This window comes from Scleropages formosus, chromosome 6, assembly GCF_900964775.1.
Source record: "Scleropages formosus chromosome 6, fSclFor1.1, whole genome shotgun sequence".
In the NCBI taxonomy this organism is placed as follows: Eukaryota; Metazoa; Chordata; class Actinopteri; order Osteoglossiformes; family Osteoglossidae; genus Scleropages; species Scleropages formosus.
In genome coordinates, this window is record NC_041811.1 from 1923946 (window position 1) to 2210743 (window position 286798).

A 286798-nucleotide genomic window follows, 5' to 3' on the forward strand; every position below is an offset into this window, starting at 1 on the left:
CTGGTTGGGCAAACTCCCACGAACCCTCCAACACCCTAGTGAGGGTATAGAGCTGGTCCAGTGTTCCACGGCCAGGGCGAAAACCGCATTGCTCCTCCTGAATCCGAGGTTCGACTATCGGTCGGATTCTCCTTTCCAGTACCCTGGCATAGACTTTCCCAGGGAGGCTAAGGAGTGTGATCCCCCTGTAGTTGGAACACAATCTCCGGTCCCCCTTCTTAAAAAGAGGGACCACCACCCCGGTCTGCCAGTCCAGAGGCACCGTTCCCGAACTCCACGCGATGCTGCAGAGGCGTGTCAGCCAAGACAGCCCCACAACATCCAGAGACTTGAGAAACTCGGGGCGGATCTCATCCACCCCCGGAGCCTTGCCACCGAGGAGTTTTTTGACTACCTCAGCAACTTCAGCCAGGGTAATGGACGAGTCCCCCTCCAAGTCCCCAGCCTCAGCTTCCTCTACGGAAGGCGTGTCGGAGGGATTGAGGAGATCCTCAAAGTACTCCTTCCACCGCCCGAGAACATCCTCAGCTGAGGTCAGCAGCGCACCACTTCCACTGTAAACAGTGTTCGTGGAACACCGCTTCCCCCCTCTGAGTCGCCGGACGGTTTGCCAGAATCTCTTTGAGGCCGACCGAAAGTCTTCCTCCATGGCCTCGCCGAACTCCTCCCAAGCCCGAGTTTTTGCCGCGGCGACTGCCAGAGCCGCGCTCCGTTTGGCCCGTCGGTACCTGTCAGCTGCTTCAGGAGTCCCATGAGCCAGCCAGGCCCGATAGAACTCCTTCTTCAGCTTGACGGCATCCCTTACTTCCGGTGTCCACCACCGTGTTCGGGGATTGCCGCCGCGACAGGCACCGGAGACCTTATGGCCGCAGCTCCGAACCGCCGCACCGACAATGGAGGAGCGGAACATAGTCCATTCGGACTCAATGTCCCCCACCTCCCTCGGGACCTGGTTGAAACTCTGTCGGAGGTGGGAGTTGAAGACCTCTCTGACAGGGGCCTCCGCCAAACGTTCCCAACAGACCCTCACTATGCGTTTGGGCCTGCCAGGTCTGTCCAGCTTTTTCCCCCGCCATCGAATCCAACTCACCACCAGGTGGTGATCAGTTGACAGCTCAGCCCCTCTCTTCACCCGAGTGTCCAAAACATATGGCCGAAGGTCAGAAGAAACGACTACAAAGTCGATCATCGACCTCCGACCTAGGGTGTCCTGGTGCCAAGTGCACTGGTGGACACCCTTATGCATGAACATGGTGTTCGTTATGGATAAACCGCGACTAGCACAGAAATCCAATAACAACTCACCGCTCGGGTTCAGATCAGGGAGGCCGTTCCTCCCAATCACGCCCCTCCAGGTATCACCGTCGCTGCCCACGTGGGCGTTAAAGTCCCCCAGTAGAACGACAGAGTCCCCAGTGGGAGCGCTTTCCAGCACGCCCCCCAGGGACTCTAAAAAGGCCGGGTACTCTACACTGCCGCTAGGCGCATAAGCACAAACGACAGTGAGAGACCGTTCCCTGACCCGAAGGCGTAGGGAGATGACCCTCTCATTCACCGGGGTAGACTCCAACACATGGCGGCTGAACTGGGGGGCTATTAATAAGCCTACACCAGCCCGCCGCCTCTCACCTTGGGCAACGCCAGAATAGTGGAGAGTCCACCCTCGATCGAGTAGAGTGGTTCCAGAACCCAAGCTGTGAGTGGAAGTGAGCCCGACTATATCTAGACGGTATCTCTCAACTTCCCGCACCAGCTCAGGCTCCTTCCCCGCCAGTGAGGTGACATTCCAAGTCCCAAAAACCAGAGTTGGCGCCCGAGGTTTGGGTCGGCCGGGCACTCGGCCCCGACCACCGCCCAAATCACAATGCACCGGCCCCTTACGGTTTCTCCGGCAGGTGGTGAGCCCACCGAAGAGCGGCTCCACGTTGTGGCTTCGGGCTGAGCCCGGCCAGGCCCCGTGGGCATAGACCTGGCCACCAGGTGCTCGCATGCGAGCCCCCCCCCCAGGCCTGGCTCCAGGGTGGGGCCCCGGTGACCCCATACCGGGCGGGGTAAACGGACGCCTTGATTTTTTTGTCATAAGGGGTTTTTGAACCGCGCTTTGTCTCGTCTGTCATCCAGGACCTGTCTGCCATGGGAGACCCTACCAGGGGCATGTAGCCCCAGACAACATAGCTCCTGGACTCATTCAGGCACTCAAACCCCTCCACCACGATAAGGTGGCGGTTCACGGAGAAGAAATACCCTTTGAAGCTAAAACAGCAAATTTAAGATACAGATTTCAGTTCATAATTATATCACATTATATTTGGGGCTTTATATATATGAAGAGGTGAGTGGTGACTGTAGTTCATGTACTTTATAAAACAACAATAAAAGATCAGGGTGCAAGGCTTGAGGGGGAGGGGATGCACCCAAGGCAGGACACCAGTCCATTACACCCCAAGGCACCCCAAGTCGGGCTCGAACCCCAGACCCACCAGAGAGCAGGGACAGGATGGACAGGCCAAACCCACTGTGCCACTGCACCCCCCTCCATTTAAAAAAAAAAGAGAAAACCTAATTCAAAACCAAGTCCACAATATCTGAAGTGTTCTGCATAACTTTAAATCCAGGCTTAATACCCATATGTTGTACACACCCCGTTTTATACCTCTGTGGCTGCCTGAAAGAACCTGGCATGTAATAATCTGTTTTCTCTCATCATTTGTATATCATTTTTTTCTTTCGTTTTGTTGTATTTTCTGCTTTTTTGTGCTTTAGTAGTCCGTGTGGAGTGTGTGTCCTTATGGAACACAATCTATTTATAAGTAATGTGTGTGTCCCTGTAAAGCACATTTTATGTCCCATCCATCCATCCATCTTCTGTCCCACTTGTCCTTAAAGGGTCGCGGTGGCAGCAGGGAGAGCAGAGAGGCCCAGCCGCCCCTGTCCCCCGCAACTTCCTCCAGCTCAACCTGGGGAATCCCCAGCCGTTACTAGGCCAACTGCGAGATATAATCCCTCTAGGAACACTACCCCCAGGCCTGGCTCCAGGGGTAGGTCCCGGTGACCCTACTCCGGGCAGGGTAAACGTTCTTCTGTTTCCATTTTTCATGGAGGTTTTTGGACTGTGTTAGTCTGGATCTTCACTCCAGACCTGTTCACCTTGGGAGACCCTACCAGGAGCATAATGCTCCTGACGACATAGCTCTGGAGATCCCTAGATCACGCAAACCCTTCCGCCACGCCAAGGCCCCGATCCAGGAAGGGTTCTATGTCCCTATCTGATCCATTGTACCTGTTTGTGGAGTGTGTGTCACTGTTGTATACATTATACTTATCTGTGGAATGTGTGTCCCTATCTGATACATTGTACTTGTCCTTGGAATGTGTCCCCATTTGGCACATTGTATTTGCTTTTGGAATGTGTGTCCCTATCTGGGGGGGGGGGTGGGGGGCACGGTGGCACAGTGGCACAGCAAATAGCGCTGCTGTCTCACAGTGCCTAGGTGGTGCAAGACAATGTGGGCTTGATCCCTGCTCGGCTTCTGTGGAGTTTGCATGTTCTCCCCATGTCTGTATGGATTTCCTCCAAGTGCTCTGGTTTCCTCCCACAGTCCAAAGATATGCTGTTCAGGTTCCCCCATAGTGTGTGAGTGACACAGAGAGAGTGTGTTCCACTGACGTATGGATGAGGGACCTATTGTAAGTAGTGTATCTAGCAGTGTAAGTCACTTTCGTGAATAAAGTGTGCGGGCTGGTAGTAACACTACACAGTATCCATTGTAAGTTGCCTTGGAGAAAAAGCATCTGCTAAGTGAATAAATGTATCTGTTGCATTGTATCTCTTTGTGGAGTGTGTGTCACTATTGTATGCATTGTACTTGTCTGTGGAGTGTGTGTCCCTATGTGATACATTGTACATGTTTGTAGAGTGTGTGTCACTATGATTTACACTGTATCTCAGTGGAGTGTGTCACTGTGATCTGTGTCTTTCTGTGCAGTGTGTGTCCCTGACACATTGATTGTACCTGCCTGTGGAGTGCGTGTCCCTGATACATGATTGTTGTATCTCTGTGAGCGGTGTATGTTCACGTGGCGCGCGCCGGCTATGTCACGTGTCACCTGCAGTTTCTGTGCCTCGTTTGATGCGCTGACACGGTTGGGTCCCTCAGAGACACGAGCCGCGTCCTGTCAGTGTGGACGGGGAGGATGTGAACATGAATGATGCGAATGATGCGGACGCAGATGATGTGAAAGAAGACACAAACGCTTCCGTTGCGCTCCTGCTGCCGGTTTACAGCCCCGATTTAGAACATGTCCTCCTCTCCAGAGGACATCGAGGACGTGACACTTGTCTTTGATCAGCTCCGATGATGATCCTTCTCTCCTCTCCAAAGTGTCCGCACTGTGTGTGTGTGTTCGCGGGGTTCTGCGCGAATTACCACCTTGGCCAGGTACGGTACGTTGTTTTAATCATGTTTTTGTATATAATATTGTCACATTGTGTCGGTGACAGGATCGCTCGCGTGTCTTAGTACATGATTTTAAATATATTTTCTCTATTTCTTCTCAAGCCTGACCCCGCCTCCCACCTCGGTTTAGATGCTTGTATTTTTGGAGTTTCGTGGAGGTTAGACGGTACAGATGTGGACTGTCTGTAAAACAACCCGGCAGACTGTCAGTGTGTGTGTGTGTGTGTGTGTCTGTCGGTGCTGTGGTGAACTTGAGACAAACCACAATATGATGGAGGGACTCGGGTATGATTTTCATGATCTTTCGTGGTTATATCGCGTCCTCACCGTCCACGACCTGGGGAAACGTGGTAAACGAAGGAACCGCTCCTTGTGGAAACGTAGTATGAATCAGTCCCAGTCAGTGAGCTGCAGTAATTAGAAAAATGATGTTCAGGGGATGAGACCTGTTTTACATCATGCTATTCAGAGAACTGGACAGTTTGACCGCAAAGGTCACGGTGGATGAAGACAACTGACTGTTGATGTGGCTTACCTGTTTATTACCTGTTCCTGAAATCTGATGTTCTGGGTGGTGTTTGTACTACGGTATTTATATAACCCATTATATAAAAGGGTTTGCATTGTGGATCGGGCAGGATTAGAACATTTTCCCTGCTATAGAAATCACTTAATCATGTTCCCAGAGTGTGTGTGTGACAGAGAGAGATACACTCAGTGACAGTGACCATAACCACGACTGACTCTGCCGACCCTGAGGATGTGCTTTGTAGACCCACGACCATAACAAGTCAATCTGAGGATAGCAAGCCGTTCTCCTTCCTCGTACTCCTCTCTTGTCCCCTGGGGGACGTGACCCCCTGCAGTTCCTCATTGGACAGGGAAGTTGAAGACACTGTATCCCTCACAGGTGCGCTGCTTCAGTGCACCCCCGCATCGCTGGCTACTTTCTTTACACACCACCGACTGTGTGTGGTCTGAGCATTTGGGCTCAGCCTGCACTGGGAACACTTACTGTCACTTGCTGAACCGCTTGGGTGCCGACTCATCTGTTATATTGGCACAGTTTGGTGTTATTTATGCATTTGTGGTTCATATCTTGGCCTGCCAACTGTCAGATCCTGTGATGCAGAAACTGTGCTGTATGAATCGCCGTAAGAAAAAAGGACCTTCTTCTAACGACAATGCTTTTCTGCACAAGATGAGAGCAATGCATTTAATATAGGCCTTCTGTGTCTTACATTCTCACTCTGTATCTATGAGTCTCTCATTATTCTAATTACATCAACTTCCCCTCTCTGTTATATTCAATTATTATTATAATTTTCATTTTTTTATAATCTCTCGCTTTGTTACAGTCCCCCTCTGTGTATTTGATTTCATGCGCCTCTGTGTTTTTGTTGCAATCTCTCGTTCTGTTTATTTCAGTTCCTTGTCTGAGTTTATTATCCTCCTGTGCCATATTTGTTATCTACCATGTCAATTTACTACGCTGCAGCATCATAGTGATTATAGTACAGTAAATGATGATTTGTTGTAAGCTCTCTGTGTGTAATACATTCCCACTTTTTGTTTTTGCTGTCTATTTGTTAGAGTCCCTCATTAAGTTTTTTACAGCAGTTGTTGGTTTGCATTTGTGTGTATTTATTACGATCCCTCTTTATATTTCCCGTGGTCCTTCATTATTATTTCTTATAGATCCCAAGAGGAGTTTGTTACAACCCCTCATTGTTTTTGACATGGTCCCTTGTTAGTTTTTCTTGGCCACCCTCTGTGTTTGTAACAGACCCTCATTATATTTGCTACATTGCTTCATCATGTATTGTTATAATCCCACGCTGTGTATTTATTACATCCCTCACTGTGTTTGTTACACACCGTGATGTTTGTTATGCTCCCTCATTATGTTTTTCTTACCCTCATTCTGTTACAAGTTCCTCATTTGAGAGCTACAGCTTGTTGAGCAGTTGATAGTATAATAGTTAGAGCTGTCTTTGGATCTGAAAGTTGCAGGTTTGAATCGCTACTGCTGTAATTTGAGCAAGGTACTTATCCTAAAATGCTCCAGTAAAAATCTTCCAGCTGTATAAATGAGTAAACAGTTGCAGGTGCTGTAACATTGTAAGTTGCTTTGGAGAAGCATGTTGGCTAAATGAATTAAGTGTTACAGTTTGTTTTCTACACTTCCTCGGTCCTTTGTGTTCAATTACAATACCTCTCTGTATGTTTTTTACAGTCTACAGTAGTTTCTGTTACACTGATGTCATATCAGCCCTGTGTTCCTGTGTGTGCTGCTTCAGCGTTATGTGTTCGTTATGTGTAGTAACTCCGTGGGTGGTGAGACTGCTAGTGTTCATCAGATGACAACGTGCCTGAAGCGCTGCTCTCTTTTGGTCTGGTTCGAGAACATTAATTATTGGAGTTTAATTTGATGTGTGCATTCCTCCCATCATCAATAATGCATGGTGGACAGTGTAGCTCCATAATGGAGATGCCCTTGGGTGACATCTGCCTGAAAAAGCTATATTAGAACAGTATGTGTGTATCCCCCATAGGCCACTGTGAGTTCATTGCTCCCTTCCATTCATTCCCCTTTGTTGTTTTCCTTTTTCACCCAGCAATTATATGTGTAACTTGTTGACACCCTGTGAATATTTCCGAGGCTTACAGCTGGGTCCTCTTTCAGCCCTTGAATGCAGAACTTGTTTTGTTCCTTTGGCGCATCAGACCTTGTTCCACCTGTCAAAAACAACCCGTTGTTTACCCTGAGTGTAGCTCCTGTTTGATCCAGTAAAAGTCAAACATCCTTACTTTTTTTTCCCCACATCCAGACCAGTGTCATACATTGACCCTACTGACCTGCAGCCAGATGGAGCCCGCTGGACCCACTAGGCCAGTGACCCTTATTCCAACTTCAGGCCGACCCACTCCCTTGAAGGTCCAGAACCCTGCTCCTGGACGGGATGAGCATCGAGCCAAGGCTTCAAGTACACCTGCAACTACTGGAAGAGTGGGCCGGCCGAAGCTGAGCATGCCTGGGGCACATTACACACCCACTTCCCCTGTGTCTGTAACCATGCCCCCTGTGCCTGTGGACATGCCCTCTAGCCTCCTGGCACCTGGCCACAAAGGCCTGGAAAATTCTACATCCCGTAGCCCTGCCCCAATCAAGGTCGGGCCAGCATGTGGTCCAGTGTCCACCCTGTCTCCCACCATTCCTTCCGCCACTCTCAGCCCTCAGCCGCGGGAAATCCAGCCTTCATGTGGGAGTGCAGAAGTCCGCCCCCAAAACAGCGCATCAGACAAAAAAGTTGAAGATTTCAGGTCAGCATGAAATGAACAAACCAAAATGGAACCGCAGCTTAAAAAATGTTTTCGGTTTGCTGAATTACCCTCATTTGTTTTCTTTTGTTTACTGTTTTAGCAAAGAAGACAATTTTGTTTTCCAGTTTGCTTGCAGTATTGATTTTTTCAAAAATTTTTAAAATGAAACATTATATACGTGACTGTTTTGTCCAAGGTGACTCACGAAGTCAGTTTCTGTGCACTAAACACCTTGCAATGATTTACCTCTCTGTACAGCAGGACATTTTTGGTTTATCAGTTCAGCGTAAGTGCTGTGACCTGAAGGTAATACAGTAGGTGTGGGATTCAAATGTGCAACCTTCATAACAACAGCAGTAATCAATATGTTACCCACTACACACTATACTTTTTTCAAATAACGTACCTGTAAATGTTGACTGGATTATGGAATTGCAACATGTCAACATCCTTACTGTCTTTCTCATAGGGTGCACATAGTCACATGGAATGTGGGGTCTGCTGTCCCTCCCGATGGCATCACATCCCTGCTGGAGCTGAATTCTGCTGATGGCAATGCTGACATGTACATCATTGGGTGAGACACGTTAAGAGAGGAATCACTGGTGTCAGAATACAGTCATGTATGAGGTCAACACTGTGCCAGTGTGACCTTAGGAATTGTCCCAGCACCCTGATTGCCACCACTGCCTCAGTCCCTTCCCCCTCTTCCATCTCTGAGTTCATCCTCTCCCCCTGTGACTGAGTTGTATCTCAAAAGTCTTTTTCTCTTCCTGGCTCAACCCTACCACCCACTACTCCCCAACACTCTCAACCTTGCTGACAGGCTGCAGGAGATGAACTCCATGATAAACAAACGCCTGAAGGACGTTCTCTTCACTGACCAGTGGACAGAGCTGTACATGGACACCCTGAGCCCCAGGGGATATGTACTGGTCAGTAAAGGGGTGTTGCCAGTCTCTGGGGTGCTGTGTTCAGGGGGGATTGACATGAGAAGAAGACACATTTTATTTTGTTGCATTTCTCTTCATCAGTGCTTTTCCTCTCTGGCTTTGCTCCTCTCTTCCCCATCCTCTTCCTTTACTTTTTTTTACCTTTTGTGCATCCTTTCTTCCCTCTACCTTACATTTAGTTGATGCTTTTCTCTAAAGCAACTTACTTACAATTACTTACTCATTTATACAGCTGGGTAATTTTGCTGGAACAACTTAGAGAAAGTACCTTGCTCAAGGGTACTACATCTGGAGGGTAGGATCAAACCCATGACCTTCAATCGAAAGGCAGAAGCTCTAACCACTACACTACCAGCTGTCCCTTGGCTGCCTTCTAAGTCCTTTGTTCCTTCTCCCCCAGGTGACTTCAGAGCGCATGCAGGGAGTGCTGCTGCTGGTGTTTTCCAGGTACTCGCACCTGCCATTCCTGCGAGAGATCCACACCGAAAGCACGCGCACCGGACTGGGGGGCTACTGGGTGAGGCCTGTCTGGACACTTAGCACAAACACACGCCCCTCGATGGAAAGACACCCCTAAACACTGGGTCGTACCAACTGACCAATTTGACGTGCTGAGTACTAACACACCCACTGAGTACCAGCACACACAACCTCAACATCGAGACACACCCACTGAACACAGAGACAGGCCCAGCAAACACAAAGCATGCCCACTGCACCTCAAGATTAAATTATCTGTTGATGTGTTCTCTGTCTCCGCATTGCATTACTTCGGCAGTTATAAAGGGAAAAAAGCCTAAACATTTCTCCAGTTTCTTAAATTCCCAAGTTGCAGACTCTCGAATATATGAGATACAAGGGATTGAAAACTGTTATGTTACTCAGTGGTTGTATCTCTGCTTATGGAAAGCATCACGTGAGCTTTGACCTGCAGAGAGATTCTGAGACTCTGTGGAGGAGGGTCTTCCATCAGAGGCGGAGCCTATCACCTGTCCTGCATGTCCTTCCTGTAGATGGTAGCCTCAGCAGTGCCTTTGCGCAGTCTCCTTGGCTCTGAGGTCAATGCAGCAAAGATGAGGGCTGCTGGCTGACTGCTGCTGTCGTTCTCACGCGGTTTGTCATGCACTGCAGCGCTTACCGTGACCTGAACGACACGGCTACCACTCTCTTCATTAGTCTCAGTAGCTGAGTCAGGTCATCCGCTGAGTCATGCGGACACTCCCTCACCCCCTGTCTGTCTCCCTCTTCCAGGGAAACAAGGGAGGTGTGAGCGCTCGCATGACTGTATTCGGGCACTCGGTGTGTTTCCTGAACTGTCACCTGCCCGCACACATGCAGAACCTGGGCCAGCGAGTAGAAGACTTTGAGAGCATCCTGCAGCAGCAGCAGTTCCAGTGTGGCGGGGGCATGGGCGTGCTGGACCATGAGTGAGCCCCCGTACCCCACACCTTGCTGAAACTATCACTTTACTTCCGGGGGTGTAATTGTGGCTTGGTGTGTGTTTGTGAATGAGAACACTCAGGATGGAGGAGGTGTGTGTATGTGAGCAAGGTCGATCCCAGTGATTCAGATGCATATTTGGGCAGGAGGCCATCACTGTGGTTTAGGATTGTGTTTGTGTCCTCTGCCACAGCCTCGTGTTCTGGTTCGGGGATCTCAACTTCCGCATTGAGGACTACGACACCCATGTTGTGAAGAGTGCCATTGAGAGCAACAGGCTTTCAATGCTGTGGGAAAAGGACCAGGTGAGTCCTGATAGTACTGTGTGTCTCAGTTGAGGGAGCAGCAGTGTACTAATAAACTATTTCGGCAAAGTACCACTAGGGGGAGCTCCAATGTATCCTAATAAACTATTCCTCTAGAGTACCACTAGGGGGAGCACCAACATATATTTATATGCTGCTCCTGTTGTTGTTGCTGGGTATTCGATGTGTACAATGTGACATTTTCTGAATTCTTGCTAACAGGATTATTCCCAGACTGATCTGCATGACACAGGAGTTTTCGACGTGTGAACGGACTCAAAGATTATTATATTAAGCATAGATGGATACTTTAATTACTATTTCAGTAACCCTTCACATTGTGCAACTGTAACTTTTCTATTTTTGAGACCATCCTGCAATCCACAGTAACCTTATGACCCTCATTTAGGACATGACCATAGGCTCTGGAGACCCACTGTGTACCTGTTGCACTTCCTGCTGCCCCATACTAATGCCATTCTTGCAATGTGCCACTAGTGGGATCATCATGGCTACAGCGACGTGTAGTTTTTACACTATTGTGCTGATGCCTCCCTTACACCTCAGTTCTGCCAGGTCGATGTGGCGTCAATTCCTTTCTGATATCTGCATCCCGTAGCTCAACATGGCCAAGCAAAGCGAACCAACACTGCGCGGGTTCGAGGAGGGCCCTCTGATCTTCCCCCCCACCTACAAGTTTGACGTTGGGACACACACCTACGATACCAGGTTTGGCCGGAGATCAGTGTTGACTCTCCATGGAACACATGCTCAGTAGACCAGCTTGTTTGGCTTGTGTTGGCGGCAGGATATTTGAGATGAACAAACAGTAGGAATGGAAAATCAGACAGGGCGTCACAGTGTGTTATTACAGCTGTAGTTCATATTGTTCCCCTTCAGTGCAAAAAAACGCAAGCCTGCCTGGACCGATCGCATCCTGTGGAGACTGAGAGCGACGTGTTCGCCTGGCCCCACTCACCTCCCCACCGTCAGGCGGGGCTTGACGTCCTGGCTGAGCCATGGCTTGAGGGTCACGCAGCACACATACCGGAGCCACATGGGCTACACCATCAGTGACCACAAACCAGTCAGCGCCACTTTCACACTGCAGGTGAGTCAGCTGCCTGTCTGCACTGTCCAACCGCTGTTTGGTTTGGCTCTCAGAAGGAACAATAACCAAGACCAAGGAGTGTCCTTTCCCACCAAGTCCTTGTCTGTGCTCCCAGTTTCCTTTCAAGGTGGACATTCCACTGGTTACGCTGTCAGTGGATAAGGAGTGGAGCAAAGTGTCAGACGCTTCCGTCAGTTTCCAGGTGGTCTCTTCCTTCGCTCGCAATTCCTGGGACTGGATTGGCCTGTACAAGGTATGAGCCTTCTGCCACCCAGTGTCTCTAAGGGCTGTAGTCTTCTGGCTGATCCTTTTTTCGGAACGGGGAAGTGTTCTGCGTTACTGATCAGCCACCTTGGTTGGCAGGTAGGGTTCAGACATGCAAAGGACTACGTAGCATACGTCTGGGCAAGACTGGAGGAGTCTGACCACCTGGCAGAGGAGCACCAGGTAATGGGCACAGTCTGACCCTTCTTCCTTAATACACTTACAAGCACAGATGGGAGAAGTCTGTTCGTAACTCAGTTACTTTTAAATTCAAAGTAACTTTTACTGCAATTACATAATCAGTACTACAGAGATACTTCAATTTATAGGTCAGATAATGGGGAAATCTTAAATGTGGCTCATGTGTATACCAATATTTTTGTAAGAATATTTATTTTAATACTTTACTGAGCTACAGCTACATGAAAATTAAAAGTAAAATGACTGAAAATAACATGAGAGTGAGGTGGCATACTCTTCTTGTGTTTGGATGCTCCTTGCTGTCATCTATTGGCTCTGAGAGTAACCTCTGTGAGAACATTTAGAAAGTAGACATGGGATGAACACACACACACACACACACACATTGTCTGAACTGCTTGTCCCATATGGGGTTGTGGGGAGCCAGAGCCTAACCCGGCAACACAGGGCAAAAGGCTGGAGGGGGAAGGGACACACCCAGGACAGGATGCCAGTCTGTCACAAGGCACCCCAAGCAGGACTTGAACCCCAGACCCACCAGAGAGCAGGACCCAGGCCAACCCACTGTGCCACTGCGCCACCGCACCCCCTTATGGGAGTAATACAGTTAAAACAAAATAAATAGACTGGGAAATCTGTCTTTGAGAATAAACTCTGTCCTTAGACTGGAATTTAGCATCTTCCGGAGTAGACCGCGTTGTCACAGAGACTAATCCCAACGTTTCGTTTCCTATGTTGGAAACATCCTCAGGGTTCTGTATCATAAACTGTTAGCAACTGTCTTCACAGATCATTAATGTAATCTGTTAGGTTGATTGAGGAGTTCAGGTATTTATAGTGGTTGGTGGGCGGGGCTGTAGTCAGCGGTGGGTGCGATTGGATCGTGTATCTGCCGGAGGGCGGGGTCGTAAGTAGTAAGGGGTCCTATTGTCAGCTTGTAGACTCCTTTGAGGGGCTGTACCAGCCGGGGGCAGTTCGTCTATTGGCTGTTCGGCTTTGAGGTGGTTTGATGATTGGTCCGTGGTGTATCTGGTGGAGATAGATGAGATTAGTGTAGTCCATGTTTGTGACAACTTGAAACCATCTTCTTTGTTAAAGTTGTCTGGACGCTTTTCTATCTCTATGGCTTCTCTAACCAATCTGCTTCTGTAGATGGAGACTGATGTCAGTACCCTTGTTTGCTCAAAGTTTACTAGGTGACCAGTCTCTAGTGAGTGCTCCGCTGTTGCAGACCTGATGTCATTGTTTTTGCAAAACTCTGTCCTTTTTAATCCAGCGTAGATAAATTTCCTTGGCTTTGATGACACTGAGCCATCTTGCTCCAACGTTCTCTTGTCATTCCAGGTCATTTTTGCCGAAGAAGATTTGCCGAAGGGCTGTGGAGAATACATTCTGGGCTACTTCAGCAACAGCATGAACACTATCGTTGGGCTGACAGAACCCTTTCAGGTAATGGTCGTTGCTGCAGTTCCACCGGTTGCCCTTTGTCTTGAGGTCCGCCATTCCCAGCTACCACCTTTTTCCCCGTAGGTCCAGCTGCCGTCCTGCAGCCCGCTGGTCAGTCGCAGCGGGAGCTCCAGCAGCAGCTCAGAGGATGACAGCACACTGGGTCTGCTGCCTTCGCAGTCGCGCAGCCCAAGTCCTGCAAGCAGCAAGCAGCACCGGCCCAGCCGCAGCCGCAGTCCCGCCCTGCCCACTCTGCAGGGCCTTAGCCTGAGGCCCCGGCCTCGGTCCCGCGAAGCCATCCCCCGTAGCCCCTCCCCTTGTGCCTCTGCCAGCAGGAAAGAGCGCCTCATTTCCCCAGACAGTCCCATGTCTGGCCAAACCCGCTCCCGCACCCCCGGCACTCCAGGCACCCCTGGTATCGAGGTCAGCACCCCTGAAGCTCTGATCGCTGCCATTATTGGGGACCACATTCCTCTGCAGGGCTCCCTTTATGGGGCGAAGCCTGTTGGAGAGCCCAGGGATGCGACCCTGTGACCGACCTGATGACAGCTGGTGCTGAGGTTTCCGGTGAGGTGTGCCATTGACCCGGGGCAGTCCGCCACCACTCAAGACCATCGACATACAGGCTTGTAGCTGTAGCAGTACAACCAGAAGGTTTCCAGAAAAGTCCTTCCGGAGCACTGTGTGGACCGACCTTCTGATTTCGTGACTTTTCAGTTTAGACTGTGCGGCATAAAGTTGCTCGTACACATGTGTTTATTAATAGTGTACTTTATTGCTGTACCACATCTCTGTTGTTGTTGATGAGCATACAGTTTTCCAGCACTTACTGTGTAATCTCTGACCATGTTCAGTGACATTCAGTCCCTGTATTTTTGAAAACCCTCATTGCAAGGCTGTAGACATGTAAATAATTTCCGACAGAAATAGAATGTATAAGAAACTCAGAGGTGTTTGCAGAAATAAAGAAAATTCTGCTCCTGGTACATATGATGGGAAAGCCACAGAGAAAAAATAAGGTAAATGTGTTAGAAGGAACCTTAGCACAATGTGAGGTTTCTAACCAAAATGATTGTCTGTGTGCGTGTGTTTGAGTGTGTGTGACACAGAGGGTGAGAGCAATCACCAAATGCTTGCCTTGGGCACTTGTCAGGATGTTTTTTCATGTAACTGTGACTGTGAATATCAGAGTTTCCGTCAGGGTGAGTGAACAATAATACCCAACAGATCCAGTTCAACACTCCAGGGATTCAATAAAGAAACACTGTCAAGAGTCAGTTTCCAGAACTGAGTGCTTTCTCATGGTGGGGAGACTGGGAGTAACAACTGAGGCTCATGAGGCTCGCAGGAGAACAAGTAAACACCTAACTAGTGATCACCAGGGGGCTTCACCTGAAGAATGCTGCTGATTTGGTTCTGGCTCCTTCTGGGTTTATGTGGAAGGCAGTAACATGGTGTTGGTGAACCCAAGGTCAAGCCCCTGCTCCCCAGGTAGAGACCATGACCAAGATGCTGCCCATCCATTTCTCTAGTCAAAATTATGCAATATTCTTACTATTTGTTCACTGAGCTAGTACTTTCCTCCAAGGTGATGTACAACAGCAGGTCTGTGCACTAAGCTACTTACAATACATTGATTTACTCATTTATACAGCTGGGTGGTTTTTACTGCATGAATTCAGGGTACCACAGCAGGATCAGGGATTCAAACTTAGGTCTTAAGACTGCGAGTCATTGTCCGTTCTGATCCACTTAGGAAAACGGCTTTTCCATCCATCCTCCTTAGAGGTTTCCTCTTGCTACTGCCTTGTATGTTAATTCATGAGCACTGTGCTATGGAGGGGGGGGGGGGCGCAGTGGCGTAGTGGGTTGGACCGAGTCCTGCTCTCTAGTGGGTCTAGGGTTTGAGTCACACTTTGGGTGCCTTGTGATGGTCTGGTGTCCTGGGTGTGTCCCATCCCCCTCCAGCCTTGCACCCTGTGTTGCCGGGTTAGGCTCTGGCTCCCCGCGACCCCGCATGGGACAAGCAGTTCAGACGATGTGTGTGCTGTGGAAGTGAAGTAGTGGAGTTGTGTTACAGGTTCCCTGTAATATGGACACAACGAATGTAGCTGCACTTGATCTTTAAAAGAAAAATTAGGTGGTGCTAGAGAAGACTTTAACCGCAGCAGGAAGTGTTGCTTTGGAACATTCTGTGGGACATGTCCCTCTCTGCATATCTCACAATGCAAGTAAACAGCCATGCCAGGGTGTTGTTACCCATGAAGTTCAGATATGGAAATACCTGTGAAAAATCTGGTTAGGCAGATTATTGAAAGTCTGTCATACCCGGAAGTCCATTTTCATAGCCAGTCTACTTATGGAGTTTTTCTCAAACGTGTCTCTTCGAACAGCACCAGCATCTTCATTCTGATTCAAACTATAGAAGTATAATTATTATGGTACACTTAGGTTAATTTAACCTTTAATGCATTTAGGATAGCTGATGGTGTAGTAGTTAGAGGTGGATCCGAAGGTAGCAAGTTTGACTCCCACCTTCAGCTTTATTATCCTTTGAATAAGGTACTTACCCTAAATTGTTCCAGTAAAATTGCACAGCTGTATAAATGCATAACTATTTGTAAATAGATTAAAACTGTAAGGTGATGACAATGAAAAGTTTCAGGGAGATGCAAATCACTGACTAGCAAAAAGTGGCTCTACCAAGAATTACCGTGTGGGATTTGAATATTCATGCAAGCAGCATCTTACATTGTTTCATTTTCTTTAGAATATCTGCAAACAGCTTATCTTGGCTCTGATCATTTAGCGTTACGCTATAAGATTACATTAAAAATTCACATCAGAAAAATGTGGAAGTATAATTTGCAATGCAGGCAACGCTGATAACTAGCTGTACCACAAATAAAGGCAAGAATGAAGCTGCTAGTTGTGCAGAAGGAAATGTGTCACCTGTAGTAACTGAATGAAGCATACAGCTGATAAAAAGCAACTTGAGTTGATTTGGGCAAAGAAAAAGGCAAACATTGAATTAAAGTCCTGTGATGTACATATATAACTCATTGCATATGTCCTAATGGTTAGAGGTCTTGCGTCTACCCTGCTGTACAAATGGATGGACGGATGGAAAAACCCTGAGCAAGGCCCACCCGAACTGGCTCACCCCAGACAGAGCACGGGGAACCGGAGCCTAACCTGGTACACAGGGCAGAAGGTCGGAGGGGGAGGGGACATACCCAGGACAGGGCGCCAGCCTGTCACAAGGCACCCCAAGTGGGACTCGAACCCCAGACCCACCGAACAGCAGGACCTGGCCCAACCCACCACACCACTGCAACCCATGCACTGTACAAATGAGTCAATTAAATATCCTAACATTGTAAGTTATTGTTTGGAAAAGCATCTGCTATATACACACACACACACACACACACACACACACACACATTTTCTGAACCGCTTGTCCCATACGGGGTTGCGGGGAACCGGAGCCTACCCGGTGACACAGGGCGTAAGGCCAGAGGGGGAGGGGACACACCCAGGACGGGACGCCAGTCCGTCACAAGGCACCCCAAGCGGGACTCGAACCCCAGACCCACTGGAGAGCAGGACCCGGGCCAACCCACTGCGCCACCGCACCCCCCTCCATCTGCTATATAAATAAATTAAAAAAGGACATATAAAATAAGGGGGTGCAGTGATGTAGTGGGTTTGGCCAGGGCTGCTTTCCGGGGGTCTGGGGTTGAAGTTCTGCTTCAGGGGGGTCTTGCAATGGACTGGTGTCCCTTCCTGGCTGTGTCCCCTCCCCTTTCAGCCCTTCACTCTGTGTTGTTGGGTAGGTCTTAGAAACATCACAACCCTGCTTGGAACGAGTGGTTTCAGACAGTTTGTGTGAATATGAAATAATTGTGAATCTCACACACACACATTTTCTGAACCGCTTGTCCCATACAGGGTCACGGAGCCCACCCAGCAACACAGGGCGTAAGGCCAGAGGGGGAGGGGACACACCCAGGACAGGACGCCAGTCCATCGCAAGGCACCCTAAGCAGGACTCAAACCCCAGACCCACTAGAGAACAGGAGCCGGTCCAACCCACTGCGCCACTGCACCCCCACTAATCGTGAATCAATAAAATTTATTTCATTTACAGTTTCTAGGCCTTCAAAACTGTGAGGGACTTTAGACTAAATGGTGAGAATTTCTGAAATTATTCACAGAATTAAAATGCGACTGATTAGTTAATATACTCATCAAATAAAGATGTCTAAAAGAGCTGTTGTGCTTTTCAGTTCCAGGCATGTGGGTGATCATTTACTACTGATGCTGCTTTTCAGCCAATCAGATTCATTGGTGTTAAGTTACAGCAGGGGAATTAAACAGGTAAGTACAACAACAGATGAATATTTCCTGGTTGCCATTTTCAAAGACAGATGCCTGCAAAGAAATCCAGCAAAAAAAGCATATTCTGTGGATATTCACACTAGTTTCGAAGGTATGTACTCAGATTTAATAAAATTGGGAGGATAACTATGTGTTACAATACTAAAAAATAACTTTTAATTTTTTCTGCAGCTTTCTTGTTTGAAGGGAAACATTTTTGAACTTCCACTTTCATTTTTAATGGTACAGATGGGAAAAATAGCAAAGAACAACAAAAACAGGAAAAAAAATGTTCGTACTGATTGTATTCCAGTTCACATTAATGCAGTGAATTTTTAAAACTGTTGGGTACTTTACATTTTTGCATTTTATCAAATCTTTTCTTTAGTTGAATTTAGATGAGTGTCTTACTAATACAAAAACATAAAATTTTACAGATTAAACCTCCGACTATCACCTGATTGACTAAAACTGTATAGATGTTGTTCAGTCATTCTAGTGTAACATGTGAGTTACTGGACTCTCACTCACTCACCTTCATTAATTGCTTGTCTTGGATGTCCAGATCATATCTCGGAATCACTGTGCAGAAAGCTAGGAGGGGTACGCCAGTCTCTTGATAGCTATGCACACTATGAGCGATTTAGAGAAGTCAATTCACCTGACCTGCAGGAGGAAACCTGCATAAACAGCAAGGGAACATGCAAACTCTACACAGACTGAGCCACATTCAAACCCATGTACTCTAAGGCAGGGGTGGGCAATTAATTTTCCCAAGGGGCCACATGAGAAACTAGGACTGTTGTGGAGGGCCGAACCAATAGGCTGAACTTAATTCTGATCAATACTAATTTTATCGCTTTAAAAAAAGCAGTAAATTATATGGTTTTGATTAGATGCTACGCATAGGAATGCATGTTACAATAAGGGTATGAAAATGTGGAGTAGGTCAAATATAGCAGTAAAAAATAGTCAAAAAGCCAATCGTTATACCACTGTTTCATTTTATTTTTAACATAACATACTTTTAACCTTCACAAAAATAATGCTGAAAATATGTATGTTTTGCAGTATGTTAAAGACCAGCAATTAATTAACTTCATACAAAAAGCAATAAGTGCCTTGGATGTGAGGGGGTGTGGTGGTGCAGTGGGTTGGACCGCAGTCCTGCTCTCCAGTGGGTCTGGGGTTCAAATCCCGCTTGGGTGCCTTGTGGCGGACTGGCGTCCCGTCCTGGGTGTGTCCCCTTACGCCCTGTGTTACCGGGTAGGCTCCGTGACCCCATCTGGGACAAGCGGTTCTGAAAGTGCGTGCATGCTTTGGATGTTTTTCAGTTCCTTTTTCATGTTCAGTGAGGAAAAATCCAGTCTGTCTTGGGTTTGAACAAGTGCACTGAAGTCTGGGTGAATGTCTGAGGTGGATATGCGAAGGACAGCTGACAGGTGATCATGAGCGAGAGAGGATCTGTATCCGGATTTGCTGAATATCATTACTTAGAATGTTTGTTCACATATGATATGTAGGTAGATCCAAAGGGAACAAACATCTTCTGAGCATGCCTCCTCATGTGTGGAAAGTTCTCCTCTTTGAGAGAAGAGTAAAAATCCAGCAGTGATACTGACTAAAAGTGCTCTGCCAGTAGTGTATCAGACTGCAGGTCAATGAGATTGAGCTGAACATCGCTGGGTGTATTATCCACACTACAGGGGGAAACAGAAAAGTGCAACAAACTATCTCTGATTCAGTGCTCATGCCCTGATGAATTTAACTATTTTTTTTTAGTTACAACATCAATAACATTGGTAATTTTTTTTTTTTAGCACTGACTTACACAACATCTCCTGATAATAATACACGTGTAAAAATACCACTCCTCCGTGAACCGCCACCTTATCGTGGTGGAGGGGTTTGAGTGCCTGAATGAGTCCAGGAGCTATGTTGTCTGGGGCTACATGCCCCTGGTAGGGTCTCCCATGGCAGACAGGTCCTGGATGACAGACGAGACAAAGCGCGGTTCAAAAACCCCTTATGACGAAAAAATCAAGGCGTCCGTTTACCCCGTCCGGTATGGGGTCACCGGGGCCCCACCCTGGAGCCAGGCCTGGGGGGGGGGCTCGCATGCGAGCGCCTGGTGGCCAGGTCTATGCCCACGGGGCCTGGCCGGGCTCAGCCCGAAGCCATGACGTGGAGCCGCTCTTCGGTGGGCTCACCACCTGCCGGAGAAACCGTAAGGGGCCGGTGCGTTGTGATTTGGGCGGTGGTCGGGGCCGAGTGCCCGGCCGACCCAAACCTCGGGGGCCAACTCTGGTTTTTGGGACTTGGAATGTCACCTCACTGGCGGGGAAGGAGCCTGAGCTGGTGCGGGAAGTTGAGAGATACCGTCTAGATATAGTCGGGCTCACTTCCACTCACAGCTTGGGTTCTGGAACCACTCTACTCGATCGAGGGTGGACTCTCCACTATTCTGGCGTTGCCCAAGGTGAGAGGCGGCGGGCTGGTGTGGGCTTATTAATAGCCCCCCAGTTCAGCCGCCATGTGTTGGAGTCTACCCCGGTGAACGAGAGGGTCGTCTCCCTGCGCCTTCGGGTCAGGGAATGGTCTCTCACTGTCGTTTGTGCTTATGCGCCTAGCGAGCAGTGTAGAGTACCCGGCCTTTTTGGAGTCCCTGGAGGGCGTGCTGGAAAGCGCTCCCACTGGGGACTCTGTCGTTCTACTGGGGGACTTTAACGCCCACGTGGGCAGCGACAGTGATACCTGGAGGGGCGTGATTGGGAGGAACGGCCTCCCTGATCTGAACCCGAGCGGTGAGTTGTTATTGGATTTCTGTGCTAGTCGCGGTTTATCCATAATGAACACCATGTTCATGCATAAGGGTGTCCATCAGTGCACTTGGCACCAGGACACCCTAGGTCGGAGGTCGATGATCGACTTTGTAGTCGTTTCTTCTGACCTTCGGCCATATGTCTTGGACACTCGGGTGAAGAGAGGGGCTGAGCTGTCAACTGATCACCACCTGGTGGTGAGTTGGATTCGATGGTAGGGGAAAAAGCTGGACAGACCTGGCAGGCCCAAACGCATAGTGAGGGTCTGTTGGGAACATTTGGCGGAGGCCCCTGTCAGAGAGGTCTTCAACTCCCACCTCCGATAGAGCTTTAACCAGGTCCCGAGGGAGGTGGGGGACATTGAGTCTGAATGGACTATGTTCCGCTCCTCCATTGTCGGTGCGGCGGTTCGGAGCTGCGGCCATAAGGTCTCCGGTGCCTGTCGCGGCGGCAATCCCCGAACACGGTGGTGGACACCGGAAGTAAGGGATGCCGTCAAGCTGAAGAAGGAGTTCTATCGGGCCTGGCTGGCTCATGGGACTCCTGAAGCAGCTGACAGGTACCGACGGGCCAAACGGAGCACGGCTCTGGCAGTCGCCGCGGCAAAAACTCGGGCTTGGGAGGAGTTCGGTGAGGCCATGGAGGAAGACTTTCGGTCGGCCTCAAAGAGATTCTGGCAAACCGTCCGGCGACTCAGAGGGGGGAAGCGGTGTTCCACGAACACTGTTTACAGTGGAAGTGGTGCGCTGCTGACCTCAGCTGAGGATGTTCTCGGGCGGTGGAAGGAGTACTTTGAGGATCTCCTCAATCCCTCCGACACGCCTTCCGTAGAGGAAGCTGAGGCTGGGGACTCGGAGGGGGACTCGTCCATTACCCTGGCTGAAGTTGCTGAGGTAGTCAAAAAACTCCTCGGTGGCAAGGCTCCGGGGGTGGATGAGATCCGCCCCAAGTTTCTCAAGTCTCTGGATGTTGTGGGGCTGTCTTGGCTGACACGCCTCTGCAGCATCGCGTGGAGTTCGGGAACGGTGCCTCTGGACTGGCAGACCGGGGTGGTGGTCCCTCTTTTTAAGAAGGGGGACCGGAGATTGTGTTCCAACTACAGGGGGATCACACTCCTTAGCCTCCCTGGGAAAGTCTATGCCAGGGTACTGGAAAGGAGAATCCGACCGATAGTCGAACCTCGGATTCAGGAGGAGCAATGCGGTTTTCGCCCTGGCCGTGGAACACTGGACCAGCTCTATACCCTCACTAGGGTGTTGGAGGGTTCGTGGGAGTTTGCCAAACCAGTCCATATGTGTTTTGTGGACCTGGAGAAGGCATTCGACCGTGTCCCTCGTGGCATCCTGTGGGGGGTGCTTCGGGATTATGGGGTTCGGGGCTCGTTGCTACGGGCTGTTCGTTCCCTGTATGACCGGAGCAGGAGTTTGGTTCACATTGCCGGCAGTAAGTCAGACCTGTTCCCGGTGCATGTTGGACTCCGCCAGGGCTGCCCTTTGTCACCGATTCTGTTCATTATTTTTATGGACAGAATTTCTAGGCGCAGTCAGGGAACGGAGAGTGTCTGTTTTGGTGGCCGCGAGATCTCGTCTCTGCTTTTTGCGGACGATGTGGTCCTGTTGGCTTCATCAAGTCAAGACTTGCAGCGTGCACTGGGGAGGTTTGCAGCCGAGTGCGAAGCGGCGGGGATGAGAATCAGCACCTCCAAATCCGAGGCCATGGTTCTCAGTCGGAAAAAGGTGGATTGCTCCCTCCGGGTTAGGGGGGAGTTGCTCCCTCAAGTGGAGGAGTTTAAGTATCTTGGGGTCTTGTTCACGAGTGAGGGAAAAATGGAGCGGCAGGTCGACAGACGGATCGGTGCGGCGTCCGCAGTAATGCGGTCATTGTACCGGTCTGTTGTGGTGAAGAGGGAGCTGAGTCGTAAGGCGAAGCTCTCAATTTACCGGTCGATCTACGTTCCTACCCTCACCTATGGTCATGAACTCTGGATCATGACCGAAAGAATGAGATCGCGGATACAAGCGGCAGAAATGAGTTTCCTCCGCAGAGTGGCTGGGCGCACCCTTAGGGATAGGGTGAGGAGCTCAGTCACCCGGGAGGAGCTCGGAGTAGAGCCGCTGCTCCTCCGCATCGAGAGGAGCCAGTTGAGGTGGCTCGGGCATCTGTTCCGGATGCCTCCTGGACGCCTCCCTGGGGAGGTGCTCCGGGCTTGTCCCACTGGGAGGAGGCCTCGGGGCAGACCCAGGACACGTTGGAGAGACTATGTCTCCCGGCTGGCCTGGGAACGCCTTGGGGTTCCCCCAGAGGAACTGGAGGAGGTGTGCGGGGAGAGGGAGGTCTGGAGTACTCTGCTCGGACTGCTGCCCCCGCGACCCGGCCCCGGATAAAAGCGGAGGAAGATGGATGGATGGATGGATAAAAATACCAATTTCTGGGTTCCCCGTCAGATTTGGACAACAATCCGTTCTAACACCTGCCAGTTTGTCTCAATTCAGTCCCAGCTTGTCCAGATATGCATGATGATTTACCTCCGAGAAAAAAAATCTCTCCCTGCTTGTCGTCGTCCCTTTCACATTGACCGCATTTGCTGCCAGCTCCTCCGTAACCTTAAACTTTCCTTCGTTACCCACGTACAAAGACGAGTAACTGTTGCGGGCATCACAACTCTCATCAAAACCAAAAGAAAAAGTCAAAATTGTCCGCTTTTGCAGCTGAAGCTCCAGATTTTGACCGATGTCCTCGACCCTCCTTCTCGTTACGGCACGCGCTAACGATCTGGTAACGAGTTAGCCTAGATCCTCACGAGTATTCCGAAAAAAGGTGTATATAAACCCAGACACACACGGAAGAATAGAAGCTCTTCGTTTAATATCTTGTAGGCAACTATGGGTGAGTTATGCTTCACGATAAAATAAACAACATTAAACTCCAAAACGTGCAGGGCACAAATGTTTACACGGACAAGTATAACAGCCTGCGCGCGCGAGGGAGAAAGAGGGGACGGATAACCCCTCGGTCTCCACAATAATACGTCATTACAACACACATACGTAAATTGAAAAAAAAAATAGCCGTCACTTTCAAAATAAAAGCCATGCGGTTGTATTCTGTGAATGGCGCACACTTATTTACATTTGATTTCTAATTTCCGATTGATCTCTCGCACTCCGGACATGTGGCCCGGGGGCCTATTGCGGTAATAACCACAAGAAATAAAGTAAATTTGAAAATTAGATATCATCTTGGAGCAGACCTGGGCATAAAGATAGTAAAAACATTCTGGTGTCACTATTTTCACTTTTATGCTTAATGATTAGCTTTTAATCTTCGCTGCACGAATAATGAGATCTGAGATGAGTTCATGTTTCTCATGCCACAGAAACATGAATTTTGACACAGTGACAGTGTAGAAAAACAGATTTCATTTCTAAGAACTATGTTCAGTGTTAACCTGCTTTGTGCATATTTGCACAGCTGGTGCCCACAGAGACCCTTACCTGGTGTGTCCCAGTCTAGAGTCCTACGATGAAGCGCTCTGCCTCAGAAATGAGTCCCCCTAGGAAGTGTAAGGAGGGGGAAACTTCCTCCAAAATGAGTCAAAAGAGGTAAGACATGAGCTGTCATACTCACACTTCAAATACATTAGATGTTTGTTCTTTGAGTAATTTTCTCATTTTTATTCGTGTGAGGGGGTTCGGGCTGTTTGGTGAGTGTTTTTGCAAGAATTTGTGCAAGAATTCATGGGCAACAGAGGCTATCTACTTAAATGGAAAGTGACAGGGACAGAATGATGTCAAGTGGAAAGTCCCACTAGATGTTTCCTATTTGTGACCACAGATTCCAGCAGGAGAGAACAGATTCACCTGAACCCAGCTGTGTGTCCATGGAGAGTGACGAGTCAATGGATAAACCACTCAACTTTAAACAAGGACAGAATACAACAGATACAAGGTGCTTTAAAGTGAAGATACGGCTGTTGCATTCTTCATGTTTATGTCTGACCTTTCCAGTGCTATTTCACCCATATTTCTCTATATTTATTCTAATACTTAATTAACAGTGATCCACTGACGGCATGCGACTCAGTGCATCAACAAGAAGTTTTCTCAAGCATTTTTAAGGTAGGGTGTCTGATGATTGAAATATATGTTCTTGTTATGTTTAAATGCCATATAATTAATAATAATTAATATTATTTTCATTTTAAACTGTGGCATGGTGGCACAGTGAGTAGCGCTGCTGTTTCACAGCCCCTGGGTGCTGCCAGAGGATGTGGGTTCGATCCCTGTTCAGTCTGTGTGGAGTTTCCATGTTCTCCCTGTGTCTGTGGGAGTTTCTTCCCACAGTCCAAGGACATGCTGTTCAGATTCCTACATAGTGTGTGAGTGACAGACAGACAGAAAGTGTGTTTTACTGATCTATGGATGAATGACTCATTGTAAGTAATGTATCTAGCAGTGTAAGTCGCCTTGGTGAATAAGGTGTGTGGGCTGGTAACACTACATAGAGTTCATTGTAAGTTGCCTTGGAGAAAAGCATCTACTAAACAAATAAATGTAAATGTATCCAACGCAGGGGTGTGGTGGCGCAGTGGGTTGGACCACAGTCCTGCTCTCCAGTGGGTCTGGGGTTTGAGTCCTGCTTGGGGTGCCTTGTGATGGACTGGCATCCCGTCCTGGGTGTGTCCCCTTCCTCCTCTGGCCTTACGCCCTGTGTTACTGGGTAGGCTCTGTGACCCTGTATGGGACAAGCGGTTCTGAAAATGTGTGCGTGCGTGCGTGTGTGTCCAACCTAGCATTGTCCATTCATAAACTGTGCCATGACTGGAGACTGATGTGTTGGACCCAAATTCTAGTGCTTAATGCAAATCTGGCAAGGAGTAGGTGCAGATGTAGTCTGGGACAAGCTGGTGTCAGATGAGGCACAATTGGTGTTTGTGAAGATGCTGAGGCAGCCTCTATATACCTGTCTTGCTGCAGTTGTTGGGCATGAGATTGTAGCTGTGACAAACTGTATATTTATGAGCGTAATGTTGATTATTTTCAACACCAGACTTAAGTTTAATGGTAGCAGCTATAACCCCGACTGCTGCCTTTAGACTTGAAGGTCCCACCTCCAGCCCTACCAAACAAGTTTAAGATTATTACCCTAAATTGCTCCAGTGAAAGAGTGTCAAGCTGTTTAAACTGATAAATAATAGCAAATAGTGTAGTAATGTTAGTTGCTTTGGGGACAATCATCAGCTAAATAAGTAAATTAAAATGTATGCAATACAATACAATTTTACACACACACACACAAACACACTTTCTGAACCGCATGTCACATATGTGGTCACGAGGGACCGGGGCCTAACCCAGCAACACAGGGCGTAAGGCAGGAGGGGGAGGGGACACACCCAGGACAGGACGCCAGTCCATCGCAAGGCAACCCAAGCAGGATTTGAACCCCAGATCCACCAGAGAGCAGGACCCGGTCCAACCCACTGCGCCCCCCACAATACAATTACAAATACAATAAATTTATTTCACTTTAATGAGGAAAATACACATTTTTTAGAAGATTCAAAATTATTTTAATAGTAGAAAAATATATATTTTTCCTGTTTACGTGTATACTTTCTTTTAGCTCCTTGAGGACAACGCTGTGAAGTTCCTCAGAGATGAACTGAACAAGTTCAAGAGGAATCTGAGTCAGGATTACCCAGCAAGATTTGAACCTCGGGATGACAATGACCTGGACAGTGAAACTGAAATGGAGAAGATGTGTGGCAGAGAGGGGGCTCTCAAGATCACACTGTACATCCTGAGGACCATGAACCAGAAGGACCTTGCAGACACACTGGAGAAGAGTAAGAACTTTGTGTCTCTCTGTGTGATCAGTAATTAACATAAATGAATGATTTTATTATTGTGTTATATTATCTGAGAGTAAAGGGGGGCATGGTGGCGCAGTGGGTTGGACCAGGTCCTGCTCTCTGGTGGGTCTGGGGTTCAAGTCCCACTGGGGGTGCCTTATGACGGACTGGCGTCCCATCCTGGGTGTGTCTCCTCTCCCTCTAGCCTTATGCCCTGTGTTTCCGGGTTAGGCTGCAGCTCCCCGCGACCCCGTATGGGACAAGCGGTTCAGTTGGTGTGTGTGTGTGTCTGTGTATCTGAGAGTAAAGTACTTAAATATATGCTGCAGACTGAATTGCTTTTCGTTTTTTATGTTTTTTCTGCATTATTTCTGTATTTTGTATTCGGTATTTAGTATTCTGTATTTCTGTATTTTCATTTATTTATTTATTTTTTTGTCAGATGAACTCCGGACAATATGTCACCAAAAGTTCAAATACAATGAGAAGAAGAAATTTCAGTGTGTATTTGAAGGGAAAGCAAAGCAAGGAAATCCAGTCTTGCTCAATAACATTTACACAGAGCTCTACATCACTAAAGGTGGAACTGGAAGGATCAATGATGAACATGAAGTGAGACTTATTGAAACAGCCACCAAGAGTCCAGCAATACAAGACACTGCCATTCAATGCAGTGACATTTTTAAACCCTTACCTGGAGAAACGACACCTATCAGAACTGTGCTGACAAGGGGGGTTGCAGGCATCGGAAAAACAGTGTCTGTGCACAAATTTATTCTTGACTGGACAGAAGGAAAAGCAAATAAAGATATTAACTTCATATTTGCCTTTCCTTTCCGAGACCTAAATCTCATGAAGAGTAAACAGTACAGTCTGATAGAACTCATTCATCACTTTGTCCCAGAACTGAAAGGTTTAGGATCAGCTGAATTTGAAAGGTGTAAAGTTTTGTTCATCTGCGATGGTCTGGATGAGAGTCGACTTCCTCTAGATTTCCAGAACAATGAGAGCTGGTTTGATGTAACAAAGTCAACATCTTTGGATGTGCTGTTGACCAACCTCATTAAGGGGAATCTGCTTCCCTCTGCTCTCATCTGCATAACCTCCAGGCCAGCAGCAGCAGGTCAGATCCCTCCTGAGTGTGTCCACCAGGTGACAGAGATACGAGGGTTCAATGATCCTCAGAAGGAGGAGTACTTCAGGAAAAGATTCAGTGATCAGCATCTGGTCAACAGAATCATCACACATGTGAAGTCAACAAAGAGTCTCTACATCATGTGTCACATTCCTGTCTTCTGTTGGATTTCAGCCACTGTTCTTGAGAAGCTGTTTGGTAATGAAGGTCGTGGAGAAATCCCCAGTACTCTGACACAGATGTACACACACTTCCTCATCTTTCAGTCCAGTTTAAAGAAGGCAAAGTATCAGAAAAAACAAGAAATGGAGCTTCGTAAAATTTTACATTCAGATAGAGAATTCCTTCTTAAACTAGGGAAGCTGGCTTTGAGAAACCTTGAGACAGGAGATTTCATATTTTATGAGGAAGATCTGAATGAGTGTGGCATTGATGTCAGTGAAGCTTCAGTGTACTCTGGAGTATGTACAGAAATCTTCAAAGAGGAATTTGAGTTATACCAGACCAAGGTTTACAGCTTTGTACATCTGAGTGTTCAGGAATATTTTGCTGCTTTGTGTTCATTGTTGTTACACAAAAGCAGGAAATGCAGTAACATGGAATGGAATGCAACTCATGCAGAAAACTGGTCTGACTTTCTGAACAGTTCAGTAGATCAGGCGTTACAGAGCAAGAATGGACACTTGGACCTCTACCTCCACTTCCTTCTTGGCCTTTCAATGGATTCCAATCAGAGTCTGTTAAAAGGACTTCTGACAGAGACAGAAATCAGATCATTTGATACTGAAAAAACAGTGCAGTACATCAAGAAGAAGATCAGGGAGAATCTGTCTCCAGAGAGAACCATCAATCTGTTCCACTGTCTTAATGAACTCAATGACAATTCTTTAGTGGAGGAAGTCCAAGGTTATCTGAGCTCAGGAGAGCTTTCAGCAAAAGACCTCTCACCTGCACAGTGGTCAGCTCTGGCCTTTGTGTTACTGATGTCAGACAAGGAACTGGATGTGTTTGACCTGAAGAAATAAATCAGATCAGAGGAAGGTCTTCTGAGGCTCTTACCAGTGGTCAAAGTCTCCAGAACAGCTCTGTAAGTACAGTGTCCAATGTTGAATAATTGCTGTCTTTTGTGACGTGTGAGCATCTGCAGCTTCTATATGCACTTCAAATAGAAGGGGAATAAAACACACAAAGCTTCCCATGTCTCAGTCATGTGATTGCAATACATCTATGAGTCAATCTGATTCCCTGCTTTTTTTTTCTTCAAAGTGTGGTAGACCTTTCAGCTGAAGTTTGTGTGATGGGATTTGATACTTTAAACCACTTTGGTTTCTTGTGTCACAGTAATATTTTCATTGAATATGTTTTAACACAATGATTTGATGAAATGGATCTCATTCCTGTAGGAAAACAGATCCTTGAAATATATCTGATTGACAATATATTAATGTTTCATTAACCCAAATACATTTTCAATAAGAGGTGTACTGTTAACAAGCCCTCTTCTGTATATTTTCACATCTGGTGTGTCCCAGTCCAGGGTCCTGAGATGGGGGGTGCTGCTTCAGAAATGAGTCACTCTAGGGAGTGTAAGGAAGGGGGTACTTCCTCAAAAATGAGTCTGAACAGGTAAGAGAGGAGCAATGTGTGTTTGTGTTCCTGGATAAATCTTTCATTTGGTTTCCCTCACTGTTTACTTTGACTTGGTTTTTAATAACCTTATATAGAGAAATATTTATCTGGTATAAAGTGAGTTTTTGTCAGGATTTCCAGCAAATGGACTTAAGGTGAACACAACAGCCGTCGTCCCGGAACTACTCAGCTGCATCAAGCATTCTGGAACCCAATAAAAGCTAAATACTCAGCACCATAAAAAAGTGATGGACATACATCAGATTGCAGATTCTTGATCAGTTGTTGCATTTCCTAGTGATTACTCGATTCCTGTTCCATGTTTACTCACATCCTTCTGAAGTTGTGTTCACAGAGTGTTTGGGCTCTAGGCAAGCACTCCAGTCTCGTCTGCATCTGTCCTCCGTGCCCTTGTCCTAGTCTCGTGTTCCTGGCTGGTCTAAGTCGCGTTTCTGTGTACAGTTTCCCTTACGAGACACTCAGGGTGTCTCTTTGCTTCGTGTTCCTCGTCTCACTTTGTTTTTTTTTTCTTTGTTTGTACAGTACACACATTTAATACACACATGTGTGTGTGTATAGATATTTAAAAAAAAAAAAATTTACCACTCGCCCCGTTTTTTTTTTTTTTTGCGGGCGATCTTACTCCTTCGAGCTCGGGTCTTCTACCAGAGGCCTGGGAGCTTGAGAATCTGTTTCCAGAGTAAAGGGACTGAGCTGCCTTTGCAGAAACAGGAAGCAGTTTGTCTAACATCTTGTCTTTTGTAATGATCAGCATTGTGCACTTCTTAATGCTGTATTTAATAAGATTTTAAAGCAAAGCTGAGGGAATTTTGATAGTATTGTGGTTACAGCTGCTGCCTTTGGACACACGGGTTTGATTCCCATATCTGGCTCTAGTACTTTTGAGCAAGGTACTTACTCTCAATTACCCTAGTAAAATTTCTGAGCTTTATAAATGGGGAAATAATTGCAAGTAACTTTGGAGAAAAGTTTCAGCTAAATAAATGTAAGTCTTAACACATTTACATTTACAGTACCTGTGGCATTTAAAAAGGATGGAATTACATTTCATTATGAAGGGCTGTTGCCACTGGGGTGAATGTTGTTGATTTTTGGGGCCCACGCCTAGAAGCAACCCACAAATATATTTTATTTGGGAGGGTTAGGGTGAGGGTTAGGGGGGCATGGTGGTGTACTGGGTTGGACTGGGTCTTACTCTCCAGTGGGTCTGGGGTTCAAGTCCTGCTTGGGGTGCCTTGAGATGGACTGGCATCCTGTCCTGGGTGTGTCCCCTCCCACCTTACGCCCCGAGTTGCCATGTTAGGCTCCTGCTCCCTGCAACCCCATATGGGACAAGCGGTTCAGAAAGTGTGTGTGTGTTAGGTTTACAATATTCTTTCATGTTCCAAAATTACTTCTTTTTCCCCAGGGGTGATGAGTCTTACAGTGCATCTGATTATTTTATTTAGGGGGCAGCCCTAAATAAACAGTGGGAACAGTGACAATAACTGCCAATTTATATTTTAAGTATCTGTAATCTGGCAAACAGTTATTTTTCAATTGCCAGGAAAATTGCTTGTAATATTGAACATCTGCCTTTCTGAGTTCATCTGTATCTGTAATGAGCCCAACATGAGAAAAAGTTTCTAGTCATGTGTGTAAAAGTAATTTAGTTAATACAAAGTTTTACACACTATACAGACTTTTGGAAATATTATACAGTTTTAATATTGATACTTTGTTTAGTTACAGCAAAAAAAAAAAAAAACAAGTAACAGAAAAGTACACTTTAGCTGTGTAAACCTGAGATACTTTGACAAATTGATTGTTTCTACTTATAAACACCTGTCCAAATATTTTTTGAAAGTTGAACCAGTGTCAACACACACACATTTTCAGAACCGCTTGTCCCATACGGGGTCGCGGGGAACCGGAGCCTACCCGGCAACACAGGGCGTAAGGCCGGAGGGGGAGGGGACACACCCAGGACGGGACGCCAGCCTGTCGTAAGGCACCCCAAGCGGGACTCGAACCCCAGACCCACCAGAGAGCAGGACTGTGGTCCAACCTACTGCGCCACCACACCCCCAGTAGTGTCAACACTTCATACTGAATAAAATAAAATACACACACACACACACACACACACACACACACACACACACACACACACACACACACACACACACACACACACACACCTTCAGAGCCGCTTGTCCCATATGGGGTCACGGGGAACCGGAGCCTACCCGGCAACACAGGGCGTAAGGCCGGAGGGGGAGGGGACACACCCAGGACGGGACGCCAGCCTGTCGTAAGGCACCCCAAGCGGGACTCGAACCCCAGACCCACCAGAGAGCAGGACTGTGGTCCAACCTACTGCGCCACCACACCCCCAGTAGTGTCAACACTTCATACTGAATAAAATAAAATACAAACTAATAGAAATAAATGCTTAGGTTGTTTGTCTGAAATTAAATTTCTGATTGAGTGCATATACTTCAAGATCTTGAACATGTTAATGGAATATTTAAATCCAAATGTTGTCTTCTTAAGGCTAAACCAGTGTGGACTCTCGGAGATATGCTGTGAAACTCTGGCCACAGTTCTCGTCTCAAATTCCTCACATCTGAGAGAGTTAGACCTGAGTGACAACGACCTGCAGGATTCAGGAGTGAAGATACTCTTTAGTCGACTTGGGAATAAAAACTGTTCCCTGGAGATCCTGAGGTTAGTATTGCTGGGGAATGCACATGTTAAACTGGACAAATATTTTCCATCCCTACCTTTAATGCAGCTACTTCCACCAGAAATAGTAATGTGGGATCTTGGTACTTTAAAATAGGAGCTTTAGTAAATTGCTTCTTAAAATCTTCAAACTCCTGCAAAGCCATAGGTTTCCAGTCAAGGAGACCGGGAGCTGCATGATTCAAACCCATAACAGAGCTGCTGATAAAGCCTCTATAAATGTTTTAGGCAAAGCCTAAAACTTCTGCATTTCTTTCACCATCTTAAATGAGACCCTGAGAAAACAGATGACACCTTCTTTGGGTTCATATCAATCCCTTGGAATGAAACCCAGTCTCCAGTGTCCTGATCAAATTGACATTTCTCCCTTTTAACAAAAAATCAATTGTCCAACAACCTCTGTAATACCTCTATTAGATACTTTATTTGTTTCTCATAGAAACATGAGGATCTAGGTGCAGCAACACATACTGATAAAGCACATCATGAACAAAAGCTTGGGATGGTGCAATGGCCACACCAATCAGCATAACCAGATGGTCATAATGCCCTGTGGTGGTGCTGAAATCCATTTTCTATTCATTCTGTTACCTAATTCTGATAAAGTTTCAAGAGCTCCTCCTACTGAACTTAGCAAAGTCCTTAGCACTACTAACCTGTTGAAGGCCAGATGTTATCAGAGGCAGGGAGTGAGGACTCTGTTGTAACTATATACAATCCCCAATAATACATGCAAGATTGCCTTCAGCTTTCTTAGAAATGAAGAAGTCAGGAGACACTGAGGAAGTGGATAGCTGAATGATTCTGAAGTTTAATGCTTTGGTCACATTTGCTTCAATGGCTTCTAGTTCAGCATGGAAAAGGAGATACTCCATCTAGGGAAGAGTGTAATACCTGATAGTGTCAAGACAAATAGAGGACAGAAAGGAGGCTGGACCCAAGTGCAGGATTGTTTATTCAAAACCAAAGGACTAGGCTGGTTTTTGTGGTCTGTGGGTGGCAAATATTTGGGCGATTAGCAGACAGGGCTGGAGCAAGAATTCAAGGTTGGGGTCGAGGGAGGAAGCAAGCAGTCCAGAGAGGTATGAAGTTGGGCTAGCGAGCAAAGAGAAGCAGGAGAGTGGACAAGCTAAGTTGAAGACCAAAGAGGCAACAGTTGTTTCAAGTGTGATTCCACAAATGTGAAGTGATGGAGTGGTGCTCTTTATAGCCGGTTGCTCTAACTAGAGCCAGGTGCTTCTGGTTGAGGTGCAAGTGTGGTCATGACAGATTGTAGATCAATGGTACAATCCCGTGACCTATTCAGAGAAAGGTCTGAGCTTTATTCATCACCTGTGCTAAGTTTTGATACTCCATGGGGATAAACCAGAGTTAATCAGCTTTTGAGCTTTCTCTTGAAGTGACTCTGGATAGAAGTTTAAAGCATGTCTTTCACCAGGAAAGTAATTCACCTTGGCAGCATTAGAACACTGGGTCATGGGTCACCTGTCAGGGGTTTGCACTGAGTTGTTAGTGTGCTTAATCAGGTAAAATCAAATTGTTTCTGTATAATTCAATTCTACCCTGAGAGTCAGACCTAAAAGGGGAAAAAATTGCACTGTAGCTGAGTAAACCTCAGACACTTTGACAAATTATTTAACTTTCTCTCCAAATGCTATTATTTTCAGGCTGAAACAGTGCAGACTGACAGAGAAATGCTGTGAAGCTCTGGCCTCAGTTCTCACCTCAAACTCCTCAGACCTGAGAGAGTTAGACCTGAGTGACAATGACCTGCAGGATTCAGGAGTGAAGATACTCTCTGCTGGACTGAGTAACAAAAACTGTAAACTGGAGATACTGAGGTCAGTGCTACTGGGGAATAAACACTGTACGTGATCAGTAATATGTGTATCAGTGAGAACACAGTCTTCACTCTATGTGTCTCTCTACAGACTGTCTTGTTGCTGTGTCACAGAAGCAGGCTGTGTTTCTCTGACTTCAGCTCTGAGTTCAAACCCCTCAGAGAGCTGGATCTGAGTGACAATGATCTGCAGGATTTAGGAGTGAAAATAATATCTCAAGTTTTGGGGAGTCAAGATTGCAGATTGGTCAAACTCAGGTATGTTGATCTATTAAATACAGATGAAATACTCTCAGAAGGCTGTGATAAATTTACAAAGATGGTGAAATAATGACCAAAGAGAAATTCCCTTATTAAAGACTACCATGTGTGTTTTAAAATGTTTTGATTTCTTTTTGTTTTCATGAAAAAAAAAATAATGATCATTATTAGTAGTCATGTCTTCTAGGTTGCTACTGTAAAACAATAAAAAATGGGTACATTTGCCTTTAAATACAAAAATCTGATACAGTGGGGATTCACTTACAATTATTCAGTTAGCTGATGCTTTTCTCCAACATGACTCAGTGATAGGGTTACAAGTATTTACTCTTTTTATACAGTTGAGTAATTTTTACTGGAGCAATTTAGGATAAGTATGTTGCTCAAGGGAACCTCAGTCAGAGGTGGGGATCAAACCTGTTACCTTCGGATGCAATAGCTTTAATGACTACACTACCGGTTGTCCCCGTAGTATATTGATTAGAGCTACTTCCTTTGGATCCAAAGGATAGGTTTAAAAGTCATTTGCCATTATACCCCTATTTAAGCTCCTACTTGACATTGAAGGAGGGACTGGCCTAGAATAAGAGACAGAGAAGAACCAAAGACCAATAGCTTCACTCATAATGTGGTCCAAAACTTTGGTCTCATTTGCCCACATTATATCAAATATAAAGTGTATTTGAAGGAGAACTGTATTTTTGTCTCTCTGCAGACTGTCTGGCTGTCTTGTCACTGAGGAAGGCTATGCTTTACTGGCCTCAGCTCTGCATTCAAACTCCTCTTCAGACCTGAGAGAGCTGGATCTGAGCTACAATCACCCAGGAGACTCTGGAGTGAAGTTGCTTTCTAATCTACTGGAGACACTGGAGTAAGTACTGTTTGTGTGTTAAATTACTACGGACTCTTCTATGTGTGTAGAATTTGTTCCACTGCACAAATAAGTCCATGTGACTGTGTCAGAACAGTAAAGTACTTACGGTGTCAATTGGTCTCCCACTGTCACAGGGCTCTGAGATTCCACATACATTTCATAGACAGGCTGTTTGTGTCTTTCACTTACTTTGTGTCCTTCTGGTTCTCCTACAGTGTGGATCATGGTGGACAGTGCAGGATCAGATCAGGGATTCTCAAATGTAAGTGTGTTTGTACTGAAGAGTTGCCTTCAGATCATGATGATGGTGTGTGTGACTCTTCCTCCTGTCTGTGTGACTGGTGTGTTCTTCACCACTGCTGTGCCACTAGTACAGGACACTTGGGAGTGTTTTCTTAAGGAGATCAGATCCACACAACTTGCTCACTCTCATGTTTATTTTATACACATATAACACTCTGTTATCGATGAACAGCAGCTGCTGGGCTGTATTTCCCCTCCAGCAAACACACTGTGCTCTGCTCCACACATCACACATCACACATCCATAGTGATTACATACAGTACATGTCTAGGTTGTTGGTGGGTGGAGCATCATTAACTTTGATTTTCTGTTTTGATTTTTGTGGTCCTGCTGTGGGGTGGATGCAGTGGTGCAGTGGGCTTGCCCTGTGCCTGCTCTCTGGTGGGTCTGGGGTTGAAGTCCTGCTTGGGGTGCCTTGCAGTGGACTGGTTTCCCGTCCTGGGTGTGTCCCCACTCCCTGCGCTGCCGGGCTAAGCCCTGGCTCGCCGTGACCCCACTTGGGACAAGCGGCTTCAGTCAGTGTGTGTGGGTGTGTAGGTGGGGGGTCTGCTGTGATTGAGCAGAAGTGACTGCTGTTTATAATGGTGTTGCATCCACTACCATTATTATATATGGAACATCACACATATGCACACTAAGACCTACACCTGCTTACCATCCTGGTAGCCATGTCAGCCTAATAAATGCACTGGATAGAGTTAAAAAGTTTTTTGCCATTATATCCCTATTTGATACCCTACTTGACACTGAAAGAGGACTTGGCCTAAAACAAGAGATAGATAGATAGATAGATAGACTTTATTAATCCCACAAGGGAAATTGTTATGTTGCAGCAGCAGAATACAGGTCTTAAAATACTTTCAATATAAAAATATAAAACAAGTGGAAAAATACAAGATAAAGATATGTACAATTATATATACAGTTGGAGGAATAGTAAATAAGTGTATCTGAATAAATATATAAACAGTATGTAGTGCAAGGTAGTGCAGAATGGTAGTATAATCATTATGAAATACTAACAAAATGAACTAACAATAGTGCTAAATAGTTCATCTGTCACACAGAGTTGAGCTGTTGAACAGTGTTACTGCAAACGGTAGGAATGATTTCCTGAACCGTCCTTTATGACAGGGGAGCTGAATGAGTCTATTAGAGAATGAGCTTCGCTGTCTCTGCAGTGTGCTGTGAAGCGGGTGGGATGGAGTGTCCGTGATGGAGAGCAGTTTGTTCAGTGACCTCCTATTCCTCACTGACTCGAACGTCTCCATGTCCTGTCCAGTGATGCTGCTGGCCTTACAGAGAAGAACCAGAGACCAGAAGTGTCCTCACCCCTTTCTTCCTGACTCTTCACATAGTCTAAAAAATTCAGAATAAAGACTACTGAGTCCAAAAGCCCTAAGTCTGTATCCTGTTGCCCCAAGAGTCATTTATCTGTTTTTTACTTTTAAGAAATTTAATAATTTTTCCAATGGTCAATTGTGAGACAAATCTGCTGTCTTTTAGATTAACGTTTTTTAATATATGACTTTTAATTTCATTAGTGCAAAGACACTTTTTCGTAAATAGGCTAAAACAAAAGGGCAAGTGTAGGCCTGCTGGATACATGTGTTAGAAAAACAACTGTAATTTTGTCAGTTTGTACAATGTACTCAGATTTTTCAGCTTTTACAGCTGATATTAGAAAATAATTGGTGTGGGGTGAGTTCCTTATTTTTTGTCCAAAAATAATCCTTTATCATTATTATGATTGTCAGGATCCTTCAGAATCAGACTCAAGGCAAACGCACGGGGTGTTATGGCTGGAGCCACTCAATCACATTAAACACACCTGAACCCAATGAACACTAAATTCCCAGCACCATGACAGACGTGACAGACGAACATCTAGTTGTGGATTCTTATTCAGTTCTCTACTGCCTTTCCCAGTGATTATTTAGAGATTCTTTGTCCACATTTAACGAGGGGGTGTGGTGGCGCAGTGGGTTGGACCACAGTCCTCCTCTCTGGTGGGTCTGGGGTTTGAATACCGCTTGGGGTGCCTTGCGATGGACTGGCGTCCCGTCCTGGGTGTGCCCCCTCCCCCTCTGGCCTTACGCCCTGTGTTACTGGGTTAGGCTCCGGTTCCCTGTGACCCCGTATAGGACAAGCGGTTCTGAAAATGTGTGTGTGTGTGTGTCCATGTTTACTCACATGCTTCGGAAGTCCTGTTTACAGTGTGTTTGTGTTCTAGCCTCATGGTCCAGTCCTGTCTGTGTGTGTCCCTGTCTGGTCTAAGTCATTTTTCTGTGTATTTAGTCAGTTCGCCTTAGGACACACACAGCATGCCTCTGCTCCATGTTTTTCGTCTCACTTCGGCACTATTTTTGTTTGCCCTCTTCACATAGATATATTCGCTCTGATTTTGAGAACATAACCCTTTTGTCCACTTTTGGACACACAGCATAACAGAATATTTGAAAAAAAGTTTATGTTTTAGGATTACCTTTGGTGAAGTATAAAAATGGATTTTAAGAAAAATCTATGGGGAGGGTGGTCTTCTATAAACACAGTCAAAACCCTGGTCTCTCCGAATATGTAAAAAAAATTGTACTTAAAATAAAATCTGAATTTAAAACAAAAAAATTATATACGGTCTCACAGTCCAAGAATGTCTGTTTTGTATAGGAGTTTATTATAGTGATTGTACTGTTCTCCCTGCGTGTTGTGCACACCCAGTACGTTAACGCAGTTAACAGCAAGCCAAACTCGATTCTCACGAGCCAGGATTATGAGCGTCTTGCTCCTTTATTGTCTCCATATGTGAAAATGCGAGTGAAACTATAATAAACAGAAACAGCAAAGGAAACTTAGTCTAATTACAACAATCGTTATAATAACCAGTTAAAATTAAATCGTTTGCCGATAGCACACTTAGCATGACACAGCGCGAACTCACACACGCGTTTTACAAGAACAGTAACGTGGAGTTACGGCTGAATAAACAGAGTTTACATTACAAAGGTCAAACTTAAAAGCACGTAAACATTTTAGACAATGTCTGCAAGAACTTCACAACTTACAGTTATTGCTTCCACGGGCGTAGGAAAGCACACAGAACTCAAGACGCTTCCACTATGCCTATCGCAACAGTAGCGCATCATGGAAATAGCGCATGTGCACAAATTGCGTATAACTTACGGAAATAAAGGTTCCGCTCAACAAAGCAATTAATCACATGAACTAAACAAATCTGCGGGCAGAACAGTGATTACATTTTTAATTTCACTCAGTTGTGTAATATGTTGGTGTAAGTAGCATTTTTAACATTAAACATGAAAAATCAATTTCCTAATTCAAGTGAAATAATGCAATAAATGTGTTACAACTAAGTACATTTGAATACTGGACAAATGAGACACTTGGGTAAGGGTCAAGTATGCTTTACTTGGAATTCTGTACAATACATGGTGTCTAGTGAGGGGGGGACAGTAACAAGGCTTGTGTAGGTCTCAAGGTTGAGGGAAGCAGGATCATGAAGAACCTCTTGACTGCCTATCTTCCTTCTCGCTCTCTCATTTGACCTGTTTCTGGAACAAGGGAAGATAGAAAACGGCACTCTGCAAGTTTATGTGACTCATCTAACCTCCCTCCTCCCTTCTGTGCTGTTGGGGTCGGAGGCCACAAAGTGTAATACAGTTTAGTTACCAGTGCTTTTAAAATCAATATAAATGTGAGTAAGGTATTACTGAAATGTTCAGCCCATAAGCTGTGTTTTAACTGTTTTATCTGCAGATGCCTGCAAGCTCACGCTAGACCCGAATACGGCAAACAGACACCTGCATCTGTCTGAGGACAACAGGAAGGTGTCATGGATGGAGGAGCTGGAGACATATCAGGATCACCCAGACAGATTTGACTGTTTATACCAGGTTCTCTGCCTAGGGAGTCCGTCTGGTCGCTGTTACTGGGAGGTTCAGTGGACTGGAGATGAGGCTGAAATAGGAGTGACTTATAAAGGAATCCAGAGGAAAGGAGGCAGTGATGACTGTCGACTTGGAAACAATAACAAGTCCTGGATTCTCTGCTGCTCTGATAGGAGATACTTTGTGTGGCACAATAAGAAATGCACTGCCATACCTGTACCCCCCTCCCCCAGAGTAGGACTGTATGTGGACTGTGTATCCGGCACTCTATCCTTCTACAGAGTCTCCTCTGGTGAACTGACTCTCCTGTACAGGTTCACCACCACATTCACTGAGCCCCTCTATCCTGCATTTAGGGTCTACTATGATTACTTAGTCTCTCTGTGTGAGCTGGAATAGGAACGAACGAACGAACGAACGAACGAACGAACGAACGAACGAACGAACGAACACACACACACACACACACACACACACACACACACACACACACACAATGCTGTATGCCACAACGGTGTCCAGAGGCAGCGGTGTTGGATAGATTGCTGAATGTATGTGTTTCATTGTCATATACTCTACATCCATCTGTCCACACTTACCTGTAACGAGTTGTTCAGTGTAGAGTTGCACTGATTTGGAGGCTGTCCTGTAGACAGAGGTCAAGTACCAGGGTAGACTCTGGGTAGGGCAGCAGTCCAACACAGGGCAATCATAGACACTAAAAGCAATTAAGAAGCACTAGCTCACCTGAAACACATCTTTAAATTGTAGGAGGGAAACCCACCTGAATGCAGAAATAACATACAAACTCTACACAGCATGAGCTGAATACAAACCCACATCTGAACCCACAGCGCAGTGTACTACTGTGCTGGCCTGTGTGAAAGATGTTGTTCTGGAAAATCCATTTTCTTACATTAGCGCTCTACAATGGTGGGGTAGTGATATGCTTTTTAGTTTATTCCTGTCTTTCATATGTTTATTCAGTATGTCTTTAAATAATTTTCATAACTGCAATGCTTCCAGAATGACCATTTAATAAATAACTATTCGCAGTAAGTATACTGGAAGAAGAAGTGCCGACACAATCATGTGGGTTGCTAGAGAGGTGGGGGGGTTATTCAAAGGTGGGAGGATCAGCAGACAAAAGGATAGGGGGAAAGGGAGACACAGGGAACTGGTGTCTCGTGAGGGTGCTCGGGATGAGGGGCTGTGATTGGGGTTGCGTGCAGCCTCGTGCTCTCTCTCTCTCTCTCTCTCTCTCTCTCTCTCTCTCTCTCTCTCTCTTTCTCTCTCTCTCTCTCTCTCTCTCTCACGTCTTGGGGTTGTCTCTGGCATCAGCTGCTCACTCTCTCTCACTGGTCAAACCAGGGGAAGAAATACAGGCCTTGATTAGGTTCAGCTGCTGCTGTTCCGTCCTGGGCTCCGCCCCCCCTTCAGACCGCCCCAGTGTGCTACATATACATATAATCTATAGTTACCTGTAATGGGATCCTGGCCAGATATTTGTTAGATTTCTTTTTGGTGTTGAAGACTGAACTGAATGTATAAATCAAGGTATTAAAAACCTAACATCAAATTTATCTATTATGCCAATAAAACATGGGTTTAGCAATATTTTATGAGAACTAACTCTGGCTCTTGCTTTGTTTACACACACACATTTTCAGAACCGCTTATCCCTTACGGGGTCACAGAGCCTACCCGGCAACACAGGGCGTAAGGGGACACACCCAGGACGGGACGCCAGTCCGTCGCAAGGCACCCAAAGCAGGACTCGAACCCCAGACCCACCAGAGAGCAGGACTGCGGTCCAACCCACTGCGCCACCGCACCCCCTTTGCTTTGTTTATTCTTTGTTAAATGATGGCATATATAGAAATTGTCACGCCCTCTTGCCAGGCGACCGCACCTGTAGCAGGTCAAGAGACGGACTACATAAGGATGGGCTCAAATGCACCAGTTGCCTGCTGTACCACCACACCACCCCCAACAAAGTAAATATAGTAAAATATAAAATTGTATTTGTTTTTTTTTTTTCAGAAATGTTAAAGTAGATTTGTTATAGAAGATAACTAGCATGCAGTTTATCTATCCTGCTTCATGCATGATGTTTCCAGTAGACATACACTGAGACTCTGCACTGTATGCATTGTTTATAGAAAAAATAATAAGAAATAAATTTCTTACTGGAAAACTTTAATTCACCATGGCTTTATCTGTTGTTTTAGCAGAAGCTCAACAAATGAATTGAGAGATTCTTTATTTTCATTTGACGGTTCTGGAGCATTCACTATTTTCATTCATTCATTCCTCAAAGTTTTTCCTTTTTGTATTGGAAGAATTATCTACAACGTTTTCTTTTTTCTTCTGTCCCACACATATGTATATCTGTGCTCCCACAGTGTTCTCTAGAATGTTACCAGTAATTATCAGTAGGACCTTATTTGTGCTTAATTGGCTATATTTAGTATATCTTCATTTCTTTAAATATACAATATGCAGCAAATTGCAGGAGAATCGATCAACAGACAAATGTGGTGTCACTTTTTTTTCATAAGCTTCTACATGCAAGTACTAAATTTGTCCAAGTTTACTTTGATAAATGTACAATTATGCATAAACCCATATTTTAATTGTATCATAGATGAAGTTTTTAAATATTTGAATCATTTTCTATATTTTTCTCTTTTTTCACCTTAACTCATGTACAAAGAGGATTATTCAGTGACTGCATTTGAGAGGAGGTCCAGAAAACAACCTGTTAAGCAGTAATGCAGCTTATTTTGGGCATGGTGGCACAGCGAGTAGCGCTGATGTCTCACAGCGCCTGGGTGGTGCGAGAGGACGTGGGTTTAATCCCCGCTCAGTCTATATGGAGTTTGCATGTTCCTCTGCGTGCTCTGGTTTCCTCCCACACTCCAAAGACCTGCTGTTCAGGTTCCCCCATAGTGTATGAGTGACAGACAGCGTGTGTTCCGTGAATGAGCGACCCATTGTAAGCAGTTTATCTAGCAGTGTAAGTCTCCAGAGTGAATAAGGTGTGTGGACCGGTTACACTACATAGTATCCGCTGGAAGTTGCTTTGGAGAAAAGTGTCTGCTAAATAAATAAATGTAAATGTATTTTCATGAAACTGTTATTGGAGCTGTGTAATGACTAACTGATAACTGCAAATTAAACCATGGCAAAACACACATCAGTTTGAAACTGAAGTGTTTGTCATGGGGGGTGCGGTGGAGCAGTGGTGCAGTGGGTTGGACTGGGTCCTGCTCTCTGGTGGGTGTGGGGTTCAAGTGCCGTTTGGGGTGCCTTGGGATGGACTGGCGTCCTGTCCTGGGTGTGTCCTCTCTACCCTAACACCCTGAGTTACCAGGTTAGGCTCCAGCTTGCTGCGACCCTGTATGGGACAAGTGGTTCAGACGATGTGTGTTTATCATGCCAAGGCAGAATGACGCAGATGCTGTGTTCATACAAAAATTCTGAAAAGAAAATATTTGACTTTTTTTGCAGAAAAGGTACAGTACTGCATCTGACTGAACCTCAGGCATATTATATTTAGAGGTGGAAGACTGGCCAAATATCATGTTATGATCACACCAGGAGCAGCATTGTGGTAGAACAGGTAGGGTTGATTTTTCACTTCTCCTGGCTGTACAGCTGGATGTAGGTTGAATCTCTGTTCAGTTGGTGAGGGTTTCTATGCAGTTTACACATTAGATGTGTCTTGATAATCATGACCATCATAACAGAGTGCAGTCATCTCAAATATGCTCACCCAGTACAGACCCACTGTCACTATTACACTTTCTTTCGAAAGACTGGTACTTTGTCTGAAAAAGCATCCGTATTATTATATTCTTTGGAATCTGAAATGCCTTGATGTGGTTTTTTTCCCACAGCCAATTTCACAACTCACTATCGTTCAATTGGACAAGCAGCAGTGGATAATGGATAAATGAATAAAAATGAGTGAAATTCATGTGTTCATTCTTTTATTTAATTTACACCCTTAATAGAATCATATATTCAATCTTTTAAGTTACTGAATTCATGTTCTCACCCTTACCACACCTGTGTGATCATGCTGCAGCTGCATAGGTGAATTTACACTGACTAATGAGTTTCCTTCCCCTTCTTACATTGTAAATACACCATAATACCATACAGTACAATAATGCTGGTGACGCAAAGGTTCAGCAATTGAACAGTTAAAGGTACGGGTTCAAGTCAGAGGAGGGACCAATAGGACTCTGAAGGACAGCTGCAAACTTGTTGCAACTATGTAAAACATAGGGCTGATAAAAAAGGAAATTGAGTTGATTTGGAAAAATAACAAATAACTTCCAGTGCTGCATATGGAAAGGGGCAACATATGGCCCAGTGGTTAAAGCTCCTGCCTTTAATTTGAAGGTTTGGGGTTTAGATCCCTGCTGCTGCTGTCATCCTCTTAATAAAGGTACTAACCCTGAACTGATACAATCAAGATTACCCAGCTACAAAAATGGGTAATTCACTAACATTGTAATTTATCGTGTCTGCAAAGTAATTTAAAGTAAAAATATTTATGAATCAATAAAAATTTACTTGAGTTCAGTGATTTCTAGGCCTTCAAAAATTTGAATGGTTGTTGTGTTCAATTGACAGAATTTCTGAGTTTTTCACAAAATAAAAGTGATACTAATTGTTCATGAACCCCTTAAATCCAGCTGAGTAAAAGAGCTGTTGTGGTTCCAGTTTCAGGCATGTGGGCTCTTATTTATGCTGCTTTTCAGCCAATCAGATTCATTTGTGTTAAGTTACAGCTGGGAACAAAAAACTGAATCTTTTTTTTTTATTATTATTAAACAAATCACACACAATACCAGAACATTAATTCAGAACAGTCAACCTAACCTGGGGGAATTTTTAAAAATAAAAAAAAACGGAAATTATAAAACACTACAATAACCAAATATTACATCAAGACCTTAAAAATATCATAATAAGAAACAGTCTTAATAGCCTTCTTATTATCACATTCCTTGATAGTGTCAATGTACTGCTTAACTTCTTCAAGAAAAACAGAAAATATAGGCTTTTTATTAGCAAATTTTGACCTGTGTATATGATATTTAGCCAAAATGATTAATAAATTAATGATATAAGCCTGTTTCTCTGTGTGCTTATCAAAACGGAAGAACCCAAACAGTACACATTCATAATACAAAGCAAAATCCTTACATAATTTATCAATAATAAATTCTGAGACATCTCTCCATAGCTGTTTGGTATAACGGCAGTGCCAAAAGAGGTGAGGCGCCGTCTCTGGGCGAAGACTACAAAAAGAACAATTTACATCAATCCCATCCTTGAATTTTCTAAGAAAATGCTTGACAGGATAGAATTTGTGTATAATCCTGAAAGAGATTTCCCTAACCTTGTTGGTTAAGAAATATTTGTGAGTCAACAGCCAAACTTTCTCCCATGGGACCTTGTCAACAAAGGAGTTCCAATAAGCAGTGACATAAGGTAAGGTGGCAACTTCATTCCGAAACAAAGACCGAACCGCTCTGTTATTATTTCTGAGAGACTGCGAAAAACAGATCCTTCCACATGGAGTATCAACTGGGTTCACTACAGAAACAACAGCAGGGTAAGAGACACCTCCAAGCAGAGTCACAGAACCATTAGGAATAGCCTGCATCACCAGGCCAAACTCTTCCCTTGTGACATGAAATCCAAAACATGATATAAAGTCAGTGTAACTCATGAGAACTCCTCGTGAGGTCATCAGCTGGCCCACTAGAAGGATATTTCTCTCAAACCCACTCCTTAAAAAGATACTCCTACCCTTATACAGAATCTCACCATTGTTCCAAATATAGCACCGGTGTGGAGAAAAGTCGTGCTTGTAAATTAAGTCTCCAAGCCAACAGCGCCCATTTGTGAAAGGCTGACAATTTAACAGGTAACTTCTCTATGTTATAACTGCACATCGGAAGGAAGGAGAGACTGTCGAGTTGGTCAAAAACAAACTTCGGAATGAAATTCCAGATGGAGGCATCATGTCTCAGAAATTGCCTCATCCAGTTAATTTTAAGAGTCATGTTCAAACTAGCAAAGTCCAAGAAATCAAGCCCACCATTCTTACATGAGTTGACAACCACAGACTTCCGGATATAGTGGACACAATTTCCCCATAAGAAATCGAAGAGCATCTGGTCTACTGTTTTAGCAGTTTTGCTGTCTAAATGTACCGAAGAGGCAACATAAGTGAGCCTAGAAATACCTTCTGCTCTGGACAGAAGAACCCGCCCTTTTAAAGACAAGTCCCTCTGCAATCAAAGATTGAATCTGGTCCTTGTCTTCTCAATCATGGGGGAGAAGTTAAAAGCAATTCTGTCCAGTGGATCCTTAGTTATCTGAACCCCTAAATAATTAACCTTTTCTTTAACAGGGATGCCACTAATTGATGTTACAGGACAATCCTTCAAAGCAAGCAGTTCACATTTTTCAAGGTTAAGGTACAAACCCAAAGCCTTAGAAAACACTTCAATCAACTCAACAGCAGGTTGCACCTGTGAAACATCTCTCAAAAACAAAGCTGTATCATCTGCAAGCTGACTTATAATAAGACTTCTCCCTGCAATAGAGATACCCTCCAAACTACTTAACTTAATAAAATGACAAAAGACTTGAGCGACCAGAAGGAAGAGGTACACAGAAACTGGGCACCCCTGCCTAATACCTCTTTTAAGAGTAAACCTTTGAGAGGTGCCATGACTCAACTTCACAGAGCTGTTACCATTCGTATAGAGGGCTTTCATTGCGCTACAAAAGTAATTACCGAACCCAAAACTACATAAGCAATAAAAAATAAAGGGGTGCTCAACAGTATCAAAAGCCTTGTAGAAATCCAAAAACAATATAAAGCTCTCATCAGCAACAAAATCAGAATAATCGATTAGCTTACTTAACAATGATTATAAAATTTTTGCCACAGTATTTGCCAGAAGATTTAAGCAAGTGTTTGATTTTCCTCAATAACTGAATCTATCTGGGTTTATTAGTAACAGGCATATTTTCAATAATATAAGATTGGTCCTAGACCTCATTGATTATTCTGATTTTGTTGCTGATTCTGATTTGTTGCCAAGTCACCCTCACTAAACTTGGATTCGTACAATGTGGAGTAATAGTTATGACAAAAGCTGGAAATCTCCTCTGGGTTACTGGTAACGCTACCCCCAACGTTCAGCTGAAAAACAGAACTAAATTTAGCTTGCGACTTCTCAAGGTTAAAAAAATATGCAGACATTTGCTCCCCATGCTCCAGCCACTTCTGTCGAGACCTTACGAAAGCCCCCTCTGCTCTTGCTTTGTACACATCATCTAATTTGCTCTGTAGCTCAGCTAACCTTAACCTCTCCTCATTCGATATACTCCCAGGAGGTAAACTGGAAAGCGTAGCGATCTCTGAAACAATCCCCTCCTCCACAAAACACCTAGATCTGGCTAGTGAGCTGCCGTATTTTCTCAAAAATTTCCCAACTTCAAACTTTAAAAGCTCCCAGTTACAACTAAACATACCATCCCTCTGGGCTTTGTCCCAGTAATAGGTGATCAGCCTCTTCAGCTTTGCCTTCACTGAGTCATGTTTAAGCAGGGAGCTGTTCAGCTTCCAGTAAGAAGCCCCTCTACCGCAAGATGCTCCAGCAAAAAAATTTATGCTAATGTATGTATGAATGTAAGCTCTGGCTCCTACGAAGTAAGCTGTCTTCCCTGCCTCCCGGGCCTTCTGAACCTCTGGCCAAAGCCGGCACCTCTTCTCCCGATCTTCCTTAGAGAAATCCTCCTGAAACTGCAGGCCATGGCTCTTCAGGTAGGAAGAAGTCTTAGCAACCCTCCACACAGCATCTCTGCACACATGTGACGTGAACTGCAGGATGATCGCCCTGGGTCTTTCACCGCCATCCATTTGCCGGCTCTTGCCGAGGCGAAATGCCGCATCAACAAGCTTGTCCTTCTCGCTGGGTAGGACATTCTGGCAAATCTTCAGCACCTCCTGATGAAGATTATCTTGGTAAAGTTCCAGAACCCCCAACAACTTCAAATTCCGCCATCTCATATAATTTTCAAAATCCTCCAATCTCCTCTGCACCAACCTGGCAGGCTGCTCTACTCTTCCAACGTGCTGCTCGAGGTCAGAAACTCTCACAGTGACAGCCCTGAGGTCAGTAATAGCAGCCTCCACCTTCTCATTCAAGTCGGAGATTCGCCTCTCAATTGCGTCGGACCTGCTGTTTATCAGCTTGATGATGCTCGCTAACTGACACGCGACCTCACCGGCCGGCATCGCGGCGCCACACTCCAGCGATTTCTTTTTGGCAGCGGGCGACTTGCTCGGGGGTGGGGGGAGACTCCTCATCATCATCATCATCCTCCTCCTCGACTGTACACACCGCTGCGTCCTCACACGTCTCGTATGTAATTGTGGCCCCCGGCGTAGGCTAACGCACGTGCAGAGCTCACCGCCTTACACTCCTCAGCCGAAGAAGACGAAAGTCCACCACGCTTACCGTTACGGACCATCCATTGGAACAAAAAACAGTACACTATATAAACGAATAAGGATAAAAGCACTTATCTACTTAAAAATAATACGGCCACCTCTAATGGAAGCCTTTCCAAAACTTAGTGCAAGAGCTCAAAAAAAGCGTCCGCTTAGGCAGCCATCTTGGTCTGAGAAAAAAGAAAACTGAATCTGATACTATCAGTGATAGTTGAGCAGTTCTGTTCGCCATTTTGAAAGTCAGACGCTTGCAGAGACATCAAGCAAAGCGGTCATATTGTGGATACTAACCTAGTCATCAAGGTATGTACTCGGCTTTTCTGTGAAATGGAGAGGATTATTACGTGTTCTGCTCCTAAATAACTTTTCATAGTTTTTCTGCTCTCTTGCTGCTTATCGAAGGGAAATATTTTTAAACTTTCAGTTTCACTTCACTTGGTTCGTACAGACGAACTGTGTGGCGCGCAGGTCGTTACATAACTAAATTAAATAACAACAAAACTAGCAATAAAAGTTAAAAAAAAAAAATCAGTTCACAACACAAAACCTTTAAAAGTATTGAGCTCTTACATTTCTGCATTTTTGAAAATTTTTTGTCCGTTGTTTTGCTGTTGTCTACTGACGCACGACGATGAAAGCACTAAGCACAAAGAATTATGAAAATGTTAGAAATAGTACTGATGAACAAAAACTATGATCTAATTAATTAAAACTCTTTATTATACACTGTATGTGTGAAACTTCAGAGGAATAAATTATGCATGTTTGGACGTTGGTGACAGATCCTAACCCGCCACACCGAAAGATCGTTGCAGGACATGTGTAAATCACACCCAGTTTCCTCTTGCCGACTCTCACCCACCCTTTCCTTTGAGAAGTTGTCCTTTCCCGTGGCAGCTGCATTCTCCAGTGCGCTGGTGTACGGAATGACTGGAAATAAGGCGATCTGTATAGCCTCAGTAATTTAGATTCATTCGGTTACTGAACCGTAACGTGTCAGTGACATTGGGCTCTGTCATTTAAATGGATTGTATTTACTGTGATAAATAAAGGATAAGTTGCGGTTCACTAGCTCATAGTTCTAATCACTGCTGAAATATTTCTGAGGAATAAAATATCAATATTCTCATGTTTTGATCTGTTATATTATCTCACAATAAAATTAAATTTACATTTACATTTATTCATTTAGCAGGTGCTTTTGTCTGGAGGAAACGGGCTCTTCGGACCGAGAACATTATTTCTCTGGTGCTGGTGTTCGAATTAAATCGTTCGTAATGAACGCTGCCTCTGCTCTGCGTTCTTCTTTGCCCCATCCAAACCCACGGCGCTGCGCGCCACAATTATATCTAATTTTGGTTGGAAAAAAGGCTTAAATATCTTTTTTATTATTTATAAAGATGAGCTCTCGTGTTAATATGTTTTCTCTATGTACTGCCTCAGAAATGAGTCACCCTGAGGAGTGTAAGCAGGGGGAAACCTCCCCAAAAATGAGTCTGAACAGGTAAGAAAGGAGCTGTGTGTTTTTTCTGTTTGTGTTTCTTTACAAACTTAAGTAAAGGATTTATCTGAAGTGTGTTGTATTCTCTACACCGTTCACACGTAAAGGTAAAAATGTATGGTTTTTGAATAACTGTCATGACAGTAATTATTAATTGGGGGAGGCTTGGGGATGTGATGGAAGTTTTTCTTCATGGAAAAATTACTTTGTCTGGACAACTCCAAGGTCACAGTGACAGAAAGACATGCGCTGATGTGATTATTAGAGGTGTCCTCTTTGTGACCACAGAGTCCAGCAGAAGAGAACAGACTCACCTGAACCCAGCTGTGTGTCCATGAAGAGTAACAAGTCAATAGGTCAACCAATCAACTTCAGAGAGGGCCAGACTTGTACAGTTGAAAGGTAGATTTTGTTTTAAATGACGATAGGACTGTTGCATTATTCATATTTATATGCCACTTTTGTACTGTTTTTTATCCACATTTGTCTGCATTTATAATAATATTTAATTAACAGTGATCAGCTGAAGGCATGTGACTCAGTGCATCAACGGGAAGATTTATCAACCATTTTCAAGGTACAGTACTTGATAATTAACATTGCTCTTATTATTACAATGTTTATTGATTCAAAGCAAGTTCACTCATTCCTACAACTGGTTATTTATGACAGCAATTTAGATGACATTCTTTGTATAAGGGTACAGACTCTTCTTGGGACTTGAATCAAGATAATCAGATTTCAAGTCTGTCCTTAATCAGTTCATTACCTGCTGTTCTGTTGTCTTCTACTTGTTTAGTCTATATCAGTGGTTAAGTGCAGTGGTTGTCACACGGAACACAGGGAGCCGGGATGGCTGAACCCAAGTGCAGCGTTGTTTGTCAGGAGATGAGGGATGAGGCAAGTTTTTGGTGTCGGGGACAGGCGAAGGGTCGGTCAATCGGCAGTCATGGTCAGAGCGAAGATCCATGGACGAGGTCAGGAGACTTAGCGAAGGGTCGGTCGAACGGCAAACAGGACAGAAACGAGGATCCGTGGACGTGGTCGGGAAACGAAGCAAAGAGTCAAAAACTGGAGGCCGTGAGCGATGCTTGTGTACGAAGTGTCACAGGAAAGGGCAGTTGTCCCTGACAAGATTCCGCAGGGGTACAGGAGCTGCAGAGGGTCTTTATAAGGTGAGTGATTACTCATTCGTTAGTGCGGAGTCAGCTGTTGTTGCTTGTGCTGTGGGTGTGGACGTGACTGGTTAGAGCTGTGGCCTTGACTCTGAAGACCTGTGTTTACATCCCATGTCCTACGTTGAGGCTGATTAAAGCTGTAGTGAAAAATTTGATAAATAATAGCAAAGTAGCTTAATACTTTGAGTTCTTTGGAGGATCTTCTCAGCTGAGTAAATTAAAACTGATGCCGTGGTTCCTCATGTTACAAATTCTTGACTTGTATTTTCTTTATAAGTGTGTCACCAAATCAGCTGAGCTTACTTCAGCAGTGGTCACATTGTATTTTATACCTTTAGCCAATACTTTTCTCCAATGATGTACAACTCAGTAAAGTCCATGGCAATGCAGACATGTAACATTCAAAGCACTAGTTTATAATATTTTGGTAATGGGCAAAGCACAGTGAATTTGTTTGATACCACCAGAGTTTCACATTGCACGAGTAGCTGCCTACAGCATCGATAGACAACACACACACACACACATTTTCAGAACCGCTTGTCCCATACGGGGTCGCGGGTAACCGGAGCCTACCCGGCAACACAGGGCGTAAGGCCGGAGGGGGAGGGGACACACCCAGGACGGGACGCCAGTCCGTCACAAGGCACCGCAAGCGGGACTCGAACCCCAGACCCACCAGAGAGCAGGACTGTGGTCCAACCCACTGCGCCACCACACCCCCCCCATAGACAATACAGAGATGATCAAATGAGGTGGGGGCCAGCAGGTAGTGTAGTGGTTAGAACTGCTGCCTTTGGACTGTGAGATTGCATCTATCAAATCCCATCTCCTGCAGTAGTGCTCTTGATCAGATACTTACCCTCAATTACTCCAGTGTAAATGACCCTGCTGTATATATAGGTAAATAAGTCCAGGTGCCTTAATACTATTAAGTTTGGACAAAAGTATCAAGTGGATAGATAAATGGGAATCTATGCAGTACATTAGGAAAGAAATGGCTTTAAAAGAGGTGCATTTTGTGACCTTTCTTTTTTTGAGGGACAGAAGAAGGCCATTCCACCAAATCTGGGAAAACGTGACCTAAAAACTCAGAGATCCTATGGTATTCAGATTTTGGACCCATTATAAGTGGGCTCACTAGGTGACCAGAGGTGGTGGTGGAGCACAGTGACAAGGTCCTGTTGGTATCAGTGAGCAGATCCGATTTATGGTTTTGAAGGCCATAACCAGAGTTTTGACACAATATACCTATATTATACTGTATAATGAATAATTTGAAGATAGCGGTAACATTTAGAAAGTATAAATGCAGTTATAAATATTTAATTATCTGCTCTTGTCTTGATATCTGAAGTTGTAACTTCTTGGTTCAAAGTTCTTTTTCTTGTCTGCAGCATTGCCTATTTCTCTTGCAGTCTGATCTTTTCTACTTCATAATCTTTGTCATACTACCCTTCATTGCTTATTGTTTATGTCTGTCGAGGCCCCCATTGACTGGCCCATCAGCGACACCTGGTGCCACTTAGGGAAACTGCCAACAAAAGGCAGCCCCAGAAGCTCTAGCATTGTGGAACCTCTCCAAAGAGCAACCGGTGCCTTCCTTCAAGTGCGGGTTCCCTAGTCTCTGTGTTTTCCTGGATTTCCTGACCTGTGCCTGTTTTCCAATTACAAGTATCCTGCTTTCCCGTGAACAGCATTTGCAAATTACCTGACCTTCACCTACCCTTTTGACTACTCCTTTGCTTGCTTCTTTCAACATTAAAACCCGGAACCTGAACTCTGCGCTTGTGTCCGCTCCATCTGTGCCACCATGACAATGTAATTATATTTTCATAATTTATTGTAAATTTACAATGTACTTACTGAATTGGGGGGGGCGTGGTGGCGGAGTGGGTTGGACTGGGTCCTACTCTCGGGTGTGTCTGAGGCTCGAGTCCTGCTTGGGGTGCCTTGCGACGGGCTGGCATCCCGTCCTGGGTGTGTCCCTTCCCCCTCCAGCCTTCCGCCCTGTGTTGCTGGGTTAGGCTCCGGCTCCCCGCGACCCCGTATGGGACAAGCGGTTCAGACAGACAGACTTATTGAATTGTAAGGTGAATGTACTTATTTATCAGCAATAATCACTTTTAGGCACTTATACTTGTGGGGGACAGCTGGTAGCGTACTGGTTAGCAGTGCTGCCCTTGGATCCAATGGTGGCAGGTTTGATTCCCACCTTGGGCTGTAGTACCCTTGACAAATGTGCTTTCCCTAACTGCTCCAGTAAACTTACCAAGCTGTATTAATGGGTAACTAGGTGTAATGTTAGCATTATAAGTAACAAGTAAATGTAAACCACTTTATGAGACCCATTCCCAAGGCCGTAGGTATTAATGAAGCAAGATATTTCCCTTAAGTTTATAAAGCTCTTATCCCATGGATGGCCCCTTTTGGCTCCTCAGCAGTGCTCTTGGTGCACCATGTGGAGAATAGCAGTGTGTAATGACTGATATGATTATAGCCTTATAGAACTCATTTTTGTGTTAAAACACATACAGAGTCTAAACTTCTTAAATATCTGCACACCTTCTTTCTTCCGTTTTGATGAAGTGGGTAATGACTTAGGTGGTTATAGCCAAACAAACAAACAAATATAAGGGGGGGAAAAAAAAAATGTAGTTATAGAAAAAAAAATATATATATAGGGGGTGCAGTGGGTTGGACCACAGTCCTGCTCTCCGGTGGGTCTGGGATTCGAGTCCCGCTTGGGGTGCCTTGTGGCGGACTGGCATCCCGTCCTGGGTGTGTCCCCTTCCCCCTCCGGCCTTACGCCCTGTGTTGCCGGGTAGGCTCCAGTTCCCTGCGACCACGTATGGGACAAGCGGTTCTAAAAATGTGTGTGTGTGTGTGTGTATATATATATATATATAATTTTTTTTTTTCGGTTTATGTGTTATAATTGGGCAAATTTCCTTTTAGCTCCTTGAGGACAGTGCTGTGAAGTTCCTGAAAGATGAGTTGAACAAGTTCATGAGAAATCTGAGTCAGGATTCCCCAGCAAGCTTTGAGCCTCAAGATGACAATGAAATGGACAGTGAAGCTGAGACCCAGAAGATGTGTGGCAGAGAGGGGGCTCTCAAGATCACACTGTACATCCTGAGGACCATGAACCGGAAGGACCTCGCAGACACACTGAAGAAGAGTAAGAATTTTGTGTCACTCTGTGTCTTGCATGGCTGAGATATTCCTGAGATACACTGCGAGGAACATGCCTCCAGTCTTATTAGTCAGAAAACATGATATCATATGAAAGCTGTAGAACTGAAAGTTATGAGAAACGACGAAGACATGAAATAAAAATGAGAAGCTGCCTGCAAAATGGCAATAGCATCTACAAATATTTAGAAACCTAGTGTGTAATGCAAGTATGAGTGTGAACTATTTATTGTATGTTGCAACATGTTGTATGTTGTATTAATTTTATGCAGTAGCTTCTGCTTTGTTTTCTATAAATTTTTCCTTGTTCTTTTATACTAAATTATCTGAGTTTGAAGCTTTAAAGTGTATGGTGCTGACCGAAGAACTTAAGCCATTGTGTTTTTTTTTTTTTTTTTTTCTTTTCATTCTATTCATAAAATATGTGTAAACAAATTTTTCCTTGTCTTTTTTTTTTTTTTTTTTTTTTCTTCTTCTTCAGATGAACTCCAGGTGATATGTCGGCAAAAATACAGATCTAAAGTGAAGAAGCAATTTGAGTGTCTCTTTGAAGGGAAAGCAAAGCAAGGAAATCCAGTCCTGCTCAGTGACATTTACACAGAGCTCTTCATCACTAAAGGTGGAACTGGAGGGATCAATGATGAACATGAAGTGAGACTTATTGAAACAGCCACCAAGAGTCCAGCAATACAAGACACTGTGATTCAGTGCAGTGACATTTTTAAACCCTTACCTGGAGAAACGACACCTATCAGAACTGTGCTGACAAGGGGGGTTGCAGGCATCGGAAAAACAGTGTCTGTGCACAAATTTATTCTTGACTGGGCAGAAGGAAAAGCAAATAAAGATATTGATTTCACATTTGCTTTTCCTTTTCGGGACCTAAATCTGATGAAGGGTAAAAACTACAGTCTGACAGAACTCCTTCATCACTTTGTCCCAGAACTGAAAGGCTTGGGATCAGCTCAACTTGAAAGCTGTAAAATCTTGTTCATCTTCGATAGTCTGGATGAGAGTCGACTTCCTTTAGATTTCCAGAACAATGAGAGCTGGTTTGATGTAACAAAGTCAACATCTTTGGATGTGCTGTTAACCAACCTCATTAAGGGGAATCTGCTTCCCTCTGCTCTCATCTGGATAACCTCCAGACCAGCAGCAGCAGGTCAGATCCCTCCTGAGTGTGTCCACCAGGTGACAGAGATACGAGGGTTCAATGATCCTCAGAAGGAGGAGTACTTCAGGAAGAGGTTCAGTGACCAGAACCTGGTCAACAGGATCATCACACATGTGAAGTCAACAAGGAGTCTCCACATCATGTGTCATATTCCTGTCTTCTGTTGGATTTCAGCCACTGTTCTTGAGAAGCTGTTTGGTAATGAAGGTAGTGGAGAAACCCCCAAGACTCTGACTCAGATGTATACACACTTCCTCATCTTTCAGTTAAGTCTAAAGAATGAAAAGTATCAGAAAAAACAAGAAACAGAGATTCGTGAGATTTTAGATTCAGATACAGAATTCCTTTTCAAATTGGGGAAACTGGCATTTAAAAACCTTGAGACAGGGAATCTTATATTTTACGAGGAAGATCTGAAAGAGTCTGGTATTGATGTCAGTGAGGCTTCGGTGTACTCTGGAATGTGTACAGAAATCTTCAAAGAGGAATCTGGGTTATACCAGAGAAAGGTTTACTGCTTTGTGCATCTGAGTGTTCAGGAATATCTTGCTGCTTTGTACTCAATGTTTTCAAAAAGAAGAAAGAAACCAAGTTTGAAACAGATTTCAAATCTACAAATAACATGGTCTGACTTTCTGAACAGTTCAGTAGATCAGGCCTTACAGAGCAGGAATGGACACTTGGACCTCTACCTCCGCTTCCTTCTTGGCCTTTCCATGGATTCCAATCAGAGTCTGTTACAAGGGCTACTGACAGAGAATAGAATCAGCCCATTTAATTTGAAAAAAACTGTGAAAAACATCAAGAGGAAGATCAGGGAGAATCTGTCTCCAGAGAGAACCATCAATCTCTTCCACTGTCTTAATGAACTCAATGATAATTCTTTAGTGGAGGAAGTCCAAGGTTACCTGAGCTCAGGAGATCTTTCAGCCAAAGACCTCTCACCTGCACAGTGGTCAGCTCTGGCCTTTGTGTTACTGATGTCAGAGAAGGAACTGGATGTGTTTGACCTGAAGAAATACATTAGATCAGAGGAAGGTCTTCTGAGGCTACTACCAGTAGTGAAGTTCTCCAGAAAAGCTCTGTAAGTAATAATGCCTGATGTTAAAGAGCTGCTCTCTCATGTTACATTTATATGATGCGTTTCCCCATAGCAACTTGCAGTTATTTGGCCGTTTACACAGCTGTTTAATTTTAGTGGGACAATTTAAATTAAGTATCTTTCTCAAGAGAAGGGGCGCGGTGGCGCAACGGGTTGGTCCTGCTCTCGGGTGGGTCTGGCGTTCAAGTCCTGCTTGGGGTGCCTTGCGATGCACTGGCATCCCATCCTGGGTGTGTCCCCTCCCCCTCCAGCCTTACGCCCTGTGTAACCAGATTAGGCTCTGGTTCCCCATGACCCTGTATGGAACAAGCGGTTCAGACAATGTGTGTGTGTGTGTGTGTGTGTGTGTGTGTGTGTGTGTGTGTGTGTGTATGTATGTGTTTCTTTCTCAAGGGTACTGCAGCTAGAGTCAGGATTCATACTAGCTACTTCTGGGTCCGAAAACAACCCCCTTTAACCACTATGTTACCAGTTACCCTGTCCTATACTTTGTAATGGTATCAACCTTGGAGAAAAGCATCAGCTAAATTAATGAATGTAAATACAGTTGTACAAAGCATAACTGCCATGCATTGCAAGAATGTTGAAAATGATACAGTGCACTGACAAATTATTTCTTCTGCTAAAGATGCTACAAAAGTAAGGAAAAGCAGAATCTGGTGAAATACTCATCATTCTGTTGCACATTTGCAGAAAACACAGTAACTTCAAATTTGCCCAAATGACACACAATTCAAAGAAGGTACATGGATTTCTCTTCAGGTAGCACAATTCATTGGGTGAGATAACCACTTGATACGCAACCCAAATCCTCTCCAGTAGAATATTCATAATACAAATGGTCAAGGACAACAATGCAATTGATTTGGCTGCCCTGGCTCCCATCCAGCAGCAGCTCATATTTGACCATTGATAGCTCCAGTATGCAGGTCAAAGAGGAGTTGAGTAAAAAGCAATTTCCACTTTCATGTGGTTGTGATATAGCTCTGTTTTGCTTTTCAGTTTTATCTATTGTTAATAGATCAATGCCATTTGTTTAGATTGATTCTCAGTTCAGCTTCAGTTTAAGAGTATGAAGGACCCAGCACTTGAAGTTTGTTTGATGAGGTTTGGTTCCTTAGGGTCTGTTTCCAGAGTCAGTACTGAGCTGGATTTACAAAGGTCAGGCAGTTTGTGTTAACATCTGTGTTTTGTGTTTCATGGAAGATCAGCTAGGAGTCCTTTATGAAGTTTTATGTGTCTTTAAATAAGTTATTAATTTGACTCTTGGCAGCTGTATTTGTGAGATAACTGAGAAAGGAGTTATATTTATTAAACCTAATCATGACTCATTGTGCATCTAATCATTTTCTTCAACGGGAACTTAGTAGCACAGTGATAATTATGGTTAATTTATAGTCCAAAAGTATGAAAAATTAGAGGAAAAAAAAAGTTATTTTTGGGGGGTTAGCAAAATCTTTTTTGAGCTTGAACAATCACCTGTGTCCTGAGCCCTGTTTTTAAATGAATAATGTGTCCATGAGCATAAGTTTCTACTGACCTGTGTAACAGTTATCATCTTAATGCTGATCTTCTACAGTCGATGAGGAGTTTAAAAAAAAGTCCTTTTTTAGTTGATTTTACTTATTTATTGTAATTTTATATTTCCAGATAAACGAGGGAAAAATGCACTGTATTTGAGTAAACCTCAGATACTTTGATGAAATATTTAATTATCTGTCCAAATTTTATATTTTCTTTCTAAGGCTGAACCAGTGCGAACTCACAGAGGACTGTTGTGAGACTCTGACCTCAGTTCTCACCTCAAACTCCTCACATCTGAAAAAGTTAGACCTGAGTGACAATGACCTGCAGGATTCAGGGGTGGAGATACTCTCCGCTGGACTGGGGAACAAACACTGTAAACTGGACACACTGAGGTCAGTACTACTGTAAGAATAGTGTTTAGTGTGTGTCTTTCTACAGAGTATCATAAAGAGTGAATAAAACTAAAAAGTAAGTACATTTCAACCTGATCTCTATCTTTTTGTTAGTAAGGGTGTATTCGTTTATTTATTACTGGTAATTTTTCAGTTTAATTTTTGTGTTTTTCTCTGTAGACTGTCTGGATGTTGTGTCACAGAGCAAGGCTGTTCTTTTCTGGCTTCTGCTCTGTGTTCAAACCCTTGTTCATATCTGAGAAGGCTGGATCTGAGCTACAACAAACTGCAAGATTCAGGAGTGGAGATACTCTCTATGCTGTTGAACCATCAACACTGTAACCTGCAGATACTGAGGTATGCGTGTTTACATAACAGAAGGTAAATGGTGTGGTAAAGCTGTTTTCCTCACATGTCGGCATTGTTACGTTAATTTTGGAATTGATCTTTTTTTCTCGGTTTGAGATTCTTTGGAACTTTAAGGCACAGGAAATCTTAAAATGTTGGTCTTTTAAAGTTCTCACCAGATGTTATCTTCACAGATGTACATGCATTTGTATAGGATGTATGGCTGCACTAATGTTAATGCGCCCCTGTGTGTCCTGTGTGTTTACACTCCAGCACATCTCCATTCTGTCTTTTAATATTACAGAAAACTTACTGATTATTATTTTCTGTGCTAGTGGAGGCCTTTTACTCTCGTTTCCCTAGTTCTGTGAAAAAGTACCAAGTTACAGAGATGCTTTGTATTCTAGAATTCTCTACAGCAAGCTATGTCAAAAATAAAAATACTTCAGCTTTGATCTGCATGTTTTTATCAGTAAGAATGTATTAATTTATTTATTACTGGTCATTTTTGAGTTTAAAGGGGTGCGGTGGTGTGGCGGGCTTGCCCAAGTCCCACTCTCTGATGGGTCAGGGGTTCGAGTCCCACTTGGGGTGCCTTGTTGCACACTGGTGTCCTGCCCGTGTGCTGCTGGGTCAGGCTCTTGCTCACCGCAACCCTGTTCGGGACAAGTGGCCTCAGTAAGTGTGTGTGTGATTTTTGAGTTTAATTTCTGTGTATGTCTTTCTATAGACTGTCTGGCTGTGGTGTGACAGACGGAGGCTGTGATTCTCTGGCTTCAGCTCTGGATCTGAACCCTTGTTCACACCTGAGAGAGTTAGACCTGAGTGACAATGACCTGCAGGATTCAGGGGTGGAGATACTCTCCGCTGCACTGGGGAACAAACACTGTAAACTGGAGATATTGAGGTCAGTAACACTGGGGAATAAACACTGTACATGATCAACAATGTGTGTATCACTGAGAGTACAGTGTTTTAGTGTGTGTCTCTCTACAGACTCTCTGGCTGTTGGGTCACAGAGGGAGGCTGTGCTTCTCTGGCTTCAGCTCTGCATTCGAACCCCTTTTCACACCTGAGAGAACTGGATCTGAGCTACAATTACCCAGGAGACTCAGGAATGAAGCTGTTCTCTGATCTCCTGGAGGATCCACAGTGTAAACTGGAGACACTGCAGTAAGTGTGTGTTTGTGTGTGTGTGTGTGTGTGTGTGTGTGTGTGTGTGTGTGTGTCGTTACTACCAACCCTTATACTTGTGTGTAGAAGTTGTTCCATCAAATGAATGAGTCCATGTGACAGTGTGAGAACAGTAAAGAGCTCATAGTCAGTTGTTCTCCCACTGTCACAGGGCTCTGAGTTTCCACACACATTTCATAGACAGGCTGTGTGTGTCTCTCAGTCACAGTGTGTCCTTCTGCTTCTCCTACAGTGTGGACCATAGTGGACAGTGCAGAATTAGACCAGGACCAAAGAAATGTAAGTGTATTTGTACTGAAGAGTTACTTCAGGTGTTCATGATGATGGTGTGTGTGACTTTTCCTCCTGTCTGTGTGACTGATGTGATCTTCATCACGGCTGTGTTAGTGATGTCAGATACACTTGGGAGTGTTTTCTGAAGAAGTTGCTTAAGGTATCTGAGTTAAACTGTGAAGTCCTCAAATTGCCACTTGTTCCTACACATACATACATGTAGTGAAGTTTAGCTGTTTATTAGGAATGAACTATTTTAAAATATATAACTGTAGCCCATTATTTCACAATTATATTGTAACAACTCAGGAAAGAAAGGTGTGTTCATTTTTCTCTTTATTTACATACTGCAAAATATGATAGTTATAGTCTTATGGTCCTACTGTTAGGTTTACTCTAAAAAAGATAATAATAATAAGATAATAAGAACATGGTTTGCAGTTGTGTGTGACTCACCCCACCTCCCCTCTGCTGCTGCAGGCAAAGTGTTATACAATTTAGTTTTAACCAGTAGATTTTAAATTAATATAAATGTTGCTAGTATCCTGGTTAACTGTGTTTTTACTGTGTGTTTAACCATGTTTTTTTTTCTACAGACTCTTTCCAGCTCACACTGGACCCCAACACAGCAAACAGACACCTATATCTGCCTTCGGGCAACAGGGAGGTGACTGGTGGAGCAGAGGAGTTGCATCCACATCCAGATCACCCAGAAAGATTTGACTGTTATAGACAAGTTCTGTGTAAAGAAAGTCTATCTGGTCGCTGTTATTGGGAGGTTCAGTGGGGGGGAGATGGGGCTGAAATAGGAGTGACTTATAAAGGAATCCAGAGGAAAGGAGGCAGTGATGACTGTCGGCTTGGATACAATGACAAGTCCTGGATTTTGTGCTGTTCTCACAAGAAATGCTTTGTGAAACACAATAAGAAGGACACTAACATACCTCTACCCACCCCACACAGAGTGGGAGTGTATGTGGACTGTGTGTCCGGCACTCTGTCCTTCTACAGTGTCTCCTCTGGTAAACTGACTCTCCTGTACAGGTTCACCTCCACGTTCACTGAGTCCCTCTGTCCTGCTCTTAGGATTTATTTTAACTCCTCAGTCTCTCTGTGTGAGCTGGAATAGAAACATACATACACCTAGCACCAGTCCATCACAAGGCAATCATACACACTAAGGCCAATTTAGAGGCACCTGTTCGCCTGAAATATGTCTTTGGATTGTAGGATGGAAACCCACACGATCACAAAAAACTTACAAACTCTACGCTGTCTGGGCTGAATTCAAACCCACATCTGAACTCACAGCCCGGTGATACCCACTGTGCTGCCCTGTGTCAAATGGAATAAATCCATTTCCTCAGAACAGTAAGACTTGTTCTTACACTAGTTTTCTGTAGTGGTGGTGTAGTGATGCCTCTTTTGGTTTTGTTCATGTCTGTCGTTCAGAGGTTTCTTCAGAATATCTTTTTAAAAAGCCTTCATGATTGCATACATCCATGATTCCTGTTCAGTCTGGATAGTTAACATGCAATCAACCACTGCATCCTCCTTAGTTTGCTAGAACATCTTGGTTTCAAAGAGCTGCCACTGAAACGGTATGAAACCAACCTGTCTGGCAGCTCCAACCAGTTAGTTTGATGCAGTGCTCTTTCTGACTCTCTGTCTCAACTTTTTTCATCTGGTGTGCAACAGGGCTCAGCTCCTTGCCGTTTTTGAAATCTGTTGTTCACTTTTCCTTTCTTTTCACCAAACGAACACAGATATGCCGTCACACGTTTCAGCATGTGCCTTTGACATATCTGCATATCAAACTGACATATCTGCCCATTTTTCATCATCTTTGTAGGTGTTATTGTAACAACCCGCATTATTGTGTTTAGGCAGGAAGACTTGCTTAATGTAAATAATAACTTGTAAGTAGCATGTGCAACCACTGGGGGCACTTCTGGGGAAAATAGTGGGGTGACCGTGTGCGCCAGTCTCTAAGGAGTGAATCTGGGAGTGTTAAGCAGGCTGGAAAGGCTGGCTTGAGGTGCAGGTCCTGGAGGAAATGGGGCTTTTGGATCAAGAGCATTATTTCTCTGTGTGCTGGTGTTTAATAATCTGTTTGACATGAATGTTCTCTCTGCATTCTTCCTTACCCCATCCAAACCTGTGGTGCTGCATGCCACGGTATTTTTAAGGAGTTCTTTGTAAGTGTTTGTTAATTTCTCTCATGAGATCACTATTTTAGAATTTTAGCTGTTTTCTTTTCAGTAATTGTCTTGCAGATGTTTTGCTTGTATAGTTGTTTTGTTTCATTTCTGACCTTACTGTGTAGGAAATATTGTTTCACTGAGCAAAACCCTTTTCTGTAAGGGTTTATTCAGTTTGATATTGTCCTTTAGTTTCTATTTCTGGTGGGATTTCCATGTTCTTCATATTGGTTTCCCTTCAGCTGTTGCTGAAATTGTCTGGATATGATAATTTGGTTCAGGTGGGTTTAGCGATGATGTCAGATGTCACCACCCAGGTTTTGGCCTCTGATCACATCCTTTTCATTATCAGACAAAGATTTTCCAGCAACTTCACCTTCTTGCTTGTATTTTAATCATTTATATTATAATACAATATTGTCAATATAGTGAGTAATATTCACGTGTGTTCATGTAATAGTTACATAGTGTAGTCAAACAAAACATGTTTCAGGTAAGTTTTATTATATTTGTTTCTGTGGATTGCTATGTATGAGTTTATGTACAAGATATTGAACATAATATTTCAACCTAATTGCTTCTTGTGGGTTGTGTCAATTTACATTGGCTGTTTTTTTCCCTAGAGGGGGCGCAGTGGGTTGGACCTCGTCCTGCTCTCCAGTGGGTCTGGGGTTCATGTTCTGTTTGGGGTGCCTTGCGACAGACTGACATCCCGTCCTAGGTGTGTCCCCTCCCCCTCCAGCCTTGCACCTTGTGTTGCCGGGTTGGGCTCCAGCTCCCTGCGACCCCATATGGGACAAGCGGTTCAGATGGCGTGTGTGTGTGTGTGTGTGTGTGTGTGTGTGTGTGTGTGTGTGTGTGTGTGTGTGTGTTTCTTTTGTTTCATGAGGCTTTTGTGTTGTTTGTCTCTTTTGCTTGGCTTTATTTTGCATAGTTTGTTTTCTTCATTTTGTATATGATTTTTTTTTTTTCATTTTGTTTCTTATCTTTTTTGGTTCGTTCTTCTGTTACAGCGTTAGACTTTGTCATGTTTCATGTTCTGTTTTGTTGTTTCTGATTTTGTTTGTGCTGTGCTCCTACCCATGTTGGACAGCACAGAGGCAAGACTTATTGGACATGGACCGTCACCCTGTTACAAATCAGTCGACAATGACTGATGGCGCTGAGCTCAGTGTGGAGTCCGGGGAAACGGTGTGCAACACAATGTGGAGGTCATTCAGCTTATTTTAATCTGGTCTTTTTGTGCTCGTGGTCCAAACCCTCAATGGAATCTTAATGATATTTCAGTGCCAACTGTTAAACTTGTGTTTTTGTTATTTTAAATGAACTTCTATGTGTAAATCTGATACACGAAATTACTGTCAATATGAACCCAGTTTAGGAGTGGAAGGTGTTATGTTGGTGCTGGTGTCTTGACCTGGGCTTCCTGCACATGCGTTCTTTGCATGTGTGGTTGTGTTATTGGCATTGTCATGACTTTTGCACCATGTGCTGTATTTCAGAGTGAGGTCACATGTGTGAGTAGTTGCTGCTGAGGAGAAACATTGACTGTATAATTCTTCTGGTTGCCCTCCTGCCCTTACACACTAGGGCTGGTTTTCATCCTCTATCATTGTGCATCTCAACTGTAGAGTTAAATTAAGTGCATTAAACTTAAAGGTATTATCAGGCTAGAGGCTATACAGTGATTGAGTAAAACTGATTGAGTAAATTGGTCATTGTGACCATTGCTAGCAAAGATATATATCTTGTGTATGGCTTGGAAAAATACCACGTAAATGCCCATTAAGAAATATGTAAACGACTGCATGAATAAAACGAGCCACAAGGGACCGATCGGGGACACTCCCTCCAGTTAGGGGCTCTCCTGTTGGCCGGCGTTGCGAGAAAATATGCTCTGACTCGGAGTGAGTTTGATTGCCTCCTACAGGGTGACTGACAAAATTCCACGCAACTCTTGTACAGTTTATATTTGGTGTATCTAGAGGCCTTTTGAGTTATATGGTTTCATATTTTTGATATAACAAAGTTTTGTTTTATTAATGTCGTGAATTGTAACTTTGGAGGTCACCTCTGTGCCTTTTCATGAAGTATAAGAAGAGTGAGGAACTTGTTTACTGTAGCCTTAGTTTGCCAACTTGAGTTTGAATTATTTCCTTTTCCAAGGATGGTGTATTTAGGTCAGGTCTGCACACTTCCATTTAGCAAGTTGGCAGGAGTGGGGTGGGGGTTGGTTTGGGGGTTGCTGAGTGTAAATCAGAATCAACTCTGCTCATTTCAGGAACTTAAAAGTACTTTACATGAACTAATTACATAACAGTTTGTCTTTCAGGTTCAACAGTGAGGAGGCTACCCCTAAAATGATCTCATTTAACGTACACTTTTTCCATTTTTGAAATTTGCAAATTCATCCACATACGTAGTGCGCTGGCTCAAGGCCAGAAGGTTACGACATATCGCAGGTATGATAATGTATCACTGAGTTCCGTAAAGGTTTCTAGAAATTTCACACATACACTGTGTGAAACCACGTGTCCTGAGCAGGGTTGCGGTGAACCGGAGCCTAACCCAGTAACACAGGGTGCAAGGCTGGAGGGGAGGGGATGCCAATCTGCCACAAGGCACCCCAGGCAGGACTCGAACCCCAGACCAGCCAGAAAGCAGTACCCGGCCAAACCAGCTGCACCCCCACACCCTCTAGAAATTTCAGAATTGTCAAGCAAATAAAATGTTTTCAATTTTTCAAGCAGAAGAAATTCAAAAATTCTGTTATGCACATACATTAACATTTATTTATTTCACAGACACTTTCTTCAAAACAATATAAATATCTAAAACATACTTATGGAGGGAAATCTGTAGGTAGAGCACACCATTAAAATACATTTCCTTGCCCAGTATGTGAGAATAATTAGCTTATGTTCCATAACGTCATCAAAAATCAATTTGGTTACGTTGTAACAAGGAAGTAGTTCCAGACAAAATAATCGGCATCAGAATTTCCTGGAGAATTCTAGAAAGTTGTCAGACCAGGAATTTTCCTATATCTGTGTTTTTCTTAGTGTTCTAAATTTCCTCCTGAGTAAATAGTGAATTTAGAACACCAGTTTTAAATTATACCTTGCAAGTTGTGGCTGTATGCTGTTAATGTCCTGTGTGTTTGACACCAAACTACAACCTTTTCTTATATGTTTCACATACTGGCACTAAAGGGTTCTGAGTAGAAAAGAACACAGGAAATACTAAGCAGTGAAAATCTTTCAAAATATTATTCTATTTCATCCATTCTCCTTGCCCATCAGCAGTGTAAAGGAAGCTATAATCTGTAAATGTGTTAATTGCCAATGGAGCTTAAGTAACTACACGGGAAGGTGTATGTATAGCTTCATTCTGCTCATTTTGTTGTGATATCAGCTGATATGTGAGAAAATGATTTGCCTTATTTCCGAGTTCATGGTAAAAAATTTTTTTGTTGCTTTTTACAAGTTTCTTTGTATGGTTTTTGTAATCCAGATGGTATTTGGCCTTTGCCCTAGTTAATTAGTTCCAGTTAGTTCCAGTGCTCTTTTCACGCAGTGACACAGAACACTGAATAAAAGCACAAGACAAATAGACAATGACAAGAGAAAATAAATATTTGGCTATATATTAAATTACTATAGTATCCACGCATTTATTAAAGCTGTAAGTAAGCCTACTGGCCAAAGAGGTAAGAAACAAAAAAAACTTCCAAATTAGAGGCAAGAGAGAAAAAACACTAGTGGGGGTTCAAATGTAAGTGGCTGCCACCCTTCCACATTCTAAATTAAAAAAAGACTTTCAATTTACATTTATTTACACTTTGTCATGTTCATGCCCACAACTCAGCCGACAGCACCTGACTCTGGTCCAACACCTGACTAACTGCTCACCCTTTAAAAGAACCTCCTCAGCTCCCATACCTTTGCGGAATCTCATCAGAGACAATCGCCTTCCTTCGTGACGTCCAGTGCACACTCAACACTTATTCTTTGTTCTTGTCTTCCGATTTTCGCCCCTTCGCTTTATTTCCCAACCACATTCACAGATTTTTCTTCCAACATGGACCGCAGGTGGAGGTGAAGATCAGACAGACATCCATGCAGAGATGTCTGACAGGCAGGCAGCAATTTGTTCAGAAAAGTCTGACGCTCCGGGGGAAAGGAAAGGAAAAGCTGGGTATCATCAGCACAGCAGTGGTATTTGAATTCATTTGAGGCTATGACTGGGCTAAGGGAGGAGCTGTAGCTGGGTGGCATAGCAGGTAGCGCCGCTGTTTTACAGCACCTGGCTGGTGCAAGAGAATGTGGGTTTGACCCCCACTCAGTCTGTGTGGAGTTTGTGTGGGTTTCCTCTGGGTGCTCTGGTTTCCTCCCACAGTCCAAAGACATGCTGTTCAGGTTCTCCCATAGTGTGTGAGTGACACAGAGAGAGTGTGTTTTACTGATGTTTGGATGAGTGACCCTTTGTAAGTAGTGTATCTAGCAGTGTCAGTCATCTTGGTAAATAAGGTGTGACATTACATAGTATCCATTATAAGCTGCTTTGGAGAAAGGTGTCTGCTAAGTAAATAAATGTAAATGTACTAACAGTGAGAGGCAGGTAAATGTAAAAATTGAGATCGAGAGGAGAAGAAGACCCAGTACTGAGCCCTGTGGGACACCAGTTGAGAGAAGCAGAGGAGGAGAACAAGAGCTCCGCCAGACCACTTAATAGGATCTGTCAGATAGGTAGGACTCGAGTCATCTTAGTGCTGCTCCTTTGATCCCAAGCTGACAAAGAGAGGGAAGTAGAATCTGGTGGTTGACAGTGTCAAACACTGCAGATAGATTAAGGACTCAGCTACACTGTTATTATTACAACTAATAATAACATTGTAGCTGAGTGCTAATAATGTGATTTCCCACTTCACCTGAATTGGAGACTGTTTGTATTCTTGCTCTTGGTGCCTCACTTCTAATTCTATTTTTTGTTAATCTCTTCCTGGGGGGACGCAGTGGGTTGGACCAGGTCCTGCTCTCTAGTGGGTCTGGGGTTCGAGTCCCTCTGGGGGTGCCTTGCAATAGACTGGCGTCCCATCCTGGGTGTGTCCCCTCACGCCCTGAGTTGCCGGGTTAGGCTCCGGTTCCCCGCGACCCCATATGGGACAAGTGGTTCAAAAAGTGTGTGTGTGTGTGTGTGTGTGTGTGTGTGTGTGTGTGTGTGTGTTAATCTCTTCCTCATATTTTTTTTATGGCGAAACTTCAGAAATGATGAAAACCTGTACAGTAACATTCACTCTGTCTCATGGCAGCTGAAACTATAGGCTGCTGATGATCTAGACAGGTTATGTGTTTTCTTCAGTCTTCCTGAGGAATATATTATTGTCCGAAACAGTGGTGTTCAGTCTCCATTTTTTTGTCAGTGGTTTTGGATCACAATAGGGCCAATCTAACTCAATTTATTGTTATAAAAAACTACATTTGAAACACTCCACCTAAGCCTTCCCACCATAAAACAGAATAGGTGTCTTCTATAGACCTAATCAGCTAGCAAACAACCTTGATCACAATTTCCTGTAACCGAGTGCAATTCCTGTCCAGAACAGCACAATGAGAAATTCATCAGACACATGAAGCTCGTGAAATCATTACATGCAAATGCCAAGATTTCACACCTCTTACCAGGGCTTCTCATACAGTCATCCAGTAAACTGTGTGGAACTAGAACAACCAACTTTCAAAAGTCTTCTTTGTTGGTAATTCATCTGGGTACAAAAGAAAATGCATACTGGTCAGCTTTCCTCCTTGCCAACTGTAAAAATTCAAGCAAACAAAATTTGGATTTCACACATGGCTGGTGTATCTTTCCTTCTTGAAGTCACAAACACAGCTGACCATCCAGTGGTCTGCAGTCACAGCTTCTGACTTCTTACATCACAAAGGAATGCCCCATTAATCCAACAGCAATGGAAGACATTCTACCTATTGTACACCTGTAAGAGAGTGGCATTTTTGTGAAAACGCACAGTCCGTCAAGCAGTCCTTTATATCCAGTAAGCAAAGCCAATGTCATCTGGCATGTCACTGTTGAGTACTAACTCACTGAGAAGCTGCCACATGTGGAGAAAGACTCATCCATGATCTTCAATTCACTAAAATATCAGTGGTTATGGATTGACCTGGTTGACATGGTTGTGGATTCTGCTTAATTTCCTGTTCAGGCCAACCAGAGGCTGCCTTTACTTCAAAACAGTAACATCATCAATGCACTAGACTGCCTCAAGGGCTGCAGAACAAAGCTGTCTACCCAGCTACACTGTGTCCACTTTGCAACAGCAATAAACAACATGAGTGTTCTCATCACAGCAATGGAAGAAACAAACTGAGCCAGTGAACATGCCCTGGATGATTCAGATCTCATTCTTGTTCCAGGTGGATCCTCCTGCTAGATAGTTTAACTTTTACCCTTGTATCTGTATGCATTTGATTCTATATTTTTGTAAGTTCTGTTATCTATATTTCTGAGTTCTGTCCATTTTCTTTAATCAGGAATATCCAAGTATCTCATATCTCATAAATGTGTGAAACATAAACACTAGCCACGGTAAAACCATCTTTTACTCCAATCCTTGTAACTGATCCTTTGGCTTAAAATTCACTGCTGTTGAAATGAGATGTGTTGCAGTGTATTTTAAAATTATACCTAACCGTGCATGAATCAAGAGACATTTGTATTAGTGCTTTTTTATTCATTATGTTAAAAAGTGTTTTTTAAAATCTGAGCTTTGTTGACAATTTGAACGGTTCTTTCAGGAGGTGAGGACACAATTTACCATTACCCTTTTTTGTCCAGATTTTTTGGACTTTGGGAGGAAACCCATGCAAACATGGGACAACATGTAAACTTCACACAGGCAGAATCCAGGCCTAAAACTGAAGCCACAAGCTGTGAGGCACCAAAAATAGCTCCCGTGCCATCATCCTGCATTCATTTCGTCTTTTTGCCGATTAAGTCCAGCCCCATGCTCCTGGTCTCAAATTACAAAATGAACTCTGCAACTTCTCAGGTTTAGGTATGTGCATTTTCCGGTAATGCTACTTTTCAGCCAATCAGATTCATTGCTATTCAGCTAAAGCAGGTAGATTTAACAGGTACTCAGTTCCTTGAGTCAGACACCTGTTTTCCATCAAAATGAATTAGATTTTTAGTGGTATTTTGAGAAATTCCTATATGGTAAGTACTCAGTTTTTATAGAAAATACACAAGACAATTTTTAGTAATTATTAAAAATATAATTTATGTGTTATCTTGTTACTTGATTTTTAAACTTTTATTTTCGTTTGAAGTTCTAATATTTATGGACAAAACACCTAGAATGACTAACAAAGAAAATACTATTGTTAATACTTGACCTTATTCCAGTCTCCACTGAACTAATGAAACTTTACATTTAAGCATTTTCTCTAATGTGTTTTTAGTCCTTTTAGTCAAATTTATCTAGGTTGTTATACTGATACCTCAGAAAGTTTCAAGAAGGAAAGAACAAAGGAATATAAAACCATTAAACTTGAACATATTGCTGAGGGGCATAAGCTCCCACTGTAACATGATTGATGAAAACTCTGTAGATACTGTGGAATTCTTGGTGCTTATATGTGAATGACAAATACATTGTATTTACTGTGGTGTTTTCCTTGGTGAAGGATATAATCAAAACATATTCATATGCGTTAACACAATGAAATGAACTTTATGGTTTTTTGCTATGATTACCTGTATGGGGGTGCGGTGGCGCAGTGGGTTGGACCGCAGTCCTGCTCTCCGGTGGGTTTGGGGTTTGAGTCCCGCTTGGGGTGCCTTGCGGCGGACTGGCGTCCTGTCCTGGGTGTGTCCCCTTCCCCCTCCGGCCTTATGCCCTGTGTTGTCGGGTAGACTCCGGTTCCCCGTGACCCCGTAAGGGACAAGCGATTCTGAAAATGTGTGTGTGTGTGTGTGTGTGTGTGTGTGTGCGCGCTATGATTACCTGAAAAATACTAAATGTTACTGAAACTACTTGATCTAATTTGAAACAGGTCTAACTGATGTAAGACAACAGGTTGTGTTCAAGCATTATGTTATTTTGTAGTGAGAAAAAGGAATTGGGCTTAGCATTGATATCTTTGCTTTAAAACACCTGTCCTGACTTCCTGGCATAACTTTTTCCCTATTATACTCAAGTACTGATATGATTAGCTTCTAAACATAGCTGCATGTTAAATGAGATCTTAAATGCATTAATGTTTATCATGTCACAGTAACATACTTATTCGGAAGTGATTTTTAACATAACATTGGGAAACAGATCTCATTTTTAAAGTAAATTAGTAAATATATATATATTTTTTTATTTACTATTTTGTGACTATTAGCACACCTTGTTTCCACAGAGACCTTTACGTGGTGTATCCCAGTCCAGAGCGTGACGTGGAGGTGCTGCCTCCAGAATGAGTCACTCACGGGAGCATAAGGAGGGGGAAACTTCCTCAGGAATGAACAGGTAAGAGAGAAGATATGTGTGTTTGTTTTTTTGAATAAATTTAAGAATGGGTAAATCTCAAGTTTATTGTTTTTCTGGAGTTTTCTATACAATACAGGTGGTCCCCAATGTACGTAGGTTTGACTTACGATTTTTCCAACTTTACAATGGTGAGCTGGCAATAGGCATTCAGTAGAAACCGTACTTCGAATTTAGAGTTTTGATTTTTTTCTCCTGGGCAAGCGATATGTGGGGCAATACTCTCTTGTGATGCTGGGCAGAGAGCCGCATCTTCTAGTCTGTCTCGCAGAGGTGTGTATTAGGTGTATTAAATGTTTACTTATGATATTTTGGACTTATGATGAGTTTTGCGGGAAGTAACCCCATCATAAATCGGGGACCACCAGTATTTGAGTAATTGAGTTTTTTTGAGTGATAGTAGTTCAGGCGACCAAAATACAAGTAGTAGAGTTCACGAAAAGGACCTAAATACAAATAGGAGATTGTGCTAGATATGCAGTTCAGAAGCTCCTCAAGTGAAGAAAAGAAAAAAAAAAAAAATGTAGCTACTCGTCTAATGCATACTGCTTTATATAGTGGTATTAATTTCAAGAACCATGCACCTGGATCTAGACCTCTCCATCTGTGAGTGTTATGCACTTCGTATTGTTATTGCTTTGGAGAAATTTCTAATATAAATGTACATTATAATACAAATGGCTGCTATCAGATCTTGGTTCACTAGCCATAACAGAATATATACACACACACACACACACACACACACTTTCAGAACCGCTAGCCCCTTACAGGGTCACGGGGAACCGGAGCCCACCCAGCAACACAGGGCGTAAGGCCAGAGGGGGAGGGGACACACCCAAGACGGGACGCCAGTCCGCCACAAGGCACCCCAAGCAGGACTCGAACCCCAGACCCACCGGAGAGCAGAACTGTGGTCCAACCCACTGCGCCCCCCTAACAGAATATATTTGCTGCAAAATAAAATAACCCACTGCGAACAACCCGTGTGAAGCAACACTACATCCTTAAAACAAAATCCAATGAACTGGAAAAATTAAGAATCTCTGAAACATGCAACACTTATTTTTAAATTAAACTGAGGAATTTAAGTGATTGCATGACAATATAGGTCTTCATTGAGAATTAAGCTTAACTGGTGAACTGAAAGGTTAAGATGGTTAATCAGGGAGTCCTGAACAGCATAAAGGCATAGGAATTGGAATGTTTCTAAAAGTCTCCACTTTTTGATTGTAGTGTTCAGCAAGAGGGAAGAGTCTCATCTCTCCACAGCTGTGTATCCTTGAAGAGTGACTGGTCAATGCATCAACCTATTTACTTTCGACAGTCCATGGATTCACTTGTTGACTTCCAACAGCCAATGGACCCACCTTCTAATTTCCAACAAGGAGAGCCTTCTAGACATGAAAGGTAGATCTGCTTTCAGATGAAAATATGCCTCTTGTGTCATTTATTTAATTTATTTACTTGTTTGTTGTACTTATGTAATGCACTTATGTTGCCCATTTTTCTCTAATAATAACATTTAATCAACAGAGATCAACTGAAGAAATGTGACTATAAGCATGCCGATTTAGCAACCATTTTTAAGGTACTTGATTTAGTACTTTAAATAAATATCAATATTTTAATACCAACTGAAGATGCACAAACTGTGCTTTTCTCCTTTCATTGCTTTCTTTTTAATATTCTATTTGCAGTTTCTGTTGTGTATGCAGACATTAATAAATGTTTCTGTTTTTCAGTTACTGGAGGAAAGTGCCATGAACTTTCTGAAAGATGAGTTGAACAAGTTCAAGAGGAATCTGAGTCAAGATTATCCAGCATGCTTCGAGGCTCAGGATAATAATGACCTGGACAGTGAAGCTGCGATCCAGAAGAGCTGTGCCACAGAGGGGGCTTTGAAGATCACATTATACATCCTGAGGACCATGAACCAGAAGGACTTTGCAGAAACACTGGAGAAGAGTAAGAACTGTGCCATTATGTGTCCCACATGACTGAAATATCACTGATATTACTGTTTTGAGGAGCATGACCGTTTGTCAGTAAAGATGACATCATCTTAAATATATGGTACTCTGAGTCATAAGACAAAGGGGGCAGCAAAGAAAATTTTCTGGCAGCAAAATAACACATGCACAACAATATTCAATTCGATTAAATTCATTTTTATAGAACGCTATTCTCACACAGTGACACAGAGCGCTATCACACAGGCATAAGGCAAGAAAACAAATACATCAGATAAGAAACAAAGAAGACAGTTGAGTACTGACTACCATAATACAGTACTTTTATAGAGCTGTAAGTATGCCTACTGACCACGGAGCATAGGAACAAAAGCTCCCAACCGAGAATCGAGGGAAAAAAACTTCTAGGGATTCAAGGGCCAGTGTCTACCCACCCCTCCTGGGAATTTTAGATTAAATAGGACTTCTAAGCCATTTTACAAATAATAATGATATTGTTGTTGTATGGTAGCTTTAATTCCAAGCTCATCATCGTATGTCTCAGTTGGTCATCATCTTCAGTCGGCATGGGGGTGCGCCTGTAACCGCCAGCTGGCCTCCTCAGGTCTTATGCAGGGAGACAATGCTCAACAAGAAGAAATAGTAATTCATAACTTAAAAAAGTAAATTTAATATTCTTGGTATAGAGGTGGCAAAAAAACAAACACAACCAAGTGGAATTACATTTTGAGGTGGAATGCCTGAGTAAACATGTAATTTTTGAGTCTGGATTTGAAGAATGAGACAGACGGTACATTTCTGACAGTAACTGGTAGACTATTCCATAGTTTAAGTTCCCTATAGCTAAAGGTGTGACCTCCTACTGAGGTCTTATTGATCACAGGTACTTTAAGATTTCATCCTGGGATATAAGAATCAAAAATCTCACAAAGGTAAGCTGGAGCAGTGCCATGTACTGCCTTACAGCCAAAGTAGGATTTTATACACACACACACACACACACACACACACACACACACACATTTGCAGAACCGCTTGTCCCATACGGGGTCGCGGGGGAACCGGAGCCTACCCGGCAACACAGGGCGTAAGGCCGGAGGGGGAGGGGACACACCCAGGGCGGGACGCCAGTCCTTCGCAAGGCACCCCAAGCAGGACTCGAACCCTAGACCCCACCGGAGAGCAGGACTGTGGTCCGCGCCACTGCGCCACCGCGCCCCCTTCTTAGGATTTTATAATAAACTCTAAATGTGACCGGGAGCTAATGCAATGATTTCAGTACTGGTGTTATATGGTCGTACTTCCTAGTTCTAGTGACAATTCTCTCAATCGCATTTTGTACCAACTGTAGCCTGAATACAGTCTGGTATGGACAACTCAATAATATACAATACACAAAAAGGAAACAAAAACTACCAAGAAATCAATATTCTCTCTATTATTTTTTTTCTTTTAATATGATTGCAATTCACATAAATTAGACTGAGAAAATTCAAAATGAAATCATACTATCTGGCTAAAAATTTCAGTTCTCTTTAAGGATTTGGAACTGAATGTATCACTGATGGTAACTACAAACAACAGTCTTCTCAACATTTTTTGACTGTTCTTTTATGTGATCCTTTATGTTATCATAAAATTATCCTATGTTCTTTTCTTTTATGTTATCTGAGTGTGAAGCATTTAAATGTATGGTTAAACAACTGTTTTGATTTTTCTTATTCTATTCAGAAAATATTTCACAAAAATTTTATTCCCCCAATTTGTTTTGCCAGATGAACTCCTGGTGAAATGTCAACATAAATACAGATCCATTGTAAAGAAGAAATATGAATGTGTGTTTGAAGGGAAAGCGAAGCAAGGAAATCCAGTCCTACTCAATAAGATTTACACAGAGCTCTACGTCACTAAAGGTGGAACTGGAGGGATCAGTGATGAACATGAAGTCAGACTTTTTGAAACAGCGACGAAAAGCCCAGCAATACAAGATGCTACAATTAAATACACAAACATTTTTAAACCTTTACCTGGAGGAATGACACATATCAGAACTGTGCTGACAAAGGGGGTTGCAGGCATTGGAAAAACTGTGTCTGTGCACAAATTTATTCTTGACTGGGCAGAAGGAAAAGAAAATAAAGATATTAATTTCATATTTGCTTTTCCTTTTCGGGACCTAAATCTCATGAAGAGTAAACAGTACAGTCTGATAGAACTCCTTTATGGCTTTTTTCCAGAACTGAAAGAGTTTGGATCAGGTGAGCTTGAAAGCTGTAAAATCTTGTTCATCTTCGATGGTCTGGATGAGAGTCGACTTCCTCTAGATTTCCAGAACAATGAGAGCTGGTTTGATGTAACAAAGTCAACATCTTTGGATGTGTTGTTGACCAACCTCATTAAGGGGAATCTGCTTCCCTCTGCTCTCATCTGGATAACCTCTAGACCAGCAGCAGCAGGTCAGATCCCTCCTGAGTGTGTTCAGCAAGTGACAGAGATACGAGGGTTCAATGATCCTCAGAAGGAGGAGTACTTCAGGAAGAAGTTCAGTGATGTGAACCTGGCAAACAGGCTCATTACACATGTGAAGTCAACAAGGAGTCTCCACATCATGTGTCATATTCCTGTCTTCTGTTGGATTTCAGCCACTGTTCTTGAGAAGCTGTTTGGTAATGAAGGTCGTGGAGAAATCCCCAATACTCTGACACAGATGTACACACACTTCCTCATCTTTCAGTCAACTTTAAAAAATGTCAAGTTTCAGAAAAAACAAGAAACGGAGCTTCTTAAAATGTTAAAGTCAGACAGAGAATTCATTCTTAAACTGGGGAAACTGGCATTTAGAAACCTTGAAACAGGAAATCTCATATTTTATGAGGAAGACCTGAAAGAGTGTGGCATTGATGTCAGTGAAGCTTCAGTGTACTCTGGAGTGTGTACAGAAATCTTCAAAGAGGAGTCTGCATTACACCAGAGGAAGGTTTACTGCTTTGTACATCTGAGTGTTCAGGAGTATCTTGCTGCTTTATACTCAGTGTTGTTAAATGTAAACAAAAAATCCAGTTTTGCTAAACTGAAAGCACCACATAAAGAGAACTGGTCTGACTTTTTGAACAGTTCAGTAGATCAGGCTTTACAGAGCAAGAATGGACACTTGGACCTCTATCTCCGCTTCCTTCTTGGCCTTTCAATGGATTCCAATCAGAGTCTGTTACAAGGGCTACTGACAGAGAGAAGAATCAGCTCATTTGATACTGAAAAAACAGTGCAGTACATCAAGAAGAAGATCAGGGAGAATCTATCTCCAGAGAGAACCATCAATCTGTTCCACTGTCTTAATGAACTCAATGACAATTCTTTAGTGGAGGAGGTCCAAGGTTACCTGACCTCAGGAGACCTTTCATCTAGAGACCTTTCCCCTGCACAGTGGTCAGCTCTGGCCTTTGTGTTACTGATGACAGACAAGGAACTGGATGTGTTGGACCTGAAGAAATACATCAGATCGGAAGAAGGTCTTCTGAGGCTGCTGCCAGTGCTCAAAGTTTGCAAAAAAGCTCTGTAAGTACTCAGGTCCATTGTTAAACTACTATGGAATAAATACATCCATCCCTCACTTAATAAGGTTACCTATAGTAAAAAGAGTTTATAAATATACGGTTTCTGAAAATATATACCTTTTCATATGTGATTCAAAATTTGTAATAGTGGCATTTTTACCCATTATGTGGTCATTCTGCTTTCATAAATGTCCTTTGTGGTGTCTTGAAAAAAGAGGCAAAATGCAGACTAACTTCAAACCGTCAATCCCACGTAAGTGATTCTGAAAAACACCAGTCCTGCCCCAGGTTTTTAGTTTAGGGCACTTATTCAATATCAAAACAATTAAGTAAATCTGGAATACTTCTTGGAAAATGTTAAAAAAATGTATGTGTTCCGCTGAATCGCATGAGATAAATGATGGTGCTACAATGTTAAATGACAGCTAAAGAAGAAACCGGCTGAAAACTAAGAATTGCTGGGCGGCAGCTGGAAATATCAGACAGTTGCAAAGATGGCAAATGGGGTAGTGAGGGTTGACAACCCAATGTCTGCCTTCCATAGGTACTCAAAGTAAGCTCTAATAAAATCGCACAAAAAATACCCCTCTGACATTCCAAGGGAAAGAGCACAATGAGAGATCTACAGATTTTCAAAATCTGGTTTTGTACAAGTGTGGTATGTGTGACAAGCTGTGCACGAACCCAGGAGGACTGAAAAGCTGTTGAGATAAGATTAAATACACACACACACACACACACACACACACACACACACACACACACACACACACACACACACACACACACACACACACACACACACACTTTTTGAACCGCTTGTCCTGTACGGGGTCGCGGGGAACCGGAGCCTACCCGGCAACACTAAGATTAAATACTTAATAAAAAATGCACCTGGTGTGGAAGAGGGGCTAGGTATGATATGAACCTGAACACCAGGCAGAGCAGAACAAAGGTATCAGGTCAAGAATTTTCAAGGTATCAAGAGGAAAAAGTGATGTCAGTTTGATGAAGATGTCCGTAAGGAATTGGAGACAACTTTGAAGGGACACACTGATAAGAGGCTTCAGATGATGGCAAATATTATCATTTGGCTGCCAGCAGAGAAGTTGCCACAAAAGAGATGGCAGTCAAGTTGGGATGTACTATAAGAACAAACACAGAGGACCCATGATATAAATCTGAGACTGATGAGATTAAAACCGCAAAAGCAGCAAGTAACATACAAGTTAGAATTGCCCCATTTTGATGTGGTCACAGGTTCAAATCCCATCTCCTGTTGTAGTACCTCTGAGCAAGGTGATTACCCTGAATAGCTCCTGTAAAAATCATCCAGCTGTATAAATTGATAATTAAAAGTAGATAGCCCAACATTGCATGTTACATTGGAGAAAAGGATCAGCTAGATGAGTAACGATAAATATGATGTCATTTCAAGGGTACAAGTGAAGAGTAAAGAGTAGTTCGGACATTGTTAAAGTGCATACTGAATAAGAGGTTTATGCCTTTAGGGAGGCCAGGTTGGGATAAGGAGGAAAGAGTGCTAGTACTATAGCTCGCAAATCACTTTTCATTCACGGCGGTTTCAGGGAAGCATAGTGAACATCCACTTTAGTCAAAAGGAAGAAGTTGACTACTGATCCTAAATGTTATCTAGTTAAGGCGCATAGTTGCTCAGCACTAGAGATATGCAGAACAGGTGTGGATGATTAAAGCGGAGAATTCTGTAAGAATCAACTAATTCAGAGTTTTCTTTGTCCTTAGTGCATGCTACCATGGTGATACAGTTGATTACACAGACTCATGTGAGCAAAGGGGACTTAGGTGTTCATCTCACAAATACCAGTCGATCAATTGCAGATGTAACCCTGTAAATATATTGCGCAATATATTACACGATTAGCAGATTTAACATAAATTAAGGGAAATAACTTTATGATAGAGAGGAATTATTTTTATTTTTCCTAATTTCTTAGAGTTGATTGACTGGGTCAATCATCCAGTAGGGTGAGAGCACAACTGGAAGTCCCGCCTTCCCACGTGGCCACGTGTGAGGAGCAACAACGAATTTTTACGCAAAGGCGTAGATGGCATTTCTGAAGATGTAGAATTTTTCAGTCTCTTGAAACACCATGGCTCTATTGCAAAAGTCATTCCCATTGATAATGCTGATTCAAAGCATCATCATGCACACACAATTGTGGAGTACTTCTTTGGGTCAGCCATTGAGTCAGTAGGTCCTCTGCTACGCCTCAGGTTCAGTTCTTTGGGTGGCTCGCCATCTACGCCTTGGCGTAAAAATTCGTTGTTGCTCCAAAAAAAAAATTAAAACTGACCGAATCCGTGTGCAACGGAAACAGCAGTGGAGCGATTTTCTCAATTTTTTAAATTTTATCCCAGTCAGTCAAAAAAGTTTCACGTGTGCGCTCTATTCACGACGTTCAGTTACAAGACTGAATCAGTGGTGCCCCTCACAGAACTGTCACGTGGGAAGGCGGGACTTCCAGTTGTGCTCTCACCCTACTGGTGATTGACCCAGTCAATCAACTCTAAGAAATTAGGAAAAATAAAAATAATTCCTCTCTATCATAAAGTTATTTCACTTAATTTATGTTAAATCTGCTAATCGTGTAATATATTGTGCAATATATTTACAGGGTTACACATACAATAACACAGGAGGCACTCTGAACGACTTGAAAACTTCCAGTTTTAGGTTTGGAGTCAAATCTGGCTTGTTCTCAATCTTTCCGTATTAGGGGATTGCTGGAGGTTCCCATATCCATGAATGCCTCTTTCTAATATTTCCATTGGCTCCTGAGGACTGTATACTGTGTAAATTGCCACATCATTCCTCTTCCTTTCTCAGACACCTTGACCTCCAGGGTGTTGGTACATACGTAACTCTAGTCATGCTTATGCCAACAGATAGATTTTCCATACTCTGACAATCCCAGATGGTATTCCCACTGGTATAAATGTTGGCCTCAGCAACTGGAGTGATTCCAGCTTGTGCCAAAATTTCTGAAAGCAACAGAGGGTAGTTCCTTTCACTTCCCCTCAGATACAGGTATGACTGACTGAAGATGATGACTAACTGTTATGATGGACAAGACATACCTTCCTGAACTGGGAAATCAAGCTACCATTACAGCAACAATGCTATTTATTGTAAACTGGCTTAGAATTCTTATTAATCTAGAATGCCCAGGAGGGGTGGGCAGCCACTGGCACTTGGACCCCCAGAGGTTTTTTCTCCCTCGACTTTCAGTTGGGAGTTTTTGTTCCTTTCCTTCCATGGCCAGTAGGCATACTTATAGCTCTACAAAAGCATTGATAATGTGTTATGCTAGTCTGTAGTCAACTGTCTTCTTTGTTTCTTTGCCTGGTATATTTGTTGCTTTGCCTTATGCCTGTGTTCAACCACTCTGTCACTGTGTGAAAAAACACTCTATAAAAATAAATTGAATTGAATACAGGTAGGCTTTCTAAAACTGTGGTAAAGAAGAGCACTTGAATGTAGACCCAAAAGGTAAGGTGCCAGTATTTTGTCTTAACAATCTGTTTCAAATGGAAATAAAATGATTCTGAATCATGTTCTGGTATAAAATTAGTAAGGTTTAAAAAATTGCATAAAAATTTTCTTTACCTGGGATATAAGGGTGTTAAAAGGAAAGGCAGTGGTCCATGTGGCAACCAGCACTTGAATCCCAGCTATTCTTACTGGGCCACACCAATGCCCAACAATTTCAGAATTGATTAACAGAATCTTGGATAATGTCCCCAAAAACACACCCAGGTGCGTGACCACTCTTATCAGGTGCAGGGTAAAAAATAAACTAAGATGTCAGGGGTAAACAAACAAAACAATAAAAAAAGAAAAAGTTAATGGAATGCCAAAACCCTTAGTCCTTTACTAATGGCACCTCCATTCTAGCTGCTGAAAATGTCTCTTTTGTGCTGGCCACATCTTGTTGTGAAGGGAGAGAAAGAATCTGGACTGAAGTCCAACTGCCAATAGCCATCTTTCTTTTGTTATCTTATCAGCTAGGGTACCAAAGGAATCCAGTGAAGGTATTTAGAAACTATAAAAGTATAGGCAAAGGAGCAGCTGATATCATTGTGGTTAGAGCTTCTGCCTTTATTAAACCTCCAAACTTGCTGGTTGAGCAAGGTACTTACCCTAAACAGCTCCAGTAAAACTGGCCAGCTGTATAAATAGGTAAATAGTTGTAGGTAAGGGGGGGGGCGGTGGCGCAGTGGTGCAGTGGGTTGGACTGGGTGCTGCTCTCCAGTGGGTCTGGGATTTAAGTCCCATTTGGGGTGCCTTGTGATGGACTGGCGTCCCGTCTTGGGTATGTCCCCTCCATCTCCAGCCCTACTCCCTGTGTTGCCGAGTTAGGCTCTAGCTCCCTGTGACCCCGTATGGGACAAGCGGTTCCAACAATGTGTGTGTGTGCACTTGTAGGTAACTTAACATTAAGTCACTTTGAAGAAAATGTCAGCTAAATCCATAAACATAAAGAAAAGATTTGTGGTTGAGTCTCATTATTATTTGATCAACGAACTTTGCATTTCTGGTAACAGTAAAAAGTAAAAGCTTGGCCATCAATCACTAATTATGAACCTAAATAGCTCCTGGTGCTAACATATCCCAGTCCATGAAACCATTCTAGGGTTATGCTGTTAATACTGGTCATGATCATTTTTTGTAATCCATTAACAGCATTCATAACTTGCAGTGTAGCCTTTTGCCCAATAGTTCTGGGATAGCTTCCGGATCACAGTGAGGTTGCTCAGGACAAGGTGTTATTGAAAATGGATGGATGAATAATGGCAGGGTGATAGGCTTTTTATACTAGAGCAAACATGCAAGCGAGATTCCAAACAGTGCTCAAGATTTGTGCAGACCTTTAAATTCAGAATTTTACATTTTCCTTCCAAATTCCAGCAGTCAACTTTAAAGGTGTAAGTGCTTATGTGGCAATATTAAAGCAAGGTAACTGTCTCACAAATTTATTTCTAATTTTAAATAAACTACAACATTTGGACCTGCCTTTTAGAGAAAGTTTTAATAATCTGCAAATTTTTCATGCCTGACTGTTTTAATAATCTACTTTAAAAAAAAAAGTTAAGTCTTTCTCTAGGCTGATGTTACAGTACTTAAATAAAAACTCTCTGTGACATATGTTGTCTCTTCTTTTGGAAACTAGGGATGGAAAAGTATGTTACAGAGAAGTAATTCTTCAAGTTTTGATTTGAGATACATGTGGTGTTTAAATAAACATTTTGTGTACTGGTGTTTCTGTACTCTTTAGGTGTACATCAACTGTATAGATGTACCTGTATTTATCAGCGGTAGGGTGATATGAACCAAAATAAAAGGTTACACCTAAATAGAAATATTGTAAAAAGATGTAAAACTGTGCATAATTTTTTGCTTATTTTTCAACATCCAGTTAAATGTACTTTATAGCTGCATAAGATTCAAACAACATGGAAAGCTAAAAAGCAGTTATACTGAAATATCTGTCTTACTGTTATCTTTTTAAGGCTGAATCAGTGTGGACTGACAGAGAGATGCTGTGTAGCTCTGGCCTCAGTTCTCAGCTCAAACTCCTCAGACCTGAGAGAGTTAGACCTGAGTGACAATGACCTGCAGGATTCAGGAGTGAAGATACTCTCTGCTGGACTGGGGATCAAACACTGTAAACTGGAGATACTAAGGTCAGTACTGGGGAATGCACACCGTAAACGAGATTTCAGCCAGGCCTTGACAGCTTGTTAAAGAGAGATTCTTTGAGAATACAGTGTTGTCTCTTTGCAGACTATCTACCTGTGGTGTCACAGAGGGAGGCTGTGCCTCTCTGACTTCAGTTTTGCATTCAAACTCTTGTTCACACCTGAGAGAACTGGATCTGGGCTACAGTCACCCAGGAGACTCAGGAGTGAAGCTGCTCTCTGATCTACTGCAGGATCCACACTGTAAACTGGAGATACTGAGGTCTGTACTACCTGAGAATTCACTTGGTAAACTGGGCACTTGTACTGAATTAATACAAAACCTGTAGCGTTGTAGTCATTCACTGTAACATTTTTTGCCGCAATAATATTAGCAAGAACACATGTTAATTTTAGTTACTGTATCTCTCTAAAGACTTCATGGCAGCAGTATCACAGAGGGAGGCTGTGTTTCTCTGGCATCAGCTCTATGTTCAAACTCCTCACACCTGAGAGAGCTGGATCTGAGTGACAATGACCTGCAAGATTCAGGTGTGAAGATACTCTCTGCTGGACTGGGGAACAAACATTGTAAACTGGAGATACTGAGGTCAGTACTAATGGGGAATCCACACTATAAATGATCAGTAATGTGTGTATCAGTGAGAATGTAGTGTCTAGTGTGTGTGTCTCTCTCTACAGACTGTCTGGCTGTTGTGTCACAATGGAAGGTTGCGCTTCTCTGGCTTCAGCTCTGCGTTCGAACCCCTGTTCACACGTCAGAGAACTGGATCTGAGCTACAATCACCCAGGAGACTCAGGAGTGAAGCTTCTCTCTGATCTACTGGAGGATCCACAGTGTCAGCTACAGACCCTGCAGTCAGTACTATGCGTGTGACTAAGTCTTTGTGTATAGAAGTTGTAAATTTATATATACATTTATTCATTTAGATGGTTTCCTCCAAATCGGTGGAAATCTCAGAGAACACTACAAAATTGCATTACTTCAAAAAAAGAAGAGATGACATGCGGGCACGAGGTTCTTGAGGACACTCAATTTGTGGAATACCACTGTATAGACTGTTTAACTTACACAAGTAGCTGCATATGGGACTTTTTGAAATTATTAAGCAGATAACATAATGCATGTTTATAAAGCACATAGAAAAATCAGTGGAATGATGAGTCTGAAAGAGATGTGTTTTTAAACCCTTATTGAAAGTTGAGAGATATTTGCCAGTTCTAAGTGAGAAGGGATGTTCATTCCACCACATTGGAACCAGAACTAAAAGTTTGTGCTTTTGATTTTGGACCTCTTGTGTGTAGGACTACCAGGCAGGCAGAGGTGGAGGAGCATAGCTATCTGGTTGGTGCTTCATGAGTGATCAAGTTCTATAGCTATTTGTGGGCAGATCTGTTGATGGTTTTGCAGGCCATAACCAGAGTCTTGAATTTTATGTGGGTAGCTACAGGAAGCTCATAGAGAGACATAAGGAGGGAAAATACATGGGAAAGCTTTAGTAGGTAAAACAAAACATGTCCAGCCACATTTTTTATCTGCTAAACAGGTTAGATGGCAGAGGCTGGAGGGTCAGGTAGGAAAGAGTTTCAGTTTTTCAGGTGGGATATCATCATGGCCTGGACTAGAAGTTGTGTAGAATCTGTTGCAATATAAGAGTAGATCCTGTGGACTTTAAGCAGGGTATATCTGCAGAACTGGGTTAAGACTTTGATATGTTGGGAGAGGGACAGACTTGAGTCAATCATTACAAGTTTGACAGAGAGTTCTCAGCAGAAAACAGACCAGCTGGGAGGTGAAGAATCTCTGTTTTGGAGAGGTTAGCTTGTAGGTCCAGGCAGGCTGTCCAAGAAGCCAACCTAAAGAGGCAAGTTGTACCACTAACTGAATGAGTCCATGTGTCAGTTTGAGAACAGTGAAGTGCTCACAGTGTCAGTTGCTCCCCCACTATCGCAGGGCTCTGAGTTTCCACAAACACTTCATAGACAGACTGTGTGTGTCTCTCAGTCACTGTGTGTCCTTCTGCTTCTCCTACAGTGTGGACCATGGAGGACTGTGCAGGATCAGACCTGGACTCCAAAAATGTAAGCATTTTTTTTAAATGATCAGTCTGTATATGACAATTCCTCCTCTCTGTCTGATTGGTGTGTACATCACTATTGTGCCACTGATGGCAGGACATTTGAAAGTGTTTTGAAAGGTATCAGAGCCACACCACTTTCTCACTTCAGACACCCTTACTTTCACTTAGCTGACATACAATTCCTGTCAACCTACAATTATTTACTCATTCACAGAGCTGTGTTGCTTTACTGGAGCAATTTAGGGTAAGTACCTTGCTCAAGGGTACCACAGCCAGAGGTGGGGATCAAATCTGCAACCTTTGGATCCAAAGGCAGTAGCACTAACCACTACACCACCAGCTGACCCTTGCATAAGTAAAAAATGCATGTAAATCTGAATTAGCCTCAACCACACCCATTATCATAACTCATGAGTTATGTATATGTTTTTATAATTTCAGTGTATTTACAGAACTGTGCAAAAGTCTTAGGCACTTAGATGTTTCTCAAAAATATTTGTTTTAGATGGTTATTTAATGTTTTCTGCATTAGTGTTAATGGGAAAGAGCATATTTGAGATTTCCAAGCATTCCTTTTGCAAAAAGTTATAGTATTACAGTAAGGGTTTTGTATGTTATTAAAGAAAGAAAGTATACACACACACACACATACACATACACATACACATACACACACACACACACACACACACACACACACACACACACACACACACACACACACACACTGTCTGAGACCGCTTGTCCTGAGCGGGGTTGTGGAGAACCGGAGCCTAACCGAGGAACACAGGGTGTAAGGCAGGAGGGGGAGGGGACTCACCCAGGACGGGACATCAGTCTATTGCAAGGCACCCCAAGCAGGACTCGACCCCCAGACCAGCCAGAGAGTGGAACCCAGCCAAGCTCACTGTGACCCCGCTCAGGACAAGCAGTTGTTGACGATGGATGGTTAATAATCTTTGTAGGAAGTTTATTAATTAAAAGCGTCATTTTTGGAAGCATTCTCACTTTACAGCTTTTTTCCCCAACCAAATGCCTAAAACTTTTGCACTGTACTGTATGTAAAAGCTTATTTCAGTTTCTTTTGTGTAAAACACAATTAGAAAGTTAAATTTAGTAATTACAAAAGTAATGGTATACAGTTTTGTACTGTATATTAGATTTAGATAAGCAAGAACAAAGTGTGAAATTTCATGTACATAGGATAAGATGTTACATTCCGTGTGCTTACACCAAAGGCTGTACACCAGTCCCAGTTCCATTAGTCTCACCATCTTGCGCATGAATCCCCAGAGAAAACATCAGATAATGCCATCATAAATCTCCATAACTCAGCACTAAGATGCTTAATCTCCCAATCACTACATCAACTCTCTGAGTGCCTACAGGGGTATTTCATTGGAGTTATCAAGTGGGCACCTCCATTCATCGGTTTTTCATTGGTTTGGAGTTAAGGCACCTCAGGAAGGTTCAAAACACACCTCACAGACATCTGGCCTAGACTATTTGTAGGTTATGCATCTCAGACCCACTCCCCTCCACACACATGCCAGATGCTCTCTACCCACAGAAGACCTACAAGTTAGATAAACCAGTGCCAGAATCGTAGCCACAGTAGACTGTGGCACATGGAGTTGTTTGCCCAACTCCATCGATCAAAATCCATGTGCTCTTGAACTATGTTACTCTGTACCACAATGGGCAGCAACTAGCTTCCTCAGCACACCTGAGCTTAGTAGACTAAATGCCTAATTCCCCATCCTGTACAAGGTTGCAGATTCTTGACTAACCCTCAGCTGCCTTAACCAAAGTTAGTTTTCCCTAGTGAATTTTGCTTTTGTGTATTTACCTTTCCCCAAGTTCTGTTCCCAATGTGTTCCTGTGAGACATTGTACAGTTTTTTCATCACCAGACCTTTATGTTCCCTTTTGTGGTGTCCGAAAGGAAGGTATACCGTTCTTTGGAGGCTTTACTGAAACAAAGCACTGGAACACTTGGAGTGCACAAATAAAAGAATTTATTAGGAACAGCAGCTCGTGTCAATCTCACTGTGGAACCTCTTTTGCCCCCGCGCGAAAAAGTCCCATTAGACATCGTGCAGCCTATAACAATTCCTGCTTCAATTAAGAATTAACCAGTGACAATTGACGCTTGTCAGCTTACACCCTACACGTTGGCAGGAGTCTTTCTTCTACAAAACTCTCAATGATTTGTTCTTAGTGTAAAACACGACACCTTCTTCTCCAGTCCCATCTTAGTAACATGTTCCCTCATCTGTTATTTTCTCCAGTTGTCTCATTACCAAACCCCTGTGTGCCTCTGTGTTCATTGTTCATCACATCAAACCAGCACCACATCTTCACTCAGCAACGGTGACATTGTTGAAGTCCCCACTGTTGTTTACTGGCCACAACCCATGTCTGTAAAAGAGATGCTCTATTTATTGGGTTTGCAAATTTTTACTGGAGGTTCACAAGTTTTAGTTCCATTGCCCTTCCCTTGTTTTCACTTATGCATGGAGCACCCAATGACTCACTTGGAAACCCATGGCCTTCTGTACCTTTGACTACCAAAGACAGATTTTTAACAAATCCCCCATTCAACAGCTGCAGGATGAGGGGTCTGTCCCTGCAACAGTATCTTCCATGCTACTACACTGGGTCCATGACTTCTCCAGCAAAAGTTACTTAGGGGAGAGTAGGACTTTACAGACTCTGTTAGAGAGGTTTTGGTGGACGTCCTTGAAAGATGACGTCAATGACTTTGTCATGGCCTGTATGACTTGTGTCCAATCTAAGGTTCCACACCAGTGACCTAGAGGACTACTTGAACCCATACCCTATCTGACTATAGTCACAAACTGTCATTGATTTAATTACTGACCTGCAGAGGGGTCAGAGGTGAAGTCAGGTGTGAATGAAGCCCTTGGTTGAATGGTTCTCTAAGAAATGCAGGATGATTCCTCAGAAGAGGCCACTTTCAGCTATTGCTTTTGTTCCAGCAGGTGTTCATATTTTACAGCATCTCAGAAAACACTGTTTCTTCCAGAGGCTCACAGTTCTCAATTTGGGATATCAGTCAGCTTGGCATGTAGGTAAAACCCTCAGTGTAAAAGCCAAGTTGAACGGTTGAATCAGGAAACTGGATGCTATCTGCACAGTTAGATAGGTACAAAATCAGATCAACTGGAGTGAGGTCCTTCGATGGCCAGAGTATACCCTGAACTCTCATATCCATTCCTCTATTAATCTAAAACATTTTCAGTATGTTTTAGGCTACCAACCAATTTTATTTCTGTGCAGAGCTGAGTCCTGTGAGGTACCAGTGGTGACTGACTGGTGTAAGATGAGTGATGAGTGATTCCCATGAGGGAATCAGCTTTTCTGCATCTCCAAGAATCAGTGTCATCCCAGAAAAGGAAAGCCAACAGAAGACATTGTAGACATTTAGACATTAACTTTATTGTACCAGTCTGGAGAAAGAGTGTGGCTGTCAACCTGAGATATCAAACAGCTCAAACCCCATAGTACATTGCCTCTGCAGAGTCAATCCGTTTCCTCTTTTCCTCCTCAGCTAATGGAAATGAATTTTTCTCTAACATGTTTTGTACGAAGGGGCGCGGTGGCGCAGTGGGTTGGACTAGGCCCTGCTCTCCGGTGGGTCTGGGGTTTCAGTCCCACTTGGGGTGTCTTGCGATGGACTGGCATCCTGTCCTGGGTGTGTCCCCTCCCCCTCCAGCCTTACGCCCTGTGTTGCTGGGTTAGGCTCAGGCTCCCCGCGACCCCATATGGGACAAGCAGTTCAGACAGTGTGTGTGTGCGTGTGTGTGTGTGAGATGTGTGATGTTTTGTACGAACCCTTCTTGACTCGAAACACTGTGGTTACACCAACTACAACATGGTTGACTGTGAGGGGTATGGCCCAGAATTACAGTCTTGGGTGCAAACCCACGACATCATGGGCCTAGCCCTCATAGGAGACTTCCACAAGGTGCACCCAGGCTGACCCACTCCTCTCCCTAGGGGATGTTCTCCCGTTAACAGAAAGTGGCTGGAGTTGCTCTTGGCGAGGGTACTGTTATGACCCCTAGGAGTAATACCTAGAATGTCCACAAGGGGTGATACTGCAGGTCCACCTAGTCAGTGCATCTGATCTCAACAGACTAAATGCAGAATTCCCTGCCTTATAAAAAGGGTAAAGAGCAAATACCAGGTTGCGGGTTCTTGACCAGCCTTCAATTGCCTTACCTGTGTCAATTATTTTTCATTGGTCCTTGTGCTTGTGTAATGATCTTTCTCCAAATTTTGTCCCGTAAATTGTCTGACAAGCCGTCTGGTCTTTCAGACATCTGATCTCCGTGCTCTTGATTCTCCAGTCCTGTCTTCACCAGATCTCTGTGTTTCCTTATCTGTCAAGTTCTCCAGTTGTCTTGTAACCAAATCTTCATGTGCCTTTTTGTTCTTTGGTCACCATGCTACCCCAGAACCATAGCCCAACTCAGAACAAATGGTGCATTCCAGCTCTTCATATCTGTGTCTGAATATGACAGTGGCACTCAGGAGTGTAGCTAGGCTTACCACCTGGATTACTGGGTGCACCTCACTGGGAGACACAGGCCAGGTGTGGCAATAATTTTCAATAGGCTAAAAAAAGGACAGGAGGTTGTCACATGATGGAGGATGTGTTGGATGTGGTTGCTGCCAAAGCTCATTTTTTGTGTTTTATTTCTTGTTTTTGCAATCTTTGCTTTGTTGTTAATAAAAAACATTCTACTAGTCTATCTTTTATTACCTCATGCCTGATACAGTGTTATTATAGTGTCATAAATACAGCATTTTTATTAAGATTACTTACAACATGGTGATTTTTAACAGAATTGTCACAGTGTTTTGAATTCTATTTCATGTGCAGACTCCTGGAAGCTCACACTGGACCCCAACACAGCACACAGACAAGTGTCTCTCTCTGAGGACAATAGGAAGGTGACATGGAGGGAGAAGGAGCTGCCATATCCTGTGCATCCAGAGAGATTTGACTGTTATAAACAAGTTCTGTGTGTAGAGAGTCTGTCTGGTCGCTGTTACTGGGAAGTTCAGTGGAGTGGATGCGCAATTCGTATAGGAGTGGCTTACAAAGGGATCAGGAGGAAAGGACGGAGTGATGACTGTCTGCTTGGCAACAATGACAAATCCTGGAGTCTGTACTATTCTAATAAGAGCTGCTCTGTTTGGCACAATAAGAAACACATTGACATAGCTGTACCCCCCTCTCGCAGAGTAGGAGTGTATGTGGACTGTGTGTCCGGCACTCTGTCCTTCTACAGCGTCTCCTCTGGTGAACTGACCCTCCTGTACAAGTTCAACTCCACATTCACTGAGCCCCTCTGTCCTGGGTTTGGGGGATACTATGATTCCTCATTATCATTTTGTGAGGTCTGACATGAACACACAATCCTTGGTGTGTAATAACAGTGTTATAAGCATATAGCTAATGTTTGTCTGATAGTACAGGCCAAGTTTTAAAAATCTGGGACCCAAAACTAGCATATGTGGAAAGACCAAACAAGACTTTACACTTGCTCCCTGCGTTATGCATTTTCAAAGATGACTGTTTTTTTAAATACTTTTTATAGAAATTTCTGCTCAGTAAAAACAAGATCAGGGACATAACAGAGCCATTAATGATCCCTTTCTCCAGCCTGTGGTACTCCAGTTTTACTCCTCCTAGGGTGACTCTCAAAGTGAAATCACTGGAATGAGGTCTTGAACTCTTCATCCTTTGCACTAATGCCGTTTCCTCCAGCTTTGCCAGAATCGAGCAATAGGCATTTGTGAGTTTTTGGTCTCATGAATCTCTTTAATGAACTGTTTCTCCACCACAGTATGTGCATAACATTCTCGAACAGGGGAGCACAGAGCGACAATCACAAAGAAAAACATGCCTTTCACATCGAGTGACGTAGCAATAGTGCTGCAACGCCACCTTGTGGTTCATTCCTTTGTATATTTCCTAGACCTCTGCAGTATGTTTTGCAAAAGCTTTCTTAATTGTATTCACTCTGGATTGATGTTGAGTAATTTCTCCCTATAATTTACAGGTGGATAAATAAAATCTTTCAGTATTTTTAACATTTTTTTTGTAGGTTCAGATTTCAGTGTGGTCAGGGCAATTGACTGTACTTTGTTTTTCAAATAAAACTGCAACTACATAAAATGTCATTACAATGTCCAAAGATGACAGAAAATATTGTAGCACCCACTACTCTGAAGTTCCTCCTAGGAGAAGATGCCAGGAACTGAACTGATTCATTCGAATTTCATTTGCACTGTTTCATTTTGTGGAAGGTGTATGAAATTACTGGAGCATGAAAAAGTTGTTATGAATGTTGCCATTTGTGAGCTTTTTCTGTTATTACCTGTTCTTTCAGGTAGAAAGGGCAATATTTTTAGGTACTCTCTGTGGCTGTACCCTGTTGCTGTCTGAAGTCTGCACACAGACCACACTTGCAAATTCATTAATTTGGCATCACGGCAAATATACCAGTGTCTTCCCTTTACCCCATTAATTCCCAATATTACAAAATGTAGGACAGGTGGTGTTTATGTACCTGGTTTGTGTGTTTTTGCACACATTCTAGATTATTTTTATTCCTGTGGTATTTACTAAGCATTCAGCAGTGGATGCTGCTGGTGCTGCTGCTGCGAAGAAGCACAAGAACATTGCATTCCAGATATGTGTTGTGTATTATTGAAAGGGTCCCAGTTACAAAAGCAAAAAAAAGAAAAAAAATAACAGCTTACAGAACATATCTTTCTATTAAACATATACTGGGGTGACAATAGGAGGTGTGTATCTGTCCAAAAGCACTGTGGGTTTCTTAGCTATTTTTGTGCAAAATTTATGTGATTAATGCTTAATGTGTGCAATTTACTTGCATGTGTAGAGTCATTCCTCTTTGGTCTAAAGGTTTGTCTGCTCTTTGGTCCCCTTCAAGCTTAGGGTGACATCAAATGAAAAAGAGCTTATGTGCATGGTCCCAAAAGTGAACATTAATAAACTTGGTTTGAAAATCCGCACACAGACCACACTTGCAATGTTTTCAACTGTTTTATATGGGAAAAGCACAACAAAACATACTTCATTGATTCATTTTAGGTTCATGTATTTGGGACCGTCTGAATGAACAGTAATTTTAATTTAAGCACATAGAAAACAATTTAAAAACAATATTTTAAAGGCAGGTCTTCCAAGAGCAATCAATGATTATTAACCCAGACAGGCTGAGTAACCTGAAGCATTGAATCATATCTAGAGCCAACAACAGGAAATATTCTGTACTTCTGCTGTCTCTTAATAAATTTATGTGGTTGTAAATTGATGACTGCATTGAATTCCGGAGAAACCCAGTTTAATCAGTGTTACTACAGACAAACAGATAGCACCCAGGTCCATTTGGTCCTGTGACGGCACCTATGGGAGCTGTGATTGGAGCATAATAAACAAAGAGAGGCCAGAACGTGACCTCACAATGGCGGTACAGTGATGAGGAGAGCGTTCGCCGGCTTTATCAAAAACCAGTCACAAAGGAGAGGAGCTCACATGTTTGTCCAGTTACAGGTGAGTATGAACAGTATGGAGAAGTGCAGTGTCAAAACTGGGAGGGGTCCTTTAGATCCAGACTCACTATGATAGAGGATAAATATAGAAAATAAACCCAGACACTTACTGCTGAACTCCTCAAACAGAATGAGTGTGTCTGGGCATGGGTGTATGGCTACCAAATAGAATTCTCTTCGTTTTCATTTCTACATGATCACACAGACATGACAATCCCAATAAATATGTGTTGCCAGAGTAAGTTCCAGTTTAATGCCAGCAGTGAAGCTGTGAATGTCCACAAATTATTTAAATCATACATTTTTTGGCATTAACTTGTTCAGTAACAAATTATTTAAAATTAAACCAGTTTTAACAAGTATTTAAATAACCAAATACAGTTGTGGCATGTAGAATCTAATAATGGGCAAGTTTTACCATTCAACAGAAATGCTGCTCTGGTCAAGTGGGTTGAATCTATTTCCAGAAAAATCTTTGGCAGAAGGATACCGACTGGGAAGGAGAAAGAAAGAGTCATTTCATTTATTGAACAAAAATAAAAACTGCAATACAGTTCAGGACACTGGATTCTGGGCTTAAGTTCTCATTCAGGACACTGCGATATACTGTACTTCTCCTGTAAGGCACAAAACACTAGGCTATACTTTTCCTCTGGATTACTGGACACTGGGCTATAGATCGCACTGAGATGGACAACTTTATCAGAAACACCAGTCCTGTGGTGACTCACATTGCATGCCAGAGCTGTTCTCATATCTCTGCACCTATAGCGGCTGCTCCTATTGCAGTTGTCCTCATTCCCAGTCTCTGCTGTCGTGGAGCTTGAGCAAAAGTCTACCTTCTGGGTAGGAAGAAGGGACACTTGGGTGAACTGAACAGGGAACACTTGGGTGACCTCAATCTTGGTGGTTTAAGGGTTAGTAATGTAGTGTTGCATAGGTTTGTACATTATGTACAGTTGTGTCCAGCTGAAATTAATCAATTTCTGCTTTGCCAGAGCTCAGACACAGAGAAGAACCTCACCATACCCGACATATATCCAGAATACTGCCTTCTGTACCCAGAATCCTTTGCAGCTTGGGCCCAAAGCGCTGTGTAAAGACGTTGCACTGAAAATGGAAGGGAGAACTTCAGAGAAAAGGTTTCAGAATGAGAAAAGAAGACCTGCTTTGCAGTTTTTCCTGGCATTTCTATCAATGTATTTTATAAACGAATGTACCGTTTAAATGAGCAAAGACACTGTTGTACATGAGTCAGTGGCAGTAGGTATTTGTGCTGTTGGTATGTTCAGATCTTCCCAGATGGTGAGTCTAACCTTTGGCAAAGCACACGAGTGGAGTCCACACACACTCTGCAGAAAGGAGGTGCTCTCCAGCTCTGTGGCATTAGTGCCCAAGTGCAAGCGGCTGAGAAAGGCCAGTGTCTGGCATGACTCGCAGTCAGTGGGCGTAGCTTCCACTGTTAGGAGAAGAAGGTGGAATGAGGAAGAGAGACAGAGCATGGAAGAGGGAGACAGGAGGGGGCAGTATACAACAGTATGGATCAGTGCACTACCCATACAAAGCCAGGATGAAATACCAGTTAATGGGTTTGGTCCACTCACCCTGTAGGGGTTTGTCCTGTTTTTGGCAGAGCTGCAACATGGTGCAAATGGCGTGAGGTGTGGCTGAATCCAGCAGGAGGTCAATTAGCTTCCCACTGTACCTGCTGATGAAGGTGTCACAGATGAACTCCACAGGTTTGGGCAGCAGACTGCAGGCGTGGTCCAGGATCCTCTCCACTGCAGCCTGAGAGGGGCAGGAGTTACAGCAGAATACCAGACATCTACACCTGTATGAGTATGTGTGTCTCTGTGATCTACACTGTATCTCCCTGTGGAATGTCCTCCTATCTGATAAACTGTACCTGTCTAAACTGTCTATTACTGTCAAAGCTCTCTTTTACTAAGCAAAACTGAGATTCCGTCCATATTTCACACACATAACTCATTTCAAACTGTGTTACAGCATCATTTTTCCATCTTCGTGTTTTAGTCTGAGCTTCTTGTCCAGCAAGAAATATGACCAGTAAATTAAATTTTGGGTCTAAGCTTGGTAGCCCTATGTTTTGAGTTGCTAACTGAGCATGGAAAATTACTATTATTATTGCACTTGAATGTGTAACAAGATTGTCTCGATGTGGTTGGCACTGAGCAGGATGACCCCTGTATTAAAACGGGAAGACCCGACCCTGACATTGTTGTTGACTGGTTATTCTGAACTCAACTTCATCACCATGAGATATTTTGTGTCTCACCTCAGCTTTGTCCTTTGGCAGCAGGCACTTCAGCCGTTCAACAATAAAGACACAGATGGTGCAGGTTGAAGCAGTGCTCATCTGTGGAAGAAACAGTAGACTTTCAGCCAAACATTTAACACCTTGGATAAAAGACAGATGGAAGAGATCCACATAATAGCAGCTAGACTCACACTGGGGAGCTATAAATGTTGCCCTCACTCACACACACTCACCTCTGATGCTCGAACTCCTCTCTCTGAGGACACATGGACTTTGGAAATGTGCCTGTCCAGCACCTCCAGCCACTGGTCTTCAGACTTGTTCTTACACAGTTTCAGAATCTGGCACAGTTGACCTGGGTTCTGCATGAGATGGATTGTGTGAGTCCAGCTGAAGGCAGGTTCTCCTACCCAAGCCTCCATACTGACTGTGTATAACTGGTTAACCAACACTAACTGTACAACTGGTTTGGACCAGTGTGGTCACATTGCACCCGAGGACAAAAGGACGGCCTGTAATAACATTGAAGTGTTGACTGCACAGTGTTGACATTTACAATTTGGGTGACCAGGAGGTGGATGACCAGGGGCAGGTCCTTCTCCACCTGCTGCTCACAGAAGGTCTTGACCTTTGAGATATGCAGACGATCACACAATAACATCATTGTTTCTTTGATTGTCTCCTGTGGAGAAACACACAGGACAGTTCCATAGTCAATTTCACCATAGAAACAAGACGCACAGAGTGTGGTGGACCTCACTCTACAAACACGCACAGTGATTGGCCTCACTGTCTTGGGCCTCAATTTACAAACAAAAATATACACTGTGATGGACCTCACTGTACAAACACACAAACACACACTGGTGGACCTAACTTTGCAAATAGGCACGCTGTGGTTGACCTTACGCTGCAAAAACATTCATATTGTCCTGCAGGGTGACTATGGCCAACTAACACCTTGCCGTAAGTTAACCAACAGCCATGTTAGACCCAGGTCACCATGGTAAGGCTTCATTGGGTGGAAAGAAGCTGTCAGCTCTCCTGAACTATTGAAGGGTGGAGTTGTACCAGCATCTGACACAACTCGATTCAATCAGTCTTGTGTTACTTCTGGAAAATTCTCTGATCTCGGCAATCTTGCTGTATTTGCAGCACCCAGGTGAAAGTAAAGCTGAGTGATGGAATTGAGCACTACTGAGAACTGAGAAACCAGAAGTGGGAACTGAGCCTTGAGGGTGAGGTATCAATAACTCCAAGGGGTCCTCGTGGTAGATTAAAAGGGGAAGTGGTCAGCGGGCACCTGCTCGGTTGCAGTGGGGCCCTGCTCATTATGCCACATGTATCAAATGAGTTTAGCATCCTCTCATCTTCATTGAATAGACTTCTGCTCCACTGTCTGAGGGATTCTACTCCAACAATCGTGTAGGTTAAATCGAAACTCTGGACGGTGTCACAAAATGGGCTATGGTGTGTGTCTCAGGTGTTTAACTCTGTGTATGTGTGTTTGTGTGTCTGAGAGAGTATACCAGTGTGGATGTCTTGCTCACCTGTGCATCCGCATTGGACATGAGGTCTAAGAAGAGTTTCAGGATCTGTGTGCAGTCCGTGCAGCTGTCCTGAGCCTGCAGCAGGGTAGAGAGAAAACCCAACACACACGTACCTCGACATGTCCATCCACACAGACAGTAATAGTCAATCCACACAGAATAGTCTCAGCCTATTGTTTTCTCACTTAAACTAGCAAAAGCAGAAGTGAGATTATCTGTATTATTTTTACTGCCTTCTGCTCTGAAGTTTTATTTGTCTTTTCAGGTGCAGGGATTGCAACAAGGTACCATAACCACGATTTCACATTTACACTTTTTAAACATGTACAATGTAGAATTCATGTGTCTTTTATTGTCTCTTTACTCATAAAAGTCATCAGTTTTCTCATGCATGTCTGTAATACCCCAGGGAATTACTGCCCCAGAGCTCCCAGCTGAGGAACACATGCATGCTGCACAGATGTACACTTTCTCCTTTCCCTACAACAGTGCAGTCTGCACACACTGGGGGTTCGCTCTGAGCTCCTCACCGCCCACTGCAGACTGTCCAGAGCAGGCAGGGTGTCATCCCCGAGGGCATGAGACAGGGCTGTGGGAACCACAGGCGAGACTGTGAATCATGACGGGTACAAAAGTAAAGTAACATAGTGCCGTACTGTAACATGCACCGACATATGACAGTGTACAGTGACAACAGAAGCCACAGTGCCATGCAGTGAGAAGCAGTGATATATAGCTACACAGAGTGACAGATGGCAGCATGCAGTGATACACAGTGACTCACTGTGACAGTGACATTCAGGTACATGTGGAAACATAGGGTGACATACAGTGAATTATTATGACAGACAGTAATATACAGTGACATATTGCAGTATACAGTGTCCATAAAGTCTCTGTTTATGATTTTGTATCCTTTGGTAACCCTCTCTTCGTGTTTTTATGTTTGTTTTACTATATTTAATTTCTTGTTCATTTGTGAAAGAAGATGTCCAAAAGAATACAGGAAAAGTTTTAAATTTTTGCAGAGAATGGAGGAGAACATACAGAATTTCTGTTGTTGTTAGGTGCCATCGAGTCAATGTCGACTCACAGCAACTCTATGGATAGCTGTCCTGAAAAGAGTCCGGTCTTCCACCAGCTAAGACTTGAAAGTGGGGCATCCATGGCTGTAGTGATTGTGTCGATCCAGCACATAGTATGCCTTTCTCCTTTACTTTGACCTTACACTTTGCCCAGCATGATGTCCTTTTCCATTGACTGTTCTCTCCACCATGGGGGTGCGGTGGCGCAGTGGCGCAGTGGGTTGAACCACAGTCCTGCTCTCCAGTGGGTCTAGGGTTTGAGTCCCGCTTGGGGTGCTTTACGACGGACTGGCGTCCCGTCCTGGGTGTGTCCCCTCCCCCTCCGGCCTTACGCCCTGTGTTACCGGGTAGGCTCCGTGACCCCGTATGGGACAAGCGGTTCTGAAAATGTGTGTGTGTGTGTGTGTGTGTGTGTGTTCTCTCCACATGATGTGTCCGAAGTAAGAGAGTCGAAGGCATGTTCTCTGAGTTTCCAGTGACATCTTTGGTTTGATCTGCTGCAATACCCACACATTTGTTTTCTCAGCCATCCAGGGTAGCACAGGATTCTCCACCAGCACCATAGTTCAAATGTGTCAATTTCCTTCCTGTCCATCGTCTTCGCTGTCCAACTCTCCCATCTGTACAACATAACTTAGAAGACCATGGCTTGAACTAGTTGGACTGTTGTGTATGGTCACATCCCTGCACTTCAGAATTTTGTCCAAGCTTTCCATGGCGGTTTTACCCAGAGCAATTCCTTGTCAGATTTCTTTGTTGCTTGTCAGTTCTTTATTATTATTATTATTATTATTATTATCATTATTATTATTATTATTATTATTATTATTATTATTATTATTGTGCCATGCAGTAAATATATTGTAACATACTGTAATTTTCTGACATTTAGCAATATAGAGAAATGCAGGGACATACAATGGTATATGGAAAAATACAACAACATATACAGACTTACTTTGACAAACATGCAGGAACACAGAGTGACATAAGGTGACATGCAATAACATATAGATACATACAGTGACATTTTCTGCTATATAGAAACAAATGGGGAGATACAGTTATGTACTGGGACATCACATAGCATAGTGTTACAAACTAAGATGAAATGTTACATACAGTGACATCTGGCAACACAGTTACTTACAAATAATACATGGTGATATGAAGACCATTTAATACTTAATAAAAAAAGTGTGCTATGATGATAAAGGCAAGAACAGTATGAACTCTCCCAATGACTTAACACTGTATGTGTGAAACCCACACAGTTCATGTGTTTCCAGACTTGCTAAAGTATTTCACAGCAAAAACATGGAGCATAAATCACAGTTTTTTGTGACCTTCTGAATTCAAACCTGTGTGTCGCCTACCTGTACAGCGGCAGACAATAAACAGCAAGAGCGCAGCCTTCACGGTGATCATTGTGTTCCAATTAATAAATCAATGAGCCAATTGTCTGTCAATCAGTCAGTGACAATTAGTCAGTCTGAGTATGAGTCTTGTGTCCAGTGGTCTAGGAAAATCAAATGTCTCAGATGGTTTACTTAGACCTAAAGTCAGACTTTATAACTGAACAGCATACAGAGGAGGGGCTAGATCTCAAACATGACCAATCACACATTCCAGAGGCAGTGCAACTGTATTATATTGTATTATATTATATTATAATAATGACATGAACCATGTTCAATAAACATTGATAAATAACACTCTTTATTTTTAAGTGTTAGACAGACAATAAGAACAGTAATTCACTCCAGTGTGTGAAAGATGTTGTGATCTGAAAACCAAACGTGTGGTCAGAGTAACACTTATAAAAATAGTAAACCAATTACATAAAAGTTTCCCAGTTAATTATAATAACCCAGTGATGTAGGATAAATAATCATTGTTTGTTGTAACAAAACCAGGGGATTCTGAGCCACCAAGCCCTGTCTACTGTTTTTAAAGCAACTTACAGTACTTCACTCATATACAAAGCTGGGAATTTTTACCGGAGCAGACCAAGCTGAGTATGAATTACACCACTGAGGAGGAGTGGGGCTTGGCATAACAACTTTCACTTTACAAGGCTGTGCCCTTAACTACTAAATTTCAATGTGTAACCAGCATGTTTAAACAAACTGATTCAGTTAAGGCAATGAGTAAAATATAAAGGTATTAAAAATAGTGAGACCATCACAAGTATCATTTCAAAGCCCTAAAATACCAGGCAGTTACTTCACAAAACAGTTATTTGTGAAATGGAAAGTTTTTTGAAAAAATAAGGGTTTTGAAAAAAGTAAAGATTGATTCTGCTAACAACCCAGTCATTTTCCAACAATTTTAAAGAAAACTTATCTAGGTAAGTTGAGTTATTTTGCCCAGTAGAATCCTCCCCTTCACACTGCTGTGTTGGCCGGTATTTAATTGACATGGGGCCCAGCACATCATTGTACAGTCCAGGGAGGTGAAGAGTACTGCAGATTCAGGTGAATATTATACATGTCACACAGACTGACTGGAGACAGGAGGTAAGTGGATGGACCCAATTTCAGGTCGCTTTTATTCTTTCGACAAGGCTTGTCGGACAAGACAAGCACGAAGGTCAGGGACAGGCGAAGGTCTTCCAGGTGCAGACGTCAGAGGTCGAGAAACAGGCGAGGGTCAAAAACCAGGAACTTGAGAGCAAGGCAGAACGCGAAGGACAAGGAGAAGATGCTGATACTGCAAAACCACGAGGGCGTTTGCAAGAATCCGCATCGGTATACGGTCCTGGAGCTTCCTTTATATCGGGTCTGATCAATTAGCCTCAGGTGTTGCCGCTCTGCTTGTTACTGGGGGAGTGACAATACACCAAGAAACAACTTGCAGAAGTCCAGAGTTCTGAATATCCGGTCTTATTTTTAATAACAACATTAATTTTCCAAAATGCCTTTGATCAAAAATCCGTCCATTTAAGAACTGCGGCATCAAGGAGTGAAGTTCACCCCTCTCCAAACATATTACTCCACACTGGGACTTCTTGAAATTTTTTTCTTTATCATTGTTGGTTCTTTGCTGAGATGTGACAATGAAAATAATTCTACTGGAACAGAAACCTCAAGCCATAAAAATTGTAGATGTTGGAGAGTGTTACAAACACTAAAACAATGATTACTGCTAAGCGTTAGAAAGTTACCAGTGAAGGTTTCTATAACACACACATTTTCAGAACCGCTTGTCCCATACGAGGTCGCGGAGCCCACCTGGCAACACAGGGCGTAAGGCCAGAGGGGACACACCCAGGACAGGACGCCAGTCTGTCACAAGGCACCCCAAGCAGGACTTGAACCCCAGACCCACTGGAGAGCAGGACTGTGGTCTAACCCACTGCACCACCACACCCCATTTTCTGTAATGTTTTATCTTAATACTAACCCTAACAATTTATTTCCAAATATTACCCATATTACACACAGTTCCAGATGTTTTTTTTTTTGTTATGCAGCCTACTGCTGTTCTCATTTAGACCAGATAATTGAGTCTTTACTGTGTAGAAGCTCCAGTTCTTAAGACAGAGTCACCACTGGTCCTGAGGGGGTTTCATAGTGGGGTTTCTGACAGAGGCATATTCATGAAATGTTGGAAACATTCTGTGTTTCCATCCAACCTTCATAGGTTTGAAAGGAAACCTCATTCCTGGTGTGGCCTTTCTTCAGGTGTCCAGTGGCACGGAGGTACTAATGAGGCCAGCAGTGTTTCAAAAAACAATCAGATATGGACCTTATTTATAGCTCATTTACAGGAACAATTCCGACTGCTGAGAATTCCCCTGCTGGGATTTATGGGACAGTCACACAATTGCACAGTCATAGAACCTCATTTGTGGAGCCAAAGACACATTCTGCCACTTCAGAACTTCTGTAACACAATTCAGCCTCACCTTCGTAATGTAAACATGCAGTCCCCTTAAGTGTGACATTTGACTTCAGACATGCTTGTAGGATTGCGGGCATCTTGGAATCCTTACAGTTACGTGACATATCTTTGATTTAACCTTACACCACCTCAAAAGACAAAAAGACAAAGAAATGAAACGAGGAAACAAATGACTCAACCTGGTTTCCACTCTTCACACATACCGTCACTATTGTTTCGGTATCAGCTTGCAGACTATGGATCTTATCACAAAGTCTGCACATATGCAGTTCACAATGGCTGAACTTGTGCAATTTGGATAGCTCTTAAAAGCTTATTTGCTTTGGTAACCACTTTTTTTTTTTTCGCTGTATTGTCTATTTTAGATACTTTGACTACCGCTACTACTACTTATAACATCATTTGCTACATCCTAAGCACACTGCTATACTCCTCCACCTCTGCCTGCCTGGTGGTCCCATGTACAAAAGGTCAAAAATCAAAAGGTCTAAGGTTGTCAGTTCTGGCTCCAATGTGGTGGAATGCCCTCCCCCTCTCACTCAGAACTGCTGAATCTCTCTAAATTTAAGTAGAGTTTACGTCTCAAAACTCATCTCTTTCAGACTCACTTCTTCGCTGATGTCTTAAGCGCGTGATAACGTGTAAATGTTTTGTGAATTGAAACTGGCAAATAATGGAAAAACCTTTATGCACCTACTCATGTATACTGGTTCATATAGCGTAATGTGACAAATTAACTATGTTTTAGAATCATGTCTCTCCAGGTCTTTCTTTCTGTTGATGTAATACATCTGCTACATGAAAAAATGTAAAGATAAATGTAAATAATAGCAATGTGGTCCATGGTGAAAGTTCTGTACAGCTGTTATGAATGATTCAGTTATTGATAAACAGATTTATTTTTAGCATCAACATCAGGTAGTTCATCATTGTGCTTTAGGTGACAAAATCATACAAAGACCAACAGAAAACCATACAATAAGCAGACTTCATCTCTTTTTAACATATCAGACTCATGTTGGGTCAGTACCAACTTCTTCATTCCTACTCACACTTACCTAGAAAGTATTTTGAGAAAATTCAACAAAGTTTCACATGCTGGTTGTTACATCCAAACCACTGTCAACAGTACAACACATATCAGTTCATAGCATCATATTAACCATTATAATCTTGATCAAAATACTTGATTCCCAGGAAACAATATGCATATCCAGTCTATATAATGATGTGACCTGTAACACTTTTATGGAAGTTTTACTTTTTTGTGGATGGACAGATAATAATGTTTAGGGTTGTCAAACAGATTGATTGATTAGCTAATAAATTGATTGTTTATGTTAAAGTTTTTCGGCTTACCCCTTTACTTCAGCTTGCTGGTGTCAGGACGTGCAATAACAGTTGAAAGACAGACATCCTGTTGCACAGCCCAATAAAAAAATTTCAATAATCTGACATGAGAAAACAACATGAAAATGATATTTTATTTTAGCAATAAGGAACAAGGAAAGAAACCTATATGCCTACTGCAGTCTTCAAAGGAAAGTATTGTTCTACCCTTGTCAGTCTTAGTGTATAAATATGGTGCATGAAACCTAAAGGGCTCCTGTAGAACACCTCAACTTTCCACAAGGTCTCAAGACTTCAGAGCTGTAGGTAAGAGCCAGACTTCATTCACTGGACACCTATCTGCAAGCGTTTGACAGACTGGGGTCATGTCTTTCTGAGTCATCCTTCTTTATCTCTTGGTTTAACTTACTGTCTTCGCCTTACATTCTCTGTACAAGTGTACTTCAGGGATCAGTGCCAGGGCCCCTATTGTTCTCCTTCACATTTGGGTACCTTCGGTATAGCCTCATTCATTCAAAGCTTCTGTTTCTGGATGTCTAACCACCGAAAACTAACAAAATCAGAATCAAATCTGAATGAAACTTTATCAAGACCTTCTGCTGGATTCCTACTCCAGTTTCATCAATTGTGTTTGCAACAACACAAAAATTCAAAGTATATATATATATATATATATATATTCTCCATTGTGGAGTTACTCATCAGTGCTTGTATTCTCAGTTCTTGCAGTGAACCCACAACACACAACTTTGGTAATTAACTCATAAGGTATGAATACCTTGGCTTGCCTTCTGGTGCTGGGCATCTACCTTTCTGTCTTCTGGCATGCTACCACAGGTAAGTAAACTCTCAAGCATGCAGGTAAAATACGGTTTTTGACAACTAATCCCAGACAGTAGCTCTGAGGAAATTTATGAAAGTCAATTTATAAATGTACGATTTTTCTTCAAAGTGCATTAAAACAGCCTATGTTCCTGTGACAAGTGAGGACAGCCAAAAGGCACTTTGGAAATCTCAGCCAGCTAACCATAGCGTGTCTGTCACGAGACTGAGTCCAGTGTGTGTATTTGTCAGCAGGAGAGGACGAAATGAGGCCCTTCATTCTCAAAGCCCTTGAGGATGCTAAGACAATCGTGGATAAAGCCTACAAATATTCCCAGGAAGAGTAAGTGTGGAGCCCATTGGATTTTCCTTACAATATAGAGAGACCTCCAAGAACATGTCAAAACTAGTTTTACCTTTGTCATTATTTTTAGTTGTCAATTACTTTTAGTAATGATACCTTTAATGGACAACGCAATCCACTTCTGAGCAACTGAAATATGTCTGTATATGTATTTGACAGTCATAATCTTACCACTGCATATCAAATCAATGTATTGTCTACCCCTGGATAGTCAGTCTGTGTTTCAGTCGTAACACTATATTGCATTGGGATGTAGTAATCTTAAGGAGGGGGTGTGGTGGCGCAGTGGCGCAGTGGGTTGGACCGGGTCCTGCTCTCCAGTAGGTCTGGGGTTTGAGTCCCACTTGGGGTGCCTTGCAACAGACTGGCATCCCATCCTGGGTGTGTCCCCTCCCCCTCCAGTCCTATGCCCTGAGTTGCTGGGTAGGCTTTGGTTCCCCGTGACCCTGTCTGGGACAAGCGGTTCAGAAAGTGTGTGTGTGTGTGTTAATCTTCTCACTGGATCGCTTGGTGTAGTAGTTTGGAAGTTTGTTAGCCAGTATTTGTTCATTTGCCTTCTGGGTTACAGAAGCATAGATAGCTGTCAGCTCAATGGATCAGCATAAAATAGGGGTCATTAGAAATTTAGTCTTCTAGAGAGTCAGCCTGTTGAAAACCAATCCTTGCACTTTTTTGTGCCTCCATCTGATTATTGGGCTCCTTCGGACAGTTTCAGTACTTGCTTTTATTTTCCTATTCCTTGTTTAAATTTCTATATTAACTTTGTATGTTGTCTGTGTATATTATATTTTGTATATGTCATCACCTGACTCTCACTCTGTGTACTCTACAGTCTTGTCTTATTTCTGCATTCGTCTGTTCTATTTATCTTTTTGCAAAGTGCATTGTACTTTTTTTGTGTGGCACAAGGTGCAAAGAGAAGTGGAATTTTGTTCTCCTTCATGTGTAACTCACTTATAGGTACAATGGCAATAAAGTTGACTCTGACTTTTTCTCTGCCAGTGTCAGTGTTTGAATTATCCTAGATCTCTAAAGGTAAAATGTTCCTGTAACAAAATCTCTGCTCTTGTGTTTGTAAAACCCTACAGGAGTCTTTCTCGGGTGCAGAAACACTCATTCAGTGCTTCCGATGCCCTCCGCCTGGTAAGGCAGCCGTCCAGAGAGCTTTGCTCAGCTGTGAGGGCTGCTGACTACATGGAGAATACTCTGAGGCTCATCCAGGAAAGGCAGCCCCATGTACATAAACGCTCTCTCAATGCCACAGGTGTGGGCCTCTTTCTTTCTCTCTCACTTCCACACACACTTGCACACACAGACATAGGCTCTCAATGCCATTTTCACAACTACCCAAACAAAACTATTCATGCCGTAAATCTTCCAAGTCATGGGCCGTGTAACGTTTGACAATTATTCATCCCCCAGACCTTATCACCAGAGAGGAGCTACGAGTCATCAGCCAACTGACAGGCTGTACAGCACGTGTCCAGACCCCAAACTGTCGCACAACTCCATATCTCAACAAGTACCGCACAGTCACTGGTGTCTGTAATAACCTGTGAGTACTGAGTACCACATAGCCCCTAGTGTCTATAAGACAGACAAGGGTAAGTGCTCAAATGTGCTGTTTGTGCTCAGTACTTGATGGGGAGGTGACTGGTTGGTGTCAGGGCTTTGGACGTGTTGAGGATCGTGTCAGTGGTTTGTCGTCTCTTTCCTGGCCACGATCTCTCTGGTTCGTGTGCTGGTCCTTCTACTGGTAGGAATAGGGTTAAATAGGGTGAATGATTAGCTAAAGGTGGGTGTCATTCCTTCCTCCTCAAATCCCCTCCCTCCTGCCACATGGGCATGCCACAATCCAGTTTGCCTCAGTGACTTCAGAATAGCCTTGAGGTCTCTGCTAGTCATTACTAAAGATGACAGTGTCATCCAGGTAGGTAGCAGCATAAGTCACATGTGGATGGAGAATCTTGGCCATCAGGCTTTGGAACATGGCTGGGGCCCCATGAAGGCCTAAAAGGAAGGGTGACAAACTGGTGCAGGCTAAATGAGGTAGAGAATGCTGGAATCTCCCTGGATTTAAGGGAATGTGGATATTCTAATAGCCCTTTGTCAAATGGAGTATTGAACAAAAGTAGGCCGCCCACAGGTGGTCCAGGAGTTCATTTACAGTTTGTGAAGGGGGAGTCGGTATGGGTGGCTACTTATAACAACGCTAGGCTGGGGCTCAACGGTATGTTTTATGAGGTGAGTGTGCCCAAGAGCGTTGAGGAAACATCAGCAAACTCAGTTTACAGTTTCTGTATTTCCTCTTGTTGCTCTAGGGACAGTCTGATCTCCAGAGGGATTGGGGAGGGCTTAAGTGGGAGGTGAGGAGACAAGTCAGTGCTCCTCGTTAGCTGAAACTACAACAAATTGTCAGATGCAAGTTGTGTAGTGCGCAAGAGTATCAGTGCATGTTGGCGCATGTGTACGTGGTGTGGCTGCCTGCCACACAGAGCCTCTTGTACTTCTGTGGGCCAGCTGGGCTCAGTCACAAAAGACAATGGCGAGCATTTTATGGACTCACCACCAACCAGGTGAAATGTGAGAGTCGGCTGAAACGGCTATTGGTTTGTGGGCAGAAACATGACAGACCAAGATGACTTAGACCATGTGGAGCTCAATGGTAGCTGCACAGTTGAAGATTTCCACTGAAAATACCTCAAACCTGTTACTCAAGTTGCATTGGGGGAAACTGACAGTTGTATGCAGCTATATGTCAAACAGTTGTCCAAAGTATGGAGCCTTTGCAGAGATGGTGGATGTGGATTTAGTGAGGGGACATATGAAAGGAAAATATTGACCATGCAACTCTGCTAGGAGGTTTCAATGAACATTTGGTTAATAACAAAAAACCTGCAGGGACCATAACCAAGAATGGTCTGTCTGATCAAGTCATGCTAGTCAACATGAATGCAGTACAAGGACTCTTTAATAACATCATTAACTAGACCAGTCAATTCACACTTCTTTGAGGTAACATTGAATGAAAATAGAAGAGAAATGATACATGCGGTTTTGGTGATATTTAACAGGCTAGTACAAACAACCAAAAGGACAACTTTTCAGTTAATAACACAAAGACATGTTCAGCTCAAACAGTTTTACACTAATATATCTAAATTTGCCTGCTCCATCTCTGAAGGAAAAACCCACGAATTGGAGCCTCCAACACACCATTGGCACGCTGGCTTCCTCCACGGTATGAGGATGGCATCTCACAGCCTGTTGGCTGGGATCCAACACGACTATACAATGGACACCTGTTGCCCCTGGTACACTTTCAGCTAATGTTAAGATTACTGTGTAATATTTTCTGAAGTAAGTTCTGTAACCATAGGACCTTGTAATATGTATATGAACAGGAATGAGTTTTACCCATTTTTACAGCTGAATGTATTATAGGTGTAACATGAGTTCAAGGGTAATACTCAGTGCACCTCTGGGGAGAACAAAGGTACAGGCCTATGTTCTTATCTTTTACAATGCCTGCTGACCAGTGTCTCACTGTTTGTCCTTGTTCTACTCCTCAGGTTAGGGAGGTCTCCAACCTCATCCTGAGCACTACAGACAAAAGAGTGGAGAATGACCATATCTACTCGTATTTGATCACTCTCTTTGGCCAGTGGAATGACCACGACCTGAGCATCACCCCTACATCTCCTAGCATTCAGTCCTTTAACAATGGCATTAAATGTGACAGAAGCTGTGACCAGGCTGAGCCTTGCTTTCCCATTCGGGTGAGGAGACATTCTCTCCTGCAACGTGATGGCTGTTCCCTCTAAGAGAACACCTATGTAAACTATTTCTGCTTCTGTTTCTTGTTATGCTTCTTATTAATTTTTATGGTAATTAATACAATTTCTACTGTCTGGATGTTTAGCACATATCTAAAGTGATAGAGGGAAGCTCTTGAAATTTCTTGCAATCTTTGTTGGAATAACTGCTCTTTAACCGTGTTGAAGGCTCTGGAAGCTTGATCTAGGGTGAAATCCTGGTCATCTTAGAGAAAGATTTCTCTTTGAAAAATCCTTACTTGTTTTGTTTAATTAGTCCTGCAGCTAGCTTATCTTTGTGGCAGTGGTGCCAAGGTGGACTTCGAATTTCCAAGCCAGTCCTTAGTAACTATTTGTATTCTTTGTTTGGATTGTTACGTATCTTCTAGCTCTTGGATGTTTTTCACAAGTGTTACGAATTTATGATAGACTAAGCTTCTAGCTGTCACACTTTATTAAAGTGTTTTTTCTTTTATTTTAAACGAAAATTGGTTGATTTGGTTCATGAGCTTTAACCATACAGTGGACATGGGCATCTCTGGATAGAAATAATTGCTCTCTTTCTAGGGGGTTCCTCAAAGCACTTCATGACTTGATTTTTACTGCCAGTGTGCTGTATAGTGCTTAGGCTAAATCTCAGTTGTATTAATAAATGTATTCAGGTTCTCCCATAGTGTGTGAGTGACAGAGAGAGTGTGTTCCATTGATGTATGGATGAGTGACCCATTGTAAGTAGTGTATCTAGCAGTGTAAGTCACTTTGGTGAATCAGGTATGTGGGCTGATAACACTACATAGTGTCCATTGGAAGCCGCTTTGGAGTAAAGCATCTGCTGAATAGATGTAAATGTAATAAAGTATTCACCTTATTTGTTGCAGGAGTCCTTCCATTTATCCACATCCATTAAAGCCTCTTCTTTTTGCTTGTCTGTTCTCAGATTCCAAAAGAGGATCCCCGCTTTGGCAACGACTCCAAGAGCTGCATCCCTTTCTTTCGCTCAGCACCAGCCTGTGGAACAGGCACCACAGGCCATGTATTTGGGGCAGCCAACATACGACAGCAGATGAATGCATTGACAGCCTTCCTCGATGCAAGTCAGGTATATGGCTCAGAGGACGCACAGGCACTATTTCTGAGGGACCTCACCAATGACTTTGGCCTGCTGAGGGTAAATGATCGCTTCACTGACAATGGCAGAGAACACCTTCCCTTTGCCAACACACTTGGCCCATGTTCCACACGGCAGAAGATCACCAATACCAGTGGACTGGAAGAGGTGCCCTGTTTTGTAGCTGGTGAGTGTTGGCCAAGGCTGAAGTGGGTTTCTCTTTCAGCTTATAAGTTAAATTCTGCAGAGTGGCTCTTATTAGTACTGAAGAGTGAAACATAACTAATGTAGCTCTCAAGACATCATATAGCTCATATACATCGTAGCTCACTAAGCAGACTATTCCGTGTGGCAAATTATACAGTGACTATTATTCACAGTATAATTACAAGCAGTCCCCGAATTGCAAATGAGTTCTGTCTCCTCAGTCTGTCTTCAGGTCAGATTTTGACATAAGTGGGAACAGTTAGTTAGGGTGGGTATCTTATGTCACTTTATCAAATGTTTGACTTAGTATGTTATATATTGTCTACCTTTCTATGCATAAAAAAACGTAAAAGAAACACTTTGTATACACTAAAACATCTTTAATATAACAATACACTACTGCTACAACTACTACTATTACTACTAATAATAATAATAAAAATAATAATAAATGTAATAACAGTATTTGTAATAGAGAGAGACTAAGAAAGAGATAATAATTAATGTTACTACTGTCATCATGTCCAGAGGACACAGGGGAGGCTGGATACAAGTGCAGGATCGTTTATTCAGAATCAAAGAACGAGATGTGTTCTCGTGGTCAGGGACAGGTGTATGGTCAGTTAGGAATTAGTTGGCAGTAAAGAAATTAAATGTTCACTTTTCCATTTTTCATTGGCATTTCATCCTTCACTCTATTATTAACTCTTTAGTTTCAATTGTGATCATTTCCCTTTTCTTGGATGCATCACCATCACTTGCATCACATTTATACTTTGATGCCACGGTAGAAGGGTAAAAACAAAAAATATTAAAGTCACATACAGTAATATGAGACACTGTTAATGGGAAAAGTAGGAAGTCTGTCCTACCTCGGGCTCACGCGCCCTGCCCACAAGCCAATGAACCGCTGCAGACATGCAATGTTTTGATGCGCTTCGCAAAGTGCATGTTTATCATTATGAGCCATTGTACATACAGTAACTTGAATTTTTTAATATAATAGGCTTGATTATGAAGTTTTCATTTGACTGTTACTTAAGGCTGACAAAAAAAATCTACTTCAAGTCAGTAAGGGGGTAGTTCGTAAGTACGGGTTGTACGTAAGTCGAATGTTCATAACTTGAGGACTTGCCTGTATAAACTATTAGATTATTACAGTACATAGCAATCAGTAAACTATTATGCACATCCAAATTTCCTGAATTTGAGATTGACTGACTTCAGTTCTTTAAATTTATGACACAAGAGTTTAATATATTTACTGCATATCTCACTTCCATTTGTACTTCTGATAACAGTATGCATACTGAAAGTTGCACTGTCATTTTATGTAGTTTCTTTAGTGTCTTTATAAGACCATCATACTCTCTCATTCTGTAATACTCTTTCAACTAGCAGTGTGCCAAGAAAGTACATTCTATGTCTTCGTTGTCTTAATTTATTCTGCAGTATCATATTAAGAAGATAATTCTTTTGTAAATTTAACTTCTGGGATCCTTTTAGTTTTGAAGTCTGTGCCATGCTAGTGTTCTTACCATGATTGGCAAATCCATTTCTCAGGTTGGCTGGTTGTAGCAGCAGGTAACTTGGAGTCTGCTGCATCAAAACAACACTAGCTCAGTGGGAGAAGTCCCCTTGTAGCTACCCATGTTCAGGAAAATCTATACCTGTACATATGTTATGCTGCTTGATTACTATGACCTAAGCAAGGAAAGGTTTGCACAAAGAAAGCATGTGGTTTGGTATAGAATGATAACATGATATGAATGACAACACCAGCATTGCCTGGCAAAATATATTTCTACTTCTGTCACCAAATGATGTTTCAAACCTTACTGTTGGTGAAAAGTGATGAAGAACTCTGCATGTTGCCTTGAACTTACTGACTCAAAACAAAAAAAAAAAAAAAAAGTCAATTTCTTGACAAGGTGGCAGTTTGGTTCATATGGTGGAAATAAACAAACTAATTACACTTAATAATCATGCATCTGCATCTAAGTTTCCCTTCCTGCTACTATAATGCACACATTGTATTTTCTATGAGATGTACGTCGCTTTGGAGCAAGGCGTCAGCTAAATGAATAAATGTAAATGTAAGTGGGTCAGGGGGATGCGGTGGTGCAGTGGGTTGGCCCGCAGTTCTGTTCTCCGGTGGGTCTGGGGTTCGAGTCCCGCTTGGGGTGCCTTGCGACGGACTGGCGTCCCGTCCTGGGTGTGTCCCCTCCCCCTCCGGCCTTACGCCCTGTGTTGCCGGGTGGGCTCCGGTTCCCCGCGACCCTCTATGGGACAAGCGGTTCTGAAAATGTGTGTGTGTGTGTAAGTGGGTCAAGGAAATGAAGACGTTAAAGGATTTTACTGTTCTCAAGATGTATTTTAGTTTAATCGTGCATGTTGTATGTTTAAAATGGAGAGAAATTAAGGGATTGTTTCAGTTTAATGTTACACCTTTAGGACTGCATGGCACACCTGCAGCATATCAAAAAATTATGGACTACATGATTGAAGAGTGTGAAAACTACATGCAGCCTATCTGGACAATTGAATCATTTATAGCATTAATGTTGGTCACATAGATTTGTAAAAACCTAAAGGGCCACACACTGCATAAACAGGTTACTACACTAAAAAAAACTAAACTAAATTTAAAAAAAAAAAGTTCTTCATTTGGGTATGGGTGGGGGGCGCGGTGGCACAGCGGGCTTCGCTGGATCCTGCTCTCTGGTGGGTCTGGGGTTCGAGTCCTGCTTGGGATTTCTTGTGGCGTTCCGTCCTGGGTGTGTCTCCTCCCCCTCCAGCCTTGTGCACTGTGCTGTAGGGTAGGGTTCCGGTTCACCGCAACCCCACTTGGGAGAAGTGGTTTCAGTCTGCGTGTGTTTGCATTTGGGTATGCGGGTTGAATGTGTAGGCTTTGAGTTTTCATAATAACTACAAGCACATGGAGATTTCCAACACTGCTTCTAGTTACAAACATCTGTCTTGTGTTACAGGTGATGTTCGTGTGAATGAGAACATTGCCCTGGGATCAATCCACACAGTCTTCCTCAGAGAACACAACCGTTTGGCACGAGCCCTGCGGCAGCTTAATCCACACTGGGACAGTGAGACGCTTTATCAGGAGGCACGGAAGATTGTCGGTGGCTACCACCAGGTAAGACTGCCAACAGCTATCACTGCATAGCCAAGAGATAAAAGTGTCTAAACAGTAGCCTTAAACTCAGTGGTAAACACATGACATCTACTACATTTTTACCTTAATAGTGTTTATACAGTTTCACGGATAACTGTAGAACAGATTTGGAAACTCCTTGGTGGCTACCTTCATTTAACAGCAGCAATAGCCTTCATGACAGAGCATATGCGAGCCAAGAAATACAAATGGTTCAACAATAGCCTTGAACGCAATACTTTTTTTTAGCTGACATCCACTGCATTTTGAACCCAACAGTGTCTAAATTGTTTCGTGGATTACTGTACAACAGATCTGAAAACTCCTCACCATACAAAGCCCACACCATTCAATCCCTGCACCTTCTTTTTAGATCATCGTGTTCCGGGACTACCTGAGGCACATTGTGGGTCCTGATGCCATGGCGCGCTTTCTTCCTGCCTACCCTGGGTATGACGAGAATGTGGACCCCAGCATTGCCAGCGTGTTTGCTACTGCAGCCTACCGCTTTGCCCATCTGACCCTCCAGCCCCTGGTATTCCGGCTCAATGAGAGCTACCAGGAGAACCCTGAGTTTCCAAGTGTGCCGCTTCATAAGGCTTTCTTTGCTCCCTGGAGACTGATCTTTGAAGGTGAGCTGGGTTTCTGTTCACCATTTGTTTTCTGACCAATGCACTTAAAAATACATATTCACACACTCTTGCTTTTGACTTCCAGGTGGAGTGGACCCTTTGCTCCTAGGACTGTTGGGACGGCCAGCTAAGTTGGCCACCCAGGACCACATGTTGGTGGATGCAGTGCGAGAGAAACTTTTTCAATTCACTGCAAGATTGGCACTGGACTTGGGTTCCCTGAACATGCAGCGTGGAAGAGACCATGGGTTACCTGGTGAGGAATTTATGTTGGAGTCCCAGCTTGTGTACACACACAGACACGCACACTCACTTACAGACACAATATGTTCAAGGCCAGTATTACCCTATATCTCCATGAGCAACATTTATAATTCCATTACACTCCTATCCTTTCTCAGCCTACAATGCCTGGCGCAAGTTCTGCGGACTATCCCAGCCACGGAATGAGGAAGAGTTAGCTGAAGTGATGGACAACCCAGACCTGGCCAAGAAACTCATTGAGCTGTACGGCACACCAGACAACATCGATGTATGGCTAGGGGGGATCTCTGAGCCGTTTGTTCCCAGTGGACGTGTGGGACCACTGTTTACCTGTCTCATTGCAATGCAGTTCCAGAAAATTCGTCAGGGAGACAGGTAAGATATCTGAATGTGTGAAAAAGAGAGACAAAGACCAATTAAATGCTGAGTAACACACACCAGCTGAAGTGCTGTATTAAATCAGACTTTCTCAAGTAACTGTGTGTACAGATCACGTTACCTCTGACTTCAACAGGCTGTGGTGGGAGAAGGATGGCGTTTTCACCAGTCAGCAGCGCGAGTCTTTGGCTGCCACCTCGCTAAATCGTATCATCTGTGACAACACTGGCATCACAGATGTGCCAAAGAATCCCTTCTTGTTTCATCCCTGGGGGACTAGTTACATCAGCTGCAATGACGTTCCTGCTTTTGACCTCAGGCCATGGACGGAGTTAAGTGAGTAATTCTCGAGTGATTCTGAACTCTTTACCAACTCTGTTCCAAACTGAATGTGACTAAATTTGGAGTGAAAAGAGGGCAGAGAGCAAAAAAGAACTAAATGTGAAATAAAATGTCACCAGAATGTTTGGAAGCAGCTGAAAAGCACAGATGTATCATTTATATATATCTTGGTACGGTATGGGTAAATATCAGTGGGAAGCTGGTAGTGTTTGAGTTCCTGCCTTTGGACCTATAGGCTGCAGGTTTGAATCTCACTTTGGGCTGTAGTACTCTTGAGGAAGGTACTTACCCAAAAATTGATTAAGGAAAACTACCCAGTGATATAAATTGGTAAAATAATTATAAATATATTAACATTATAAGTCAGTTTGGAGAAAAGTGTTAAATAGACAAATATAAGAAAACCATGTTCTGTAAATATATGTGTGAAACACAGCCATTTCTTCTGGGATTAACTGCCACATAGAGTTATTGACTTTAAACCAGGAACACAAGACTTCATTGGCATAAAAACCTTTTAGCAGACACATGCTGGATGACTGGCTGTACCTGGACCTCCCTATAGATATCCATGCTGAAGGAGTGCTGTGTGTCAGCTCCTTCCCCGGTGCTTAAATTACTGCGATTAACTAGCCACCAGTACATTCCAAGCCTCTAATTCTTTTGTTTGAACATACGCATATGTACGTTCCCAGTGTCTAGTGTTTGGGATGGCCTCAGACTAGACACTTCCAAGTCTGGGGCAGTTTAGGAGTTCAAGCTGATGAAAAATAAATACATTTCCTTCTCTACAGGCTCTGATTGCATTACCTGCCCTCAAGGACCTCCTGGCCCTGCTGGCCCACCTGGAACCATCGGACCTCCTGGACCTCCTGGTCCCGTTGGTCCACCAGGACCTCCAAGCCCCTCTATCCACACCGAACCATCAGCCTTTGCCATGTTGCTGGGTTTCAGTAACCCTCAACCTAACAAACCCATTGTTTTCCAACAGACCATCTACAACAGGCAGGACCAATACAACAATCAAACCGGGGTGTTCACGTGCACCACTGCTGGTGTATACAAGTTTGACTACCACTGCAGTCTGACCAATGGCAACGGGGATATCGTCCTGCAACAAAATGGGCTGGAGGTGCTGCAGACCTCCATCTCACCATTTTTCACAGCTTCTGGAAGCACCTTGGTGCAGCTCAGATCTGGGGACAAGGTGTGGTTACAGACAAACACCGAGGGCCTCAATTTCACCGCAGACAGTCACTTCACTGGCCACCTGGTCTTTGCTGTCTAGGCTCGTCTCCTTCATTATGTTGACACATAGAGAAACATATGTCTTCCTCCATACATTACCTCTGTCCACTCCTGTCTACTTCCTGCCATTAGGTTCTTTTATTCTTCATAACTATGGAAATTCTAAAATATCGTCATCATATAGACATCTATAGTAACATTGAAACATTTTTTTGTTGTATCATCCATCTCTTGTAATGATTTGGCTTCAGTTATTCTGTAATTTTATGCATAGTCTTCCCAGTTAAATCTCTTTTCAAAAGTGTCAGATACGAATGTGTACAATCCCTAGAAACAATACCTTCTTTGTAGAGTTTGTTGTAATCCATATTCAGTCTTCACTTGCTTCAGTTACTTTAATTAGTATGAAAAAAATGCATGCTTCCTTTAATGTATCTACTTTGAACTCTTTACTTTTATATCTATATATTCTCATAGTATCAGCTTGCATTTAGGTAATATTTTCTCATACTCAAAAGGGGCTCAAACAGAAATAGCTGATCTCATTTAACTGATCCAGTTTAACCTGTTTAGGAAGTAAATTATTTCAGCAAAATTCAAACGTGAAAGAGCAATTTATTAATTAAAGGCAGTAGATGCATAAATTAATACAAATCCAGTACAGATTGTAAGCAAGTCTCAGGTTTTCTACTCTTGCCAAGTGCTGGTGTTTTCCCATTGGTGGGCAGGTGAGGAAGCCTTTAGCCAGGGATTTACACACCACTACAATTATAAAAGCTGTTTACAAAACATAAGGTTATTAGCTAAACACCTGTGCATTGATGATGATAGTAGGGACAATGTTTTCTGTGAATCACTAAATAAAAACTACTAATGTTCTATGACAGTTCACTAATCTGTTATCCCCAGCTCCTGCTAATCTTTTGTACATTTAGAATAATGTTGTACAACATTCATTTGAAAAGATCTACTTGTATTCAAATTGATTTCTCTCCCCTTGTCTAATAAAAGTACACATGTATAAAATTGTGTGAATTACTTTATTTTCTTTGTACCAAGAGGGACAGTCAATAGATTGCTAAAAAGTGTGTTCTCATAAAAACACTGTAACATTCAAACATAAAATGAACATGGATGTATTTTACTGTACCATCTCCTTGTACTTACATTCTGCTGTTGAGAATTTTAGTTGTCAGATGTTTCAGCAGAGTCTGACAACTAAAATTCTCAACAGCAGAGGGTAAGTACAAGTGCACACTGTTAACCAGGAATTAAAGTGCATGGATGATACTACATAAATGAGAGCAAGAGACACACAGAGTTTTATAAATAAGTGAACTGGTGATGCATGAATACAATGAGGCCTGGTAAATACTCAGTGAAAAACAGGACCTGGGTAGGGTCACAAAGGACAGGACAGGACTTCCAGACTGGAACAGAAACAGACTACACCAGTAACATGAGAAACAGAACAGTAAACACAAGGAAAGGAGCCATCAAGAATCTGTAAACTAGAGAAATGGTCCAACCCCTTTTTAGGGCTGGGCACTGATCAGATTAATTGACTGCAGGTGTGTTGGCTTAATAACATGGGTCTCAGGTGGTGCTTCTGGTGGACCTTGGGCTTTCACTGCCTTTATGAAGTAACTTGTGCAATTGGAAATCTTGGAATGGAGGACAACTGAACAGAGCACAACACTTCTGGACATATTCAGCTTATTCTCCTTCAAGGATTTTTCTGCATTATTGCAGCACTGGACTTTTAGCTATTGGCATGTTTTGGAACTTTTCTTATGGCCAGTAAGGTTCACAAATAAACCAAATCATTATTTAAGACCAAAGGCACACCTATCAGATGGCACCTTCTGGACTGAATATTTCCTGGTGACTCACATCTAGAACTTGTTTAGGCATGCCTCTGCCTTGTGGAAAAAGATGAACACAATTGCCCTAACCCTGCACTCAGAAGATACAGCTTCTGTGTGCTGAACAAGCAGTCAAGTGACAGCAGTATCAGCAGACAGGGAGACATTCTAACAAGTAATTAAGTACATAGCAACTGCCAGTCTCAGCAGAGACGCCCTTGTCCCATCCCGCCTTCTTCCCAAATGGCCCAGAGGGGCAGGTAAGATGTAGTGTTGAGGTATCTCTTGGGCAGCATTCAATATTATGAATCACGTGGTGAAGCAATACTTCTCCAAAGGTCAAACTGCTGGACAGGGAGAGCGAGACCTTCTCTGCTACAGTTCCACCACTCTGCACTTTTCTTCATGTGTCTCATGTCCTTGACGATGTACATCCGTAGTTCATCACAGACTCAGTCACTGCTATGGCATGATAGGAATTTCAGTCATCTAAGGTATACCAGACAGCAGCTGAAGGAAGACTGCTGTATGATCTCCTGACACATGAATTAATTTGGTTCAGGGTACAAGTGCCCTTTCCCCCCCCCCCCCCCCATCACTGTTGTCCTGCAATGGGTTTTATAGCAATTTTTGATGCATTATTCGGAAGTTGGGGGGTGCAGTGGTGCAGTGGGTTGGACCGCAGTCCTGCTCTCTGGTGGGTCTGGGGTTCGAGTCCTGCTTGGGGTACCTTGCGATGGACTGGTGTCCTGTCCTGGGTGTGTCCCCTCCTCCTCCGGCCTTACGCCCTGTGTTACCGGGTAGGCTCCGTGACCCTGTATGGGACAAGCGGTTCAGAAAATGTGTGTGTGTGTATTCGGAAGTTATTTGAAAAACAATAACAGAAGGTTAACCACCAGCAATAAAAATATACAGCATAAAAACTCCCAGTTTACAGGTTTTCCGTGTAACAGCCCTAGAAAAGCTGCACACATGTTCATTATGGGCCAACTGCGCCGAGTATGAGGTACTTGGTGTTTGAAGGAGACTGCTCCCTGATGATACAGAGATCATGACCCAATGAAGTGCGGACTGGTACAATAACCTGGAACAGACGGAGGCGGACCCGCGGTGCACGGCTGCCGCCGGTGTTTACTTACAGGGGTGCAGAGGGGGAGGGAACCGGGAACAGATGGGTCGGGACAGCGTTCCGAGGACGGCGGCGTTGTCGTCTGGGGGCTCGGGATAGGGGATTCGGGTGTGTTGGTCAGGGTCTCTCGCGGTTTCTCTGTCTCTGTTTCTCTCCGCTGACGGGTCCGGGGGAAGAGGAGACAGCAATCAGTCCCAGCTGCGGCTCTTACCTCGGGCTCCGCCTCCCTTCCCCACCGTCTCGGCGTGCTACAAACATCTTGTTAATTTTGCATAGTTTTCCAAGATATTTTATTATGGTTTTGAGAAAATTTTTCCTTTTTTTTAGAAAGAAGTAACTGTGTTAGCATGTTATCATACCTGTCTACATAAGGGTCTCAAACTCATCTTTCATTCACTGCCCTGACCCAACCAATGATTGAATGAACGTGTCGTATTTATATTTAATAATTTTTAATAATTTGTTTAATAACAGAAAAGCCTATGTACAGTACAGCAACTCATGTAATGTGTACTGGTGGAACGTGACAAAATAATTGTACTTAATCACAGGTCTGCATCCAAATCTCTCCTTCTGTTGATGTAATGCACTTCTTCGCTCAGAGGTGTATGTTGCTGTGGAATGAAGCGTCTGCTAAACGTATTGTGGTGTTTTACACCAAGAACGAATCATTGAGAGTTTTTTAAAAGAAAGATTCCTGCCAGCCTGTAGGGTGTAAGTTGACAAAGGATAATTGTCATTGATTATTTCTTAAGCGAAGCGGGAATTGTTATGGAGGCACTATATACACTATATGGTGGCTTTGGCGCGCGCGAGCAGACAGGTTCAGCTGTGTGGAGTGAGGTTCGCTCGAGCTACTGATCTTAATAAACTCTTTTATTTGCGCACTCGAAGTGTTCCAGTGCTTTGTTTCAGCGAAACCTCCAAAGAACGGTGTACCTTCCTTTCGGACACCACACGTATAAATACAAATGTGAATATAATTAAAGTGCAGGAACACGGTATTTTTTTCAATTTTTAAAATTTTTAGGAAAGCAGCTCCTGCTTTACAGGCTATTTTGAGGAACTAATTAGGTCCATATAACAGGGATACATGATTACATGTTTAAGTCCACAGCACAAGGTATAATTTTCAAATAATTATCACAAACAACTATTTTTAACAAATGTTGCTTCACATTTGTGGGGATGAGAAGAGTTTTGTGAGACCCTTTAATGAGTTTTGCATATCATGCATCGCCAAAAATATGAAGTTGTGTGCATGTAGCTGTTAGGGCAGCTAAAACCAGATTCTTCAGTATGAGTGGGAGTGGCCTGAAAGAAACTTGTATATCTTCTATATCTTCTTTGCTGGAAAGTACAATTCAGATGACATACATTTCGGACAAAGACAAAAGAATGAAAAGAGGAAATAATGTTCCTTCCTCACGTTGCAGACTTAAATCATCACGTAGCTCTTGTATCTCTACATATGTCAACATTTGTAATCTGCACACACATACCTACGGTATATGCACACGTGCTGATGAACTACTCTTGCACTATATGTCCTATGTGGCACAGAGTTCCAAAGAAAAACAAATTTTCACTTCCTCATATGTGTAACTCCTCTATAGACGGAATAACAAAAAGTTGACTTTGAAATGTATGCTTTTACAGCATTCTGTCATATCATAAAAAAGAAAATCTTTCAGATGGACAGGACAATGGCACTCTGGGAAGCACAGCTGAGCCACAGCACCTAGGATTTGTGCTCGGACATGGTTTTGAGTCCGGCTCAGTCTGTGCGGACTTTGCACTTTCTCTCCGTGTTCACATGGGTTTGCTTCAAGTGCTCTGGTTTCCTCTGGCCGGTAGATCAGGATGCATCAGATAACGCAGGGGTTAGCGCTACAATCTGTGGCCTCCGCAAAGACCCAGGTTCAAATCTTATGTGTGGCTGCAGTACCCTTGAGCAAGGTACTGACCCTCAACTGGTACAGAGAAATTACCCACCTCTGTAAATGGTGAATTACATGTAAACTGCTTTGGAGGAACATGTCAGTTAAAGATTAAGACTAAGGGTGTGCCCATCAATATTCCAATTAAAAGCAAAATCTGAGCTGAAAAGTGACATACTTGCTTTACTGGAGTAATTTAGATCAACTTTTGTGATGAAGGACACTACAGCAGTGCCCTTCTGACACATGAATTGGTATGGTTCAGGGTACACTTGCCCTTTTATCCCCATCAGTGTTATCCAGTAATGGGTTTCATAACAATTTTTGGTGCATTATTTGGGAAGTTATTGGAAATAGAGAAGGACAGCTTAACCACCAGCAATAAAGATATGCAGTGTGAAGACTCCCAGTTTACAGATTTGCGGTATAACAGCCCTGTACCCTTGGTTCAGGGTACATGTCCCCTTTTGCATTGGAGGTGCATCGCTGCTGTTCGTGGTGTTTCTGATAAGTGTAGTTGTTTTGCTACCGCTTTTCCCACCGTGCATTCGTGAAAAATTAGTGTGGGTATCGGGATTTGTCTCTGTCTTATGCACCTACTTGAACGATGAGCCTCGGTGTAGCAAGTGCTAGGAAACAAACTTGGTTTGCTTGAGACTTTCATGTCTGCAGCTATGTCTCCTTCTCTTAATGTAATGCATAAATTGTACTTTTGCTGAGATGTACGTCGCTTTGGACAAAAGCGTCTGCTAAATGAATAAATGTAAATGTAGAAAAGTTGTACACATGTTCAGTATACAGACCGACTGCTCCCAGTATGAAGTACTTTTGAGAGAGACTTTTCTCTGATGATATAGAGACCATGAGCCAATGAAGAGCAGACTTGTTAACCTCTTGTTAATTTTGTATAGTTTTCCAAGGAGTTTTATTACTATTTATTACGGTTTTGAAAAATGTTTTCCTTTTTAACAAAAGTAACAGTTGGCATGTTCATGCTTATTTTTAAAAATATGTTTAATAACAGAAAAGCGTATGTGCAGCAACTTGTGTAACGTATACTGGTTAATAAGGTGGAATGTGAAAAACTGACTGTACTTAATGACGTGTCTGCATCCAAATCTCCTGTTTTGTTGATGTAATGCACTTTTTGTATTGTACTCAGAGATGTATGTTGCTTTGGAATAAAGCATTTGTGAATAAAATAAATACAAATGTGAATATAATGTACGTGTCTTTTGTATGTTCATCTCTACATTCTGTACAGGAGTTCAGTCAAAATTTCTGCCCTAATTTCGCCTTTAATTTCTTTAAGATTGTTTAAGGACAGCTTAACCACCAGCAACTACTCTTGTACTATACGTACTATGTGGCACAGAGTTCCAAAGAAAAAGAAAATTTCGTTCCCCGATATGCGTAACTCACCTGTTGGTGAGTTACTGTTTAATTACTGTTTGTTGAACATAAACAAATACACTGCTCAAAAAAATTAAAGGAACACTTTTTAATCAGAGTATAACATCAAGTCAATTAAACTCCTGGGATATTGACCTGGTCAGTTAAGTAACAGAGGGGGTTGTTAATCAGTTTCAGCTGCTTTGGTGTTAATGAAATTAACAACAGGTGCACTAGAGGGGCAACAATGAGATGACCCCCAAAACAGGAATGGTTTTACAGGTGGAGGCCACTGACAGTTTTTCCCTCCTCATCTTTTCTGACTGTTTTTCACTAGTTTTGCATTTGGCTAGGGTTGGTGTCACTACTGGTACCATGAGGTGATACCTGGACCCCACAGAGGTTGCACAGGCAGTCCAACTCCTCCAGGTTGGCACATCAATACGTGCCATTGCCAGAAGGTTTGCTGTGTCTCCCAGCACAGTCTCAAGAGCACGGAGGAGATTCCAGGAGACAGGCAGTTACTCTAGGAGAGCTGGACAGGGCCGTAGAAGGTCCTTAACCCATCAGCAGGACCGGTATCTGCTCCTTTGTGCAAGGAGGAACAGGATGAGCACTGCCAGAGCCTTACAAAATGACCTCCAGCAGGCCACTGGTGTGAATGTCTCCGACCAAACAATCAGAAACAGACTTCGTGAGGGTGGCCTGAGGGCCCGACGTCCTCTAGTGGGCCCTGTGCTCACTGCCCGGCACCGTGGAGCTCGATTGGCATTTGCCATGGAACGCCAGAATTGGCAGGTCTGCACTGGCGCCCTGTGCTTTTCACAGATGAGAGCAGGTTCACCCTGAGCACGTGTGACAGACGTGAAAGGGTCTGGAGGAGCCGTGGAGAACGTTATGCTACCTGTAACATCGTTCAGCATGACCGGTTTGGTGGTGGGTCAGTGATGGTCTGGGGAGACATATCCATGGAGGGACGCACAGACCTCCACAGGCTAGACAATGGCACCCTGACTGCCATTAGGTATCGGGATGAAATCCCTGGACCCATTGTCAGACCCTACGCTGGTGCAGTGGGTCCTGGGTTCCTCCTGGTGCACGACAATGCCCGGCCTCATGTGGCGAGAGTATGCAGGCAGTTCCTGGAGGGTGAAGGAATTGATACCATTGAATGGCCCCGACACTCGCCTGACCTAAATCCAATAGAACACCTCTGGGACATTATGTTTCAGTCCATCTGACGCCACCAGGTTGCACCTCAGACTGTCCAGGAGCTCAGTGATGCAGTGGTCCAGATCTGGGAGGGAATACCCCAGGACACCATCCGTCGTCTCATTAGGAGCATGACCCAACGTTGTCAGGCATGCATACAAACACGTGGGGGCCATACAAACTACTGAGTACCATTTTGAGTTGCTGCAATGAAATTTCAGCAAAATGGACTAGCCTGCCGCATCATTTTTTCACTTTGATTTTCGGGGTGTCCTTGAATTCAGCCCTCTGTAGGTTGATAATTTTCATTTCCATCAAACGATGTGGCATCCTTTCGTTCCTAACACATTACCCAATCCATATCAGTATAGATATCCAGCATGATTTTTTTCCCCATTGAGATCCAATGTGTTTTCAAAGTGTTCCTTTAATTTTTTTGAGCAGTGTATTTTTAACATGTGTTGCTGCACACTTTTGCTATTTGTTTGTGGGGGTGAGCAGAGTTTTATGAGACCCTTAAATAAGTTTTGCGTTTCCTGTATCACCCAAAATATAAAGTTGTGTGCATGTACCTGTTAGAGCAGCTAAAACCAGATTCTTCGGTATGAGTGGGAGTGGCCTGAAAGAAACTTGTGATCTTCTACATCTTCTTTACTGGAAAGTGAAATTCAGCTGACGTGCTTCTCGGTCGTTGCATTACGGTTTCTCCAAAGCCCGACAACCTTCTCTTGCTGAGCCTAAGATACATTTCTGGAAATTCTATTTTAGGCAAAGACAAAAGGATCAAAAGATAAAACAATGTTTCTTCCTCATGTTGCAGGCTTCACACATGACATAACTCTTGTTTCTCTACATAGGACTACATTTGTAATCAAGACACACACACATCTATACTACATGTTCACAAACTGACAAACTACATCATTGCCTGATATAGGAAGAGCAAAATTTCTGATCACAGCTGCTTAGAACGGATATGGAACATTCCAGGATGGATCATCGGTGCCCTTCTCCCCTCCATACAGGACATGTACCATATACAGTGCACCCACAAGGCCCACAGCATCACAACTGACCCCATCCACCCTTCGTGCTGTCTTTTCATCCTCCTGCCATCCAGCAGAAGATCCAAAAGTATCTGAATCACGTCCTCCTGAATGTACAATAGCTTCCTCCCTCAGGCTGTGAGAATCCTCAACAGCATGAACCCCCAGACCAGAAAAAAGCTTTCTTCAACTGTTTGTTATATGTAAATCTTTTAGTATTATAGCATTAAGAGCAAAGGACCCAACACCGTAGTAGTGAAGTCAAATGAACTGGTAATATCTACCTGATAGGTAGGATTTAACCATTTCAGTACTGCTACTTCAATTTGAAGGTATTCTAGAGTGGCAAGCAGCATCTGGTGCACTGAGAAGGACTGAGGAGAATGAGGGTCAAGGAGAGGGAGGCCACTTTGGAGGATACTGTAGCATTGCAAGGAGAGAAGTTGCAACAGAAGGGCCTTGGTAACATTTTAGTACGGTTTCTATTGACCATTTATTCAGTTATTTATTTACTTTAATTGTCAGCATCACTTGGTTCATTATTTCTTCCATTAGGTGAGGACATTTAAAAAACAACAACAGAAAACCAAAGTTTCAGCAGAATTTATTCCTTTTTAACATATTAATTTCCTCATTTGTACAAAGTGAAGCACTGTGGACTATTGAAGAAATGTTTCATTGTCTGTTACTGACCAAAACAGGTTTTTCAGAAGAATGGTGTAGATGAGACAGGATGTACTCAACTTCTCCATTAATTATCGATGTGGAGAAGGAATGTGTCTACCTGTACCTTCTTTCCTTGTCTCTTACAAACACTCTAAGGTAGCCTGGTGCAAATGTACTTAGACACATCCTGGCCACACAAGTGAGGGTGTGTGGATCAATGGATGTGCTCTATATACAACCATTGTTCCGTTTGACTAACTTTTCTCTATGGAACCCACTCTGCTTGCTATCACTAAACTCAATTAATCACTGTAAAAAATATCAGTTTATAACCGTAAACCAATACTTTAAGCATGATACATATTATCTTTTATGGCTATATAATATTTCATTACAAAGTGTCATTGTCACCCCCTGACCACGTCCTGATCGTGCCTGACGACCACGGAGTATAAAAGCAGCTGGTCAGATGCACTTTGACGCGTTTTCTGAACCCGAAAAGATACAGTTCTTGCCCATACTCTGACACCTCCATAATCCTCTATTCTGAGATTATGAATAAGACTTTTGTGTTCTTGAAATAAATGCACCTGCTTTTCAGTCCATCATCCTGGTTTGCTGTGTTCACCATAACGCAGAGTAATGAGTTTGAATATCATTGAAGGCCCAGGAAATGAAATGCACACACACTGTGTGTCTGTGTGTATGTATGTATATCATATATATAATATATAAAAGAAATTAATGATATAAACTGACATATACATATAAATCAATACTGTTTAAGTCTGAAAAGAAATTATCATAAAAACACTTTGTGACATGGAAGTTTCCAAATTTTTTAGCTAATTTTTACAGGATATTCTTCTCTCACACAGTGATATCAACCACTTATCAAAGGATTGCTTACATTTAGCAAACACTTTTCTCCAGAACAACTTACAATGTTAAACTACCTACAATTATCTCCTCATTTATGTAGCTGGACCATTTTACTGGAGCAAGTTAAGATAAGTACGTTGCTCATGGGTACTACTGCTGGAGGGTGGATTCAAAACTGCAACCTTAGCATCTAATGGCAGCAGCTCTAACGACTATGCATTGAGCTACCCTTTGATGAAAATAAAAAATCATACAAGTAAATATTTACATTTACCTTCAGTTACTACAAAAACTATGTTAGGTATTAAGGCTATTAGACTTGTCTAAAACAAAAGGAAACAAAAAACAACTCACAACCAAAGGGAAAGGAGACGAAAAACCTCTTGGGGTCCAAGTGCCAGTGGCTGGCCACCCCTCATGGGCATCCTGCACAGAAAAAAACCACTTAAGCGACTGTGTAAAGGCCTATCTGGGGAAGATCATCATTCTGAACATTTACACCACACATGAGCTGGAGAGATCTTGGGCGAAATGGGTCCGGTAAAAATGAGTTTTCAACCTTTTCTTGAAAGTAGACAGAGCCTCTGCAGTTCTGAGTGAGAGGAGAAGGTCATTCCACCATATCGGAGCCAGAAACAAGAACCTCTGTGCTTTACCTTTCGTGTGCGGGACCACCAAGCAAGCAGAACTAGATGAGCGAAGGGGTCTGGTTAGGGTGTAGCAGTTGATCAAGTCTTATAAATAACTGGGAGCAGTTCTGTTGATGCATTTGTAGACAATATCCAGGGTCTTGTATTTGATTCGGGCAACTATAGGAAGCCAGTGCAGAGAGATGAGTAGAGGAGATACATGGGAACACTGTGGCAAATCACACACATCTTGTGCAGCAGCATTCTGAATCAGCTGCAGAGGTTTGATGGCAGTAGCAGGAAGGCCACACAGGAGAGAGTTGCAGTAGTCCAGACAGGAGGTCACCATGGCCTGGACAAATAGTTGGGCAGAGTTAGTTGGGATGGATCCTACGAATATTATGCATGATGTATCTGCAGCTTCGATGTCCCGAGAGAAAGACAGACTCGAGTCATTCATTACTCCCAGACTCTTGGCCGAGGAGGTAGGCAAAATGTGTGAGTTGTCCAGTCTGATTAATAGATCGTGACAGGAGGACAAGTCAGCTGGGAGGTGAAGAATCTCTGCTTTGGAGAGGTTGAGCTGGAGGTGATGATCAGACAGCCATGCAGAGATGTCCGACAGGCAGGCAGCAATACATGGAGAAATGTCTGACACTCCAGGTGGAAAGGAGAGGAAGAGCTGGGTATCATCGGCATAGCAGTGGAACTTGAATCCATGGAAGGCTATGACCGGGCCGAGGGAGGAGGTGTTGATTGAGAAGAGAAGAGGACCCAATACCGAGCCCTGCGGGACACTGGTAGTGAGTGGCAGATGAGAAAAACGAGAGCTCCACCAGACAACTTGATAGGATCTGTCAGATAGCTAGGACTCAAACCATCTTAGTGCCGTTCCTTTGATCCCAAGCTTTCATTCATTCATTCATTTATTAATTTGGTTCATTGATTGTTTAGCACTGTTTGTATTGTACATGAGGGGGTGCGGTGGCGCAGTGGGTTGGACCGCAGTCCTGCTCTCCAGTGGGTCTGGGGTTCAAGTCCCGCTTGGGGTGCCTTGCGGCGGACTGGCGTCCCGTCCTGGGTGTGTCCCCTTCCCCCTCCGGCCTTACGCCCTGTGTTGCCGGGTTAGGCTCCGGTTCCCCGTGACCCCGTAAGGGACAAGCGGTTCTGAGAATGTGTGTGTGTGTGTGTATTGTACATATGTCAGCCATCAATCCCTCCACCCTGCTGAGATTCATCCAGCAACACCCTTGCAACACAGTAGCTGAAAATGCTATAATAATCAGGTATGTAATCTGGAGAACAAGCTAAAAATGGTATTGCAATCTTACAAGAAGGAACAAGGAAGCAGCTCTTCATGCCTACCAATTTACTGATTGGAAGGTTTTAGCCCTCAGTCTTCCTCCTGTAAACATATAAATATGATGCATGAGGATGGCTGAATGTGCTGCAGAACATCTGTGCTCTCAACAAGGACTCGAGATTTCAGAGCTTCAGGTAAGGGCTGTATTATCCTGTATGCATCAGTCTGTGTCATGTCAGAAGAAGACCAGTCATACTTCATTTAAGTTACTAAAATACTACTATTAAAATTCATCATATAAGTCATCTTAAAGACATTAGTCTGATTGAAATGTTTTTAAAATGTCTAAAGTTTAAGAATTTAAGCTCTGGAGTGCAATTGCATGGTAGTTCTGTACAGATGACGCTGACATACAGAATTAAAAGTCAACACTGACCGAGTGTTTCTGGTTACTTTCAAGCCCGCTACACTGTAGACTTGTGACAAATAAGCAGAATAAAGTATAAGCTCTTCATGAAACTGGAATAAATCAGATTTATCCCCATTGCGCTCCTGTTTTAAACCCTGCCTTCTTCACTGAGGCAAAAAGAGAATAAATTTATTACTGTATGATGTAAATGTGAACATCTTTGCAGGTCTGCAGGGCAGCCAACTGACAAGCTTAGGACCCATTAATGCAGATTTTGCTTTCAATTGTATTTAAGTTATTCATTGGTAAAACTGGTCTTGCCTATTGTAGGGTAGAAAGAGCAAAAGGAAAGGGTGGGATTAAGGCACAAAATAGCATATCCACCAAATATATACACACACACACACACACACAGAGTCTGAACCCGCTAGTTCCAAGCAGCATCACTGCGAACTGCAGCCCAACCCCGCAACACAAGGCACAAGGCTGGAGGGGGAGGGGACACACCCAGGACGGGATGCCAGTCCACCACAAGGCACCCCAAGCAGGACTCGAACCCCAGACCCACCAGAGAGCGGCACTCGGCCAAGCCCGCCGCAACCCTGCTCAGAACAAGCAGATGTTGACGATTTATGGTTACTAAGCTTTGTAGGAAGTTTATTAATTAAGAGCATTATTTTTGGAAGCATTCTCACTTGACAGCTTTTTTCCCCAAGTATCTTAAATTTTTGCACAGCACTGTAAACATATATATATAATCTTACCGAAAACTCAGGTCTTTAGCCTAGCACTCAGTCCAAACATCTAGACTCCCCCAGTCTTTAAGGTCAGCTGTCTGTATGGTCCATTCCATGAACCCTTAAGTGTCTGCAGCCCACTGTCATTCGTTTGTCCAGTTATGTTGTCAGGGCAGGTTTGGACCCTTCAGCGCTGTCTATTATAAATTTCCCATTCTCTGCCCAGGGTTAGACCGCCCGCCAGCTCAGACCTGGCATGAAACTGGCCTCAGTCCACTTGCCTCAGATTTTTGACAGTTCAAATAACGAAGTTCCAATGAAAGTTTAAGACTGAGGTGAATGTGGCTTCCAGGGGTTTTTGAACAATGCTCTTGTGTTCTTGGGTCCTGCAGAGCATCCTTGAACACAGCTTGGGTGATTCATTCATCAGCCATGGGTACCTGGACCTGCCTTCTGGTCCTGGGGATCTCCTTGTCAACCTCATGGCCAGCAGCCACAGGTAATGCCACTAAGCAGGTGAACGGAGACTAGTTTCATGATGAGCAATCCTAGCGCTAGCATGAAGACAAGAGTTAAGAAGCCTTTCAGTCATGTTTATGGTCAGCGAGCCCTTCTACAATCTTTCTGTAAAAGTGCCTTGAACCAAGATTGGTAACTGGGTGATCAGAGTATGTGTTTCTTTAGCAGAGGAGGGCAAAGTGAGGCCCTTTGTCCTTAAAGCTTTGGAGGATGCCAAGACGATTGTGGATGAAGCCTACACGTATTCTCGGCAAAAGTAAGTCTGAAGTTAACTGGAGATCTACTGGACAGCAAGCCATGTAGCATTTTCTTCTCCTGGACAACCCAGACAAATCTTGACATCAGTACAGTGGATAAGCACAGCTCAAAAAAAATATGAGCCATTGGACACTGAATTGAATTGATGTGATCATCATTATGCTGTACAGTCAGTGTGGAGACCACTAGTCCTTCTCAGTACCTTCTGCTGTCCTCCCAGCCTCTTCCTAACAAACTCACTGCTTTCCTGAAGCTACCTGAATGTGCATCAAATATTCATCTCACATATCTCATAATACAGTTTCTCTCGTGTTTGTAAAACCCCAAAGGAGTGTGTCCCGGGTACAGAAACGCTCCTTCAGCGCTTCCGATGCCCTGCGTCTGTTGAGGCAGCCGTCCAGAGATCTGCGCTCAGCTGTAAGGGCTGCTGACTACATGGAGAATACTCTGAGACTCATCCAGGAAAGGCAGCCCCATGTACATAAACGCTCTCTGAACGCTACAGGTGAGGCTCTTTCTGTCTCTCTCTCAAACACAAATGTACACATACACACACTTTCTCAATGCAGTAGTCACAACAACCATGGGCTGTGCTGTGTTTCACAGTTTTTCATCCCCTTTAGACACACTGACCACAGATGAGTTGAAACTCATTAGCCGACTGACCGGATGTAGAGCACGTGTCCAGGTCCCAAACTGTCGAATCATTCCAGACCTCAACAAGTACCGCACAAGCACCAGTGTCTGTAACAACCTGTGAGTATTGAATACCAGATAGCCTCCGGTGTCCGTAACAAACTGAGTACTGTGTACCTCAAAGGCACTACTTTCCGAAACAACCAATAGGTACTCCTAAAGTACACTTTATTGTCCGTGTATACAGTTAACATTCCGTTTAAAGCAAATTAACTTTGGAGCAAACCAGCTGAAACTGAAATTACTATTACTATGGAATTCATCACATGAGCAGTTGTAATGTAAAGTCAGAACAACACTTTTTTTCTCTGGTTCTCCACATCAGAAACTGGACCAGTCAATGTACGCTTTTTTGAAGCAGCAGTGAGCACGTTAGCTATAACTGATAGGAGAACAGAGAAGAAAAGACAAACAGAGACTCAACATTAAGGACAGTTGTTTACCTAATAAACAGAAATGTTCGGATCACACTGATGTATCTTGTTTTGACTGATCCTCAACTGAAGGAAAAACCCCCGATGGGGAGCCTCCAATACACCACTGGCACGTTGGCTTCCTCCACGTTACGAGGATGGCATCTCACAGCCCCCTGGCTGGGATGAGTCACGCCTGTACAATGGACACCTTCTGCCTCTGGTACACCTTTTTAGCTGTAATAATGTATTTTTATTAATATCTGTATTCACGGGACTTCATGATAGGTATGTGACGCCCAGATATATTTCAAGATGGAAATAAGTTTAGCTCCATGATTCTGCTATGCAGTAGTGCTCTTCCTGCAGTTTAAAAAACATGACCATGTTCTTATCGCTTACAATGCCTGCTGTCCTGGATCTGACTTCCCTCTACTCATCTTTTCTATCTCAGGTGAGGGACGTCTCCAACCGGATCCTGAGTACTACAGATGCAGGAGTGGAGAGCGACCATGTCTATTCATACATGATCACTCTTTTTGGGCAATGGAACGACCACGACCTGACCTTCACTCCCACCTCTCCCAGCATCCGCTCCTTCAATGATGGCATAGATTGTGATTTAAGCTGTGCCCAGGCTGACCCCTGCTTCCCTATTCAGGTGAGGTAAACAAATGTAAGTTCTTTCTCTGTGAGAGAACACCTAGGAAAACTTCTTTTCTACTCCTTCTAATTATTATTGTCTAACTGCCCAGCAAACACATATCTGCAGTATGTTTTTTTTTTTTTTTTTCTTTTCTGGAAGACAGCTCTTTAACCACCGATTTCCATTGCTTTTGTCTCGTTCCTCTCAGATCCCACCAGAGGATACCCGCTTTGACAACAACTCCAAGGGCTGCATCCCTTTCTTTCGCTCAGCACCAGCCTGTGGAACAGGCACCACGGGCTATGTGTTTGGGGAAGCCAACATACGACAGCAGGTGAACGCGTTGACGGCCTTCCTGGATGCAGGACAGGTTTACGGATCAGAGGACGCGCAAGCACAATCCCTGAGGGACCTCACCAATGACTTTGGTCTGATGAGAGTCAATGATCGTTTCAATGACGACGGCAGAGAGCACCTCCCCTTCGCTAACACACTGGGCACATGCTCCACCCGGCAGAAGATCACTAACGTCAGTGGAGCGGAAGAGGTGCCCTGCTTTGTGGCCGGTAAGTGTTGGCTACAAGGGCTTTCGTTAAAACCTCAAAGAGCAGACGCTGTGTACACAGGTTACTATGCTGAAAATAAAGTTACAAAAATCTGTTTATGCTGCTTTAATCAAGCATAGACATTCTCTTCATCACTACATATGGTGTTCTAGCACCGTGACCTATGAGGAACCATGTTGTGTTTCAGGTGATACTCGAGTGATTGAGAACATTGCCCTCTCATCAATCCATACTCTGTTCCTGCGCGAACACAATCGTTTGGCCCGAGCCCTGCGGCAGCTCAACCCACACTGGAGTAGTGAGACTCTCTATCAGGAGGCTCGCAAGATTGTTGGTGGCTACCTTCAGGTAACAGCAGCAATAGGCGACAGATTTGAAAACTTCTCACCATACAAAGCCCACACCATTCAATCCCTGCACCTTCTTTTTTAGGTCATCGTGTTCCAGGACTACCTGAAGCACATTGTGGGTCCTGATGCCATGACCCGCTTTCTCCCCGCCTACCCTGGGTATGATGAGAATGTGGACCCCAGCATCGCCAATGTGTTTGCTACTGCGGCCTACCGCTTCGCCCACCTGACCCTCCAGCCTCTGGTCTTCCGACTCAACGAGAGCTACCAGGAGCACCCTGAGTTTCCAAGTGTGCCGCTGCACAAAGCCTTCTTTGCTCCCTGGAGGTTGATCTTCGAAGGTGTGCAGGCTTTCTGTTCACCACCTGCTCTGTATCCAGTAAGCTTAGAAATACACATTCACACACTCTTGCCTTTGACTTCCAGGTGGAGTGGACCCTTTACTCCGAGGGCTGTTGGGACGGCCAGCTAAGCTGGCCACCCAGGACCACATGTTGGTTGATGCAGTGCGAGAGAGGCTTTTTCAATTCACCTCAAGACTGGCACTGGACTTGGGTTCCCTGAACATGCAACGTGGACGAGACCATGGGTTACCTGGTGAGAAGTTTATGCTGAAGTCCCAGCTTGTGTACACACACAGTATTTCTAAACCCTGTATCTCCTCGAGCACCATTTCTAATTTCATTACACTTCTTCTCCTCCTCAGCCTACAGTGCCTGGCGTAAGTTTTGTGGTCTGTCACAGCCACAGAATGAGTTAGAGTTGGCCGAAGTGTTGAACAACACAAACTTGGCCAAGAAACTCATCGAGCTCTATGGCACACCAGATAATATTGATGTGTGGCTGGGGGGGGTCTCCGAACCCTTTGTCCCCGGTGGACGTGTGGGACCCCTGTTCTCCTGTCTCATTGCCATGCAGTTCCAGAAAATTCGTCAAGGAGACAGGTGAGATATTTGAATGTGTGTGAGAGAGACAAATAGCTATTAAACTCGGAGGAATATACACCAGATGAAGAGTTATATAAACTTACACAACTGATTGGACAGCTCATGTGACCTCTCACCCCAATAGGCTGTGGTGGGAGAAGGATGGCGTCTTCACCAGTCGGCAGCGCGATTCCTTAGCTTCCGTCTCCCTGAGTCGTATCATTTGTGACAACACTGGCATCACCGATGTGCCAAAGGACCCCTTCGTGTTTCAGGCCCGGGGGTCTAGCTACACTAGCTGCAATGACATCCCTGTTTTTGACCTCACTCCATGGAATGACACCGGTGAGCAGCACACACACACACACTATTCATGTTTAAGGAATGATGTACTTCAGCTCCTTCCTTGGTGCTGACATTATTATGAAAAACTGGCCACTGAGTGGCATGTTCTGTGTCTCTACAGAGCAGCAGTTCATTTGAAGCCTTTACTTCTTTCACTGGAGTAGAGTGGTACATTCCCAACGTCTAGTGTACAGGACTGAATTATTAACTTCCAAGTCTTGCACTGGGATTGGTAAAAAAATAAATAAATATCCTTGTGCACAGGTTCCTCCTGCCCTATTGTCTCAACTGTATCTCCCAGCTCTGCTGTACCCCAGACATCCTTGCCACTGACACCCATCGCTGGCCCACCAGGACCCCCTGGTCCACCCGGACCTCCAGGTCCTTCTGGTCCACATGGTCTTCGAGGTCCTGCTGGCCAACAGGGAGCCACTGGTCCCTCTGGACCTCAGGGACCTTCTGGCCCACCAGGACCCCCAGGTCCCTCTATCCACACAGAGCAATCAGCCTTTTCCATGCGCCTGGGTTCCAGTAACCCGCAACCCAAACAACCCATTGTCTTCCACGAAACCATCTACAATGGGCAAAACCATTATAACAGTCAGACAGGGGTTTTCACATGTGCTATTGCTGGTGTCTACAAGTTTGAATACGACTGCAGCCTGACCCAAGGCAAAGGAGATATCATCCTGCAACAAAATGGGCAAGTGATACGAAAGACCCCCATCTCACAACAGTCAGCGCTTCTAACAGCTTCTGGAAGCACCTTGGTGCAGCTCAAACGTGGAGATAAGGTGTGGCTAGAGACCAACGCCAAAGGCCTCAAGTTCACCAAAGACAGTTACTTCAGTGGCCACCTGCTCTTTACTGTTTAGGCTCATATTTGCACTGAATAAGATCATATTTACCAAATGTAATTAAATAACTAGTTCTGCGATTAATTACAACCAGTACTACTGTGAAGGTATAAACACCTAGATAACAGATGTTTTCCAGTGTATTCCTTATGATTACTACGTGGCTGCACTTTTTTGCTACTAACAATATTTTAATGATTGTTTGGTGATAGCAGTCTGTACAGGCATATGTTTTCATTTTCATGTGCTTTAATATATTTGTATTTTTATTGCTTGGGTAATAAATGTCTAATAAACTATAGAAAATTCAGTCTGGCTGAATTCCTTTTTGGGGGGTGTGGTGGCGCAGTGGGTTGAACTGGGTCCTGCTCTCCGTTGGGTCTGTGGTTTGAGTCTTGCCTGGAGTGCTTTGCAGCAGACTGGCATCCTGTCCTGGGTGTGTCCCCTTCCGCCCTGTGTTGCCAGGTTAGGCTCTTGCTCCCTGCGACCCTGTATGGGACGAGTGAATGAGTTGCTTTTTGCCTTGAGAGGGAATCATTATACTCTGATGTATCTCATACCCGATAGGATAGGGATAATACTTTTTTCATCCCTGTAGGGAAATTCACACACAGCAGTTCAACATGTTAGCACACAGGCAGCTGGTAGCATAGTGGTTACAGCTGCTCCCTTTTGGACCAGAAATTCCACCTCCAACTATAGTACTCTTGAGAAGGTACTTAACCTAAGTTGCTCCAGTAAAGATACACAACTGTATAAAAGGGCAAATAATTGTAATACAACAATATTGCAAGCAGCTGTGGAAAAACATGTGAGATAAAAAATAACCTGTTTCAATAAGTCATTTTGAAATTTTGAACATGCTGATAGGAAATGAAAAGGACAGATTTTTGGACATATCCAGGTAAGCCCTGAGGTAAGGCTTCTTATTTCAGCAAACAACCTTCAGCTGCAGCTTGTTGTGAAACTACTGTTATCACATATTTTCCGAGGTACATTTTTAATCCACTAACTAGTGACAGAAGAAGACCAGCTTGCAAATGAATAAACCATGCTTCTGTGACGTTGTGACGTATCGAAACCATAGCTACCAAATGCCACCTTCTGGATGGAATATTTCCTGCAGTGACACACATGCAGGTAACAGAAAATTACAGTAGCACTTGTTCTAGAGTGCCACCCTCTGGAGAAAGACAATTACAAGGGCCCTTTGGTTAGAGAATACAGCTTCTATCTGATGAAAAGAAAAAGTGCTAATGTATCCACAAGAACAAAAATTTGTATTGTTTAAACTATGTCAAAGCTGACCACTGAAGAAGGAAGAAATGAACTGTTAGGGATTTTGCGGACAACAGAGAAAATGGATAGCTCTTAGTCCAAACCAGGCCAAAACTCTCCCTGAAAGCAAAATGAGACCGAAAACACTGAGACTGATGGAAAAAAAAGGATAAACAGGTATACGGGGCAGTGACAACAGTGACCAGCTTTCCAAATGGGAGGGTGGCACAAAAGAAGTCTCTTGGGTTTGCCATAACACATGAGAGTGAGCTTCAATCTGAGAAAAGATTTTGCAGACAGAGGAGACCAAATCAGAGCTGTTGTGGCAAAATACAATTCAATATATGTAGTGCAGACCTAACACTGCCTATGCCTGAAGAAACACCTTCCACACAGTGAAGTACGGTGGTGGAAGTATCATGTTGTGGTGCTGCTTTCCATCAGCTGGGATTGGATATCCTGTTTAAACAGAAAAAAAAAAGTAAATTACAGGAAAGTACTGCAAGAGAACCCACCTGCTAAAAAAATGAAGTTGACCTTTCAACAGGACAATGATCTCAAACATAAAGCAAAAGCAACAGTAGAATGTCTCCTCAAGAATAAAGATGTGAATGTCTTAGAGTACCCAGTCAAAGTTTTGTTCTCATTCTGTGATGCTTTACAGTTGTGATGCTTTACATTTTGCACAGTGCACTTCTAATCTCACTCTCCATCTGGGTTCATTTTACTTTTCACCCGCGTCTGTCCAGACGCTATACTAAACATGAAGTAGTGCCCCCCCCATGGAGCTACTAGAAACTGGCTCAGGAGTCAGGGTGAAAGGAACATACTCTTTATTGAATGAGTACATGTATTCTGACAGCAGTCTTAACAAAGATGCTTCAGACAGCATAAATGTTACCGAACATTGGAGAATCCCCCTGGGTTACTCCCAGCCCCCTACCGCACCCCATGGTTAAGGGGCCACCCCTAGAACCCCCCAGAATTCCCCTCTTGATAAATAGATAAATAGAATGGCATAAATAGAATGACAACCAATCAGAACACACACAACCATGTACATACACACACACACACACATTTTCTGAACCGCTCGTCCCATACGGGGTCACGGGTAACCGGAGCCTAACCATGTACATACATGAACACTAATATCAACTATTTACATGAAGCTGTTACAACTCCCCTCAGTGCTGTTACAATAATTAGTCCTAATAAAAGCTCTAATTTTGACTAATTGGTCCTGAGACCATTCTTCAGAAGTGGCAATCAAAGTTTCATAAACTGCAGTCTTTTTAAAGAGCAGTTGTTTCCTACTTGCCACTTCCAAATGTACTCCTTTTTTGCACAGTGTCTTGTTCTGGAGTCATGAACACTGACTTGACTTGACTTGAACTGAGGTAAGAAACAACTGTAATTCCTGTATGGAGTTTGTATGTTCTCCCCGTGTCTGCGTGGGTTTCCTCCGGGTTCTCCGGTTTCCTCCCACAATACAAAGACATGCTGTTCAGGTTCCCCCATAGTGTGTGAATGACACAGAGAGAGTGTGTTTCATTGATGTATGGATGAGTGATCCATTGTGAGTAGTGTATCTACTAGTGTAAGTCACCTTGGTGAATAAAGTGTGTGAGCTAGTAACACTGCATAGTATCCAGTGTAAGTCGCTTTGGAGAAAAGCGTCTGCTAAGTGAAAAAATGTAAAACGTAAATGTAAATGTAATTCTTTGGATTTTGATCTGGGGTTCTTACTGAGCTCATTAATGATTGAACACCTTGCTCATGGAGCGATTTTGCCACGAAGGCCACTCCTAGGTAGATTGATCACTATTCCAAACTTTCTCTATTTCATATGCTAAGTATGGTTCTCTCTATGCTTTGCCTGATATTCAGCGCTTAAGACTAATAGGCTTCAGCAAGTTTTCTCTGGAGCTCTTCAGAAATTTCCTTTGACTCTGGTATGACAAGACAAGAGAAGAGATGCTTTATTGTCATTTCAACCATATACAGCTGGAACAGTACACAGTGAAATGACACAACGTTGCTCCAGGAGCACGGTGCTACATAAAACAACACAGTTACATACACAGACTACATAAAGTGCATGCGTGCAAGACTTGTGCAAACAGCGCTAGATATAAACAGCGGCAAGAGGGTAAAGAGTTTGTGTGAGGGGTGCGTGAGGTCGTCTGCAATGCTGGTGGCTTTGCGGATGCAGCGGGCAGTGTAAATGATGTGACATTTCAGAATCTCTGTAGCATTCAACCTTACTACCACATTTTACACAATACAACTCACCTGGTTGTGGCATATGTATTCAAACATGGGAATATCTTTAACCATTGTGTTGCATCTTGGAAGGGTTTTGATTCTATGACATATTATTGCTTGAACTCCTTACCCCACCTCCACAAAGACAAAGGCATCAAAGGAGGAATCAAGGGAGGAAACAAATGTTTTGCCCTGTTTTTCCAGTCTTTGCACATGGTATTATTATTGTTTCTTACCTAGATCAATTTGCAGAACATCGATCTTATCAGTCTGCTGACATGCAGTACACAATGGATCACTGGACAACCTGCAATTTTGTGGGTTTGCAGAGGTTTGTTTTCTCTGGCAACTGATATTCTTCCCCATGTACTTTGCTTTATTGGCTTTTGTTTATTGAGTTTGACCTGTATCATAGTAATATGGCCCTTGGTGATACTTCACTACAGTTATTTCTGATCAGTTCTGAGCAGTTTTTGATACACATGAAAATTTGACAATTACAGTTGATTTATCACTGTGCTTTCGATGACTGCACCACATAAAAACACAGTGAAAACAACAGAACAGATTTTATTTCTTTTTAATGTCATCCACTAATTTTCAAGCCACTTATCCCAGTGACAGTTGTGGTGCGAACAGGTCAAGCAGGACAAACCTTACTTTGCTTTCTACAACAATAGTCTCAATTCTTCCGAAGTGGTCCCCTAATGTTCCCAAACTGTCATGAATATATGATATATTATTTGATATAAGAGGGGGGTGCGGTGGCGCAGTGGGTTGAACCACAGTCCTGCTCTCCGGTGGGTCTGGGGTTCGAGTCCCGCTTGGGGTGCCTTGCGACGGACTGGCGTCCCGTCCTGGGTGTGTCCCCTCCCCCTCCGGCCTTGCGCCCTGTGTTACCGGGTAGGCTCTGGTTCCCCATGACCCCGTATGGGACAAGCAGTTCTGACAATGTGTATTTGATATAATTTTCCCAGTTTTAGCAAAATGTCTGTAAACATTAACTGGCTACTCTCGATCTGAAGGAACACAGACCCTAGATGTCCGTGCTGATCATTATACTTTCTCATGTACTGAATCTTACACTCATTTTCACATCTTCTATCAGCCATCTTGTTCTTTTGGACTCTCCCCAAATCTTGTGACCATACTTGAGGATGGGGGTGTACAACAAATTGCAAATCTTGCTTATGTATTCTGCTCCTGCTTCACCACCATGGTTCTGTACACTCTTTGCATTACTGCAGATTCTCCCCTGCTATCACTAATGAGAATGGCCATGAGCTGCTTAAACACTTCTGTAGGACATAGCTGATCCTTAAATCAAAAGAAAAAGATACATTACCACTAGGAGAACATCATCTTAAATTTGGAGATATAAACCTTCATCTGAAGTAGGTCACACTCAGCTGTGAACCACTCTGGTGCAGCTCATAATTACTTTCTGATGAGGCTAACAGGACCACAATCATATGCAGACCACATGGATGAAACTCTGGTACCAACAGCCTGTGAACTCTCCAAACCTCTACAGGACCTATAGATTCTATCCATTAATTCCACAGAGATATAGGCAAGATTTACCACGGGCTGTCTTTTTACGTCTTTAAACCCTTGTGAGATTAATGACAATTTTCTTACTTTTGAATGAAATGGATTATGAATCATTTCTACTTGTTACACTGTCAAATGAGACCAAATTGTCATATATCTTTAACTGAACATAATTGCTGCATCTGGAGAAAGAGAGCTGTCAGAAGAATCAAAAGGGTGGATGCAGAAGTCACTCCACGTGATAGAAGCTGAGAAGGAACAGTTCCTTCAGATGCTTCACTCTTCCTTGTCAATCACGAACACTGAGGTCAAACTGTAGTTTACAGGTTACAGTGCGCTTATTAATACTTGTACTTCTAAGCAGCATGGTCATGAATATTATGTGCTGATCTGAACTCTATACAGAACCATCATCTAACTTTGCTTATGGGATCCAGTCTGACCTCACATATTAACTACCACAAACTAAAAATGTGCTATGTGAAATGCAGTTCAGTTGGCTAAATGATTCATTCCTTCAGTTCTGAGAGTTGTTCATGTTAAAATTTTGCTACATCCCCCACCCCCTAAACCTTACCCTGCTGGTTTCATGGCATGTAATAATAGCTGAGAGACATCAGAAAACCTGCTCCACAGTAAAAGAATACTAATTTTAAATGAAAGATTACTCAACTGTCATGAGTAAACAAAGTGAAAAATGATATACTACATTTAAGCAGTAAGGAACAAGGAAAAAGCTTTTGGTTTCTATTGGTGCCTCAACAGGAAAGTGTTATTCTATACTCTCTGCCTCAAAGCAAATAAATATGGTAGCTTTCTGGATGTGCTGCAGAACTCCTCAACTTTCCACAAGGATTCAAGGTGCTCATTGCTGCAGGTAAGAGTTTTACTTTACTCACCATCTGTCCACAGCTCTATGAGCACCTCAGAGTCAGGTTCTTGTTCTGCTCTCAACACGTATGCATGTTAATGTGACAGCTCCTCCACATCAGTCTGTTTGGTAGTTCCTTCCACAAGTGGTTCAAGAGTAAATGTTCATAATTTTGACTTCAGTGTGATGGAATGAGCTCCCCGTGTCTCTCAAAACTGCTAAGTCTTCTCCAGCATTCAAGAAAGCTCTCAAAATCCATCACTTTCAGACCGTCTTATCTTCTGATCTCCAAATAGCTGCATAAATTTCAATGCAAATTTTTATTTACATTTTATTTGTTTAGCTAATCACCCCAGCTTCTCAATTCCTTCAAAGTTCAACAATGCAAGTCTCCATTACTTCACATGTTGGTTCTTTCCCATCCAGTAGGTGACAGCTGCTGTAAAAGCTTCTTAAATGTATTTTGTACCAGTGCCACACAGGACCTGGGTTGTGCAGTTGGACATAGGTGTGAATCCAGCTCAGTCTCTGTTGAGCATGTTAACCCCATGTTTCAGTAGGTTTCCTCCACATGCTCTGGATTCCAGAGTCAACTTTCACACTATATTAATCTGTTGACTCAGTGTTATACTTTCAGTTAAATCCAATGGCAACCAGTCCAAGTGTTATAGTTTCTGTGTAACTAATCCTAATACTGTCCAGCATAAACAAAAACCATTAATGAACCATGAACCATTTATTGTTGACCACTACTGACAAACTCAACTGACAATGGAAACTGAGTTAGTATGTGAAATCCATCACTCCCCTTGTGGATTAAAAATGTATACGTTTCCAGTGTTAAGAGGTTCTTTAACCAGTTTAATTACTGTTGCATCACTGTGTTTTAAATTTTATGTTCCTTGCTAATCTAGTATCGGATCATTAACAGCTGTGTGATTTAAAATGTTCGCAATATTGAATCTTCTTCAGAATCAACCAGTGCCTATGGAACTAGTATGAAATGGGAAAGTTTGAAACATGGTATACAAACAAGCTATAGATCTGTGTTCAGTTAGAAACAAAGGAAAGTGCTGTTTCTGTAAAATATTAAAAGCATTATTAAAGAAAAAAGGAATGAAGATCTATTCAGCATTTAGCCTTTTTACAGCCGTTTGCTCAGTTTTTGAAGATACATGAAATAAATAAAGAGAGGAAATACAAAAAGCTGGGTCATATTGTATAAATATGAATTTTGTGACCCTAGCAGACAAAGGCAAAACTGAATTTCTTTGGAGGTAGTCAAAGTGGAATTAAAAGCTTTGTCATTTTGTATCATTTTACTCTTTTCTAATCATGTCTTCATTTGATAACTTCTAATCCTTAATCGTAGTTGTGAAATTCACAAGGACAGCAAATTGTATGCTTCAACAGGGGCTATGTTAGACCAATAACACAGGTAAAGAGTCAGAACAATTCTTAAACACTCACACTGAAGACATGTGACAGTTAGGGCTGTTTAGAGTTAGAGTTAGAGTTAGTCAATGTGGTAACATAACAGTTTTTGTATTTGGCCAAATATTTCAGGATCTTGTATGTAAATTATGGTAACATAGTGAATTGAACACAGTATTAACAAAAGACAAAAAACAAAAATGCTTACCAAGCTGTACTATAAAAGGTATCAGCAGGATAACTGTCTGGTAGTGACCTATGGTCACAAATAAGGACATAATCTCTGTGTAATAACCTAAAGCAGTATGCAATATAATGCAAGCATTTTATTTCCAAATTTTCTCCCATATGCTAAGAAATAATGATTTTTTGGCATCTCTGGAAGCTTCTCAAGGAATTGTCTGTAGAGAAATGACTGTGGTCATTAATATTTGGTGACTTCAATGACATCCCGCACATAAAATCAAGAACAAGAGAGAAAAATGGAATGCAGTCCAAGAGGTTCTCAGTTTGGACAATAGCTCAAAACCAAGGGTGGAACTCACTTATCAAAGCAACTGAATAACAAAGTTCAATTCATACAGTTTAAGACTGAGGCAAACAAAAATCAGAGTATGTTAACAGCACACTTTTCTGTTTCTTATGTTGAAAAGTGTTTTTACTCTGTGATGTTTGCACAGGGCATCCTCAGAAACGCCATGAACACGTGTACATGCCTCCTGGTCCTGGGGATCTACCTGTCCATCTTCTTTCCTGCAGCTACAGGTAAACACCCTTACAGGGACACATGTCAATGAAAAAAAAAATACTAATAAATGTTCCGGTTAGGGAGATTGGAAAGAGTTCTATGGGCAGCACAGTGGCACAGCAAGTAGCACTGCTCTCTTACAGCACCTGGGTGGTGCGACAGAATGTGGGTTTGATCCCTACTCAGTCTATGTGGAGTGTGCATGTTCTCCCTGTGTCTGTGTTGGTTTCCTCCAGGTGCTCCAGTTTCCTCCCACAGCCCAAAGACATGCTGTTCAGGTTCCCCCATAGTGTGCGAGTGTCACAAAGAGAGTGTGTTCCACTGATGTATGGATGAGTGACCCTTTCTAAGTAGTATATGTAGCAGTGTAAGTCACCTTGGTGAATAAGGTGTGTGGGCTAATAACACATCTGTTGTAAGTCACTTTGGAGAAAAGTGTCTGCTAAGTGAATAAATGTAAATGTAAGGCTTTGGAGCCATATCTACATCTGGTTTATTAAAGATCTTTGAACTCATCTTCCATTTCTCTGTGCTTTGTGTTTAAAAGTGCCATAATTTTATGTGTTCAGATATTTTTAAACTAAATGGAAGATCAGCCTGCTCAACGATATATGTAAAACTCATAAGAATGTGTATCTTTATTTCCTTTTGCTTTATTAATTTAGGGATAATATTTTGTTGTTGTGGTTTCCCTCTATGAAAGCAACATATGAAAGATTCAAAAAAGTGCCTTACACAGTGTTGCTGCATTTTGGACTGCAGTGTGTGGAACATGATGGGGGAGATAAAAAGAGTCTGGAACTACCAGCTGCCTGAGTAGAATGTGTCAATCGAGAAACTGTCCGAGCACAGTGTGTGTTTCTGCAGCAGAAGATGGCAAAATGAGGCCTTTCGTGCTCAAAGCCCTGGAGGATGCCAAGACAGCTGTGGATGAAGCCTACATGTATTCCTGGAAAGAGTAAGTGTGGAGACCGTTGAAAACCACCAAGGATGTCTGTACAAATTAGTCTCAGCTGGGGTGTGGAACACATCCTGTGACCAATACAGTCCATTTCTTAATAGGTCAACTGCCTTGTCCAGCTACTGCCCAGTCAATTGGTGCAATAATTATTCTACTTAAGAGCAATCTATGGAACATCTTTGCTCTACTGGACAACCCAGAGAACTGTGGTCATCAGCACTGTGGATAAGAAAAATACTCTGTTTGTGTCTGTTTGTAAAACCCCAAAGGAGTGTGTCCCGGGTGAAGAAAGGCTCCTTCAGCGCTTCCGATGCCCTGCGTCTGTTGAGGCAGCCGTCCAGAGATCTGCGCTCAGCTGTGAGGGCTGCTGACTACATGGAGAATACTCTGAGACTCATCCAGGAAAGGCAGCCCCATGTACATAAACGCTCTCTGAACGCTACAGGTGAGGCTCTGTCCGTCTCTCTCTCTCAAACACAAATGTACACATACACACACTTTCTCAATGCAGTAGTCACAACAACCATGGGCTGTGCTGTGTTTCACAGTTTTTCATCCCCTTTAGACACACTGACCACAGATGAGTTGAAACTCATTAGCCGACTGACCGGATGTAGAGCACGTGTCCAGGTCCCAAACTGTCGAATCATTCCAGACCTCAACAAGTACCGCACAAGCACCAGTGTCTGTAACAACCTGTGAGTATTGAATACCAGATACCCTCCGGTGTCCGTAACAAACTGAGTACTGTGTACCTCAAAGGCACTACTTTCTGAAACAACCAATGGGTACTCCTAAAGTACACTTTATTGTCCATGTATACAGGCAACATTCCATTTAAAGCAAATTAACTTTGGAGCAAACCAGCTGAAACTGAAATTACTATGGAATTCATCACATGAGCAGTTGTAATGTAAAGTCAGAACAACACTTTTTTTCTCTGGTTCTCCACATCAGAAACTGGACCAGTCAATGTATGCTTTTTTGAAGCAGCAGTGAGCACGTTAGCTATAACTGATAGGAGAACAGAAAAGAAAAGACAAACAGAGACTCAACATTAAGGACAGTTGTTTACCTAATAAACAGAAATGTTCGGATCACACTGATGTATCTCGTTTTGACTGATCCTCAACTGAAGGAAAAACCCCCGATGGGGAGCCTCCAACACACCACTGGCACGTTGGCTTCCTCCACGTTACGAGGATGGCATCTCACAGCCCCCTGGCTGGGATGAGTCACGCCTGTACAATGGACACCTTCTGCCTCTGGTACACTTTTTAGCTGTAATAATGTATTTTTATTAATATCTGTATTCACGGGACCTCATGATAGGTATGTGACGCCCAGATATATTTCAAGATGGAAATAAGTTTAGCTCCATGATTCTGCTATGCAGTAGTGCTCTTCCTGCAGTTTAAAAAACATGACCATGTTCTTATTGCTTACAATGCCTGCTGTCCTGGATCTGACTTCCCTCTACTCATCTTTTCTATCTCAGGTGAGGGACGTCTCCAACCGGATCCTGAGTACTACAGATGCAGGAGTGGAGAGCGACCATGTCTATTCATACATGATCACTCTTTTCGGGCAATGGAACGACCACGACCTGACCTTCACTCCCACCTCTCCCAGCATCCGCTCCTTCAATGATGGCATAGATTGTGATTTAAGCTGTGACCAGGCTGACCCCTGCTTCCCTATTCAGGTGAGGTAAACAAATGTAAGTTCTTTCTCTGTGAGAGAACACCTAGGAAAACTTCTTTTCTACTCCTTCTAATTATTATTGTCTAACTGCCCAGCAAACACATATCTGCAGTATGTTTTTTTTTTTTTTTTTCTTTTCTGGAAGACAGCTCTTTAACCACCGATTTCCATTGCTTTTGTCTCGTTCCTCTCAGATCCCACCAGAGGATACCCGCTTTGACAACAACTCCAAGGGCTGCATCCCTTTCTTTCGCTCAGCACCAGCCTGTGGAACAGGCACCACGGGCTATGTGTTTGGGGAAGCCAACATACGACAGCAGGTGAACGCGTTGACGGCCTTCCTGGATGCAGGACAGGTTTACGGATCAGAGGACGCGCAAGCACAATCCCTGAGGGACCTCACCAATGACTTTGGTCTGATGAGAGTCAATGATCGTTTCAATGACAACGGCAGAGAGCACCTCCCCTTCGCTAACACACTGGGCACATGCTCCACCCGGCAGAAGATCACTAACGTCAGTGGAGTGGAAGAGGTGCCCTGCTTTGTGGCCGGTAAGTGTTGGCTACAGGGCTTTCGTTAAAACCTCAAAGAGCAGACGCTGTGTACACAGGTTACTATGCTGAAAATAAAGTTACAAAAATCTGTTTATGCTGCTTTAATCAAGCATAGACATTCTCTTCATCACTACATATGGTGTTCTAGCACCATGACCTATGAGGAACCATGTTGTGTTTCAGGTGATACTCGAGTGATTGAGAACATTGCCCTCTCATCAATCCATACTCTGTTCCTGCGCGAACACAATCGTTTGGCCCGAGCCCTGCGGCAGCTCAACCCACACTGGAGTAGTGAGACTCTCTATCAGGAGGCTCGCAAGATTGTTGGTGGCTACCTTCAGGTAACAGCAGCAATAGGCGACAGATTTGAAAACTTCTCACCATACAAAGCCCACACCATTCAATCCCTGCACCTTCTTTTTTAGGTCATCGTGTTCCAGGACTACCTGAAGCACATTGTGGGTCCTGATGCCATGACCCGCTTTCTCCCCGCCTACCCTGGGTATGATGAGAATGTGGACCCCAGCATCGCCAATGTGTTTGCTACTGCGGCCTACCGCTTCGCCCACCTGACCCTCCAGCCTCTGGTCTTCCGACTCAACGAGAGCTACCAGGAGCACCCTGAGTTTCCAAGTGTGCCGCTGCACAAAGCCTTCTTTGCTCCCTGGAGGTTGATCTTCGAAGGTGTGCAGGCTTTCTGTTCACCACCTGCTCTGTATCCAGTAAGCTTAGAAATACACATTCACACACTCTTGCCTTTGACTTCCAGGTGGAGTGGACCCTTTACTCCGAGGGCTGTTGGGACGGCCAGCTAAGCTGGCCACCCAGGACCACATGTTGGTTGATGCAGTGCGAGAGAGGCTTTTTCAGTTCACCTCAAGACTGGCACTGGACTTGGGTTCCCTGAACATGCAACGTGGACGAGACCATGGGTTACCTGGTGAGAAGTTTATGCTGAAGTCCCAGCTTGTGTACACACACAGTATTTCTAAACCCTGTATCTCCTCGAGCACCATTTCTAATTTCATTACACTTCTTCTCCTCCTCAGCCTACAGTGCCTGGCGTAAGTTTTGTGGTCTGTCACAGCCACAGAATGAGTTAGAGTTGGCCGAAGTGTTGAACAACACAAACTTGGCCAAGAAACTCATCGAGCTCTATGGCACACCAGATAATATTGATGTGTGGCTGGGGGGGGTCTCCGAACCCTTTGTCCCCGGTGGACGTGTGGGACCCCTGTTCTCCTGTCTCATTGCCATGCAGTTCCAGAAAATTCGTCAAGGAGACAGGTGAGATATTTGAATGTGTGTGAGAGAGACAAATAGCTATTAAACTCTGAGGAACCTACACCAGATGAAGAGTTATATAAACTTACACAACTGATTGGACAGCTCATGTGACCTCTCACCCCAATAGGCTGTGGTGGGAGAAGGATGGCGTCTTCACCAGTCGGCAGCGCGATTCCTTAGCTTCCGTCTCCCTGAGTCGTATCATTTGTGACAACACTGGCATCACTGATGTGCCAAAGGACCCCTTCGTGTTTCAGGCCCGGGGGTCTAGCTACACTAGCTGCAATGACATCCCTGTTTTTGACCTCACTCCATGGAATGACACCGGTGAGCAGCACACACACACACACACACTATTCATGTTTAAGGAATGATGTACTTCAGCTCCTTCCTTGGTGCTGACATTATTATGAAAAACTGGCCACTGAGTGGCATGTTCTGTGTCTCTACAGAGCAGCAGTTCATTTGAAGCGTTTACTTCTTTCACTGGAGTAGAATGGTACATTCCCAACGTCTAGTGTACAGGACTGAATTATTAACTTCCAAGTCTTGCACTGGGATTGGTAAAAAAATAAATAAATATCCTTGTGCACAGGTTCCTCCTGCCCTATTGCCTCAACTGTATCTCCCAGCTCTGCTGTACCCCAGATATCCTTGCCACTGACACCCATCGCTGGCCCACCAGGACCCCCTGGTCCACCCGGACCTCCAGGTCCTTCTGGTCCACGTGGTCTTCGAGGTCCTGCTGGCCAACAGGGAGCCACTGGTCCCTCTGGACCTCAGGGACCTTCTGGCCCACCAGGACCCCCAGGTCCCTCTATCCACACAGAGCAATCAGCCTTTTCCATGCGCCTGGGTTCCAGTAACCCGCAACCCAAACAACCCATTGTCTTCCACGAAACCATCTACAATGGGCAAAACCATTATAACAGTCAGACAGGGGTTTTCACATGTGCTATTGCTGGTGTCTACAAGTTTGAATACGACTGCAGCCTGACCCAAGGCAAAGGAGATATCATCCTGCAACAAAATGGGCAAGTGATACGAAAGACCCCCATCTCACAACAGTCAGCGCTTCTAACAGCTTCTGGAAGCACCTTGGTGCAGCTCAAACGTGGAGATAAGGTGTGGCTAGAGACCAACGCCAAAGGCTTCAAGTTCACCAAAGACAGTTACTTCAGTGGCCACCTGCTCTTTACTGTTTAGGCTCATATTTGCACTGAATAAGATCATATTTACCAAATGTAATTAAATAACTTGTTCTGCGATTAATTACAACCAGTACTACTGTGAAGGTATAAACACCTAGATAACAGATGTTTTCCAGTGTATTCCTTATGATTACTACGTGGCTGCACTTTTTGCTACTAACAATATTTTAATGATTGTTTGGTGATAGCAGTCTGTACAGGCATATGTTTTCATGTGCTTTAATTTATTTGTATTTTTATTGCTTGGGTAACAAATGTCTAATAAACTATTGAAAATTCAGTCTGGCTGAATTCCTTTTTGGGGGGTGTGGTGGCGCAGTGGGTTGAACTGGGTCCTGCTCTCCGTTGGGTCTGTGGTTCGAGTCTTGCCTGGGGTGCTTTGCAGCAGACTGGCATCCTGTCCTGGGTGTGTCCCCTTCCGCCCTGTGTTGCCAGGTTAGGCTCTTGCTCCCTGCGACCCTGTATGGGACGAGTTGAATGAGTTGCTTTTTGCCTTGAGAGGGAATCATTATACTCTGATGTATCTCATACCCGATAGGATAGGGATAATACTTTTTTCATCCCCGTAGGGAAATTCACACACAGCAGTTCAACATGGAAGTGATATGTTAGCACACAGGCAGCTGGTAGCATAGTGGTTACAGCTGCTCCCTTTTGGACCAGAAGTTCCACCTCCAACTATAGTACTCTTGAGAAGGTACTTAACCTAAGTTGCTCCAGTAAAGATACACAATTGTATAAAAGGGTAAATAATTGTAATACAACAATATTGTAAGCAGCTGTGGAAAAACATGTCAGATAAAAAATAACCTGTTTCACACACACACACACACACACACACATTTTCAGAACCGCTTGTCCCATATGGGGTCACGGGGAACCGGAGCCTACCCGGTAACACAGGGCGTAAGGCCGGAGGGGGAGGGGACACACCCAGGACGGGACGCCAGTCCGTCGCAAGGCACCCCAAGCGGGACTCGAACCCCAGACCCACTGGAGAGCAGGACTGCGGTCCAACCCACTGCGCCACCGCACCCCCACCTGTTTCAATAAGTCATTTTGAAATTTTGAACATGCTGATAGGAAATGAAAAGGACAGATTTTTGGACATATCCAGGTAAGCCCTGAGGTAAGGCTTCTTATTTCAGCAAACAACCTTCAGCTGCAGCTTGTTGTGAAACTACTGTTATCACATATTTTCCGAGGTACATTTTTAATCCACTAACTAGTGACAGAAGAAGACCAGCTTGCAAATGAATAAACCATGCTTCTGTGACGTTGTGACGTATCGAAACCATAGCTACCAAATGCCACCTTCTGGATGGAATATTTCCTGCAGTGACACACATGCAGGTAACAGAAAATTACAGTAGCACTTGTTCTAGAGTGCCACCCTCTGGAGAAAGACAATTACAAGGGCCCTTTGGTTAGAGAATACAGCTTCTACCTGATGAAAAGAAAAAGTGCTAATGTATCCACAAGAACAAAAATTTGTATTGTTTAAACTATGTCAAAGCTGACCACTGAAGAAGGAAGAAATGAACTGTTAGGGATTTTGCGGACAACAGAGAAAATGGATAGCTCTTAGACCAAGCCAGGCCAAAACTCTCCCTGAAAGCAAAATGAGACCGAAAACACTGAGACTGATGGAAAAAAAAAGGATAAACAGGTATACGGGGCAGTGACAACACTGACCAGCTTTCCAAATGGGAGGGTGGCACAAAAGAAGTCTCTTGGGTTTGCCATAACACATGAGAGTGAGCTTCAATCTGAGAAAAGATTTTGCAGACAGAGGAGACCAAATCAGAGCTGTTGTGGCAAAATACAATTCAATATATGTAGTGCAGGCCTAACACTGCCTATGCCTGAAGAAACACCTTCCACACAGTGAAGTACGGTGGTGGAAGTATCATGTTGTGGTGCTGCTTTCCATCAGCTGGGATTGGATATCCTGTTTAAACAGAAAAAAAAAGTAAATTACAGGAAAGTACTGCAAGAGAACCCACCTGCTAAAAAAATGAAGTTGACCTTTCAACAGGACAATGATCTCAAGCATAAATCAAAAGCAACAGTAGAATGTCTCCTCAAGAATAAAGATGTGAATGTCTTAGAGTACCCGGTCAAAGTTTTGGTCTCATTCTGTGATGCTTTACAGTTGTGATGCTTTACATTTTGCACAGTGCACTTCTAATCTCACTCTCCATCTGGGTTCATTTTACTTTTCGTCTGTGTCCGTCTAGACGCTGTACTAAACATGAGGTAGTGCCCCCCCCCCATGGAGCTACTAGAAACTGGCTCAGGAGTCAGGGTGAAAGGAACATACTCTTTATTGAATGAGTACATGTATTCTGACAGCAGTCTTAACAAAGATGCTTCAGACAGCATAAATGTTACCGAACATTGGAGAATCCCCCTGGGTTACTCCCAGCCCCCTACCGCACCCCATGGTTAAGGGGCCACCCCTAGAACCCCCCAGAATTCCCCTCTTGATCACAGAGCATAAATAGAATGACAACCAATCAGAACACACACTATGCTATGCAGTAGTGCTCTTCCTGGAAAAACCATGACCATGAAAACCATGACCATGTTCTTATTCCTTACAATGCCTGCTGCCCTGGATCTGACTTCCCTCTCCCCATCTTTTATATCTCAGGTGAGGGATGTCTCCAACCGGATCTTGAGTACTACAGATGCAGGAGTGGAGAGCGACCATGTCTATTCATACATGATCACTCTTTTTGGGCAATGGAACGACCACGACCTGACCTTCACTCCCACCTCTCCCAGCATCCGCTCCTTCAATGATGGCATAGATTGTGATTTAAGCTGTGCCCAGGCTGACCCCTGCTTCCCTATTCAGGTGAGGAATTCAAAACTAAGATCCTTCTCTATCAGAGAACACTATCATGACTTTTTTTCTGCTTCTTCTAACCATTATTGTGTGGCGACCCATTCCACTTGGCACTAATGCAAGGGAAGTGTTAAGCGAACTCTTCAGGGGTATCAGCAACTTACAGACTGCATATCCCGACAGATTTTTCATTGTCGCTGGGGACTTTAACCTCACGAATCTCGCAACCCGTGTTACAAACACTTTAGACTTTGTTTACAGAAACATTCCTGGTGTCTACAAGGTCACACCCCACCCTCACCTTGGTTACTTGGACCATATCACTGCTATGCTAATCCCAGCATACAGACTACTCCTGAAACGTGCCAAACCTGTCCTGAAACAGGTGAGAACCTGGTCTGAGGGAGTCATCTCAGCATCTGCCTTCAGGTCTGGTGACAAGGCAGCATACCACACAAGGGTCAATCTGTCCCAGGCTATCAGAGAGGCAAAGCGCAACTCCGCAGGAAGAATACAGCATCATTTTCTAAATTCCAAGGACACAAAGTGCATGTGGCAAGGCATTCAGGCTATCACAGACTACAAAACTACATTACTTGTATGGGATGGTGATGCCTTGCTCCCAGACGCGTTGAATGTTTTCTACACACAGTTCGAAGCACAGAACAACATGTCAGCAGGTAAGACCACCCCAACTCCCACAGACCAGGTACTTTGTCTGTCTGCAGTAGACATAAGGAAGACTCTGTCTAGAGCTAACCCACAAAAAGCTGCAGGTCCTGACAACATACCTGGCTGGGTACTCAGGGAATGTGCTGTTCAGTTTGTATATGATTTCCCTTACATCTTCAGCATTTCCCTGAGCCAGGCAGTTGTCCCTGTGTGCTTCAAGATGACCACAATCATCCCTGTGTCAAAGAAATCATCTGTGTCCACCCTGAATTACTACCGACCGGTTGCACTCATGCCTATCATCATGAGGTCCTTTAAGCGACTAGTCATGAAACACATAAAGAGCAGTCTTCCCACCACACTGGACCCATTCCAGTATGCCTACCATCCCAACTGTTCAACAGAAGATGCCATATCTGCTACCATCCACCTTTCTCTGACCCATCTGGATGAAAAGGACAACTATGTAAGGATGCTGTTCATTGACTTCAGTTCAGCATTCAGCACAACCATCCCTCAGAAATTAATTACAAAGCTGAGCCTGCTGGGTCTGACCACCTCCTTCTGCAACTGGATCCTGGACTTTTGACTGGGAGACCGCAATCCGTCAGGTTTGGCAACTCCACCTTGAGCACCACCACACTGAACACTGGCACTCTCCAGGGCTGTGTGCTCAGTCCACTGCTGTTTACCCTAACTGACTCATGACTGTGCTGCAAAGTACAGTTCAAATCATATCATCAAGTTTGCTGATGACACTACAGTTGTGGGCCTCATCAGCAACAATGATGAGTCAGTGTGCAGAGAGCAGGTGAACCAGCTCGCAGAATGGTGTAAAGACAAGAGTCTATCTCTTAATTTTGATAAGACTAAAGAGATAATTGCTGACTTCAAGAGGACCCAAGTAGACCACTCATCACTGCACATCAATGGAACAACTGTGGAGAGAGTCAAAAGTGCCAAGTTTCTTGGTGTGCACAAGACGGAGGACCTCTCCTGGACTCTGAACACCACCTGTCTAGCCAAGAAGCCCCAGCAGCATCTTCACTTCTTACAGAGGCTGAAGAGAGCCAAACTCCACCCTCCCATCCTCACTCCCTGCTAGAAAGAGACAATAGAGCTGTCTCACCGTGTGGTACAGGAACTGCGCAGTCTCTGACCGCAAGACCTTACAGCGAGTAAGACCAGCTGAAAACATCATCAGAGTTCCTCTTCCCACCATTGACTCCTCATACAAAAACCACTGCAAAGCCACCACCATTGTGTACAACCCCTCTCATGGACTCTCCACCCTGTTTCCAACTGGCAGGAGGTACAGCAGCATCCATGCTTCCACCAGCAGACTCCTCAACAGTTTCTTCGCTGAGGCAGTCAGATTACTCAACACCCTGCTGCCTTCCAACACTCACCTAGCACAGTCAAAAAGCTAACCTAGCACTACACTACACCAAAACTGACTACAGCTCACAGCCATACCCAAGTCCACATCCTGTCCTGTGTATTTAGTTACTGTTTGTACTCTGTTCTGTGTTGCACCATGGTCTCTGGAGAAACGACATTTCGTTCCACTGTATAAAAGCTGTATAGAGGAATGACAATAAAAGCAACTTGAACTTGAACTTAATATCAAGTATTATTTTTTTTACTTGGATAGCAGCTATTTAACCATTAAGTCCCTTTGCTTTCAGATCCCACCAGAGGATTCCCGCTTTGGCAACAACTCCAAGAGCTGTATTCCTTTCTTTCGCTCAGCACCAGCATGTGGAACGGGTACCACGGGCCATGTGTTTGGGAAAGCCAACATACGGCAGCAGGTGAACGCGTTGACGGCCTTCCTGGATGCAGGACAGGTTTACGGCTCGGATGACGCACAAGCACTTTCCCTGAGGGACCTCACCAATGACTTTGGTCTGATGAGAGTCAATGATCGTTTCACTGACAACGGCAGAGAGCACCTCCCTTTCACCAACACGCTGGGCACATGCTCCACCCGGCAGAAGATCACTAACGTCAGTGGAGTAGAAGAGGTGCCTTGCTTTGTGGCCGGTAAGTGTTGGCTACAGGCCTTTCGTTAAAATCTCAAAGAGCAGACACTGTGTACACAGGTTATTATGCTGAAAATAAAGTTACAAAAATCTGTTTATGCTGTTTTAAAAAGGTATAGGCATTCTCTTCATCACTTCATATGGAGTTCTAGCACCATGACCTATGAAGAACCATGTGGTGTTTCAGGTGATACTCGTGTAATTGAGAACATAGCCCTCTCATCAATCCATACACTGTTCCTGCGTGAACACAACCGTTTGGCCCGAGCCCTGCGGCAGCTCAACCCACACTGGAGTAGTGAGACTCTCTATCAGGAGGCTCGCAAAATTGTTGGTGGCTACCCTCAGGTAACAGCAGCAATAACCTTCATGACAGAGCATATGTGAGCCAAGAAGTACAAATGGTTCAACGATAGCCTTGAACTCAATGCTTTTTTTTAGCTTACATCCATTACATTGTTACTCTAACAGTGTCTAAATTGTTTCCTGGATTACTATACAACAGATTTGAAAACTCCTCACCATACAAAGCCCACACTATTCAGTCCCTCACCTTATTTTTAGGTCATCGTGTTCCGGGACTACCTGAAGCACATTGTGGGTCCTGATGCCATGGACCACTTTCTCCCCGCCTACCCTGGGTATGATGAGAATGTGGACCCCAGCATCGCCAATGTGTTTGCTACTGCGGCCTACCGCTTTGCCCTCCTGACCCTCCAGCCTCTGGTCTTCCGACTCAACGAGAGCTACCAGGAGCACCCTGAGTTTCCAAGTGTGCCGCTGCACAAAGCCTTCTTTGCTCCATGGAGGTTGATCTTCGAAGGTGTGCAGGCTTTCTGTTCACCACCTGCTCTATATCCAGTAAGCTTAAAAATACACATTCACACACTCTTGCCTTTGACTTCCAGGTGGAGTGGACCCTTTACTTCGAGGGCTGTTGGGACGGCCAGCTAAGTTGGCCACCCAGGACCACATGTTGGTGGATGCAGTACGAGAGAAACTTTTTCAGTTCACTGCAAAATTGGCACTGGACTTGGGTTCCCTGAACATGCAGCGTGGACGAGACCATGGGTTACCTGGTAAAACAACCATGTCAGATTTTCTTTGACACACATCCACCCACATTCTGTTGTACATTCTCTCTCACACAGTTTATCTAAGGCTAGTGCCTCTAACTGCAATACACTCCACTCCACTTTCCAGCCTACAATGCCTGGCGTAAGTTCTGTGGTCTATCACAGCCACAGAATGAAGAAGAGTTGGCTCAAGTGATGGACAACCCAGACTTGGCCAAGAAAATCATTGAGCTCTATGGCACACCGGACAACACTGATGTGTGGCTGGGCGGTGTCTCTGAACCCTTTGTCTCGGGCGGCCATGTAGGACCCCTTTTCTCCTGCCTTATTGCCATGCAGTTCCAGAAAATTCGTCAAGGAGACAGGTGAGAGATTTTGGTGTGTGTGAGAGACCTATAAAATCCTGAGCAATATGTATCAACTATACAGTTGTACAAACTCACACTTTCCCAAGCCCACTGTAGACTCTGATGCAATTGATTGGACAGCTCATATGACTTCTGACTCCAACAGGCTGTGGTGGGAGAAGAATGGTGTCTTCACCAATCAGCAGCGCAAGTCTTTAGCTGCTGTTTCCTTGAATCGGATTATCTGTGACAACACCGGCATTAGGAAAGTGCCAAAGGACCCCTTCCTGTTTCATCACCAGGGGACTAGCTACATTAGCTGCAATGACATCCCTGCTTTTGACCTTAGGCCGTGGTTCAAGATTGGTGAGTGACGCATACTAATTTGTTTCCCTATAATTATACGAACCATAATCTGATCCCACCTTTCTTGCTATAAATGAACATCTGCTCCACTCAGTACCACTAAATTTCAGTTTTTTTTTACCTACAAAACAAAAGATAAAATTTTAATTTATATATGTTTATGTCATAACATATGAAAGAAATACAGAATGTCATGATATTTAGAAAGAACAGAAAGACACACAATAAAACTATCATGCTGACATGACAGTATTTGCTGTAGGATTTACTGACACCTTTTAGTTAGTGGCTTATAGCTAGGACACAAGTGGACAGATCAGGGAAGACTAGCTGTACCTTACCCTTTCTGTAGATGTCTCTATTGTGTTCATGTTAAAGCAGTGATGTGTGCCAGCTGCTTCCTTGATGCTGACATGTTGTGATTAACTGGCCATTGAATGGTACATTCAATCTCTCTAAAACACAGTGGTACACTTACAATGCAGTATAGTGCTATGTACCAAGTGTCCAGTGTTTGGAACAGGCTCAGAGTTGACAGTTCTAAGTCTTTAGGAGTTACACTGGGGTTGGTGAAAAACAAATGTCTGTGTGTGCAGGTCCCCCCCACCTGATCAGCATCCATACAAAATCTACTCCAACTGGACCCCCTGGCACACATGGATTTCCTACTCAAGGCAACTCTTTGCTGTCGCGTCCATCTGAATCTCCTGGACCACCTGGACCTCTTGGTTTTGACAACCCAGTAGCATCCCCTCCACCTCTATCTCCTGGTCCTGACAACCCCCTGACATCCCCTTCAACTGAACTTCCTGGCCCGGAGAACACTCCAGCATCCCCTCCACCTGGATCTCCTGGACCTGATAACGCTCCATTATCCCCTCCGCCTGGCCCTCTTGGCCCTTATAATCCCCTGACATCCCCTCCACCTGGATCTCCTGGACCTGATAACTCCCCAGCATCCCCTCCACCTGTATCACCTGGACCACATGGATTTCCTGGTCCTGACATCCCCCTGACATCCCCTTCACCTGTACCTCCTGATTCTGACAACCTCCTGACATCCCCTTCAGCCGGACTTCCTGGCCCTGAGAACACCCAAGCATCCCCTCCTCCCGGGCCAGCTGAATCACCAGAACCTGAGAACACCCCAGCATCCCCTCCACCTGTATCACCTGGACCACATGGATTTCCTGGTCCTGACATCCCCCTGACATCCCCTTCACCTGTACCTCCTGATTCTGACAACCTCCTGACATCCCCTTCAGCCGGACTTCCTGGCCCTGAGAACACCCAAGCATCCCCTCCTCCCGGGCCAGCTGAATCACCAGAACCTGAGAACACCCCAGCATCCCCTCCACCTGTATCACCTGGACCACATGGATTTCCTGGTCCTGACATCCCCCTGACATCCCCTTCACCTGTACCTCCTGATTCTGACAACCTCCTGACATCCCCTTCAGCCGGACTTCCTGGCCCTGAGAACACCCAAGCATCCCCTCCTCCCGGGCCAGCTGAATCACCAGAACCTGAGAACACCCCAGCATCCCCTCCACCTGTATCACCAGGACCACATGGATTTCCTGGTCCTGACATCCCCCTGACATCCCCTTCACCTGTACCTCCTGATTCTGACAACCTCCTTACATCCCCTTCAACTGGACTTCCTGGCCCGGAGAACACTCCAGCATCCCCTCCACCTGGATCTCCTGGACCTGATAACTCCCCAGCATCCCCTCCATCTGGCCCTTTTGGCCCTTATAATCCTCTGACATCCCCTTCAACTGGACTTCCTCACCCTGAGAACACCCCAGCATCCCCTCCACCTATATCACCAGGACCACATGGATTTCTTGATCCTGACATCCTCCTGACAACCCCTTCACCTGGACCTCCTGGATTTCCTGGTACTGAAAACCCCTCAGCCTCACCTCTGCCTGGAGTTACTGGCCCTGACATCCCCTCCACATGAACACCCTGGACCACCTGGAAATCCTGGTTCTGACATCCTTCTGACATCCCCTCAACCACAGAGACTTTGTGTCCCTCTAGTCTATAACATTCTCTTACACCCAGACCCCCAGCTATAGTATGTATTTATTATAGTTTTCAGTAATCTATGATCAGCCTTCAGCAGCCTCAGCTAAACTGTTTCATAAGTAACTTGGAAAAAGTGACATGCTTCCACTTTTGCATCCATCCATGAACCCTTCACTTTCATGTACTCTTACTCTCTGCTATATTATTCTTCTATCATATTTCAGGTTATATTCAATTCATACACACTGCGAAAAAATATCTTAATCAGTTATTTTCTGAATTTAAAGCCAGAAAAATTAAAGTGTGAATTATTTCAACAAAATTGAAATGCAGAAAAAAACATTTATTCATTCAGTGTAATGTTTGCAGGATTGTTCAGACAAGCAAGTGAAAATGGCAAATCCAGCTTATGTTGAGCACAGATGAGCCATTTGTTACAGAAATTGTTCAATGACAGTACTGCATTGTTTGAATGTAGAGAAAGAAAAAGTTTCATTGGGCTGATGCATCATATGAGGAGAATATTCTTTAATGAATGAATTTTAATTATGTTTCGTGTCCATAATGTAAGAGGGCTAGAGGTTGTACTCGGAGAACTTTGCTTTATTTTCATGGAATGATGGAAGGACCAGCTGGTGGTGATTTACCTCGTGCTCAAAAGTGACATTTTATTATAATAATCCATTAAATTAGCTCACAGTTAAGAAACTTGGAAAAAAAGGAACAAGACAGAGTGCCAGATTTCTAGACAGATTCAGGTACACCTGCTCACAGGAAGCTAAAATAAATTTTTTAAGCATTATTGTGGCAATGGACCTTTAACTGCAGCCTTGTTGTAGAACTACTTTTAATGTATATTTTAAAAGTTATACAACAATCTTATTTCCAGTCCATTAGCCAGGCACAGCAAAAGACCACCTTGACAGTAAATTATCCAAACTTACCAGACCCACAGCCAATGACGTCTTTGTCTAACAGTCAATATTATGGCATCGAAAATTACAATGTACTATGTACCAGATACTCCCAGATGTTTTCTTAGGAAAAGTATCTGTCTCCAATGTACAACATCTATGTCTGTACTGCATGAGGTCCTTCAGGTCAAACTTGGGATCTTCAGTCTGTGGACATGCCAAACTGATTTACTCAGGCTAAATGTAAAGTGTGTTGACGCTGCACCTATGACCATATCTATCAATTCAAATGTTCCATGGCTATGTCCATGCCAGCTGAAAGGTGATGCAACTACCAGGTAGCCTTTTATACATCCTCTGAGGTCTCCTCTTGTTGATGAGGTGGAGTCAGGCTGCTGACTACATTCTCATATGCCCCATTTCCCCATTTCCACCATTGTGGAAACCATAAAACATCAGCAGAAACCCAGTAAGTGTGAAGCGGCTGAGGGCATCAGTGATGGAGTAGACTGTAAATCCAAACTGAAAACTAAAACCAGAGATGTGGACTGGTAGTACCATCTTTGTCTCTATTTCACTGGTTAAAATGTTCAGTTACTGCAGTCAAGAAGGGTGGAGCCAAGTCTGATACCAAAAAAAGTCATAAACTTAAAAAAACAAGCAAAAAAACAATAAAGTGACCAGATTCCTCTGAATAGATCATGAAGAAAAGAAGAGCCTTGGCAGCAGGAGCGAATCAATCCGACAGGAAGCCATCCTGTTCCAGGATAGAGGGCAGCAGGGAAAAAGCAAAGGGGACAAACTTCACGCCATTCCCGTTGTAGAACTTGTTCTGGAATTCCACCCTGCAGAGTAACACAGACCAACACGCAGGGCTTTGTGGTTAAAGGAACAGCTACCATCTGCTAAATAAGTACCCTCGCTCCTCATGTTACAAACCTGTAACTATATAAGCATTTTTCTATTTTTTTTTTTTGTTGTTTGAAATTTCACAAAGGATAAATCCATACACTGCCCAATACAGAAAGCATAATGACCCCATTTTGTACAAAAACATAAAAAAAACTACTTACTACTACTTACTACTTAAAAAGGGGGGACATAAATAGAAATGTACCAAGAAAGGTAGAGGATATAGACTGTATCATGTCTCTGACCCAATGCACATAGGAAAGGGGGACAGTTTGACTCCGAAACTTCAAAATAAGGTGATGAGCCAGTAAAGATGCAAAGGCAATTAGGTCTTGGTGACTATTGGTCATAGTCATCCCTTCAGGAGGAATGCAAAAAGAGCTGTTATTGGTGAGAACCATGACACCTACAATGACAGAGTTTCAAATTCACTGGACAAAAAGGCTAATTTTTAACAGGTCTAGAAAGTATACCAGGGTTTTTTTGACTTCATCTGTTGCATGAAGCGTCTACATCTGGGTAAATCCTAGCCAGTTCGGCTTTAGCCTTATGCAAGCATTGCACTGCCTTGAAATGGATCAAGAAATGACACGAACAGGAGGTATGTACCCTACTGAGAACAGCTGATCAATCATGATCTGACAACGTAACTGGAGATCTTCCCAGACAGCTCTAATAGCAGTCAAAGAGGGCAGGTGTAATGTATTTAAGTGATTGTATATTACAGAAATGGGGGATGTGGTGGCACAGCGGGTTTGGCCTGTGCCTGCTCTCTGCTAGGTCTAGGGTTCGAGTCCCGCTTAGGGTGCCTTGGGACGGATTGGCGTCCCATCCTGGGTGTGACCCGCTCCAGCCTTACGCCCTGTGTGGCTCGCCGCAACCCCGCTCGGGACAAGCGGTTTGTTTGTGTTTGTGTTTGTGTTTGTGTTTGTGTCTGTGTCTGTGTGTCTGTATTACAGAAAGGGCTTCCTACCTAGAATGAAAGTGGAACTACATTTCTTTGGACTGTGGGAGGAAACCTATACAGATAAAGGGAGAACATGCAAACCCCACACAGACTGAGCAGAGATCAAACCCCACATTTTCTGGCATCACCCCGGTGCTGTGAGGTCACAGTGCCACTCACTGCACAGCCATGCTGCCCATATGGGAAAATGGGGAATTAAACTAATAAAATTCCGCTAAAAGTGTGATTTCTGGATGTTAAATTTAAATAACTGAAGGAGGAGAAGCTAAAGCAAAAGTGAATAAACAAACCTCCTCAGGCTCTACGACGCCAGCTATAAAATGTAGAATCTAAGAAAAAAGGGGGAAGGCATGGTTCATAGCAAATGGAAAATGTGGGGAAAATGGGTGGAAACATCTTCTCAATGAAGCCCAAAATTTAAGTGTGGTTGGAGCGACAGTGCACAACTGAGATACGTAAAGGGGCACATTCCATAATCAGCAGTGAGGTTTGCTTGGGCCAGTTTGATGTAGATGGTAATTACTCCAGTAACTAATGCAGTGAATATTTACTGTCCAATGGTAAAACTGAAAGTTTGGTAGCACACCTCCTATTTGAAGAAATGGATCTTTGAAGAAATTATTTAGATTTGAGGAACATTTTCATTCCAAACAAAGGAAGAAATCAGAGAGGCGATGTTTGTTAAAAAAAAAAAAAAAAGAAGTGGGAATGCATCTCAAAAAATAGAGAGATTTGGGAAGAATATTAATTTTTATGGCGGGGGATGTGGTGGCAATGGCAGGTTCAGCCAGTGCTTGCTGTGTGGTGGGTCTGGGGTTCGAGCCCTGCTTGGGGTGCCTTACGACAAGCTGGCCTCCCATCCTGGGTGTGTCACTCCCCCCCCCCTTTGGCCTTGTGTGTTGCTGGGTAAGGATCTGGCTCGCCGCGACCCTGCTTGGGACAAGCAGTTGTTGCCAATGGATGGATGGATTCATTTTCACTGATGCACCAATACAATGAAAGATGCAACCACTGGGTTGAGCCATATAAGTATAATTTAAGTCATGCTTCGTATGGTCTACTAGGTTTGTAAAATTATTAGTAAAAGGGTTATTGATTTATATTGAATTTCACTTTCTTCACTTATAGCAGTTCAATTCAGAACAATACATTCTTACATGCCAAGTCAAGCAGTAAAGAGTTCCCAGACAAAATGGTAGTGTAAGAGAGTCTAAATTCAATTGACTTCCACACTGTTTACAGATTGTACCTGGAATTCCTTAGTGTCACTGATCAATAACAAGGTGAGGACCTTTGAATATGTTTATAGGATGATATACATTTAAATTAGTATTGAACAGAAGTGGAGAAAACATTGTTTTATTTTCAGTCGTGCTAAATTAGCTTTAGTTCTTATGCAGTTCAAAGTTAATAAAGTACTAAAATAAAAAGCCTCATAAAGCATTTGCATTTATTACAGCTATGCCCAAGATTATTACAGAACCTAGGAAGCAAATAAATCATGTTTGGATCATTACTATGTACAGTGGTGCTTGAAAGTTTGTGAACCCTTTAGAATTTTTTTTCGTCTCTGCATAAATATGGGCTAAACCATGATCAGATTTTCATGCAAGTCCTAAAACTAGATAAAGAGAATCCATTTAAACAAATGAGACAAAAACATTGTTCATTAAAAAGGTAGGGAGACAAATGACCATTGTTTATTTTTTTGCGGAAAATGATCCAATGTCACATATGTATCTGTGTGCGGCAAAGGTATGTGAACCTTTGCTTTCAATAATTGTTGTGACCCTCTTATGGAATAGCTAACTAAACATTTCCAGTAAGTGTTGATCAGTGATCAGTCCTGCACATCGGCTTGCAGGAATTTTAGCCAATTCTTCCTTACAGACCACCTTTAACTCTGGGATTTGGTGGGGTTCCTTGCATAAACTGCCAACTTCAGGTCCTTCCACGATATTTCTAGAGGATTAAGCTCAGGGCTTTGTCTCGGCCATTCCAAAACATGAACTTTCTTCTACATTCAACCATTTTTGGTAGAACAACTTGTGTGTTTAGGGTCATTGTTTGCTGTATGATCCACTTGCTGGTATTTGTACAATTCAAAATTCAGAGTTCCATCAATAATGGCAAGCTGTCCTGGTCCACAGGCAGCAAAGCAGGCTTAAACCATGATACTGCCACCACCATGTTTCACAGATAGGATGAAGATCTTAAAATGAAATGCAGTGTTTGTCTTTCGCTAAACATAATGCTTCACATTTGAGTCAAAAAGTTCTATTTTGATTTCATCCATCTACAGAACATTCTTCCAGTAGCCTTCTGGCTTACTCTTGTGGTCTTTAGCAAACTATAGGTGGGCTGTAATGTTCTTTTCGGAAAGTAGTGGCTTTTTCCTTGCAACCCTGCCATGCACACCATTGTTTTTCAGTGTTTTCCTGATGGTGGCCTCATGAACACTGACACTGGCCAATGCAAGAGAGTCCTTTAGCCTCTTAGACATTACTCTGGGTTTTTTTGTGACCTCCTGGATGATCATAAGCCTTGCTACTGGTGTGATCTTTGTTGATCAACTACTCATGGGACAGGTAACAAGTGCTGAATTTCCTCCATTTGTACACAATCTGCCTGACTGGTGGAGAAGTGGTTTTGTAACCATTTCCATGGTGGTGAGCATGAAGAACTTGGTGGTATTTTTATTAATCTGTTTTGCTTTAATTTCTCCATGGGACTCTGGAACTGCCAGTCTGCGATGAGAAAGGCTGACTTCATACCAGCCTACGCCTCCCATCTCTCACTGGACCTCCTGGCCTGAACTGAAACCTGGATCTGTGATCACTTCTTCATTTCCTTTCAACCCTGCCTCACAACTAATTCCTCGCCTCTTTCTGCACTTGTTGTCACCTTCCACCAGAACTTAAAATCTCTCTGACCTTCCTGCTTTGCCTCTGCCACACTGTCCACTCTCCCTTCTGCTGCACAATTTTCAGATCTCAGACAACGCCACTAACACTCTCCTCTCTGCCCTATCTTCCACCCTTGACTCTCTCTGCCCACTATATTCCAGAACAGCACGCCCCAGTGCCACCCCATGGGTGACTGATACTTTACGTGCTAACAGGACCAAACTCCGGGCTGCAGAGCGAAGATGGCGAAAATCCAAGACTCATTCGGACCTGGATGCCTACCAGATACTCTTAGCTACTTTTCACTCTGCTGTCTCTTCAGCTAAAACCTTCTTCTACCACAACGAAATACAGTCTGCAACTAAAAAACCACACAGACTTTCTGCCACCTTCTCATCCCTTCTTGTGTCCTCCACTTCCTCCTCCTTCTTCTCTCATTGCTGATGACTTTGTTTTGTTTTTTAGAGACAAAGTCAGAGCAATCACTGACAAGTTCTCAGCATCACCCTGCCCGGTTCCCGCTGGACCTTCCTGCGACTCTATGCTCTCCAAATTCAAGCCGCTCTCCGAATGTGAAATCACGGACCACCTGATATCACACAGAGCTCACTTGATCTGATCCCATCGTCACTCTTACAGAACATTTCCCCACAATTCTTCACCTTCACCTTCATCACTAAGATCATCAACTCCTTGCTCTCTTCTGGCTGTTTCCCAGCTGCCTTCAAAACTGCTATCATTTCACCTCTGTTAAAGAAACCCTCCCTGGATCCCAATTCGGTCCAAAACTACAGACTAGTCTCCCTCCTCTGCTTCCTGTCTAAAATTCTAGAGCGGGCGGCCTGTGATCAACTATCTGGTTTCCTCACCTGGAACAAAATCCTCTCTGGATATCAATCTGGATTTAAAGTTGGTCAGTCCACTGAGATGGTGCTTCTGGGAGTGTCTGATGCTCTCCAATCAGCTAGAGCTGCCTCCCTCTCCTTGGCCCTCATCCTCCTCGATCTGTCTGCAGCATTTGACACTGTCAGTCACCGGATTCTACTCTCCTCTCTTAGTCAGCTTTGGATCAAAGGAGCGGCACTAAGATGGTTTGAGTCCTACCTATCTGACAGATCCTATCAAGGGGTTTGGCGGAGCTCTCATCTTTCTTCTCTGTCTCTCTCAACTGGTGTCTCACAGGGCTCAGTATTGGGTCCTCTTCTCGATCTACACCTCCTCCCCCGGCCCAGAGATAACATCCCATGGATTGAAATACCACTGCTATGCGTTTCCTCTCCTTTCCAACTGGAGCATCAGACATTTCCGCACGCATTGCTGCCTGCCTGTCGGACATCTCTGCATGGATGTCTGATCACCACCTCCAACTCAACCTCTCCAAAACAAAGATTCTTGACCTCCCAGCTGGCCTATCCTCCTGTCACGATCTATCGATCAAACTGGACAACTCACTCATTTTGCCTACCTCCTTGGCTAAGAGTCTTGGAGAGATGATTGACCCAAGTCTATCTTCTCTCAGCACATCGAAGCCACAACCCGGTCCTGCAGATACATCCTCCATAATATTCACAGAATCAGTCCCTACCTCACAACTGACTCTGCCCAACTACTTGTCCAGGCCATGGTGACATCCCATCTGGACTACTGCAACCCTCTCCTGTGTGGCCTTCCTGCTCCTGCCATCCTGCTCCACAAGTTGTGTTTGATTTGCCAAAGCGTTCCTATGTATCTTCTCTACTCATTTCTCTGCACTAACTTCCTATAGCTGCCTGGACCAAATTCAAGACCCTGGTTATTGCCTACAAATGCATCAATAAAACTGCTCCTAGCTATTTACAAGACTTGATCAACTGCTACACCCCAACCAGACCCCTTCACTTGACTACTTCTACTCGCTTGGTGGTCCCAGGCATGAAAAGTAAACAATGGTTCTGGCTCCATTGTGGTGGAATAACCTTCCCCTCTCACTCAGAACTGTAGAAACTCTGTCTACATTCAAGAAGAGTCTGAAAACTCACCTTTTCTGGACTCAATTCGCCCAAGATCTCCCCAGCTCATGTACGGTGTAAAAATTTATACACCTTAACCTTATGATTATCCCCAGATAAGCCTTTACACACAGCCGCTACTCCTGTATTGTATGTAAATGTTTGCGTACCTTATAAAAAAAAAAAAATGTAGGAAGGTTATCAGGATTCATCTATCCTGCATTTTATACACCTACTTGAGCGATGAACATCGGTGCATCAAGTGGAAAGTAATAAGCTAGGTTTACTTAAGAATCGCATGTCTGCAGCTATGTCTCTTTCACCTAATGTAATGCACAAATCTGTATTTTTTGCTGAGATGTACGTCACTTTGGAGAAAAGCATCTGCTAAATGAATAAATATAACTCTTTTCTCAGGTCCTCAGCAATCTCATTTGTTTGAGCAATGACACATTTCCACAAACCTGTGTTATGAAGATCAGACTTTGATAGTGAAGCCCTACATTTCTGTTCTTGAAACAATGTAGGGCCACCCCCACTCACATCTGATTGTCATCCCATTGACTGAAACACACACACATTGTCTGAAACTGCTTGCCCCGAGCGGGGTCACGGCAAGCCAGAGCCTAACACGGCAGCACAGGGTGCAAGGTTGGAAGGGGAGGGGACACACCCAGAACAGGATGCCAGTCCATCACAAGGCACCCCAAGTGGGACTTGAACCCCAGACCCACCGGAGAGCACGACCTGGCCAAACCTGCTATGCCACCATGCCCCCCTTGATTGAAACACCTGACTCTAATTTCCCCTTCAAATTAACTGATAATCCTAGAGGTTCACATACTTTCCCCAGACACAGATATGCAACATTGGATAATTTTCCTCAATAAATAAATTAAGTGTAATGTTTTTGTCTCATTTCTTTAATTAGGTTCTCTATCTACTTTTAGGGCTTGAGTGATAATTCGATCATGTTTCAGTGATCAATGTATTTCATTATGGCTAAGTGTCTTTGGAGTTATGAACAAAAACAAGTTACAGACCAGTCCCTACTCTGTTCATAAGATGAGAAGTTGGTATACACAGAAAAAAGAGCCAGTGAGACACGGTGAACAGTTGGAAGGGGTTGGTATGCTGGAGTGTGTGTGTGTGTGTGTGTGTGTGTGAGAGAGAGAGAGAGAGAGAGAGAGAGAGAGAGAGAGAGAGATAGAGAAAGGGAGAAAGATTCTCACCAGTGAAGCCGCAGGGCATGGAGGAATGCTGAAAGGCCCTCCATTAGAAGCAGGATGGAGACAGTGAGTGTAGCAAACAGGCCAAACACAGGGACCAGCAGCACTCCTGTGTACTTGGAGTCCACACGCAAGGATGGCCTCAGGACCATGTTCCACAGCACCTCTGATAACTCTGTGTCATACACACATAATTACATGAACACATACAGACAGAGAAAGAGGGGCATAGATAAATCCGTATGGCATGTGAACTTCTTCAGTTGCTCAATCTCCCACCTCGTATCACACCTCCCCTGTACTCACGGGCATGTGCCAGGCTGAGGGCCCAGAGGCGCAGGTAGGATGCAGTGTTAGAAATGCAACCCAAGCAGTACTCAATGGTGTGTATCACCTGGTGGAGCAGCACTTCTCCCAAGTCAAACTGCAGGAAAGGGCGAGCAAGAGGTTCACTGTCATACCTTTGTCAGTCCTCAGCTTTCTTCACATGTGCCTGAACATCCCTCCTTTATCATGAACTCAGCAGAAACACAGTCATTTCAGGCAGAACATCAGTGAGGATGTAACAGTACTATGACAAAATTAGTTTGACTACCATGATCGGTATACAACGACTGTGACTGTAGTATGGGTAGAGGGTAGGGTAACAGCTGTGTGGTGACTGACTGTAGCAATGTGATGACAGCAGGATGATGATGACTCATTTTGAAGACTGTAACATGATCGAGATGGCAGTATGATGTCCGTGACAACTATTCTGGATGCAGATGTTTCACTGCTTAGTTTTTAAAATTGGGCTGAAGTTACAGCGGTATGGCAGTGCCTGTGGTGTCTGACCCTTTTTTGGATCTCCCTGTTGGTGGGATCGCTAAGTCCTCCTCCATCCTCTGTATCATTGTCTCGCATCACTGCAACATCATCTTCACTGCCCCTCCTCACCCGCTCATAACCCTGCATTTGCAAACATACAGTGTTACACTGTAATTCAGTACATTATATTACATATATACATTATATACATACATAATGCACAAACGCGCGCACACACACACACACACACACACACACACACACACACACACATACACACAAATGCAAACAGAGGCGTGTACCCGGTAGGCACCCAGGCTCTTGCCCCCTTGGTGTAACCAGTAAAGGTATAACGGTTTCCCCAGCAGCAGTACTGGAACAGACAAGAATGCCACCACCAGCAGGAAGACCTGTAACCCCATCTGCATGAACATGGGGTCAAAGGGTCAAAGATTACATACAAAAAAGGACTACATAACGTTATATATGTGGATCATAATGCTATAAACTTTCATTTCATTAATCTTTTATGTCAAAAAATAAAAGATCCCGATATGGGTGGGAGTGGTCTGGGAAACCTATGTTGGTAGAGATAAGTAGGAGTGGCCTTGAGAACCCATATGTGAAGGGACCGGTTGGAGGGTCCTGAGATACTAACCTGGCCAGGGTATAGTGACTCCAGGGCCTCTCCTTGCATCAAGAACATGTTAATGAAGTGGACCAGGATACTGGGGGCCAGGGCAGAGTGCCGGGAAGAGAAGGCCAGCCATTTATACACCACCATGAAGACCAGGTAGCCGAAGAGGCAGAGCAGGAAGAGCAGCTCCGGCAAAAAGAGCAAGTACAGGCCAAACCTCTGTCTGAAATGTCTACAAGGAGGAGACCCCATCAGAGAGGACAGAGTCCAGAGTCCAACATGGTCCAATATCTCTCCTCCTGACAATCCTCAGCTTCAAGTAAGCACTGTTTTATTTTACATCTTCTCTTCAATAAAGACAGTTCCCAGTTCTAAAGTGACTGTTTAATAAACTTAGAACACTACACTTATACACTCACACTGTCTCGAGTAGTTTTCTTCCGGTACACTCTCTAAACTGGCACCTGCTGCAGCAGCATATACAACAATAGTTCCTATTGTTACAAGCACCATGAAAGAGCACAGATATAGCCAGATCATAATGGAAACTACAGAAGTCATCAAAACCAAGAGCTGTAGCCAGTACAGTTTGGTACTGGCAGATCTAGCAGTGAGGACAAGCACATTAAGTATAACAAAGCTAACTGAGCAAATCAAAGTAAACACGCACAAAAAAAAATAAAATAATACAGGTATATCTCAGTATACGGACTCTGGGTTTACAGATTTTCAGTATAACAGCCCCAGAAAACTTGTACCCCTGTTCAGTATATAGACCAACTGCTCCTAGCATTAGGTGTTAGAGGCAGATTTCTCCCCAGTGATACAGAATTCAATCAGGCACAGATTGTTAAACAATATATGATAACCTCTTCTTAATTTTGCATTGATTTTCATTTTTTTGTTCATTATATGCATGTTTTTCTTTTATTCTTATCAGCTGGAAAGTAGTCATTCATGTCCCAGGCATCTAATCTCCTATTGTCCCCTGGAGCCCTGAGTGAGGTAACTCACAGGTAGTTGAACACACCCAGGATGACCCCAAAGGTCATGTGAATGACCCCCAAGATGACGGACATCTTCATCTTGTAAGAGTTGAGGAAGGTCAGGCGGTTTGATGCCATGTTCCAGATCTTACAGACAGGATAAGGAATAAGTCAGTCAATGATCTTTTCATATGAAACAGAGCAACAAGTGTCCATTGGATGAAACAAGCACTTACAGGGTCAATCCCGAGGGGGTACGGACCACTGAAGACACCGGAGACATTTGGGTCAAGGGTGAGCAAGACATTTGCTCGAAGAGTTTCATTCCTGGAAGAAAAAAAACACAGGATGTTTTAAGTAGAATATGTAGCATGACCCCTAAGGTTGTCACAGTAACCTTTAACTCTTTAATCTGATGTCTACAATCAGAGTTAAAACACATGGCAATTAACAATAGGTGCATGCAATGGAAACTAAAAATCACTGCTTTTCTCCTTCATCTCTCAAGAAATTGAGAAATGTATTCATGGTGGAAAAGCATCATTTTGAGAGATCTTGGACCTCAGCCATTGTGGAAGAGGACTCCACAATGTTACATTCCTTTCTCTTTCTTGCCCTTTCCACCAGAAGAGCAATTTAGCAAAGCTCTCACGTCCACTGGTCCTGGGAAAACATGGCCCTGACGCTCCACCCCGAGCCAAAGATGTTAAGCGATTTTGAGAAGCAGTCATTGTAGATGAGTCCCGTGTAGACAGAGAAGATGCCCATCATTAGGATGATGTATCGTCCCTCAAAGAGGATCCTAAAGATCTGAGCACACAACAGCACACAGCACCTCCTGAACATGAATGAGAGGCACATAAAAACGTTTTTGAGAACCTACATTTAAACACTGGTATCTCACCTCGTTCCTGCTGCGCTTCACCCGTGGGTTGTTTTCGTGAAAGAGCATCCACAGGGCAAAGAGCGCCAAGACCATGCCATGACCCAAGTCGCCAAACATCACGGCAAACAGGAAGGGAAACGTGATGATGGTAAACGGAGCTGCCAGGGTGACACACAGACACACAGTGAGGTTGGCTTGTACCTGAAACACCTCTGCACTCTTCTGCTCTTCACACACATTGATCATTGACCCTCAGGAACACTAGACACAAGCTGTATCAACTGTGGAAGTGAGCTGAATTAAGGGAATCCAAAACTCCCATTCTGTGTGAGTACTCTTTACTGCCACGTATCAGTTTGGAGGTTAAATACCGGCTGTATTTACATTTATTCATTTGGCAGATGCTTTTCTCCTAAGAGACTTCCAAGGAACTCTATGTAGTGCTATTAACCCACACATCTTATTCAACCAAGGTGACTCACACTGCTTGATACACTACTTACAATAGGTAACTTATCCATACATCAGTAGAACACACTCTCTGTCACTCACACACTATGGGTGAACCTGAACAGCAGGTCTTTGAACTGTGGGAGGAAATCCATGCAGACATGGGGAAAACATGCAAACTCTACACAGACTGAGCGGGGATCAAATCCATGTCCTCTCGCACCCACACAGGTGCTGTGAGACAGCAGTGCACTAACTGTGCCATCGTGCCACCTACAAACATTTGCTGCACAACAAATAGAAATATTATAAAATGCATAAGTGCTACTAAAAATGCTACTAAAAATAAATAAGAAAAATGTATGCATTCTATGGGGGTGCGGTAGCACAGTGGGCATGACCAGGTCCTGCTCTCTAGTGGGTTTGGGGTTCGAGTCCTGCTTGGGGTGCCTTGTGATGGACTGGCATGCCGTCCTGGGTGTGGCTCCTCCAGCTTTTCGCCCTGTGTTGCCGGGTTAGGCTCTGGCGCGCCGCAACTTCAGCCAGTGTGTGTGTGTATTCTCAGAGATTCGAAACTTAATCGGGGGAGGAGGAGCCAGCGTGTTTAAGTTTAGCAGTGAAATTTGTGACAAAATGCTTCAAAGAAGACATGCCTGTGCAGTTTTATCAGAAAGCTCAGTATTTATGCAAATGCTAGTACCTTCAGCAGGTCTCACCTGGGTTAACCTCCCTGTAACAGCCCACCCCATAGGCCTCCACAATATTCTGGAAGCCAGAGGTAAACTTGTTGGTACGGAGAAGAGTGGGCGGTGTGTCGTGACTCGGGATGCGGTTGACGAAGGAAGGAACCGTGGCTCCGCTTCTTCTCTGGAGGAAGGAAGGGTATGAGTGTAAAACTAGTCAACCCAGTGGTCAGCTGCGTCAACTTGTTTGACAACCGGGCCAGTGATGGAGTTTGTTCTGGAATTGTGTGGTACGGTTTGAACATGCTCCGTGGTACACTCAGGCCTACTTCACAGTACACCTAACATTTCTTAGATGGGAACTTTGAAGGAAAACAGAAAACACGGGAGGTCACTCACAGAACCCTCTTCAAGCGCCCCCCGCAGGGCCGCCAGTGAATCCACAGGGCACCACACTTCCGCAATGAGGCACTTGTTGGTCACGTCGAAGCTGCACATGTTTAAGGTGTGATAAATGGCCTTCATCTTCTGCACCTGTATAGCCCAGGTGAACACGGACTCGGAGGCCTTATTCAGGACCTGGCGAAGGTAATCCTCTGTCCTGCTGAGCACCTGCAGGGTAGGGGACCTTACCTGACTGCTCGTGGAACACAACCAGACCACTTAAACCCATCAAAACCCTTGATCAGTTGCTGCAGGTTTACACCCAGTTCAACTTTTGAGCTGTGCCAGTTAGGAAATAGGACCTCTGTCCAGCAGTCGACTAAAAAAGAGCTGGATCCAATAGGCCACTGTTCTGTACGCTGTGGAGATAGTACCATCTAAGGGAATGTATGTATATATGAAACTGACAAATACAAACAGGTAAGGTACATAACAGTGAGCATGGGTGAGTGGTCAAATTGTAGTCGAAGTGGGCCTATGGCACATATGTACTGCATATGCAAATTATGCATTATCAATATGCTGATAACACTGGAAGCCATGGCAGGCGTACGGTGTGCAGGTCCTGGATCCGAGTGGCCAGGCTCTCCATGACATCGCAGCGTTCCTCGTCCGTCTCGGGGTGCGGGTACAGGTGACAATGGTAGCTGGACCAGAGAAGGACAAGACTGACCTCAATATACATTCATTATATAAATTTTGAATAAATTTGTGAAACTGATTCTCTTGTATGTTCATTGTACGTTTTTCCTTTAGAATACACATTAGTTTACTGTTCTCATGCACTGTTCACATTGCACTTTTTCACCGTGTCACTAAAACACCTGCGTTTCACTGCATTATTTTTCAGGATTGCTCCACATGTTCCTTCAGTCTTTCTTGTAATTACATCTTGATAACTGCTGGAATAATTAGTAAATGCATTATGAGTCTAAAATGGTATGTTGCTGTTTCAAAACTGACTTATTGATGGAAACTCTTGGTGAAATCTGGACATCAGTATTTAAGGAGATGAAAATGATGTTTCCGGCCATGAGCTATGGAATATGATAAAATGTGATGAGCAGCAGTGCTGACTGGGAAAAGCTGATCCCATCATTTTGTACATCGCAGGACCAACCATTCACAGATCTTCTGGACTTTCTGGCCGATCTGGTCTCCCCAGAAGGAGATGAGAAACACCACGGTGTCCATGGAGTTTTCCCCCTGCATGCAGTAGGCACAGAGAGAAACTCATCAACAGGATGAGTTACTGCAGCATCACAGGCTAGGAGTGAACATGAACAGTGATGATTATTATAACCTGAAGAAGGTGCAGATGCACTCATAGCATCTGCAGTGAAGTCTGAAAGCGCTACAGTAATGAGCTTAGAGGGTGAGGAGCACCAGCTCACCAGGATGGGGTCCCTCGAGCTGTCCTGCATGTCTGAGTAGCTGAGGATGGTGTAGCCCTTGCACACTCTCCACAGGAGCCTCTCAAAGGCCTCCACCTTCATGCGGGGGATCAGACCCGAGATGAACCTGGAGGATGGAGACACCAGTACTGTATGTGGGGCCAACCACACATTACTACAAAACTGATTACACTGAATGTATGTTAATGTGCCTCTATGGGTGTGTTTGTGTGTAAAGGTGTATGTACCTAACCATAACCCTAACCCTAAACGTAACCTTAACCATAAAGCTAACCCTAAATGAGGATAAGGAAAAACGAGGTAACATTTTATAGGTCAAGTACATTTGCTTATGTAGCCAAGTTGACTTAGTAGGTCATTCCGTCCCATTTAACACATAAGGGCAACAGACTTCACAAACACTTTGTATACACTCAATATTTAGGCTTTGCAACGTCTCTAAAGGTGAAAGTGTGTGTGTGTGTGTGTGTGTGTGTGTGTGTGCGTGTGTGAACGAGCTCTGTTCACCCCAGTTTGGCCCCCAGGCGCTGCATGCTGGTGTATCCAGTCACAGAGTCCTTCTCCAGGCAGGGGAACTCCTCATACTGGGGACCCAGGGACTCGCGCTGCAACCACACACAAATACACAGTCAGGAAACACGCACACACACACACAGCTTCTCCTGGGTCCTCACTCAGACAGGTGGAGGGGGGCAGACACCCACCTCGGAATTGCGCTGCACGAAGCTGTGCGTGACCCTCAGCACGTGCGTGTACTCGGTGAACTCCACCAGGTTCCGCTGCAGCTCCTCCTTGTTCCTGTTCACCTCTCTCAGCTCGACCTCCAGTCGCTGGAGCTGCTCCTAGGTAACGGAAATGTCTACAGTTGGAGCACTGAGGACCGCATTGCGCTCGTCTGAGCTCCTCGATTGCACCGTGTGGCTGAGGGGTTAAGGTCAAGGCCTTGAGCATACACCAGTAGTAGGACCGGTTTCTGTTCGGTCCTTGACTTGCCACGCCCAATATCTGAACCCGTGTTTTGTGATGTTGGCGATTACTGGTGGATCGGGCAAGAGGTGCAAAGACCAAGAACATGGCCTTGGTGTATAGGTGGTGGAGATGTTTCAAAGACAATAAACTAAAGGGATTGACCCCAGTCAAGCTGGGAGACCGTTCGCGGTCTGATGAAGAGGTGAAGAAAGCTACAGCCGCCGCCTTCGTTCAGCACTGGACACTGTTTAAAAGTTTAAGGAGCACCCCGAATGTACAGTGTAAGGGAAGGTGCTTTGAAAAGGAAAAGCTTCCCATCTAGAGCAATCTTCAGATGCTATCAGACAGACTATGTCTCCAAGCCTTTCAATCACCCTTCACAGTTAGTGTTTCATTCTGTATATGTAGTAGAGACTGCCTCCACCTGCATGGTCGTCCTCTCAAATGCAATTCGCACTGACTGCTTACCAACTGCCACCAGCAGCCCAGACTCAGGCACAGAGAAATCTTCCCACCCAAAAACAGGTACAATTATCATCATCACTCTATTGTTTACTCGGTTGGCATGTCGGGAGAGAGGGACAGGCGAAGGGACCTTACCATGATCTCCAGGACGTTCCGGGGTTGAGGAGCCGCTGGGCTAACCTCGGCCTCGGGTAGGGCGATGCTAGCCTTCCTGATTTCCCTCAGGAGGTACCCTGTAGTACAGCAGACGTGCTCAAGCACGTATTGAGGGCATCTATTTCCAGCAGCGCGCACCAACGTGACAAGATTGCGCTCACGTGGGGGAGCGTGTCCGAAAAAATCTGAGATGTTTTTCATAAGGAAAAGCACACGGAAATAACAAAATCCATACATTCATGCCTGATCTCTGTAAAACCGTGATACATTTCGGCTCTCACCATTTTTGAAAAATTAAAGAAATTATCTAAGGTGCCTCTTCTTGCATCCTTCCAGAACCAAAAAAGTAGGGCTGACACTAATCCATCAAAGTGGCACCTGCCAGCTGCCTCCCTGACGCTGAGAAACTGGAGATGTCTGAACCAGAGGTTATGGGGCAAGAGCTGTGCAAAATGTGTGCAGAACGTGTGTAGAACCTCTGGGCTTCATGCTGAAGGTACCTGTGCAGGTGCCATTTTCCACACGCTGCTGTTGGATCGCAGTAACTCTGTTTGGCAGGTGGTTCCTGAAAATGTCATGGTGTAACACTACGAGTCACGTGCAGACTACAAATGGGTGTGAAACCTCCAGGGCCGACAGAGAACAAGACCAGCCCCTCTTAGAAAATCTGTAATGTGAGTCTCATAGCTCTTTATATGAGCCTATGACACTGGACAACGTTCTTGGGATACACAACCGTGTAGGCCAACGCTTGATCATTTCTGAGATGTGTTCTACACTGCAATTACTGGCCGTGAAGGGCTCCATGGCTCTGTAAGTGTTTGCGTTTGCTCTGAGAATCTGAGTACGGCACAAGTGTTCAAAGCCTAGAAGAAACTCCGCTGCTGTATGTTAAAGATCTGTGCACAATAGCTGGTCTCTCCCAAACTGCAGATTTTATACCAGTTACAGTGTAGACAGGATCCTTTCATTTGCTATTTCAGACCTCTTGTAGGAAGGATAATAGCAATGTGTTTGAATTCACACTGAATGACACACCTGTTCTCCATGGATGGAGCAGAAGATTGTGTGCGTCAAGCCCAAAGTGTCAGACACATCAGTCTCATTTATAGTTCATACAGGCCTGAGCTCCATGACACGTTTATAATTTTTAACAAAAGCACTTATATGTAAAATTAAATCCTGGAGGTGCTCATCCAAGCATGCGTGTCTTACCCAGAATCCTCTCCATCTCCTCACACCGCTTTATCTCTCCAACAAACTTGCGCTGGAAGGAGCTTACATTGGGGTTGAGCTGAACACGTGGGACACAAGAAAATTCAGCAACATCATGACATCAGAAACGAAACAGAAGTTCACATCCATCGCCCAGTCAACACTGGAATGGACTGAGCCATCAAACCCAAGGAAAACACGACTCGACGTTGTACAACGCCTCTCTTTCTCAACGCAGATGACGGGACAGGTTCAGATACTCACATCTCGGAACTCAACCAGAGCCAGTTCACCCAGTTCGCTGATGCAGTCATACGCCGAGCCCGACTGCAGGAAGAGCTGCGCCAGGCACACCTCTTCGCTCCGAAACAAGGAGCCCATCTTCTCGCAGCGCCGTACTCTACACTCTGAAACAACACACACCCTGCTCTACAACAAAAACCCTACTCTACAACACTCTAGTCCAGAACAAACACCCTACTCTACAACGTTCTAGTCCAGAACAAACACCCTGCCCTGTAACCCTCTTACTGTACAGCTTTTCTCTGTTACAACTCGTTGCAGCAGAACAGTTATTCCCTTGCCATTTGCCCTGTAGTCTTTCTCTATGGTCTCTGTGGCCTCTGTGGTCTGTCATCTGGTAGCTTTGTGTTTCTCATCAGGTTCAGGTTCCCCTCAGGCTCAGCACCTGCTGATGTCCATATTCTGCTCAGGTGCAGATTCTCCTCATGTCCAGGTTTCTCTCTGTCTCACAGCTGCTCTCCTTCAGCCAGACGTCAGAATCCAGACTTTAATAACCAGTTTTATTCCGGCACCGGATTCGGATTCACAGGGAGACCAGTTTCCATCGCTGTCCAGTCACTTCATATCCGCTGCGTCCATTAATATCGCTCATTAATAACGGCGCTTCTGATACAACGTATCTGATAGAAGTGAATTGCGGCGGCGCGCTTTGTTCCCGGCGGCACGCGGTGCCCAGCAGACACTAAGAATAGCAACACACAATAATAATAATAATAATAATAATAATAATAATAATAATAATAATCAGAGATCCATAGTCCTGCAGTAACACACTGTACCTCTGTGTGTCCGATCGCACGCACTGCCAGCGGTAAACCTTCAAAGGGCAGAGAGACGCGTTCAAGACGGTAAACGAGGCTGTAAACAGGTCTGGGGATCCTCAGACACCCATGGCATGTGCCATATTGCCGCTATTCAATATGATAATAATGATTATTTAACAGAAAAAAAGAGACATCATACGGAGCCAGAAATTAACCGTCTCGCATCGGCATCACTGTCATCCCCCCCGTATTCGGCATCCCGAACGTGTGGACCAGCGAGCATCATCCGATCAGCAGCATCGTCGTTATGGTGTGGTGAGCGCCGATCTGCTGAGCATCGCCGCTCATCATGTGAGGAGCATCACTAATCACGTGGTGCGCGCCCAGTCATCACAGGAGCGCCACCAATGGGGAGCCGAGCGGACGCTGCGTTGGAGCCTCCATGTTCTCCTCGGGAGCCGTTATGGACCCCTGTGGACCCCTATGGACATGGTGCTGCTCCTGTCTCCACTGCTCAGCATAGTGCAAAGTGTGTGTTCCACCACAGCTCCCCTGTTCTCCTGGGCTCTACTCTGCAGGGCTGCAGTGCTTTCTGGGTAAAAATGAAGGAATCTCTAGAACTTACTGCAAAGTCACATCTTCACACACGAAATAAATTTAAAGGCAAAGTAATCTACTCACAAAGCGAAGCCCAACACTGAAATATGAGGTGCATAAATATTCTGAGCTCACCGACTGTCCTTAACCGCTTCTCCAAGTTGGGGTTGAGGTGGTCTGGAGCCCACCCTGGAAACACAGGGTGAACTGTGCGCGTGTGCACCACCCTTTGCGACAGCACCACGAATTCCCAGCAGTGTTGTGGCCCAGACCCGGGCTGCGCCATTCCGGAACTTTCAGCCCTTTCTCTCTGACCCCCTCCTGCGCTGCTTGGGCTCACTGTCCATAACTCCCTTTCCCACAGTACTGCTGGATGTGGCTGCGTGCTCACTTGTATTCCAGCAACATTTGGGCAGAGTCACCTTGAAACCAGAAGGTCTTGGGTTCAAAACCCACATCCTGCTACAATATTTACCCCAGACTGATACAGCACTGGTTTGCCCAACTCTACAATTGAGTTAAAAACAAGTGTGTGCTCCTTAACTGTTAATAACTAATGTGAATACTTCTGCACAGTGCTGTGTGAATTTTACCTGCAAGAACTGAGCAAATCTCACAGATCCTGACCTATTTATACTGTCAAATCTCAGACTGTGTGGACTATAGTGTGTGTGCTTAGATCTCATTCCCATAGTGTCGCCTAATATAGGACACACAAAGTACCATCCTTACCCATGTATGTCATTAGCCAGACCATGGCTGTATGAATAAGTCATTTTCAAAGTTATGTCCCTTCAAAGAATTCAGCAGAAATCAAAAATCTAAAGAACCTTTAATGGTTATAAAGATGCCCTTGATTAGGGTACTTACTCTGAAATACAGAAAAATTTACCCTGACAATATTGTTGTAATAATGTAAATATTATTAAATGTTACTTGGAAGAAAAGTCTTATGAAGGAATTACTATAAGTATACACACACACACACACACACACATACACTCACTGGCTGAAACTGCTTGTTCCAAGTGGGGCTGCAGCGAACTGGAGCCTAACCTGGCAGCACAGGGTGCAAGGCTGAAGGGGGAGGGGACACACCCTGGACGGGACGCCAGTCTGCCACAAGGCACCCCATGCAGGACTCGAACCCCAGATCTGCAAGAGAGCGGCCCCGGACAAACCAACTGCAACCCTACACCCCCCCATTACTATAATTAACAATAATCAGAATCAGAACGAGCTTTATTGCCAAGTATGTTCACACACAAGGAATTTGTCTTGGTGACAGAAACTTCCACAGCACAGACAGAATGACAGTGACAAGACAGATGAGAAGATAGAATATGTGAATGAAGGATAAAAAATATATAAAAATATAAAGTACCCAATATACAAAAATAGTCACTAGACATTGTATGTAGGTGCAGGTATATTCTATACCAATGCAAGGGAGTGTGAGTAAGAGATATGATGTGATAAATAGTTATAAATATAAATAGCGTTATGTATTGCACTGGTTTACTTTCTAGGGGGGATTTAGCTGTTCATGAGGTAGATGGCCTGAGGAAAGAAACTTTTCTTGTGCCTGGCAGTCCTGTTGTTCAGTGCTCTGTAGCACCGGCCAGATGGCAAAGGTTCGAAGAGGAAGTGGCCTGGACGTGAGGGGTCTAGAATGATTTTGCTAGCCCTTTTACTGACTCTGGACGAGTGCAGTTCTTGGAGAGCTGGGGGGGGGGGTGCCGATGATTCTTCCAGCTGTCCAAACTATCTGCTGTAGTCTTCTGATGTCTGATTTCGTAGCTGAGCCGAACCAGACAGTTTTAGAGGTGCAGAGGACAGACTCAATGACTGCGGAGTAGAATTGCATCAGTAGCTCCTGTGGCAGGTTGAACTTCCTCTGCTGGGCCTTCTTCACAATGGAGTCTATGTGGGGCTTCCACTTCAGGTCCTGTAAGATGGTGGTGCCCAGGAACCTGAATGACTCCACTGTTGCCACAGTGCTGTTCATGATGGTGAGTGGGGATAATGCTGAGGTGTTTCTCCTAAAGTCCACAATCACCTCCACTGTTTTGAGCATGTTCAGCTCCAGGTGTTATGACTGCACCAGACAGCCAGCTCTTGGACCTCCTGTCTGTAAGCAGACTCGTCACCATCCCGGATGAGGCCAGTGAGTGTGGTGTCGTCTGCAAACTTCAGGAGCTTGACAGAGGGGTCTTTTGCGGTGTAGTCATTGGTGTACAGGGAGAAGAGCAGTGGGGAGAGCACACATCCCTGGGGGGCGCCAGTACTAATCGTGTGAGTATTGGATGAGAATTTTCCCAGCCTCATGAGCTGCTGCCTGTCTGTCAGGAAGTTGGTGATCCACCGACAGATGGAGGTGAGCACAGAGAGTTGGGTTAATTTGGACAGGAGGAGGTGTGGGATGATGGTGTTGAAGGCTGAGCTGAAGTCCATGAACAGGATCCTCACATAAGTCCCTGGTTTGTCCAGATGTTGCAGGATGTAGTGCAGTCCCATGTTGACTGCATCATCCACAGACCTGTTTGCTCGATAAGCAAACTGCAGGGGGTCCAGCAAGGGTCCAGTGATGTCCTTCAGGTAGGCCAACACCAGTCTTTCAAGTCACTTCATGACCACAGACGTTAAGGAGACAGGTCTGTAGTCATTAAGTCTTGTGATTTTCAGTTTCTTCGGAATGGGGATGATGGTGGAGCGTTTAAAGCAGCAAGGGACTTCGCACAGCTCCAGTGATCTGTTGAAGACCTTTATAAAGATAGGGGCCAGCTGGTCAGCACAGTTTTTTAGGCAGGCCGGTGAGACACCGTCTGGGCCTGGTGCTTTCCTTGTCTTCTGTTTGCGGAAGACCCGACACACCTCCTCTTCACAGATCAAAGGTGCAGGAGGGGGGAAGGTGGGGGTTACTGGAGGTGTTAATTGATGCGTGGGGAGAGGGTCTGAATGGGTGTGGGGTGTGATACAGGGTTTTTCAAACCTGCAATAAAACTCATTCAAATCGTCAGCTAGTTGTTGAGTTGACACGGTGCTGGGGGATGGTGTCTTGTAATTGGTGATGTCTTTCAGGCCTTTCCACACTGATGCAGGATCGTTTGCTGAAAACTGTTTCTTCAGCTTTTCAGAGTAGTTTCTCTTAGCCACTCTGATCTCCTTTGCCAGTGTGTTTTTGGCCTGTTTATACAAGACTCTGTCTCCATTCTTGTAGGCGTCTTCTTTCGCCTGACGAAGCTGTCTGAGTTGTGCAGTGAACCACCGTTTGTCGTTGTACGTTAAACGAGTCCTGGTAGGGATACACATATCATCACAGAAACTGACATATGATGTTACAGAGTCTGTGAGCTCATCTAGATCGCTAGCAGCAGCCTCAAAAACACTCCAATCGGTGCACTCGAAGCAGGCTTGTAAGTCCTGCTCTCCTTCCTCAGTCCATCTTTTAACAGTTCTTATTACAAGTTTAGCTGATTTCAGTTTCTGTCTGTAGGTCGGTATAAGATGAACCAGGCAGTGATCAGAGAGCCCCAAAGCTGCCCGTGGGACAGAGTGATATGCATCCTTTATTGTGGTGTAACAGTGGTCCAGTATATTACTGTCTCTGGTAGGACATGTAACGTGCTGTCTGTATTTTGGCAGTTCATGGGAGAGATTTGCTTTATTAAAGTCCCCGAGAATGATTATAACAGAGTCTGGGTGTTGTTGCTCTGTGTCTGTGATCTGATCGGCCAGCTGTTGCAGCGCTGCGTTCACACATGCTTGCGGTGGAATGTAAACACGAGAATGAACGAGGAAAACTCCTGCGGCGAGTAGAAAGGCTTAGTTACAATGAAGAGTGCTTCTAGGTCAGGACAGCACATCTTCTTCAACACCGTTACATCAGTACACCACCTTTCGTTGATGGAGAAGCATGTTCCACCGCCACGTGATTTCCCCGCTGGTTCCGCGTTGCGATCCGCTCTGAACAGCTGGAAGCCCGGCAGATGTCGCACGCTGTCCGGAATGGCTTCGTTCAGCAGACTTTAAGAAGTCCTTGTTTTTTTGGGACAGGAGGAGAAGTTCGTCCATTTTGGTGGGTAGGGAGCGGAGATTCGCAAGATGGATACTAGGCAGCGCTGTTCTAAAGCCGCGCTTTTGGAGCTTTACTAGCGTGCCGGCTCGCTTTCCATGCTTGCGCGTCTTGGAGCGCTTGAGCAGCGCCGCTGCACCTCCGACTATAATGTCCAGCAAAACGTCAGAATAATCGAAAACCGGTAAAATGTTGGGTGGTGTGTACTGCCGAATGTTCAGCAGTTCTTCCCTGGTAAAACTGATTGTAGGAGTATAACTAAAGACAGGACAAACTAACAAAAACAATAAAACAACTGTGGAGCTCCACACCGAGGCGGCCGTTCGCGGCGCCATTACGTCATAGTTTATAATAATATAATAATAGTTAATAATATAGAGAACTATTTTAAATACATGAAGAATAACAGTGAAACAGGTTTTATTGGAGCAGTAAAATCCAAATGACCCCCCTCACTAACACAAAAGAGGCTGCTAGCCGTCCTTCACTGAAACGAGGGTGTGGTCATCTGTCCCCCAGCTGTACACTGCACCGGGGCTCCCGGATCCATTCAGCGGATGTCCTGGGCTAGTCTGTTGAGCTCCTGCGAGAGCGCAGTGACCGTGTCGAGGATTCGTTGGCGCTCACTGTCACACAGACGCCCGCCACAGCGCTGGGCAAATTTGTCCGGGTGCCACAGAGCCTGCTGGCGCCGCAAAACCTTGCGGAAGGCGCTGGGGTCCGAGCGGTCGGCACCATGCAGCATGACCGCAACCATGTCCTCCACAGAGCCGCGGGGCGCAGGCCAAGGGATGTCACTGTAGCCCAGCAAGGTGTCAGAGCCATCACTCAGCGCAGCAGCACACTTCTCCTCATAGCGCTGCCTCCTGCCCAGCATGACCTCCTCAGCCCGGCGCTGTGCCCGCACCTGGTACTCTGCATGTTCACGCTCTAGTTGGGCCTGGAACTGGCGCCTGTCGTACTCGGACTCCTCCTTCTCCTCTTTCTTCTTCTTCTTCTTCCCATATGTCCTGCCCTCTGTCTCCTGTGCCCGCTGCTTGGCATAGTACTCCTGCCGGATACGGTCTGCCCAGTGCCCGAAGTCCTCCGGGTCCACATCGTCTCGCAGGAAATCATCTGGTTCACACAGGAAGTGTGTTCATCAACAGGCTGCCCACCTCCCAAATATTAACGCACCACTTGGGGAGACCCACATGGCGCAAACTTACCATCATACTGGCCAAAGGTCTCACAGAACTCGTCTTGACATTCACCAAAGAGCTTCTCCCTCCACTGGCTTTCAGCGTCATTCTGCTCTGGACTGCCCTCTGGCTGCAGGTCACTTAACTGCAACACAATTGAAGAGTATATATGCCATTATATATTTTTATTATGAACCAGATGTGTCATACACTGCCTTTTCAACTTACAAACAAAAGAAGGACCCCAAGTCTCTTAATAGCCTAATTTTTCCATAAATCTCAAATCGCCTTTCCCATCAGTTTACAATCAATAAAAGGTTATTAAAGGTTATTACTGTGTTCTATGACTTATTCACACCATTTTCATCAGGTGCTTTTTCATTGCAAGGATAGGGTAATTTTTATTTTTTTGATTTCAGAAGTACTAAAAAAAAGATACACAACCTCAGCAGTCTCTTATTAACTACTGACTGATGACAAATTCGTCACATAAATGTGTAGTGTTTGTGTGCTTCGGGCCACTTTCAACTAGAAAAATCCTGAAAAAACAATTGAGAATAACTTCAAAACATTTCTCTCTGAAAAAAGCTTGAAAATGTGTCATGATGGCACTTTAACTGCCATTTCTTAGAGAATATCAGGTATGGTATTGTCACAGATGCTGCAGAGCAAACATATTTATCCAGTGTCACCCCCCCATATATAAACACACACACACCTGCTCTGTTCTCATCCAGCGCAGCAGGTCACGGGGCGTCACTCCAGCCTTATTGGCCACATCCATGGCGGAGGGGCAGCTCCTCCGCAGGGGAACCACCAGGTCATCGTAGGCTGTGCAGAACCACACATTTGCACACCGAGCAGCACAAAGAGAATCATGAAGTCTCATAACACATCTGCCATATTCACAAACATACCAATTCTCACACTCAGTTTTGTTTTATTTTCTAAAATTCACATAAGTCTCTAGCTTGCTTATTGGAAGCAACATGAGTTGAGGTTAACTCTCTCCCATGGTGAGAGAGAAACAACACGATTTCTTTTGTGCGGGGGGTGGGGGGAGCTGTGTGTAAAACGTTTGGATGCAGAAGTTCTAAATAGGGATGAAGCGTGAGTCTGGAAGTTATTAGCCGACGTGGGAAAACATCTTCAGGTGCTGCAGTACATTGCAATTACGGCACTAAGACCCGATATTGTACTGTACTCCAAGGGTGCGCGAGCAGTATATTTCATAGAGTTAACAATACCTTTTGAAGACGCAATGGAGAATTTCTTTGAGAGAAAGAAGTTGAAGTGTGCTGACTTGGCTGCTGAAGTGAGGGAGTGAGACTGGCAGTGCTTTATTAGATTAGTTGAGGTAGGTGCAAGAGGGTTTGTTGCTAAATCAACCACATCGCTGTTGTTGGACTTTGGTTTTAGGGGTCGGTCGCTAAAGACAGCATTAAAAAACGTGGAAATATCTAGCCAGTAGTTGTGGCTCAGAAGGCAGCAGAATGCTTGGGGGGAGCAGACCTAGGCTTGTGTATATTCGCTTGTGCAAATGTTGAATGTTGAATGTTAGATCTTGTCACCTCCATGTGCCTATATTGTAGGTTGGTTGTGATGGTTGGAGGGTGGTCAAAGGGTGGTTAGAATGGGAGGCTTTTGGTAGATTGAGTCACTGGTACTGCGCCGTGAGCATGAAAGGGGGTGGGTCTGGGACAACAGATCTCACTGTTGAGCCTTCTGTGGGCTCAATTCAATGAAACACCAGCAAAGGAAGGTGCCCACTTGACAAACCCCAGCGACGTGCTCGTAGCGAACCTCAGTGAGGAGGGCAGTGTCCATGGCTACTATGTGCTGGTGTGCAGGTATACAGAGGGTATTCTGAAGAGGCTTGGGAAGTTGGTTAAGATCATATAAGATGGTTAATGTATTGAGGTGGTTTGTATAAGTACTGAGAAGGAAGTGGGCACTGCTGGTATGGTTAGCAGTTTGTGTCCTGCCCCCACAATCTTAGCTCAAGGCTTTTAACATCTTACCCTGTATATTATTGTATAGTTCCCTTAGCCACTCTCAAAGAGGCATTCTACTGATTCTGTGCTAGAGCCCTCTGAGGAAACAGCAAACATGTTGTGCACTGCGTTACCTGTTTTGCCATACTTGAGGGCCTGGTTGACGGCTATGTGCAGTGGTGTGTCGCCCCTGTGGTCCTTCTGCAAGGCGTCTGCTCCTCTGCGCAGCAGCAGCCGGAGCACAGCGTCGTCTCCCACAGAGCAGGCCACGTGCAGGGGGCCCCTCTGCTTCCTTCCCTGGGAGAAGCTGATCTCCATGTGGTGGTGCTTGCGCAAGTACGACTTGAGCTTGAGCACGCTTCCCTCCTCGACGTAGCGCAGGACACGCTTCTGCTTTCGCGACACCATACCTGACAGGGAGACCAACTGCAGTGAAAACCTCACCTCCACTGGCTGCCTGTTTCTGCCCATATCAAGCTCAACACTCTGGGTACAGCCTACCAGACAGTCAAAGGATCTGCCCTTATACCTACAGAACCAGAACCAAACTGTATTTGTTTTCAAACATTCCTGGACAGCTTGTGATCTAAACTGTGTGGTTTTCACTGTGAAGATGTGCTTCACCACTGAGTGCTCTGTTTTCCTCTTTTTGAATTAAAAACGCTGATACCGAAAGGCTCCTTTCCTCTGTACAGTGTATGTGTTTTATCTGGGCTTTAAAGCCCAAACCCTTTTCCTCATTTTAAAAAGAGGTTTTGAGGACATTATTCCAGCAGCACTCTGAGGTGAGTTTTTGAACTAAACAACAGTTCTGCAAACACACTCAGGACAGAAAACTCACCGAAGCATTGAAAGAAGGTCTATTACCTGTTTTAAGAGACTGATTACACTCTTTATAGTGTTTTAACCATTTTGTTTTTACCCAGATCTCCTTCCACCAGTCTACAGACTGAACGAGAGCTGCACAGCCACCGCACTGCAAACAAACTGACCTGTTTATGCTAACAAGTTCCAGTTTAAATTACACAACTGGATTTTGTTTATTATCATTGGATATTTTAATATTGTTTCACTGAACTGCTCTCTACCCGTGTTCCAGGCTGACTGAAAGCTACTGAAGTGTCCTTTTTAAACAGCTGCCATTGGTTGATATAACACACAGCCAAGTTCACTGGGGTCTCTACATGAGCTCTTCTCACACCTGCGGTGGAGGTAAGGATAACACAGGAAGTGCCCTGAATAATAAGTCTGTTCTAAGAAAAAATAGGAGACAGTAGTTCCATAAGTTATTATTTTAGGTTGTACAGGACCTCCTTCTATGAATCCTCAGTGCATTTGCTGTTTGAATGTCACTTCTATAGGAAGGCATGTGAACCAGCAACAAGGTGGTGTCACATACACAAGCTGTGTATCCATAGTCCTGTACGTGTGTCTAAAGCTCTTTGTGTGTTGTTGATTAATTATTGTTTTCTGAGTTGCACATTACTTTAGACTATCTGATAAATTATAAATGAATAAATGGTAACAATAAGAATAACAGAAGTAAAATAAATGACGATATGAACAGAAAATGAAGGGGCAGTTTGTACAGAAAAGACAGAAACACTTTTCAAACAATTGCTTCATCAGTAAAACCACAGAAGAGAAGTTTCCCACATACTAAATGTCACATCACCCCTATGATCACAGTAAACATACTGAATATTTCACGTAGTACTTTCAGAGGAAGCCAGGAGGAAACACAGTGATACTCGTGTAAATAAAACGGCTCCTCGGCACTTGCCGAATTTGTAGGTGTTTCATCATATACCTACAAAAAACAGCTGCTGGAAAAATTAAAATGTCAAATATACTGCCGGTTAAATAACAACTACTACTACCAATAATAATTAATAATGGCACACTTCTACTCACTTTCTGTGTAAGAAATTCACGGACCACTCTACGCCGCCGGAAGTGGTTCTATCTGAAAATAAGTTTTTCCGGTGGGGAAACAAGAACCGACAATTAGTTCTGCCGTTTCTCGAGCGCGTCGTTGGAGGTTTGTAGTTTCCGGTGTTGGCCGGTAGGAGGCACTGTTTTCTCTACAATGTGTTACAATGCGTCATAGTGCAACAGAGTGGCGTCTTCATGGTTGGGATACAAAAGTTTTGAAATCAATGAAGTTAATAAAAAGCACCAGGGCAAAAACAGAGCAATGGGAGCTAAATTCTACATAGACAAACTGAGTGATTGATTGATTGGTTGATCGATCAATCGACTGTTTGAAACAGAATATACACAGATTGCCTCCCGAGATCCAGCCGTCCATTTCAAAGAAGACATTGTACACACACACACACACACTTTCTGAACCGCTTGTCCCATACAGGGTCGCAGGGAACCAGAGCCTAACTGGGCAACACAGGGCGTAAGGCTGGATGGGGAGGGGACATACCCAGGACGGGACGCCAGCCCGCTGCAAGGCACACTAAGTGGGATTCAAACCCATCGGAGAGCAGGACCTGGTCCAATCCACTGCGCCACTGCACCACCGCGCCCCCCCTCACATTTGATATTATGTAATAATTTTAATTAATTTATATTACCCATTTTATAAATTTTTTTCTTTAATTTTATTAGGGGGCATGGCAGCGCAGCAGGTTTGGCCAGTGCCCACTGTGTGGTGGGTCCGGAGTGCAAAGCCCTGCTTGGGATGCCCTGTAATAGACTGGCATCCCATCCATGGTGTGTCCCCTTCCCCTCCAGCCTTGTGCCCTGTGCTGCCGGGTAGGCCGCGACCCCGCTCGGGGCAAGCGGTTGCTGACAATGACATTGAGAATAACTTTATTAATGAGACTTCATCTAATTTCCCACTCTGGTACATGTTGCGGGGAATGATTAGTTTGGAGCTGAGGGGGAATAATCATGTATGGGTCATGATTATACAATCATGTACTATAAACTAATACACAATAATGATAATAATAATAATAATAATAATCCATCCATCTTCCTCCGCTTATCCGGGACCGGGTCGCGGGGGCAGTAGTCTGAGCAGAGCCCCCCAGACTTCCCTCTCCCTGCACACCTCCTCCAGCTCCTCTGGGGGAACCCCAAGGCGTTCCCAGGCCAGCTGGGAGATGTAGTCTCTCCAACGTGTCCTGGGTCTGCCCCGAGGCCTCCTCCCAGTGGGACATGCCCGAAACACCTCCCCAGGGAGGCGTCCAGAAGGCATCCGGAACAGATGCCCGAGCCACCTCAACTGGCTCCTCTCGATGCAGAGGAGCAGCGGCTCTACTCCGAGCTCCTCCCGGGTGACTGAGCTCCTCACCCTATCCCTAAGGGTGTGCTCAGCCACTCTGCGGAGGAAACTAATTTTTGCCGCTTGTATCCGCGATCTCATTCTTTCGGTCATGATCCAGAGTTCATGACCATAGGTGAGGGTAGGAATGTAGATCGACCGGTAAATTGAGAGCTTCGCCTTACGACTCAGCTCCCTCTTCACCACAACAGACCGGTACAATGACCGCATTACTGCGGACGCCGCACCGATCCGTCCGTCAACTTGCCGCTCCATTTTTCCCTCACTCGTGAACAAGACCCCGAGATACTTAAACTCCTCCACTTGAGGGAGCAACTCCTCCCTAACCCGGAGGGGGCAATCCACCTTTTTCCGACTGAGGACCATGGTCTCGGATTTGGAGGTGCTGATTCTCATCCCCGCCGCTTCGCACTCGGCTGCAAACCTCTCCAGTGCACGCTGTAAGTCTTGATTCGATGAAGCCAACAGGACCACATCGTCCGCAAAAAGCAGAGACGAGATCCTGCGGCCACCAAAACAGACACCCTCCGTTCCCTGGCTGCGCCTAGAAATTTTGTCCATAAAGATAATGAACAGAATCGGTGACAAAGAGCAGCCCTGGCGGAGTCCAACATGCACCGGGAACAGGTCTGACTTACTGCCGGCAATGCGAACCAAACTCCTGCTCCAGTCATACAGGGAACAAACAGCCCGTAGCAGCGAGCCCTGGACCCCATATTCCCGAAGCACCCTCCACAGGATCCCACAAGGGACACGGTCGAATGCCTTCTCCAGGTCCACAAAACACATATGGACTGGTTGGGCAAACTCCCATGAACCCTCCAGCACCCTAGTGAGGGTATAGAGCTGGTCCAGTGTTCCATGGCCAGGGCGAAAACCGCATTGCTCCTCCTGGATCCGAGGTTCGACTATCGGTCGGATTCTCCTCTCCAGTACCCTGGCATAGACTTTCCCAGGGAGGCTAAGGAGTGTGATCCCCCTATAGTTGGAACACAATCTCCAGTCCCCCATCTTAAAAAGAGGGACCACCACCCCGGTCTACCAGTCCAGAGGCACCGTCCCCGAACTCCACGCGATGCTGCAGAGGCGTGTCAGCCAAGACAGCCCCACAACATCCAGAGACTTGAGAAACTCGGGGCGGATCTCATCCACCCCCGGAGCCTTGCCACCGAGGAGTTTTTTGACTACCTCAGCAACTTCAGCCAGGGTAATGGACGAGTCCCCCTCCGAGTCCCCAGCCTCAGCTTCCTCTACGGAAGGCGTGTCGGAGGGATTGAGGAGATCCTCAAAGTACTCCTTCCACCGCCCAAGGACATCCTCAGTTGAGGTCAGCAGCGCACCACTTCCACTGTAAACAGTGTTTGTGGAACACTGCTTCCCCCTTCTGAGTCGCTGGATGGTTTGCCAGAATCTCTTTGAGGCCGACCGAAAGTCTTCCTCCATCACCTCACCGAACTCCTCCCAGGCCCGATTTTTTGCCCCGGTGACTGCCAGAGCCGCGCTCCGTCTGGCCCGCCGGTACCCATCAGCTGCTTCAGGAGTCCCATGAGCCAGCCAGGCCCGATAGAACTTCTTCTTCAGCTTGACGGCATCCCTTACCTCCGGTGTCCACCACCGTGTTCGGGGATTGCCGCCGCGACAGACGCCGGAGACTTTATGGCCGCAGCTCCAAACCACCACCCCGACAACTGATCACCACCTGGTGGTGAGTTGGATTCGATGGCGGGGGAAAAAGCTGGACATACCTGGCAGGCCCAAACGCATAGTGAGGGTCTGTTGGGAACGTTTGGCAGAGGCCCCTGTCAGAGAGGTCTTCAACTCCCACTCACCACCAGGTGGTGATCAGTTGACAGCTCAGCCCCTCTCTTCACCCAAGTGTCCAAGACATATGGCCGAAGATCAGAAGAAACGACTACAAAGTCATCATCGACCTCTGACCTAGGATGTCCTGGTTCCAAGTGCACTGATGGACCCCCTTATGCATGAACATGGTGTTCGTTATGGACAAACCGTGACTAGCACAGAAATCCAATAACAACTCACCACTCGGGTTCAGATCAGGGAGGCCGTTCCTCCCTATCACGCCCTTACAGGTTTCACTGTCGCTGCCCACGTGGGCGTTAAAGTCCCCCAGTAGAACGACAGAGTCCCCAGTGAGAGCGCTTTCCAGCATGCCCCCCAGGGACTCTAAAAAGGCCGGGTACTCTACACTGCTCGCTAGGCGCATAAGCACAAACGACAGTGAGAGACCGTTCCCTGACCCGAAGGCGCAGGGAGACGACCCTCTCGTTCACCGGGGTAGACTCCAACACATGGCGGCTGAACTGGGGGGCTATTAATAAGTCCACACTCGCCCACCGCCTCTCACCCTGGGCAACGCCAGAATAGTGGAGAGTCCACCCCTGGTTGAGAAGAGTGGTTCCAGAACCCAAGCTGTGAGTGGAAGTGAGCCCGACTATATCTAGACGGTATCTCTCAACCTCCTGCACTAGCTCAGGCTCCTTTCCCGCCAGTGAGGTGACATTCCAAGTCCCAAAAGCCAGGGTTGGCGCCCGAGTTTGGGTCAGCCAAGCACTCGGCCCTGACCACCGCCCAAATCACAACGCACCAGCCCCTTACGTCCTCTCCGGCAGGTGGTGAACCCACCGAAGAGCGGCTCCACGTCTTGGCTTCGGGCTGAGCCCGGCCAGGCCCCGTGGGCATAGACCTGGTCACCAGGCGCTCGCATGCAAGCCCCCCCCCAAGGCCTGGCTCCAGGGTGGGGCCCCGGTGACCCCATACCGGGCGGGGTGAACGAGATCCTTGATTTAATAGTCATAAGGGGATTTTTTTATTAATAATGATAATAATAATAATAATAATAATAATAATAATGATAAGAAGAAGAGGAAGAAGAAGAAGCAATTAATGTATTACATTTACATTTATTCACTTCAGAGACGCTTTTGTCCAAAGCGACGTACATCTCAGCAAGAGTAAAACTTATGCATTACATTAAGAGAAGGAGACATAGCTGCAGACATGAAATTCTCAAGCAAACGTAGTTTGTTACCTACCACTTGCTGCACCAAGGTTCATCGATCGAGTAGGTGCATAAAACACAGGATAGACAAATCCTGATACCCTCCCACCAATTTTTTTTTTTTTTAAATATTGTAAGATACACAAACAAGCAAATACAATGCCGGATTGATGCCAGAGTAGTGACTGATTAAAGGCTTTATCTGGTGAAACTCATGGAGTTACGGTGCATGTACATTTACACTGCTCATGAGCTGGAGAGATCTTGGGTGAAATGGGTCCGGAAAAAGGTGAGTTTTCAGACCCGTCTTGAATGTAGGCAGAGTTTCCGCAGTTCTGAGTGAGAGGGGAAGGTCGTTCCACCACAACGGAGCCAGAACCGAGAACCTCCGTGCTTTAACTTTTGTATTGAACATGGTTAATTGTGTTAATTGTGTCGTAAGGTTAAATGTCTGTGGCCCTATGGCCCTCAGTCAGAGACATTTAGAAACCGGCCAGGGTCCAAACCCTTCTCCTCTCTTACTGCATTGGGAGGAAACTACGGCTAAAACTGGCATCTCTCCCAGAATGAACATTAATGCACCTTAGAAATAATAAATAAATAAAAACATTAAATAACACAGAAGGACATTTACAAATAATAACAGAGAAGCACATCTGCTGAAAAAGCAGGAATTTATAACCTGAAGACTAATGGCTGTAACACCCTTGAGGGTACGGCTATTTCACCACTGAATAAGGTACTTTACCATGAATTACTGTAGGAAAAATAACAAGATGGAAAAATTCTTTAGGCAAAAACATGAAATAAACACATCATCTGAAACTGTTTGTCTCATACAGGGTCGCAGGGAACCAGAGACTAAGCCGGAAACACAGGGCGTAAGGAGGGGACACACCCAGGACAGGACACCAGTCCATCGCAAGGCACCCTAAGCGGGACTTGAACCCCAGACCCACCAGAGAGCAGGACCTGGTCCAACCCACTGCATCCCCGCACCCCCTATGAAGTAAACACACACACACACTTTCTGAACCGCTTGTCCCATACGGGGTCGCGGGGAACCGGAGCCTAACCCGGCAACACAGGGCGTAAGGCTGGAGGGGGAGGGGACACACCCAGGACGGGACGCCAGTCCGCCGCAAGGCACCCCAAGCGGGACTTGAACCCCAGACCCACTGGAGAGCAGGACTGCGGTCCAACCCACTGCGCCACCGCACCCCCTGAAGTAAACATAATAATAATAATAATAATAATAATAATAATAATATCCTTAACCAGTGGAAGCGGACCATTCTGAAAATGAGTCATTCCTGTTAGTTGGTTGGTTGGGTAGTTAACTAGTCAGTTAGTAGCACCTCTTCTCAAGTGGGTCTTTAGAGAAGTGCACTTCCCAGTGTGAGCCTGTTGATGGCAGTGGTTTCCTCTTAAATGTGTTAAAGTGCAACAGAGGACTATTAATGGTTGGACTATAAAAGGTGCCTGATAAATAAACCTTAATAAAAGTCAAGCTCAGTGAGCTTCGGACCCTCATGAAGCTATATGACCATGCTAGGACGGTTAAATGGATGTTTAAGCCTCAACAAGCTGGATGGCTTTATGCACTAGTGTACACATTACGGTCTGTACCATAGTAAGATTCCACTGTTTCTCCCAGCTGTACATTACATTTACATTTATTTATTCAGCAGGCACTTTTCTCCAAAACAACTTCCAATGAACTCCATGTAGTGTTATCAGCCCTCACAACTTATTCACCAAGGTAACTTACACTGGTAGATACACTACTTACATTGGTTAACTCATCCATACATCAGTGGAACACACTCTCTCTCTGTCACTCATACACTATGGGTGAACCTGAACAGCATGTCTTTTGACTGTGGTAGGAAACCAGAGCACCTGGAGGAAACTCCACACAGACTGAGCAGTGATTGAACCTACATCCGTTTGTACCACCCAGGAGCTGTGAGACAGCAGTGCTACTTGCTGTGCCACCGTGTTTCATTAACTAAAAGTAGCTCAACTTTACACTGACAACATACTGTAGCATATACTCCCCCGGCATAAATAATCAGAATCAGAACGAGCTTTATTGCCAAGTATGTTCGTACATACAAGGAATTTGTCTTGGTGACAGGAACTACCACAGCACAGACAGAATGACAGTAACAAGACAGGTGAGAAGATAGAATATGTGAATAAAGGATAAAAAATATTTAAAAATATAAAGTACCCAATATACAAAAATAGTCACTAGATACAAATGCAAGGGAGTGTGAGCAAGAGATATGTGATAAATAGTTATAAATATAAATATAAATAGCATTATGTATTGCACGGTTTACTCTCTAGGGGGGAGATAACATAGCATACAGTATTTTTCAACATATTGATTAAATAGCATGTATCCCAGGTGGTCTCTATTGATATTGATTACTGATATTGATCGTGTCAACGGCTTTTTATGGTATGTATGTGTTGACGTTGATCTACATGTTAGCTGAGCGTCTGCCGTGACAGACTGACACGTGTGCAACGCCCTTGGCCATGACACTGTGATCGTGTTGTATCTTATTTTACTGCACCAACAGAGCGCAGCACTGTGCTGCTTCACACTCCCAACACACACAGAGACCGCTGTTTCCTGACCCCCCTCTGCCTGCTCCGTGTTCGGAGCCCTTGCATAGACCACCTGTGAAGGCCGGCGGGGGGTGCTGGCTCCTGCCCTGACTGTCGGACCCAAAGCGTCTGCCAGTGCCTCCTTTTCCCATTCCTGGTAAGTGTAGTGGCCAAAAGGCCAAAATTATCCTCCACGGGCCTCTGCGAGGTGTCTCCAGGTGACAAACTGGCCCCATGGGGGGTCAGGGTTGAGGGTGGACACGGCCTCATCGCAAACAGGAGCGACGCCACTGAAAGACAGGATTTCCCCAGCAGGCTGTAGCCCCTCCTCCCACGTCCTTCTGGCCCTGTCCTGTTTGCATTGTTGACTGGGTGGGGAGTGTCAACACCATCCTTGGGCTTTTGGGGGGGGAGTGCTGAGATCACAACCCACCATCCCCCACATTGTCCGGCACTGGGAGCGGCCAGCAGGGCTTCCGCATGCATTATTTTTGTTTGCGTCTTCGCTCCTCATCCCCACTCACATACTTTGAAAAGGGAAACTATCTCGGCCTTGGGGGCAGTAGGGGTGGTGGGAGTGGGATGGAGGGGGATGAGCTGAGCGTTCAGTGGTGTCAAGTCGCAGTCCAAGCCCCAGCGGAGGGAGTGAGGGATCAACAACATCCATGTAGGAATGTGTTGGCCGGGCGGGTTTTCCCCAGGAATGCGGAGGGGACCCATTGTAGGACAGTTCTGATCGGTTCTGTCCTCCGAGCCCGTCCTGAGGGGGAGACTGAGACCCACACGGTTGAGACCCACGGTTTTCAGCTGTGCCAGGATGTGCTGATGTGGTGTGAACACACTCTATACTTTTCTTACACTCAAAGCATCACTTCTTACTCTAAACCAGTACTCTACCACACATTTACCATATTTACATGTTTACACAAACAGTGTTTAGTGGAATATTTACCATATAAAACCTGTATCCAATATACTCTCTTACTGTAGTCGTTAGAGCTGAAGCCTTTGGAGTTGGGTCACAGGTTCAAATCCCACTCCTGCTGTAGTGTCCTTCACCATGGTACTTACCCAGAACTGATACAGTAAAGATTACCCTGCTTTATAAACAGATTAATAACTGTATGTATCTTAACACTGCGAATCGCTCTGGAGAAAAGTGTCAGCAAGTTGTATAAATATGTAAAACACGAAGGGTGTTTGTTTATTAGTGTATTTCCATTATGGCACACTTCACCATTTCCTCTTAATTTTCCTTCCCTGCCCTGGTTTGAATCCCCATTCCCGTGGCACTATCTTGATCTACAAGGCACAAGGTACTTACCCTGAAGTTCGCCAGTAAAAATTATGTAAAAAACCATTATGCCACCTTAAAAATTACACACACACACACACACACACACACACACACACACACACACACACACACACACACACACAGTTTCTGAACCGCTTGTCCCATACAGGGTCACAGGGAACAGGAGACTATCCAGCAACACAGGGCGTAAGGCTGGACGGGGAGGGGACACACCCAGGACGGGGCACCAGTCCATCACAAGGCACCCCAAGCGGGACTCGAACTCCAGACCCACTAGAGAGCAGGACCTGGTCCAACCCACTGCGCCACCACACCCCCCTTAAAAATTATATAGAAAATTAAAATGATAATAATACTAGTACGCATTTGCTCTTCTGCCCATTTATACAGCTGCTTTGTACCAAATAACTTTGAGTTAAACCCAGGGACTAGCAGCTCTCATGAAAGTACAGTACTCGGCATATCATTGAGAGCACTTCAAATTTAAGCCAAGAAGGTTGTGACCAGTGGGTCAGAGGTCAGAGGTGCCAATAAAGAGGCCCAAGGTGAAGACTCCGCTCAGCAGGAAAAGCACATGGTGGACATTGGCTCAGGACACACGCTGTTATGTGTTTATTTGTAAATTCTGCCTAATGTTCTCAGAAGGATTTCTGATGGTTTGAACGTAGCTTTAAGCTCTGGACCGCCGTGGCAGCGGAACCAGAAATGGAAGCGCCTTAGGTTTGGGGAGATTGCTGCAGATGGAATATAGGTAGACTACGTTGTGCAAATCTGGTTATTAATGCGAGTTAACATAGCAACGTAGAAATCCAACAAGGTGGGTAGCCCTGCAGGGAATCACCAAATGAGAAGGGTGGGGCCAAGGAAAGTGGGTTTAAGAGTAATCGACAGCAGTGGAGAAAGAGGGTGTGTGTGTGTGTGTATTGTCCTAGTTGTGTATTGGCATCTTTGTTTAATCCCAGAATCTACACCCCCACCCTAATTTGCCATTTATGAGATCCACTTCCAGCCCAAATGGGCCCCTCACACACAGTCATTAACATTAGCATTAGCTTCTCCACCCTGGCAATATCTCAGTAAACTGAGCTGTAGCGCTGCAGTTATGGATCAGGGGTGTAACATCAGGGTAAATATGTGTGAATGGTCTAAAGTTACACATGAAGCTAGGGCGACAAGGTCCAGGGTTGGATCCTCTCCACTGACACCACAGAACGAGAACAGTGACAATAATGTGGAATAAGGCGGGTTTAGCCCACATTGCGATCATTGCTTTTGTCCATGAGCAGTAACAGTAAAGCTCATTTGCTGTCAGTCATAATACTAATATTGCTATGTTTCTGCACAGGGGTGCAGTTTTGAGTCCTACACCACGGAGCAAGAACGTCCTGGGTTCATACCTGGCTCAGTGGCTGAGCACCACAGGAGTGCCCAGTTTATCCAACACTGCCGGAGAGACCTGTCGCACACCCTGAGAAGTCACTGCTGGGGGTCTCTGCTGGGGCTCCATTAGCCAGCTGCTAATCAAAGGCCAATGGGGGGGGGGGGGGGGGGTGTTGGAGGCACTCTGCCTGCTGTGTCCCAGCAAGGCCATTTGGCCCTTGACCACACTTCCTCTAACAAGACCATGACAGCGGGTTCCTGGCTTTGATCGAGCATCAACGGAGACGCACTGGCGTCCCTGTAGAGTGTCGCCAAGGAAGCAGCAATCAGTCGGGACACTTAGCACAGCGTCGTCATCCAGGCACAACTTTCCTTTACCGCAGGCCTTCCTGTGACGAGCAGCACCTCCAACTCACCACCCGCGCAACAGGGGATGAGAAAACATGGTGTTACATTTCAAGGGCTGGAGGGGGCTTCCAGAGTCCTGTCGGCAACAAGAGACTCCTGAGTGGGACTGCAGCTTGCACGTTCCCATCGATCTTTAATGTGCAGGACCAGGCCAGCTGTAGTCGGGTCCCAACAACTTGAGAGGACATAGCTTAAGATGGTGCGTTTTCTGTGTGGGAACGGTAATGTGAAACCCCATCTGAGGTCCAGAATTTGACCAAACATGTGGAACCCCTCTGGCTTACCTGTGATATTTGATATCGCTCATGACTCTAAATCCATATTGCATGTGGAGTCTGAGGGAGTGTGTGTTGGCAGGGAACATAGCAGCTAAGGAGCTATCTGTGTGATATTTACATGTATCAATTGATATGATCATTTCTTCCAAAGTGCTGTATAGCTTGAAGTAAAAAAAAAGTGTGCTAACAACAAGAGACAAAGAGCTTTAAACAGAGACACAGAACTATGGACACACAGCTTGTGTGTGTGACACCACCATGTTGCTGGTTCACATCCCTCCAGTAGCTCGTTCACAAGTGACATTGAAATAGCAAATACATGGGTGATTATAGCAGATGGTGTTGGACTCATTTCTGCAGCTGTCTGGAGATCAGAAGAAAAATGGCTCTCAAAGAGATCCTTTTCGAATGTGGAAGGAATTCAGCAGCTCTGAAGGATGCCGGGAGCTCATTCTACCACACTGGGGTTAAAACTGAGAACCAGTGGGTTATGGAGTTTGATCCTCTCCGGAAAGACACAGGATCAGCCGTCAAGGAGAGAAACAACCAACTGTAGTAACAGGTCCGGAGCACAGCCATCAGGTCAACTAATCGGTCCATCAAACAGGGACTGTAAAGCAGCAGCTGTAGGCTAGTTGGACACACCTTGGGCATGAGTTCAGGACCAGCTGTGCTAAAACTCCACAGCTCTCCTGTGCTCCCCATCCTATTGGACTTTATGTCTCAAATCACCCTGCTGGTCTGGGTGCTAAGAGGCTCCGCAGTCTAGACTGCACCTTTCCAGCACAAGTTATTAGTCTAGGCTTAATCCCATGGAAAGACGACGGGTTCGACATTTGCCAGCCCATGTGGCGGGTGGTCTCAGCGGGAGGATGGGGCTCCAGGATTAAGGTCGTTTCCCCTGAAATTTGGGCTGTGTGTTATCTGAGCCTTTGGGGCTGGACCACCTTGCTGCATCCCTATACACATTCTCACCGTAGGTTCCAGTAGCGGAATCCTGAATCCAAACAACACGCCAGGATGCTCAGTGGTCAGAGTTCACCAGGACTCCAAACATACAGGTACAGTCTGCTCTACTGCACATCAGTATAGTGTATTAATGCAGGACAAACATAATGCAAACTTTTGAGATCTGTAGGGTATATGGTTCCATTTCAAAAATGTCAACTTCTGCTCAACTGTGTTACAGTGAAATGTGGCTGGCTGGAGTAAAACAGTGTAAAGAAGTCCTCTGGCACCATGCAGCGATCGTAGAAGAAGAGCGTCCTGAAGCCCTTTTGAAGAAACAGAACAGCAAAGTGTCCTATTTATTTGATTGTGTTTTTGGTGGCTTTTGCTATTATCTTTTAATTTTGTTTGAGCTGTGAGTGTTTTCTAGGTGATGAATATTGTACTTTACAGGCTCGGTCCCAGCCATTGAACAGTTTCCCACTGAAACTATTAAATTATCGTGAAATGCAGTGTTTCCAAGGAGCACAGCTGTGGCATCATAGCAGATGTTATATATGTTATGTATAGTCCTATGAAAAGTATGCATATTAAAGGGTAAGCAGCATATATAATGGCTGCTGTTGAGGCTGGAGCTGATCATGTGGACAGGATAGTCACTCACAGAGCTATGATGATGGTCATCATGGTGGAGGGCGAGGTCACCCCCAACACCAGTATCACGGCTAAAGGTGGGGAAGTGGTTCAGCTGCTGCTTTGCAATCAGAGGACCTGGGTTTTGAACCCCTTATCCTTCTGTAGCCCCCCTTGTTCAAGGTACTTACCCTGAATTGATATAGTAAGAATTGTACTGCTGTATGAACAGGTAAATCAGTGTAAGAAGCTTAGCACACAATAATAAAAATGTATGGAGAGCAGTGTGAGATACAGAGTTGCTGGGTTGGTAGGAAAGAGGGGACACTGAGACAGACACTGTACCATGTTTACAGTCAGCTTTCACAGGAATATACAAGTTTCTGTATGAAAAACATTTATTACAAATAATATACAGTCCATGAAATTTTTATACAGAAGGGAGTTCATGACAACCTCTGAAATAAAAGTATAACAGCAGAAATTAATAGTCAGTCCCCCAGCCCCCACTGCCCCCATGTCCTGATAATGTTTATCAGTGGCCATCTGTCGACCCCCCACCCAGCTCAACTTAATCATGCCGAGAAACCTTTTATTGACAAGCACAGACCCCCCCCCCCCACCCCCCACCCCCACACCCCAGACCAAGACCAATCCAACCCGGCCTGCGGCTCCAGACGAAACAGGGGATCAAGAGCATTATCTGACAGTCTCTGTACAGTTTTAGCCATTGAAAAGCAGTACAGAGTGCACATGGAGCCCCTCCCGTGGGATCATACAGTACTTGTGCTCCACTGAGATCCATATTCATATTCATCTTCTGCAGCAAGTCTCAGGGTGTTTCTCCTGTGCTCACATTAATTCACTGTACGAGAGTCTTTTCACATGAATCACAGCACACCAAATGTGGGCACGGTTGGCTGCGGGTCCACTCACCTGCAGACCGTCGTCCCAACCACAGTGTCTGCCTCAACTCCAAGCCAAGCTCCTGTTGGATGGACCAGACGTGGGGGTCACTGCTCGCATTCGGTTTCCAGTGTGGGTGAGGTTCAGTGTGGTCAGCCTCTGAGAGCACAGTGTTACAGTTGGTCACAGTTCAGCGCCGGGTTTGTGCCTCCTAGCACCCGACAGCAGTCTTGCCCACGTCCGAGGGGCATCAAACTTTGGTAGCCAGAGTTTGGGCCTCGCACTTCTGCACCTGGGAGGAGTTGGAGCCTTCAGGAGCCTCTTTGCCCCCTAGGCGCAGCAGCCGTAGGCACTGGGCACGGAAGCGTAGGTCGAAGAAGGCGTACAGGAACGGGTTGAGGCAGCTGTTGATGTAGGCCAGACAGGTGGCATAGGGGTGCGCCAGCAGGAGTGCGCTCAGGAAGCTGCAGGAACTCGGCGCCAAGCGCAGGTAGGAGAGTGCATCAGCCGTCTTTAGCACGTGGAAGGGCGTCCAGCACACGGCAAAGACCACCACGAGGGTGGTGATGATCTTGAGCAGGCGGCGCCGCCGCTGGCCCTCCTTGCGGACGCCGTTGAAGTGGCGGGTGATGGCGCGGCCAATGAAGCAGTAGCACACGGTCATGGCGAGAAAGGGCAGCACGAAGCCCAGCATGGTGGACGAGAGGCTCAGGCCGGCGATCCACAAGGCCTCCTGCTCATGGTCGGACGTCACGACGCTGAAGTCCATGCCGCATGTGATGCGTTTGCTCGTGTCCTCCACTGTGGTGCGAAAGAGGAGGGTTGGTGCTGCCAGCAAGATGGATGCCAACCAGATAGTAGCCAGGGAGCCCAGGATGGTTGCCCGCGAGCGCAGGCGCCCCCCAGGCTGTGGCCACACGATGGCCAGGTAGCGGTCAAAGCTCATGCAGGTGAGGCAGAAGACGCTGGCGTACATGTTGACGAGCACCACATAGCTGCTGATCTTGCACAGCGGCACACCGAAGGGCCAGTGGTAGCTGAGTGCCGTGTAGACGGCCCACAGCGGTAGGGTCACCACGAACGTGAGGTCAGCCAGCGCCAGGTGACCGATATAGACGTCAGCCAGTCGCCGCTTGCAGTCGGACTTCCACACCGTGAAGATGACCACGCCGTTGCCAGAGAGTCCCAGAATGAAGATGATCATGTAGAGCACGGGGATGAGGGAGTAAGAGGGCCCCCATTCGGAGAACTCGCACATGGTTTCATTGTCCTCCTCAGATTCGTAATAATAATCCGTGTCCATGGCAGCCGGGTTCATCTGCATTCCTTCGGGGGTCAGAAATGGGGTTCGTCTCCGTAGTGGAATAGAACACAGAGCTGCTGGACTGGACACCGGCAGCAGGCCACCAGAAGCTCTCCTAGGTGATGGGCAGTCGTTGGTTGAGGGCAGCGTTGCTCTTTTTATACTTCCAGAGCACCCCTCCCATCTAGCCCTGCCCCCCATAACGCCCCTCCCTTAATCCACATCCCTCCCCCAAACTGTCTCAGTTTTAGTCACTTCCACTTCCATAGGTCCACTGGTGTAAAAATGCTGCACTTTCCTTTTTGGCCAGAAAAACTGACAAAAAAATGGAAAATAATAGAAATCACTGCTCAAACTCACAATGTGTAGAAATGTGGTTTGTGATGTGTAAAACAGAAATTCTCTTGAGCACCAGTAATAAATTTTTTCACTCTAGAGGACATGGGTTTTTAAGTATGTGTCTCAAAATGTACATGATGCAGCATTGAGCCCTGATGTACCTTAAAGAGGTGGGTGGTTGAAAAACTTGGCTAATATTCTAGAATTTCATCCAAAAACATTTTCTGCTTGGTCCCAGGAGAATAAACGGTATCTATATTCAAGGCACACACACAAAAACAGTATGTATATACAGCAATAGTGATACATAATATAAACACAAATATATTGTACAAATATACAGGTATACAAAATCTCTGAATACAGGATACACATACACTACACCAATGCGCAGTAAATCATGGTAAAATGCATGGTTCTGCGAGACATGAGTGAGTAGCTCTTTTTTTCATCAAGATGGTGATGTCAGAGGTTTTTAAACAACAAACAGGATCATAAGAGCAGACATTGCAGATATTAAAAATATAACTGCAGCTGGCAGAGAAATCTCATTTTAATGTGTTAATTGGAGAATGTCAGTCTTCTCCATTTTCTGTGTGCCAGGAGAGGCCAGGGGTTCAGTGCAGTGGCACTGTGTGTAAGTCAGGGAAGACACACGCACACACACACACACACACACACATACACACACACACACACACTGTGTCCATTACAAGTCAAGACAAGTCCGTCTCAAGAGGCTCACACATCCCTCGGAAATTATAATACGAAAACTCTGCTCCAAAGGTGGCTGTTTAATGTCAAAGGTTTGCTGTAAAACACGGTCCACACCCAGACATGATCACTGGGAGAATGTACAGTAACTGAACTGTAATTGAAATTGTAATTGTACTCCAGGGTGAGGTAATTCACTGACAGGTCTCCACATGTCCCCCTTGGGGGGACATTTATTAATATATCATAGAATAGAACTCAATGCTGGGATTTACTGTTGTCTCTTTCATAGTTTTAATAAGGAATTATTTACTCATAAAGGGTCATTTTTAATAAGGAATTATTTACTCATAAAGGGACTCTTTTGGTTACGGATGCTGCACTCAGCAACACCGCTTCTTCTGCCAATTCCTTTGTGATCTTTGGCTGATCATCTATGCACATCACTAAGTTACGCTTCACATTTAGTCCTCCAGCAACAGTTATTTTTTATTAGCAAAAAAGGTACTATTATATTTAATGTTACTTTTGTAAATCTCTGCTACTGAGCGTATTACTTTAAAATGCAAGTCGAACTAAGTCTAAATGTATGAAAACCCGGAACACTGTCACTGGTCCTGCTACACTGGCCTGAGCTCCATCATGACCCTTATCATCTTCACACAGGAGGAACAATCCGGTGGATCATTTTAAACATGTTTATGGAAAAGGCCACATGCCTCTAAATGTGTACATTGTAACCTGAAGGAATGATGCCTCATCTTCGCTCTTTTAGCTCATCTGGTGCTCCTGAACTGGGTGTTTAATATCTATATGTTGTTATTGGACTCACAAATGAAGGCTCTGCGCATCTGTAGAAAAGTGAGACTCTATCAGCATCAGGGCTTTCCTTCATTCATCCTATTTTACTGCAATTCATGAATAACTTCAGCTTCTCTGTTGTTTTTCCTATGGAAACTGGATATAAGAATTTATTCGGAGCCGAAACAGGGGTTTGGTGAAGCGTTTCATGGTTATTAATTGTTTTACTAACATAATAACACTTGAATATGCTTTCTGCACCCAGAAAATAACTATATTTTTAAAACAAAAAATGAAAAGTTCTTGGAACAGTGGTGTCTTTGTTGAATTTCACATAAGCCTGTATTCTATTTATTGTTATCTGCCTGATCTCCAGAGGTAATACCACGGCACTTTTCCCCCTGCTGAAGGACTCTGATGCTCCTTATAGGTCACACATCACACTGAAACACTCGTTTCTCCATGGCAGATGGATGTTTTGGTCACAATGACCAATAGGCCATCGAACCCAAGTATAATGCATTACAAATGTCACTGAACCGGGGATCAGTGCGAACTGGTCTGCAGGTCTGACACCCCAGCAAGAACCCACTGTCTGTTGGCGATCATTACTGATGACGGGAAAAAAAAGTAAGGTGCGACACTAATGTTACCATGATGCCCCCCACAAGGTGTAAACTGCTATACCCAATATAATAAGGCGTTCAGCTTTATTACCATATGCAGTGGGGTGTGAATGGACACGTGCATGAAGGAAAACTGTCATGGGTGGTGATACCATGATAGATTAATGGGACAGGTAAGATACATGTGTGCATGCAAAACACATTGTCAGTACTCATGGAGATAAACTATAAACAGTAAAACACTCCTGTACTCAGACACACATGATACACTCCTGTGTGTGACGATGATCATGATGCACTGGGGTGTGTGACCGAGCTACAAACCGCACTTCACCAGGTGTCGTGACGGGGGATCTGGGGTGAGGAGAGAGGAGTACCTTATCTGAGGGCCGGTATCTGTCGGGGGGGGGGGTGTTCTGTGATATTGCGAGTCCCCTGCAGAGAGGGTCATTCATGTGCAAAAATATTCACACACACACACACACACACACACACACACACACACACACACACACACACACACACACACACACACACACACAGATTTTCGGAACCGCTTGTCCCATACGGGGTTGCGGGGAGCCAGAGCCTAACCCAGCAACACAGGGCGTAAGGCCAGAGGGGGAGGGGACACACCCAGGACGGGACGCCAGTCCATCGCAAGGCACCCCAAGTGGGACTCGAACCCCAGACCCACTGGAGAGGAGGACTGTGGTCCAACCCACTGCACCACCACACCCCCTGCAAAAGTATTCTTTTTCCATATTTCCACCATTCAACAAGAACAATAATCATAATCATAATCTTGGGGTCTTTCGTGTAAATCCAAGACACACAAAAGAAATGCGCGGACGAGGCACGTCCGCTTGGGTCTTTATTTTTCATTAAAAATAAGAGGACTAATATGTACTTTTGGCTTTTTATCACGAAATTTTCAAAGTTCCTCATTTATAAAGGAAATACGATCAAGTGAATTACCAGAATGCCAAAGTTCACATAGTTTCTTACTAATTTGCATCAACAGCAGGGGGCAAGTGTGTTTGCACGAGGAATGCAATACAGCGGATGTTCACTCGCAAACATTCAGCACAACAGGACATCATCATAGTGGTGGGGTAACAAAGTACACCGTTCTCAGGCACACTACTGTAGTAATGTGTATGAACATATCTACAGTAAATAATGTGGACATACAGATTGTGTGCTTGATCATATTTACAGTCAATAATATGGACACACAGATGGTGTGCATGAACATATACACACTGTCCGAAACCGCTTGTCCCAAGCGGGGTCGCGGCGAGCCGGAGCCTACCCGGCAACAAACAGGGCGTAAGGCTGAAGGGGGAGATGACACACCCAGGACGGGACGCCAGTCCATCGCAAGGCACCCCAAGTGGGACTCGAACCCCAGACTCACCGGAGAGCAGGACCCGGTCAGTCAAACCCACTGTGCCAGCGCACCCCCCCACTGTATGAACATATCAACAGTCAATAATGTGGACACAGAGGTGGAAAGAGCAGTAAGATTAATCATAAGCAGTTGCCAGTGCAAAATCCCAGCTGCAGGCTGTTAGTTAACAACTGGAAGCCAACAGCTGCATAATAATGTTCATTGGAGTGTAGATATGGATTACTGCATAACGTACTCCTCAGAGGTGATGTGGAACACTGCTGAAGGGAAGAAGCTGTTTTTGTGCCTTCTGGTGTTGGGCGTTCTAGAGCTGTGTCACTTCCCAGAAGGAAGGAACATGTGATGCCTGGGAAGGGAAGGATCTGTGACCATCTTGCCTGCTCACTTCCAGGTCCTGAAACCACTCCATTTTGTCCACTCCAGAGGACATACATTCTGAACTGAAACTCACTAACTGAACGGACTGCAGTGGTGAGTCCAACCTTACAGAGGACAGGGGATGCCAGGGGCTCAGTGCAGTGGCCCTGTGTGTAAGTCGGCGACAAGCTCCCACACACACACACACACACACACACACACACACACACACACTCACCGTGCGGGTCACAAGTCAGGGCAAGTTGCTGTCCAGATTCCCACGTGTCCCTCGGAAATAACAATATGAAAACGCCGCTCCAAAGGTGGCTGTTTAATGTCAAAGGTTCGCTGTAAAACACGGTCCACACCCTGGCATTGTCACTGGAAGAATGTAATTGAAATGTATTTGAATTTGTAATTGTGCTTCAGGACTATGAAATTCACTGACAGGTCTGCACATGACCCCCTTGGCAGGGCATTTATTAATACATCTGCAACAGATGGAGGCGGAACCAGGTAGGTGCTTTTAGTGCTCGTGCTCTTTTTTTCACCCTGGTGCAAGGGAGGTGACACAAGGCTGGGGGGGAACGGGGGACTCGGGAACAGGGGTTCGGGAGTAGGGTGTCGGGAACCGTCGCATCGTCTTGGGACTCGGGATGGAGGGCGGGCTCGTGCAGGGGATTTGGGGTCGGTGTTCAGAGGAGCGTCTGCGCCTCTCTCTCCTCTCTCCTCCCTCCCCTCACTGGCGGACCGAGGGGAAGACGTAGAGCCAGCAATTAGTCCCAGCTGTGGGTGTCTGACTTCGGGGCCCACCCCCTTTCATCGCCGCCTCGGCATGTTACACCATCATAGAACATAACCTGTCTCAGAGTTTACTGCTTTTTAATAAAGAATGACTTATTCATCTTGAATCTTTATTCATTTTGATACAAAGACACTCAGCTACAGTTTACTGCTTTAAGGGTGTTTCAAGGTAAATCACAGGTATCCATGACCGTATTGTACAATAGCAGAATAATGGCACAGGTAAGAATAAACATAGTCATGGAAAATATACTGCTGCTATTGAAATGTAAATTAGAAACAGCACAGAATGTGAGAAAATTGCATTAAATTGTGCGTTTCCTCCAGAGGAGTTTTACTTATGAGAAACTGTGAAGTAGTTTAGCTTCTGCTTTCTATTTTTAAAATGTGCAGAGATTCCCTTAGAAAAAAAAGGGAATTACTGGGAACTGAAACTTTGCAGAAGGGGTGTGGTGGCGCAGTGGGTTGGACCGCAGTCTTGCTCTCCGGTGGGTCTGGGGTTCAAGTCCCGCTTGGGGTGCCTTGTGACGGACTGGCGTCCCGTCCTGGGTGTGTCCCCTTCCCCTCCGGCCTTACGCCCTGTGTTACCGGGTAGGCTCCGGTTCCCTGTGACCCCGTAAGGGACAAGTGGTTCTGAAAATGTGTGTGTGTGAAACTTTGCACAGTTATTATTTTGTATTAATTTGTGTCAATGGCTCTATGGAAACAGGTGATGCTATTGACACAACATTTGACATGATTTGTGTTATAACTAAGTATTTTCAGTTTTATTTCCACCCTGGAACATGTTGTGGGGAATGATGGAGCTGAGTTCGGACCTCAGTTTGGAGCTGAATACTCATATGCGGGTCACATGCAGCTCTGTTCTGTGTGTTTTCGTACTGCAAAACCACACGACGAATAGTAAATGAACAGACAAAACTAAGAATAAGAAACAATGAATGTATAAAACATGATTGATCATTTCATAAGGGTATGTCTCTGTGGCTCTGTGGCCTTCAATCAGAGACAGCTAGAAATTGGCCCAAGTTGCTTCTCAGCTGCCCTCATCTCACCTGTGTGAAAAAAACCTCTCTGGACACAAATTTTCACATGGTTCAATAGGCTCCCTCTGTCCCTCAGAACTGCTGAACCCTTTCCAATGTTCAAGAAGGGTCTCAGACCCATCTCTTTGAGACCCACTTCTCTCCTGACCTCCTAACTGCTCCATAAATCTGCATCACACTGCCTGTCACCATCACTCTCCTGTTTTCTATCAGACTCCTCAGTTATATAAGCAGATGCTCATCTAGTGCGCAATGATGAACACTGTGGTGTTGGACCTTCTGACTGAGCTTCGACCGTGGGTCAAACTCGTCTGCTGTGAAACCTTTCTGTTCACGCGGGGTCATACATCACTTTGGAGAAAAGCATCTGCAAAATGAGTAAATTCAAATGTAAACACTGTGGGAGTGAGTTGAATGAAGGCGGTGATTCCATGCTGCACTTTTATTTGGCCGCTCCTTACTGCTGTCTGACGGTAAGCGGATCACATTTGCTCCACGACAGCCAGGAAATTTAAAAAGAAAGACTTGTCCATATGCGACTCTCTCCTGTGTTTACACGTCCACTTGTGACAGAAGCAAGGAGACAGAGCTGCTGCAGATGGCGCTCCTCACTCCTCACCATCTCCATCGCTCAGCAGCCGGCTGTCGGTGGCGCCGGGACGTCGCTCTGCTCAGACACAACTATCAGTCAGTGCGGTGCCTCTGAGCACCTCCCTTGCCTTCCTCGAGTCCCCCGGATGCGGAGCCTCGGGGGGTTTCAGCCGCTCTGATTTCATCCTCCCTGAGCGAAGTTCTTCTGCAGGAACAGGATGAGAGAACTGGGCTCATTTAGAACGGCGCTTCCCTTCATTTTACTCTCGCCCTCAACACACATGTTGTTTTTTCCCCACTGCTGTAAATATGTACCAGTGAGAGGATGCAGCTCTGGAATCTGTCCCAAGAGATAATGAAAAGAGGTTTTCGCCTGCATCCATCAGCCCAGAAATGTCAATGAGGAGAAAATGGGGATTTGGCAAGACCTCAGAGACATAGAGAATGGCTAATTAGCTCTACAGTCATTAATATTTTCCTTGCTTTCATACATGTTTGGAATTGCTGATGGGATCACGGTGTCATGCTTTAGAGACGTCAAGGGGGAGACCACACAGGGAGAGGAGAGGTGTCCCTGCACCAACTGGGAGCCTTTTTGGGCCCCAACTGCAGGAGCCTTGAGGGAAACTTCATGAGCTCTTGTTCTGGAATGACAGCAATCATATGACCACAGTACTTCTACACTTCCCTGGGGACCAGTTAGCCTCACCTGAGTGAAGCGGGCAGCTGTTACTCTTGGCTGTTGGCCTGGGCACCATCCGAGAGCAGGGACTGCAGGACGATGGACCACATGAATAACAGCCGCTTAAGCGACCATGAGAAGCACAGTTGTCTACCAATCTGCTGGAAGTCCAGTTTATGGCCTAAAACTCACATGGTCTGGGAGTGCATTAAACTTCCCGCAATGCCGTGTAGCATGTGTGTAAAGAGCAGGGCAGGCTGTAGCTTGAAAGCTCCAGTGAGGCATGTGGGATGTTGGCCCAGAGAGAGCAAGTTCCGAATCGGTGAAAGAAGCAGAAGGTTTAACATGCAAGTAGAGCTGCTGTCTCACAGTGCCTGGGTGGTGGGAGAGGACGTGGGTTCAGTCCCCGCTCAGTCTGTGTGGAGTTTGTATGTTCTACCCATGTCTGTAAGGGTTTCCTCTGGGTGCTCCAGTTTCCTCCCACAGTCCAAAGACATGCTGTTCAGGTTCACCCATAGTGTGTGAGTGAGAGAGAGAGTGTGTTCCACTGATGCATAGAGGAGTGACCCATTGTAAGTTGTGTATCTAGCAGTGTAAGTCACCTTGGTGAATTAGGTGTGTGGGCTGATAACATTACATACAGGTTGTTGGAAGTCACTCGGAGAAAACATACACGCAATGTTTACAACCGCTTGTCCTGAGCGAGGTCATGGCAAACCAGAGCCTAGCCTGGCAACACAGGGCGCAAGGCTAGAGGAGGGGAGGACACACCCCGGAGAGGACACCAGTCTGCTGCAAGGCACTCTAAGCAGGACTTGAACCCCAGACCAACCACAGAGCAGGCCCTGGCTAAACCCGCTGCACCATCGTGCCCCCTGTTTTGGAACAAAAGAGACTGCTAAATAAATAAATGTAAACACTAACATCAACCATTCAGCTCAGTCAAGCACGTCACTTTCAGTTACTGTTGTACATTAATTACATTAATTAATCAGTTACCTTTACCCCAAGGTGCTCTAAACTACCTGCAATGATTTACTCATTTGTAGAATAGGGTAGTTTTTACTGGAGCAACTCAGGGTAAGTACCTTAATCTATTGCACTACAGCAGGAGGGGGATTCAAATCCCGGACCTTAAGCACTGCACCATCTGCTGTCCTCAGGCATCTTTTGCACCAAATCCTTGTCATGTTTGCATTGGGTAGTAGCTCTATGGAAGCCCAGCACAGTTTATTTCCAGACCCCAAAAAGGTCCAGGTCTTTCAGAGAGTTGCACTGTGCAGCTCTCAGTCTGCCTGGGACATGGGTACAGAACCGTTTCATGAGGGAAATGGTCATGAACGTGTATAATAAAAATTATATAAATGATTAATAAAAAAAGGTCAGTTGTGTGATTCCAGCAAGGAGTTGTTAGAGTAAACAGGTCGATTTGTGGGCAGCATGGTGGCTGTGCAGCTCTTGTTCAGTCTGCAGGCTGGTGGAATGGAGATCTGGGTAAAAAAAACATGGTTAAAACACCAAAAAAGTGTGATCAGTCTCTAAAAACATGTAAGAGACCTTCTTTCAATGCTTCAGTGTGTTTGCAGAACTGTCCTTTAATTTAAAAACTCACCTCAGAGTGCTGCTGAAATAATGTCCTCAAAAACCCTTTTTAAAAGGAAGAAAAGGGTTTGGGGTTTAAAGCCCAGATAAAACACATACACTGTGCAGAGGAAAGGAGCCTTTCGGTATCAGCGTTTTAATTCACTTAGCAGTGAAGCACCGGGAATAGACTAAAACAAAAGCTAGATACAAATGAAATAACATAGACACAAGATACCTGTAAAAACACAGCGAGACACACACACAGTCTGAACCACTTGTCCCATACAGTGTTGCAGGGAACCAGAGCCTAACCCAGCAACTCAGGGCATAAGGCTGGAGGGGGAGGGGACACACCCAGGACAGGACGCCAGTCCATCACAAGGCACCCCAAGCAGGACTCGAACCCCAGACCCACTGGAGAGCAGGATCCGGCCAAACCCACTGCGTCACCACGCCCCCACAGCAAGATACAAATAAAATAAAATGATGATAAAAGAGACTAGGGGGTGCGGTGGCGCAGCGGGTTGGACCACAGTCCTGCTCTCCGGTGGGTCTGGGGTTCGAGTCCTGCTTGGGGTGCCTTGTGGTGGACTGGCGTCCCGTCCTGGGTGTGTCCCCTTCGGCCTTACGCTCTGTGTTACTGGGTAGGCTCCGGTTCCCCGTGACCCCGTATGGGACAAGTGGTTCTGAAAATGTGTGTGTGTGTGTGTGTGTGTGTGTGTGTGTGTGTGTGTGTGTGTGTGTGTGTGTGTGTGTGTGTGTGTGTGTGTGTGTGTGTGAAAATGAAATAAAAGAGACTTTAAAAAAAAAAAAAAAAAAAAACCCACTTTCCTCCATACTGTACCTGGAAAACAAGTTGTTTCTTGAACTGGCGCTGAAGCTCTTCCACCATGACCACCAAGGGGTCATTGATAGTGAACACACACACATTTTCAGAACCGCTTGTCCCATACGGGGTCACGGGGAACCGGAGCCTACCCGGCAACACAGGGCGTAAGGCTGGAGGGGGAGGGGACACACCCAGGACGGGACACCAGTCCATCGCAAAGCACCCCAAGCGGGACTTGAACCCCAGACCCACCGAAGAGCAGGACTGAGGTCCAACCCACTGCACCACCGCATCCCCCTATTGATAGTGAACAACTGAAAATAAAATATTGAAAGATGAGCTAGAAACCATTTCAGTTATAACAAAATGTTAAATAATACTCTTATGCAAAAAAAGTAGTTTTTGTATCACAAGCAAACCACTTTTTTAACTTAAGAAAAAATAACTTGATTCCCATAAAACAGCAGCTCACTTAACATGCTGATTTCAAGGTACCAATTAATCCTACCATTGTATAATAATAATAATAATAATAATAAATACTTTTATGTGAAGCATGGTGGCACCACAGACCCTGAGAATGGTTAAAACTGGCTTCATTTTCACAGGTTTGACTTACTTACTGTGGAAGGGTATTTGCTGGGGGGCATAGTGGCTGGTGTGGTTACCTTCAGATCAGAAGGTTGTGGGTTTGAATCTAACCAACTCCTCTAGTACTGTTAAGCAGGTACTGTTTGTGAAATTGTCCCAGTAAAACTTGTAGTTTATCATTTTCAGTCACTTTGGAGAAGAGCATCAGCTTAATGAATAAATGTAAGAAGTCGGGGAGGGGTTTGACTGGGTCCTGTTCTCTGGTAGGTCTGGAGTTTGAGTCCCACTTGGGGTGTTTTGTGATGGACTGCTGTCCTGTCCTGGGTGTGTCCCCTCCCCCTCCAGCCTTATTCCCTGTATTGCTGGGTTAGGCTCTGGTTTGCTGCACCCCTGCTTGGGAAAAGCAGTTTCAGTTAGTGGGTGTGTGTAAGGAGGGGGCAGGACCCTGGCACAGGTGTGAGCACGCAATTCGGGGTGTCGCATTACGCAGCTCATCCGCTAGTGTCTGATGAGGGTCCAAGCGGGTGAGTGGCTGGGGGTTTTAAGCGTGCCATGAAAATCTAAATCAAATGCAGGATGGAGACCAGCTTGGGCAGTTGTGGGGTGTAAAAAATAACAAGTTGCTTCCTGCCAGCTCCTGGGGAGAGGAAACCTCTGACATACAGCTAGGAGACAGGAAATCACCTGGGACCCAAGGCAGCAAACACATCATAGGTCCTTGTCTGACCCTCAAGGAAGATGATCAGCTCCTTCCTGTTGGCTCCTCTCAGGCTGGAGGGGTTCGTCATGTCCTGTTGTGTCCAAAGCCACTTAGATCAAACATGTTGTTTACAGTAAATAGAATTACACCCACATACGACTGACCTCGACTGGCCAGGAGTGTTTGTGCGCAGGGATCTCGACTTCATGACTCATTCAGTCCTGCTTATCAGAGAGCTAAAAACATTAGTGACGTAACACCCCATTTAGACACAAGATCATCAAACTTTGGAGAGAATGCGGTAAATAGCACACTAACAGGACATTTATTGGGCTGTTCAAATTATTCATTTTGAAAAAACTCTCCTTGAGAAGGGAAATGAGGCAGAGTTCTGTTATTAATGTGTGCAGGGATTCACAAATTTACACTGACTCATTTATCAAACACTTTTCTCCAGAATTACGTGCAACTGTGAGCGAACAGAAGTCTGACACCACCGTGTTGCTGGTTCACATCCTTCCAGTAGCTCCTATGGAGGTGACATTCAAAATGGCAAATGCATAGATAATCATAACAAATGGTGTTGGACATCCAAGAGATGAGTTCGAAACTCTTTCTCAGTGTAGGAAAGATTCAGCAAGTCTGAGTAGGGCAGCACAGTCTCACAGTGCCTGGATGGTGCGAGAGAATGTGGGTTCAATCCCCGCTCAGTCTGTGTGGAGTTTGCATGTTGTCTGCGTGGGTTTTCTCCCACAGTCCAAAGATATGCTGTTCAGGTTCCCCCATAGTGTGTGAGTGACAGAGAGAGAGTGTGTGTGTTCCACTGATGTATGGATGAGTGACCCAGTGGAAGTAGTGTATCTAGCAGTGTAAGTCACCTTCATGAATAAGGTGTGTGAGCTGATAGTAACACTACATAGTATCTGCTGTAAGTTGCTTTGGAGAAAACTGTCTGCTAAGTGAATAAATGTAACAAGCTCTTCGATATGATGTCATTTTAAAACCATACGGAACACGGTTTGTCCCGTATTTTAACCTTTCACACCCAGAGACATTTCAAAGTATTTATTACATATATAGGGGGGTGCGATGGAGCAGTGGGTTGAACCACAGTCCTGCTCTCCGGTGGGTCTGGGGTTCGAGTCCCGCTTGGGGTGCCTTGCGACGGACTGGCGTCCTGTCCTGGGTGTGTCCCCTCCCCCTCCGGCCTTGCGCCCTGTGTTGCCGGGTAGGCTCCGGTTCCCCGCGACCCCGTATGGGACAAGCGGTTCTGAAAATGTGTGTGTATTACATACATAAACTTTGTAGTTTGCATAACAGTGTTAAAATATTAGAAAAACAAATGGCAAGAATGGATGTGAAACAGAGCTGTGTTGCGTGTGTGAGTCCGACTGTCATTGGCCATTGTTACATTACCTGGATGCTACATTTGCCAGTGGGGCAGTGGGGGGAGGGTCAAGGCAGGTAGCTACTAACTAGATGACTAGATGTCATCATGGCTACTAATAGGCTAGGTGGAGAGGATATTCTCTATAATGAAAAACAACTGGAGTGACTCTGGGAACTCATGAAAAGTGAGCTGCTTGTGACTATGATCTTTAATAAACCATGCAATGAATTCTACAAAACTCTACTTCAGGGAAAAAAATCCATGCTACTGCAAGAAGTGAGAAGTACTACTGATGGGAAAATAAGGAGGATCTAAGTAGAAGGGACTTTGCACTTTAACCGGTCAGAATATTGCCCGTTTGCTTGTGCTGTTCATGAAAATGTGTGAAATGCAGTCTACTTTCAATCAGTTGCTGTGCTTAAAGATAAGTTAAGCTTATCAAAGCCTGTGCTTTTCATTGATGCAAATGTCACTTTTTTTGAATTTGTGTCTGTTCACTACTACTACTACTACTACTACTACTACTAATGCCTACTACCCCTCTTGGGGCATAGGCCGTCAACAAGGGCTCTCCAGGCATCTCTGTCCTGGGCCAGTTTTTTCAGTTTTCCCCAGGTGTGGCCCATCCTCTTGGTTTCTGCATCCAGGTGGCGTCGCCATGTGTTTTTTGGCCAGCCTCGCTTCCTCTTGTCTTGGGGGTTCCACGTGAGGGCTCTTCTTGTAGTGTTTGAAGCTGGCTTTCGCAGAGTATGGGCGATCCATCGCCAGCATCTTTGCAGGATATCATCTTCTACTGGTTGTTGTCCTGATCTCTGCCATAGCTCTTGGTTGCTGATGATCACGCGCCAGTGGATCCTGAGAATCTGTCGCAAACAGTTGTTGATGAATGTCTGTATCTTTTTTGTGGTGGTGACGGTGGTCCTCCAGGTCTCTGCTCCGTAAAGTAGGACTGACTTTACGTTGGAGTTGAAAATTCGGGTCTTGGTCTTAACTGTCAGAACTCTGGACCCCCACACATTCTTCAGTTGCAGGAAAGCTGCCCTTGCCTTGCCTATTCCGACTCTGACGTCGACGTCTGTTCCACCCTGCTTGTCGATTATGCTGCCTAGGTAAGAGAAGCTGTCCACCTCTTCTAATGCTTCACCGTCAAGTATGATTGGAGAGTCCTTGCCTGCATTGACCCTCAGTATCTTGCTCTTCCCTCTGTGGATGATGAGACCCACTCGTGCTGAGTTCTCTGCCACAGTGCTGGTCTTCTCCTGCATTTGTTGGTGGGTATGTGAGAGAAGGGCGAGGTCATCTGCAAAATCCAAGTCATCCAACTGTTCCCAAGGTGTCCATTGGATCCCAAGTCGCTTCTCAGCTGTGGAGGTCTTCATCACCCAATCACTCACAAGCAGGAACAAAAATGGTGACAGGAGACATCCTTGTCTAACTCCTGTTCGCACCTGGAAAGCGCTAGTGAGCTGCTGACCATCACCACCCTGCAGGTCATCCCGTCGTAGGAGTTCCTGATGATGTTGGTACACTTCTCTGGTATTCCGTAATGTCTCATCAGCTTCCACAGGGTATCCCTGTCTACACTGTCAAAGGCTTTCTCATAGTCAATGAAGTTTATGTAGAGTGGTGAGTTCCATTCTATTGACTGCTCCAATATAATACGCAGCATGGCTATTTGATCTGTGCAGGATCGCTCTTTCCAGAATCCTGCCTGCTGGTCTCGGAGCTGTTGGTCAACTGTGTCCTTCATTCTGTTGAGGAGGATCCTATTAAACACCTTGCCTGGAACCGACAAGAGTGTTATGCCTCTATAGTTGGAGCAGCTGCTGAGGTCGCCTTTCTTTGGTAGCTTGATGAGGTATCCCTCCTTCCAATCTGTTGGGACAAGTTCTTCCTCCCAGATTTTCTTGAAAAGGGGGTATAGCATCTCCACTGTGGTTTCCATGTCAGCTTTCAATGCCTCTGCTAGACTGTTCATTAAAGTTTAAAAAAAAAAAATCACTCAAAAGGACTGTGAGTCTGTTTCTCATCAGTTGTTCAACAAGTGCTATAAATCGCCTAGGCAGATGCTCTAGTGGTATGTGTGTAACGGTGTGTGAGACTTTAGCATGACATTAAAATTAACTTATTTTTTACAACTGACATGTATATCAGTGCGTTAAAAGCAAGCAGAGACTTCTTCTTTACACATATACATTACCTACAAAGAAATTCCGAGTGTCCCTTATACTGTCCCTTATTTTCCTATAAAGAACCCAAAAGTGTCCCTTATCTTCTTTTGTAGGGGTTGGCAACCCTAGGTCTGAGGGACATAGGGGAGCTCAATCCACCACATTGAGGGCAAAAACCAATGGAACAGAAGGGCTTTCGGATTAATTTTAGACTCGTCCTGCTGTGATGGGATCACCAAGCCACCAGAGATGGAGGAGCACAGCACTCTTGGTGCGATGGGGGAATGATCACGTCCTGAATGTGAACATGTCGCTACAATGATGCCTTTTTCATCAAGGCATAATGCTCTGCCCCTAGGATCTGAACCCGCAGCCTTTCGACTGCAAACATCATGGCTTAACCCTGTTTCAAAAAGGAGAGTCAACCCCAGGGGTCACTGAGCTGGTTTAGAAGCTGGACAGTAGAATTTGGGATTTAAAGGTAGGGGTGGGGGCAGAGAAGCTGCAGTGGTTGGTATCCAGACCACAGAGTGTGATATCATGACCTTCGACCCATGAGCCTCAACTCTTTTGACTGCCTCTTGGTCCTGATGCCGCAGGATGCCATGGGGGGTCTGGACACCCGCTGTGTGTTGGTTAGCGGCCCAGTGTTGTAGAACTCTCTTCATCAGAAGCCCTGCCAGGGGTCACAGGGTCACAAAGGTGTTTCCCTTCTTTTTCCAGACTGCCTGCCCCCCCCAGCAGATAAAACACAGCACTCAGCAAAGGCTACTGGGACTGCCTCATACCCTGACCCCGTACATAGACTGCTTTAGGATCAACACTAGTACTTGGCCAGTGGTTCACTCTCTGGTGTGAATCACCCTGACAATACAGGAAACAGGTGTACGTAGAAAGGCAGACTGGATCCACTACGGTGTACGGTTACTACGGTATGCATGACTGAAAAAAATACTGCCTAGAAAAAAAGAAAAGCAAGTTGGTGGAGCATGTTACACGCAAACACACACAGCTCCTGAAACCCAGCATTCCTGACACTTTTCCCCAACGGAAACGTGGTTTAAACTCCCTTTCCACAAACTGGTCATGTGACCATATTAGGCACTGCGATTGGCTGTGACTGGCCACCTCCGAACATAGATCGCACAATGGGAGGATGGGTAGAGCCCCCCGTGTATGGGTAGAGCCTCTCCTCGGTTTTCTTGTGTGTGTGTGTGTGTGTGTGTGTGTGTGTGTGTGTGTGTGTGTGTGCGTAATTCAGTCTTAAAGCGTCTTCCTCACGAGACAATCAAAACATGACTCACGCAACAGAAATAAATATTACGAGCTGTGCAACTCCCGCTGTCTCCATGGCAACCGTCTGATTAGTCCAAAGGACAAATTTGACAGATCCATTAACTTTAGATTTGAATCCAGCGCAGGGAGAAGTAGACCGTCAATCGACCCGTCAAACACTGCATCACACACTTGTGCTTTGCGTGTGAGGGGACATTTTTACTGTCCGTCAGGACCACCAATGGGCGAGTCAACAGCCAGGGAGACATGTGGATGTGCTCGGGCACAGGTGAGACACCTCAGATCTGTACTGCTTTGGAGAAAAGCATCTGTTAAATCAATAAATGTAAAAGTAAATGCAATGGCACTGAGAGGAGACAGGGTTTGAGGCAGGACTGTACAAACTGGACAGCAGCGGACAGCTGTGTGGGTGAAGCTCTTAGTGCCGGATTCAGGCTGCATCTCATATGTGTTATGAGAGGTGGGAGTAATTATGGGCGGAGCCAGCAGAAGAAAGTAGAACGGTTGCACAATGGCAGGAAGTGACTGCTGGGTGGCCAGAGATAAACACCAAAGTCTTTAGACAACATGTCCACACTGATGGCCTGCATCAGCTCCATTTCCTGTTTTCCTACAGTCAAAGTGCTCCCATTACTGCACAACGCAGGACCCGACCAATAAGACATCATAGACACGTGGTCACTGAACTAGTCACTACTGCCACTGAACTAATGGAGCTTAGCAGTCAGTTTGATAGTGATTTACATACTTTTATTCATTTGTCAGACATATGTCTGGATATGATGTAAAAAACAAAGCACATCAGCAGCAGACAAAGGACTTTAGACACAGACACAGTATTACAGACACACAGCGCATGTCTGATCCCGCCATTTTGCTTGGTCACATCCCTCCAGTAGCTTCCATAGAAGTGACTTTCAAATAGCAAATATGTAGCAGTCAGGAGATCGGGAGAGAAGTGGAGATGTGCAGCACTTAACTGTTTTTTTTCTTAAAAACTAAAATTAACACAAGTGCCAGGAAGAGTAGGCTTCAACTACTACTACTATCCCCATCACCCTCTTACCCCAGCACCCTCCGGAAATAAAAAGAAAACATTCAATCTTCTAATAAGTTATAAAAAGCACCGGAAAAACCTATTAACACTGAGCGAAATGGAGATTTTTGACATACCTATATGACAGTTTCTCAGTCCTCCATTCGGGAACTGGCTGTCAAACAGGTGAATCTTCCCCTCGTGTGAGCGTTGTGCCGGGCCAGGAAATCAAAACCATGGTACCCGCAACATTGGGCTAAAACCTTAGACATGGCACTGAATTCACATCCTCTTTGAAAGACCCGAGCAGGTCGTTCAGGGTCGTATCCCAGATAGGAGCCTTCAGAGGTAGGATCACACTTCTTAGAGAAGTGAGGGAATCAAAGCAGTGTACTACTGAGGGTGCTGTTTGGGTCACCTCTTCCTGGGGTACAGAGAGTAGTCAAGTCCTGTAGTTGTCAGAGTCCTGAACCGTTGAGGCTGGAGGTTTTACAGACCATTACCTGCCATGGCCACCAACTGTAAGCACTGCAGGCTTAGAACATGGACTGTAATGTACTTTTCAAGGTATGAAACATACCACACTCTACTACTCAGGCCATAAATCATATACCATGGTGTACTACTCATACCATAAAACATATACCCTACTGTGCTACACAGGCCCTAAAACATATACCATGCTCTCCTACTCATACCATAAAACATATACCCTCCTGTACTACCTAAGCCATAAATCATATACTGAGCTGCACTACTCAGGCCATTCTACTCACTCTTCCCTACACAAACATCTGGAACATCTCGAAGACGTTTCCTGGTTGTTGTTCGGCAGTTTGACTCAAGGAAGTGGGGGCAGTGGGGCAGAGGAGATGCAGGACGGGGCCATGGGGGGCACTTGGGTCGGCAGGAAGATGAGCACAGCACAATGGGCAGAGATGGAGCCGTAACAAAAAGTCAAAAGTGTAAGTCTTAAAAATACACAAAAAAAATGAACAACAGTGACAGCAGAGGGTGGGGAACGGGCAGTGTAGCAGAGATCACACACACACAGATTTTTACTGCAGGAAAACGGCCCGGTGGTGAAATAATAGGAAAAATTACTGTGACCCTTGATTGAAAAAACAGCTCTGAAAGGAAAATGTCAAATAGAAGAATAGAACAACATACAATAAAATATATATTAAAAAATGAAATGTATGGAAAACAAAGCACAGTTTTAAAAAATCCTATACGGAGCAATATATGTGTGCAATATTCTGGCCATTGTAAGGAGTACATTGTTTGAGTTTATTGGTACCACACCGTATGTTCGTATGAAAAGCATTGCTTGATTGATTGATTGTTTCCCCTAAATGTCTGTGCTTTGACATCTGAGGTATGATGTATTTTTGTCTTTGCTGGGCAGCGCTGTCCAGTTCACAGAAACAAGACATTTGTCACATATCAAAATACACACACTGTTCACTGCCGTTTGTGCTCAGAAAATCAAATGAAATATCCTTGCCGACAAACTGCAGAATAAATTGCAGTTACTGTTAGGTTTGCTTCCACCTAAATCTCAAAACTATTAAATCATTAAACTTACAATTTTAGCTAATTTTCTTTTTATTATTATATCTATATAATAAAAATATTAAATATTACATTTTAAGAAAAATTCAGTTTTTACACAGAATTTAATAATTCATCATGGAATAAATGAACAAATAATGAAAGGACAAAGCATAGGAACCACCCCCCATGGTCAGCCTGGACCCCTCTTCTACATCAGAGAGGATTGTAGGTCCCGGTTTGGCCCGAAGCCCAACAGACCTCCCCAGGGGCTAATCCCGCGTTCACCACCTGCTTTGGTAATCTCCTTCACCCCCCCTCCGCCCACGCCCAAGCAGAAATACCAAAAGTGTCTCGATGACCTGCTGCCCTTTTCCCTGTCTCTAGCGGCACGGGCTTTAATGCTCCATTAAACGTAGTTCTGGTAACCTCTGACCTCTGCCCCCCTCCGCAACAGCAGGCCAGGGCAGTCAGGTGGGGGTTAGAGGGTGGTAGTGCTCGGAGCTCTGTAATAACGGTAAAATAATTCTAATAAAGGTGCCAACCCCTGACTTATTCCACATTTTGCAAGTGTGTTCACCAGCTCCTCGAGTTACGAACAGCTGAGTTTCTGAACACATTGTCCATTGTCCTGCTGGCGTTGGAGAAACCTGCTCTCACCTTGGAAAGGCTTCTGTCTGGGATCTAACCCTGAATGACCCGCTCTTGTCTTTCGAAGACGATGTGAATTGTCTTGTCTTGCCGTGTCTGGAGGTTTTAGCCCACTATCGCGTGTACCGTGCTTTTGGGTGGCAGTAAAGAAGGGGGGTGGTGTTAAGAAGTGAAACAGTAATTTTTATCTTTTTTTTTTTTTTACAGCGGCATCTGACATTTTTATGGAGCAGAGTACCTAAATGGGACGGGGGTGTGGTGTGCGTGGTGTGGGTTGGACCACAGTCCTGCTCTCCGGTGGGTCTGGGGTTCGAGTCCTGCTTGGGGTGCCTTGTGATGGACTGGCGTCCTGTCCTAAGTGTGTCCCCTCCCCCTCCAGCCTTGCGCCCTGAGTTGCCGGGTTAGGCTCCGGTTCCCCGTAACCCTGTATGGGACAAGCGGTTCTGAAAATGTGTGTGTGAGTACCTAAATGAATGTGCAAAGTTCTTTTATTTTACTGGTTGTGACCAACTGCGTAAAAGTAACTTCTGAGATACAAACACCGACACAACTGTGACCCACGGTGTAAATCATACAGCAGACCGGCCTCCTGCTCCTGTGCCCAAGGTGGGAGAGCTATAGAGAGAGTAAGGATTAAGTTCCAGTCCTCCAGATGTACCAAGGCACCAGTTCTAATTCCACCACAGAGCGTATTTCATAACGGGCTGGGTGTGGGTTCCCCGCCCCCTCCATAGTGGAGCGAGAGCAAGGGCTTCCTCACCAGGTTCAGTTTAAAGTTACCCAGAGATACTGACCAGGAATCAAAGGACTGTGTCAGTGAGGCACATAGTAATTCCCATCATGTACCATGTGAAAGTACCATGCTGGGTAGTCAATTTTACCAGGATTTACCCATTTATATAACTGTACCAGATTAGGGTAAGTACCTCATCAAGGGTACCACAGCAGGAGGTAAGATTTGAACCTAGGACCTTCAGAGTACATGTTAAGGGCAGGATGCCACCAGCAGCACTTGAACATGAACCCAAGAAACAGTGCAGATTTTTGTGATCAGCACTCAACACAGAGTAAAACCACAGTACTGCACAGTATACCCCCTGACTTTGGCTCTTTCATTAACCATCACATTTCAATCCATGTGCTGCCTTACACCATGAATACTGTGGTCAGACCGGAAGATAGAGCACGTGAGCACACAGTCAGCTGACACGGGTACAAACCATGGGCCTCTTGATCATCCTTTCATTTCATGAAGAAAAACAGGGGGAGGAAAAAAAAAAAAAAAAAAAAAAAAAAAAAAAACACCTGCCCTTGACCAAAAACCTCTGAGATGGAGCCATGATGCTGGAGGCCACGTGTGGTACTTGATGGGGTGAAGCCTGTGACATGCAGCTGTCCTGGCAGAGAGCCGAGGCCTTTTCGGTTCCGGAATTTGCTATCTAACCAGGAGCCAAGATGAAGTCCAAAGTCCCGGTGGCTTTCTAGTGCACCTTCTTCATGAGGACAGAGGGTCACTGTCACGGGTCCCCACCTGGCAGCGCTGCGTCACAGGGCCTTACAGGCTTCCCTTTGCCTCCTGGGAAAACGAAGCTTCCGCCGCAGGGGCGGCGAACAAAGCGGAGCCCAGTTGTCCGCAGAGAAGCGCCTTTGATATGCAAACAAGATTCAAATAAGATGCAAATGAAGACAAGGCCAGGCAGAGAACAGCAGAGGTGTGCACTTTGACATCCTGGTCTCTCAGTTGTATCGTCAGATGGACACAGGAAGTGGGTCCACCCTCATCTGAAGAGCCATGCAGCAAAGCAGAAGAGGTATTTGCACATTAATTTTTAGATAAGAACAATTCAGATGCTATTCAAGACATGAACACCAGGTGGATATGTGCTCAGAGTCCTCACATTACAGAGAAAGGATGTAGGTTCAAATCCTACCTCCCACTGTAGCACCCTTGATAAAAACACTTACTGATACAGTAAAAATTACCCTGCAGAATAAATAAACTGACATACAAATATGGTAAATTAAGTTTTATAATAATGAAGACAAGGTCTGGGTGCGTGAAAAGTTGCTCCATGTAAAAATTTTATTTGTATATAAACAGCATTAAATATAGTTTTTAATTTCTCCCAAATATAGAAAATACATCATCTCAACATATAGGGGGGGGAGAAAAAAAAAAAAAAAGGCTGGGGGCAGGGGGTTAGGATGTTGATTCTGCACTGTCAGTGTGCAGCGGGGTTTGAGGTGTACAGTTTTACTTTACCATGGGACACAAGCACAGTAAGAGAGCCTTCGCTTCCCCCTGCTGGCCCCTGGAACAACAGCATGTATTAACATCACCCTTGACATGAGAGCAGGAAGTGAAGGCAGCGACAGGAAACACTACAAATATGATCCCAATAAATTCACGCATTTGTTGACGTATTTGATAAGCTTTGGTACGAGACATCCGGAATGGACAAGCCTCCAAGTGGAGGACAGACGCGGGCACACCGGTCACACGGACTTGAACATTAGAACAGCGCGAGTGTGTCTCAACGGCTCCCCCTGCTGGCTGAGCAATATGGCTGCTCTCATGCCCATTGTGGACTGAGTATGAACATGGAAGACAGTGTCTCCTCTCCCAATGGGATATGTCATCTCCCACTCATCCAACAATAGCGCTGTTTTAAAACAATTGCTCGGTTAAGGTGGTGTGAAATCGGAACCTATGTCACCAGGGTCCCTGATCCCATCACCATCTCCCAGAAGAAGCACCTCTTCTTCTCCTCACACATTGCCCGCACTTGTTTCACACCCGTTTCCCAACAACCCTTGCAGCTGGCTCCACCCCTTAGGACCCCAGGCTACAGGTAGGTGTCATGCTCCGTGCTGCTCAGGCTCTGACTGGATCCCTTCGGGTCCGTTTGGCCCAGAGGGGTTTGCGACTCAGAGCAGTGCTCGACCAGGCCAGGCACTGGCACCTTCTCATCCCCGGGAGGGGGTGGAGACGAGGCCACGATGATGGTGGGGTTCTGCCGCAAGTCCTGTCGGCTTGGTGGCTCAGCAGCCATGATGGCACGTGCGCCGTGCATTCTGGGAGGGGATTTGGAGTTGAAGTCGCCGTGTGCCTCCTTCCAGCGGCGCAGTTGAGCGCTGTGCTCCTTCTCGACATCCCTCTCAGACACCTGCAGCTCCAGCACCTGGGGACACAGGGAGGGAGCAGGTGAGGCGCCCCTTACTGGACGGGGTGAGCACTGCATGTGACCAAAGAAACATAAGGGCCAAAGGCATCAGCTCTAACCACCATTCTACCAGCAGTTCCCACCCTTTCACCCCTCGTTTGAGGAAATGCCAGTTATGGAGATGCCATTTTTCAATGAAATCAAGAAAGAAAACTATAAATAGATTGACAGTCGACCAAGAATGTCCCTCCATAAAACAGTTCACAGTAAGTGACCAAACACAGAACATCAGCATCTTCCTCACAGCGAAAACAAATGACACCTGCAGAGACAACTTGCATTCTGCACACACTACTCCAGCACTAGACTCACACTCCCTACACCATATATGTTCCCCACCACATGCTGCATAAATGCAGAAAGTGCAATGAGGCCCAGGCTCAACGCACCTGCTGGACCAGGAAGTACTCGTGCATGTACTGTGGGTCGATAGCGCGCAGCCGCTCCATGGTCTCATACTGACCGGGACACGCCTTCAGCTTCTCCTGGCTTCCCAGCATGCACCGCAGCAGCACCAGTGCCACACGGAAGATCACCTTCACACCTGGGCCGGGGAGATGGCACACGCTCGTCGCTCGTCACGTGTGTGTACGTGTTTGTTTGCATGTGTGCCTACAGCACCGCTCACCCTCACACAGGAACATGTCCCAGATGCGCAGCACCGAGCACCAGGGCAGGGTTCGAGAGAAGGCACACATGAACCACTCCGTCATGTACAGGATGGGTTCCAGCTTGTGCTTCTTGAGGTGTCGGTAGGCGATGGGCGAGACGCGCCGCAGCAGCGCAAACAGGATCTCGCCATCAAGCTGCACTGCCTCCTGCAGGGTGGGGCAAAGATTCCTCATTCGTATTTACAGTTATTAATTCATCACACCAAAGCACAAGAGAGCAAACAAAAGTACGTCACACACAGACCATTTGTGTCTGACACCACCACGTGGCTAGTTCACATCCCTCCAGTCGCTGCCTACAGAAGTGAGGGTGCTGAAACGAGACACCGTGGGGAGGGAGAGGGTGAGGCGCCCCCTGATTGCCCCATCACACATACACTTTACACAGCGTGCAATAATGAACCCCGATTCTCTGGTACGTTCTCTGCCATCTGTTCATTTTAGTATTTTACAGTGAGGGGAAGAAAATGTTGAAACCCCAAAGTCCCACTTGGTTGTGTGTTTGGCGCCACATTAGGGCTTCTGGTACCGTTTCTTTGAGGGTCACTTCTCTCCTCCGACTGCAGTCAGTTCATGGATCAAACCAGATGACTGACCATATTGGCATGGGTTCAGAGTCCACAGGTGAATGAGAGGCACCTTCATTAACTCCAGAGTACCCATGTCAAAACAGTGAGGCATCTCAGTTGTTTCTTTTACACCACAAGCAACATGCCATACAGTGAACCATTAACCTGTCCAGAAGAACAGGTGTTTAGGTCCAAGTCCAATGGCCAGCTCTGTGATGTCACTCGCATACTTGACGGGGAACACACTGGACACTTCGGCATAACCCGAATCTGAATCGAAAAGTGTGTGCAGCGCAGGCAACAAAGTGTTGGCCTTGAAATCAGTATATTACTGGTTCAAGTACAAAGACAGGCCATACTGTACCACCTCTAGGCAAGACAGTTAATATACACTAACTCAGTACAGTGTGGGTACACAAATGGAGCTCAATAAATACCCTATAAACAGAGCTCACTTGCTTCTGCTCATTGCGGGATGTGAACCAGCACCCTTTAGGAACACAACCTCGGTAGCCCAACCACTCCATGCAGTGTAAACAAACACCTCACAAGGTCAAAGGTCAAGGGTGAGCCTTACCAGTCCAGGGCTGTAATACCCAGGGAGGTACTTCTCACAGATCTGGATGAGAACCCAGAAGGCATCCTGCAGGACACAAGTGGAGTGGGTCACATCCCCGTTCACAGAGTGTCACACAGCACAGGGTAACACTCCACTGACCACATTCCAAACAAACACTTTTTCGAGTGAACCTCAATTTCCCAAGCGAGAGCAGATGTGTTTCCATTTCCAGCCACCAGGGGGGCAGAATGGGGCAGTCAGTCAGTGGAGCATGCAGAGCGGCCACCCCACCACTTAACTACAAAGTGCTTTAGGGGCAAAAGTGAGCCCAAGGTGACGAACAAAACAACTGAACAGATTTTGCATGTGTTCATCCATTACGTTTCCCTAAGTAGTCCAAGGGTGCCGGGTTCGAGGGCCATACTCACCTCTGCGGGCATGTGCATGAGGAGCACGGCAGCAATGGGTGCCTGGGCCTGGCAGTAGCCCTCCTCGGGCCGGTACAGGGTGTAGGCCTTGAGCACGCGGTACAGGTCCTGCTGACTGTGCATCCACACATCCCAACGTTAGTGCACTGGGGAGAGACTCTACCCCCAACCCCAAATTCCCCACCCCTCTCTCACCCGTGGCCTCCTCGAGCCACAAACATCTCGTGGAAAGGGAACTGCCTGTGCAGGTCTCTCTCAATAATGTCCTGCCACTTGGGGTCACCTGGGTGCCTGTCGAGATCCTGAAACGCATACACGCGCACACACGCACACAGTTGTAAAGGGGGATTCCAAAGGTCACTTTGCATGCTGGGAAAAGGGAACCAGGTACTTCACTCAGCGAGGCACACCGAGAATGGCTACTTCAGCAGGACTGACTTTGCCAGTGTGCCGAGAAGCACGGAAATTACCTTGGTAAGGGGAAGGTCAGCGAGGATCACACACCTGAAACTTGCCACAGTTCTGTTCCCTTTTCACCTTCCCCCCTGACAGGTAGAGCCAGGCACGGCCACGCAGCGAGGGGGGGATGCCCTTCTGGCAGCGCTCCTTCACCTGGGGGGGTTTGTTGGTCACTTCTTCAAATACACCAGTAGGGAGACGCTACACTAGGGACCCCTGTACTGCAGTTAACGTTACTGAAATGTGACCTCTGAGGCTCTACCGTGCTGGTGCATGCTGGAATGGGGGGGCACAGGAAGCAGGCAGCACAAACAGAGGAAGTAAGAAATGCCAAGTGTCCACAGCTGGGAAGTGCACACACACACACACACACACACACACACACACACACACACACACACACACACACACACACAAGCAGACTAACTGGCTGCTCACGTGGACAAACCAGGAAACATGAGCAGTGCCCTTTGACCTCAGTGCCTAAGCAACTTCAGCAGTCATGTGAAGTGGAGCGAGGAAGCAGGAAGCCCCTGTGTGTAGGTGTGTGAGAGAGAGAGAAAGCGATATATACACAGACAGACATGGACAGAAAGACAGAAACGCACCTTCTTGTGCCGCTTGGCCATCCACTTGTCCCAGTGGTTGAACATGTCGAGCCACTTGCCCTCGCGCTGCCGCAGCACCTCAGGTGGCACCTCATGGCCTCTAAGGGGAGAGGCACAAGGCATCACATGAGTTCAGGGGCCTGTACCTGACACAAACATTGTACAAAACATGGTAAAGAGGGAGCGCTTGCTTACAAGCTGAGTCCCCTGTCCTTACTATCTCCACTAATGTTTAGGGTCTTTATCACCAGTGGGCATCCTAGTTAAAGACCTAGGACTGCTGCTCGAGGGTAGGTGGCGATGTGAAATCAGTGATAAATACGGATTCAACAGTGTTTCCCAACAAAGGCAGTCTTCGTAATAGCAATAATAATAATGGTAACAACAACAACAACAATAAATAAGGGGAACAAGTCATCAGATTAATAAAACTACACATGGCGACAGGGTAAAGTTGGTCATAAAATACTACTGAAAGAATACTGGCAATGTGTTCACGATCACACAAACACAAATCTGCTGAGTCGACACATGTTCACAGAATGCAAAGGCAGCAGGTTTGAGGAGGAGAAGCTTCACATGTGGCCTTAATGATGATGTAATTAATGATCTTCTCTGTTGGATTAGAGGTGATCAGATTACAGTCAAAGGGCCATATGGTCTGGGCAGGGGGTGAGCCACACTGTTCCTGCCTCATAGACACACACAAACACACAGTTTTTTCACAGCCAGAGGAAGCCCAGGCAACACACAAACAGCACACAGGCTTGGCCAGATTCGAACCCGAGTCCAAGCGCACAGCCCACAGAACATTGTCCACAACACAGCGTTCACCAGGCCATGTCTCTCACTTGAGGCCACGCCCCCAAGGATCATCCACCTGGTTTAGGGGTATGAAGAGGGTGGAGCCTCAGAGCCACAGGAACAAAACAAAAAGTAACAAGAGAGGCAGCAGCATCAGACAGGAAGTGAGACAGACCCTCCCACCCCAACCACACTCACATGCTGCCAGGGCTCTGCTGTGGCCCCCCAATGAATCCATATCTGTCAGGCTGCCTGTCACCATCCAGGAGCTTGTCCTCCTCATCGTGGGCCAAGGGCTGCGAAGGGTTGTGGGGTCCATTCCCCGGACTCTTCTCCATGGGGACCCCTCAGGTAGGGGGGGTCCGCTCAGGGTCCTTGCTGTGGGTGCAGTTTCGGTGCCCTCTCCAGGGGTCACGACAGACAGCAGAGCAGCCCGCTGGCACACATCGATGAGCAGCGGTGTGCGTTTGTGTGTGTGAGAGACACCCCCACCTGGTCGTCACCTGATCACCAGGTCCACACAGCCAGGGTTTCACACACACACATAATTACACAGTTACTAAAAACGGCCCCCAGGACGCCGCAGCACTGACTGCCCAGCACTGACTGTACAAGTACTACTAACTAACCCCTGAGGCAGTTACACATTTGACTGACAGACACACACACACACACACACACACACACACACACACACACACACACACACACACAGTGTGAGTGTCCTTAAGAGTTACTTTCTGTGTCTATGTCACTCTTCCGACAGTCAGTAACTCCTCAGACGAGGGATGGGAACGGAATCCCGGACAGGATCGCGCGCTCCTTCCGTCGATCTGGGCGGTACGAGCCAAGGAGAGCGCGTCTCGTGCAGCCGCCTAGCGCGCGCACATCTGTTTCACATTAACTCCGTGTTGCTGCTGTAGCTGACTGACTGTGTCAGAGACGGGCGCGCCGCCGTGTCACGCCCCCGTTATCAATACTCTTTCCTCTCCGCGGTCCGCCATTACTCCCCGAGTCCAGAAGTACGTTAGTTGTCGCCGTCGCTCGAGTTCAAAAAGTTTCCGAGCAGCTCCGTGTCCGGGTTTCTTCCCCGTCACTAACACAATATACCGCCTGTCGGAGAACGGACGCGTGTCCGCGCAGGCGCAGTATAGCAGTCTTCAGGTCCAGACCCCGTGATGTGAGGAGGCGTGTCCGCGCATGCGCTATTGTCACTTGGTGATGAACTCATTATGTGCTCCTGGACTCCTGCGACACTGGGGCCGTATCGGCGCAGGCGCATCTGGACGATTTGGTAGCGTTCGCACTGTGATGAGCCCGAGCACGATGTCATTAGTGTGATTAAAACATATTTACGTGTCTTAGCTTATGTGTCACACGTATCTACCTTCAAAATCCATCTATATGGATTCAGTTTTGTGCATTTTTAAAAGGTGCCGTTACAGAGTATAACCATTGCACACTAATAAGTAATTACAAGTTTATATTTACATATACATTTACATTATTCATTTAGCAGACACTTTTTTGTACAAAGCGACGTACATCTCAACAAAAGTGCAATTTATGCATTACATTAAGAGAAAGAGACATAGCTGCAGATGTAAGTCTCAAGTAAACCCCGTTTGTTACATATCACTTGCTGCACCGAGGTTCATCGTTCCAGTAGGTGCATAAAACAGAGAAATCCCGATACCCACACCAATTTTTTTCTTTAATTTTTTTTTATTAAATATTATAAGATACACAAATGAGCGGTGCAATACCAGAGTAATGGCTGAATAAGGGTTGTATCTGGGGATGCTTCTGGAGTTACGATGCATGAACAGTTACACCATAGATGATCTGAAGAGATCTTGGGCAAAGTGGATCTGGAAAAGGTGGGTTTTCAGACCCTAGGCCTAGTTTAAATTTATGATCATTCCTAGAACAAGGAAGCAGATCCAGATATTACAAGAAGCTATACTGGCAGAGGGAATATAATGAAGAGGGAGGGTAAAGACTGTATGAGAAACAGATCCCTTACAGCTCTAACCACTGCACCCCCTACTGCCCTACTGGGTCTTGACCCTTTTCATAGAGCTGTGGTATAGGCAGAGCGCACACACACACACACACACACACACACACAACATTGTTCACTCTACTACACACAGTTACATCCCTAGGTGTTAAGAGGTAAATAGGGTGTAACATCAGGTGAGTGGTGACAAGTGATAACAAGGGGCCAATAAATTCATTGTTAGATATACAAAGACTGTGAAGTTTAAAGGACATTAATGTAATGCAATAAAAATGTAGAAACAAATAGTAAAATTTTTAAGAACTAGTTCAGTTTAGGGGGGTGCAGTGGCACAGTGGGTTGGACCCGGTCCTGCTCTCCGGTGGGTCTGGGGTTCAAGTCCCACTTGGGGTGCCTTGCGACAGACTGCTGTCCTATCCTGGGTGTATCCCCTACCCCTCCAGCCTTGCACACTGTGTTGCCGGGTTAGGCTCCGGCTCCCCGCGACCCTATATGGGACAAGCGGTTGAGATGATGTGTAGTTCAGTTTAATTTATTTCTCAAATAAAGCTTGAGTAGAATCAAAGATGGGACATGTAAATATTACAGATATATAAGTTGAAATCAATGTAATTGAAACTGTTTTGCCTAACTGGTTTGAGTTTAAGAAGGCAGAAGTCTACCTGAAAGTTTATTCCGTTCTGTTTAAATTTAGAAATCGTACATTTCTTTATAGGTCTGGAAATATTCTCCATTCAGTTCAATTCAATATAAAATTTATTGACCAAAAATTACATATGACAAAATGACAGAATTCTATACATGGAACAGCAAACTTTTAGTTCTCTTTAGTGGTCAGATACTATTTGTTACATATGGCCATCATAACAAAATGCTGAGGTTATTGTATTTTGTGAAAATTACAGAAGTCCAAACCACAGGAAAATTTCTGTTGTACATTAACATACATGATGGATGTGGAATGATGAGATTACTCTGTTAATGATACATAGGAAGCTCTTGATATGGAAAACCAGGTAGGTTAAATATGGCACATGTGGAATCTTTCCACAGACTAAAGCACATCAGTTAATGTTAAATATAGCTTAAACTTTATCATGCTTAAAAAAATAATGAGAGACAACTCAACATTCCAAAATTTATACCAGTACTGACAGTAGTCTGTACTATAGTCCAATGCCTAGCTACCAATACTGTATATATACTATTAGTAAACTTGCTGGCATCATTCACCTTTCTCTCTAATTGATGTTACATGTCTAGTTTGGGGGGGCGCAGTGGTGCAGTGGGTTGGACCAGGTCCTGCTCTCCAGTGGGTCTGGGGTTCAAGTCCTGCTTGGGGTGCCTTGCGATGGACTGGTGTCCCCTCCTGGGTGTGTCCCCTCCCCCTCCGGCCTTACACCCTGGGTTGCCGGGTAGGCTCCGGTTCCCCCCCGACCCTGTATGGGACAAGCGGTTCGGAAGATGCGTGTGTGTGTGTCTGGTTTGGCCAACTGATATGTTTAAATAAAATAAATATAAAAAAAATTATAAATAAAATGAGGTCATCATGGCATGGCTTCGCGAAGATAAGGGGGCTGCTCACGTCTGCTGCAAGCTCGCTGGTGGCTGACGAGGCCAGTGTGGGACAGACAAGTCTGGTCGCAGCAGCTGCAAGGGAAAGTCTGTTCTGGGTTTGGTGCTGCAGTGTTGCATTTCTTCCGCCACCTCCTTTTGTTCTCAAGACCTACCCTGCATGCGTTCTCAAAGGAGGAGATAGCCTGGTGAATGTTGTGTCTCCAGGCCTCGCAGGCAGAGGCTAGAGCAGACTACTGGTGGTTGTCAATGTAACAGACACCAAGGGATTTTCTCAGAGAGTCCTTGCACATCTTCTCTGGTGTGTCTCTGCCGCACTGGCCAGTGGTGAGTTCACCATACAGCACAATCTTGGGCAGGCGATGATCCCCCATCCTAGAGATGTGCCCTGCCCAGCGCAGCTGCGTCTTCATCAGCATGGCCTCTACGCTGGTGACCTCTGCCTGTTCGAGGACTTAAGTGTTGGTGATGAAGTCATTCCAGTGGATGTTGAGGATGGTGCGGAGGCAACGCTGGTGGAAGTGCTCAAAGAATTGCAGGTAGGTGACCCAGGACTTGGAATCGTAGCAGGTGGTCAGTACAACAGCTCTGTACTCACTGATCTCTATGCCTTTATTCAGATGTTTGTTGTTCCATACTCTTTTGTACAGTCTGCCGAATGCACTGTTTGCCTTTACCAGTCTTGACAATCTCATTGTTGACTTTGTCACCTAAAGAGATGTTGCAGCCCAGATAGCTGAACTGGTGGACTGTCTTCAGCTCTGATTTGTCAATGGTGATGTGGGGAGGGTGGTAGTCTTCCTGAGATGCAGGCTGGTGAACTTCTGTTTCTTCAAGCTGACTTCTAACCTGAAGAGCTCAGCAGCCTCTGCAAAGCAGGATGTTCTACGCTGCAGACCTGTCACCATGTGGGAAACAAGGTCAATGTCTTTGGCAAAGAGTAGCTCTCAGATAAGATGCTCCACTGTCTTGGTGTGGGCCTTTAGTTGCCTCAAGTTGAACAGGCTGGCATCGGTCCGGTATCGGATATAGACACCATTCTCATCATCAAGGTCTACTGTGGCCCTTTGGATAATCATGCTGAAGAAGACTGTGAAGAGAGTCAGCGCGAGGACGCAGCCTTGCTTTACACCATTGCTTATTGGGAAGGGCTCTGAGAGGTCATTGCTGTGTCTGACTTGGGCACGCTGGTTTTCATGTAGCTGGATGATCATGTTGAGGAATTTTGGAGTTGTTCCATGATTTGCCATAGGCCTTTTTCTACTCACAGTGCTGAACGCTTTGGTAAGGTCGACAAATGTCTACAGAAGGGATGATTGCCTCAAGTGAGATTTCGCACCTGGGAAGTGGTACAGTGGTGCTCTTTATAGCTGGTTGCTTTAATTAAAGCCAGATGCTTGTGGTTGAGGTGCGGGCGTGGTCGTGACAGTACCCCCCAGGATACAAGGATGCCGGTAAACAGAACATGGAATGTGTGGCATATTACTGGAGCGGAGGGACTGGTTTTCTCAGTGAGATTCCACGACTGAGAAGAGGCTTATAGGTGTTTTTGTAGCCGAGTGCTCCGATTAACGCCAGGTGCTTAATCAGAGCAAGGTGCTTCTGGTTGAGGTGCGAGTGTGGTTGTGACAGGTGAACAGTGTCTGAGGACTGCCACAGCATTTTCGCACAATATTTTATTGATGTAGATGCAGAAGACCCCTCCCCGTTTCTTCCCAGAGAGTGATGTCACTTTGTCTCTAAAGGAGGTTAGCCCATCCAGCTGAATTGCTGTGTGTGGAATGTTGTCATTTAACCACATTTCTGTGAAGATATAAGCTAAAAACTTCTCCATTTAGTGTTGGGTTGTTCTTCATAACCAAATGAAATACATTGTATTATCTAGTGAGTGTACGTTAGCAAGTAGAATGGATGGGACACAGGCCTGTCAGGGTTAGCCTTTAGCTTAGCATAAACACCTCTGTGTTTTCCCTGCTTCCGCTCTCTCTCACACCTCTTTTGATACCTTTTCCAGCGGGCTGGCGCATCAGTTGGGAACGGGGTCACAGAGGAAGGCGTTGGTATACTCAGCAAGCTGAGGCAGCAGATTTTTTTCTTTAGTTAATGGAGCGATTTGGTAGCATGTGAGCAAGCTACCGATTTACAGCATGACCTGTCGGTCATAGGTGGTTTTCTTGATAGACTGAGTGCTCCTGCTAGCTATTTTAGACATACAAAATGATAATGGAAACAATATCTTAGGTTTGTGAGAGGCCACTGCATCTGTGCATGCTGCCATCTTGAATCCAGAAATATATTTTATAGTTAAAATAGTAAACTAATAAAGTAAATAAAGCAATAAATGAATAAACTAATAAAATATTTATATATTTGATTAAAATTTCTGAATAGTGGGAGATGTGATGTGAAAAGAGAAACAGCCAAAGAAACAGTAGGTAAGGTGGACAACACCCAAAGCGACGTACAAAACAGAATAGGAGATTTTCTCCATTTATTAGTGAAAAGGAATTTCAAGGAATTTCCAAGGGATATTATTGATAAATCTTCTCCATTATGAAACCACACATTAAACTAACAATGTCATTTTGGAACAAGCCCCTGATTGCTCTCTTATTCATGTAAAGACTGGGTGAGAAATAGATCCCTTGCAAATGCATTGTGAAGGCTCTAACCACTGCTCCCCCTGCTGCTTGACAAGGTATGTCTAGCCTTTTCACAGAGCTGTGGTTTAGGCAGAACACACAGCCAGCCACACTGCTACACATGCACAACCACACACTGCATTATTCACCCTACTCCACACACACATGGTTAAATTCTAGGCATCTTAATTAAGGTGCAACATTAGGTGAGTGGTGACCAGATGTAACAAGGGTCCAAAAAACTCACACGTACAAGAATGAAGTACACAATGCTTTTTACTGTGCTAAGCGCTGCAGAAGAGGTGTGGTGGTGCAGCGAGTTTGGCTGGCTCCCGCTGTGTGGTGGGTCTGGGGTTCATGTCCTGCTTGGGGTGCCATGCAGTGGGCTGGTTCCCTGTCTGGGGTGTGTTCCATCCTCTCCAACCTTGCACCCTGTGTTGCTGGGTTAGGCTCCACAGAGCAGGCCCTGGCCACACCCACTGTGCCACCATGCCCCTGCACCTCCTTACATAAAGCCACAGTCAATAACACAAACAGCATGAGACAACAGTCTGGGATTCACTTTATAAATTATGGGGTTATAGATATACGTTGATAGGCCATGGCTACATGTTGGAAAAATGCAGTCACGAAGTGGCATGCAATGCTATGTGTGTCATGCCCATGACCTCACCTAACACTGGCACCTGGTGGTAATTAGCTGAGTGCGTATAAATGAAGCCACATCACTGCTAATCGGTTGTAGAATCTCTTTGGCACCACCGTTTCTGTTGTACTCACCACATGGCAACTCAACCTTTCCTTCTCCTTGTATCTCCCTCCTTGTTTTCTTGCCTCTCTCCTCGTCCCTGGTTCCAGTCACCCACATCTTCGACCTTCGCTTCATCAACCACATCTTCTGATTCCCCTCCTGAAGAACATTTGCGTCTCGGGTCGAACTATGCCTGTTCCAGACCATGAGTATTACTTTGTCCCATGTACTTTTGCAATAAAAGATCCTGAGTCCACACCCAGGTGTCAACAGAAGAACCCAAGTCCAAACATTGTTAACGTCACAAATTCGTCCAGTGTCTGCTATGTATTAAGTTTAAGTCAGGAAACAAATGTTTAAATATTTAAGTAAACCAATCTTCAGGAAGGAAATTTTTGTGGTACAACTTCATAGCTTTGCTTGACTAAGTAATGACAGTCACTTTTCAGAGCCCTAGTAAGAGTTTATTTCCACATTAGGGTACATCAGTTTACAAAATTACACAATGCAAAAGCTAAGAGACACATTGTTAGACATAATTATACAAAGATTATAAAGTTTAAAGGACAATAATGTAATACACTTAAAAAAAAATTTGTGTGTGGGGGTACCACAGGTTCAGCCGGTGCCCGCTGTGTGGAGAGTCTTAGGTTTGAGCCCTGCTTGGGGTGTCTTGCGACGGACTGGCATCCTATCCTCGGTGTGTCCCCTCCCCCCTTGGCCTTGCGCCCTGTGTTGCTGGGTGAAGCTCCGGCTTGCCACAACCCCGCTTGGGACGAGCAGTTGTTGACAATAGATGGATGTTTGTATTCTTACTTCATCTCACACAGGCACACTGAGGTATCCCTCCAAACCCAAAATGCAGGACAGAGGGGCTCAGTGAATGTGGAGGTGAACCTGTAGAGGAGGGTCACTTCACCAGGAGAGACGCTGTAGAAGGACAGAGTGCCGGACACACAGTCCACATACACTCCTACTCTGCGGGAGGGGGGTGCAGCTATGTCAGTGTGTGTCTTATTGTGTCTGACAGAATAAAACTTATCAGTACAGAACAGGCTCCAGGACTTGTCGTTGTATCCAAGCCGACATTCATCCCTGTATCCTTTCCTACTGATTCCTTTATAAGTCACTCCTATTTCAGCCCCATTTATTCCAGTCCACTGAACCTCCCAGTAACAGCGACCAGACACACTCTCTACACACAGAACTTGTTTATAAAAGTCAAATCTGTCTGAATGATCAGGATGTTTCTGTTCCTCTTCACTCCATGTCACCTTCCTGTTGTCCTCAGACAGATACAGGTGTGTGTTTGCTGTGTTGGGGTCCAGTGTGAACTGGAAGGAGTCTGCAGATGAAACACAGTTAAAATAGTGTTAAATCTCCAGATAAACACAAATTTAATCAAATCCTATTAATACAACTGTGTGAAACTATTGCTGGCATCTGTATCAGACAAACTGTACTTTCAGAATCATGTGTTTGTATTTGTATCTGTTCATCCATTTATTTGCTTTCTTATTATTATTAGTTAATTATAACACCATGGTGACATATCCTTTTTGGGACATTTCCATATTTCACTAACTGAAGTTTATTTGGTTGGAACTCAGAACAGTAAATACAGCATCTCTCTGAACCTAAAATTAAACCTCTGAAATTCCACTGGACCTTGTGTGATCATTCAGTCACCGGGTTACAGATGAACTTTTGTTTTCTCTGAGCTGAACATCACTTTGGACAAATGTCTCTCATAAATTAATGAATGTAAATCAAACTGTATTACAGTTTGTTTCTGTAGTGAACTTTCAGCTCTCACTGTTAACTTTGTGTTACTACATGTATGTAAATGTAAGGCAGCGCTGCATACTGCTGGACAGTACAATTTCAACACTTTACACTTTGAAACAGTTACATTACAAGAATGAGAAACACTTACAGTACACCCAGTTGATGTCTAAAATTCTTACCTAAGCCATTTTGAACTTAATATCAGTTGTCAACAATAAACAAACTGCATTCACAGATTTACTTTGAAAAATTTAAAATAAAATATGGAACACTGTTTTACAGTAATTGTCACCAGTCCTGAGGACAATGCTGTAGTAAAATCAAAATACACAGCACACACCTATACCTCACTAGAACACTTGTCAACAGAAGGCGGTCCAACCCACACTAGTCAGTGTCACATCCCCAGAAAACTTCTCAAATTGCCCACCAGGGGTCCTCACAGGACCCCCACAGTGACACAAACACTCTTGCGTTCAATCAACTTACCAAATCAGCATATAAAAGAACACGGTCCAACCGCACCCCTTGTGGAATCTCATTAAAGAACACACTTTCTAGAATCTCTTCCATGACTTTCTCTGCAGTCTCAGTTCTCGGTTTTGACTCCCGTTTCATCCACAGCAGTGACTGGTTTGGCCCCACGTTTGGACTATGACCACGAACACAGTAGCCTCCCTCCTCTCTGTCTTCCTCTTCAGCACCATCTGTTTACACACCTGCACTGACTGTCACTGTTGATGACTTTGCTTTGTTTTTCAGAGACAAAGGCAACATGATCATGGACAAGTTCTCAGCATCACCCTGCCCTGTTTGTGCTGGACTTCCCAGCAAAGTCACTCTCTCTGAATTCAAGCCACTGTCAGAAACTGAAATCTCTGACCACCTGCTCGCTAAATTAGATCTCATTGTCACTCCTACAGACCATCTCCCCGCATCTCTCCACCTTCATCTCCAAGATTATCAACTCCTTGTTCTCCTCTGGCTGCTTCCAGTCTCCTTTCAAAACTGACTTCATTTCACCTCTGGTAAAGAAACCCTCTCTGGAGCCTAACTCAGTCCAAAACTACAGGCCGGTTTCCCTTCTCCCTTTTCTGTCTTAAGCACTAGCACGGGTGGCCTGTGATCAACTATCTGAATTCCTCACAGGAAACCATTTCTTTGATGGATATTAGACTGCATTTCATGGTGTTCCCCTGGCGTGGATGCGTCGGACCCAAGCGCGGAGCACAGGAAGTGAAGTCAAGGGGCAATCCAGTGGACATGGTCAGGAAAACAGGCAAAATGGTCACTAATCTGTGAACGGAGTCCGAAGGTCAAATCCAAGAGTCGTAGTCCCATAAACAGGCAAAAAGTTGAGGCAAACTAGGAAGTCGTAGACGAGGAGCAGGACGGTTTATGCAAGAGTGAGTAGCGAGGCTGAACAAGGTTCCGCAACTTCCTGCAGTCCGGGCTGTCCTTTTATGTGCCCGGACCCTGATCAGCTGCAAGTGTTGCTCTTTACTGAGGTAAAGGGCATGACACTGGATTCACAGTTGATCAGTCCACAGAGACAGCGCTCCTGGTAGTGCCTGATGCTCTCCAGGTGGCTAAAGCATCCTCCCTCTCCTTGGTCCTCATCCTCCTTGACCTGTCTGCAGCATTCGACACTGTCAATCACCAAATTCTGCTCTCTTTGGTGAGCTTGGGATCAAAGGAACAGTACTAAGATGGTTTGAGTCCTACCTATTAGACAGATCCTATCAAGTGGTCTTGCGGGGCTCCTGTTCTCCTCTACCCCTCTCAGTTGGTGTTCCGCAGGGCTCGGTATTGGGCCATCTGCTCTTCTCCATCTACACCTCTTCCCTCCAGTCCTGTCATCACCTCCCATGGATTCAACTACCACTACAGACTGCTTCACTCTTCCACGTCTGCCCGCTTAGTGGTCCCACAGACAGGTAAAGCACGAAGGTTCTTGGTTCTGGCTCTGTTACAGTTGAACGATCCCCTCGCTCAGAACTGCTGAATCTTTGTCCATATTTAAAAAGATTCTTAAAACTGACCTCTTACAGGCTCACTTTGCCCATGATATCTTAAGTTCATGTATGGTGTAAATGCTCTATAATAGTTCATGCACAGTAACTTCATGATCTTCCCCAGACAGACATTTACACAGCCGCTACTCCGGCATTGTATGTTTTTTTTTTTTGTTTGTGTACCTTATTCTCAAAAAAAAAAAAAAAAAAATTGGTAGGAGGCCATCAAGATTTATCTATCCTGCATTTTATGCATCTACTTGAGTGATGAACATCGGTGCATCAAGTGGATAGTAACAAACTAGGTTTACTTAATCACGTCTATAGCCATGTCTCTTTCTCTTAATGTAATGCACAAATTGTATTTTTGGTGAGGGGTACATCACTTTGGAGAAGAGTGTCTGCTAGATGAATAAACGTAGATGTATAACTTTAAGATCATGCCTGGATAAACCTTTACACAGCTACTCCTGTAATGTAACAAATGTTTACACACACACATTGGCTGAAGCCACTTGTCCGGAGCAGGGTCATGGCAGCCAAAGTCTAACCCGGCAACACAGGAGGGAGAGGGGGCACACCCGGGCCAGGTTGCCAGCCAGTTACAAGGCACCCCAAGCAGGACTCGAACCCCAGACCTGCCAGAGAGGAGGACCCGGCCAAGTCCACTGCACCACCGCGCCCCCTAACTAAATGTTTGTATACATCTCTTTTATTTTTTTATTTTTATATATATATATATATAGGGGGTGCGGTGGCGCAGTGGGTTGGACCACAGTCCTGCTCTCCGGTGGGTCTGGGGTTCGAGTCCCGCTTGGGTTGCCTTGCGACGGACTGGCGTCCCGTCCTGGGTGTGTCCCCCTCCCCCTCCGGCCTTACGCCCTGTGTTGCCGGGTAGGCTCCGGTTCCCCGTGACCCCGTATGGGACAAGCGGTTCTGAAAATGTGTGTGTGTGTGTGTGTGTGTGTGTGTGTGTGTGTGTGTGTGTGTGTGTGTGTATATATATATATATATATATTACTAGGAAGGTGATTTGGAATGTTGGATATTTGAATAAAGTTTTATACAACTACTTATGTGATGAACATTGGTGCATATGGTGAAAGAAACTACTTAAGAATCGCACCTCTGCAACTATGTCTCTCTTTCTCCTAATGTATTGCACAAATTGTATCTTCTATGAGATGTATGTCGCTTTGGAGGAAAGCATCTGCTAAATGAATAAATGTAATGTAAATGTAATGATGCTCCATCCAGCAACAACCAATAACTGGTTCTCCATCCTCCACATACATGTATATAATAGCTATGTGTGCGTAATGTGTAGAGCAGAGCACAATGTGTTTGCTGTAGGGGAAATACAGCCCAGCAGCTGCTGCTCATTGACAAGAGTGTTATATGTGTATTGAATAAACAGAGTGAGCAAGTGGTGTGTATCTGATCTCCTTCAGAAACACTCTTAAGTGTTCTGACATCAGTGACACAGCAGTGATGAAGAACACACCAATCACACAGACAGGAGGAAAAGTCACATACACTATCATCATGATTTGAAGGTAACTCTTCAGTAAAAACACACTTACATTTGAGGAGCCCTGGTCTGATCCTGCACTGTCCACCATAGTCCACACTGTAGGAGGAACAGAAGGACACACAGTGACAGAGGTGCACACAGCATGTCTATAAAGTGCATGAAAACTCAACTCTGTGACAGTGGGACAGCAACTGACATATCAACTTATTAATTTGGTGAAAAGACTTCCACATATGCATAAGCATTAGTAGTAATCACACACACACACACACACACACACACAGTACTTACTGCAGTGTGTCCAGTTTACAGTGTGGATCCCCCAGTAAATCAGAGAGCAGCTTCACTCCTGAGTCTCCTGGGTGATTATAGCTCAGATCCAGTTCTCTCAGGTGTGAACAGCAGTTCAAACACAGGGCTAAAGCCAGAGAAGTACAGCCTCCCTCTGTGACACAACAGCCAGACAGTCTGTAGAGAGAGAGGGAGACACACACACAAAACACTGCATTCTCCTTGATACATACTTCAATGGTTATTTACAGTGTTAACTCCCCATCAGTACTGACCTCAGTATCTCCAGTTTACAGTGTTTATTCCCCAGTCCAGCAGAGAGTTTCTTCACTCCTGAATCCTGCAGGTCATTGTCACTCAGGTCTAACTCTCTCAGGTGTGAGGAGTTTGAAGTGAGAATTGAGGCCAGAGCTTCACAGCATCTCTCTGTGAGTCCACACTGGTTCAGCCTGGAAATGATATTGTTTCAAACATTTGACATGATGAAGTATTCAGTTAAACGTTTCAAAATCTTTAAAGTTAATGAATTGTTCTTGCAGATAAACCTGGAATAAGATAAAGATCTAATGAGTAATATTTTCAATGTCTTTTTAAAAGAATGAAAAGGATTTTTAAAATATATTGCACACATTTTTGTACCCAGTATAATATTAAAGATTTGAGGTCTAGCAGTAAGGGGGCTGTGGTGGGGCAGCAGGTTTGGCTGGGGCCTGCTGTGTTATGGGTCAGGGGGTTGAGCCCTGCTTAGGGTCCCTTGTGGTGGACTGATGTGTTGTCCAGGGTGTGTCCCTCTCCCTTTAGTCTTGAGCCCTGTGTTGCCAGGTTGGACTCCAGTTTGCCGGGACAAGCGGTTGGTAGACATTGTTTGTGTAGCTTAGTAGTAATCACACATGCAAATCTAAATCTTTAGTGCATCATGGGCATAGTGAGACACCATGTTAGTTTGTTTACTGAGTGTGAATTCATTTGTACTGTTGTCACACATTTCTTTTGTCTTTACTGTTTTGTTTCAGCATTAAAGGCTAAAATAGTACATAAACACAGAATATCATATGTACAGTATCTATGACTGTCAAGCGATCTTGAGCCGTCCAAGGGATGCCTGCTTCAATGTATGCAGTTGCCTTCTTCATGACGAAGTCGAGGGTGACGAGAAAGAGGATTGGTGAAAGGATGCCGCCCTGGCTGATGCCGGTAGTGATCCTGAAAAAAGCTGTGTGCCCTGCATCGGTCCTTACGCAGCATGAGGAGTTAAGATACAGATTCTTAAAGACAGTGACGAAGGCTTCTGGGACGCCATAGACCCGGAGGATCGCCCACAACGAGTCTCGATGGATACCGTCAAATGCCTTTTTGAAGTTGATAAAGTTGATATAAATTGCATGGCGATATTCGACGCATTGCTCGATGATATTTCGTAAGGTAAAGATCTGCTCGCAGCAAGAACGGCCATTACGGAAACCTGCCTGCTCTTCTCGCAGCCGTTGGTTGATGGCGCGGTGCAGACGATGTAAAAGAACAGCACAAAAAGCCTTCCCTGGAACCGAAAGGAGCGTGATGCCTCGCCAATTTGCACAGTCGGTGACACTGCCTTTCTTGGGGATCCGAACGATGACGCCTTTTCTCCAATCCTTGGGGACTTTCCCCTGGCACCAGCAAATGTTGAATAGGCGGGTCAGCTGTATGGCCAGGAGCTGACCACTTGCTTTCAGGAGCTCTGGGTTGATCTCATCGAGTCCAGCCCCCTTATTGTTCCAGAGCCCTCTGATGGCCATCTTCATTTCTTTAATCGAAATTTCACCCATGTTGACATCTAGGTCGTTATGCGCCTCTTCTACAGTGAAATCGTACGTGGCAAGTGGGTCAGGTTGTTTTAGGATGTCTCGAGAATGTTCCATCCACCTTTCGTCCTGATCGGCTATAGTCAGGAGAAGCTTTCCATGTTTGTCTTTAATTGGGATGTTTGAATAGCTCCGCGATCCTGTGAGCTTGCTAACAATTTGGTAGAGCGTTCTGGAGTCGCCATGGTCCGCCTCGTCCTGGGCCTCCACCCCCTTCCACAGGAGCCAGTCTTTCTTGTCTTGACAACATGATAGTTTGACTCGATGGTCGAAGTCAGCATATAGTGTGGTCGCGAGGGCACGTTCATTCCCAGCGTCAGCCTGATCCCTCTGCTGTCTCGCTCTTCGTCTTTCATTGATCAGTTGCCATGTCCTGTCTTGGGTCCATAGTTCTTTAGCCTCTCCCCATCGGCGCCCAATCTTCTCGTCTGCACAGCTCCGGATGATGGTTTTCATCATCGTCCAACTGTCTTCGATGTCGGCTATATCAGCGAGGATCTCGAACCGATTTTGGAGGTCAAGTGCAAACCCTTTGGCGGTATCTTGGTCTTTACGCTTCTCTAAGGCATATGGATGCTTGACCACGACTTGTCTTTGGCATTTGAGTTTGCACTTGAGATTCACCTGGACTAGATAATGATCAGAGCCAACATCTGCCGCCCTGTAGACCCGTGCGTCGCGGAGAGATGTCCGCCGTTGTCGACTGATGCAGATGTAATTGATCTCATTAAAGGTAATGCCGTCCGGCGCACACCACGTCTTCTTGTGAATAAGACGATGTTGAAAGAAGGTGTTACCGATACAAAGGTCGTTATGGTCACAGAACGAGATCAGCCGCTCGCCGTTGTCACTAGGATGTTCCGAGGAGTGTGAATGATAAGTGATGTTAATTATTGAAAACTGCGCTTTATGGGATTTGGTGATATTTCAGCATAAATGGGTGTGACCTTTGAAAGTAAGGGTAGGCATAAAAACTTCCCCCTTTGAAACAAATGGTAACAACATCTTTGAGTTATGAAAGTTTGTTATTATGGGTGTTTCTGGAACACATTACCTTCATGAAGTGGAAAGAAACTTAAAAATAATGCAAAAATCATTCAGAATCTCAGTTATACCACATCTTACAGGACACCTGGTGATTGCATTAGGGTGTCTCTTGTTGAAAGACCAAAGACATCAAGTAACCCTTATCCAGAGGACCTAACCAGGGTTGATCAGACACTTACCTGCACCCAGGTATCACTGTGTTGAAGCCACAACTCAGCTCTCCTGATCCACAGCCATCTAAATATCCTCTCTCTTTAACAACCTATACAGCCTTCTTTCTCTGACTATCTGTGACACCAACATACATTGAAACTCCTACAGTTTGCATTGGACACACACATATCCCTACAGACTGCATCTATTTCATTGTTGTCACAATTCAAAGTTCAATTTTAGTGAGAAAATTTCCCAGCAGTACTGACCTCAATGTGTCCAGTTGACAGTGTTTGGTCCCCAGTCCAGCAGAGAGTATTTTCACTCCTGAATCCTGCAGATCATTTTCACTCAGGTCTAACTCTCTCAGGTGTGAGGAGCTTGAAGTGAGAATTGAGGCCAGAGCATCACAGCATCTCTCTGTCAGTCCACATTGGTTCAGCCTTAAAAAGATAACATTCGGACAGGCGTTTGTGAGAAATACTGTGTTAAATTAGAAAATAATGTATGGACAGTTTCCTGTAAAGTGTATCTTAATCTTATGAATAAACATAGCTGGTATTAAAAAGAACTTAGAGTTGTTCTGAAGACCAATATTTTGTGAAAGAAATTGCGCACACACACTTTCTGAATCGCTTGTCCCATACGGGGAACTGGAGCCTACGCGGCAACACAGGGGGTAAGGCCGGAGGGGACACACCCAGGACAGGACGCCAGTCCGTCACAAGGCAACCCAAGCGAGACTTGAACCCCAGACCCACCCGAAAGCAGGACCCGGTCTAACCCACTGCGCCACCACAACCCCCAAAAGAAATTGCATTTAGTTGGAAAGTAATATCTCTGCCAGTTATTCTGCTGCAAGGAGTCTGAATTTTATGACTTAACTAACATTAAACCATTGTACTTACAGAGCTGTTCTGCAGACCTTAACCACTGGCAGCAGCCTCAGAAGACCTTCCTCTGTTCTGATGTATTTCTCCAGGTCAAACACATCCAGTTTCTTGTCTGACATCAGTAACACAAAGGCCAGAGCTGACCACTGTGCAGGTGAAAGGTCTTTGGCAGATAGATTTCCTGAGCTCAGATAACCTTGGACTTCCTCCAATAAAGAATTGTCATTGAGTTCATTAAGACAGTGGAACAGATTGATGGTTCTCTCTGGAGACAGATTCTCCCTGATCTTCTCCTTGATGTACTGGGCTGTTTTTTCAGCATAAGGTGAGCTGATTGTACTCTCTGTCAGTAGCCCTTGAAACAGACTCTTACTGGAATCCATTGAAAGGCCAAGAAGGAAGCGGAGATAAAGGTCCAAGTGTCCACTCTTGCTCTGTAAAGCCTGATCCACTGAACTGTTCAGAAAGACAGACCAAGTTTCTCCTCCATTTGCAATATGTTTTATTAAACTTGAGTCCTTATCTCTGTTTAACACTGAATACAGAGCAGCAAGAAACTCCTGAACACTCAGATGCACAAAGCAGTAAACCTTCCTCTGGTACAACCCAGACTCCTCTTTGAAGATTTCTGTACACATTCCAGAGTACACTGAAGCTTCACTGACATCAATGCCACACTCATTCAGATCTTCTTCATAAAATATGAGATTTCCTGTCTCAAGGTTTCTAAATGCCAGTTCCCCCAGTTTAAGAAGGAATTCTCTGTCTGAATTTAAAATCTTATGAAGCTCATTTTCTTGTTTCTTCAGATACTTTTCCTTCTTTAAAAATGACTGAAAGATAAGGAAGTGAGTGTACATCTGAGTCAGAGTCTTGGGAATTTCTCCACTGTCTTCATTATCAAACAGCTTCTCAAGAACAGTGGCTGAAATCCAACAGAATACAGGAATATGACACATGATGTAGAGACTCCTTGTTGACTTCACATGTGTGATGATCCTGTTGACCAGGTCCTGATCACTGAACCTCTTCCTGAAATACTCCTCCTTCTGAAGATCAGTGAACCCTCGTATCTCTGTCACCTGATGGACACACTCAGGGGGGACCTGACCTGCTGCTGCTGGTCTGGAGGTTACCCAGATGAGAGCAGAGGGAAGCAGATTCCCCTTAATGAGGTTGGTCAACAACACATCCAAAGATGTTGACTTTGTTACATCAAACCAGCTCTGATTGTTCTGGAAATCTAGAGGAAGTTGACTCTCATCCAGACCGTCGAATATGAACAAGATTTTACACCTTTCAAGCTCAGCTGATCCAAACTCTTTCAGTTCTGGGACAAAGTGGTGAATAAGTTCTATTAGACTGTAGTCTTTACCCTTCATCAGATTTAGGTCCCGGAAAGGAAAAGCAAATATGAAGTTAATATCTTTGTTTGCTTTTCCTTCTGCCCAGTCAAGAATAAATTTGTGCACAGACACAGTTTTTCCAATGCCTGCAACTCCCTTTGTCAGCACAGTTTTGATAGGTGTCGTTTCTCCAGGTAAGGGCTTGAAAATGTCACTGCACTGAATCGCAATGTCTTGTATTGCTGGACTCTTGGTGGCTGTTTCAATAAGTCTCACTTCATGTTCATCATTGATCCCTCCAGTTCCACCTTTAGTGATGTAAAGCTCAGTGTAAATCTTATTGAGCAAGACTGCATTTCCTTGCTTTGCTTTCCCTTCAAACATACACTCAAATTTCTTCTTCAGGTTACATCTGTATTTATGTTGGCATTTCATCAGGAGTTCATCTGAAAAAAACAATATAGCAGAAAAATGAAAAATTGTTAATATAAAGTAGATGTTAAAGAGCAGGAAGCTCTTTGCTCTGAAATGTATTCGAAAGATTTACACTGAAGCACTTCACTCCTAAAACTAGAGTACAGTTTGCTTGAAATTATCAAAAAAAAAAATGTATTTCTCAATTAGACCTGAAGATGTGATCACAGCGTTAACAGTAAATGTCACCATCTAAGACTTTATCTGAATTTCAAGGACAAGAAGATCAAGACTAATGATTAGAAACATGGAAAATTTCACTGGCTGAATTTTTAATCACTTGTGTTGTACCATCAAGTTTTAATTTTGCTGGTAGTACATTTTCTATATTGCTGGTTTTGCCGGAATCTCATGACTGAAATTTTTGTTCAAATGTTCAACAAATCTCAGTAATTTCAGTCATACACAACATTTTCCTTGGAAAAAGACACAAAGTTCTTACTGTTCTCCAGTGTGTCTGCGAGGTCCATCTGATTCATGGTCCTCAGGATGTACAGTGTGATCTTCAGAGCCCCCTCTCTGCCACACATCTTGTGAATCTCAGTTTCACTGTCCATTTTATTGTCATCCTGAGGCTCAAAGCTTGCTGGGTAATCCTGACTCAGATTCCTCTTGAACTTGTTCAGTTCATCTCTCAGGAACTTCACAGCTTTGTCCTCAAGCAACTAATAGAAATATTGACATTTTAGAGAAATAATAAAATATACTTCTTCATATCAAATTGTAATTTGAGAGGAAACTAATTCATTTACCACACCAAGTAAGTGTTCTCAACTGATTTAATGTAATGCTGGTGTATACAAAGGTAGGTGCACACACACACACACACACACACACACACACACACACACACACACACACACACTTCCTGAACCGCTTGTCCCATACAGGGTCACGGGGAACCAGAGCCTAACCCGGCAACTCAGGGTGTAACGGGACACACCCAGGACGGGATGCCAGTCCATCGCAAGGCACCTCAAGCGGGATTTGAACCCCAGACCCACCAGAGAGCAGGATCTGGTCCAACCCACTGCGCCGCCACGCCCCGTCAGGTAGGCAAACAATAAAAACATCATCAAGCCAATAAACTTGTATTATACATGAGTCCAGCAGGGGGAAGGAAAACACTACCATACTATCTGAAACATTTTAACAGTCAGTACACATATGAAAAGAAGAAACTACCAGTATAAACTTATGGAGAAAAGTATGGAAATCTGAAAAATGTGAACAGAACATGGTAACACTGAACATAATGCTTAAAACTGGCAGTTAAGGTGGTTCTCAGAAAGAATTAATTTCATCATGTCACTACTGATTTCATCTCCACTAATTTTGTATAGAACATCACTTTATATGTCTGTGTAACTCCTACTTGGGTAGAAAAAATAAAATAAATATCAAGTGCAGTCGCTATGTAGAAAATTTCTACATATTTTTTCCGAGTGTAATGATAACCATCTCATGAAGCCTTTTCGTAAATCACTGAAGACAGATATCAGTTGTGTAGAATATTGTTCTTGTCTATAACCATATCAATCACAGTACTTTTCCTCACATGGTTCACTAAGAGCAGTACTGGAGCAGCCAAAGAGAGCCAATCCTGGAAACAGAACAATGCCCCTTTATAGACTTGAGGGAAACACCTGAGGGACTCTTTTTCCATTAACACCTACTGCCTTGTGCTTTGGTACAACACCTTTGGGGATGTGATGTGTCATCTCAAAAGCTACAGGAATCTTTAAAATCATGTAATAATAAAGTAGAGAGAACTTAAGTCAGACACTATCAAGTAAAATTATTACATTATCAAAAATAATGATATAAAATGAAAAAGAATTACAAATACATGTGACAAAGGTTATAAAGGAAACAACACAAGATAGCAGGAGATGCAGAGGACAGCAGGGCAGCAGGTCATGAACTGGTGAAGGACATAGACTTGTAACCTGATGGTTTGTGATTTAAGACTCAAGAAAGGTCTGCTGTTGTAGCCTGGAGAAAGTAATGTGATTTAAACTGGTCTAGTAAATATCTGTACGAATGTGTGCAGTTGCTCAGGATAAATGAGGTCTAAGCATAGAAATAAAAATACCAATTACCTAAACCATATAGTAATAATCTGATACCTTAAAAATAGTTGATAAATCCGCTTGTTGATGTGCTGAGTCGCATCTCTTCAGCTGATCTCTGTTGATTACATAGTTAGATAGTTTAGACAAACTTCTGTCTGCTGAAGAGCTCAGAAGTTACAGCTTTGGTTCAAATCATATCTACCTTTCATCTGTAGAAACCTGTCCTTGTTGGAAGTATATAGGCCGATCCATTGATGCATCACTCTTCATGGACACACAGCTGGGTACAGGTGAGTTTGTTCTCTCCTGCTGGAATCTGTGGTCACAAATAAGAAACTTTTAGTAGACTTTTCAGGGAATGTCTTCCTATCACCGTGATTTACTAGTTAATCCCTTCTGGATTCTGCATATAACATGAACATTGTGACACAAGAGCAGTATTTTCATTTCAAAACACATCTACCTTCCAGCTGTAGAAACCTGCCCAAACTTCAGTGGTTCATCCATTGACCAGTCACTCACACAGCAACTAGACACACAGCTGGGTACAGGTGAGTCTGTTCTTTCCTGCTGGAATCTGTGGTCACAAATAAGAAACTTCTAGTAGATTTTTCAGGAAATGTCTTTCTATCACTGTGATTTACCAGTTAATCCCTTCTGGATTCTGCACATAATATGAACTTCGTGACACAAGAGCAGTATTTTCATTTCAAAACCATCTACCTTCTAGCTGTAGAAACCCATCCCTGTTGAAAGGCAATCGGGTGAACCATTGTCCAGTTACTCTTCATGGACACAGAGCTGGGTTCAAGTGAGTCTGTTCTCTCCCGCTGGACTCTGTGGTCACAAATATGACAATTCATTCCAGGTTAAGTCTTTCTGTCACTGTGACCTTCCAGTTAACCAGAAAACCTAATTTCCCCAAGAAGGTATGTACCATTGGACTAAAACTCACTTCACAGCCTGGACCCCCACAACTCAAATAAATATCAGTCTAGAGGTTATTCAAAAACTAAGAAATATATATTGGGGTCTTAATAGTGAAGGCCAAACAACAAATTGAAGACTCATAATTTTCCCTCATTTTTAAGGAAGAAAAAAAACATATAGCTCCTCTTTTACCTGTTCAGATTCATTATTAAAGAAGTTTTCCTCTCCTTACACTCCCCAGAGTGACTCATTTCTGAGGCAGCACCTCCCCCTCAAGACTCTGGACAAGACACAACAGGTTAGGGCCCCTGTGGACACCAGGTGTATAAATACAAATATACAAAGTTAAGCTAACGGTAGTCCGAATACTTATTAAAATATATTTCAGTTGATGAACTCAACTTGCAGCATTGTATCAGTCACACATTTCAAAGATCCATTTTATCAAATCTTTGTGTGAAAATATATTCTAAATGAAGCTGTTACGGAGGGCGCGGTGGCACAGTGGGTTGGACCGGGTCCTGCTCTCCAGTGGGTCTGGGGTTCGAGTCCCGCTTGGGGTGCCTTGCGATGGACTGTCGTACCGTCCTGGGTGTGTCCCCTCCCCCTCCGGCCTTACGCCGTGTTGCCGGGTAGGCTCCGGTTTCCCGCAATCCTGTATGGGATGAGCGGTTCAGTAAATGTGTCTGTGAAACTGTGACCAAATTAAAACATAAACATTTTATATCTCAGTAAACATTCACATGTACAAGCAAAAGATTACCACTGTAAGTACAGCATAATAATAATTCTAATTGTTCACACATGTTTCAGCAGAGTAACATATTTCCTTGTTCTCAGACATTTTGTCTGGTGTTATTATGAATCACAGCTGAACTCAACTAAGGAGGAAAGATTTTATAGAAAATGCTGATCTATACAGAACCCAGTTGTTTAAAATATTCATTAGGTCAGTGTGGACTGGCATATCTCAGCTATGAATAATTTGATTTTGTTCTTTTAGCTGTTCTGTTCAAACAGAACACAAAGTGAAAGTAAAAGTTAAAAACATTTCCCTACAAGCAGCAAGAATGAAGACAAAACAGAATGCATACGGAAAGTGTATATAATTCAGAATTGTCCCATTTTACAAAAAAACTTAGTTCTTACCTTAGGAAGAAGACTAAATATCCAAAAATGTTCTCTAAGATGGAAAACATGTGTTTGACTTTCAAAATGTCCACCAGGAACTGCTCTTCTGCTGGATTTACTGACTGTAACTAAACACCAGTGAATCTCATTGGTCAAAACAGCTCAGGAAATCATGGGCACACAGCTACCAGCACCTACACCACACACTGCCTCAGAAAGACAACGCGCATCATGAAAGATCACATTCACCCCGCACGGGCACTTTTCTCTTCCCTGCCATCTGCAAAATGGCTTAGGTCTATTCGAACCCACACTGCTAGGTACAGGAACAGCTTTTACCCCACTGCTGTAAGACTATACAACACTCACCAATGTGCCACCTTTAGTAACTAGAGTCGGACTGCTCACCCAAGCACATTGATACATTACACTGTCACTATAAGCATTCTCATGTTCTGAGTTCTCTGGTTGTCTGTTATTTATTGTTATTGTTTATTAGCATTACTCATTGTTGTTTTGTGCAGTATTTCTATTGTTTTTGTTTATAGTCTGTGGAGAAGCATTCAAGAAGTCATGATACTTGAGACATTTTTCATGAGTTATATTCTTCAAAAACCTTAGAAAATGTAAAACAAATTTAAAAAATCTGAAAATTATCCTCGCATCTATTAAAAATTTGTCATGCTGTCCCTCCGGCACGGCTGCGTCAGACCCAAGTGCGGAGCACAGGAAGCGGAGTCAAGGGGCAATCCAGTAGACATGGTCAGGAAAAATAGGCGAAAGGGTCACCGATTCAGGACCAGAATCCGAAGGGCAAATCCGAGAGTTGTAGTCCAGGAAAACAGGGGAGAAGTCGTGGACAAGGAGCAGGACGAGGAGTTCAATAACAACCAGCACAAGTGAGAAGCCAGGCTGAACGAGGTTCCCCAACTTCCTGCACTCCGGGCTGTCCTTTTATGTGCCCGGACCCTGTTCAGCTGCAGGCATTGCTCGTTACTGTGGTGGAGGGCGTGACAAAAATTAGCTCTTGGCCAATTCACGGTCACAGTGCTCCAGAACCCTACTGCCGAAGGTGCACCCCGTTCATCATAGTTTAACATATTTTATTGTTTTGTATTAACTTCAAAGCACTTCCATGATCCACTGCTGCAGAGTGCAAACAGCCTGCAGTTCTGCCGTCAGCCAAAAAAGAGCAAAACGAGTTCATATAAAATAGAAAGTCAAGTTCTGAAGGGGTGGGGCGGGGCATGGATCATACAATTCTCAAATAGTTTGTCAGTGTCTTTTTCAGAAGTTTTGTATATTCTAAACCATCCATCCATCTTCCTCCGCTTTTATCCAGGGCCGGGTCGCGGGGGCAGCAGTCCAAACAGAGTCCTCCAGACTTCCCTCTCCCTGCACACCTCCTCCAGTTCCTCTGGGGGAACCCCAAGGCGTTCCCAGGCCAGCCGGGAGACATAGTCTCTCCAACGTGTCCTGGGTCTGCCCCGAGGCCTCCTCCCAGTGGGACAAGCCCGGAACACCTCCCCAGGGAGGCGTCCAGGAGGCATCCGGAACAGATGCCCGAGCCACCTCAACTGGCTCCTCTCGATGCGGAGGAGCAGCGGCTCTACTCCGAGCTCCTCCCGGGTGACTGAGCTCCTCACCTTATCCCTAAGGGTGCGCCCAGCCACTCTGCGGAGGAAACTCATTTCTGCCGCTTGTATCCGCGATCTCATTCTTTCGGTCATGATCCAGAATTCATGACCATAGGTGAGGGTAGGAACGTAGATCGACCGGTAAATTGAGAGCTTCGCCTTACGACTCAGCTCCCTCTTCACCACAACAGACCGGTACAATGACCGCATTACTGCGGACGCCGCACCGATCCATCTGTCAACCTGCCGCTCCATTTTTCCGTCACTCGTGAACAAGACCCCGAGATACTTAAACTCCTCCACTTGAGGGAGCAACTCCCCCCTAACCCGGAGGGGGCAATCCTCCGTGAACCGCCACCTTACCGTGGTGGAGGGGTTTGAGTGCCTGAATGAGTCCAGGAGCTATGTTGTCTGGGGCTATATGCCCCTGGTAGGGTCTCCCATGGCAGACAGGTCCTGGATGACAGACGAGACAAAGCGCGGTTCAAAAACCCCTTATGACGGAAAAATCAAGGCTTTCGTTTACCCCGCCCAGTATGGGGTCACCGGGGCCCCACCCTGGAGCCAGGCCTGGGGGGGGGGCTCGCATGCGAGCGCCTGGTGGCCAGGTCTATGCCCACGGGGCCTGGCCGGGCTCAGCCCGAAGCCACGACGTGGAGCCGCTCTTCGGTGGGCTCACCACCTGCCGGAGAAACCGTAAGGGGCCGGTGCATTGTGATTTGGGCGGTGGTCGGGGCCGAGTGCCCAGCCGACCCAAACCTCGGGCGCCAACTCTGGTTTTTGGGACTTGGAATGTCACCTCACTGGCGGGGAAGGAGCCTGAGCTGGTGCGGGAAGTTGAGAGATACCGTCTAGATATAGTCGGGTTCACTTCCACTCACAGCTTGGGTTCTGGAACCACTCTCCTCGATCGGGGGTGGACTCTCCACTATTCTGGCGTTGCCCAAGGTGAGAGGCGGCGGGCTGGTGCGGGCTTATTAATAGCCCCCCCAGTTCAGCCGCCATGTGTTGGAGTCTACCCCGGTGAATGAGAGGGTCGTCTCCCTACGCCTTCGGGTCAGGGAACGGTCTCTCACTGTCATTTGTGCTTATGCGCCTAGCGGCAGTGTAGAGTACCCGGCCTTTTTAGAGTCCCTGGAGGGCGTGCTGGAAAGCGCTCCCACTGGGGACTCTGTCGTTCTACTGGGGGACTTTAACGCCCACGTGGGCAGCGACAGTGACACCTGGAGGGGCGTGATTGGGAGGAACGGCCTCCCTGATCTGAACCCGAGCGGTGAGTTGTTATTGGATTTCTGTGCTAGTCACGGTTTGTCCATAACGAACACCCTGTTCATGCATAAGGGTGTCCATCAGTGCACTTGGCACCAGGACACCCTAGGTCGGAGGTCGATGATCGACTTTGTAGTCGTTTCTTCTGACCTTCGGCCATATGTCTTGGACACTTGGGTGAAGAGAGGGGCTGAGCTCTCAACTGATATTCTAAACCTATCCAGTGAATAATGAAGCATGTTACAATTATTACATTCATTAATTTAAATTGTTCTAATTACTTCTTCCTGCACTATTACACACACACACACACACTCGCTGGCTGAAGCCGCTTGTCCCAAGTGGGGTCACAGTGGGCCAGTGGCTAACCTGGCAACACAGGGCGTAAGGCTGGGACACGCACACGCATACACGCACACACAGGGTGGGATGCCAGTCCGTCACAACGCACCCCAAGCGGGACTCGAACCCCAAGCCCGCCAGAGAGTGGGACCAGGCCAAGCCTGCTGTGCCACTGCATCCACCTTTTGCAATATTACACAAATATCCATTAGAAAAATCATAAAACAGAATGAGGCATTATTTGCCAAGTGTGCTGACATGCACAAGGAATTTGCTTTGGTCCTTGGTGCTTTCAGTATTACAGACACTAGACAAGACCGACAGCTGACAGACACAGATTAAATAAATAAATAGCATTTTTACAGAGTAAAAGGAATAAATACAAAAAAGTAAATTACAAAAGTGATGGGATGTATTGTACTAATAGGAGACCTATAGGGGAGTGTAACTGTTCATAAGAATGATGGCCCCAGGGAAAAAACTGTTTTTGTGTCTCGCTGTTCTGGCGGACAGTGCTCTGTAATGCCTGGCAGAGGGGAGGAGTGTGAAGAGTTTGTGCCTGAGGTGTGTGGGATCATTGATGATTTTGCCCACCCACTTCCTCATTCTGGTCTCGTACAAGACCTGAAGGGTAGGCAGGGGTGCACAAATGATCCTCATCTGTTTTGAATGTTCTTTGCAGCCTAATTCTGTACAATTTGGTAGCCGAGCCAAACCAGACAGTTAAAGCAGTGCACAGGACAGACTCAATGACAGCTGAGTAGAACTGGATCAGCAGGTCCTGTGGCAGGTTGATCTTCTTCAGCTGGCGAAGGAAGTACATCCGCTGTTTGGCCTTTTTCACGATAGAGTCAAAATAACTGTCCCACTTCAGGTCCCGGGAGATTGTAGGACCCAGGAACCTGTAGGACTCCACAGCTGACACGGAGCTGTTGAAAATGGTGAGGGGGAGAAGTGCAGGGGGCTTCCTCCTGAAGTCCACAATCATCTCCACTGTTTTGAGTGTGTTCAGCTCCTGGGTGTTTTGACTGAACCAGCCAGCCAGCTGTTCAACCTCCCTCCTGTATGCAGACTCGTCACCGTCCTGGATGACGCCAATAACTGTGGTATCGTCTGCAAACTTCAGAAGCTTCTCCTGCTTAATCTGCAGATAACCCTCTTTTTTTAATTGTTTTTCAATTATTATTTTTATTCACCAAAATAAAACAAGACATAATTACAACAATAATGAACTGTAAACAAGCATGTATACATCAAATTTTTTGATCTGGGTTATTTGTATAATTCCACGTACATTCCACACAAATTATAGAATTCAAACAACTCAACAGTGTGTTTTGCTTCTTACATGTATTCATTTAGCAGACGCTTTTTTTCAAAGTGATGTACATCTCAGAAAATACAATTTGTGCATTACATTAGCGGAAAGAGAGATTTAGATGCGGACGTGTGATTCTTAAGTACTGTTTCTTTCCACCACATGCACCAATGTTCACCACACGAGTAGCTGTATAAAACTCAGAATATCAACGATTCCTGATCACCTTTCTACCTTTTTTTTTTGAGAGATACACATTTACATACATTACAGGAGTAGATGCATAAAGGTTTATTTGGGTGCTACCCCAAAATAAGGAGATCTGAGTTGGAGTGAACTGCAAAGTGATAAGGAAACCAGACACAACTTTGAATGTAAATGGTTCTGGCGGTGACTTTTGACCCTTTTGCCAGAAGCAGGGATTCCTTATCACTGCCAGCACCATCTACAGGATATACTATGGAATAGCATCCACACATTAGTCAAATAGGAACTTTTCTGTAACAACTGAACAAAATTTACCAAAAAAAAGAAAAAAAAAGAAAAAAAAAAAAAAAAAAAAAAAGCTTTCGGTGCCCTCTCTTTCCTCTCATTCAGCCAATTTTGAGTCTACTACATGGGCATAACCATACAGCTATGGTGCATAAGCATTTACACCTCACATGAACTTAACTCATGGGTGAGGTGAATCCAGACGAGGTGAGTTTTCAGACCCTTTTTAAATGTGGACAAAGTATCAGCAGTTCTGAGTGACAGGAGAGGTCGTTCCACCACAATGGAGCCAGAACTGAGAACCTCTGTGCTTTACCTTTTGTGCGCAGGATCACCACGCAGGCAGATGTGGAACACAGCAGTCTGGTTGGGGTGTAACGGATGATCAAGTCTTGTAGAAATCTGGAAGCAGTTCCATTGACGCTTTTGTAGGCTATAACCAGGGTCTTAAATTTCTATCGGGCAGCTACAGGAAGCTTCTTATTCTTTAAATGTTGTCAAGTCTTAACATAGTGATCCAATTCAGTTTTTATAAGGCTAATTAGTTTTTGCATTTGAGCATTTTTTCTGCTAATATGATATTTGTGATAAATTGTATACAGATTCATTGAAAAGCACATTTACTGATTTACGTCCTTTCACTTAAACACAGAAAGCATCGCTAACTGTGAAATTCATGTTTTCTTTCAGTTATTTCGGCAGTAAGTTTTTTTTCCCCCATCAGAAATAAATGTTTTGTGGTTTCTTGTATAACACAAAACTTAGATGAATCTCTATCCTTTCAAAATCGAGTTAAAATTTAATTTCAGGTGGATAGTTTTAAAAGAAACCTCTTATTTTAATAGTGAGACAGTATTTCCTAGGTAGCATCCATACTTCTTTCCCGTGTACACCACTGAATTTTGAACATCACTGATTTATATTTACATTTACATTTATTCCCTTAGACACTTTCTCCAAAGCGACTTACAATGGATGCTATGTAGTGTTACACCATTTACGCCATGGAATTCTATTTTCTGTACATAATGATCTCAGGAATACGTTACGAAATTTCTTTTAAAAGTATGGATACTATGTATATTACCTAGACTTCCTAATGTAAGGTGAGGGAGGCCTTTGGGAACAGCATCCAACACAATTACAAATTCTGTAGCTGTGGTACAGATCCCACAAATGTTATATTATTGCCATACTGTCATATCACCATAATTGACAGCACCTGACACCAATCAAGCATCTGACTGAGTGCTCGCCTTTAAAAGACCCTCCTTAGCTCCTGTACACTTGCAGAATCCCATTGAGACAACCGTCCTCCTGCGCTATATCCTGCTCTTCCTCATCCCTTGCTTCCTGTATCCGGTCTCTGGCTTTCGACCCTTCACATCGTTCCCTGACCACGTCCATGAATTCTCCCTCTCACTCTGACTGCCGATCAACCAACTCTTCGCCCATCCCTGACAATAAGAACTCACCTGACCCCTTGGTTCCTAACAAACGATCCTGCACTTCGGTCCAGCCGTTCCGGCCTCCTCGGTTCTGTGTGACACATACTTTTAAAAAAATAGTTCTCTTTCAATACTTAATATTGTCACTCTAATAAGTCGGAACATCGTGAGATGGACACAGGTGTGGGGCAGTAGTCTCAATGAGATTCCACATTTAGAGACAGTGGAGTGATGCTCTTTATGCCCTGTTGATTATGACCAGGTGCTTGTGGTTGAGCTGTGGGTGTGAAAAATATATCTATTGTTCCAAATTATGCATGTGTACAGTGAGAAGTTGTGTTTATTTAAAAACTTCCAGGACACACACACACACACAAAACCGCTTGTCCCATACGGGGTCATGGGGAACCGGAGCCTACCCGGCAACTCAGGGCGTAAGGCTGGAGGGGGACACACCCAGGACGGGACGCCAGTCCATCGCAAGGCACCCCAAGCGGGACTCGAACCCCAGATCCACTGGAGAGCAGGACCCGGTCCAACCCACTGTGCCACCGCGCTCCCCACAAATGTGGAATATTAAGCCCCCCCCAAAAAAAAAAAGTTTTTTTTTTTAATATATTTGAAAGTACTGAAACTGAGAATTTTAAGGCTTCCCTTAGCTTTGGGGGTTCCATGAGATAACTTTGGTAGATACTATGGTCTGTTTCTTCATATGAAATTGAAAATTTTGTGTCAACCTACTTAATAATACATGTTGTGACATTCAGAGAGATTGCAGAGGACAAGATGTAATAAAGCTTCAGTTTTAGATAATACTGTACCACTAAGAAAAAGTAGCAATGCAACCATAAATTTAACTTTCTTTCAAGTTTCAGTGATTTGGGGGGGTGTCAATTCAATATCTTCCTTCTGGTCTTCACCTACAGGCAGCTGGTGGTGTTGCAGTTGGAATGGCTGCCTTTGGCTCCCAGGGTTGCAGGTTTGATCCCCCCTCCATCTGTAGTGCCCTTGAGCAAGGTACCTGCCCTGCGATTGCTCTAGTACCTTTGCCCAGCTGTGTGCCATGGTAACTAACTGTGGCCCAGGACTGGTGTCCTGTCCAGGGTGGGCTCACCCCTTCAGGCTTGCGTCCAATGTCTCTGGGATAAGCTCCGGCTCGTTGCGACACTGCTTGGGACCAGCGGTTCTTGGAATTGGTTAGTCTTTCCGTATCATCATTCCCAAATATGTTACTTTCCAAAATCCTCAATAACGGGGTCAATGCAGTTCTTCAGTCTCCCTACAAAAACACTGGCAGAGACTTTTGCATCATTGTTGATCAAACTGATTGGTCTCCAGTTTTTAAGGGCTCTTGGGAAGTTTTAGAATTAAGGTAATCAGTCCTTGGATTAAAGAAGCAGTGTCCCCAGAGAAATAGTCTCCTTGAAAACCACCAGTAAAAATTCTGATATGTCACCGTGGAAAACTCTATAAAATTTGTCCTGTTAAGCTATCATTTCCTGCCAATTTGTCAATACACCTTTTTAACCACTTCCAAAAGTCACACTACTCCACATTGATAGTGTTAATTTTATATTGTTGTTTGTAAAATCAAAGAATGGAAATGAATCAGAAGTCTGTTCACAAAATACAAATTCATAGAATTTTGTCACAGGTCTGAAGTTCTCCAGAGTTTTCTAAAATCAAATGTTTTGGCTCAAAACTTAAAATGTAAGCATTTCAAATACATGTGACTAAAACATGAACTGCTAAGGAGCTGGCATCTTCGTATTTGTACTTGTACCCCCCTTTCCATATCCTTAAATAGCAGTTAAATTCTGTCCACCTGCAGACCATTACGTTTAATACCATCATGAGGGGTCCAATTGAATACTTTACTGACACAACCCATTCACACATCCTGTACTGACACAATTCAGATAAATCACAAGTCTCCCATAATACATGTCTACAAATGTCAGTTTAGGTTTTTAACCACAGGGGTCACGATACCATTTCTTTGTATTTAATGCACAATTACTACTTGTCTTTTTTTTTTTTTTTTTTGTTTAAACCTTCCTCCAGCCAATTCCTACGTGTCCAAACAAAAGCACCGTTTGCTTTGTGTTCATATATTGTATCCAGAATCAACTACACTTCCAGTAGTTTTGATTATGCACCACTTTTCTTTTTTAATGTTCTCATTTTCTTCTTCTTCTGTAAACCTATAGAGATGTAAGTTCTCTTTTCTCCGGCATCATTCCAGTTCTTGCAGTTTGTTTTCTAATTTAGTTATTTTCATTCATATAAATTTGTACACATTTCATTTTTTGTTTGTAGCGCCACCCTCCATTTCGCCTAATTATGAGGGTGGTGCCCTGGGTTCTATTCCAATAATATATAACCCAAACTCAGGTATTTCAACAACAGATTTAATAAATTCTCCAAACCCCCATAAAACCCAAAGAAATATTCAAAGTTATTAACCCCAAATTGAAAATCCCATCACAAACGAATGCAAACATGAAACAACCAAACAGAAAACACACGTACACTCAATATCTTACAAGCACGAATAACCTTGGTGCTACACACTTCTTCATACTCCGGAGTATTTAACACACGTAAAAACCCCCTCGTTGCAGGCCTGGACGCAGCTCGTGTGCGTTGAGACCCAAAATTATGGGTCGCTTCACTCTTGCGAGCAAAGGGGAGAAAAAAACCGCAGTTTACCTTATCCCCCCCCAGCAACATGTGAATGTGCGATGACGGTGCCAGCTAGAATGGAAGCATCTTTACATCACTCGTTGCGCAACATAACCAGGAAGTTTTCTTTATCAACAGCTGATGAAAGTATCACAGTGGGCTGTACCAGAACACCAGAAGAGAGAGCAGTAGTGGGAGCATGCTCTGTAATCACAATGCTTTTCCCCACAGGGTGGGTTTCTACAATCTTACAGATGGCAACGCGCTCACCAGCAGCAGGAACAATCAAAGGGTCAGGACCCATCCATCTGACATCGGCCACTTTGTCTCCAGCGTCGGGGGGAACACGCCCCACCTGGGCTGGTGTCATTACTTGAGACGTAAGAGAGTGCACATTCAACGATGGATCAGCACTCGTATCTTCCTGGGTGCCAAAAACGAAAGGGCGTACCCTTTTCACATTACTGCCCAGCAAAACAGGAATGTTATCAGAGCAGCATGGGTTGGGGCAAACCCAAGCAAGAACAGTAATGGGATTCCCATTGGTCATCCCTTTCTGCGGAAACGCCAACTCCACCTACACATATCCTCGATAAGGATAACTATCATCAGAATCACTCAGACCCCAGATAGCTAATCCACTTACCGGACACAATGGTACATGTCTCAAATGCTCATTATACCAGCTGTCAAAAATAATTGTCACCTGGGACCCGCTGCCCAACAGGGCTGTACAGATCTTCCCTTCCACCTTGACCTGAACAGTGGAGGGTGGTCCCACCAATCCTTTAGGTAATGAACCAGCTTCGGTACTGGCGAAGCCTCTACTCACATGAATATCTGAGGGGCTTCCCTCAGCTGAAACACTTGACCCCTGTTTAGTGACTCTCACTGTGCGTTGTGCACGAATGAACTTTTGGATCACTTTCTGTGGGTTTTCTGGTCTGTCGCATTTTGCGGCCGTATGTCCGTCCTCACCACAGCGATAGCAGAAAAACCCACCCTGTCTACAACATGGAAGTGAGCCTCACTGTGGTATAGCTGAGGACGGTGGTCTGGGATCTGACTTCCCGATGACTGCAGTAGCAGGCTTAACTGACATAATCTTGACTTGCTTTCGGAGTTCTCATCTCTTTTTTCAGGGCTTTCACATCTCTATCATCCTCTGAATGTTCAGTGGAGTCAGTTGTTACCATACTGGATTTCTGGACCACCACAGGATGAACAGGGAGCAGAGCAGAACATTCAGCTAACTGAAGCTTCAAAGCTTTCACTTCAGCTTGGAGCTCTTGCATTCCACTGTCTGCATGTGCCACTACAGTTTTGGCCTGGACAGGCTTCACAGTGGACTTCAGTTTCTGTCGAGATGCTTCATATCCCTCTTCAGTGCGAATCTCACTCAACAGTTGTAAGAAATCAGGTGGGTTGTCTCATCGCTCTCTCAATCTCAGATTCAAAAGCATCACGTCGGCTCCTACAGCTCCCTTGATGAGCTGATCTAGGCGAGCGGTGTTTGCATCCTTTGCTGCAAGACCTCCTTTCTGTATGACTCTGCTCAAAGTTTTCTCAATTCTTCCAAGAAACTCAGAGAGCCTCTCCCCTGGATGCTGACACAGAAGCCTGAATGCAAAGTAGAGCTCCTCGCCAGTCTCAGCAGACCCAAAGGTATGGTGAATAGCCTCAATATACTCTTCCGAAGATGCATCAGGGTTGCTAAATCGAACTGCCCGAGCAATCTCCGCTGCTGGACCCTTCAAACTCTCTATAATCTTTAACTTCTTTTTTCTGTCTGGCCTCTCACAGTTATCCACCATGAGACATGCTTGCTCTATCCCGTTTTCAAGCTGTTCCTCACCCAGTGGGGTCGGGACGACTCCTGAGAAAGTGCGTAGCCTCCTATACACACTGCTATCCACAGACAGCCTGCCTTGCCTCTCCATCAAGTCCCCAACAGCACGAATGATTGCTTCAGGAGAGCAGGCTTGGAGGGGCACCTTCATGTTCTCTTCTGGTCGGTCAGACTCAGAAGATTGTTGACTTCCTGCAACCTCATCCAAGACTCCTAAGATCCTCCATGGCTTGTCACTGCCCTGTGGCAACACGTCCAAAGGGATTGCCTTGACATTTACTCTTTCACGGCATTCACATAAAGCCATCAGATGTTGAGTCTGGGGATCATACGTTCGTCCCTGCACTCTAACTCGTCCCAGAGCCTTGATGGATTGCAAAGTCTCTTCAATGAGAGTAATCTCTGCATCTTCAGGAATATCCTTCACTAACAAAGCCTACTCAGGGTTAATGGCCTCTCCCCTACACCAATTACGGAGCTCAGCCATGTTTCAGTTGTGGTCACTGTGCCTTGTCTGGTACTAAACTAGGTTTAACATTCAAACTGCAAGAACTCTACGGGGCCTGTACCAATTATCACCGATAAACAGTTATGGAATCTAACACTTTTCTCCCCTTAACCTCACACTCCAAAAATTATGTACTACACAATAAACTAGTCAATTTAGCTTCCAGTACCTGTTCATCCTAAATTAATTTATCCCAGCGGTGCCTCCATTTTATGTAGCGCCACCCTCCATTTCGCCTAATTATGAGGGTGGTGCCCTGGGTTCTATTCCAATATATAACCCAAACTCAGGTATTTCAACAACAGATTTAATAAATTCTCCAAACCCCCATAAAACCCAAAGAAATATTCAAAGTTATTAACCCCAAATTGAAAATCCCATCACAAACGAATGCAAACATGAAACAACCAAACAGAAAACACACGTACACTCAATATCTTACAAGCACGAATAACCTTGGTGCTACACACTTCTTCATACTCCGGAGTATTTAACACACGTAAAAACCCCCTCGTTGCAGGCCTGGACGCAGCTCGTGCGCGTTGAGACCCAAAATTATGGGTCGCTTCACTCTTGCGAGCAAAAGGGAAAAAAAACGCAGTTTACCTTATCCCCTGTCCGCTCGCGTTTGGGGCGGATGAAAACTCCAGCGATGCCCGAGGAACTTCGCGCGTTACCAGTAGCACGAAGCGCTATCGGGTTCTCCTCAGTCCTCCTCCGTCACACCGGCGGCGTAGCAGTTCGACGAGACGGGCTGAGCCTGAAAGCTTGTCGTCTTAACTGTCTCGTCGGACCACGAGGACACCACAGAAACTAAAACTCGCCAACACAATCCAAATGCAGAGAAGTGATATATTCTCTCTGGTTACTCGATCAGCAGCAACCAGAAAAATATCGCCTCCTGACATTCTAGAGCGCTCCTTGACCTTCGAACACCGCCCCCTCCCAATCAGAATCAGCATCAGCTTTATTGGCCAAGTGTACCTGAGCATACAAGGAATTTGTTTCCGGTTTAGAGCAAACCTGCAGTGCACATTCACACATACAGGCTAAATAAGCACATACTGAACTAGACATAAACTAATACAAACATGATTACTCATAATGCAGCAGACAAGAGCATAGTATAATGCAGACAGAACATAAAACCATGCAGACATAATACAACTAAATGATGAAGCATAGAAAAAGTACACCTTGAGTCCTGTATCATAAGTGATACTATAGTGTAGTGATTATCAGTTATTTGGAGAACATATTACACATGGATATGATACTGCACATGGGTGTAATGCTGAACAAGTAGAGTACAGTAATAGTAAAAAGTCCAGTGCAGATTAAGGTTATAAGAAAGTGTTTAGAATCTTTAGAGCTACCAGGAAAACAGCTGCTTTGGTGTCTGGGGGTTCTTGTTTTGAACAATCTGTATCACCTACCTGAAGAAGATAAAGTACACAGACAGTGAGCAGAGTGTGCAAGATTCCCTACAATTTTCTCAGCCTGTTTCCTCTCTCCCCCTCCCCCTCCCCCTCCCATCATTTTCACCAGAAGTGCCCCCAGTGATTGCACACTTACATTTCACATATTTCCCACAATGCAACTATTTACAATAAGTGCATTCCCTGCTCGAACACCAATAACGTGGGTCATTACAATATGTATAATTATCATATATAAAATCAGTTGGTGTAACCTTTTGGAACATGTCTGTAAAAAGTACTGTAAATTGTACTATTTTCTGTCTTTCATCAGGTATACAAAAAATTGTGTAGGGTTTAAAAAAGAAAAGCAGAAGAGATCTTCGTTAGGCAGTGTGTACAGCTTCTTATGTCAAAAGAGATGGAAACTGTGCAAGATGTCGTTTGACAGAAGCAACAGAGAAGGAACTTGGTGAAAAATCTTCTGGGCTCTGCCTCTGGTTATTTAAACAGACAAGAACATTACTCACCCATGGCAAATACAATAATACATCAATGGGATAATAACTACACAACAAAGAAAACACAGATGCAGAATGTTGTTCCATATACAGTTTTTTAAAAATGCATATTTTTCTTGTGTGTGTTTTATGAAGTGGTATTATTACAGACAATTATAGAACTTAACGATGTGCATACCCTCCCAAAGTAACTTTCACCTTAATTTAGAAACTTGCAAAGAAAAAATGTTACCCATACTAAAAAAGGAAGAACACCCGCTTTCATGTTTAACCCCTGGTTATCTATTTTATTTACCTATAGTTCCCTGCACATTGCATGTGGTTGAGGTTTTGTAAGCGTTACAGTGCAATGCATCTTCATACAACATATTGAGTATTTTACTGATTTTTTTTTTCTTAATGATCTATTGCAGGATATGTGACATGAGGAATCAACAGAATAAAAGACTGATGGCTTGCGCACATCAGCAGAGCAAAAGGAGTCATTTCTGGGCTCTGACTCTGCTCATCCCACGTGTTGAAAACTTCAGCAACATTAACAATAAATATATTTTCATTATGAGAAATGTTAAACATATTGATATAATATGATGTTTTTCATAGCATGGTTAAGGGGATAAAGTATTTTTAAGTATTTGGTCAGGAGTGGTTAGTTTTCAAGATTGTTGTTACAAGGCACATTGGTTAAAAAATTGGATCCGAGATGTATTCGTTCTTAAATAAAAGCTTGTTTGATTTTAACTCTGCCATGGATGGCCCCAAACCCAGCTGAGCAAGGAGGACGGTGGGGCATGGGACTGGGACGTCACAGAGCTCGAGACATGTCAGAAAAAGTGGGAAACCTGGGGATATGACTGTGAAGTGAAGTCACTGTGGTTCCCTCTCCCGGTTGGAACACCATCAAACCCCAGAGTCAGAATACAGCTGACTGATAGGCATTGTTTTCCGTTACAAATACTAATAAAAGAAGCTTGTGGAGACTTTCTTAGATTTATGGGAACTGGGGTGTCATTTACAAGTACATAATGCTCTCTTTAAGGTGTGCTTTTAGTGTTGTACAGTTTGGGAGATTATTTTTAACATTTCCTCAAAGTTGAACAAAAATAAATAGGTTTCAAGAGGAGAAATTAATTTATTATATTAGGTAAATCTGAGCATTTTGAAGTTTAATACTAACTCCATCAATTTGTTATTTGACTAGTACACTACACTAGGTCACTCATCCATACATTAGTGGAACACTCTCTGTGTCACTCACACACAGGGGAACCTGAACAGCATGTCTTTGGACAGTGGGAGGAAACCCACGCAGAAACGGGGAGAACATGGAAACTCTACACAGACCGAGCAGGGATCAAACCCATGTCCTCTCGCACCATGCAGGTGCTGTGAGACAGCAGCACTACTGGGCCACCATGTTGCCCGACAGTTTAACAGAAAATAAACCTGAAGACTTCATGCTGGATGCTCAATGTGACAAATTCCTCACTCGGAACCATCTCCTCGATGGATATCAGTCTGGTTTCAAACTTGGTCACTCCACTGAGACAGCGCTTCTGAGGGTGTCTGTTGCTCTTTAGCCAGCTAGAGCCGACTCCCTCTTCTCGGTCCTCATCCTCCTTGATCTATCCGCAGCATTTGACACTGTCAACTAACGGATTCTACTCTCCTCTCTTAGTCAGCTTGGGATCAAAGGAGCAGTACTAAGATAGTTTGAGGCCTACCTATCTGACAGATCCTACCAAGTGGTCTGGCCGAGCTCTCATTCTTGTCCTCTGCCTCTATCAACCGGTGTCCCACAGGGCTCGGTACTAGGTCCGCTTCTCTTCTCGATTTACACTTCCTCCCTGGGCCCGGTCATAGCTTCCCATGTGTCACCATCTCTCGATCAAACTGGACAACTCACTCATTTTCCCTACCTCCTCAGCTTGCTACTTGAGCTTCAAAATTCTGCTGGCTCTTAATTCCTTCATGTCCACCCATACTTCCTCCCAAATAATATGGTGCCTATCTTTGCCACAGGCCTTGCATGCCTGGGTATTTGGGAAGAGACCGAAGCCTGCTTTGTCTGCTGCCACTGTGTCCACCAATGCCTTCCATTTCAGGCACAACTGTGCTCCCTCCTCAAAGTCAAAATCGTTTATTTGTCATTTGTACAGTTACTCCTGCTTTCTTCGCAAAGAATATTATTTGGAAAAATTAGAGGTATCAGAAATGAATTAGGTGGACACATTAGACTGTACCATGGTGGAGGATTTTGGTATAAAAGATCCTGTTAATAACTTATCTCAAGAGCGTGATGTTCATGTTGGTCTGTGGTTCTGTCCAGGTCTGCAGGCAGTGAGCAGCAGAACCATGATGATGGGGTCATCTACAGCTCTGTGTCTCAGTAGGTATCAGTAACCTTCAAAGTCCAGCACAAGGCAACATTTGATGCAGGCTTGAAGTATTTTATACTTAACCAAAGAAATCAGTTTGAATTCCAAAGAAGAATAAGTCAAGAAGATATTTAAGTGGAGAATGTAATACACTGTATTATGGATAGTTTAAAAAAGGAATAACAAAATAAAGCGTTCTGAGTTGGGGAGTGGTGTGCCGGAGCCTCACTCAGCAACACAGGGCATGGGGCCAAGTGGGGAGGGCTCTGCCAAATCTGACTGGGCTGTAAATAAAGCAGAGCTGACAGCAACAAGAAGAGCAGACAGACACAACTTCTGGGGTTTAACTCTGGTCATGTCAGTTGGTAAGAACATTAATCACAGCAATTTTGGTACGAATAAATGGGGTTATTATATTTATTTATATTTTATCCATTTGCATTTAGCAGATGCATTTCTCCAATACACAGAGGAAAAAAAGTGATTTTTAACAAATACTGAGCTATTTATTATAATATAGTATAATACAGACATTCTGTCATAGTTTCGTTCCCCTCAATGACGGACTCAAGTGCAGAATTCTTCAAAGCGATGTTTGTTATAACAGACAGACGTAATCCAAGAGAGAAGTCAGGGACAGGTGAAGGTCGGGAGATCGGCAAACAGGATACACAATGCAAGGCGAGAATCGTGGTCAAAGAACACACAAGCAAAGGTCGAGGCAGGAAGGCGTTACAACTGCATTGTCTCCTCCTTGGCGTCCCTTTTTATCTTCTGTTCCATCAGGGAACAGATCAGGTGTCAGGAACAGAACAGGTGTCGCCGATGCGCTAGTTGATGGAGACGTAACGCATGCAGTTCTTGAAGTACAGTCAATCAGTGCAATACTGTTTTTTAACCAGCCTACTTTACATTAGCAGCTGCACATAGAATTGGTAGAGAGTACATTTTTTTCTTTTTTCATTTTTAATACATAATGGAAGTGGAGTTGGAAGTTGACAGACATCAAAAAAATCATTCCAGGCAAGGAATGCAGACAACTGGATGTAGGCGACACAGTGTTTGACAGAAAAGGGAAAAGAGAGACTAGACTAAGTTTGGGTCCATACAGGGTTACTTTCTCAGGTGAGATGAGAGCAGTTTTGAAGGCAGATAGGAAGCAACCAGAAAAGAACAAGGAGCTGATGATTGTGGAGTTATAAGGGCTAAGTAACAGGAAAATGGCCTGTAGGAGAGGTAAAGGGATGTGATCGAGGAAGCAGGTGATGGCTCCATAATAACACCACCACCACCAACAACAATAATAATATCTTCTATTTTTGTTACTACTGTTTATTTAATTTTATTTTTCGGCAAGCAGGATAAGCATTTTATGAATTAAATGGATGGATATATTTACAGTATGTGTGTAGTTCTGCATTTTTGTTTCCTGTTGGTTGCACATTGACACTAGGCATTGCTGGTTAGAACTGCTGCCTTTATATTGAAAGGTTACCGTTTCAAATTTCACCTGCTACCATGATTCCCTTGATCAAGATATTTAACTTAAAAGGGCTCTGGTAAAATAAATAAATAAATAAATAAATAAATAAATAAAAGCTCAGTTGTATAAATGGGCAAATGATAGCTTAACATTTAAGTTGTTCTGAAGAAAAATGCAGGTTAAGGAAATATTTACATCATCCGATTCTGAAGACAAAAAAAAATTAAAACAGTAAGAGTTACCGTGGTGGAGGGGTTTGAGTGCCTGAATGAGTCCAGGAGCTATGTTGTCTGGGGCTATATGCCCCTGGTAGGGTCTCCCATGGCAGACAGGTCCTGGATGACAGACGAGACAAAGCGCGGTTCAAAAACCCCTTATGACGGAAAAATCAAGGCTTTCGTTTACCCCGCCCGGTATGGGGTCACCGGGGCCCCACCCTGGAGCCAGGCCTGGGGGGGGGGGCTCGCATGCGAGCGCCTGGTGGCCAGGTCTATGCCCACGGGGCCTGGCCGGGCTCAGCCCGAAGCCATGACGTGGAGCCGCTCTTCGGTGGGCTCACCACCTGCCGGAGAAACCGTAAGGGGCCGGTGCATTGTGATTTGGACGGTGGTCGGGGCCGAGTGCCCGGCCGACCCAAACCTCGGGCGCCAACTCTGGTTTTTGGGACTTGGAATGTCACCTCACTGGCGGGGAAGGAGCCTGAGCTGGTGCGGGAAGTCGAGAGATACCGTCTAGATATAGTCGGGCTCACTTCCACTCACAGCTTGGGTTCTGGAACCACTCTCCTCGATCGGGGGTGGACTCTCCACTATTCTGGCGTTGCCCAAGGTGAGAGGCGGCGGGCTGGTGTGGGCTTATTAATAGCCCCCCAGTTCAGCCGCCATGTGTTGGAGTCTACCCCGGTGAATGAGAGGGTCGTCTCCCTACACGTTCGGGTCAGGGAACGGTCTCTCACTGTCGTTTGTGCTTATGCGCCTAGCGGCAGTGTAGAGTACCCGGCCTTTTTAGAGTCCCTGGGGGGCGTGCTGGAAAGCGCTCCCACTGGGGACTCTGTCGTTCTACTGGGAGACTTTAACGCCCACGTGGGCAGCGACAGTGATACCTGGAGGGGCGTGATTGGGAGGAACGGCCTCCCTGATCTGAACCCGAGCGGTGAGTTGTTATTGGATTTCTGTGCTAGTCGCGGTTTATCCATAACGAACACCATGTTCATGCATAAGGGTGTCCATCAGTGCACTTGGCACCAGGACACCCTAGGTCGGAGGTCGATGATCGACTTTGTAGTCGTTTCTTCTGACCTTCGGCCATATGTCTTGGACACTCGGGTGAAGAGAGGGGCTGAGCTGTCAACTGATCACCACCTGGTGGTGAGTTGGATTCGATGGCAGGGGAAAAAGCTGGACAGACCTGGCAGGCCCAAACGCATAGTGAGGGTCTGTTGGGAACGTTTGGCAGAGGCCCCTGTCAGAGAGGTCTTCAACTCCCACCTCCGACAGAGCTTCAACCAGGTCCCGAGGGAGACGGGGGACATTGAGTCTGAATGGACTATGTTCCGCGCCTCCATTGTCGGGGCGGCGGTTCGGAGCTGCGGCCATAAGGTCTCCGGCGCCTGTCGCGGCGGCAATCCCCGAACACGGTGGTGGACACCGGAAGTAAGGGATGCCGTCAAGCTGAAGAAGAAGTTCTATTGGGCCTGGCTGGCTCATGGGACTCCTGAAGCAGCTGACGGGTACCGACGGGCCAAACGGAGCGCGGCTCTGGCAGTCGCCGCGGCAAAAACTCGGGCTTGGGAGGAGTTCGGTGAGGCCATGGAGGAAGACTTTCGGTCGGCCTCAAAGAGATTCTGGCAAACCGTCCGGCGACTCAGAGGGGAGAAGCGGTGTTCCACGAACACTGTTTACAGTGGAAGTGGTGCGCTGCTGACCTCAGCTGAGGATGTTCTCGGGCGGTGGAAGGAGTACTTTGAAGATCTCCTCAATCCCTCCGACACGCCTTCCGTAGAGGAAGCTGAGGCTGGGGACATGGAGGGGGACTCGTCCATTACCCTGGCTGAAGTTGCTGAGGTAGTCAAAAAACTCCTCGGTGGCAAGGCTCCGGGGGTGGATGAGATCCGCCCCAAGTTTCTCAAGTCTCTGGATGTTGTGGGGCTGTCTTGGCTGACACGCCTCTGCAGCATCGCGTGGAGTTCGGGAACGGTGCCTCTGGACTGGCAGACCGGGGTGGTGGTCCCTCTTTTTAAGAAGGGGGACCGGAGATTGTGTTCCAACTACAGGGGGATCACACTCCTTAGCCTCCCTGGGAAAGTCTATGCCAGGGTACTGGAAAGGAGAATCCGACCGATAGTCGAACCTCGGATTCAGGAGGAGCAATGCGGTTTTCGCCCTGGCCGTGGAACACTGGACCAGCTCTATACCCTCACTAGGGTGTTGGAGGGTTCGTGGGAGTTTGCCCAACCAGTCCATATGCGTTTTGTGGACCTGGAGAAGGCATTCGACCGTGTCCCTCGTGGCATCCTGTGGGGGGTGCTTCGGGATTATGGGGTTCGGGGCTCGTTGCTACGGGCTGTTCGTTCCCTGTATGACCGGAGCAGGAGCTTGGTTCGCATTGTCGGCAGTAAGTCAGACCTGTTCCCGGTGCATGTTGGACTCCGCCAGGGCTGCCCTTTGGCACCGATTCTGTTCATTATCTTCATGGACAGGATTTCTAGGCACGCCCAAGGAACGGAGGGTGTCTGTTTTGGTGGCCGCGGGATCTCGTCTCTGCTTTTTGCGGACGATGTGGTCCTGCTGGCTTCATCAAGTCAAGACTTGCAGCATGCACTGGGGAGGTTTGCAGCCGAGTGCGAAGCGGCGGGGATGAGAATCAGCACCTCCAAATCCGAGACCATGGTTCTCAGTCGGAAAAGGTGGATTGCCCCCTCCGGGTTAGGGGGGAGTTGCTCTCTCAAGTGGAGGAGTTTAAGTATCTCGGGGTCTTGTTCACGAGTGAGGGAAAAATGGAACGGCAGGTCGACAGACGGATTGGTGCGGCGTCCGCAGTAATGCGGTCATTGTACCGGTCTGTTGTGGTGAAGAGGGAGCTGAGTCGTAAGGCGAAGCTCTCAATTTACCGGTCGATCTACGTTCCTACCCTCACCTATGGTCATGAACTCTGGATCATGACCGAAAGAATGAGATCGCGGATACAAGCGGCAGAAATGAGTTTCCTCCGCAGAGTGGCTGGGCGCACCCTTAGGGATTTAGGGTGAGGAGCTCAGTCACCCGGGAGGAGCTCAGAGTAGAGCCGCTGCTCCTCCGCATCGAGAGGAGCCAGTTGAGGTGGCTCGGGCATCTGTTCCGGATGCCTCCTGGACGCCTCCCTGGGGAGGTGTTCCGGGCTTGTCCCACTGGGAGGAGGCCTCGGGGCAGACCCAGGACACGTTGGAGAGACTATGTCTCCCGGCTGGCCTGGGAACGCCTTGGGGTTCCCCCAGAGGAACTGGAGGAGGTGTGCGGGGAGAGGGAAGTCTGGAGGACTCTGCTCGGACTGCTGCCCCCGCGACCCGGCCCCGGATAAAGCGGAGGGAGATGGATGGATGGATGGAGTTGAACAGATAATAAAACTTTCAAATGTAACTTGGACTGTCTGAAGTGTTCTTATAGCTGCACAACATACAACTCAAACACAACTGAAACAACTGTGCCAAGAAAAAGAGCTGAGCTGGTCTGCTCTTCTACAACCAGGATGAAATTGCTTTTCTTGATCTCCTTAAATCTCGTGCAGAGTTTCATTGCCAGTCTACTTCGCAGGCTGTGAAAGGGAGACTGTGTGTAAATTTTCCTGCAACTGGAACACACCCTTTATAAAATATATGGGGCATAAACCCAGTGTGCCAGTCCAAAGGTGTCTTGCCTGCCTTCCATAGCTGTCACGGCAATCAGAGGACATGGAGGACTTTGGACCCAAGTGCAGGTGAGTTTATTCAAAGTTTCTGGACAAGGCTGGAAGTCATAGTTGGGGATGGACGAATGGTCAGGCAATCGGCAATTGGAGTGTAGGCAAGGATCTGGAGATGTAGTAAGCAACAAGGCGAGGGGTCAGGAATCAGGAGATGTGGATGAGGTTGTCAGGGCAAAGAGGAGCAGGATGCACAAAGGGGACAGTTGTCTCAGATGAGAATCCGTGGGGACAAGGTGGTGGACCAGCTCCCTTTATACCTGATCTGGTCAATAAGGATCAGGTGCCTGTGGCGTTATGCTGGGCATCAAAATAGCACACTGAACAAGTGTGTAAGCCAGACTACCCCAGCACTGTCCAGCTCTTCAACAACTCCACTCTTACTGCTGAAAAATTTGTCTAAATGCATACCTCTGTGCAACTGTATAAGTAGTAGAACAATTGGTTTCATGAACTATACTGTGAAGCATTGTAGCACACTGCACTTGGATGGGGCAAAGAAAAACATACAGACACTGTTCATTGTGAACGTGTATTGAAACACTGACACATAGCAAAAATATTGGTTCAAACACATGGAAATAATGTTCTTGGTCAGAGAACACTTCTTCCTCAAGAACCTATATCTCAAGCCAACCTCCTTAGCACCACTGAGGCTTTCTTCTTTCAGTACAACAGACACTCATCCCCTTAAATTTTCTGTGACCCCCTACAGCGGTTGAACAACTAATTAACATTTTACCCATAATTCTCAAATATTTAAATAAAAGCCTTTTTCCACTCAGACATTACACTACACAATATTGTGGGTTGTTACAGTATGTTCATGACAAAAAGGCCTAGAAAACTTCAGCTCATATTGGAAAGACAAAAAATAAAAAGAGAAAACAATGCTGCTTGACAGAAACCCACGTATATGATATCATAAGGGTCTAGAAAGCATAAACCTGTATGTTTAGAATGCAAAAAATAATAATTGAAGGAAAAGAGGAAGTAAAACACTGTGAAAGATAGTTTAGAAACACTCAAACATTTGTGCTGAAACATAAACAAAGATTGTCTTTGTGGATGTAGCTTGGGAGGATAGAAGTGTCCCTTTGCTGCAAATTCCAACTGGTCATATTGGTACGGAGTAAAAAGCTTTTTCTTTGACATTTCCAGCATAGAGGCTTTACACCACCATAGTAACGGAGATGGTTTTAAACCACCAGAGTTGTTAAGAGTTTTCGTGCTCCTCCTGTTGAGTTCAAGCTAAGTATCTTATTCAAGAGTACAAGAGTAGTGGGGATTCAAAGCTGGCTCCTTCAAGCAGAAGCTGGCAGCTCTAACAACTTATAGCTCTAGCTCAAGAAGATATGGCTGCACATCAGCAGATTATTGTAAAAATTAAGATAGAGGCAAAAACAAGGGGTAGCAGGAAGCACAGTGGCCAGTGCTCTCAGCTTTGGACTTAGAGATCGCAGGTTTGAATCTCTCCCCCTGCTGTAGTACCCTTGAACAATGCACTTAGCCTGAACTGTCCCAGTAAAAAAATACACAACTGTATAAATGGGTAAGTAATTTAAGGTAGACATGATTCTAATTCTTTTTGGAGAGAAGAGTCAGCTAAATGTACACAACAAGTTGAGGCATTCTGTACTCATTCCAAAGTGCTATGTGTTTACAGAGATTTGTTGATGTAAAATGTTTTATTAAAAGCTCTTGAAATTCTCACAAGGCAGGTCACAATAGATTATATATTTATAGTTTGTAAAACTCTGAACAAAACAGAGCAAATAAATTTTTATTTAAAACACATCTATAATTATATTTAAAAGAAAAATTGTTTACAAAGCTTAATTCTCAGTTATAAAAGGATTTGTTACCAGTTAAATATCGTCAGTGCTGCTCTATGTCTCAGTGTTAATTCAGTACAGTATGAAAAGAACCCCCAATAGGCAGAATTTCTTTTTTGCAAAAGCAACACTGAGTTATAGAAACATAATATACATAAGAACTACGCTATCCCAAAAGTCTCTAAAAGTCATGTAGGTAATACAATATAAGTAAAATAGTAAAAGAATCAATCTTTCGGGTCATGCATATACAGTTAAACAGAATAGTATTCACATATGGATTGATAAATAAAACCACAAATACAGAACAGAACTAAATTAACAGAACTAATTGAAATAAAGATAAGTCCTGAAAAGTTTCAGAATATCATTGAGATGACTCTTTCCATTTAAGAACATTTGGGCATCTTGAAATCTTTCTGCCTTTAATTATATTAACACCCTTGTTAGTAATTCTGAATAATTTTTTTAACCATGAAATTGTAAAAGAATGCAGCCCCAGTAATACAGTTTCTCATTTCATTAAAAGAGGAATTACAACATGAGATGCAGTGAAGTAGAGACGTAGAGCGAGAGAAAGGAATCTAGAATACAAACATTTAATGAACTGGATAATACTGAGGCTGAATCCTGTAAATGACAGTAACTCAAAGCAAATTTTAAATTTATTTATTTAGCTGGCATATTTCCAAAGCATCTATAATGTTAAGGTTACAATTATTACAGTAACAAGCTTACAATTATTTATCTACTTATACTTATAAAGGTACTACAACCAGAGGTGAGAGTCAAACCTTTGGAGCAAAACAGAAGAAGTCTGCCCACTATACTACCAGCTATCCCCTAATATGGGTGAAAAGTACAGAAACTGTGATAAGGAACAAGATAATTGAACATTGTAAAGTTATATTACATACACAGAGATGACACTGTGGTTAAGGACATTGGCTTGCAGCCGTAGTTTGGTTTAAGCACCAGAGGCTGTTTTAGCGCAGTTATCCTCTCCTGATTTGTTCTAGTGAAATGACCGGCTGAACAAGTGTGGAGAATGATACGATGATGTAAATGAATGGAAACACCATAACAATTACTTGTTTGAAATGATACTCTGTCTACACCAAAACAGTAAACAGTAAATCCCACAGTAGCATTAAATGCATGTATTAAAATCTGGGGACAGGATATAAGCATGAGTGACACGGAATCCCATTTATACAGTGTTGCCTGAAAGTATGTGAACCCCATGGCAGTGGTCATTATTTTTGTATAAAATATTAAACTGAACTTACAAAATGAATAAATGATTATGATTTACCCACCTGATTCCATTTACCTATTTGGTTTAACCAGTGTAAATTGGGAGTCATATTTTTACACCTGCACTAATTCCTTTTTTTTCTACTACACTACACACGGTTTCCTCTACACCAATGCATGGAATTGGTGATTGCGCACCAGTTATGTCAGATGAGAAAGACTGCTTCTCATTAAGCTTTAATTTCATGCTGAAACTGGACACTGACGTCCGGATGTAAAATGAACATGGACGTGTTTTTCTGTAACATTTGGACACAGACCTAAAGCACAGTGATCTCAACAAAGTGTATATACAAGTGTAAAGGGCAAACCCAGACATAAAGTGCATGGGTGACACTGAGGACACGAAGTAAGAGAGACACAAAAAGTATCTTACATTAAGTGAAGTGAGACTGTTGCACGAAGAGAGTTCATACAAAGGCACGACAGCAATGGGGTGATACACAGGACCTGGACAGGACAGGAGCTCAGGACTAACAAACATACTCGAACAGTTACTGGAGAAACAGGTCAGTGAACAGGAATTGCTATGGAATCACAGGTTAAACTGGACACTGATGTGCCAGCAGTAAAGAGCTGATCAAGAATGCACGAAGTACTGATGTATCCGTTAGTCCCTTTTATAGGGCTGGGAACGTAATGAGCTGAAAACAGGTGTGTTGGCTTAGTTGCATAGCTCTTGTGAGGTGTCTTTGGTGGACATCGGCGATTTCACCCTCTGGGGTTATGACAGATACAAGGGGTTCACATACTTTCAAGTAGCAATGTACATTGCTTTTTGGAAATCCATGGTAATGTGTTTCCAAGAGTCCCATTAAATCAAAAGACTTGATCCTGTGGGCACAAAACACATCCACAGACTTGGAAACAACAGATAGTAGAATCATGTGTGAAAATGGTGCGGATGGAAATCTCAGAGCTGCATCTTCAAACTCTGTGCTGTTGACTGCAGAGAAACTCTTCACTGACTGAAAAGAAATGACACTTCACATGTGTTGTCCACACCTTTAGAGTGGGTGTGTTTTAAAACCTATTTACAGGCTAAAACAGAACAGAAAAAATGTACCCAGTACACATTTCTCACTCTCTTATATTAATATTATTAAAGTGTAACATACCTCTTTACTGTATTCCCCTCTTTAAAATATCCATGTACAATGTATTACATTCTCCACTTAAACGTCTTCTTGACCTATTCTTCTTGGAATTCAAACTGATTTTTTTGGCTAAGTATAAAATACTTCATGCCTCCATCAAATGCTGTCATGCGCTGGACTCTGAAGGTTACTGAGATACTTACTGTGACACAGAGCTGTAGATGACACCATCATCGTGGTTCTGCTGCTCACTGCCTGCAGACCTGGACAGAACCACAGACCAACATTAACATCATGCTCTTGAGATAACAAAAGTTATTAAATGAATGGCATTAATTTACTTGTTTAACAGGATCTTTCTATCCCAAAATCCCCTGTCATGTAACAGTCTAATTTGTCCACTCAATTTACTGATGATACCTCTAATTTTTTCAGGTAATATTTTATTTTTTGGCCTCTAGCTAGTGATGATATTTTATGTATGTAAATGAGCCAAAGTCTGCACTCACTTCTCTAGTGGTTTCTTCTGTTTAAAGTGAACAGAGGCATAACTGACTTCCTCCTCAGATGTACCTTCCTGTTTGCGGCCCGTGGTCACGGAACCAGTGCTGATGTTGGAATTCTTAAAAAGAAAGGATGGAAGAGACAGACAGACACATAGATAGATAGATAGATAGATAGATAGATAGATAGATAGACATAATGAAATTCAGAGATTCAGAACACCATGACCCTGATATGGGCAAGCAGTTAGTGAATCTTTGTGTCAATCACTATTTAAGTATAAAATTACACATGCAACTTAAGGATTGTTTTTTAAGTCCCACAAGGTGGTACAGCGGGCGCAGATGGTGCCTCGCAGTTTTCAGACACCTTGCTCCCAGCTCTGTTTTGTTCGAACAACAGCGACCTGCACTGTACAAGCTTATTAATACCAAACACACACACACACACATACATTCTCTGAAACCGCTTGTCCTAAGCAGGATGGCGGCGAGCCAGAGCTTAACCCGGCAACACAGGGCGCAAGGCTGGAGGGGGAGGGGACACATCCAGGACGGGATGGTAATGATACAAAGTTACCAAATTACAAAAAGTTAATTACCAAAGCTGATTACAAAGTTGACGGTGTAATATTTTGATATTATATATTGTCCATATCACAGATATCTAACAATAAAATTATGAGCACTTTATTACCTGTGCTTTTCTTTCTCTGTCATCTTCTTCTGGAGTCTTCTTCCTGAAAAACAGACATGAAAACACACATATAAAAACACACCAACATATACTGCAGTGCAGTTACTTGGCATCGTTGTATTTCAGGTTACACCTGGTGCAAATATAAATTAAAAGCATCAAATGATGTCAATATTAAATGAAAGACAGAACACTCACCTTTTAAAGTAAATGAGCACCACAAGAACTACAACCAGGACAGCCAGCAGCGTCCCCACTATAATAAATATCAGTGACGAATTTGAAGCCTCTGGATCAGGAGGACAGGAGGGCACTGTTGAGAATAATTACAATAGACTGGTTAAACTCAACCACCGGTTGGTCACTGCAAGAGTCTGAGTCACAGTTTTAGTTGACCTAGTGATATAAACAGTTTTTCCCATCACTGGTGTTCTTTAAAAAGATTAAGCTAATACATCAGTTATTTCACAGTCTATCCATTCACGATCAGTAACCGCTGCTCCAATGCAGGGTCGCAGTTCTCTGGAACGCTCCCTGGGAGTGTAAGGTGTGAAGCAATGTTCACTCTGGACAGGACCTGAATCACTGACAACGCAATTGACAAAGCAGTTTCAAATACCTCGGAGTGCACATATCTGAGGATCTGACCTGGACTCATCACACTCAAGCCCAGGTGAAAAAAGCCAGGCAACGGCTGTACCACCTGAGACAGCTGAGGAAATTCAGGATCTCCCCAGCGATCCTGAAAGCTTTCTATATCGGGGCTATAGAGAGTACACTGAATCAATGCATCTCGGTGTGGTACGGGAACTGCTCATCCCAAGACCGCAAAGCCTTGCAGAGAGTGGTGCGCATAGCTGAGCGCACCTCCGGGACTGCTCTTCCCTCGGCTGCATGACATCTACACCAGGAGATGCAGAGCAAGGGCTGATAAGATTCTTAATGACCCCAACCATCTATCTAATTCACTGTTCTGCCTGTTGCAGTCTGGCAGACACTATCCTAGTCTGATGGCCAGAACTGAGAGGCTCAAGAGGAGCTTCTTCCCTCAGGCCATCAGACCCCTCCACATGGACATATCCTGTACTTTAAGTACTTCGGTGGCATGTTATTCATTCATCAGTGCTGCACATTGCACTTTATCATTGCATATTGCATATTCAATACCTGCACATTTTTTTGTTCCCTAGATCTCAATTTTAGTTTTTTTACATTTTAGCTTTAATTCAGTTCCCTGTACATTTTCTTTTTATTTTAACTTTAATTATATTCCCTGGTGGGGGGCGTGGTGGTGCAGTGGATTGGAGCAGGTCCTGCTTTCCAGTGGGTCTGGGGTTTGAGTCCCGCTTGGGGTGCCCTGCGGGGGGCTGGCATCCCGTCCTGGGTGTGTCCCCTCCCACTCCGGCATTACGCCCTGTGCTGCCGGGTAGGCTCCGGTTCCCCACGACCCCGTATGGGACAAGCGGTTCAGAAAATGTGTGTGTATATATATTCTCTTGTCTTTTTTTAGCTATATTTCTCTTTTAAATATATTGCCTTGTTTGCACAGTTTACGGGGGCGCAGGTGGCGCAGTGGGTTGGACCGGGTCCTGCTCTCCGGTGGGTCTGGGGTTCGAGTCCTGATTGGGGTGCCTTGCGGCGGACTGGTGTCCCGTCCTGGGTGTGTCCCCTCCCCCTCCGGCCTTACGCCCTGTGTTGCCGGGTAGGCTCCGGTTCCCCGCAACCCCATATGGGACAAGCGGTTCAGAAAGTGTGTGTGTGTGTGTGTGTGTGTGTGTGTGTGTGTGTGTGTGTGTGTGTGTGTGTGTGTGTGTGTGTGTGTGCACAGTCTACAGCGTTGACTAGATTAACATTTCACTACAGGTTGTATGTGTGTATAACTGTGTATGTGACCAATAAAATCTTGAATCACACATACTCTTTCACTGACACATATACCAACTGCAGGCAATATAGCTATCAATTCTCTGGAGACTCCCAAATGAATAAATGTAAATGAAACATGTGTGGGGCTGTGGTGGTGCAGTGGGTTGGACCACAGTCCTGCTGTCCAGTGGGTCTGGGGTTTGAGTCCTGTTTGGGGTGCTTTGCGATGGACTGGTGTCCTGTCCTGGGTGTGTCCCCTCCCACTCCGGCCTTACGCCCTGTGTTGCCGGGTAGGCTCTGGTTCCCCGCGACCCTGTATGGGACAAGCGGTTCTGAAAATGTGTGTGTGAAACATGTGTTTGAACTGTGGCAGGAAACCAGAGCACCAAGAGGAAATCTACCTGAACATGAGGTGCATGCAGACTCCACAAAGACCGCATCTGATCTGACCCACATGAAAACCCAGAGCCCAGGAGCTCTGAGGCACCAGCCCTATGATACACTAGTGTCAGTGGAAAAAAAAAATTTAGATGTTGTAAGTATATTTTGACTGCTGTGTATCAAAAAATACGACGTGAACTTCTCACCTTGAATGTCCAGCTGGAACTCTTCAGATTGATTGCCTCCACCTTTGAAAGCGCAGGAGTAGTTTCCTTTATTTCGGCACGAGACACGATTGAAGTGCAGTGTGGAGTGTGTCTCTTGGAGGCGCTCTTTGTCCTTAACCCAGATGAACTCTGATTGGCTGAGAGAGCAGCCCGTTGTGGCACAAGTTAGATTAACTGAATCTCCTTCTCTTATTGTTCCATTTTTACTCGAGGAGTTCATCAACACGCTTAATTCTGTGTAGGAATGAAATAGGGAACTGTTAACACTTCCTCACTACCACTTAGTGACACTTTACTCACTGTGCAGACTATTTCAATAGAAAGTCGTATGGATATAAAGGGTGAATTTTACAAAAGTCTGAATATCACTGCAGTCAAACAAAATACTTACAGACAGTATTGGTCAAATAACAAAGTAATAGATTTAGTATTAAACTTCAAAATGCTCAGATTTATCCAATATAATAGATAAATTTCTCCTCTTGAACTCTATTTATTTTTGTCCTATTTAGAGGAAATATGTTAAAAAAAACTCCCAAACTCCACAACAGCAAAATCACACCTTAAAGAGGACATTATATACTTGTAAACCTCAGTTACCATGAATCCAAGAAAAAAATCCACAAGCTTCTGTTATTGGTATTTGCTACAGGAAATGATGCTTTTGTATTCTGTTAAGTAACAGGTGTGTCATGTGTTCCCGTCTATCAGTCAGTTGTTTTCTGACTCTGGGGTTTGATGGTGTTCCAGCCAGGAGAGGGATCCACAGTGACTTCCCTTCACAGTCAAACCCCCAGGTTTCCCACTTTTCCTGACATGTCTCGAGCTCTGTGACGTTCCAGCCCACCAAACCTATGGGCCTGCTGTATGTTTGTTTGAAATCTTCATATAACATATAAAAAAGTCTTACCACTTACCAGTAATATTTAGTGTGACTCCATCTTGACCAGTCCATCTCTCCTTATCAGTGATAAATCTGAATCTATACTCTCCAGCATCTGTGTCTCTAATGTTCATTACTTTCAGACTGCAGTTCTTTTGTTTATCACCCAAACACTGTGCTCTATCTTTGAACTGTGGTGCAATGCTTATATTTTCACTGTGACACACATATTCGGTGTCAATGCAGTCCGTATCATTAAGACACCACATTGTCTGATTCACTTGTCCATTTCTCTCTGGATAATCATATGTACATTTAATGACCACAGTAGATCCTCTCACTGCACAGACTGTTTTCTCTGGATACCACACAGACCACTGACCACCCAGGACCCCTAGAAAACATTAATGACACTGAACTCAGGACATGGCAGCAGACTGGGTCACTGAACACTCTGATGTCAAGTAAATGTGAAACTTTAACTGCAGGAAAGACAAATCAGTTTCAGAAATCATAGTATGGTGTGAAATATGAGCACATCAGCTAACATTCAAATCAAATCTCATTATGGGCTCTACTACTGTACGCTTCAGAATCACATTTATGTTCAGCTGTAATTAAAGCATTCAACAATGTATAAATATCGAGAAAGATCGGTTAGGTAATAAAACAATAATTATATGCATATATTTAGATTTGTACTGTTATCATTCCTACTTACAGGAAATGGTGAAAACACAATCAAATACGCTTTTATTTAAAAGGAATACATCTCTAATCCAATTTTTTTAACCAATGTGTTATCTAACAACAATCTTGAAAACTAAGCACTTCTGACCAAATACTTAAAAATGCTTTATCCTCTTAACCATGTAATGACAAACATCACATTAAACCAATATGTTTAAAATTTCCCATAATGAAAATATATTAATTGATCATGTTGTTGTTGCTCTCACCAGGTAGAATGAGCAGAGTCAGAGCCCAGAAATTAGGTGTCTCTCCAGTTTCCATCTCTGTTACAACTTTTGCTTTGCTGATGCGTGCAAGTCTTTTCACACTTTCATTCTGTTGATTCCTCATGTCGCATATCTTGCGATAGATCATTAAAATTCAAAAAAAAAAAATTTCTCAGTATGTTGTAGGAAGACGCATTGCACTTTTTACTTGCCAAATCTTAACCACATGCAATGTGCAGGGAACTATGGGTAAATAAAAAAGAGAACCAGGGTTTAAAGATGATAGGGTGTTCTTCCTTTTTCAGTGTAGGTAACATTTTTTCTTTGCAAGTTTGTAAATGGAGGTGAAACTTTGGGTGGGGTGTGCAGATCATTAGTCCTACAATCGTCTGTAGTAATTCCACTTCATAAAACATGTACAAGAAAAATTATTCAATATTTTCAAAACTGTAAATGGAATAACATTCTGCATTGGTGTTTTCTTTGTTGTGTGATTATTATCCCATTGATGTATTATTATATTTGCCATGGATGAGTAATGTTCTTGCCTGTTAAAATGACCAGAGTCAGATCCCAGAAGATCAATTTTTCTTCAACTTCCTTCTCTACTGCTTCTGTCGAAAGACATGTTGCACAGTTTCCTTCTCATTTGACATAAGAAGCTGTACACACTGCCTCACGAAGATCTCTTCTACTTCTGCTCTTTTTTTTAAAAATCTATAGAAATTTTTTGTATACTTTATGAAAGACAGTTCTAGTAGTTTATCGTACATTTTACAGATATATTCTTAAAGGTTAGACTGACTGATTTTACATATGATAATTACACAATAATTACACCAGTTTCCTGATGGATAAGGCACTGGCATCCGAAGTCAGGGATTGTGGGGTCGTGTCTCATCTGGGGTAAAAGTGATGCGTCTATATTGGTCTCCACAGCTTAAGGGGGTTTGGTGGCGCAGTGGGTTGGACTGGGGCCTGCTCTCCGGTGGGTCTGGGGTTCGAGTCCCGCTTGGGGTGCCTTGTGACAGACTGGCGTCCCGTCCTGGGTGTGTCCCCTCCCCCTCCGGTCTTACGTCCTGTGTTGCCGGGCAGGCTCCAGTTCCCTGCAACCCTGTATGGGACAAGTGGTTCAGAAAATGTGTGTGGTCTCCACAGCAGTGATTGAGTCTCAAAAAAAAAAAAAGTGGGTGCAATGGATGTGTTGAGCGTATGGTGGAAGGAAACAAACTAACTATACTTAAGAATCACATGTCTGCAACTATGTCTCTCTTTCTCCAAATGTAATTCACAAATTGTTGCTTTTGAGAAAAGAGCCTGCTAAATGAATAAATGTAAATATACACATATAATATTAACAGTTATAATGTTGTTTATACAGTACATACAGTATACTGTTAAACATCTGTCCCTTGCAGTGAAGCCGTAGTGACTGTTGCAGTACATATTACTGACATTTTCATCCCTTTCTTCTCAGTACTGTTAGTCGCTTAGTGTCACAGTCAGTGTCCCAGAGAAGGACAGGTAGTAATTCAAGGTGTCGAGCCATGCTGCCCCAACACTATCGAGTGATTTTAACACCTCTTGCCAAATTTCACGCACTGCTGTAGCCTTACTGAGGAAGAACGCATTTAACAAGCTATATTAATCATGCACACCATTGTGCAAGAAAAATGAGAACAACAGGATTGATAAGGAGTGCATTTAAGTATCAGCAGCACATTGGCACAGCGAATAGTGCTGCTCCATATCTGGGAGCAGTTCTGTTGATGCATTTGTAGGTCAAAACGAGCGTCTTTGATTTGAACAGCTATGGGAAGCCAGTGCAGAGACATGAGTAGAGGAGATACATGGGAACGCTGCAGCCAGTCTGTACCAGCTGAAGAGGTTTGATGGCAGTAGCAGGAAGGCCAGACAGGAAACAGAAAATAAATAATATAAAGGATTTTGTAACATCTATATGGACTTTTGCAAACTTGTTGGGTGCAGGAATGTTTTTTTTTTTTTTTTTTTGTTGAGAGCAGCAGTTTCCTCTGGGGTGTGCTTTATGAAAACCATTTTTATTCACTGTTTTTATAGTGGCCACACAAACAAAGACTATGGTAAGTTTATAGAATTTCTATGGGTCTCTTGTCACACTAGTTTTACTAGTACCTATTGTAAGTTTTCAGCAATCAATGAAAAGTGTACGATGATTGTACACTTCACTGATGAACTTCTCTGTCACGTCACCCGCAGCTGGCACATCGGCGACACCTGCCGCTTCCTGATAGGAGCGGCAATAAAGAGGGAAGCCGAGGAAGCCCAGACGCGGAACCTTGTTTTGCCTCCTTGTTTCCGTGCGAGCTGTGTCTCAGAGAACCTATTCCGTCATCGAGCCTTTGTCTGTTTATTCCCGACCACGTTCTTTGCCTAGCCCTTTGTACTACGTTTGCTGATCGCCTGACCCACGACTTTGCTTCTGGATTCTGATTCGGCTTCATTGAACATAGGTGCGAGCACTCTGCACTTGAGTCCGTCCTCGCTACGCGCAACCATGACATTCTCCTAACAGCAGAAGTCTCACCATGAGATTTTTTTAAGACATAGAATGACTCACTGAGTCAGATGAGGTCACAACAGCACATCACTAAACATCAACATGCAGATGAAAACAAAAAACAAGAATCACTGGCTCTAAATAATCGGTTGCTGCTTCTTCTGACATCATGGAATTTCTTCTTCTGAAGTTCCGAGATCTATTTATAGAATATTATTCTGATATTTAGGTGCTCTGTGTGTACGATGCCCCAATATGAAACAAACACGAATGTGTTTGGCTGTGGACTGCAATAATCTCAACTACAGAGTGTATATAGAAGTGTGCAGTGTAAACCCAGAGGTAAAGTGCATTGGTGACATGGAATAAGAGACATACAACGTGTACATACACTGGGTGAAGTCGCTTGTCCCGAGCGGGGTTGTGGCGAGCCGGAGCCCAGCCTGGCAATGCAGGGTGGGGGGGACACACCCAGGATGGGACACCAGTCTGTCACAAGGCACCCCAAGCAGGACTCAAACCCCAGACTCACTGGAGAGCAAGACCTAGCCAAACCCACAGCTCCACTGCACCCTCTTTTGAGCAAAGTACTTACTCTGAATTGCTCCAGTAAAATTGCTCAACTCTTTAGTTTAGATGGGTGAATAATTTTAAGTAGCTTAACACTGTAAGTCATGTTGGAGAAAAGCATCAACTGCATGAATAAATTGTCATGTGAAAAAATATACCCTATGGAAAATTTAGCCTTTTTTAACAAATTTGGACATACAGACATTTGATCTTCATTTAAACAGTTTTTGTAGGTAAAGGTGACGCACTTGAACAAAAACAAAGAAAATTCTTCCATCATTTATTCAACAGAAAAATTAACTGATGTAAGTATACACACCCCAGCTCTCAGAAGCTGGTATTGCCCTCTTTAGCTGAAATAACTTCTTGTAGCTGTTTTGTATAACTGTCTACCAGTCTTTGACATCAACTTGATGACTGTCACGCCCCTGGGAAGGAGCAAAGCGGCAGCACCTATGGCTACTTGATGACAGCCGGGATATAAGGAGCTCTGGAAATAAGTTATGATGTGGATTCTTGCAACTGTCCCTGCGGTCTTGCACTTGCACTTTGGCCTGTTTGGTTTCCCTGCTTCTGGTTATCGTTCCTTGCCTGTGTTCTATGACTCTTGCCGTTCCTGTGTATTGATGTCTGTGCCTCGCACAACCTACGCCTGTCCCTGACCCTGATTGTGTCCTGCCCTTTGGATCATGAGAGTACAAACAAGACTAACCTGCGATTAGGTCCACTATATACCTGTCTCCAGCCTGCCGGTCTGCAGCATGACAATGACATTTTTGACCACTCCTCCATACAAAATTTCTTTAACTGTGAAATGTTTGAGGGTTTTCTTGTATGTACAGACTGTTTCAAATTCCCCCACAACAAGGGGAGCTTTCACTAGGCCATTCCATAACCCTCCATTTCTTCTTTTTGAGGTATTCCTTGGTAGATTTACTGGTATGCTTAGGATCATTATCCTACTGAACGGTCCACTTCTGGTTCAGCTTCAAGTTTTGAACAGACAGTTTCACATTTTACATTAACATTATGTTTACATTTACATATTTATTCATTTAGATGACACTTTTCTCCAAAGTGATATACAATGTTAAGGTTACAATTATAACAAGCTTACAACTGTTTACCCATTTATGCAGCTTGCTATGATACACTAGTAAATCCTATTGGAACCAAGAATCTGCTCCTGTGTGGACTATCCAACCTAGAAGATATCCTGACTGCACACCTTCCTTCATCCTGAAGGCTCTTCATACTTAAGTTTTTCACCTCACACACTTTTTTTTACTCACTGTATTTAACAATCACATGTTCCTGGTTTCCATCTCAATGAGAACATGAAGAGTTGGTTGACAACAGGAGTTATTGCTGTTTGAGGAATACATTGACCTTTGAGCAGAGAGCCTTTCACATTTTCTAATTTAGTTCTCTCTTTTATTTATCCTTTGGTGTTTTAGTTTGATTTAATTCACATTTTATTTGGCGTGTGTAGTGTTTTAAAGACATTGAAAACACATACGGCAATACTGAGGTTTGACCTCTGTCAAGGTGAACAGAAGTCGTGGAGGAGGCGGGACCCAGGTGCAAGATTGTTTACTGAAAATCAAAGGACTAGGTTGGTTCTCGTGGTCAGGCAAATGTTCGATCGATTGACAGATGGGGCTGGAGTGAGGATGCAAGGTTGGGGTCGAGGTACAAAGCAAGCAGTCATGACCAGGGAGATGTGAAGCTGTGCAAAGAGGAGCAGGGCATGGGACGAGGTAGGTTCAAGAGCAGAGAAAGGACAGTTTTTCAAGAGAGAATCCACAACTTGGCAGTTGTGGAGTGGTGCTCTTTAGAGCCAGTTGCTCTAATTACAGCCAGGTGCTTCTGGTTGAGGTGTGGGTGTGCTCATGACAACCTCCCACTCATTTGTTCCATTCATCCATCCATCCATCTTCCATCCCGCTTGTCCTAATAGGGTCGCGGTGGAAGCTGGGTGAGCAGAGAGGCCCAGCCACCCCTGTCCCCCGCAATTTCCTCCAGCTCAGCCTAAGGGATCCCCAGCTGTTCGAAGGCCAACTGTGATATATAATCCCTCCAGCGGATCCTGGGACGACCTTGGGGCCTCGTTCCAGTTAGCCGTACCTGGTATACCTCCAAAGGGAGGCGCTCAGGGGGAATCCTTATCAGATGCCCGAACCACCTCAACTGGCTCCTCTCAATGTGGAGTAGTAGCGGCTCTACTCTGAGTTCCTCCCAGATGTCCGAACTCCACAACCTGTCACTGAAAGTGAGTCCCAACACCCTGCGGAGAAAACTCATTTCAGCCGCCTGTATCCGCGATCTTATTCTTTCGGTCATTACCCAAAGTTCATGACCATAGGTGAGGGTAGGGACGTAGATCGACCGGTAAATGGAGAGCTTTGCCTTATGGCTCAGTTTCCCCTTTACCACTACAGTCCGGTACAGCGACCGCATTACTGCTACCGCTGCCCCCAGTCTGCGGTCGATCTCACACTCCCTTCTCCTGTCACTCATGAACAAGACTCCAAGATACTTGAACTCCTCAACCTGGGGCAAATTCTTTCCCCCTACCTGGAGGGGACATGCCATCCTTTTCCGTGAGAGAACCATGGACTTTGAGGTGCTGATCCTCATCCCAACCACTTCACACTTGGCTGCAAACCGTTCCAGTGCGTGTTGGAGGCAACCCTGTGACGGTGCCAAAACGACAACATCATATGCAAAGAGCAGAGACGTCACCTTCCGACTCCCACACAGAATTCCCTCCTAGTCTTGACTGCACCTTGATATCCTGTCCATGAAAACCACAAACAGGAATGGAGACAAGACACACCTGTTGTATTTTTTATTGTTTGAGTTGGTGTTGTTGATGTTGTGTGAAAAGGTGTTGTTTGTATTTGGTTGTCAACTTGTAATTGCTGATGAATGATTGGAATTGTGTTTTAATTGTACAGTTTGGAATGTGATTTATAGAACTGCCACTAGATGTCCATACGTTAATTACATTCTTTGTTATTGCGTAAATGTCGAAGTAGTAGAGAAGAAGAGTTTTGCCTCAGAGTGTACAAGTGGAGCGACGGATGTTTGTTGGCATTTTAATTAAATGTAACGTTTTTATTAGAAACCCCGGAGTCGGTCTCGTCATTTGCGAACTTGAGAAGCTGCAACGTGGTTCGTGACAACAACATTTTTTGGTGCCGAAACCCGGGAGGAGGCGAACTAAACGGATAGCTCATTGCACCTAGCCGCGAAGTAACAGGTGAAAGAGAAAATGTCGGACTGACTACAGAGGCTGAAACATAAACGCGGAGTTTTGCGGGCATCCGCAACGAAACTACTGCGGTCTCTAGAAGAAGAAACATGTAAGGACAACGTGAATTGCGACCGTTTGAGAGAGTTGTTGTCCATGCTCTCCATTAAGGAGGAGAATCTCCGCGAATTGGATAAAAACATAGAAGACGAAATACCAATACACGAGCTAGATGCAGATGTCGCGAAAACCGCAGACTATCAGGACCACATCAGTCTGTGGAAAGCCCGTGCTGCCAGGTTGATTGAGCGTCAGACTGAAGCGGCAGAGGGAGTAAGGGGGGCCCGGCTAAGTGATGTGAGTACGCATGCAGACAGATTAACTAATAGAGCATCAGTGAAATTACCGAAGCTGTCTATAAGTAAATTTAACGGAGAAGTATGTGTTTGGCAAGAGTTCTGGGATCAGTTTGAAACTGCTATCCATGAAAACAGAGAATTAAGCAAAACAGAGAAATTTGCTTACTTGAAGTCATACCTCACTGGACCTGCTGCCCGAGCTGTTGCAGGATTAAAGATATCCGACAGCAATTATGACACAGCAGTTGATATGCTGAAGGAAAGATTTGGAAGAAAGGACCTTGTGGTGAGTGCGCACATGTCCAAATTATTGAAATTGACTCCAGTAAAGAAATCTTCCGACGTTGAAGCATTAAGACAACTGTATGACGAATGTGAGGTACAGATCAGAAGTTTAGAATCCTTAGGTGTCGTATCAGACACTTATGGAGGATTATTGTGCCCCATACTGCTTCAAATGATACCAGATGATCTTGCCCTTGAGTACACCCGCAAAATGAGTCCAGGTCATGAATGGAAGGTTCTTGAGCTTGTTACTTTTCTGCAACGGGAGGTTGAAAGTAGAGAGCATGCGATGCACTTGACTAACACAGGAACCATAACCAATGATGCACAGGCTTCTCACAAGCAACACTGTAAAGTAGATGTACGGAGCGAGACAAGGGTCAGAAGGGCAAATGTGCCTACAGCCGCAGCTCTCCACACAGGCAGTTCGACCACACCTCTTACTTGTATTTTCTGTGATAGCACAAGCCACAAATCAGAAGCATGCACGGATGACACAGTGAACACCCGAAAAGAGAAATTAAAGAAAATGGGGAGGTGTTTTATTTGCCTACGACCATGACACATCGCAAAGGTTTGCAAAACAAAGGGTGTGTCATGCACTGCTTGTGGCAGAAGACACCACGCTGCATTGTGTGACAAGGCCGAAGAAGCAAAAGCCCACAATGACATTGA

The 286798-nt window shown here is 44.5% G+C and overlaps 14 protein-coding genes and 1 pseudogene across 18 annotated transcripts; 8 read left to right on the plus strand and 7 right to left on the minus strand.

The window, feature by feature from the left end:
• Positions 1–4131: 4131 nt before the first annotated feature.
• On the plus strand, positions 4132–14743 carry inpp5ja (inositol polyphosphate-5-phosphatase Ja). Of its 2 annotated transcripts, none has more exons than XM_018746020.1 (13): positions 4132–4444; positions 7289–7781; positions 8251–8358; positions 8608–8716; positions 9135–9251; positions 9986–10161; positions 10368–10479; positions 11099–11208; positions 11380–11590; positions 11706–11843; positions 11954–12037; positions 13400–13504; positions 13586–14743. In XM_018746020.1, exons 2-13 carry the CDS (start codon positions 7327–7329, stop codon positions 14033–14035), a joined length of 2175 nt encoding a protein of 724 aa, XP_018601536.1. In that variant the 5' UTR covers positions 4132–4444; positions 7289–7326; the 3' UTR covers positions 14036–14743. The 2 variants fall into 2 exon arrangements, with proteins under 2 accessions (XP_018601536.1, XP_018601535.1); XM_018746019.1 differs by having other exon boundaries at positions 4132–4439.
• A 3155-nt stretch (positions 14744–17898) lies between these two features.
• Positions 17899–39655, plus strand: LOC108930659 (NACHT, LRR and PYD domains-containing protein 3-like; annotated as a pseudogene).
• Positions 39656–48026: 8371 nt separating this feature from the next.
• LOC108930658 (NACHT, LRR and PYD domains-containing protein 3-like) lies at positions 48027–62562 on the plus strand. The gene is made up of 12 exons (XM_018746023.2): positions 48027–48113; positions 49254–49314; positions 49600–49713; positions 49828–49888; positions 53448–53670; positions 54166–55942; positions 57706–57879; positions 58060–58236; positions 58958–59134; positions 59224–59400; positions 59654–59700; positions 60291–62562. The coding sequence occupies exons 2-12, from the start codon at positions 49256–49258 to the stop codon at positions 60821–60823; spliced, it is 3519 nt and encodes a 1172-aa protein (XP_018601539.2). The 5' UTR covers positions 48027–48113; positions 49254–49255; the 3' UTR covers positions 60824–62562.
• A 6487-nt stretch (positions 62563–69049) lies between these two features.
• Positions 69050–90910, plus strand: LOC108930657 (NLR family CARD domain-containing protein 3-like). The gene is made up of 12 exons (XM_018746022.2): positions 69050–69128; positions 70322–70431; positions 71686–71859; positions 71986–72040; positions 72195–72417; positions 74198–75977; positions 81530–81703; positions 81804–81980; positions 82134–82307; positions 82400–82576; positions 83754–83800; positions 88711–90910. Exons 2-12 carry the CDS (start codon positions 70379–70381, stop codon positions 89235–89237), a joined length of 3561 nt encoding a protein of 1186 aa, XP_018601538.1. The 5' UTR covers positions 69050–69128; positions 70322–70378; the 3' UTR covers positions 89238–90910.
• Positions 90911–91807: 897 nt separating this feature from the next.
• Positions 91808–95264, minus strand: sftpba (surfactant protein Ba). Its single transcript, XM_029252815.1, has 9 exons — positions 95244–95264; positions 94250–94321; positions 93927–94055; positions 93712–93792; positions 93020–93203; positions 92732–92874; positions 92445–92525; positions 92147–92257; positions 91808–91908 (listed from the first exon to the last, which is right to left on the minus strand). The coding sequence occupies exons 1-9, from the start codon at positions 95262–95264 to the stop codon at positions 91873–91875; spliced, it is 858 nt and encodes a 285-aa protein (XP_029108648.1). The 3' UTR covers positions 91808–91872.
• Positions 95265–101829: 6565 nt separating this feature from the next.
• On the plus strand, positions 101830–114943 carry LOC108930651 (eosinophil peroxidase-like). 2 transcript variants are annotated; one of them, XM_029253240.1, is made up of 14 exons: positions 101830–101890; positions 102305–102421; positions 102659–102749; positions 103859–104034; positions 104193–104325; positions 105955–106084; positions 106343–106549; positions 107523–107880; positions 110891–111051; positions 111443–111701; positions 111787–111957; positions 112103–112340; positions 112480–112679; positions 113480–114943. In XM_029253240.1, the coding sequence occupies exons 2-14, from the start codon at positions 102355–102357 to the stop codon at positions 113971–113973; spliced, it is 2685 nt and encodes an 894-aa protein (XP_029109073.1). In that variant the 5' UTR covers positions 101830–101890; positions 102305–102354; the 3' UTR covers positions 113974–114943. The 2 variants fall into 2 exon arrangements, with proteins under 2 accessions (XP_029109073.1, XP_018601531.2); XM_018746015.2 differs by having other exon boundaries at positions 102662–102749.
• Positions 114944–128349: 13406 nt separating this feature from the next.
• LOC114910690 (uncharacterized) lies at positions 128350–146682 on the plus strand. The gene is made up of 26 exons (XM_029252817.1): positions 128350–128425; positions 128544–128676; positions 129123–129252; positions 129484–129690; positions 129884–130241; positions 130429–130589; positions 130674–130932; positions 131018–131188; positions 131298–131535; positions 131663–131862; positions 132127–132731; positions 133590–133623; positions 138617–138696; positions 140805–140889; positions 141740–141830; positions 142103–142278; positions 142399–142531; positions 142972–143101; positions 143332–143538; positions 143732–144089; positions 144276–144436; positions 144521–144779; positions 144865–145035; positions 145145–145382; positions 145510–145709; positions 145978–146682. The coding sequence occupies exons 1-26, from the start codon at positions 128356–128358 to the stop codon at positions 146586–146588; spliced, it is 5466 nt and encodes a 1821-aa protein (XP_029108650.1). The 5' UTR covers positions 128350–128355; the 3' UTR covers positions 146589–146682.
• A 2477-nt stretch (positions 146683–149159) lies between these two features.
• On the plus strand, positions 149160–153961 carry LOC108930109 (myeloperoxidase-like). Its single transcript, XM_029252818.1, has 6 exons — positions 149160–149456; positions 151808–152165; positions 152352–152512; positions 152729–152987; positions 153368–153605; positions 153754–153961. The coding sequence occupies exons 1-6, from the start codon at positions 149160–149162 to the stop codon at positions 153959–153961; spliced, it is 1521 nt and encodes a 506-aa protein (XP_029108651.1).
• Positions 153962–154533: 572 nt separating this feature from the next.
• On the plus strand, positions 154534–155922 carry LOC114910691 (basic proline-rich protein-like). The gene has a single exon (XM_029252819.1). It carries the CDS (start codon positions 154534–154536, stop codon positions 155920–155922), a length of 1389 nt encoding a protein of 462 aa, XP_029108652.1.
• Positions 155923–156361: 439 nt separating this feature from the next.
• On the minus strand, positions 156362–175544 carry LOC108930107 (V-type proton ATPase 116 kDa subunit a-like). Of its 3 annotated transcripts, XM_018745173.2 has the most exons (21): positions 175105–175544; positions 174287–175007; positions 174023–174101; positions 172787–172884; positions 171922–172059; positions 171725–171822; positions 171197–171323; positions 170923–171008; positions 170356–170449; positions 169758–169970; positions 169392–169542; positions 168244–168383; positions 167992–168149; positions 167576–167666; positions 167368–167486; positions 166375–166585; positions 166019–166138; positions 165744–165857; positions 165213–165330; positions 164910–165081; positions 156362–157749 (listed from the first exon to the last, which is right to left on the minus strand). In XM_018745173.2, the coding sequence occupies exons 2-21, from the start codon at positions 174401–174403 to the stop codon at positions 157641–157643; spliced, it is 2553 nt and encodes an 850-aa protein (XP_018600689.1). In that variant the 5' UTR covers positions 174404–175007; positions 175105–175544; the 3' UTR covers positions 156362–157640. The 3 variants fall into 3 exon arrangements, with proteins under 3 accessions (XP_018600689.1, XP_018600690.1, XP_018600688.1); XM_018745174.2 differs by having other exon boundaries at positions 166375–166444; positions 174287–175544; XM_018745172.2 differs by having other exon boundaries at positions 174287–175544.
• A 4695-nt stretch (positions 175545–180239) lies between these two features.
• On the minus strand, positions 180240–184893 carry nfkbil1 (nuclear factor of kappa light polypeptide gene enhancer in B-cells inhibitor-like 1). Its single transcript, XM_018745179.2, has 5 exons — positions 184851–184893; positions 183071–183346; positions 181661–181773; positions 180970–181087; positions 180240–180877 (listed from the first exon to the last, which is right to left on the minus strand). The coding sequence occupies exons 2-5, from the start codon at positions 183342–183344 to the stop codon at positions 180312–180314; spliced, it is 1071 nt and encodes a 356-aa protein (XP_018600695.2). The 5' UTR covers positions 183345–183346; positions 184851–184893; the 3' UTR covers positions 180240–180311.
• Positions 184894–197522: 12629 nt separating this feature from the next.
• Positions 197523–199177, minus strand: LOC108930111 (apelin receptor A-like). Its single transcript, XM_018745178.2, has one exon. It carries the CDS (start codon positions 199077–199079, stop codon positions 198006–198008), a length of 1074 nt encoding a protein of 357 aa, XP_018600694.2. The 5' UTR covers positions 199080–199177; the 3' UTR covers positions 197523–198005.
• A 21218-nt stretch (positions 199178–220395) lies between these two features.
• LOC108930108 (TBC1 domain family member 10A-like) lies at positions 220396–226712 on the minus strand. The gene is made up of 9 exons (XM_018745175.2): positions 225755–226712; positions 224753–224852; positions 224190–224297; positions 223881–223987; positions 223686–223800; positions 223276–223341; positions 222087–222276; positions 221848–222002; positions 220396–221416 (listed from the first exon to the last, which is right to left on the minus strand). The coding sequence occupies exons 1-9, from the start codon at positions 225892–225894 to the stop codon at positions 221081–221083; spliced, it is 1317 nt and encodes a 438-aa protein (XP_018600691.1). The 5' UTR covers positions 225895–226712; the 3' UTR covers positions 220396–221080.
• Positions 226713–233345: 6633 nt separating this feature from the next.
• LOC108930113 (NACHT, LRR and PYD domains-containing protein 3-like) lies at positions 233346–247349 on the minus strand. The gene is made up of 12 exons (XM_029253259.1): positions 247127–247349; positions 246728–246841; positions 246468–246581; positions 246207–246320; positions 246059–246119; positions 244372–244594; positions 242125–243901; positions 241486–241659; positions 238451–238624; positions 238176–238352; positions 237934–237980; positions 233346–233892 (listed from the first exon to the last, which is right to left on the minus strand). The coding sequence occupies exons 1-12, from the start codon at positions 247183–247185 to the stop codon at positions 233360–233362; spliced, it is 3567 nt and encodes a 1188-aa protein (XP_029109092.1). The 5' UTR covers positions 247186–247349; the 3' UTR covers positions 233346–233359.
• Positions 247350–273224: 25875 nt separating this feature from the next.
• On the minus strand, positions 273225–279179 carry LOC114910771 (uncharacterized). Its single transcript, XM_029253249.1, has 8 exons — positions 279115–279179; positions 278190–278549; positions 277252–277506; positions 274997–275111; positions 274799–274841; positions 274108–274220; positions 273802–273861; positions 273225–273469 (listed from the first exon to the last, which is right to left on the minus strand). Exons 1-8 carry the CDS (start codon positions 279167–279169, stop codon positions 273463–273465), a joined length of 1008 nt encoding a protein of 335 aa, XP_029109082.1. The 5' UTR covers positions 279170–279179; the 3' UTR covers positions 273225–273462.
• Between the last annotated feature and the right edge of the window lie 7619 nt (positions 279180–286798).

Bases quoted from the DNA above. Each gene is read 5' to 3' on its own strand.
- inpp5ja (XM_018746020.1), top strand. From the start codon at position 7,327: ATGGAGCCCGCTGGACCCACTAGGCCAGTGACCCTTATTCCAACTTCA. The intron at 7,782-8,250 runs GTCAGCATGAAA...TCTTTCTCATAG, and splicing joins AAAAAAGTTGAAGATTTCAG to GGTGCACATAGTCACATGGA. The intron at 12,038-13,399 runs GTAATGGGCACA...TTGTCATTCCAG, and splicing joins ACCTGGCAGAGGAGCACCAG to GTCATTTTTGCCGAAGAAGA.
- LOC108930658 (XM_018746023.2), top strand. From the start codon at position 49,256: ATGAGTCACCCTGAGGAGTGTAAGCAGGGGGAAACCTCCCCAAAAATG. The intron at 53,671-54,165 runs GTAAGAATTTTG...CTTCTTCTTCAG, and splicing joins CGCAGACACACTGAAGAAGA to ATGAACTCCAGGTGATATGT. The intron at 58,237-58,957 runs GTATGCGTGTTT...GTCTTTCTATAG, and splicing joins TGTAACCTGCAGATACTGAG to ACTGTCTGGCTGTGGTGTGA.
- LOC108930657 (XM_018746022.2), top strand. From the start codon at position 70,379: ATGAGTCACTCACGGGAGCATAAGGAGGGGGAAACTTCCTCAGGAATG. The intron at 70,432-71,685 runs GTAAGAGAGAAG...TTTTGATTGTAG, and splicing joins ACTTCCTCAGGAATGAACAG to TGTTCAGCAAGAGGGAAGAG. The intron at 81,704-81,803 runs GTCAGTACTGGG...GTCTCTTTGCAG, and splicing joins TGTAAACTGGAGATACTAAG to ACTATCTACCTGTGGTGTCA.
- sftpba (XM_029252815.1), bottom strand. From the start codon at position 95,264: ATGTCCAATGCGGATGCACAG. The intron at 92,875-93,019 runs GTGAGTGGACCA...TTCTCCTAACAG, and splicing joins ACAGGACAAACCCCTACAGG to TGGAAGCTACGCCCACTGAC. The intron at 92,258-92,444 runs GTATGGTGAGGT...CTTCCTACCCAG, and splicing joins GTATTCTGGATATATGTCGG to AAGGTAGACTTTTGCTCAAG.
- LOC108930651 (XM_029253240.1), top strand. From the start codon at position 102,355: ATGAATACCTTGGCTTGCCTTCTGGTGCTGGGCATCTACCTTTCTGTC. The intron at 102,750-103,858 runs GTAAGTGTGGAG...AAAACCCTACAG, and splicing joins TACAAATATTCCCAGGAAGA to GAGTCTTTCTCGGGTGCAGA. The intron at 104,035-104,192 runs GTGTGGGCCTCT...TTCATCCCCCAG, and splicing joins ACGCTCTCTCAATGCCACAG to ACCTTATCACCAGAGAGGAG.
- LOC114910690 (XM_029252817.1), top strand. From the start codon at position 128,356: ATGGAGAATACTCTGAGACTCATCCAGGAAAGGCAGCCCCATGTACAT. The intron at 128,677-129,122 runs GTGAGTATTGAA...CCTCAACTGAAG, and splicing joins ACCAGTGTCTGTAACAACCT to GAAAAACCCCCGATGGGGAG. The intron at 144,090-144,275 runs GTAAGTGTTGGC...GTTGTGTTTCAG, and splicing joins GGTGCCCTGCTTTGTGGCCG to GTGATACTCGAGTGATTGAG.
- LOC108930109 (XM_029252818.1), top strand. From the start codon at position 149,160: ATGACCATGAAAACCATGACCATGTTCTTATTCCTTACAATGCCTGCT. The intron at 152,513-152,728 runs GTAACAGCAGCA...CCTTATTTTTAG, and splicing joins TTGTTGGTGGCTACCCTCAG to GTCATCGTGTTCCGGGACTA. The intron at 153,606-153,753 runs GTGAGAGATTTT...TGACTCCAACAG, and splicing joins AAAATTCGTCAAGGAGACAG to GCTGTGGTGGGAGAAGAATG.
- LOC114910691 (XM_029252819.1), top strand. From the start codon at position 154,534: ATGTCTGTGTGTGCAGGTCCCCCCCACCTGATCAGCATCCATACAAAA.
- LOC108930107 (XM_018745173.2), bottom strand. From the start codon at position 174,403: ATGGGCTCCTTGTTTCGGAGCGAAGAGGTGTGCCTGGCGCAGCTCTTC. The intron at 166,586-167,367 runs GTGAGTTACCTC...TCCTCCTTGTAG, and splicing joins CTGGGTGTGTTCAACTACCT to ACATTTCAGACAGAGGTTTG. The intron at 157,750-164,909 runs GTGAGAATCTTT...GTTACTCTGCAG, and splicing joins CATGCCCTGCGGCTTCACTG to GGTGGAATTCCAGAACAAGT.
- nfkbil1 (XM_018745179.2), bottom strand. From the start codon at position 183,344: ATGGTGTCGCGAAAGCAGAAGCGTGTCCTGCGCTACGTCGAGGAGGGA. The intron at 181,774-183,070 runs GTAACGCAGTGC...GGTTCTGCACAG, and splicing joins CCTCAAGTATGGCAAAACAG to CCTACGATGACCTGGTGGTT. The intron at 180,878-180,969 runs GTAAGTTTGCGC...TGTGTGAACCAG, and splicing joins GACCTTTGGCCAGTATGATG to ATGATTTCCTGCGAGACGAT.
- LOC108930111 (XM_018745178.2), bottom strand. From the start codon at position 199,079: ATGCAGATGAACCCGGCTGCCATGGACACGGATTATTATTACGAATCT.
- LOC108930108 (XM_018745175.2), bottom strand. From the start codon at position 225,894: ATGGAGAAGAGTCCGGGGAATGGACCCCACAACCCTTCGCAGCCCTTG. The intron at 224,853-225,754 runs GTGAGTGTGGTT...CTCTCCCCTTAG, and splicing joins CAGCAGAGCCCTGGCAGCAT to AGGCCATGAGGTGCCACCTG. The intron at 223,342-223,685 runs GTGAGTATGGCC...TGTGTCCTGCAG, and splicing joins TCATGCACATGCCCGCAGAG to GATGCCTTCTGGGTTCTCAT.
- LOC108930113 (XM_029253259.1), bottom strand. From the start codon at position 247,185: ATGAGTCACTCTGGGGAGTGTAAGGAGAGGAAAACTTCTTTAATAATG. The intron at 244,595-246,058 runs GTATCAGATTAT...TATTTCTATTAG, and splicing joins ATTTATCAACTATTTTTAAG to TTGCTTGAGGACAAAGCTGT. The intron at 238,353-238,450 runs GTCAGTACTGAT...CTCTCTCTACAG, and splicing joins TGTAAACTGGAGATACTGAG to ACTGTCTGGCTGTTGTGTCA.
- LOC114910771 (XM_029253249.1), bottom strand. From the start codon at position 279,169: ATGGAAACTGGAGAGACACCTAATTTCTGGGCTCTGACTCTGCTCATT. The intron at 274,842-274,996 runs GTGAGTGTTCTG...TCTGTTTTTCAG, and splicing joins GTGCTCATTTACTTTAAAAG to GAAGAAGACTCCAGAAGAAG. The intron at 274,221-274,798 runs GTAATAAAGTGC...TTTCTTTTTAAG, and splicing joins ACAGAGAAAGAAAAGCACAG to AATTCCAACATCAGCACTGG.